At 46.4% G+C, this 288,358-nt stretch overlaps 1 protein-coding gene across 4 annotated transcripts; it reads left to right on the forward strand.

The window, feature by feature from the left end:
* Positions 1 to 31,662: 31,662 nt before the first annotated feature.
* triqk (triple QxxK/R motif containing) lies at positions 31,663 to 161,746 on the forward strand. 4 transcript variants are annotated; one of them, XR_015078987.1, is made up of 5 exons: positions 31,663 to 31,757; positions 95,620 to 95,702; positions 138,718 to 138,803; positions 148,758 to 149,013; positions 149,227 to 150,107. XR_015078987.1 is itself a non-coding variant. In XM_085992675.1 (4 exons), the coding sequence occupies exons 1-4, from the start codon at positions 31,663 to 31,665 to the stop codon at positions 160,365 to 160,367; spliced, it is 378 nt and encodes a 125-aa protein (XP_085848801.1). In that variant the 3' UTR covers positions 160,368 to 161,746. The 4 variants fall into 4 exon arrangements, 3 of the variants coding, with proteins under 3 accessions (XP_085848801.1, XP_085848799.1, XP_085848800.1); XM_085992675.1 differs by lacking the exons at positions 148,758 to 149,013; positions 149,227 to 150,107 and adding an exon at positions 160,254 to 161,746; XM_085992673.1 differs by lacking the exon at positions 149,227 to 150,107 and having other exon boundaries at positions 148,758 to 149,104.
* Positions 161,747 to 288,358: the final 126,612 nt, after the last annotated feature.

A 288,358-nucleotide genomic window follows, 5' to 3' on the forward strand; every position in this document is an offset into this window, starting at 1 on the left:
TTGATTGAATGTATTCCGACACCTGTGTCTCAATCTCAGCTGTGTGCATCCTTGATACGGCTGATAAGGGAAAAATATGGGCCCGTATTTTCCGCTCGGAGGCTTCCCATGGACGGAAGCCCCCGACCAGCAAAAAAGATCCGCACTGACCTGAAGTCATTGCGCCCATAGAGATTTCCGCTTTCTGGATGAGGACTCCTGGACGTATGACGTCACGCAGCCTAGAGCTTCGATCGAGGGGAGACCCGTCCACAAGAGCTGTCAAAATTTATATTTGCATAGGCCACGCCCCCGATTGTTTTAACACTTCAGAGGCGATCAACACTGAAAGTAGCTGTGAATCTCAATGGTAAGTTCTTTCTTTATAGTTTTTTAAAAAACTTTAGAAAACTTTTAAAGACTTTTACATGGATTTGAAGAATCTTAAATAGTTTTAAACAGATTTCAAGCAAGTTAAAGAGTTTAAAAAGCCCTGAAAACATTTTCATTAATCAGCAAAGTGAAATGGAAGGACCAAGCGCAATTCGCATGGTTAAGAGAGCTCATAATTTCACTGACAGTGACATCAGCACACTCCTCAATGAGGTTGAGGCGAAGTGCCTGCGGATTCTTGGGAATGAGAAGTCCAGGGCGCCACACAAAGGACAGATAACAGCTGTGGTGTATGTAACCTGTTCCACCTTAAGAGAACTTAAGCCTGGTCCACCTTAAGAAAGGTACTACTTTCTTTGGCTGCTGTATACGTAATACCGGTGGTGACCACACCGGTATATAAGCACAGTGTAATAATATTGTATTCAGTTTGGTCCCGACCTCCAACCAGTAAAGACCTGTGTGCTTTTCTGGCTGTCTGAAGCAGCAAGAGGAGAAGGAGCTGCCAAAACAAGAGAGTGGAGAGTGGTGGTCTCTTGACCAGGAAGAGGAGTAGCAGAAAGATAGATCACCACCTCCACCTCCTCCAACATCTTCAAACAACTGAGGTGCCTGGAGAGATTGGGCAGAGGAGGAGAAGGAGAAAGGAGGCCTATATCAACATCAACCGGGGAGAGGCCTTTTCTATCACTGCCTCCCCAAATTGGCCTCCACTTCAGGAGAGAGGGGAGAGAAACATCGGAAAAAAAACCACCAACTGTTTGGAAGGAGGGAAGATTCATCTCGTTGAAACATCTACAGGTGGGTGTTATTTGGGGCACTCTCCCAAGACTTTGTATTTTAGGTGGGGGGAGAAAAGAAGAAGCAAGGCCGGACCATCAAGGGGTGTAGTGTGTGTGTGTGTGGCTCTTGTTAAAAGCTAGGCCACACACACCACTAATTAGCACCCCTATTATTGCCTGTCCTGGGAGAGCTGGAGCTGACCAGGTGAAGTCTCTAATTTCATTAATTACATCATTAAGACCTGTTGCAGGACTGAGCCTGGGCTTCTCCAGCTTTTCCAGGTGAAGACATCTTCTCCCCCTGCCAGAAGACCATCACCAAAGACTTTTAAACTACATCAGAGAGTGCCCCCCTGCCAACACCCACCCACCATCCTGAGTGGCAACACTGCCCTTGTGGTCTCCCTCCTTCCTACCCCCCTCTCTCTCTCTCTCTCTATCTCTCTCTGCCTGTCTTTCTAAGGCACCTCAGTCCCATCACCTTTTATTAATTGCCTATTGAGCAGAGGGGAGAGGGCCCCTCCCCCAATTTCATTCAGTAAGGGGAGAGGTGTGTCCTCATTTTAATCAGCTCCCTCTGCTCAATAGAGGACAAAAAAATATATATTACCTGAGGCCATTAACACCTTCAGGCCTGTGACTTGGGGTGAGTGTAGCCCTTAAAGCACCCCAGAATGGTGACTACATCATCGCCGGTGGCGGGGCAAGCCAAGACTTATGCGGGTCGGCAGCCACAGCCACAGCTGCTCCCGCTGCTTCTGCTGCCCCGTCACCATTTAAACTGATAACGAAAAAGCTTGGGGTGAAGAGCTACACTCACCCCACTATGACCATCGAGGCCTGCGTCAAAGCCATGGCTGGGGTTGTCAGCCCCTCAGCCATCGTCGCGGCCTCAAAAATATACGGGAAGGCTGTGTTCTTCCTGGGGTCGGAGCGGGCGGTGTCCCTGGCCGTCACCAAGGGGCTCACCGTGGGCGGGACCTTCCTGCCGTTGGATCCTCTCGAGGCCACCGCGCAGAGGATTGTCATCTCTAACGTCCCGCCCTATGTTCCCGGTGAGCTCCTCCTTCCCCATTTGCGTCAGCTTGGGGAGGTGAGGTCGGGGATCACGCCTATCCCGCTCGGCTTCCGGGAGGCCAGCCTTCGCCACGTCTTCTCCTTCCGGCGCCAGCTGTTTATCCAGCTGGCGCGGGAGGAGGACACTGACGGAGCGTTCGTCGTCCTCCACGAGGGGGCCGCCTATCGCGTCTTTTGGACGTCGGACGGTGTGCGGTGCCACGCCTGCAAGGAGGTGGGGCATATCAGGAGGAACTGCCCTGCCTCCAAGGCCGCCGGATCATCTCGTGCGGCCGAGGCTGGCGCCGCCGCTGCTCCTCCCCCCGGGTCTGCCCGTGCGTCAAGTACGTCTCATGCGCGGTTGACGTCGGGGGCCGATGCCACCAAGGCCTCCGGTGGGGGGGAGAGAGCGTGTCCGGCCGGAAAAAAGGCGCGGGGAAAGAAAAAACACCTTTGGGCGGGTCCCCCCGTGGATGGCGAGCCCTTGCCCCTTGAGCCCCTTACACCCGCGCTCCTCGCGGAGTTGACCGGGGCAGATGCGAGCGGGAGGGGCCTCGTGCCCGAGCCTGTGGCCGCAACCGCCGCAGCGGTATTGCCATTACCTGCGGCAGGGCTCGGGCCCGATGAACCCGACAAACCTGCTCCGCTGGAGGGAGTTGAGGAGGAGGCCTTTGCAGACATGGAGGTCTCCCTCGCTCCCTCCGCGCTAAAAAGAGGGCGCGACACCCTGGATGAGGAGGAGGACCGGGAGGAGGAGGAGGGTCCCTCCGAACAGGGGGAGTCGTCGCCCGCCGCGGGCGCTGCGCCACCCCCACCGCTGCCACCATCACCGGCGATCGGCAGGGGTCGCCTGTCCCTCAGGAGGCTGAGGCAGATGTGTCTGTGCAGCACGTGCCTCCCGGGGATGAGGACGAGACCCTGCCCGTGGGGGGGGTCGCGGATCAACCCGCGGCTGAAATAGACTATTTATCGATGCCGTTACCCCTCGACGGGTCGGGCGGCCTGGGGCCTGGGTCGGGCGAGTTCGAAGAAAGTGAGCTCGCCCAAAGCGGCCCGGTCATTTCCCAGGGGCTGCTCGACCTGGTCGAGGATTTAGCCAAAGATGTCCCATCTGCCGGGTCAGAGGCCGGTGGCGCGGAAGAGGAAGGCCCTCTGGTTGTGTCTTGGGCGCCGGACGTCCTGGGGGAGTTCGGATTTGTGTTCTCCCCGATTTCTCCATTCGATCTGGCGTCTGGGGCGGAGGGGGGCTCCGAACCGCCGCCGCCGTCTTCTGGCCCAGCGCCCCCGGAGGAGCCCAGGGAGAATTCCTCCGCCACCGATCCTGGGGGTGGGATCCGGGTGGAGGCGGGGCCGGCTGTTGCGGCCGAGCCGTCCGCTGCGCACTGCGCGGTGGGCGGGTTGGCCGCTGTTGACGACCCCCTGGAGGAGGATGGGGACTCGGTGATGGGCACGGAGGACGAGTCGGACTCCGGCGCCGACGAGGCGGTGGACGACCTCGTGCCCCTTGCCAAGTCTCCCCTCATTCCCGCAAGGGAACTCCGGGATTTAATGGCCACGTGCCTGGGTCGGCGCGGGAAGGTCCGGCTGGCCCTCGACAGGTGGTCGGAGCTGGCGCTGCTCATTGATTCCGTCCGCGCCGCCGTTAAGACCATGGACGCGGACGAGGATGTGAACCCACTTGAGCTGCGTCGGCTCAGAACACTTCTCACTGGGCTGCTGAGGAGGTGGCGGCTGACTAGCGGCCGCGCTTCCTCCCCCCGTTAGTTGTAGGTAGAGGTTGCACTATGCTTCTGACATGAAGATAACCATAGCCAGCCTCAACATCAACGGCAGCGGGGAGGCGCGCCGCAGATTCAATAACTTCTCGGTCCTTCGGGACGGGAAGTATGCGGTGTGCTTCCTGCAAGAAACCCACACCGTTCCGGGAGACGAAGCCACGTGGCTCCTGGAGTGGCAAGGAGGGGTCAGCATGAGTCACCTCTCCAATAATTCCAGCGGGGTGGCTATCTTGCTGGCCCCGCATTTTCAGCCGGAGATCTTGGGGGTCAAGGAGCACGTGCCGGGCCGCTTGCTCCAGGTCACTGTTCGCCTGGGGGGTGTGCCGCTCCATCTAGTGAACGTGTATGCCCCTCAGGCCGGTGCGCAGCAAGTGCGCTTCTTTGAAGAAGTGTCCGCTCTTCTGGGCTCCATCGACGTGGGCGAGTGCGTCATCCTCGGGGGGGATTTTAACTGTACCCTCGAGGCGAGGGACCGTACGGGTCCCCCGCGATGCCTGCCGGTGATGGAGAAGTTGAGGGACCTGGTCGGGTCCTTCGACTTGGTGGACGTCTGGCGAAATCTTCATCCCGACTCCAGCGCCTTCACTTACGTGAGGTCTGGAGGAGGAGGGTCCAGAATCGACCGCCTCTACATTTCCCGGGCGTACGTATCCTGCGTTCCGGCGGCTTCCATGCGGCCGGTGCCGTGCACGGACCACCACCTGGTGTGGGCGGAGCTCGTCCCGCTGCGCGCTCGGGGAGGGTCCGCATACTGGCACTTTAACAACCTGCTGCTGGAGGACGCGCGGTTCCGGGATTCGTTTCGTCGGTTCTGGGCCGACTGGAGAAGGAAGCAGGGGGGCTTCCCCTCCTTGAGGCTGTGGTGGGACGTGGGCAAGGCTCACGTGCGTCTCTTCTGTCAGGAGTATGCGAAGGGGTCGACCAAGATGCGGGAGGCCCGGGTCGGGCGGTTGGAGAAGGAGGTGCTCGACCTGGAGTCCCGTCTCGGTCAAGTCGTCGGGGACTCGGCCCTGCGGAAGGTGTACGAAGAGAAGAAGGGCGCGCTGAAGGACCTGCAGCTCGTCGGGTCCTGAGGCGCGTACGTGAGGTCGCGGATCCAGCTCCTGCGGGACCTGGACCGCGGCTCCCCCTTCTTCTACTCGCTGGAAAAAAGACGAGGGGTCCGTAAGCAGCTCTTGGGGCTGCTGGCCGACGACGGATCTCTGGTCTCGGATCCGGAGGGAATCAGCGCGGAGACCCGCGCCTACTACGGGGCTCTGTTCTCTCCGGATCCGTCCAGCGAGGATGCGCGCAGAGTTTTGTGGGAGGACCTGCCGAAGGTCAGTCCGGAGGGCGCCGAAAAATTGGACGCTCCGCTAAGCCTGGCGGAGCTGACCGGCGCCCTCCGCCAGCTCTCTAGGGGAAAGTCCCCGGGGCTGGACGGGCTGACCGTGGAGTTCCACAGGGCGTTCTGGGACGTCTTGGGGGGCGACTACGCGCGGGTCCTGGGGGAAAGTCTGGCGACCGGGGAGATGCCCCTCTCTTGGCGCAGGGCGGTCATTGTCCTGCTGCCTAAGAGGGGCGATCTCCGCCTCCTCAAGAACTGGCGCCCGGTCTCCCTCCTTAGCACGGACTATAAAATCTTTGCCAGGGCTATGTCTGCTCGCCTTGGCACCATGCTGGCCCACATGATCCACCCCGACCAGTCCTACACGGTCCCGGGCCGGACCATCCACGACAACATCCATCTGGTCCGGGACCTGGTCCACCACTCCCAGAGGGCTGGTCTGTCGGTCGCCTTCCTCTCCCTGGATCAGGAGAAGGCGTTCGACAGGGTGGATCACGAGTATCTTTTCGGGACTCTGCGCGCATTCGGGTTCGGGACGCATTTCGTCGCCCGGATCCGACTTCTGTACGCCGCCGCAGAGTGTCTGATTAAAGTTAACGGGTCCTTGACGGCGCCCCTTCGCTTCGGGAGGGGGGTGCGTCAGGGATGCCCCATGTCCGGTCAGTTATACGCCATTTGCGTGGAGCCATTCCTGCGCCTCTTGCGGAAGAGGTTGACGGTACTGGCTCTGCAAGGGCCGGGCGTGGAGGTGGTCCTCTCGGCTTACGCTGATGACGTGCTCCTCACGGTCACGGATCCCGCTGACTTGCAGAGGATGCGGGAATGCCAGCAGATTTACTCGGACGCATCCTCCGCCAAGATCAACTGGGAGAAATGTTCCGGACTCCTGGTGGGTCAGTGGCGGGTGGACTCCCTGCCGGAGGAGTTCAGGCCTTTCGCCTGGAGCACCACGCACCTCCTCTATTTGGGAGTCTACCTTAGCCCTGCCGAGGACGCCTGGCTGGCAAACTGGCAGGAGCTGGAGGCCAAAGTCACCGCTCGCCTAGGACGCTGGACAGGACTGCTCCGAGTGTTGTCCTACAGGGGTCGAGCGCTGGTCATAAACCAGCTGGTGGCTGCCATGTTGTGGTACCGGTTGGTCACTTTGATCCCTCCCCCTGCGTTTGTCGCCAAGATACAGAAGAAGCTCATCGACTTCTTCTGGGACAAAAGGAAGCACTGGGTCTCTGCTGCGGTTCTGTGTCTCCCGCTTAGGGAGGGCGGTCAGGCGCTGGTGTGCCTTCGCACCCAGGTGGCGACTTTCCGTCTTCAGACGCTGCAGAGATACCTATACGTAGAGAATCCTCCAAGATGGTGTGCGCTGGCGACGTTTTTCTTCCGCCAGCTGCACGGCCTCAATTACGACACGCAGCTCCTGTTTGTGAAAGTGGGCTGCAGGCGTGCCGGCCTGCAGGAGCTGACTGTCTTCTACCAGGAACTACTATGGGTTTGGAACTATGTCGCTTCCAGGCGGAGCTCTCCCCCGTCAGGAGCAGCGGCTCTCCTTCGGGAGCCGCTGCTCAGGAATCCGCACCTCCGTGAATGTGGGTTCGGGCGGCTGGCGGAGGGTGGGGCTGTGGCTGGCGGGGTGACCAGAGTCGGGGACCTGCTCGATGTCGGAGGAGCGGGCTGGCTGGCGCCGGAGGAGCTGGCGTGGCGCCTGTCCTGGGCCAACGTCCGGCTCGCGGCCGAAGCCATCGAGTCGGTGAAAGTGGCACTGGGCCCCGATTCCACTAGGTGTATCGAGGCGGCTCAAGCACGTGGGGCGATCCTGTCCGAGCTTACCCCCGTCCGGACGGAATTCCTTATTGGCGCCCGGCCCTGAAACTCCCTTCGGGAGCCGGCGCCTCACAACTTGAGCCGTCTCGAGGAAATACCCTCCGTGCCTTTTCATTCCGCGCGGAGGGGTTTCCTGTACGGGCTGCTCCTGCACACTCTCCACTTTGCCATCTTCGTCTGCCGTCCAGACACGCCTTGGCGTGGCGTCTTGCCGACTGGCGGTGGCGGAGGTCCCCAATGGAGGGCTCTCTACGCAGGAGTCCTCCCTTGTTCCATCGGGGACTTGGCCTGGAGGGTGTTGCACGGAGCGGTCCCGTGCAATAAGGTTTTAAGTAGGTTCACGGACTCCCAGGCCGCCTGTGTTTTTTGCGGCCTGGAGGAGTCCGTTTTCCACGTTTATATGGAGTGTGAGAGGTTGCAGCCCCTCTTTCACTACTTAAAGGGGCTGCTCCTCGATTTTTGGTTGCACTTCAGTCCCACGCTCTTGATCTACGGTCACCCGGTGCAGAGGGGAGCGGGTAGGCTGGAGGACCTCCTTGTGGGCCTGCTCCTGGGCCTGGCTAAAAGAGCAATCAATTGGTCCAGGCAGCGGGCGATCGAGGGGGTCATCCAGCCGGATTGCCTGCCTCTCTTCCGCGGCCATGTTCGCGGCCGGGTAGCCCTGGAGATGGAGCACGCGGTGTCCGCTGGTACGCTTGAGTATTTCCGCGACCGTTGGGCGCCGCGGGGGCTGGAGTGCATCGTCAATTTGGAACACCAAATTTTAATTTGATTTATTAAGGTTTAGTTGAACTTTTGTTTATTTACAGTTGATCTGGTTTAAATTTTAAATTTTGGTTCAAATAAAAAGAGGACCTCCAACCAGTAAAGACCTGTTGAATTTACTCTTGTGGTCTGTGTCGTAATTCTCACTATAACACACAGACTTAACAGTGGCGACGAGTCCGATTCTTACCCTGCTGCAGTAATTTCTACGGCGACTTCGTCCACAGACAGGACGTCGAAGAGAGGTTTCCACCCTCATCACCTACTGGAAGACACGTCGAGCGGCAGGCATCGAGCAACCGGAGTGCAGAAGACATCCTGACCTCGAAGCCTCCAACAGCGACTGTCAGCTTCTTCTACTACCTCGTGGTGGGTAAGCCGGGCAGCGACGCGACAGAAAGTCAACCGCGTTGGCTGTACAGATGGGGCTGGGAAGACGGAGGAATAAGGGTGGTGAGGTCGATCGCGACCGGAGATAAGGGCCGGGCCGCTTTCGAGCGAGAGGCGCAGCGCGGGACATCGATCGCGACCGGAGATAAGGGCCGCATTCGGGCTAAAGGCGCAGCGTCTGGGGAAACTGAAGGCGCGAGAGCCGCGGTGAAGCAGAGACAGCATCGGGGGACGGGTGAAGACCGCCAAGCGCAGGAAAACCGCCATTTTGTGGGCGGAGGACGACGACAAGAGCGGGAAGCCGCCATCTTGGATAACATTAAAAATACAATAAATTGCTACGATGCCTAAACATGGGAACATTAATGCCTTCGACAGTGATATAGAAGACTGGGCTATGTATGTAGAACGCATACAAAACTATTGTAAGGCAAATAAAATTCCTGGTGCAGATAAAGCACTAACATTACTAAACTTAATGGGTGCGAAGACATACGGGCAATTGAAACACCTGTTATCACCAGATGAACTGGCGGATAAGACGTTCGAACAGATTGTTACTGTCCTAAAAAATCATCTTAACCCCGCGCCACTGATGCTAGCGGAACGATTTAAATTTTACGATAGAAGACAGCTGCAAAATGAAAGCAATGCTGAATATTTGATGGAATTACGTAAGCTAGCAAAATATTGTCAGTTTAGAACGGGACTGACAGAGGCACTTCGAGATAGATTTGTGTGTGGTTTACTTAAACAGGATACACAAAGGCGACTGCTCGAGGAGAATGAGCTGTCTCTCGAGAAGACGTTCACTATGGCAGCAGCACACGAGGCCGCAGCGAGAGGCACGGCAGTAATGCAGCTACGGCCACCGGAACTCGGTACAAACAAATTGGGTTTGAGTTCTGTCAAATGTTATCGTTGTGGAAAGACAACGCACGATCAGAACCAGTGTTGGTTTAAAAACCAAGCATGCAGGACGTGTGGCAGGCTTGGCCACATAGCTAAAGTATGCCGGTCAGGGAAGAAGACCAGCAACAAAAAGTCACCGCAAGGAAAATATGCAAAGGTACACAAGGTGACAAAGAACAGTTTGACCGAACAGAAGTCAGATTCAGACGCTAGCAGTAATGAACTGGATAGCTTAAGAATACACAACGTTGGTAAGGATACAGACCTCCAGACAATTTGGGTCACTCTTCAGATAGCAGGAGTCCAAGTAAAAATGGAATTGGACACTGGATCGGCATTGGCGGTCATGAATAAGAAAGATTACAGAAGGTTATTCCAACATATTCCCTTACAGGATACGGAGATTATATTGAAAACGTACACGGGGCAAAGAGTGTACCCCATCGGAAAAATAGAGGTAGAAGTGGTCCACAAGGGCGAAGGAAGCCAAGTAATGGACATATATGTGCTACCTGAAGGAGGTCCACCACTACTAGGACGGGAGTGGATTAGGAAAATGAATATGGACTGGCACTCCTTGAAAGCACTAACGGTAGATTCCGGGGAAACAGCTGTCAAACCTAAACGATTGTCCAGAATATTGGATGAGGCTAAAGAGGTGTTCCAGCCGGGACTGGGAACACTGAGAGGAATTATGGCAAACATAAAGATTGATGAACATGCACAACCAAAATTTTTTAAAGCCAGACCGGTACCCTATGCAATACGACCTACAGTTGAAGCGGAGCTGAAAGCACTAGAACGTTCAGGTGTACTGTCTAAAGTAGATTGGAGTGAGTGGGCTACGCCCATTGTTCCCGTTATGAAACGTCCTGCGAACAATAAGCCAGGAGATCCAGGGAAGGTTCGCATCTGTGGAGATTTCAAAATCACCGTTAATCCGGTGCTTCACACGGTGCAGTATCCGCTTCCACGGATTGAGGATATTTTCGCTTCGCTGTCTGGCGGGAAACACTTCACCAAGATAGACCTGGCGCAGGCGTACTTGCAGATGGAGGTTGAAGAAGAGTCACGCAAATACCTCACGATCAACACGCATCGAGGTTTGTACCGGTACAATAGGCTGGTTTTTGGAGTGGCATCGGCTCCAGCAATTTGGCAGAGGGCCATGGAGCAGGTATTACAGGGAATTCCAGGCACACAATGTTACCTGGATGACATTCTGATCACAGGTGATGGTGATGAACAACATCTCGCTAACTTGGAACTGGTGCTCAACAGACTGAAAGAGTATGGACTTAGAGTAAATCGGCAGAAATGTGAGTTCTTCCAGAAGCGGATCTCGTACTGTGGTCATGTCATTGACCGGGAGGGGCTTCATAAGTCTCCTGACAAGATAGAGGCAGTTGTAAAGGCTCCCGCTCCGGAGAATGTCTCTCAGTTGAGGTCGTTTCTAGGATTAATTAACTATTACCATAAATTTCTGCCAAATCTATCCACGGTACTGCATCCGTTGAACGCTCTTTTACAGAAAGGGGTACCATGGGACTGGGGCGAAAACTGTAAGAAGGCATTTCGCAAAAGCAAAGAATTGATCACCTCAGAGGAAGTGTTGGCTCACTTCAACCCGACACTGCCTATTCGGTTGGCTTGTGATGCTTCTCCATATGGTATTGGGGCAGTACTCTCACATAAATTGCCAAATGGCACGGAAAGGCCAGTCGCGTTTGCATCCAGATCATTGACCTCCGCTGAGCGCAACTATGCGCAGATCGATAGGGAGGCCCTTAGCCTTGTACGGGGAGTGAAGAAGTTTAATTATTACCTACAGGGCCAAAAATTCACACTTCTGACGGACCATCAACCGTTGGTGTCCATTTTTAACCCTAAGAAGGGTGGTTCGGTGATGACAGCACAGCGTCTCCAGAGATGGTCTCTTTTCTTAGGGGCACATCAATATCAGATAGAATTCAAAGGTACGAAACAGCATGGCAATGCTGACGGCCTGTCGCGCCTGCCACTACCTGAAGATGAAGACACGACGCAAGTTGACCCTGTTGAGTTATTTCATTCGACCATTATCGAGTGTTTACCTGTCACCAATGCAAGTATTGAAAGAGAAACCAGGAACGACCCGACACTGTCCAGAGTCTATGAGGTGACAGTGAAAGGATGGCCAACACGGGGTGATCCTCTGTTACCGGCATTCTCGGCAAGGCGAGACCAGCTGTCCGTCTGCCATGGTACTTTGATGTACGGGACAAGAGTGATTATTCCTCCCAAGTTAAGGGAAAGAGTTTTAAAAGAACTACATGAAGGTCATCTGGGGGGAGTTAAAATGAAAAGTCTTGCTAGGGCTTACGTATGGTGGCCGGGTATTGACCAACAGATTGAGGAGTTAACGAAAAGCTGCGCTGGGTGTCAAAAAGTGCAAAATGCACCTCCGATAGCACCGCTACACCCATGGGAATGGCCTTCAGCCCCATGGCAACGCGTACACATTGACTTTGCTGGTCCATTCATGGACTCCATGTTCCTAATCGCGGTGGACGCACATTCCAAATGGCCAGAAGTCATCAAGATGAATACCACTACTTCAGAAAAGACAATTACGGTGTTAAGAACAATATTCGCAAGGAACGGATTGCCAGAACAGATCTGTTCGAACAACGGACCACAGTTTGTATCGGAAGAATTCCAACAATTCTTAAAGAAGAATGGAGTTAAACATTATACCTCTGCCCCATATCATCCGGCGACAAACGGGTTGGCTGAAAGATTTGTCCAGACATTCAAAAAGGCTATTAAGGCCATGAATGATGATCAGATTCCGCTGCAACACAAGGTCGATAAGTTCCTGATGTCATATAGAAACGCCGATCATGCTGTGACTAACCAAAGTCCTGCTATGATGTTTTATAACAGGAGGTTGCGGTCCAAGTTGGACTTGTTAAAACCAAATGTGCGGTGGGAAGTGGAAAACAAACAGTTTCGGCATATGAACAGCAAGACCACTCGAACTTTCAATGTAAGACAACCAGTGATGGCAAGGGGCTATGGAAACGAAAAATGGCAGTCCGGAACAATCCGGGCCAGACAAGGACCTCTGATGTACACCGTAGATATTGGTCATAATGTGATAAGGCGTCATGCGGATCAACTGGTAGAGTCGAGAGCAAGGGTCGAACCCATGGTTGTGACAGAGACAGCTGTGGAAGACGTTTATGAACCTGAAGCATCTACCTCGGTAGGGAATGTACTTGATGATGATGACACCAAATACATTGGCAACCAACTAGAGGAGGCACCTCAACAACAAGAATCAGAGACCACTGAAAGGCTTTATCCAAGCCGAATCAGAAAGCCTCCTGAGAGACTGAACCTTTGAACTGTTATACCTGAAGTTATATATGTATATATGTTATGTTTATTTGGGGATATGACTGTTAAGCTAAAAAGGGAGGATTGTGGTGTATGTAACCTGTTCCACCTTAAGAGAACTTAAGCCTGGTCCACCTTAAGAAAGGTACTACTTTCTTTGGCTGCTGTATACGTAATACCGGTGGTGACCACACCGGTATATAAGCACAGTGTAATAATATTGTATTCAGTATAGTCCCGACCTCCAACCAGTAAAGACCTGTGTGCTTTTCTGGCTGTCTCAAGCAGCAAGAGGAGAAGGAGCTGCCAAAACAAGAGAGTGGAGAGTGGTGGTCTCCTGAGCAGGAAGAGGAGTTGCTGAAAGATAGATCACCACCTCCACCTCCTCCAACATCTTCAAACAACTGAGGTGCCTGGAGAGATTGGGCAGAGGAGGAGAAGGAGAAAGGAGGCCTATATCAACATCAACCGGGGAGAGGCCTTTTCTATCACTGCCTCCCCAAATTGGCCTCCACTTCAGGAGAGAGGGGAGAGAAACATCGGAAAAAAAACCACCAACTGTTTGGAAGGAGGGAAGATTCATCTCGTTGAAACATCTACAGGTGGGTGTTATTTGGGGCACTCTCCCAAGACTTTGTATTTTAGGTGGGGGGAGAAAAGAAGAAGCAAGGCCGGACCATCAAGGGGTGTAGTGTGTGTGTGTGTGGCTCTTGTTAAAAGCTAGGCCACACACACCACTAATTAGCACCCCTACTATTGCCTGTCCTGGGAGAGCTGGAGCTGACCAGGTGAAGTCTCTAATTTCATTAATTACATCATTAAGACCTGTTGCAGGACTGAGCCTGGGCTTCTCCAGCTTTTCCAGGTGAAGACATCTTCTCCCCCTGCCAGAAGACCATCACCAAAGACTTTTAAACTACATCAGAGAGTGCCCCCCTGCCAACACCCACCCACCATCCTGAGTGGCAACACTGCCCTTGTGGTCTCCCTCCATCCTACCCCCCTCTCTCTCTCTCTCTCTATCTCTCTCTGCCTGTCTTTCTAAGGCACCTCAGTCCCATCACCTTTTATTAATTGCCGATTGAGCAGAGGGGAGAGGGCCCCTCCCCCAATTTCATTCAGTAAGGGGAGAGGTGTGTCCTCATTTTAATCAGCTCCCTCTGCTCAATAGAGGACAAAAAAATATATATATTACCTGAGGCCATTAACACCTTCAGGCCTGTGACTTGGGGTGAGTGTAGCCCTTAAAGCACCCCAGAATGGCGACTACATCATCGCCGGTGGCAGGGCAAGCCAAGACTTATACGGGGGCGGCAGCCACAGCCACAGCTGCTCCCGCTGCTTCTGCTGCCCCGTCACCATTTAAACTGATAACGAAAAAGCTTGGGGTGAAGAGCTACACTCACCCCACTATGACCATCGAGGCCTGCGTCAAAGCCATGGCTGGGGTTGTCGGCCCCTCAGCCATCGTCGCGGCCTCGAAAATGTACGGGAAGGCTGTGTTCTTCCTGGGGTCGGAGCGGGCGGTGTCCCTGGCCGTCACCAAGGGGCTCACCGTGGGCGGGACCTTCCTGCCGGTGGATCCTCTCGAGGCCACCGCGCAGAGGATTGTCATCTCTAACGTCCCGCCCTATGTTCCCGGTGAGCTCCTCCTTCCCCATTTGCGTCAGCTTGGGGAGGTGAGGTCGGGGATCACGCCTATCCCGCTCGGCTTCCGGGAGGCCAGCCTTCGCCACGTCTTCTCCTTCCGGCGCCAGCTGTTTATCCAGCTGGCGCGGGAGGAGGACACTGACGGAGCGTTCGTCGTCCTCCACGAGGGGACCGCCTATCGCGTCTTTTGGACGTCGGACGGTGTGCGGTGCCACGCCTGCAAGGAGGTGGGGCATATCAGGAGGAACTGCCCTGCCTCCAAGGCCGCCGGATCATCTTGTGCGGCCGAGGCGGGCGCCGCCGCTGCTCCTCCCCCCGGGTCTGCCCGCACGTCAAGTACGTCTGATGCGCGGTTGACGTCGGGGGCCGATGCCACCAAGGCCTCCGGCGGGGGGGAGGGAGCGTGTCCGGCCGGAAAAAAGGCGCGGGAAAAGAAAAAACACCTTAGGGCGGGTCCCCCCGTGGATGGCGAGCCCTTGCCCCTTGAGCCCCTTACACCCGCGCTCCTCGCGGAGTTGACCGGGGCAGATGTGAGTGGGAGGGGCCTCGTGCCCGAGCCTGTGGCCGCAACCGCCGCAGCGGTATTGCCATTACCTGCGGCTGGGCTCGGGCCCGAGGAACCCGACAAACCTGCTCCGCCGGAGGGAGTTGAGGAGGAGGCCTTTGCAGACATGGAGGTCTCCCTCGCTCCCTCCGCGCTAAAAAGAAGGCGCGACACCCTGGATGAGGAGGAGGACCGGGAGGAGGAGGAGGGTCCCTCCGAACAGGGGGAGTCGTCGCCCGCCGCGGGTGCTGCGCCCCCCCCCACCGCTGCCACCATCACCGGCGATCGGCAGGGGTCGCCTGTCCCTCGGGAGGCTGAGGCAGATGTGTCTGTGCAGCACGTGCCTCCCGGGGATGAGGACGAGACCCTGCCCGTGGGGGGGGTCGCGGATCAACCCGCGGCTGAAATAGACTATTTATCGATGCCGTTACCCCTCGACGGGTCGGGCGGCCTGGGGTCTGGGTCGGGCGAGTTCGAAGAAAGTGAGCTCGCCCAAAGCGGCCCGGTCATTTCCCAGGGGCTGCTCGACCTGGTCGAGGATTTAGCCAAAGACGTCCCATCTGCCGGGTCAGAGGCCGGTGGCGCGGAAGAGGAAGGCCCTCTGGCTGTGTCTCGGGCGCCGGACGTCCTGGGGGAGTTCGGATTTGTGTTCTCCCCGATTTCTCCGTTCGATCTGGCGTCTGGGGCGGAGGGGGGCTCCGAACCGCCGCTGCCGTCTTCTGGTCCGGCGCCCCCGGAGGAGTCCAGGGAGAATTCCTCCGCCACCGATCCTGGGGGTGGGATCCGGGCGGAGGCGGGGCCGGCTGTTGCGGCCGAGCCGTCCGCTGCGCACTGCGCGGTGGGCGGGTCGGCCGCTGGTGACGACCCCCTGGAGGAGGATGGGGACTCGGTGATGGGCACGGAGGACGAGTCGGACTCCGGCGCCGACGAGGCGGTGGACGACCTCGTGCCCCTTGCCAAGTCTCCCCTCATTCCCGCAAAGGAACTCCGGGATTTTATGGCCACATGCCTGGGTCGGCGCGGGAAGGTCCGGCTGGCCCTCGACAGGTGGTCGGAGCTGGCGCTGCTTATTGATTCCGTCCGCGCCGCCGTTAAGACCATGGACGCGGACGAGGGTGTGAACCCACTTGAGCTGCGTCGGCTCAGAACACTTCTCACTGGGCTGCTGAGGAGGTGGCGGCTGACTAGCGGCCGCGCTTCCTCCCCCCGTTAGTTGTTGGTAGAGGTTGCACTATGCTTCTGACATGAAGATAACCATAGCCAGCCTCAACATCAACGGCAGCGGGGAGGCGCGCCGCAGATTCAATAACTTCTCGGTCCTTCGGGACGGGAAGTATGCGGTGTGCTTCCTGCAAGAAACCCACACCGTTCCGGGAGACGAAGCCACGTGGCTCCTGGAGTGGCAAGGAGGGGTCAGCATGAGTCACCTCTCCAATAATTCCAGCGGGGTGGCTATCTTGCTGGCCCCGCATTTTCAGCCGGAGATCTTGGGGTTCAAGGAGCACGTGCCGGGCCGCTTGCTCCAGGTCACTGTTCGCCTGGGGGGCGTGCCGCTCCATCTAGTGAACGTGTATGCCCCTCAGGCCGGTGCGCAGCAAGTGCGCTTCTTTGAAGAAGTGTCCGCTCTTTTGGGCTCCATCGACGTGGGCGAGTGCGTCATCCTCGGGGGGGATTTTAACTGTACCCTCGAGGCGAGGGACCGTACGGGTCCCCCGCGATGCCCGCCGGCGATGGAGAAGTTGAGGGACCTGGTCGGGTCCTTCGACTTGGTGGACGTCTGGCGAAATCTTCATCCCGACTCCAGCGCCTTCACTTACGTGAGGTCTGGAGGAGGAGGGTCCAGAATCGACCGCCTCTACATTTCCCGGGCGTACGTATCCTGCGTTCCGGCGGCTTCCATGCGGCCGGTGCCGTGCACGGACCACCACCTGGTGTGGGCGGAGCTCGTCCCGCTGCGCGCTCGGGGAGGGTCCGCGTACTGGCGCTTTAACAACCTGCTGCTGGAGGACGCGCGGTTCCGGGATTCGTTTCGTCGGTTCTGGGCCGACTGGAGAAGGAAGGGGCCTTCCCCGCCTTGAGGCTGTGGTGGGACGTGGGCAAGGCTCACGTGCGTCTCTTCTGTCAGGAGTATGCGAAGGGGTCGACCAAGAGGCGGGAGGCCCGGGTCGGGCGGTTGGAGTAGGAGGTGCTCGACCTGGAGTCCCGTCTCGGTCAAGTCGTCGGGGACTCGGCCCTGCGGAAGGTGTACGAAGAGAAGAAGGGCGCGCTGAAGGACCTGCAGCTCGTCGGGTCCCGAGGCGCGTACGTGAGGTCGCGGATCCAGCTCCTGCGGGACCTGGACCGCGGCTCCCCCTTCTTCTACTCGCTGGAAAAAAGACGAGGGGTCCGTAAGCAGCTCTTGGGGCTGCTGGCCGACGATGGATCTCTGGTCTCGGATCCGGAGGGAATCAGCGCGGAGACCTGCGCCTACTACGGGGCTCTGTTCTCTCCGGATCCGTCCAGCGAGGATGCGCGCAGAGTTTTGTGGGAGGACCTGCCGAAGGTCAGTCCGGAGGGCGCCGAAAAATTGGACGCTCCGCTAAGCCTGGCGGAGCTGACCGGCGCCCTCCGCCAGCTCTCTAGGGGAAAGTCCCCGGGGCTGGACGGGCTGACCGTGGAGTTCCACAGGGCATTCTGGGACGTCTTGGGGGGCGACTACGCGCGGGTCCTGGGGGAAAGTTTGGCGACCGGGGAGATGCCCCTCTCTTGGCGCAGGGCGGTCATTGTCCTGCTGCCTAAGAGGGGCGATCTCCGCCTCCTCAAGAACTGGCGCCCGGTCTCCCTCCTTAGCACGGACTATAAAATCTTTGCCAGGGCTATGTCTGCTCGCCTTGGCACCGTGCTGGCCCACATGATCCACCCCGACCAGTCCTACACGGTCCCGGGCCGGACCATCCACGACAACATCCATCTGGTCCGGGACCTGGTCCACCACTCCCAGAGGGCTGGTCTGTCGGTCGCCTTCCTCTCCCTGGATCAGGAGAAGGCGTTCGACAGGGTGGATCACGAATATCTTTTCGGGACTCTGCGCGCATTTGGGTTCGGGACGCATTTCGTCGCCCGGATCCAGCTTCTGTACGCCGCCGCAGAGTGTCTGATTAAAGTTAACGGGTCCTTGACGGCGCCCCTTCACTTCGGGAGGGGGGTGCGTCAGGGATGCCCCATGTCCGGTCAGTTATACGCCATTTGCGTGGAGCCATTCCTGCGCCTCTTGCGGAAGAGGTTGACGGGACTGGCTCTGCAAGGGCCGGGCGTGGAGGTGGTCCTCTCGGCTTACGCCGATGACGTGCTCCTCACGGTCACGGATCCCGCTGACTTGCGGAGGATGCGGGAATGCCAGCAGATTTACTCGGACGCATCCTCCGCCAAGATCAACTGGGAGAAATGTTCCGGACTCCTGGTGGGTCAGTGGTGGGTGGACTCCCTGCCGGAGGAGTTCAGGCCTTTCGCCTGGAGCACCACGCACCTCCTCTATTTGGGAGTCTACCTTAGCCCTGCCGAGGACGCCTGGCCGGCAAACTGGCAGGAGCTGGAGGCCAAAGTCACCGCTCGCCTAGGACGCTGGACAGGACTGCTCCGAGTGTTGTCCTACAGGGGTCGAGTGCTGGTCATAAACCAGCTGGTGGCTGCCATGTTGTGGTACCGGTTGGTCACTTTGATCCCTCCCCCTGCATTTGTCGCCAAGATACAGAAGAAGCTCATCGACTTCTTCTGGGACAAAAGGAAGCACTGGGTCTCTGCTGCGGTTCTGTGTCTCCCGCTTAGGGAGGGCGGTCAGGCGCTGGTGTGCCTTCGCACCCAGGCGGCGACTTTCCGTCTTCAGACGCTGCAGAGATACCTGTACGTAGAGGATCCTCCGAGATGGTGTGCGCTGGCGACGTTTTTCTTCCGCCAGCTGCACGGCCTCAATTACGACACGCAGCTCCTGTTTGTGAAAGTGGGCTGCAGGCGTGCCGGCCTGCAGGAGCTGCCTGTCTTCTACCAGGAACTACTATGGGTTTGGAACTATGTCGCTTCCAGGCGGAGCTCTCCCCCGTCAGGAGCGGCGGCTCTCCTTCGGGAGCCGCTGCTCAGGAATCCGCACCTCCGTGAATGTGGGTTCGGGCGGCTGGCGGAGGGTGGGGCTGTGGCTGGCGGTGTGACCAGAGTCGGGGACCTGCTCGATGTCGGAGGAGCGGGCTGGATGGCGCCGGAGGAGCTGGCGTGGCGCCTGTCCTGGGCCAACGTCCGGCTCGCGGCCGAAGCCATCGAATCGGTGAAAGTGGCACTGGGCCCCGATTCCACTAGGTGTATCGAGGCGGCTCAAGCACGTGGGGCGATCCCGTCCGAGCTTACCCCCGTCCGGACGGAATTCCTTATTGGCGCCCGGCCCCGAAACTCCCCTCGGGAGCCGGCGCCTCACAACTTGAGCCTTCTCGAGGAAATACCCTCCGTGCCTTTTCATTCCGCGCGGAGGGGTTTCCTGTACGGGCTGCTCCTGCACACTCTCCACTTTGCCATCTTCGTCTGCCGTCCAGACACGCCTTGGCGTGGTGTTTTGCCGACTGGCGGTGGCGGAGGTCCCCAATGGAGTGCTCTCTACGCAGGAGTCCTCCCTTGTTCCATCGGGGACTTGGCCTGGAGGGTGTTGCACGGAGCGGTCCCGTGCAATAAGGTTTTAAGTAGGTTCACGGACTCCCAGGCCGCCTGTGTTTTTTGCGGCCTGGAGGAGTCCGTTTTCCACGTTTATATGGAGTGTGAGAGGTTGCAGCCCCTCTTTCACTACTTAAAGGGGCTGCTCCTCGATTTTTGGTTGCACTTCAGTCCCACGCTCTTGATCTACGGTCACCCGGTGCGGAGGGGAGCTGTAGGCTGGAGGACCTCCTTGTGGGCCTGCTCCTGGGCCTGGCTAAAAGAGCAATCAATTGGTCCAGGCAGCGGGCGATCGAGGGGGTCATCCAGCCGGATTGCCTGCCTCTCTTCCGCGGCCATGTTCGCGGCCGGGTAGCCCTGGAGATGGAGCACGCGGTGTCCGCTGGTACGCTTGAGTATTTCCGCGACCGTTGGGCGCCGCGGGGGCTGGAGTGCATCGTCAATTTGGAACACCAAATTTTAATTTGATTTATTAAGGTTTAGTTGAACTTTTGTTTATTTACAGTTGATCTGGTTTAATTTTTTAATTTTGGTTCAAATAAAAAGAGGACTCCAACCAGTAAAGACCTGTGTGCTTTTCTGGCTGTCTCAAGCAGCAAGAGGAGAAGGAGCTGCCAAAGCAAGAGAGTGGAGAGTGGTGGTCTCCTGACCAGGAAGAGGAGTTGCTGAAAGATAGATCACCACCTCCACCTCCTCCAACATCTTCAAACAACTGAGGTGCCTGGAGAGATTGGGCAGAGGAGGAGAAGGAGAAAGGAGGCCTACATCAACATCAACCGGGGAGAGGCCTTTTCTATCACTGCCTACCCAAATTGGCCTCCACTTCAGGAGAGAGGGGAGAGAAACATCGGAAAAAAAACCACCAACTGTTTGGAAGGAGGGAAGATTCATCTCGTTTGAAACATCTACAGGTGGGTGTTATTTGGGGCACTCTCCCAAGACTTTGTATTTTAGGTGGGGGGAGAAAAGAAGAAGCAAGGCCGGACCATCAAGGGGTGTAGTGTGTGTGTGTGTGGCTCTTGTTAAAAGCTAGGCCACACACACCACTAATTAGCACCCCTACATTTGCCTGCCTGGGAGAGCTGGAGCTGACCAGGTGAAGTCTCTAATTTCATTAATTACATCATTAAGACCGGTTGCAGGACTGAGCCTGGGCTTCTCCAGCTTTTTCAGGTGAAGACATCTTCTCCCCCTGCCAGAAGACCATCACCAAAGACTTTTAAACTACATCAGAGAGTGCCCCCCTGCCAACACCCACCCACCATCCTGAGTGGCAACACTGCCCTTGTGGTCTCCCTCCTTCCTACCCCCCTCTCTCTCTCTCTCTATCTCTCTCTGCCTGTCTTTCTAAGGCACCTCAGTCCCATCACCTTTTATTAATTGCCTATTGAGCAGAGGGGAGAGGGCCCCTCCCCCAATTTCATTCAGTAAGGGGAGAGGTGTGTCCTCATTTTAATCAGCTCCCTCTGCTCAATAGAGGACAAAAAAATATATATATTACCTGAGGCCATTAACACCTTCAGGCCTGTGACTTGGGGTGAGTGTAACCCTTAAAAAAGCACCCCAGAATAGCGACTACATCATCGCCGGTGGCGGGGCAAGCCAAGACTTATGCGGGAGCGGCGGCCACAGCCACAGCTGCTCCCGCTGCTTCTGCTGCCCCGTCACCATTTAAACTGATAACGAAAAAGCTTGGGGTGAAGAGCTACACTCACCCCACTATGACCATCGAGGCCTGCGTCAAAGCCATGGCTGGGGTTGTCGGCCCCTCAGCCATCGTCGCGGCCTCGAAAATGTACGGGAAGGCTGTGTTCTTCCTGGGGTCGGAGCGGGCGGTGTCCCTGGCCGTCACCAAGGGGCTCACCGTGGGCGGGACCTTCCTGCCGGTGGATCCTCTCGAGGCCACCGCGCAGAGGATTGTCATCTCTAACGTCCCGCCCTATGTTCCCGGTGAGCTCCTCCTTCCCCATTTGCGTCAGCTTGGGGAGGTGAGGTCGGGGATCACGCCTATCCCGCTCGGCTTCCGGGAGGCCAGCCTTCGCCACGTCTTCTCCTTCCGGCGCCAGCTGTTTATCCAGCTGGCGCGGGAGGAGGACACTGACGGAGCGTTCGTCGTCCTCCACGAGGGGACCGCCTATCGCGTCTTTTGGACGTCGGACGGTGTGCGGTGCCACGCCTGCAAGGAGGTGGGGCATATCAGGAGGAACTGCCCTGCATCCAAGGCCGCCGGATCATCTCGTGCGGCCGAGGCGGGCGCCGCCGCTGCTCCTCCCCCCGGATCTGCCCGCGCGTCAAGTATGCCTGATGCGCGGTTGACGTCGGGGGCCGATGCCACCAAGGCCTCCGGCGGGGGGGAGGGAGCGTGTCCGGTCGGAAAAAAGGCGCGGGGAAAGAAAAAACACCTTAGGGCGGGTCCCCCCGTGGATGGCGAGCCCTTGCCCCTTGAGCCCCTTACACCCGCGCTCCTCGCGGAGTTGACCGGGGCAGATGCGAGCGGGAGGGGCCTCGTGCCCGAGCCTGTGGCCGCAACCGCCGCAGCGGTATTGCCATTACCTGCGGCCGGGCTCTGGCCCGAGGAGCCCGACAAACCTGCTCCGCCGGAGGGAGTTGAGGAGGAGGCCTTTGCAGACATGGAGGTCTCCCTCGCTCCCTCCGCGCTAAAAAGAAGGCGCGACACCCTGGATGAGGAGGAGGACTGGGAGGAGGAGGGTCCCTCCGAACAGGGGGAGTCGTCGCCCGCCGCGGGTGCTGCGCCCCCCCCCCACCGCTGCCACCATCACCGGCGATCGGCAGGGGTCGCCTGTCCCTCGGGAAGCTGAGGCAGATGTGTCTGTGCAGCATGTGCCTCCCGGGGATGAGGACGAGACCCTGCCCGTGGGGGGGGTCGCGGATCAACCCGCGGCTGAAATAGACTATTTATCGATGCCGTTACCCCTCGACGGGTCGGGCGGCCTGGGGTCTGGGTCGGGCGAGTTCGAAGAAAGTGAGCTCGCCCAAAGCGGCCCGGTCATTTCCCAGGGGCTGCTCGACCTGGTCGAGGATTTAGCCAAAGACGTCCCATCTGCCGGGTCAGAGGCCGGTGGCGCGGAAGAGGAAGGCCCTCTGGCTGTGTCTCGGGCGCCGGACGTCCTGGGGGAGTTCGGATTTGTGTTCTCCCCGATTTCTCCGTTCGATCTGGCGTCTGGGGCGGAGGGGGGCTCCGAACCGCCGCCGCCGTCTTCTGGCCCGGCACCCCCGGAGGAGCCCAGGGAGAATTCCTCCGCCACCGATCCTGGGGGTGGGATCCGGGCGGAGGCGGGGCCGGCTGTTGCGGCCGAGCCGTCGGCTGCGCACTGCGCGGTGGGCGGGTCGGCCGCTGGTGACGACCCCCTGGAGGAGGATGGGGACTCAGTGATGGGCACGGAGGACGAGTCGGACTCCGGCGCCGACGAGGCGGTGGACGACCTCGTGCCCCTTGCCAAGTCTCCCCTCATTCCCGCAAGGGAACTCCGGGATTTTATGGCCACGTGCCTGGGTCGGCACGGGAAGGTCCGGCTGGCCCTCGACAGGTGGTCGGAGCTGGCGCTGCTCATTGATTCCGTCCGCGCCGCCGTTAAGACCATGGACGCGGACGAGGGTGTGAACCCACTTGAGCTGCGTCGGCTCAGAACACTTCTCACTGGGCTGCTGAGGAGGTGGCGGCTGACTAGCGGCCGCGCTTCCTCCCCCCGTTAGTTGTTGGTAGAGGTTGCACTATGCTTCTGACATGAAGATAACCATAGCCAGCCTCAACATCAACGGCAGCGGGGAGGCGCGCCGCAGATTCAATAACTTCTCGGTCCTTCGGGACGGGAAGTATGCGGTGTGCTTCCTGCAAGAAACCCACACCGTTCCGGGAGACGAAGCCACGTGGCTCCTGGAGTGGCAAGGAGGGGTCAGCATGAGTCACCTCTCCAATAATTCCAGCGGGGTGGCTATCTTGCTGGCCCCGCATTTTCAGCCGGAGATCTTGGGGGTCAAGGAGCACCTGCCGGGCCGCTTGCTCCAGGTCACTGTTCGCCTGGGGGGCGTGCCGCTCCATCTAGTGAACGTGTATGCCCCTCAGGCCGGTGCGCAGCAAGTGCGCTTCTTTGAAGAAGTGTCCGCTCTTCTGGGCTCCATCGACGTGGGCGAGTGCGTCATCCTCGGGGAGGAATTTAACTGTACCCTCGAGGCGAGGGACCGTACGGGTCCCCCGCGATGCCTGCCGGCGATGGAGAAGTTGAGGGACCTGGTTGGGTCCTTCGACTTGGTGGACGTCTGGCGAAATCTTCATCCCGACTCCAGCGCCTTCACTTACATGAGGTCTGGAGGAGGGTCCAGAATCGTCCGCCTCTACATTTCCCGGGCGTACGTATCCTGCGTTCCAGCGGCTTCCATGCGGCCGGTGCCATGCACGGACCACCACCTGGTGTGGGCGGAGCTCGTCCCGCTGCGCGCTCGGGGAGGGTCCGCGTACTGGCACTTTAACAGCCTGCTGCTGGAGGACGCGCGGTTCCAGGATTCGTTTCGTCGGTTCTGGGCCGACTGGAGAAGGAAGCAGGGGGGCTTCCCCTCCTTGAGGCTGTGGTGGGACGTGGGCAAGGCTCACGTGCGTCTCTTCTGTCAGGAGTATGCGAAGGGGTCGACCAAGAGGCGGGAGGCCCGGGTCGGGCGGTTGGAGAAGGAGGTGCTCGACCTGGAGTCCCGTCTCGGTCAAGTCGTCGGGGACTCGGCCCTGCGGAAGGTGTACGAAGAGAAGAAGGGCGCGCTGAAGGACCTGCAGCTCGTCGGGTCCCGAGGCGCGTACGTGAGGTCGCGGATCCAGCTCCTGCGGGACCTGGACCGCGGCTCCCCCTTCTTCTACTCGCTGGAAAAAAGACGAGGGGTCCGTAAGCAGCTCTTGGGGCTGCTGGCCGACGACTGATCTCTGGTCTCGGATCCGGAGGGAATCAGCGCGGAGACCCGCGCCTACTACGGGGCTCTGTTCTCTCCGGATCCGTCCAGCGAGGATGCGCGCAGAGTTTTGTGGGAGGACCTGCCGAAGGTCAGTCCGGAGGGCGCCGAAAAATTGGACGCTCCGCTAAGCCTGGCGGAGCTGACCGGCGCCCTCCGCCAGCTCTCTAGGGGAAAGTCCCCGGGGCTGGACGGGCTGACCGTGGAGTTCCACAGGGCATTCTGGGACGTCTTGGGGGGCGACTACGCGCGGGTCCTGGGGGAAAGTTTGGCGACCGGGGAGATGCCCCTCTCTTGGCGCAGGGCGGTCATTGTCCTGCTGCCTAAGAGGGGCGATCTCCGCCTCCTCAAGAACTGGCGCCCGGTCTCCCTCCTTAGCACGGACTATAAAATCTTTGCCAGGGCTATGTCTGCTCGCCTTGGCACCGTGCTGGCTCACATGATCCACCCCGACCAGTCCTACACGGTCCCGGGCCGGACCATCCACGACAACATCCATCTGGTCCGGGACCTGGTCCACCACTCCCAGAGGGCTGGTCTGTCGGTCGCCTTCCTCTCCCTGGATCAGGAGAAGGCGTTCGACAGGGTGGATCACGAGTATCTTTTCGGGACTCTGCGCGCATTCGGGTTCGGGACGCATTTCGTCGCCCGGATCCGACTTCTGTACGCCGCCGCAGAGTGTCTGATTAAAGTTAATGGGTCCTTGACGGCGCCCCTTCACTTCGGGAGGGGGGTGCGTCAGGGATGCCCCATGTCCGGTCAGTTATACGCCATTTGCGTGGAGCCATTCCTGCGCCTCTTGCGGAAGAGGTTGACGGGACTGGCTCTGCAAGGGCCGGGCGTGGAGGTGGTCCTCTCGGCTTACGCCGATGACGTGCTCCTCACGGTCACGGATCCCGCTGACTTGCGGAGGATGCGGGAATGCCAGCAGGTTTACTCGGACGCATCCTCCGCCAAGATCAACTGGGAGAAATGTTCCGGACTCCTGGTGGGTCAGTGGCGGGTGGACTCCCTGCCGGAGGAGTTCAGGCCTTTCGCCTGGAGCACCACGCACCTCCTCTATTTGGGAGTCTACCTTAGCCCTGCCGAGGACGCCTGGCCGGCAAACTGGCAGGAGCTGGAGGCCAAAGTCACCGCTCGCCTAGGACGCTGGACAGGACTGCTCCGAGTGTTGTCCTACAGGGGTCGAGCACTGGTCATAAACCAGCTGGTTTCTGTCATGTTGTGGTACCGGTTGGTCACTTTGATCCCTCCCCCTGCGTTTGTCGCCAAGATACAGAAGAAGCTCATCGACTTCTTCTGGGACAAAAGGAAGCACTGGGTCTCTGCTGCGGTTCTGTGTCTCCCGCTTAGGGAGGGCGGTCAGGCGCTGGTGTGCCTTCGCACCCAGGCGGCGACTTTCCATCTTCAGACGCTGCAGAGATACCTGTACGTAGAGAATCCTCCGAGATGGTGTGCGCTGGCGACGTTTTTCTTCCGCCAGCTGCACGGCCTCAATTATGACACGCAGCTCCTGTTTGTGAAAGTGGGCTCTCCTTCGGGAGCCGCTGCTCAGGAATCCGCACCTCCGTGAATGTGGGTTCGGGCGGCTGGCGGAGGGTGGGGCTGTGGCTGGCGGTGTGACCAGAGTCGGGGACCTGCTCGATGTCGGAGGAGCGGGCTGGATGGCGCCGGAGGAGCTGGTGTGGCGCCTGTCCTGGGCCAACGTCCGGCTCGCGGCCGAAGCCATCGAATCGGTGAAAGTGGCACTGGGCCCCGATTCCACTAGGTGTATCGAGGCGGCTCAAGCACGTGGGGCGATCCCGTCCGAGCTTACCCCCGTCCGGACGGAATTCCTTATTGGCGCCCGGCCCCGAAACTCCCCTCGGGAGCCGGCGCCTCACAACTTGAGCCGTCTCGAGGAAATACCCTCCGTGCCTTTTCATTCCGCGCGGAGGGGTTTCCTGTACGGGCTGCTCCTGCACACTCTCCACTTTGCCATCTTCGTCTGCCGTCCAGACACGCCTTGGCGTGGCGTTTTGCCGACTGGCGGTGGCGGAGGTCCCCAATGGAGGGCTCTCTACGCAGGAGTCCTCCCTTGTTCCATCGGGGACTTGGCCTGGAGGGTGTTGCACGGAGCGGTCCCGTGCAATAAGGTTTTAAGTAGGTTCACGGACTCCCAGGCCGCCTGTGTTTTTTGCGGCCTGGAGGAGTCCGTTTTCCACGTTTATATGGAGTGTGAGAGGTTGCAGCCCCTCTTTCACTACTTAAAGCGGCTGCTCCTCGATTTTTGGTTGCACTTCAGTCCCACGCTCTTGATCTACGGTCACCCGGTGCGGAGGGGAGCTGTAGGCTGGAGGACCTCCTTGTGGGCCTGCTCCTGGGCCTGGCTAAAAGAGCAATCAATTGGTCCAGGCAGCGGGCGATCGAGGGGGTCATCCAGCCGGATTGCCTGCCTCTCTTCCGCGGCCATGTTCGCGGCCGGGTAGCCCTGGAGATGGAGCACGCGGTGTCCGCTGGTACGCTTGAGTATTTCCGCGACCGTTGGGCGCCGCGGGGGCTGGAGTGCATCGTCAATTTGGAACACTGAATTTTAATTTGATTTATTAAGGTTTAGTTGAACTTTTGTTTATTTACAGTTGATCTGGTTTAAATTTTAAATTTTGGTTCAAATAAAAAGAGGACCTCCAACCAGTAAAGACCTGTTGAATTTACTCTTGTGGTCTGTGTAGTAATTCTCACTGTAACACACAGACTTAACAACAGCTTGGACATAAGTTTCCCAGGCTGTCAGCGCAAACTCCACCATTTCATGGACAGCGGAACAATGTCGCAAAAAATGTAATGATTTGATGCGATCTGCCAAGGTTTGTACAGTTACTAAAAATGTCAAGTGTAACATTTGTTTAAATTTAACGGAACTGTTTAAAAAAAATTCTTATATGCATGGGTGTTCTAAAGTGACTTCATTATTCAGGCATCTGAGCTTGTCATAAAATTTTATGGCTTTGGGGTTAGCTCCGGGTCATCCATTGTCTTCTTATCTTTACTCCACAGCTTTGAGTTCTGAAATTGCAAATAGTGAAAAAAACCCTGTCTCCAAAGCAGCATGTGGCCCTCTCTCAAAGGCAGGTACGTGGTCTCTGCAGGAAAAACTGAAGTTTCATTTTATTTTCTGTTTTCATTTTAGAGTAAAATTGTTAACAACGCCAGAGAATGTGCCCTGACAGGTGGTGGTGTTGCCACTCTGAGGGAGTTATCGGAGCAAGAGGAAATGGTCATGCAATTGCTTGGAATCAGTAGTGGCTGTTCAGTGCCTGGTGCCCAATCAGACATTGGGGTAAGGAAAGGTGAGTTGGTCTGCCCAGCTATATGTTTAAAACTGATAGGTGTGTGTTGAATATCAGCTTCTGTGATGTGGCAGATCGTGCTTCACCTTTGTAAACGTTTACGGTTTCCTTCCCACAGCTTCCTTCTCACACACGGGATGAACAGTGCGTTGAGTCTGCGGCCACAGAGGGCATTGGGGAAGGGGTTACAGATGCAGTGGGAGCAGTAAGTGAGGTGGAGGAGGAGGAATTTGCGCTGTGTCAGCTAGTGGAAGGGGAGGGTATGGACCTTGGGTGGCTGCACAACACCTCTCCATCTCCTGGCCCCTCTGGCTCTGTGCCAGGCACAGATGACTGTCGTTCCATAGCCAGACACCAACCTGATACTGCAGAGCAGGTGGGAGAAGCAGCAAGACGTTCAATGCAACGGAATGACATTGAAGCTCAGGTGCAACAGGTTGAAGAGTTGAGGTAAAAGTGTACCCTTCATGGGAAGAAAGTTGACTCTCTTGCCTCTATCAGACAGGCAATTAATGATGTTACTATGGCGCTTGGTCAGATAAACAAGTCTCTTGTTCAACTCTTGCAGTTGCTTAAAACAGTTTCTGCTGCCATTACTTTGACTCCTGCAGAACTGCCCTTGCCTGCTCCCAGCGCAGACACAGTGCAGGCCCACGAGACAGCAGCTACGCCAATTCTGATGCAAGCAAACGTTGCCTTTCAGCAGCAGCAGCCCTGTTAAGAGCCAATTGCTGAAGGGCAAGAGATGGCACACAGGGGCCTTTCACTTGGCAGCAGAGGGCTCTGGTCACGGGGAAGGGGAAAGCGCAGGAGACAGTAGGTTCTCACTTTTTGCACAATCCACCTCCTTTAACCCTCAGGCACAGATGCGAGGGGGCAAATCGTTCAATTCTTTAATGTTTTGTTTTATTTAAATGTTAAATGTTGTGGTTGCTTTTTTTAATTGAAATATGTATTTGTGACTGAAAGTTTCGTTTAAAAAGTACAGCCTTTAGTCACTTTGAAAAAAATTTCAACTTTTTTATTTGCAAAAAAATTCAACATTACAACTATTTGAAAATGAGAAAATAGCTAGTTTCCATCTTGAATGTCTTTATTGCACTGAGAAACCAAAAAAGTCACTTTAAACTGTTTACAAATTTTATCCAAAAAATTATCTTTGCAAATGTTTGCAAAGTAGAAAATAGCTAGGCAACATTTAAAAGTTAAAAACTAAGAACATCAAAAAATCTTTGATGCTGCAATAAAAGTTCACTGTTTCACTTTAAATTGTGTCTGTTCCTTTCTTTGCCTTGCTGGGGGAGGGGGAGGTACAAGGCGACACTATCATCACCTGGTGAAGGTGTTGGCTACTAGCAGTTCCCGAGCAGCCATGCTCTCGGCAGCACTTGGCTCCTCTGTGTCAGGCCTGGCCTCAGGCACATTGGCATCGTCCATGTCCTCCATTTCAGCATTGAGCTCCTCTGCAGTGTTAAGGGTCAGTCCATCCCGAAGGGCAAAGTTATGCAAAGCACAACAGGCCACCACAATCCTTGCCACTTTCAGAGGAGAATACTGCAAGGTCCCCCTGACCTGTCCAGGCACCGGAAGCGTGATTTCAGAACCCCGATTGTCCTCGTCATCACTTGTCGTGTGGACACGTGTGCTTGGTTGTACCTCTCCTGAGCCTCATTATTGGTCTTGAGGTAGGGAGTCATCAGCCATGGTTTTAGCGGGTAGCCCTTGTCGCCCAATATCCATGCGGATCCTGGAGGCAATGTGCTGAGGGTGCCATATAAGTCCGAGTTACGGAGGAGGAAGGAGTCATGAGCACTTCCCCGGTGATCTGCATTCACGTTTAGGATCCTGAGTTGCGCATCACAGACTATCATAACATTTAATGAATGATACCTCTTCCTGTTGATGTATGTCACAGGTGCATCAATTGGTGCCTTCAATGCAACATGGGTTTCATCGACAGCCCCAATCACTTTGGGAAATCCAGCAATGCTATAAAATGTAAGGGCCTCTCCCTTTGATGCCGAGTGGACAAGTCAGTCTATGAACTCTGAAGCCCTACGGAAAATGTCATCTGTGACCTGGTGAATGCAGGCCCTCGCAGCACTCTGGGAGATGTTCGAAATGTCACCGGTGCCTGCCTGAAATGACCCAGTTGCAAAGAAGTTCAATGCTGTGGTTACCTTCGTGTTCACTGACAAGGCAATGTGGGTTTTCGAGCGTGTTTGAAGGTCGTCCTTTAACATATCAGTCGGCCGATTGCCTCTATAGTGAAGCGCAGCCTCCTCACACACAACTCACCCGACAGCATCTCAAACGACAGCCTTCCCCTGTACACTCTCTGGGGTGATAGTAGTTCCTCCTGATCAGGAGATGGTGATGGTTCCTCAGTCTTCTTTGTTGTTCCCTGGTGTTTTCAATCTATGATGCAGAATCACACCGGGGATCAGGGCAACATCGTCAAAGGGCATGTTTCTCCCTCACAGGCTTCCTCTTTAAACAGATGAAGTACTTGTAAGGGAAATATGGAAAGAGTTGCAAAAGTAATTTTAATAAAGTGAGTGGCTAGCAATTCACGTCGGGCTATGGTGGGAAACGTGCGGTTTCGGATCAGGCACACGTCATACCCGCCTGATGAATATCACGGCCCGAGATGATTTTCTAAGAACTTTAACATTTTCACAAAGTCATACGTACAATTTTTAAAGGGCATAGAAAAGTTAACATATAACTAACTAATCCATATATTCTGGCATAATTATTTAAAACATTAGTAAATATGAAATAAATTATTTTTTAAAACAGTCATATTCACATTTTAAAAAATGAAATCTAATTCAATAGAATGCTTACCTTGCACACAGTGAGAGTTGCTCTTTAAATTAACTACACTCCTCAAAACAAAATCCAAAACCAATAAAGTATTTAACAAATTAAAGTTGTTAAAAACTTACATCAGGCTTTCTACCAAGAACTTTGCTCACTTTCACAGTTAAAAATGTTCCGTTTCCAAACCCCCTGCTGAAAAATGTCTTCTTCCTGCAGCTTCTTCTGGTAGAATGCAGGCTGTACACCTGCTTTTACTGGTCGCAGCTGTTTCGGACATACCTGAACTCAAGCAGTTGAAAAATCATCAAAAATCTGAGCCGGTAGGGCTACCTTTCTTGCGCATGCAGCTGATCTGTCAAGAGGATGCCGGTTTTCAGCGCATGCGCTTTGTATGCCTGAAACCGACACTTGCGAGGCCCCCACGGGTGTGTAGACAGCTCGTACACACCCGTAGGGAATCAGAAAATACAGCCCATGATTGGCAAACACGAGCAGTGATTATTAACTGCCTTTGAAGGTTATAGAATCATAGAATAGGTACAGCGCAGGAGGCCAGTTGGCTGTTGAGCCTATGCCAGCTCTCTGCACGAGCACTTCAGCTAGTCCCGCTTCCCCGCTCTTTCCCCGTAGCTCTGCAAATTTTTTCCCTTCAGGTACTTATCCAATTCCCTTTTGAAAGCCATGATTGAATCTGCTCCCACCACCCTTTCAAGCAATGCATTCCAGATCCTAACCACTCGCTGTGTAAAAAAGTTTTTCCTCATGTCGCCTTTGGTTCTTCTGCAAATGTCCTCTGGTTCTCAACCCTTTCGCCAACAGGGTCAGTTTCTCTCTATCTACTCTGTCTAGATCGCTCATGATTTTGAACACCTTTATCAAATCTCCTCTCAACCTTCTCTGCTGTAAGGAGAAAACTCCTGCTTCTTCAGTCTATCCACGTAACTGAAGTCCCTCATCCCTGGAACCATTCTCTTAAATCTTTTCTGTAAATTCTTCATGTATGTTTTTTTTTAAATGAGTTACATTCTACAGAAATGAGGGCAGTCTGCCTACAATAGACAGATGTGGGAATTGCCCTGCCAGGCGTGGTTACCTCTCCTTTGTAGGCATGGTGCGGTGCTCAGACCGGAAATGCGAGCGCGAGGCGTATCTGGGCAAGGTTCTGGAGCGGCGGAGGAAGGAGCAGTCTCTGTGCGGGAACGGGTACTGTTTGACTTCACTTATTTTATTCAACGCCGAAAAACGGAATCAAACACACAGGTCGCCTGCTATTTGCCGCCTGCGATGCAATCCCTATTCCTGCGAAGGCAATATTATTTTCACTCGGGTTTATTTACACGAATCCTTAGGCGAAAGGGGCGGGACAGAAGGAGCCCGGCCCCGCGATGCTGCTTGCAGCTGGTTGGACGCTGTGGGCACATGTTAGTTTTTCATTGGCTGGCTCTAACGTCAATTTGGGCTGGTTGACTCGGAAGCAACGTTGACAATTTTTTGTTTATTTAATGAGTGGAGTTCGCCAAGTTTGTTGCGTTACTGATGTGCAATGAGAAGCATTTAATTATACCAAGTTAGGTGTTTTAGGACGGTGGGGGGCGTATAGTGGTAAAACGTGCAGTCATTCTTTAGCAAATCATTTGGTTTCAAATACCACAGGTACATGATATACTAATTAGAACTGCATTCTTTTATCTGCATGCTTGTCAATCTAAAAAAGAGCGAACTTGCATATATAGTATATCAAACGTTTGAAATCATTTTGCACAATGCGTTACTTAGAAGTGCAGGCACGAGGGTTGCCATCTATGTTCCAATTCCAACATATTCCTGGAGATTTGATCACGTGATGTTCAATCATGTGCCTCAGAAGTGAGGATTACAACATAGAATCTACAGCATAGAAACAGGGCATTCGGCCCAACTAATGTTTACATTTCACTGGAGCCTCCTCCCACTCGAATTCACACCCTGCCCCTGTATCCCTCTGTTCCCTTCTCATTTATGCTATCCGCCTCAACCACTCCATCTGGCAGCGAGTTCCACATTTTCACCACACTCGGTAAAGAAATTACTTCTAAATCACCCTTCACACACCTTTGTAGACTCAAGCTCTTGTTTCTCCAGCATTTCCTTGTTGCTCAGATCCTTAACGACAACAATTACTTGCATTTATATAGCGCCGTTAACATAACAAAAATGTCCCAAGCCATATCAAAGAGACATAAGGCAAAATTTAATGTCGCGACGGAGATGTTAGGAGTGGTGAGCAACGGCTTGGTTGAGGGTCTTAATGAAAGAGATGAGAGGTGGAGAAGCAGCTGACCGAATGGTCTCAACTTTAGTGACATTGGGGATCAGTTTAGTAGTTCTTCTGTGCACTGCCTCCAGCGCTTGAATATTTCTCATTTCCTCATGACTAGAACTGGATGCAGTATTCAAGATGCGGTCTAACCAGCGCACTATAAAGTTTGATCATTACCTCCTCTGACTTATATTCTACTGTTTTGGCTTAGTATTTAGACATTCTATTGGTTTTGTTGATTACTACTCTGCATTGGTTAGATATATTTAGCATTGAATCTACTAGAACTCTTGGGTTTCTTTCAGCTTCATCCTTGGCTTTTCAACACCATTCATGTCGTCTGTCTCGTCCAATTCATTTTGTAATCACTGAGCCTTGAGGTACCCCACTCTGTACCCCCCCAAAATTCTGATATAACTCCTCTAATGAGTACCTGTACCCTAATCTTCAGCCAGCATCATAATCATTCCCCACAGCTTTGAGCTTAATTAATACCCTTTCATATGGAACTTTATAAAAAACCTTTTGGAAGTTGGAAAGGCTTACCACAGTCCACTTGGATTGACATGTCCTCATCTAGGAGGTTGGTCAGCTTTCAAAGTTACTTAACTTAACAGATGTTGCACTTGCATGTAAATTATAATAAAACTAGAGGAAATGGTAGCATAGTGGTTATGTTACTAGACTAGTAAATCAGAGGCCTGGACTAATGATCCAGAGACGTGAGTTCAAATCCTACCACGGCAGCTGGGGAATTTTAATTCAGTTAAATAAATCTGGAATAAAAAGCTAGTATCAGTAATGGTGACCATAAAACTATCGGATTGTCGTAAAAACACATCTGGGTCACTAATGTCTTTTTAGGAAGGAAATCTGCCGTCCTTACCTGGTCTGGCCGATGTGACTCCAGACCCACAGTAATGTGGTTGACTCTTAACTGCCCTCTGAAATGGCCTACCATACCGCTATGAAAAACAATGATAAGAATAAAACCAGACAGACCACCCGGCATCGACCTCGGCACCGGCTACAGACACGACAACGGCACACCCAGCCCAGTCGACCCTGCAAAATCCTCCTCACCAACATCTGGGGACTTGTGCCAAAATTGGGAGAGCTGTCCCACAGACTAGTCATACTCAGAATCATACCTTTCAGCCAATGTCCCAAACTCCTCCATCACTATCCCTGGGTATGTCCTGTCCCACTGACAGGACAGACCCACCAAGGGTGGCGGCGCAGTCGGGAAGGAGTGGCCCTGGGAGTCCTCAACATTGACTGCGGACCACATGAAATCTCATGGCTTCAGGTCAAGCATGGGCAAGGAAACCTCCTGCTGATTACCACCAACCGCCCTCCCTCAGCTGATGAATCAGTACTCCTCCATGTTGAACACCACTTGGAAGAAGCATTGAGAGTAGCAAGGACACAGAATGTAATCTGTGGGGGACTTCAGTGTCCATCACCAAGAGTGGCTTGGTAGCACCACTACTGACCGAGCTGGCTGAGTCCTGAAGGACATAACTGCCGGTCTGGACCTGCGACAGATGGTGAGAGAACCAACCCGAGGGAAATACCTACTTGACCTCATCCTCACCAATCTACCTGTTGCAGATGCTTCTGCCCATGACAGCAGTGGTAGCAGTGACCACTGCACAGTCATTGTGGAGACAAAGGCCTAGAAATTCAGTTAGGGGCGCCCAGCTCGCCTGGGCGCCGGAATTACCGCTGCGCGCGGAGCCACTTGCGCCAGTGGGATATTCAGTTTCAGCGCCCCAAGTGGAAGCCGGCCGCTAAACAAGGGTTTCGGCGCCCCGCTTGGGGCGCTGAAACTGAATATCGGCGTGCAAAGTGCCGCAGCGCCACCCGCTGCGGCACGGCAGCCTGCAGTACTGCAGGCCTTCCTCTCACTCTTAAGGGGGAGGTGCCTGCAACAGCGCGATCCCCGCTCGCGAGTGCCGGCAAATGAGCCCGGCACCAAGGAGAAGTGCCGGGCTCTCTGGAAACAGCCGGCAATGCCGCGGGGGGGGGTGGTGTGTAGGAGGCCGGGGACGGAGGTGCGGGCAGGCGGCCGCCGAAAAAGCGGCCGGCCGCACCTCCACCTTAACTCGCCCCACTACCGGCACAGGTAGGCCCCGTGTACCGGTCGCTGTTTGCGGCCGGCGCGGGGGAGGCGGCAGCGACCAAATATGGCCAGCGGGGCGATAGCGGGGCGCTGCGCACACCGATGACGCCATCGGTGGCGGCGCAGCGCTACTGGCTAACGCCGCCATTAGCGCCTCGCTAAATATCGCGGTAGGTTTGCACAGTGGCGCAAAAGCCCTCTTTGGGCGCAAACTGGTGGCGCAGGCCACTGAATTTCTAGGCCAAAGTCCCGTCTTCACACTGAGGACACCCTCCATCGTGTTGTGTGGCACTACCACTGTGCTAAATGGGATGGATTCAGAACAGATCTAGCAGCTCAAATCTAGGCATCCACGAGGCGCTGTGGGCCATCAACAGCAGCAGAATTGTATTCCACCACAATCTGTAACCTCATGGCCTGGCATATCCCTCACTCTACCATTACCATCAAGCCAGGGGACCAACCCTGGTTCAATAAGGAGTGTAGAAGAGCATGCCAGGAGCAGCACCAGGCATACCTAAAAATGCGGTGTCAACCTGGGGAAGCTGCAACACAGGACTATATGCATGCTAAAAAGCGGAAGTAGCATGCTATAGACAGAGCTCAGCGATCCCACAATCAACGAATCAGATCAAAGCTCTGCAGTCCTGCCACATCCAGTCGTGATGGTGGTGGACCATTAAACAACTAACGGGAGGAGGAGGCTTCATGAATATCCCCATCCTCAATGATGGTGGAGCCAGCATGTGAGTGCAAAAGACAAGGCTGTAGCATTTGCAACCATCTTCAGCCAGAAGTGCCGAGTGGATGATCCATATCGGCCTCCTCCTGCGGTCCCCACCATCACAGAAGCCAGTCTTCAGCCAATTCAATTCACTCCATGTGATATCAAGAAACGGCTGAGCGCACTGGATACAGCAAAGGCTGAGGGCCCCGACAACATCCCGGCTGTTGTGCTGAAGACTTGTGCTCCAGAACTAGCCGCTCCTCTAGCCAAACTGTTCCAGTACAGCTACAACACTGGCATCTATCCGACAATGTGGAAAACTGCCCAGGTATATCTGTCCACAAAAAGCAGGACAAATCCAATCCAGCCAATTACTGCCCCTTCAATCTACTCTCAATCATCAGCAAAGTGATGGAAGGTGTCGTCGACAGTGCTATCAAGCGGCACTTCCTGCTCATTGATGCCCAGTTTGGGTTCCACCAGGACCACTCAGCTCCAGACCTCATTACAGCCTTGGTCCAAACATGGACAAAGGAGCTAAATTCCAGAGATGAAGTGAGAGTGACTGCCCTTGACATCAAGTCAGCATTTGACCGAGTGTGGCATCAAGGAGCCCTAGTAAAACTGAAGTCAATGGGATTCGGGGGCAAACTCTCCACTGGCTGGAGTCATACCTAGCACAAAGGAAGATGGTTGTGGTCGTTGGAGGTCAATCATCACAGCCCCAGTACATTGCTGCAGGAGTTCCTCAGGGCAGTGTCCTAGGCCCAACCATCTTCAGCTGCTTCATCAATGACCTTTCCTCCAACATAAGGTTGGAAATAGGGATGTACGCTGATGACTGCAGTGTTCAATGCCATTGGCAACTCCTCAGAAAATGAAACAGTCCATGCCCGCATGCAACAAGACCTGGACGACATTTAGGCTTGGGCTGATAAGTGGCAGGTAACATTTACGCCACAGAGTGCCAGGCAATGACTATCTCCAACAAGCGAGAGTCTAACCACACCTCCTTGGCATTCAACGGTATTACCATTGCCGAATCCTCCACCATCAACATCCTGGGGGGTCACCATTAACCAGAAACTTAACTGGACCAGCCACATAAATACTGTGGCAACAAGAGCAGGTCAGAGGTTAGGTATTCTGCGGCGAGTGTCTCAGCTCCTGACTCCCCAAAACCTTTCCACCATCTACAAAGCACAAGTATGGAATATTCTCCACTTGCCTGGATGAGTGCAGCTCCAACAACACTCAAGAAGCTCAACACCATTCAGATAAACCAGTCCGCTTGATTGGCACTCCGTCGACCATCTTAAACATTCACTCCCTCCACCACCGGCGTACCGTGGCTGTAGTGTGTATCATCTACAAGATGCACTGCAGCAACTCGCCAAGGCTTCTTCGGCAGCACCTCCCAAACCTTTACCACCTAGAAGGACAAGGACAGCAGGCGCATGGGAACACCATCACCTCCAGGTTCCCCTCCAAGTCACACACCATCCTGACTTGGAAGTATGTCGCCGATCCTTCAGCACTGTGGGGATACCTTCACCGCACGGACTGCAGCAGTTCAAGAAGTCGGCTCACCACCACCTTCTCAAGGGCATTTAGGGAAGGGTAATAAATGCTGGCCTTGCCAGCGACGCCCAGATCCCATGAATGAATAAAAAAAATCTCAGCTCCCCATGACTGATCCTGGAATGGACCACAAGACACATATTGTAGTAATATCTTAAATATGTAATTTAAAAAAAATCACCACTTCAATCCCACTCACTGTTTTACTTCCAAATCCTGGCAATCCCACACATTAAGTGGCATGAATGCTTAAAGTCAGTTAATATATACACAGCAGGAACATCCTCTTTATATCTCAAAAAAGAGATTGTAATGAGTCTTGAAGAAAATAGGTCCCTAAGACAACTTGGCATACCACAGAAATATCCTTTGAAAATAAAAAAATTTATAAAAGCTGCACTTTATTTTTCATGTTAAATCGTATTTAATAAAAATTGATTAAGAGAGTGGCCAAAACTGTGGCAGATGGAGTTAAATGTGGGGAAATATGAGGTTACCAACTTTGGACCTAAGAAAGATTGATTAGAATATTTTCTAAATGCGAGAAGCTGGGAACTGTGGAGGAGCAGCGAGATTTAGGGGTCCAGGTACAGAAATCACTAAAAGCTAGTGGACAGGTGCACAAAGTAATTAAGGCCAGTGGAATGTTGGCCCTTATCTCAAGGGGGCTGGAATACAAAGGGGTAGAAATTATGTTAGTTATGTAAAGCTCCGGTTAGACCCCATTTAGAGTACTGCGTTCCGTTCTGGGCAGTGCACCTCAGGAAGGATATGTTGGCCTTAGAGGGGGTGTAGCACAGATTCGCCAGAATGATACCTGGGCTAAAAGGGTTAAATTATGAGCACAGGCTGCATAGACTAGGCTCGTATTCCCTTGAGTCTAGAAGATTAAGGGGTGACCCAATTCAGGTGCTTAAGATGATCAAAGGACTTGATAGGGTAGATAGAGAGAAACGATGTCCTCTGGTGGGGGAATCCAGAACAAGGGGGCATCACCTTCAAATTAGAGCTAGGCTGTTCAGGGGTGACGTCAAGAAGCACTTCTTCCAGTGCAAATCTGGAACACTCTTCCCACAAAAAGCTGTTGTGGCTAGGGCGATTGAAAATTTCAGAAGTAGATTAATAGATTTTTGTTAGGCAAGGGTATTAAGTGTTACGGAACTATGGTGGGTAGATGAAGTTAATATACAAATCAGCCATACTGATTGAAATGCGGAATAGGGTGAAGGGGCTGAATGGCCTACTCTTATTCCTATGTATGCTAGTTGACCTCATATGGTGTTGCGCATAGTAAGTCTAAGAATATGGTCACTCTCTTTCCTGTGTCTGTGTTGCTTTTTCTCTCTCTCTCTCCTCTGGTTTTGTCTATTTTCTTTTTTTTTTGCTTTTCTGTGTCTTTCTTTGCTTTCAGGCGGGAGGCGGTGGGTGATATAGTGTAGTGGAAAGAGGACTCCAATAGCTGTAGGCTGAATTTAGGTTGGGGATTGCCGGGGAAATATGGCCCTTAGCATCTCCCTTACTATCTCCCCCAATGACTCAGTTTTCCTCCCATTCCATTGTGTCCCCTACCACTTCAACTTTCCATTCCCCTTCCTATCACTTTCTCCAAAGGTTGGTGGAGAGAGGCCAGAGACCTCTCACTCTCTCACCCAGTTTCCTCCTCGACTCTCCCTTCTACCCTATCTTCCTCTTTGTTTACCACAAACTGGTTTTGTTTGCTTTCAAAATGTAACTTTTTGTTAAGAAATGAAACCAAATTAGGGTAAGAAAATCTCTTATTGAGTCTTTCTTTCTGTCTGTCTCATTCCTCCTATTGACAGATGTAAGCAATTAGCATTGACATTTTGTAATTGTCAACAACAGGTGAGGTAATTAGCTAGTTTCAAAATTCAACTGCTCATGAAGAGCAAGACGCTTTCTCCCCCTCAACCTGCTGTCGCCTTCTTTCCAACCCTCGTGTCTCTGTCTCTTGCACTTTCTAAGATTTATGGAGCAAAAAGTAAAGGCTACAACAGGTATACAGTCAGAACTCTGCAATTCTTTTCCCCACACACAGCCTCTCTTTATTTAAAAAAAGTTATGAACTTTACCTCAGTAAAACTTTGAAATTTGTCCTCTAACTTTTCTTCAAATAATTTTGCAATTTTTTGGGGGCAATAACTGCTAGAAGCTAAAGGGGAAGAATAGGCCCCAGTAGAGCTGAATGAACAACACTGAGGTAACTGCACATGGCCTGGCTGCACAATCCGAAATTCAGCTCACAACGTCACAGTTCTGGACAAAAATATCTAGTTCAAGCCCAGGGTTGTGGGAGAGGCAGAGGCCAGCAAATAAAAACTTGAATGAAAACATTAAGAGACAAAAAAGACAATTCAATTGATAAAGTCAATTATATTGCAAAACATTTTTATTGTGTTGGTTAAACTTTTATTTTGCATTTAATTTCAGTTATTGAGGAACAAATGGCAGTTGAAATACATTTTCAGAAAATATTTTGAAAGAATCATGGGAACCCAGTGGTTAGATTTACAATTAGAGGGACAGGTTTATGCTGGTGTTTTCTATTGTAAATGTGAATGTAGGATTTCATAATTGAAAAAGCAGACATGAAATTGATGTAGATGTAAGATTTTCATATTCTCTCTCTTCCCGTCACCTTTTTTCAGATAAACACTATGTAATGAAATCTGTTTGTCTTGATCCTGTATTCATTTTGCATTCATGTATATTACCCTCCCCCACTGTGTATAGTTTCACTTCCTCTTTCCCGACTAACCTGGGAGGTTCCAGGTCTTGGCTCTTGGCTCCGCCCCTGACTTCTCTTACATAAAGATCCCAGGATCTGTATGACTCATTCCTGTGAACCAGTCGGCGTGTTGAGATGTTAGCTCTGATCTTAGTGATTAAAAGCCAACTTGTTTAAGTCTATAACTTCTAGTTTTGTGGTTATTGAAGGCCCATCACACTAATTAACACAACTATAGCTGACTGTCCGAAGTTATTAGCTTAACTTAATACTTTTCTGCCTCAAGTTCACAAGTAACCAACTGTGTAAGACTGTAATGTCTGCTTGTGCTAGCCTCCAATTCTGCCTTTGAATTGGTTTGATTGGCTCAGCCTTTTCCTAATGGTGAGAGACTGGAAACTGTGGAGGAGCAAAGGGTGTCCATGTGCACAAATCACTAAAAATGAGTGCACAGGTAGGGAGGCAACTCAAGCTGAGTGCAGGAGAGTGAGAGAGTGCATAAGAGCAGCGAGCGTGCATAAGAGCAGCTCGAGTCCTGAATGTAGTTCAAGTACAGAAAAGCTTGATGTTCCATTAGAATAAGCCTGGCAGAGGAAAGAAAGTACCAGAATAGATCCCTGCACGCAGGAAGGAACCACAGTAGAGAGTAGAGAGAGAGAGAGGCCTACAGTGAAATTGAGGAAGCTAACTTGTATGAACGCATTCAAGCATAGAACCAGGCAGACAGGCTTCTAACTACGATGTTCTCTTTATTGGTAAAATGGCTGACTGCTGCTTTCCCGGGTAATTCCCATAATGCAATGCACATTACATTACCGTATTAACTGGTGTTAAACTCGCACATTACATTACCGTATTGACTGGTGTCAAACTCGCAATCAATACACGACATCCCCCTTTTCCTTGGAAACAAACTTGCAGTTTACAAACAGTTGCTTACAATAACACTGCATAACTTATTTGGTTTATAAACTTTTTACAAACTTGTGTCTTACCACACAACTAAATAATTCCCAGGTTTAAACATTTAACATCACCCATGCAGTTCTTGCACAGTTTATGTTGTGACATAATCAGACAGTCTTTGGGGTTTCCTTTTAACCCTTTGAGGTCTGGCTGTATTGGGTATGTCTGACATGTTGGTGTCAGTGGATATTGCCTGTGTCACAGTGGTATGTGTGTCAGGGTCTACTATACTGTCCTCAGTCCCTTGTGTTTCCTCCTGCTCATGGAGTGTCTCCTTTGGTCCATTGGTTCTGTATTTCTTCACAAACGTAGTGTTTCTCGAGTAGCGTGCTCCGTCTGGAGATTCTACTACTACTTGACTCCCTGTTTTACTCAAAACTTTGTGCGGTGTGGCATTAAAAGGAGTGGTGAACTTGCCCACTTTGTCCTGCCGTACCAGCACCGTGTCGCCAACTTCCACCTCTGAGTATTGTGTTCTCCGCTGTTCATCTACGTACAGTTTGGACTTGCCTTTTTGTTCTGCGTCCCGGTCACGTACTTCCATGTCTGCGCGCGACTCTGTGATGTCTGGCAGCTTTCCCCTCATTTTCCGTTTAAAGAGCAGCTCTGCCGGGCTCTTTCCTGTCGTGGCATGGTCAATGCTCCTGTACACAATCACATATTTTCTAAGTTCACGTTTCCAATCTAGTCCTTCTGACTGAGCAATTCTGATTCTCTTCATCAGCGATGCATTCTGGCGCTCGACTTCTCCGTTAGCCTGAGCCCATTTTGCTGTCGTTTTCAGGTGTTTGATCCCGTTGTTTTCACAATATTCTTTGAATAATTCAGATCTGAATTGGGGACCATTATCAGATTTGCAGGTGATTGGCAAATCATGACGGCTGAAGATTGACTCTAGACTATCAATAACCTTCTCTGTTGTTGTGGAGGTCATGATGTCGTATTCATAGTAGCGACTATAATAATCAACTACCACAAGAAGGGAGTGGTTGGATGGCAAGGTTTCCAGTAAGTCTATAGCTACATCCTGCCAGGGGCCCTCCGGTAATGGTGTTGGTCTCAACGGTTCAGGTGGGTCGGGTCTGGCTAATATCTGACAGCCGTGGCACGCTTTACAGTGTTTTTCAGCTGCCTTGTCCATGCCAGGCCACCAAACCTTGGTTCTGAGATGTTGCTTTGTTCCAACTATTCCCAAGTGTCCTTCATGTGCTAACACCAGGGCTCGTGCGTGTAACACTGTGGGTAGCACGATGCGTGTTCCCCGAAGAACTAGGTACCCCACTATGCACAGCTCGTTTGCAATTGCTGCATAAGCTTTACAGTTCTCAAAATGTCCGTTTGTGATTGCCTTCCGTACCTCAATCAGCTCTGGGTCGGTAGCAGAGGCTTCCTCCACCTCTCTAGTAGTGAGTGCTTTTGGTGTCGCACTCACAGCTACAAATCTCACGTATTCATCTGAGCCATGAGAATGTCTCTCCTGTTTTGCTGTCTTCCCCAGCAATCGTGACAGTGGGTCTGCAATGTTTTGCTTGCCTGGAATGTGTATCACCTTGAAATCGTACGGCTGTAATCTAAGTACCCATCTCTCTATACGGGCACAGGGTTTAGAGTTTGACAACACAGGGTTTGACCAACACCAGTTTGCCTATCGTGCAAACAGATCAATGGAGGATGCAATCACAACTGCTCTACACTCGGCACTGAATCACTTAGATGGTAAGGAGACCTACATCAGAATGCTGTTCATAGTCTACAGCTCAGCATTCAACACTATTGTCCCCAACAAGCTGGCCACCAAACTCCAAACTCTTGGCCTGAACACTTCCCTCTGCAACTGGACCCTGGACTTCCTAACAAACAGACCCCAGTCTGTCAAATTAGGTAACCACACCTCCCCCCCCCCCCCCCTGACCCTGAACACGGGGGCCCCACAAGGATGTGTGCTGAGCCCCCTCCTCTACTCCCTCTTCACCCACGACTGTGTGGCTGTTCATGGTTCCAACACCATCATCAAGTTTGCGGATGATACCACGGTAGTAGGCCAGATCACCAACAACGATGAGTCAGCCTACAGGGAGGAGGTCCAGCATCTCGTGAAGTGGTGCGCCGATAACAACCTGGCCCTTAACATCAAGAAAACCAAAGAAATCATTGTGGACTTCAGGAAGTCTAAAGGCGGAAGTCACACCCCCATCCACATCAATGGGGCTGTGGTGGAAAGGGTGGACAGCTTTAAGTTCCTCGGAGTCCACATCACAGAAGACCTCTCCTGGTCCCTTAATACCTTCTCTCTGGTGAAGAAGGCCCAGCAGCGCCTATATTTCCTAAGGAGGCTGAAGGGATGTAACCTGTCACCCCTGATCCTCTCTAACTTTTACCGCTGCACAATAGAGAGCATCCTGACGAACTGTATCACAGTATGGTATGGCAGCTGTAGCTACTATGACCGGAAAGCCCTGAAGCGGGTAGTCAAAACTGCCCAACGCATTACCGGCACCCGGCTACCGACCATAGAGCACATATACCAGAAACGCTGTTTACGGAGGTCACGGTCCATCATCAAAGACCCTACCCACCCCAGCCACAGTCTGTTCGCCCTCCTGCCATCTGGGAGACGCTACAGATGCATTCGCACCCGTACGACCAGATTTAGAAACAGCTTCTTTCCCAGGTCTGTCATCCTACTGAACTCCACAAATAAACTCTAAAGCCTGCACATCTGCCAATGCACTTTATCATGGTTATGTTTATGTTAATGTATTACAAGCCAAATGTATGTTGAATGTTTAAATGTCTTAATCTAAATGTACACTCTCTGGAGCCGCAAGCCTACATTTCGTTGTACTGCACTTGTGCACTAACAATGACAATAAAAGTTGATTTGATTTGATTTGATATCACTTGTAATGGTTTATGGTCAGTTACCAAGTTAAATTTTCGGCCATACACATATGGATGCAGCCTCTCACAAGCCCATCTCACAATCTGTTAAACTACGACTTACATAGCATATTGGCACCTCTTGTCCCTGTTGGTCCTGAACTAGTACTGCGCCTAAACCTACAGGACTGGCATCTGCTATCACCTTGGTTGGTGCGTCCTTATCAAAATATGCTAAAGTGCCGGCTCTGGCCAACTCTTCCTTGAGTGCACTGAATAACTGTTTCTGTTGTGATCCAAATTTAAATGGTGTGTCTTTTCTCGTCGGGCGTCGCAGTGGCTCTGATAGCGTTGCAAACTGCGGGATGAATCTGCTACTGTACCCAAGGAGTCCCAAGAAACTCCTCACCTCTGTAGCATTCTCTGGTTCCCGAGCTTCTGCCACCGCTCGCACTCTCTCTGCTGTTGGTCCGATGCCCTTTTCAGACAACAGGATTCCCATGAAAATCAATCGGTCCATGTTGAATTGGCACTTCTCTGAGTTTAGTGTCAGTCCACTTTCCATTAGTCTGGTCATGACAGCGTGCAGGCGTCTGTCGTGCGTTTCCTGGTCGTGTGCATGCACGATAATGTCGTCTGAGATGTTTTCAACACCCTCTATTCCAGCTAAGGCATTAGCTATCTCGTGCTGATATTGCTCACTAGCTGAAGATACACTGAATATCAGCCTCTTGTACCTGTATACTCCGTTATGTACTGCAAACGTTGTGATTTCTCGTGACTCACGGGTCAGTTCTAGTTGGTGATAACCCCATTTCAGGCCTAGCTTACTAAACACCGTCGAGCCATTCATACCCTGGAGTATCTCATCAACGGTGGGGATTGGATATCGTTCCCTCACTATTGCCTGGTTTGCTCGTCTCATGTCTAGGCATAACCTTACATCCTTATCTGCTTTTGGTACAATAACCACAGCATTTACCCATGGGGTGGGACCAGTTACAGGTTCGATAATGTCCATGTCCCTCAATTGTTTTATTTTGGCCTCTACTGCCCCCCCCTTAAGTTGAATGGTATACGCCTGAGTGGCTGGGCCACAGGCTTCACTTGTGGGTCGATATACAAACTGATCTGTTTTGTGTTCAGCCTTCCTACTCCCTGGAACACCTTTGGATACCGCTGTTCTAGTAGCTGTCTTGCATCTACCACAGCTGAGACATCTGCGCCTATTTTTAAAACTCCCAGTTTCATGGCTGTCTCCCTTCCTAGCAACAGCTCTCCATGGCCTTTAACCACAATGAACTCCGCCTGCTCAGTTCTCTTACCTATTGTAACATAGAAACATAGAAGATAGGAGCAGGAGTAGGCCATTCGGCCCTTCGAGCCTGCTCCGCCATTCAATGAGATCATGGCTGATCATCCAAATTCAGTACCCTGTCCCTGCCTTCTCCCCATATCCCTTGATCCCTTTAGCCTCAAGAAATATATCCAACTCTTTCTTGAATATATTTAATGAACTGGCCTCCACCGCCCTCTGTGGCAGAGAATTCCACAGGTTCACCACTCTCTCTGGGTGAAGAAATTCCTCCTCATTTCAGTCCTAAATGGCTTACCCCTTATCCTTAGACTATGACCCCTGGTTCTGGACTCCCCGGCCATCAGAAACATCCTTTCTGCATCTAGCCTGTCCAGACCTGACAGAATTTTATAGGTTTCGATGAGATCCCCTCTCAATCTTCTAAACTCCAGTGAGTATAAGCCCAATCGACACAATCTCTCCTCGTACGTCATTCCTGCCATCCCAGGTATCAGCCTGGTGAATCTTCGCTGCACTCCCTCCATGGCTAAAACGTCCTTCCTCAGGTAAGGTGACCAAAACTGCACACAGTACTCAAGGTGTGGTCTCACCAAGGCCCTGTACAACTGCAGTAAGACATCCTTGTTCCTGTACTCGAACCCTCTTGCTACGAAGGCCAACATACCATTTGCCTTCTTAACCGCCTGCTGCACCTGCATGCTTGCCTTCAGCGACTAGTGTACAATAACACCCAGGTCTCTTTGCACTTCCCCTTCTCCCAATCTATTGCCATTCAAATAATAATCTGCCTTCCTGTTTTTGCCACCAAAGTGGATAACCTCACATTTATCCACATTATAGTGCATTTGCCATGTTTCTGCCCAATCACCCAACCTGTCCAAATCGTACTGGAGTTTCACGCCATCCTCCTCACAGCTTACCCTCCCACCCAGCTTTGTGTCGTCTGCAAATTTAGAGATATTACATCCAATTCCCTCGTCCAGATCATTAATATATATTGTGAACAGCTGGGGTCCTAGGACCGATCCTTGCGGTACCCCACTAGTCATTGCCTGCCACTCGGAAAATGACCCGTTTATTCCAACTCTTTGCTTTCTGTCTGCCAACCAGTTCTCTATCCAAGTCAATACCTTGCCCCCAATCCCATGTGCCTTAATTTTGCATGCTAATCTCTTTTGTGGGACCTTATCGAAAGCCTTCTGAAAGTCCAAATACACCACATCCACTGGTTCTCCCTTATCTATTTTACCAGTTACATCCTCAAAAAATTCCAGTAGATTAGTCAAGCATGATTTACCTTTTGTAAATCCATGTTGACTTTGTCCGATCCTGTCACTGCTTTCCAAGTGCTCTGCTATTACATCTTTTATAATAGACTCTAGCATTTTCCCCACTACCGATGTCAGGCTTACCGGTCTATAATTCCCTGCTTTTTCTCTACCACCTTTTTTGAATAGTGGGGTAACATTAGCTACCCTCCAATCCATGGGTACTGTTCCAGAGTCTATCGAGTTCTGGAAGATGACCAGCAATGCATCTACTATTTCTAGGGCCGCTTCCTTAAGTACCCTGGGATGTCGACCATCAGGCCCTGGGGATTTATCGGCCTTCAGTCCCATCAATTTTCCGAACACCATTTCCCTACAAATACTGATTTCTTTCAGTTCCTCCCTCTCATTAGACCCTATGTTCCCCGGCATCTCTGGGAGGTTATGTGTGTCCTCCTTTGTGAAGACAGAACCAAAGTATGTATTTAGTTGGTCTGCCATTTCCTTGTTTCCCATTATAAATTCCCCTGATTCTGACTGTAAGGGACCTACGCTTGACTTCACCAATCTTTTTCTCTTCACATATCTATAAAAGCTTTTACAGTCAGTTTTTATGTTCCTTGCTAGCTTACTCTCATATTCTATTTTCCCTTTCTTAATTAATCCCTTTGTCCTCCTTAGTTGACTCCTAAACTGCTCCCAATCCTCAGGATTATTGCTTTTTCTAGCCAATGTCCTCTCCTTGGATCTTATGCTATCCCTAATTTCCCTTGTTAGCCACGGTTGAGTCCCACATGCGAATACACCTTTAACTGACAGTGGTCGGCTAGAAGCATAAGAGAATAACTTTCTCTCTGTCTTAGCGACATGTGACTGACACTTAATGTGTTCTGACTTTAATCCTTCCCATGTATTCTCATCTATCACATTACTAGTTGCACCCGAATCAATTAACATTCTCAGGTTTACTCCCCCCCCACACAAAAGGTAAGTCTCTCTGTCACATTATTTCCAGTAACAGCCAATGGAAAGTCATTTTGTTCCTCTACATTGTTGAAACTGTGTTTCTTTGTACCCTTTGTGCGGCATACTTTGGAGAAATTATCCTTTCCCTTGCACTTATGACATGTTGTCTGCGTGCTGGGCATTTCGGATCTCTGCCCATGTGGTCTGTGTGTCCACATCTGTAACATTTCCTTTTGTTCCTATCGCCATACCCCTTTGGTTTCTCTGTCGAGCTTTTCGCATAATACCCTCTTTTTTGAGTAACACGACAAACAGTATCTGTCTCCGCCTTCTCTGTACATGACATGGCTGACATCTGCTCCTCGACGTTTTCACATTGTGAGGCCAATTGTAACGTGCGGGCGAGCGTTAGACCATACCCTTCCTCTAGCAATTTCCTCCGCACATAGGCTGATGTGCACCTACTCAGGATAGCGTCTCTTATTTGATTATCTGCATCCCCCTCAAAAGCACAGTCTTTAGCAGCCTGCCGCAAGCGAGTAGCAAATTGTTGCACAGTCTCGCCTGTCTTCTGGGACAACTTATGAAAAGTCTGTCCAGCAAATGCTGCATTGACCTGGGGCACGAAGTAGTGATTCAAAGCACTAATCGCCGCCGTGTAGTCTGCTGGTTCTCCTGTGTCCGGTAGAGTCAAAAAGATATCCTGGACATCTGGTCCTGCTCGGTGTAGAAGTAGAGCTCTTCTCCTCTGCTTTGTGGCAGCTGTAGAGGTATCGTCGATAATGAGTCCTTTGCTGTTGGCATAAAGCTCAAAAGACGTTAACCACCTCGTCCATCTTGGACCCAACGTGGCTGGCTCGGTGAAACATGCATAATTTTGAATGCCGGTCTTCTCCATCCTAGCTAACTAAAACTTGGGCAACTACCCATTTAAAATGATTCCTTTCGTTATCCTCGTCGCCAATGTTGTATAAACGCATTCAAGCATAGAACCAGGCAGACAGGCTTCTAACTACGATGTTCTCTTTATTGGTAAAATGGCTGACTGCTGCTTTCCCGGGTAATTCCCATAATGCAAGGCACATTACATTACCGTATTGACTGGTGTCAAACTCACAATCAATACACGACACTAACCTGAACAACTTTTTTACAAACCTTCCAAGTTGGAAGATGTACTGAGAAATGTAATGGCTCACAGCATCTTTCAACAATATGGTATAGTTTGTGGACTTGAAAGTTGCATGATAATACAGTAATCATGGGGACTTTAATCTACATATAGACTGGGCAAACCAAATTTGCAGTAATAGTGTGGAGGATGAATTCATGGAATTTTTGCATGATAATTTTCTGGATCAGTATGTTAGGAAACAGGCTATTTTAGATCTAGTATTGTGCAGTGAGAAAGGGTTAATTAATAATCTTGCAGTAGAGGGGCCTTTAGGGGAGAGTGACCATAATGTGATAGAATTTTATATTGAGTTTGAAAGCGATTTAGTTAAATCCGAAACTAGGGTCTTAAATCGAAACAAAGCAAACTATGTTCACTTACCTTTGTTTCTGCTTACAGACTTCAGCCGCTGTGGCACCGGAGTCTCGACATCTCCATTGTAGAGATCACAGACTGGCTGTTGGATCCTCCGATCCAACAGTCATCTGATTTCTACAAAGTAGAAAGGTTTGATGAGTCCTGAACACAAGGACTCATCAAACTACACAGAATGCCAGTGTTTGATAGCTTCACAGAGCTGTCAAACGATGACATTTCTTCTTTCAAAAATTCTTGACAGTTGACACGTCATACGTTGACGTGCTCTGTCACTGACTTCCCCCTAATTGGCCTGCTGAGTCCGCCGGGCAGGCTTAACAAGCTCAATCAGGGTTGGCCAGAGGCTGATGGAGGTGGGACTGAAACCAAGCAAGCAGCAGTCCCGCCTCCAACACGTCTCCATTCACAAAATCCAGCCCTTTGTGTCTGTCTTCACGGAAGAAAACGCAAAAACTTCCCGGAAATAGTGGAGAACCAAGGGCCTGGCGAGAATGAGGAACTGAAAGAAATTAGTATTAGTAAAAAAATAGTACTGGAGAAATTAATGGGACTGACAGCCGATAAATCCCCTGGACCAGATGGCCTATATCCTGAGGTTTTGAGGTGTCTATAGAGATAGTGGATGCATTGGTTGTCATTTTCCAAAATTCCATTGATTCTAGAAATGTTCCTATGGATTGGAAGGTGGCAAATGTAACCCCGCTATTTAAGAAAGGAGGGAAGAGAAAAAACAGGGAACTACAGACCAGTTAGCCTGATGTCAGTAGTAGGGAAATCCTAGAATCTATTATTAAGGACGTGGTAACAGGGCACTTAGAAAATAATAATAGGATTGGGCAGAGTCAACACGGATTTATGAAAGGGAAATAATGTTTGACGAATCTGTTAGAGTTTTTTGAGGTTGTAACTAGCAAAATAGATAAGGGGGAACCAGTGGATGTGGCGTATTTGGATTTTCAGAAGGCATTCGATAAGGTGCCACACAAGAGGTTATTAAACAAAATTACGGTTCATGGGATTGGTGGTAATATACTAGCATGGATTGAGGATTGGTTAACAGACAGAAAACAGAGAGTAGGAATAAACGGGTCATTTTCGGGTTGGCAGGCTGTAACTAGTGGGGTACTGCAAGGATCAGTGCTGGGCCTCAGCTATTCACAATCTACATCAATGATTTGGATGAGGGGACCAAATGTAATATATCTAAGTTTGCTGACGATACAAAGCTGGGTGGGAATGTAAGTTGTGAGGAGGATGCAAAGAGGCTTCAAGGGGATATAGACAAGCTAAGTGAGTGGGCAAGAACATGGCAAATGGAATATAATGTGGAGAAATGTGAGGTTATCCACTTTGGTAGGAAAAATAGAAAAGCAGAGTATTTTTTAAATGGTGAGAGATTGGGAAATGTTGGTGTTCAGAGGGACCTGGGTGTCCTTGTACACAAATCACTGAAAGTTAACATGCAGGTACAGCAAGCAATTAGGAAAGCAAATGGTATGTTGGCCTTTATTACAAGAGGATTTGAGTATGAGTAAAGACATCTTGCTGCAATTATATAGGGCCCTAGTGAGACCACACCTGGAGTATTGTGTACAGTTTTGGTCTCCTTACTTATGGAAGGATATACTTGCCATAGAGGGAGTGCAACTAAGGTTTACCAGACTGATTTCTGGGATGGGGGGATTGTCCTATGAGGAGAGATTGAGTAGACTAGGCCTATATTCTCTAGAGTTTAGAAGAATGTGAGGTGATCTCATTGAAACATACAAAATTCTTACAGGACTTGACAGGGTAGATGCAGAGAGGATGCTTCCCCTGGCTGGGGAGTCTAGAACCAGGGGTTACAGTCTCAGAATAAGGGGTCGGCCATTTAGGACTGAGATGAGGGGAAATTTCTTCACTCAGAGGGTGGTGAATCTTTGGAATTCTCTACCCCAGAGGGCTGTGGAGGCTCAGTCATTGAGTATATTCAAGACAGAGATCGATAGGTTTTTGGATATTAAGGGAATCGAGGGATACGGGGATAGTGCAGGAAAGTGGAGTTGAGGTAAAAGATCAGCCATGATCTTATTGAATGGTGGAGCAGTTTCGAGGGGCCAAATCACCTACTTCTGCTCCTATTTCTTATGTAAAAGAGGATTAGTCCTGGCCTAGAACCAAGGTATTAGGTAGAGAGTTATCGAGCTGTGTATAATTTTATAAAAACACTCCAGCTCTTTGAAAAAAGGGAGGGAAAATAGCTAAATTAAATTAAAATATGAAAGTAAACACTAAAGGGCACTCAGAACAGGAGTTCATTGCAACAGTGCCAACACTTCAAAAATGACTTCATTGGCTGTGGGATGTCCGGTGGTCGTTAAAGGCACTATATAAATGCAAGTCTTTTTTATAACTTTGTAAAGTCTTAAGGATGTATGATATACTGTGAAAGTAAACTGTGCTATAGTACACCTGAAGTTTAGAACATGAGCATGTACTTTATAGCATAACCTTTTGTTAGGCCACTCCTGTTCTGAGTGCCCTTTAGTGTTTACTTTCATATTTTAATTTTATTTACGTATTTCCCCTCCCTTTTTTGAGAGAACTGGAGTGTTTTTATAAAATTACTGTGCAAAATCATTAAAATGGATTGGTATATGTGGTATGCATCTGCAGCCAGTCGAAGCTAGGAAGACTGAGGGTTGATCCAGTCATGACTAAATTAATCTTCTGCTGTATCTGTCAAGAAAATGTTCAATATTTAATTTGTTAACAGAATATTCAGTGGCTCGACTACTAACATGAGTTAGTTATGTTAGCAGTAACCTAATGGTCAGGATCATCATTAAAGTGGCTTAGCAAATAATGACAGACCAGAAGCAAAACAAAAATGTAGGTAGGTGCAGTGGCAAAAAACTGAAATCCACGATCACAAACAATAGTCTTATCATACTCCTGTGCAGTACATCTGTTCCAGGACATGCCTGCCAGCCATATAACTCGTGGAATTATTTTACATAGTTGGTCATCAGGTTCTGCCAAATTTCAGTCAACACAACAAAGTCCTAAATTAGCTTATGATTAATGGAATAGAACCAAGTCTCTTGAAGCTGGTACTTGAATAGTGCAGCAGGAAAGTGTACTGTTTGGCATAGGCCATTAATTAAAACAAATGAATTATTTGGATCTGGGCATCGTTCGCAAGGCCAGCATTCATTGACCATCCATAGTTTCCCTTGAGAAGGTGGTGGTGGGCCTTCTTCTTGAACCGCTGGATCCATATGGTGAAGGTACTCATGGTACTCCCACAGTGCTGTTAAGTATGACGTTCTTAGATTTTGACCCGGCAACAATGAAGGAACAAAGATATATGTCCAAGTCAGGATGGTGTTATTGTGCTAATGCGCTGTATCATCAGAGGCTTAGTCTGGTGTAGTCGTGAACTTTTAAATCTCTTGGAATGGCCACTGCCTGTTTGATCTGCTGCTGCTGCTCCAGGGGATGGAATGTGGCTGTAAATGGCAATTCTTCCAATAGCTTTGCGAGACCAGGCGTCACATAATTGTGAGAATTCCTACATGGTAGCAGGTAGGAATCACATAGCACTGAGAGGAAAAGTGCCAGTGAGAACTGGGTGGGGTGGGGGGGGGAGTGCCAGAATGAATTAAGAGGAGCAAGGAGGATGAAAGTGCTAGTGTGAACTAGGGAAAGGTGGGAGAATGCCAACATGAACTGCGGGGGGACGGTGCTAATAAATGGGAGGGGAAGAAGAGTGCTGGTGTAAATTGAGGGCGTAGAAGGAGATGGAGAAGAGTGCCATTGTGAACTGGGGAGGGGGATGAAGAGTGCTCTTGTGTCACAGTGACAGCCATATATATAATTTTAAAACTGAGTGACAATACATAATCACAATAGTCCAAAATTTGTCTCTGATAGAAATGAGAGGAAAATTCTCACAATGTTTGGCCCAATCTTCCACTATACAAGTGCTGAAACTTTGGTATACCTGCAACTTAATTTATGACAAGTCCATCTCCCATTGCACTCTTTCAGTGTAACTACATGTTGTAGCTATATATTCAAGGATGTTCCTAAACTCAGCTTATTTTTAAGGTTGTGCCAGTTTTTTTAAACTGTTGCTGAGCCCTTGCTAGCTTTCCAGGTCGGCACATATGCTGCTGTTCCTGGCTGCCGCTACTACCTGGCACTGCTGTTTCTCATAGGTTGTCACTTTGTTATGCAAGTGAAAATTCCTGGTTTTGCAATAAATTAATCCAGGAACAAAGTAACAACATTCAGTAGAAGCTGTGGCCAGAACTAGTCGCATGCATGCCAACCCAGAGAACTAGGAAAAAAACTGACTAGCACTGAGGAGCAAATCAAGTATCCGTGAAGGGGGTGGGGAAGACTGACTATTTAAGTAGCTCTTAGGGAAGTAATGGACTGGTTGGTATTGTTAGATCCGGGTATATTAATGTTGTGTCCTTCAATAATCAGACAAAGACTGCAGGGAACAATCAACAGGTGTTTACTGAATGAGGGTTCAAACTGCAACTGACTGTACAGATCACTACTCAGGGTTTATATACAGGTGTGGTCACTGTCGGTACTACAGGATACAGGAGCTGTAAAAAGTAGTTCTCCCCCTTAAAGGTACGTACATTACAATTCCTCCCCTTTTAGATTAACAGTACCATAACACTCATTTAACAATTAAATATCAAACTAATTACAATTAACACTTTTAACATGCAACATTAACTGGAAATAGTTTATTTATAAATTCAGTCTTTGGGGAGGCTTCCTGATTCTTTCTGGATAACGCCTTTCCCGAGTGTCTCGCTCTTGGTGCGGAGGCGATTCTAACACCCTGTCGTCAGTTGATTCATCAGCTTCCAATGCTATTGTTTCTGAGGTAGATGCGACCTGTACGTCGGGTTCCTCACCAGGTATGTATGGCCGAGACATGGGGTTGACTCGTTCCTGTGACTCTAGGATCTGGTCAGCATGGCGTCTCACAATGTTCTCCCCAACATCCACTGTGTACATTAGTGGCCCCTGCCGTGTGCATATCGTTCCTGGTTGCCATTTCTCTGTTCGGTAGTCGCGGGCCAAGACTGGTTGCCCTACATTGAAGCTCCTTGTCGGCTTCTCATTGATGTGCTGGAATTGCTTATTCTCAACATCTCTTCGTACATTTGGTCTGAGCAAATCCAGACGAGATCTCAACCTTCGGTTAAAGAACATCATGGCTGGGGCCTGGTTGGTGACTGCATGTGTCGCATTTCTGTAGGCTAACAGGAAATTGTCCACCTTATGCTGCAGTGGAATGTCGTCATCGCACATGGCCTTTACTGCTTTTTTAAAGGTTTGTACGAACCTCTCAGCCAATCCATTTGTGGCTGGATGATACGGGGCGGATGTGTAATGCCTGACCCCATTCCTTTTTATAAATCTTCGAAACTCTTCGGACACAAACTGTGGTCCGTTATCAGAGCAAATCTGCTCTGGCAAGCTGTTCCTGGCAAAAATGGTCCGTAGGACTGCAATAGTTTTCTCCGTGGTGGTGGAGGACATTTTGATGACCTCAGGCCATTTCGAGTGCGCATCCACGGCTATTAAAAACATTGAGTCCATGAATGGACCAGCAAAATCAATATGCACCCGTTGCCATGGAGATGAGGGCCACTCCCATGGGTGTAGAGGGGCATGTGGTGGTCCATTTTGGACCTTCTGGCATCCTGAGCAGCTCTTTGTCAGGTCCTCGATTTGCTGATCGATCCCCGGCCACCACACATAAGCCCTAGCAAGGCATTTCATTTTCACCCCTCCCAGATGACCTTGGTGAAGCTCATTGAGCACTCTCTCCCTTAACTTGGGTGGAATTACCACTCGGGATCCACACATCAAGGTCCCTTGGCATACTGACAGCTGTTCTCTTCTGGATGAGAATGCTGGCAACTGTGAGTCGCCATGTGCTGGCCATCCCTTCACCGTCAAATCATATACCCGAGACAATGTCGGGTCATTTCGGGTCTCCTTCTCTATGCCAGCGTTAGTTACTGGCAAGCATTCAATTATAGTCGAATGAAATATTTCGACAGGATCCACTGCTGGTGCTTCCTCCGCAGTAGGCAGTGGCAGGCGTGATAGCCCATCAGCGTTTCCATGCTGTTTTGTGCCCTTATACTCGATATCATATTGGTGCGCCCCTAGAAAAAGGGACCATCTTTGTAGCCGTTGCGCAGTCATCACCGGAACGCCCTTCTTTGGATGAAAGATGGAGACAAGTGGTTGGTGGTCAGTCAGCAAGGTGAACTTCTGCCCGTGCAGATAGTGATTGAACTTTTTCACTCCCCACACTAGGCTGAGGGCCTCCCTGTCAATCTGGGCGTAGTTACGCTCGGCTGAGGTTAGTGACCGAGACGCAAAGGCTACTGGCCTCTCCGAGCCGTCCGGGAATTTGTGCGACAGCACCGCTCCAATGCCATAGGGTGATGCATCACACGCCAACCGAATTGGTAGTGCTGGGTTGAAATGAGATGTGATCAATGCTTTGCTCTTCTGGAAAGCTCGTTTACATTCGTCACTCCACTTCCATGGTGCCCCCGTTTGCAGTAGGGTGTTCAGTGGGTGTAGTACGGTAGACAAATTCGGCAAGAACTTATGGTAGTAGTTCACCAGCCCGAGGAACGACCTCAGTTGTGACACATTTTCTGGTGCTGGAGCCTTGACTACTGCCTCAATCTTTTCAGGGGACTTATGTAACCCCTCTTTATCAATAACGTGGCCACAATACGAGATCTGCTCCTGGAAAAACTCGCATTTGTGGCGATTAGCTCGGAGCCCATATTCCTTCAATCTAGTGAGCACCTGCTCCAGGTTGGCGAGGTGATCACTGTCATTTTCGCCCGTGACCAGGATGTCGTCCAAATAACACTGGGTCCCTGGAATCCCTTGCAGGACTTGTTCCATTGCCCTTTGCCAAATAGCCGGAGCTGATGCTACCCCGAACACCAGCCGGTTGTATTTGTAGAGACCTTTATGAATGTTGATCGTGAGGTACTGTTTCGAGGCATCTTCTACCTCCATTTGCAGGTACGCCTGGGCCAGATTAATCTTAGTGAAGCGTTTCCCTCCAGATAGCGAGGCAAAAATATCTTCAATCCGCGGAAGCGGATATTGTACAGTGTGAAGGACTGGGTTCACTGTCACCTTAAAGTCCCCACAGATGCGAACCTTCTTTGGTTCCCCAGGCATATTACTCAACGACCTCTTCATTACAGGAACGATGGGTGTAGCCCACTCGCTCCAGTCCACTTTGGACAGTGCTCCTGAACGTTCCAAACCTTCCAGCTCTGCTTCGACGGCTGGGCGGATCGCATAAGGTACCAGTCTGGCCTTAAAAAACTTTGGGCTTGCATTTTCCTCTATATTGATCATCGCTGTTATGCCTTTTAGTGTTCAGAGTCCCTGCTGGAACACTTCTTGTGCGTCAGTTAGCATTTTTCACAGTCGTCCAGGTGTGACGTCGTCATCCTTTTTGGCATCTACAGTCAGTGCTTGTATGGAATGCCAATCTAGCTGTATCTTCCGGATCCATTCACGTCCTAGTAGTGGTGGTCCTCCATCTGGCAATACATATAGGTCCATTTTTGGTGTTTCCTTGCCGTTATATATAACGTTCACCCTTATTTTTCCGTTGGGGTAGACTTTTTGCCCTGTGTACGTCTTCAAGACAATCTTTGTATCTCTCAAGGGTATATGTGAGAATAGCCGCTTGTAGTCCCTTCGGTTTATGACTGTTAGGGCTGATCCTGTGTCCAATTCCATTTTCACTTGGACTCCTGCTGTCTTGAGCGTGACCCAGATAGTTTGGTGATCCTCCGTTTTGATCACATTGTGTAGTTTCAGACTACCCAGCTCCTTGCTTCCGGAGTCTGTATCACTCTTCTGTTCGTCTGAACTACTCTCCGTCACCTTATGTACCTTCTTGTACTTCTCCTGTGGAGATTTCTTGCTGCTGGTTTTCTTTCCCGACCTGCAGACTCTTGCTATGTGTCCTACTTTTCCACACTGCACACTTTGTCCTTGAACCAGCAATCATTATGGTCATGTGTTGTTCTGCTGCAGCGATAGCACTTCACTGTCCCGTATGACATTTCATTTGTGCCATATTCTTGCGGTCTCCGTTGTATCTCTGCAGCGCCCCGTGCGGCTGCTTCGTGTGATACTGCCATGCTGAAAGCCTTGTCCAGCGTAAGATCCTTTTCTGATAGAAGCTGTTTCTGGGTTCCTTCACTTTGAAGCCCACACACAAACTTGTCCCTTAAAGTATCTGCTAGTCCTGTTCCAAACTGGCAGTGTTTCGATAGCTTGCGCAGTTCCGTTAAATACTCAGCATTACTTTCATCTTTATGCTGGTTCCTTTTGTGAAATTTAAATCTTTCTGCTATCAACAGCGTTATGGGGTTTAAGTGGTCCTGTAGGATTGACACTATGTTTTCAAAATCCTTTTCTACTGGCTTCTCTGGGGTTACTAGGTTTCGTAGTAAGCCATACGTTTTTGCACCCATTGAATTCAACAATACCAGCGCTTTCTTGTATTCTGGCACTTCATTCGCCTTGCAGTATACTTCTATGTGTTCGACATATGTCGTCCAATCTTCGACTTCATTGTCGAACGCTGTGATACTGCCACTCTTCGGCATCCCTGGGTGTGGTTAGACTGGCTTAAAATGGCGTCTCCCGCGCTTTCCTTTCTTCCCCGCTGCGGCTTAAAATGGCGTCTCCCGCGCTTTCCTTTCTTCCCCGCAGCGGCTTAAAATGGCGTCTCCCGCGCTGCTGCCAACGCCGCTCTTGGCGGTCCTCCTGGCAAATGGCGACGCCCTGTGGGTTTCGTGCGCTGCTCCTGCACTGCTGCCAATGCCGCTCTCTGCGGTCCTCGTGGCAATGGCAGCGCCTCGCGTTTTCCTGCGTGCCTCTCTCCCCCGTTGACGCTGCTCGGCCCTTGAACACCGGCTGCGCTCTGCGCTCTCTCGCCTCTCTCCCCCGTTGACGCCGCTCAGTCCTGAACACCGGCTGCGCTCTGCTCTCTCTTGTTGACGCTGCTCGGCCCTTGAACACCGGCTCCGCCCCGTGCGCTCTGCCCTCTCTCTCTCCCCCGTCGACGCTGCTCAGCCTTTTTCTGTGCCGCTCGGTCGGCTCTAGCCGTCGCTGTCCGGGAAGGGTCTGCACAGTACCTGTTGCCAGCCCGTTTCGCTGGGCCACCGTGGCTGGAAAGCCAAGCCTGGCTCTCGACAGCCTCCCCTGCGATGCCCGTGCTTCTGGACTCGACCTCCTTCCACTGTTCTCCAGGAGCAAATCCCTGGGAGGTGATGCAGAGTTGCAGGTAGGTTCGAATCTTTCTCGTCGCCAATGTTAGATCCGGGTATCTTAATGTTGTGTCCTTCAATAATCAGACAAGACTGCAGGGAACAATCAACAGGTGTTTACTGAATGAGGGTTCAAACTGCAACTAACTGTACAGAGCACTACTCAGGGTTTATATACAGGTGTTGTCACTGCCGGTACTACAGGATACAGGAGCTGTAAAAAGTAATTCTCCCCCTTAAAGGTACATACATTACAGGTATGTTGAGTATGGATAAATCCAAATTTTACTTATTTTGCTCCAGAAATCATGAGTTGTGAAGTAGAGAAGCCTTTAACCAGAATGCACCAGTTAAATTTCATAGTTTCCCAAGGTTACATGCCCATACCTTTTTGGATATGTATGCACAATGTAGGCAGGGTCGAGAGGAATAGTATTTGGAATGAAGTGTATACAATTCTTCATGTGCTCTACGAAGTGGTAGGATTAACATTTCTCATGCGATTTGACAAAACCTGTTTGTACCATTCGTTCGAGAGAGAGATGCTGAAAGGAGACCACAGCTGCTTTCTGACATTGGTGGAGGGAGGATGAGGAAAAAGTCAGAGGCTTGATTCCCCGGAGATCACTTTTGTACATTCTGCTGACTCATTACAGGGAGATGTCAGAGCAGTTTAAAATCTTTGTTTTGGTAAGAATGAGATCTCACCTGGCAATACTCCTGATCGTGGCAGGAAACTTGAATAATTACCTGCTTGTGGCGGAGCCACCAAGGGTCTCAAAACAATTGGTAATAATCCCTTTAGCTACAGTGTAGTGCAACCGCGGACTGCACCTTTAAACTGCCTGTTAACTGTACTGTATTGTGTTTTCCTGCACTCCACGTGATGACGTCATGACGCCAATCACGTGACCGCCAGTGGCACGAAGAACGCGATGACGTCAGCTTCCAGAATCTTCCAGCAGTCGTCGAGTGCCCAGCAAGCTGAATAGACCTGTGTACCGTTTCTCCTGTAGTTTCCCTGTTAACTTCGTTGTTCATTAAAACCTGTTGATTTGATTCATCGAGTCGAATACCTTATTCAGATAGGAACCTCCGTTCCTACATTGGTGACCCCGATCTCGTCGGACAACTTTCGTCGAGGATGAACACGAACGCCATCGCCCTTAAACTGCCGCAGTTCTGGGAACAGCAGCCAGCAGCATGGTTTTTCCAGGCAGAAGCACAGTTCGCTCTCCGGGAGGTCACAGCGGATGCGACCCGTTATTATTACGTGGTCGCCACTCTCGACAGTGCTACGGCCTCGCGGGTCATCAGCATCCTTGGAAGCCCACCTGAGGAGGGCAAGTACGAAGCACTTAAAGCCCGTTTGCTACAGGTATTTGATCTTAATAAGTCGGAGCGGGCACGCAAGCTTATTTCCATGCCCGGCCTCGGGGACTCAAAACCGTCAGAGCTGATGAGTCAAATGCTCACGCTGTTGGGCGCGGAACCCCAATGCTTTTTATTCCGTGAGCTTTTCCTCTGCCAGCTACCTGAACCGGTTCAGGCGGCATTGGCCAACACTGCCATCACAGACGGTGCTGAACTCGCTGCAGAGGCAGACAAGATATTTACTGTTACTCAGCAATGTTGTGCAGCCACAAGGCGCCTTTCCCCCACGCGAGCGAAGCCCAGCCCTCCCCCAGCAGGATGGTGCGCGTACCACGCCCGTTTTGGCGCCAAAGCTCGATGCTGCCGGCCTCCTTGCAGTTTCCCTCAAGAAAAACAAAAAACTCCAACAAGCCCGCGTCCTACCGGACGGATGACAAGGTCTAAAAAGCACAGCAAGTTAGCTATGGCGGCGGGCTCAGCGGGTAAACTCATTTACGTTACGGATTCCGTTATGGGCCGACGATTCCTGTGCGACACTGGTTCCCAGTGCAGCATCCTCCCAGCTTCAAAGCTGGACCTACTATCCGGCGGCCAGGTGCCTTCCCTCGTGGCAGTAAATGGCGCTGCCATGCGTACATTCGGGAAACGGACGGTAAACTTAACCTTCGCCGGTCAGCGTTTTGTCTGCGACTTCATTACAGCTAAGGTCTCGCAGGCCATCCTGGGTGCTGATTTTTTCTGTGCAAACGGTCTGCTGGTCGACGTCCAACACTGCCGACTCATTAATGCGTCCACTTTCCACGCAGTGCCCTGCCACCGCAGCACCGCCGTGTCCTGGTCGGTAGCCTGTGCGGTTCCGTCACAAGACGGGTTTACGCGCCTGCTCGGCGAATTCCCGGAGCTCACCAGGCCTACTTTTGCAGCTACAAGCACACGGCACGGGGTGGAGCACCATATCTCCACGACCGGAGCACCCGTTTACGCTCGGGCGCGGCGATTAGAAGCCGGCAAGCTGGCAGCCGCAAAGGCTGAGTTCCAGACCATGGAGCGCCTCGGGATCATCCGGCGTTCGGACAGCCTTTGGTCCTCCCCACTGCTTATAGTACCCAAACCAGGTGGCGGATGGCGACCTTGCGGGGATTACAGACGCTTAAACGATGCCACGACCCCGGACAGGTATCCTATTCCCCACATCCAAGATTTTTCGGCACATCTGGCTGGCAACGCTATATTTTCTAAAGTGGACCTTGTTCGTGGATATCACCAAGTTCCGGTGCACCCTCCAGACGTCCCTAAAATGGCAGTCATCACTCCGTTCGGCCTTTTTGAGTTCCTCCGCATGCCATTCGGTCTAAAAAACGCAGCTCAAGCATTCCAGTGGTTGATGGACTCTGTCTTACGGGACCTGCCCTTCATTTTTATATATTTGGACGACATCCTAATAGCCAGCAAGCATACGACAGCTCACATGGCCCATTTACGTACACTTTTCGCCCGACTCAGCCAACACGGCCTTATTGTCAATCCGGCTAAATGCACATTTGGAGTATCCAGCATTGATTTCCTGGGACACAGGATTACCCCAGAAGGCGCCGTCCCGCTAGCCACCAAGGTAGAGGCAGTTACCGCATTCCCGCGGCCTCACACGGTCAAACCCCTACAAGAGTTCTTGGGGATGGTAAATTTTTATCATCGTTTTGTCCCCAAGGCGGCCCGGTTAATGCAACCTCTGTACGAAGCACTAAAAGGGAAGTCGGGCAAGGATGTTCTCACTTGGACACCGCAAATGGACCAGGCATTTCGCGATACCAAGGCGGCGTTGGCGGATGCAACTATGCTAGCACACCCACTCCCGGGCGCGACTGTTGCCCTCACTACGGATGCCTCCGACTACACCATCGGAGCGGTTCAAGAGCAGTGGGTCGACGGAGGTTGGCAGCCGTTAGCCTTTTTCAGCCGCCAACTGCGCAAGAGTGAGCGAAAGTATAGCACTTTTGACAGAGAGTTGCTAGCCCTGTTTTTGGCCATCCGGCATTTCCGTTTCCTACTAGAAGGCCGTCCGTTCACTGCATTCGTGGACCACAAGCCGCTCACCTTTGCCATGGCCAAAACGGCAGAACCTTGGTCAGCTCGGCAGCAGCGCCACCTCACGTTTATATCCGAATTCACAACGGATTTGCGGCACGTGTCAGGCAAGGATAATCTCATGGCAGATTGCCTTTCCCGGGTTCCAGTCCAGGCAGTCCACCTGGGCATCGATTTTGTCGGACTGGCAGAGGATCAACTGGCAGACCCAGAGGTACAAGCGTTTAGGACCATGCCTTCCAGTTGGCAGGTTGCAGACGTGCCGTTTCAAGCGGCAGGAACCACGCTCTTGTGCGACACATCCATGGGAGTGCCCCAGCCCATTGTGCCGGTCGAATGGCGCAAGAAGGTATTCCAGGCAATCCACGGGTTATATCACCCGGGGATGCGGGCTTCTCAACGGCTACTGTCCCGCAAATTCGTTTGGAAAGGCATGCATTTGGACGTCTGGGACTGGACAAACAATTGCGTCGATTGTCAAAAATCCAAAGTCCACCGTCACGTCAAGGCTCCGGTGGCCAACTTCCCGGTGCCTGAGCGCCGTTTCGACCACGTTCACGTGGATTTAGTAGGTCCCCTTCCCGGGTCGCGTGGATTCACACACCTCCTGATGGTGGTAGACCGGACCACCAGGTGGCCAGAGGCGATTCCCTTGGCCACTACCACCGCAGCAGACGTCGCCAGGGCTTTTCTTTCGTCATGGGTGGCTCGGTTCGGGGTGCCATCGGACATCTCCTCGGACCGCGGTCCGCAATTCATATCAGAGCTGTGGAACGCAGTGGCACAAGGCCTGGGTACCAAGCTGCACCGTACCACCACGTACCATCCGCAGGCGAATGGCCTGTGCGAAAGGTTCCATCGGTCTCTCAAAGCGTCCCTCCGTGCCAGCTTGAGGGGACCCAACTGGGTGGACAGGCTCCCATGGGTGATGCTAGGCCTCCGGACAGCACCAAAGGAGGATCTTCAGTCTTCATCGGCTGAGCTGGTTTATGGCCAGACACTCAGAGTACCAGGTGACTTTCTCCCTCCACACACCGAACCATGGTCTGCAGCTCAACAGCTCCTACTTCATCAGGAGGCGGCTAGGAATTTCCTGCCCATCCCAACCTCGCACCATGACCTGCAGAGGCCTCACGTCCCGACAGAGCTCATGAGTTCGGACTATGTCTTTATTCGACAAGACGGTCACAGAGACCCACTCAAGCCACCGTATACCGGACCTTTTCGTGTCATCTCATGAGGGGACAAGTTTTTCACAGTCGAAGTCGGTGGAAAGTCTGATACCGTCTCTATCGACCGGCTCAAACCAGCCCACCTGGATCGGAGTGAGCCTGTCGTGGTTGCCCAACCGCCTTGCCGCGGCCGACCGCCATTAGCCGCCAGACCAGCCGTGCACCAGCCCACCATCTAACAGCCCGATTCGGCCTCTGACGCGCTTGCACCTCTGACTACCGTTTCTGCCTCGCCCGAGACGCCGCTTCTGCCACGATCCGGCACTGGTTCTTCTACTAATGCCCCGTTTCCGCTACCTGAATTTCGTCGCCGTTCGGCCAGGATCATTAAGCCTCCTACTCGGTTGACAATGTCCGTTAAAGTGGATTCTGGGGGAGCGCCTGTGGAGGAGCCACCAAGGGTCTCAGAACAATTGGTAATAATCCCTTTAACTACAGTGTAGTGCAACCGCGGACTGCACCTTTAAACTGCCTGTTAACTGCACTGTATTGTGTTTTCCTGCACTCCACGTGATGACGTCATGACGCCGATCACGTGACCGCCAGTGGCGCGAAGAACGCGATGACGTCATGACGTCAGCTTCCAGAATCTTCCAGCAGTCGTCGAGTGCCCAGCAAGCTGAATAGACCTGTGTACCGTTTCTCCTGTAGTTTCCCTGTTAACTTCGTTGTTCATTAAAACCTGTTGATTTGATTCATCGAGTCGAATACCTTATTCAGATAGGAACCTCCATTCCTACATGCTGCCAATAACCAGGAGCAATGTGACTGGTATCAGCAATCTGATTTTACCTGTACCTCTTCTTCATTTAATTGTCCGGGTCTGCTGCTGCATGTTTGCTAAATTTAAGTTCAGGAACAGCATAGGCATTGCAACCTGCGGCAGGTTCTCAGTTTGTTCTTTGTTTGATGACTGGCAAGGAGAGATATAAAAACAAATTAACACGTTGAAGGTTGTCATCAATAAAATCACAAACTGAAATGTTGAACTATTTTATGTTTAAACTCCTCTTAGCCTGAGCTTGGGTCTCGTAGGGCTTTCTGTTATGCATTTGTTTTTTTTCAAATTGCAAGGATTAGAGGATTACCAGCATTGAAAGGGTTGGCAACTGCACACTGTTATTATAAGGCATTTAATATTGGTTAAATTGACACAGCGTATGGAAATCAAATGTCAGCCTTGGCTCAGTGGTAGGACTCTCATCTCTGAGTCAGAAAGCCATGGGTTCAAGTGCCATTCCAGAGACTTGAGCACATAATCGAGACTGATACTTGTGTGGTGCTGAAGGAGTGCTGCACTGTTGGAGGTGCCATCTTTAAGATTAGGTGGTAAACCAACGCCTTGTCTTCCCTCTCCGGAGGATATAAAAAGATCCTATGGCACTATTTGAAGAATAGTTGCGATTTCTACTGGTGTCCTGGCCAAAATATCCTTCAACCAACACCACCAAACAGATGAGCTAGCAATTTATTTCACTTTCTATTTCTGGAGCTTTGCTGAGTACAAATTGGCTGCTAGATTTGCCTATATAATTAGATTGACTACACTTCAAAAAGTAATTCCTTGGTTCTGAAGCATCTTGGGACATTTTTAAAAAATTTGTTTATGCGATGTGGGCGTCGCTGGCAAGGCCAGCATTTATTACCCATCCCTAATTGCCCTTGAGAAGGTCATCATGAGGAAAGGCACTATGCTAATGCAAGTTTGTTCTTTCTTTCTGATTCTCTCCCTTCCTCCCTACATGGGGTGGCAAATCAGTGCCTATGTGTGCCGCAACAGCTGATTTGCAACAACAAGCGATCTGGCCTTGAGATTGTTACTGCTCTGTTCCTTCTCCTTGCTGATCCTACCTCCATTTTGAGCCTCATGTTACTGCTGTGGAAGTGGGCTCACATTTACTGTTTGCTTAATCAGGAATTCCTGCCCAAGGTGTGGGTCACAAAGTCTGCTTCTGGAGTGAAGCAATGGCATCAGTTAGGAACTGGAGTTGGGACTGGCAGGGAGAAAATCATCAGGGAGGGTGAGTGCCACTCTGACATGGAGGTGGTTGGGGGGTGGGGTGGGGGGGAAGGGTGCTGGTGGTGGGGGTGGGTGTGTATCTGTGAACTTGGTGTGGAAATCAGTATGGGGGAGAGTTATAGAAGACTTGTGAATAGGGGAAGAGTGACTGTTCAGGTAGCTTTAGGGGGAAAAAATACATGACTTTGGACTACTGTAGCAGGTATTGTGAATGTTATATATCTAAATAGAGCAGACTATTCAATGCAACTGTGTTTTGGTTAACCTCTGGTTTGAGTGTGCTGCACATTTTACTGTTAAGCCACTTTGGGAAGAATGTCAAGAGACGTACAAATAATGCATTAACTGCCTTTCATGGCTGTGGCTCTTAAGTATTGCCCTGTGGCTCTGGAGGTGACTGAGACTATTACATTGCAGACTGAAGGCTATGATAGTAACCTAGGGAACAATATTCTAGCACATACAATATATCGCATTCAGAAAATAGCATATATGTGTGTGCGCTGTTTGGCTGCAGTAACTTGCCACTAGTTTAGCAAATATTACATTATCAGTTTAGTGCATGATGATTGTCACAGAATCAGGGATCCCAGTGTGTGCAGCAGATCCAAACCATTGTGACAGCACCGAGAAAGTTGTAGCATTTTTTTGTTCTGTTGCTCTCCTGTCATGTTCTGCAGAATATAAACAACATTTCAGAAAAAGGTGTTGGATAAGCTTGCTACCTTATTAATAGAATCATAGCTTGGTTACAGCACAGAAGGAGGCCAATCGGCCCGTCGAGCCCGTGCCGGCTCTCTGCAAGAGCACTTCAGCTAGTCCCACTCCCCCGCCCTTTCCCCGTAGCCCTGCAATTTTTTTCCCCTCAGGTACTTATCCTATTCCCTTTTGAAAGCCACGATTGAGTCTGCCTCCACCAACCTTTCAGGCAGTGCATTCCAGATCCTAACCACTCGCTGTGTAAAAACGTTTTTCCTCATGTCGTCTTTGGTTCTTCTGCCAATCACCTTGAATCTGTGTCCTCTGGTTCTCAACCCTTCCGCCAATGGGAACAGTTTCTCTCTATCTACTCTGTCTAGACCCCTCATGATTTTGAATACCTCTATCAAATCTCCTCTCAACCTTCTCTGCTCTAAGGAGAACAGCCCTAGCTTCTCCAGTCTATCTACGTAACTGAAGTCCCTCATTCCTGGAATCATTCTCGTAAATCTTTTCTGCACCCTCTCTAAGGCCTGCACATCCTTCCTAAAGTGCGGTGCCCAGAATTGGACACAATACTCCAGTTGAGGCCGAACCGTGTTTTATAAATGTTCACCGTAACTTCCTAATGTTCGTATTATAGCTGCTGAAATAATTTTCATTAGCAAGAATTAATGGTAATATTACATAGAATTACATAGCGTACAGCATAGAAACAAGCCATTCGGCCCAACTGGTCTATGCTGGCATTCATGCTTCACACGAGCCTCCTCCTACCCCTCTTCTTCTAACCCTAACTGTATATCCTTCTATTCCATTCCTCCTCATATGCTTATCTAGCTTCCCCTTAAATTCATCTATGCTATTTGCTTCAACTCATCCTTGTGATAGTGCATTCCACATTCTTACTACGCTTTGGTTAAAGAAGTTTCTCTAATATGGAAACATAGAAATATAGAAGATAGGAGCAGGAATAGGCCATTCGGCCCCTCGAGCCTGCTCCGCCATTCAATGAGATCATGGCTGATCATCCAAATTCAGTACCCTGTCCCTGCCTTCTCCCCATATCCCTTGATCCCTTTAGCCTTAAGAAATATATCCAACTCCTTCTTGAATATATTTAATGAATTGGCCTCTACTGCCTTCTGTGGTAGAGAATTCCACAGGTTCACCACTCTCTGGGTGAAGAAATTCCTCCTCATCTCTGTCCTAAATGGCTTACCCCTTATCCTTAGACTGTGACCTCTGGTTCTGGACTCCCCGACCATCGGGAACATCCTTCCTGCATCTAGTCTGTCCAGTCCTGTCAGAATTTTATAAGTTTCAATGAGATCCCCTCTCATTCTTCTAAACTCCAGCGAGTACAAGCCCAATCGACCCAATCTCTCCTCATACGTCATTCCTGCCATCCCAGGTATCAGCCTGGTGAATCTTCGCTGAATTCCCTCCATGGCAAGAACATCCTTCCTCAGACCAAAACTGCACCCTATTTATCTGCATTTTCATGATTGCATTAATTTTTGTTGCTATTTAAGCCTGATATTTTGCATTGCAAAGATTTTATTTCCAAACTTTTACAACAGTCAAAATGGCAGCGGTGAATGTATCTTGTGCATTATCTACACACCTGCTCTTACCCTAGAACTCACATGCACTCACCTAGATTGTCCTTCCTGAGCATCTCAGAGGGGTGACTTTGTTACCATCACTTCTCAAAGGGGGTGACTACATAGTTATGCCATTTCTAGGAGGCAGATCTGCAGACAACTTGCATTAAACATTTGCGCTGCCGCATCTTTCGAAGCCATCGCTGGCAACATATGCCAAAAAGGGCAGTCAGCTATCCACAGATGCATCAAGCAAGTGACATAGGCCTTCTTGTTTGCAAGGCGCAACAAGCTCATCACTTTCCTTTGTGGAAAGGAGGCATCAGCTCGACAGGGCACAGATCTTTCCCTGGGTACCAGGGTTCCCAAGAGTGCAAAGAATTGTAATGCCACCCTCATGGCTATCTGGCCAGCAGTTTCATCTCCTCGTCTGTCATTACCGCTTGCTGCTGTTTGTCTGTGCACTCCTCCTGTTTCGGCACTACCTGCTCATGTTCAGACCCAGGAGCATGTGTGCTGCCAGTTGAGCCACACAGGGCACTGGTTGGGATTATGTCCCTCAACAAAAAGTTATCCTACTGGCTTGTGCTGTCTCATGAGGGGGTATCTCGGCTTTTGTTCTCAGTTGCATGGGAATGGACTTGAGCCGTTACTGTCTCCAGTATGATTTGGACAGGTTGGGTGATTAGGCAGATGCATGGCAGATGCAGTATAATGTGGATAAATGTGAGGTTATCCACTTTGGTGATTATTATCTGAACGCCAATAGATTGGGAAAAAGGGAAGTGCAACGAGACCTGGGTGTCCTTGTGCACCAGTCGCTGAAGGTAAGCATGCAGGTGCAGCAGGCGGTTAAGAAGGCAAATGGTATGTTGGCCTTCATAGCGAGAGGATTCGAGTACAGGAGCAAGGATGTTTTGCTGCAGTTGTGCAGGGCCTTGGTGAGACCACACCTTGAGTATTGTGTGCAGTTTTGTTCGCCTTATCTGAGGAAGGATGTTCTTGCCATGGAGGGAGTGCAGCAAAGATTCACCAGACTGATACCTGGGATGGCAGGAATGAAGTATGAAGAGAGATTGGGTCGATTAGGCTTATATTCGCTAGAGTTTAGAAGAATGAGAGGGGATCTCATTGAAACTTATAAAATTCTAACAGGACTAGACAGACTAGATGCAGGAAGGATGTTCCCGATGGCGGGGGAGTCCAGAACCAGGGGTCACTGGCTAAGGATAAGGGGTAAGCCATTTAGGACTGAGATGAGGAGGAATTTCTTCACCCAGAGAGTGGTGAACCTGTGGAATTCTGTACCACAGAAGGCAGTTGAGGCCAATTCATTTAAATATATTCAAGAAGGAGTTAGGTATATTTCTTAAGTCTAAGGGGATCAAGGGATATGGGGAGAAAGCAGGGACAAGGTACTGAATTTGGATGATCAGCCATGACCTCATTAAATGGCGGAGCAGGCTCGAGGGTCCAAATGGCCTACTTCTGCTCATATCTTCTATGTTTCTATGTCTCAACAAGATGCTGATGCCCTTGTTAAGTTGTCGCAAGCCTTCCTGTATTACTTTATATATAGTATCCAGGAAACCAGTTATACTTTTGCGATCAGTGTGGCTGGGATCCTGAACCTATTAATGTCCATTAAACACTGGCAATCTGCAGATTCAGCCTGCAAGAGTTCCCCACCTATCTGTTGCGCTTTCCTACATTGTACTTTCTGGATCTCCCACAACTTTCATTTCTTCTTGCTGTAGCTGTAGATATTTGTCCTGAAAAGCAGAACCAAGCTGTGCTATTTATCTCATCTGGTGTCCTACATTCAGTACTCTGTAAATGAGATGGTTTCTGTTTTCTCCGCCGGTTGTGGTACTCGTGAGTGCTCTTGTGGTTTTGGTGACTGTGGTTATGATGGTGCAGGATGTCCAAGTGCTGGTGTAAGTGTTGGCAGTGATCACGGTGCTTGTGGTGAGCAAGTTAATGTTGCCCTGTTGCTGCTTTGTGGCATGGATGCCACTGCCCTGGCAGACCGTTTTGCCCCTTAAGATCCCAGTTGATGTTTATAGATAGAGAGTGAACTCTTATCAGTGTCAACAGATGAAAAAACATGGAAGGTTTACTGCAGTCTTTACTTTTAATGCACAAAACATTCATAATATTTGGCTGTTAAAAAATAGGGTGGTAGTGGGACTTAAATAGTGCATATAGTTAAAATGCTGACTTGCTGCTGAGGTCCTGCCTGTTCCAATTCTCGGGCAGACCTCGATCCTGGTGGCTGGAGCTCAGCTGAAAATAGGCAGAAGTCTCATGAATTTGTTAATCGGAGTCAGCTAATGTAGTTACAACACCCAATGCCAATTTAATCTCTGCCCGCCGGAATGCATCCAGTTCCTGCTCTCGGCCAACTAATATGGACAGTAGAAGTTGGGAGGCAGCTATTTTAGAATCATAGAAATTTACGGCACAGAAGGAGGCCATTCGGCCTACTGAGTCCGTGCCGGCCGAAAAAGAGCTATCCAGCCTAACCCCACTTTCCAGCTCTTGGTCCATAGCCCTGTAGGTTACGGCACTTCAAGTGCATATCCGGGTACTTTTTAAATGTGATGAGGGTTTCTGCCTCTACCACCCTTTCAGGCAGTGAGTTCCAGACCCCCACCACCCTCTGGGTGAAAAAAGTTTTCTTCAACTCCTCTCTAATCCTTCTACCAATTACTTTAAATCTATGCCCCCTGTGTGGTGAAATATTCCATTCATCACTCATCAGTATTTCTCTACCTGTGACTGTGGTTGGTTTCAGTTTCATTTCCATTGTATTGTACTGTGTGTAGGGCTCCGCCCATACCTGGCTCCTATGTAAGCTGGCCCAGCCTGCAGCACATCCAGTACGGCAGACCTCTGGATGGAAGATACATTCTCCTCTGTGTGTTACCTTCTAAGTCAATAAAAGCCTTGTTTTGTTTCGCTAACATCGAGTCTCGGATTTATTGAGACACATCACCCTGGTTATTGACCTCTCTGCTAAAGGAAACAGATCCTTCCTATACATTCTATCTCGGACCCTCATAATTTTATACACCTCAATTAAGTTTCCCCTCAGCCTCTATTCCAAAGAAAACATCCCCAGCCTATCCAGTCTATCCTCATAGATAACATTCTCCAGCCCTGGCAACATCCTCGTAAATCTCCTCTGCATCTTCGCTAGTGCAATCACATCTTTCGTGTAATGTGGTGACCAGAACTGTATGCAGTACTCTAGCTGTGGCCTAACTCGTGTTTTATACAGTTTAAGCAGAGCCTCCCTGATCTTATATTCTATGCCTCAGCTAATAAAGGAAAGTTTCCCATATGCCTTCTTAACCACCTTATCTACCTGTTCTGCTACCTTCAAGGATCTGTGGACATACACTCCAAGGTCTCTCTGTTCCTCTACACTTCTCAGTATCCTACCATTTATTGTGTATTCCTTTGCCTTGTTACCCCTTCCGAAATGCATTACCTCACACTTCTCCGGATTGAATTCCATTTGCCCCTTTTCTGCCCACCTGACCAGTCCATTGATACCTTCCTGTAGTCTGCAGCTTTCTTCCTTTTACTGTACCTTTTACTGGACAGTTGTCGACCATTGTTTGTAACACAGCAGTTCTGATGATTATCACTAAACAAATTGTACATTCTTTGTTCCAGTTCTACTCAGGTCCCCACCCTCACCCCTTTTTCTGGTACATTGATGACTATTGGTGCCGTTTCCTGCTCTAGCCCTGAACTGGAAAATTTCATTCACATTGCTTCCAATTTCCACCCTTCCCTCACCTTCACATGGTCCATCTCTGACTCTTCCCTTCCCTTCCTCGACTTCTCTGTCTCCAATTCTGGGGATAGGCTATTGCCAAACGTCCATTATAAGCCACTATTACAAAAGCAAAATACTGCGGATGCTGGAAATCTGAAATAAAAACAGAAAATGCTGGAAATACTCAGCAGGTCAGGCAGCATCTGTGGAGAGAGAAACAGAGTTAACGTTTCAGGTCGATGACCCTTCGTCAGAACGTTCTGACCTGCTGAGTATTTCCAGCATTTTCTGCTTTTATATCCATTATAAAATGACTCCCACAGCTACCTGGACTATTCTTCTTCCCACACCGCTTCCTGTAAGGACTCTATTCGATTATCCCAGTTTCTCCGTCTCTGTCGCATCTGTTCTGACGATGCCACCTTCCATACTATTGCTTCAGATATGTCTTCCTTTTCCCTCAACCAAAGATTCCCCTCTACTGTGGTTGACATGGCCCTCGACCGTGTCCGCTCTATTTACCGCACTTGTGCTTTCACCCCTTTCTCTCCTCCCAGAACCACGATAGGGTCCCCCTTGTCCTAACCTTTCACCCCACCAACTTCCACATTCAACGTATCATCTTCTGCCACCTCCAGCATGATCCCACCACCAAACACATCTTCCCTTCCCCTCCCCTTTCAGCATTCCGAATGGACCGCACCCTCCCCGACAGCCTGGTCCACTCCTGTCACCCCCAACACCCCCTCCTCTTCCTACGGCACCTTCCCGTGCAAGTGCAGGAGATGCAATACCTGCCCTTTTACCTCCACCCTTCTCACCAACTATTGCCCCAAATAATGCTTCCAGGTGAAACAGCGATATACTTGCACTTCTTGCAATTTAGTATACTGTATACTGCTCACCTCTACATTGGGGAGACCAAATGCAGATTGGGTGACCGCTTTGCTGAACACCTCTGTTCAGTCTGTAAGTGTGACCCTGAGCTTTCGCTCGCCTGTCTTCTTAATTCTCCGCTCCACTCCCATTCTGACCTCTCCATCCTCGGCCTCTTACACTGTTCCAACGAAGCTCAACGTAAGCTCGAGGACCAGCACCTCATCTTTCGATTAGGCACTTTACAGCCTTTTGGACTCAATATCAAGTTCTGCACTTTGGCAGGAAAAATCGTAGAGCAAGTTATTATCTTAATGGCAAGAAACGGGAAAGTACTGAAGTACAAAGGGATCTGGGGGTCCTGGTGTACGAAACTCAAAAGGTTAGTATGCAGGTGCAGCAAGTGATTAAGAAGGCCAATGGAATGTTGGCTTTCATTGCTAGGGGGATAGAATATAAAAATAGGGAGGTATTGCTTCAGTTGTACAAGGTATTGGTGAGACCGCACCTGGAATACTGCGTACAGTTTTGGTGTCCATACTTAAGAAAGGACATACTTGCTCTCGAGTCAGTACAAAGAAGGTTCACTCGGTTAATCCCGGGGATGAGGGGATGGACATATGAGGAGAGGTTGAGTAGATTGGGACTCTACTCATTGGAGTTCAGAAGAATGAGAGGCGATCTTATTGAAACATATAAGATTGTGAAGGGGTTAGATCGGGTGGATGCGGGGAGGATGTTCCCGATGATGGGTGAAACTAGAACTAGGGGGCATAGTCTTAGAATAAGGGGCTGCTCTTTCAAAACTGAGATGAGGAGGAACTACTTCACTCAGAGGGTGGTAGGTCCATGGAATATGCTGCCCCAAAAAGCTGTCGAAGCTACATCATCACATAAATTTAAAACAGAAATAGACAGTTTCCTAGAAGAAAAGGGAACTAAGGGTTACGGGGAGCGGGCAGGAATTTGGACATGAGTCTAGGTTCGGATAGGTCATGGCCCTGTGGGTAGCGGAGCGGGCCCAGGGGCCGTGTAGCCTGATCCTGCTCCTGTTTCGTGTGTCTAATTCTGTTAGATTCAGGAGATAGTCCTGTCATAGTGGATTGGCGGTTAGGATCAGATCAGCCATGATCTTATTGAATGGCGGAGCAGGCTCGAGGGGCCAATTGGCCTACTCCTGCTCCTATTTCTTATGTTCTTATGTTAACAATTTCAGACCATAACCTCTGTCCCTATTTTTTCAGATGGCAGCTGTTGATAATTCTGCCATTCCTATTCCTCTTCTCGACCCATGTTTTTGTTTCTTTACTTGTCCAAATACCATCTCCTTTTGCTTTGTACAGTCATACCTTTTGTCGTTTAATCACTCCTGCTTTCCACCCTATCACAGACCTTCCCTTTTGTTCTTTCCTCCCCTCCCCCCTTTCCCTGCCCCTGCACTTGCTTAAAATCTGTTGCATCTCTAACTTTTTCCAGTTCTGACGAAAAGTCATCGACCTGAAACGTTAACTCTGTTTCTCTCTCCACAGGTGCTGCCTGACTTGCTGAGTTATTTCCAGCATTTTCTGTTTTTAACTTCAGATTTCCAGCATCTGCAGTATTTTGCTTTTGTCAAATTGTTCCTTTATTGGAGGCCTGGTATTTGTTTTGGTAAGAGAAGCTCTTGGGCAGGAATTTAACTCGGGAGTCGGGTTGGAGGCGGGACTACAACTTTCGGGGTTGTAGTCCCGCCTCCATCGAGATGCGGCCAATCCACGCGATTTTAACTTGATTGACATTGTTGAGCCCGCCCAGCGGGCTCAGCAGGCCAATTAAGGGCCACCCAGCAACAGGTGACGTCACGGACTGAAATTTCATCTGTCAAGAGCTTTTGACAGATGAAATATCAGTGTTTCACAGCTGTTTGAAGCTGTCAAACACTGACAGTCTTCTAACCTGAGTCCTTCTCCACAGACTCAGTTAGAAATCTCTCCTGCACAGAAAGCTGAAGGCTGTCACTTTTGACAGTTCACAGCCATTCTGCTTTCTGTGCCGGTGAGATGATGGACTCCCGGAACCTAAAGGAAGGAAGGCTGAAAAGGTATGTAAAACTTATTTAATCACTTTAGACCAAACACACTTACCTTTGCACTCATGCACACATTACTCACCTGAACACCGACATCTCGCACAATGAAAATCCTGCCCCTTGCGTTTTGATATTGCTGTTTAATGCTGTAAGCATGTATTAAAGCTTTGGAAAGAAGATACATTCAGGCCAGTAATTTACAAAGCAATTTGCAGCCTTTAATGCAAGATGTTTATCAGTACGTAGGAATGTAAATTCACTACTCAGCTGGGCTGTTAGAGCACTATACTGCAATAGAGTGTTCAGTCTTTGTGGGAAAGGGCTAAATTTAGAATTGACAATTACAGAGTGGCATGACCAGTACTGACCTATAGTAGTACTTCTCTTGGCACAAACTGGGAGTGGCCAGATGGACCATAATGGCATTTTCTGGCCCTGTACATTCCTATAATATAAAACAGAATAGTATCTCTGTAAGTCCATATCCCAGTGCCTTCAGCCTTCACAACTGATAGGGAAAGTGAGGTGGTTGGAGGCTTCAGAAAGAGATTCAAATGAAGAAAAAGGAGAAGGGTGTAAACATATAAATTACTTGACTCAGACATGCTTCTTGACTGATGGCCAATTTAAGTTTTGAAATTAACATATGATTTTTATTATCCAGATTTATGCTGACTTGCATATATGTACAAAATTTTTGACTGTAAATTACATTTTACACAAGCACAGATTGTTTATACACTTAGTTCCAACTGTATGTGTTAATATTTTTAGTAATGTGTTTATGTTTCAGTAATACAGTATTCAACTATAATAAATTAGCATAAAGATAACATTTAGTGAGACCTCCGATGGCTCAGAACTTTGAATCCATGACCTTTCACTGGTATGACCTATGTACGCTTAAACCTGTAATCTTCACACTTGGCAAAGGTGCAAGGTGTTTTAAGCTCAAAAGAGGCAGTTGTAGGGTTGCCAACTCTGGTTGGAGGTATTCCTGGAGGTTTGATCATGTGACACCTGATGATGTGACATCTGACCACGTGGTGTCTGCAAATGTTAATGGCCCGTCATTCCCGATCGGAGGCTTGCTGCGTGTGGAGGCCTCCTATCGGAAAAAAATCTACGAGCTTACCTGAGGGCTCCCGAGGTCCGGACACTTCCGCTCCTGGGCCTCTCCACAGTCGAAATGCGCAGGGCCCACGTATCCCAGGGGCGCATGTGGTTCGCAAGTGTCCCTGGGATTATGTGGGCCAGGCCAGCCAATAGGAGAAGGGAATCCCCCTTCATACTTTTGACAGATAGACCTGTCAAATATATGAATGGAGATCACCCCAAAACCATCACATTTTTAAAATGAATTAAAATTACATTAAATTCAATATTTTAAACAAAAATTTAATTTTTTGAAAAAAAAATTAAAGTTTTTCACGGGGCTAAAAATAAACTTACCTTTTTTAAAAGTATTTTTAAATTATAAATGAGTGAAAAAGAATTATTTTTTAAAACTTTTTTTTCAACTCTTATGCTGGTAAAAGCAGGCCGTACACCTGCTTTTACCAGGCGTAAGGTTTCTAAGGGTTTTCAGCGGGCGGAGGTTCTGCAGAAAGCATTCTTGACAGATCGGAAATGCCGGTTTTCAGCGCATGCGCTTCGCATGCCTGAAACCGGCATTTTCGATGTCCCTACGGATGTGTACACAGCGCATACACACCCGTAGGCATCGGAAAATACAGATTGGGTGACCACTTTGCAGAACACCTCTGTTCAGTCCGTAAGGGTGACCCCGAGCTTCCGGTCGCCTGTCATTTCAATTGTCCGCTCCATTCCCACTCAGACCTCATCGTCCGCGACCTCTTGCATTGTTCCACGGAAGCTCAGCGTAAGCTTGAGGAACAGCAGCTCATCTTCCGATTAGGCACTTTACAGCCTTCCGGAGTTCAACAATTTCCGATCATAACCTCGGCCCCTATTATATTTATATATATATATATTTTTTATCCACATTTTTGGTTTGTGCCTTTTCCTTTTTTCTTCTCTCCCACATGGCAGCTGTCTTTCATTCTGCCAGCGCATTTCACACTTCATCTGGAGTCATCCTTTGTTTCTTTACCTGTCCTATTACCATCTCGTCTCGCCTTGACTATCTCTTAATATCTCCTCACCTCTCACAGAACTTCCCTTTTGTTCTTTCATTCCCACCCCCATTTCCCAGCCCCCAAACTTGCCTTTTAATTTGTTTCATTTCCTGCTTTTTTTCTCAGTTCTGAAGAAGGGTTTCGACCTGAAACGTTAACTCTGTTTCTCTCTCCACGGATGTTGCCTGGCCTGCTGAGTTTTTCCAGTGTTTTCTGTTGTTATTTCGGATTTCCAGCATCCGCAGTATTTTACTATTGGAAAATACGGCCCATTGCATTTACCTAAAAAAAAAAAGTTGGTTTCCCTGTAGTTGACTACCTTTGCTCATCGCTTAGCCCCAGCAGCTGTTGTGCAAGAAGTTCTGAGAACTAGGAGGCAGGTAAAGAAAGGAAACCGAGTGCGGCAAAGAGTGTTAATAAATGTGGGGCAGGGATTCGCAGGGGCAGTGGGAAGAACTTTGATTCCACCAGTAGTCAATAGTAACACACTGAAATTGCACTGATAACAAATACAAATACCAGTAGCACTTACATTCCCTTCATAACCAACAGTAATACAATAACTTTCTGATAGTCTATACGTAACTGGTAGTAATAGATGTAATGCCCCAATATGCTACCTATAATTAGTAGAATAAGCCGCTGATACTCAGCCTTTAACTGCAGCCAGAATTCCCCCTGCATTGTACAAGGTGTGGTCAGGCTCCCCAATTGAGTGCTACCAAGCCCAATTTCTCATCCTAAATTCCTGAAGATGGTCATTGTCAATGATCATGAATGAAAACCATGGCTGATTCTTTTTTTCCCTTCTCCCCACACCCACAGACATTACAGATGGTTGTGTTGCTACTATTGTCCAGATTAAGATGACCTAACTCAGCCCGGGCCATAGATTAAGCCAGGAATATTCCTGCCATATCACATGGTGCTATGTAAATTTGAGATCTGAGATCAAAATAATTTTGAAGTGAAATGTTCTTTACACTGCAATTTCCAAGACGTTTTCAGCTGGAATTCCCTACATGGTGAAGCTAATTGTCGGAATGGTTGATAAAATATTTTGTTAATATTTGAACCACAGCAATTTAATTTGGTCAAGGTTAAATTATTGTTCAAATAACTTTTGCATACCCACAAGTAATATAGCAAGAAATCTTAATTTTTTTGATACTGCAGTGGGTTTCTTTCCTAGAATGTTTCAGCAATCGTGTAAGAATATCAATGTACTTGGGTCTTCTGAGGTATAAACTTGTCTTTATGAGAGTACAGTGGGTGATGAGTTACAGTCCCAAAGGAATGTGTTTTTGATAACAACCTTCATTTCAAACATACCAATATAGATCTATTATTCCCTTTCCACATCTACAGCAACACATTTTAAATTACATTTGATACTTTATGCAAATGGCTATCTGATTAGACACTGTGGCACGTCTGCTGACGTCTCCTAGGATTTCTGTAGAGTTTTGTTTACTAACCATCAAAGCAGTGCAGGAGAATGAAGATTACTGTGTAGCTTTGAAGGAGGATAGCTATCTCACCATATTTTACATCGTATAATTAGAAATGTACAGTAGACCACAATGCAGTGTTTTCAGTATACCTTGACTTTTAAGTACTGTAAAATATTTGATACCATAAATTTTGTATTTAATATAGCAAAGAATACTAACAAATATGGCTTCCAAATTATACAGTAGCATTGCTAAGGAAAATAGAACTTGAAGTTGTGTAAGTGATCAGATATAAATCCAAGACGTAACACTTTTAAATTCTTTAAATCATTACTAACACTGCATTTTGAGTATTGTGACTAGTATTGGTCATACTCATTGGAAAAGATGTCATATATGTAATGTACCTAGACTTCCTAAAGGTCTTTGAAAAGTACAGTGTAAGTGGCCTCTTTATAAATTTAGGTTAGTAAAGCCAAGGGTGAAGCTAAGGCATAATTTAGTATTTGGCTGTAGGGAAGAAAGCACAGAGTTAAGGGGAGCTTGGTCACAATGGGGAATGTATTGATTGATTGGCATAGAGAGTATACAGTGTAAATTTAGCAGGATGATGCCATGGATGAAAAACCATGAGGAGGATAGGAAACTGAGAGATGATGAGATGCTGGGATTATTTCCACTCGAGCAGAGAAGGCCAAGAAGATATTTAACAGACGTTTTTAACACTGATGCGTTTTGATGCAGTGAAAAGGAAATATTATTTTCTCTGGGGAGTTACCAATTCACTAAGAGAATTAGGAGAGAGATTAAGAGAAATTTCTTTACAGAATGGAAAAGCAAAATACTGCGGATGCTGGAAACCTGAAATCAGCCTGCCTGACCTGCTGAGCATTTCCAGCATTTTCTGTTTTTATTTCTTTATAGAATGGGTTACTCGAGCATGAAATGCTTTGCCACAGGTAGTGTTTGAGGCAGGCTCCATTGCATCTTTTAAGGGAAAATGGGATAAATATTTGAAGCAGAGGACGATACAAAGTTATGGAGAAAGCAGGCCAACAGGATTAGTTCTGGATTGCTTTAGCAAAGAGTCAGCACAGACATGATGGGATGGATGGCCTCTTTCCCGGCTTATGGTTCTATGGGTGCTCCAGGGGCATGAGCTGGGCATGTTCCTGGTTTACAAAAATGAATGATAATGAAGTCTCAGTGCAAAGTAGTTAAATTTGAAGATAAAGCCAAGTTGGGAAGGGGGAACAGCAGACTCAGTAGTCAGTCAAGATTTTGCAAAGAAATCTTGATAGGGTATGCACCTGGGCTAATTAAATTAAGTTCAATATAGACAAATGTGAGCTACTGCATATATTTTGATATAAAAATAGAAGACATGTACTCTTGAGTGCAATAGAACTTACCTAGAGTAGAGTTGAAAGAAACCTAGATTTTATCATTCATCACGTCTAAACAGCTTGAAGTGGCAGTAAGCAAGATGAATTGGATGCTGGGTTATATTACCAAATCAGTTCAGCTCATATCTCCAGAAGTTATGGTAGTCATGTAGTGCCCTGGTCAGTCGTCACCTGGAATATTCTGTACATTTTTTCTCTCTTTTTACCTCTCCCAGGAGAATACATGGCTGCGGGGTTGCGGTTTAGCAATGTTGGTCCGGCAGGCTTGATGGACCAGCTGGTCTTTTCTTGCCATCAATTTCATATGTTCGTATTCTGGTTGTCACAACCCAAGAGGCCAACCAAAATCTAGAGTTGCTGCAGAGGGGAGCAAGAAGACTAACCTCTGGTCCATAACCTTGGCCCCTATCATATTTTTATATATTTTTTATCCACACTTTTTTTGTTTGTGCCTTTTCCTTTTTTTTCTCTCCCACATGGCAACTGTCTTTCATTCTGCCAGCGCATTTCCCACTTCATCTAGAGCTATTCTTTGTCTCTTTACCTGCCCTATTACCATCTCGTCTCACCTTGGATATCTCTTAATGTCTCTTCACCCCTCCCAGACCTTCCCTTTTGTTCTTTCATCCCCTCCCCCATTTCCCAGCCCCCAAACTTGCTTCTTAATCTGTTTCATTTCCTGCTTTTTTTCTCAGTCCTGACGAAGGGTCTTCGACCTGAAACGTTGACTCTGTTTCTCTCTCCACGGATGTTGCCTGGCCGGCTGAGTTTCTCCAGCATTTTCTCTTGTTATTACTAATCTCTGGTGTTGGGTTGATGAGCTATGAGGAACAACTTGATAAAGTGGAATTCTTCTGTCTCAAAAAAAGCGATGCATTAGCAGGAATGTTTATCGAGGTATATAAAGTACTTATTATTGGATATAAATTAGACCAGGAATAATACTTTCAGATACCAAAAGGCAATAGGACAAAAGGGCATACATTCAGGTTTGTGAAAGACAAGGTTAGAATCAACATCAGTAAGTATATCTTTACACAGGGTGATTAAGAGCAGGAAAGGACTTTGGATTCATTTAAGGAATAGACTTGTGCTGTAATGGTTGATATTCTGAAAGGTTGGGATCATTTTATTTCACACAAATCTATCTTGCCATTCACTGGAAAGGCAGCAAGAAAGATTCTAGGCTTAAATAAATGAACTGTGAAGACTGGACAAGACAGCTAAATCAGTTTATTGCAAAGAAAGCTGATGGGAAACCTGATCCAAATAATGAATTTTAAAAAGCGAAAGGAGTCCATGGGGTGGAAGTGATACAATTATCTCTGTTGAGCTAGTAGCAAGAATTAGGAGACAGGATTATAAATTAAATCTCAAAATAAATATAATTTAAGGACTAGTTAATTCACACCTACAGTTAATTTTTGTAGTGGAGTACTCCTTTGCTTGGTGAATGCAACTTTTGTTGACGTGCTGACAAAAGTGCCTGATTGAACAGGGCTGGAGATGTGTGGTCTTGCTGCAAAGGCAAGAAGTTAAAAATGTTTGTAGCGATATCTTCAGAGTGAAACGTGGAACTTATACATTCTTGAGTTATGAAACTAAATATAAGTAAAAGAATGATGAGGGAGGTAGGGGAACTTTTTTAAAGGGTTGTTAGGACATGGAATGCTCTATCAGAAACAGTGGTGGAAAAATAATCTATAATAACATTTAAAAAAAAAGAAATGGATAAATATTGTATTTTTTTTCTTTTGGTTATGGGGAAAGGGCAGGGGAATGGCACTAAGTGGATAGCTCTGTTGGAGAGCTGGCACAGGTGTGATGGGCCAAATAGTCTCTGTAAAATTATGATTGTATGAATTCTGGTTTCAATTTAAAATAGCACGGCTACTAATGGCCAAAATTGGTTTAAAAATGACATCAAGTGCTATGAAGGTGGAGGTTGAAAGTAAGAACGTGATTCAGCAGGTTGTAGAGGAAAACAAGCTTGATGCCAAGGCTAAAGGGAGATGAAAATAGTTTGATCGGGTCCTGCACATGGGTCTAACTGACAGGGTGATCTGGATGGGGTGAATGACCTTTTTCTTGTTCCTTGTTTGTGTTCTTCGATCTGGGGAAGATGTTCTATGACTTATAGAAATTACATGGTTTTTATTGTATAGGATACAGGGTTCATATAAGCGAACAGAATACAGGCATTGATTTCAAAGCTAATGACATTGCATGCTCTGATGCTGCACCTGTGGTGTTTAGGAATACTGTAATCTTTATGCATGATGTTTATTTGTTATTACATCAAGAGCACTGAAAAATTGTGCTACTTTCTAGGGTAGTAAGGTCACTTTGCACAGCACCTCTGACTGCATGCTAAGTTTGAACTGCTGCTGAGGGTGCTGTTCCATTTTGCCAGATAGAAAAGAAAACTTTGTGATATGTGAAAATTGTTATTAAAATAAAAACAGTGCTGTGGTATTTTTTGTTTGGTGTTTTATATTAATGTAAATATGGAGGGATTGAGTCAGGTTGGTCACATGATATTTGGAATGTATTTGGTTGACGGTCATGGGAAATTTAAAAGTTTGTTTCGCAGCTTGGTCTTAACCCAAGGAAAAGTGACAGATGTTTGGCTGACCCGCATCACCCACTCATATTTAATGTCAGATGTGTGCCTGTTACTGGCAGGCTGACAGAACAGTATGTAGGCATGATGGGGTAATGACTACTGTAAAGGATTAATAATGTAGGTATATGTTGTCCTCAAGTGCTTTGTTTAGGTAGAAGTCCAGTGGAAAATACATGGTCTCTTCATTTTCTTTGCCTGTATGTAATCATTACTAAATCCCTAGATGTGGCTCTCTGCACTACTGTGAGCTATGAAATAACCACAAAGAGTTAGAATGAAAATGGAGAAAATAAGAATATTCTGAACTAAGTTTACTTTATTAAAAAAATACAATGATTGGAGTATTTTTGTGTATATTTTATCATTTTGACAAATTGTACTTTTATTATAACTCTGCTCCTTTGTCTTGCTTCCTGTGAAACTATTTAAAATATGTGAAGGATTTTTGTACTATGTGCCTCAATATAAACAATCCTCAGAGATGGATATAGTATACTGATAGTGTGGCTGGTGAAGCAGAGGATCAAAACTGCATCAAATGCTGTACCTGATCACTGTGATAGTTATTATAAACTTGTGTCTCCCACATAATTAATCACCAAAGCATTTAAAAAGAAATAAGAGCATGCATAAGCAAATCTAAGTCCTGAATATATCCTAGTTATTCCTGTCTATGGAGTAAGATTTTCACTGTGTGGTATGTGTAGTGAAATTCTACATGTGTTCTTTTATGAACAGGTTTATGTTTTCACTACACACAGTTCCCTCTATATTAGGCTCTTTCAGGTTTCTGGAAAGTCCAGGCCTCTGAAAATTAGATTGTTCCTAAATTAGGTTGCAGGTTTGTAGAGACTTGGGGCTCTCTACATCAGACTCCTGATAAATCAAGTTGCAAACTTGTCCATTTAGTCTTCCATTTTACTTTGAGTCAAAATTCAAGCCATATGGGATTTGTTCAGTGCAGATTGCAATTCTTTATCTAGCTGTGCAGTATCCGATTGTTAGATGCATGTCTGGGTAACAAAAGTGTTTCATTGTCTGAGGAAATGTGTATAGGATACACATGGACTGAAAATCAAGATCAAGCTCAAAGTCAATGGCCCTTTGATTTGTGCAAGTTTCAGTATAAAGAAACAATCTATAGGCACGTCAAGCATCTTAAACTTTTACTTTCATACTGTTGTGTATGTACCTTTAAGAGAAGAACTGATTCTATACTGCAGTACCGGCAGTGACCACCCCTGTATATAAAGCCATAGCAGGCTTCTGTATTTCAGTCTTGAATTACTCTCTGTTCAGTAAATACCTGTTTTATTGTTCTCCTGCAGTCTGAGTATTATTGATCCTCGGACACTACACTGGCGACGGGCAGGTTTGAACTCACCTGCAGTACTGCATCGCCTCACGGGGATCTTTTCCCTGAAGAGAAGCTTCTTGGAGGTCGAAGTCAGAACGGCGGGCATCGACTGCGGGCAACCGCCCAGGGATCCATCGGAGAGTTGCAGGGGAGGCTGTGGAGAGCTGGGCCTGGCTCCCCAGTCGAGGTGTTCCAACAAGTCGTGTTGGTAGCAGGTAGTGCGCTGACCCTTCTGGACTGCGGCGGGCTCGGGCGGCTCTGCAAAGGGGCCGTGCAGCGTCATCGGGAGGAAGAGAGAGAGAGAGAGAGAGGGTGGAGCGCACAGGGCGCGGTCGGTGCTCAAGAACAAGGCAGCGTGGAGAGGATAGAACGCGGGGAAGGAAAAGTGAGATGCGCCGAAGCCGCGGGTCGCCTCCATTACCCTGTAGAACGCTAGAAGCAGCGTGGCAGCAAGGGGAAGAAGGAAAAGCGCGGGAGGCGCCATTTTATTCCATTGGGGAAGAAGAAAAAGCGCGGGAGTCGCCATTTTAAATCACCCAAGATGCCGAAGAGTGGCAGTATCACTGCTTTCGACAACGAGGTAGAATACTGGACCATGTATGTGGAAAGAATTGAAGTGTACTGCAATGCCAATGCGGTGGCCAATGGAAAGAAGGCGTCGGTATTATTAAATTTGATGGGCGCGAGAACGTACGGCCTATTGCGGAATTTAATTACCCCAGCTAAACCAATGGAGAAAAGTTTTGAAGAGATTGTTAATATCTTACAGGAACACCTAAACCCTACACCGCTGCTGATAGCGGAAAGATTCAAGTTCCATAAAAGAAACCAGCACAAAGATGAGAACAATGCTGACTATCTTACGGAACTACGCAAGTTATCGAAGCACTGCCAGCTCGGAGCAGGACTGGCAGACACCTTGCGGGATAAGTTTGTCTGCGGGCTCCAGAGTGAAGGAACCCAGAAATGACTACTTTCGGAAAAGGACCTGACGCTAGAACAGGCTTTCAGCGTGGCAGTATCCTACGAAGTAGCAGCACGGGGAGCTGCGGAAATACAACAGAAACCACAGGAATACAGCGCTAACGAAATGGCGTATGGAGCAGAAAAGTGCTATCGCTGCGGCAGAACAACCCATGATCAGAAGGACTGCTGGGTTAAAGACAAAGTATGCAGGCAATGTGGGAAAATGGGACACATAGCAAGAGTCTGCAGGTCGGGAAAGAAAACCAACACTACAAGAACTACTAAGGAAAAGTACAAAAAAGTAAAGAAATTGACAGACAGTAGTTCGGAAGATCAGGAGAGTGATAAGGACTCCGGGAGCAGGAGACTAAGTTGTCTAAAGTTACACAACGTGATCGCAAAGGAGGATCACCGAACCATTTGGGTCACCCTCATGATAGCAGAGTCCCCAGTAAAGATGGAATTGGACACAGGATCAGCCCTAACTGTCATGAATCGACGAGACTATGAACGGCTATTCTCACACATACCCTTGAAGGACACGTCCATTGTATTGAAGACATACACGGGGCAAAAAGTCTACCCCAGAGGAAAAATAAGGGTGCCAGTTGAATACAACGGCAAGGAAACACAGAAACTGTATCTATGTATACTACCAGATGGAGGACCACCATTATTGGGACGTGAATGGATCCGAAAAATACAATTGGATTGGCATTCCATTCAGGCGCTAGCTGTGACTGATAAAAAGGATGATGACGCCACACCTGGGCGACTGTCAAAAATTCTAACTGACGCGAAAGAGGTGTTCCAACAAGGACTTGGGACTCTAAAAGGAGTAACGGCAACGATAAAAATTGAAGATAACGCAAACCCAAAGTTTTTTAAGGCCAGACCGGTACCTTACGCGATCCGCCCAGCCGTTGAAGCAGAGCTGGAGAGTCTGGAGCGTTCGGGTGTGCTATCCAAGGTGGACTGGAGCGAGTGGGCCACACCCATCATTCCTGTAATGAAGAAATCATTGAGCAGCACGCCTGGGGAACCGAAGAAGGTTCGCATCTGTGGGGACTTCAAGGTAACTGTGAACCCAGTCCTGCACACAGTACAATATCCACTTCCACGGATAGAAGATATTTTCGCCTCACTATCTGGAGGGAAACACTTTACAAAGATTGATCTGGCCCAAGCGTATCTACAAATGGAGGTGGAAGAAGCATCTAGGAAATACCTCACGATAAACACTCACAAAGGCCTTTACCAGTACAATCGACTGGTATTCGGGGTAGCATCAGCCCCGGCTATTTGGCAGAGGGCGATGGAACAAGTCCTGCAAGGGATCCCGGGGACCCAGTGTTATTTGGACGATATCCTGGTTACGGGCGAAAATGACAGTGAACACCTTGCCAACCTAGAGCAGGTGCTCACAAGATTACAGGAATATGGGCTACGAGCCAACCGCCCCAAATGCGAGTTCTTCAGGAGACAAATCTCGTATTGTGGCCACATGATTGATGAGGAAGGGTTGCATAAGTCGCCGGACAAGATTGAGGCTGTAGTCAAGGCTCCAGCACCGGAAAATGTGTCGCAACTGAGGTCGTTCCTCGGGTTGGTGAACTACTACCATAAGTTCTTGCCGAATTTATCTACAATTCTGCACCCACTGAACGCCCTACTGCAAACTGGAGTAACATGGAAATGGAGTGATGAGTGTAAGCGTGCCTTTCAGAAATGTAAATGCCTAATCACTTCAAAAGAAGTATTGGCCCACTATAATCCAACACTACCGATTCGGTTAGCATGTGATGCGTCTCCCTACGGCATCGGAGTGGTGCTGTCACACAAATTCCCTGACGGTTCAGAGAGGCCAATAGCCTTTGCGTCGCGCTCGTTAACCTCAGCCGAGCATAACTACGCCCAGATTGACAGGGAGGCCCTCAGCCTGGTGTGGGGGGTGAAGAAGTTCAATCACTATCTGCACGGGCAGAAATTCACCCTACTGACTGATCATCAGCCCCTGGTCTCCATTTTTAACCCAAAGAAGGGCGTTCCGGTGATGACGGCACAACGGCTGCAAAGATGGTCACTTTTTCTAGGGGCACATCAGTACGACATAGAGTACAAGGGTACGAAACAGCATGGAAACGCTGATGGGCTGTCGCGCCTACCGTTGCCTACGGTAGAGGAAGCACCTGCAGTGGACCCTGTTGAGATATTCCATGCGACCATAGTCGAATGTCTACCTGTTACAAACTCAAGTATAGAGAAGGAAACCCGAAATGACCCGACACTCTCTCGGGTCTATGATTTCGGTGAAGGGATGGCCAGCACATGGCGACTCACTGTTGCCAGCATTCTCGCCAAGGAGGGAACAGCTGTCAGTGTGCTGGGGGACCTTGATGTGTGGATCCCGTGTGGTAATTCCACCCAAGTTGAGAGATAGAGTGCTCAATGAGCTTCATGAGGGTCATCTGGGAGGGGTAAAAATGAAGAGCCTAGCCAGGGCGTTTGTGTGGTGGCCGGGAATCGATAAAGAAATCGAGGATATGACCAAGAGATGCACAGGATGCCAGAAGGTCCAAAACGCTCCACCACAGGCCCTGCTACATCCATGGGAGTGGCCCTCATCTCCATGGCAATGGGTACACATTGATTTTGCTGGTCCATTTATGGACTCAATGTTCCTAATCGCTGTGGACGCCCATTCGAAATGGCTAGAGGTCATCAAAATGTCCTCCACCACCACGGAGAAAACTATTGCAGTCCTACAGACCATCTTCGCCAGGAATGGCTTGCCAGAACAGATTTGCTCCGACAATGGGCCACAGTTTGTGTCAGAGGATTTCCGGAGGTTTCTGAGGAATAATGGGGTGAAGCATTACACATCTGCCCCATATCATCCAGCCACAAATGGATTGGCTGAGAGGTTTGTTCAGACCTTTAAAAAGGCAATAAAGGCAATGCATAATGACGACATACCACTACAACACAAGGTGGATAATTTCTTGTTTGCTTACCGGAATGCGACACATGCAGTCACCAACCAAGCTCCAGTCATAATGTTCTTCAACCGAAGGCTAAGATGTCGCCTGGCTTTGCTCAAACCAAACATAAGACGAGATGTTGAGGATAAGCAATTCCAGCACATAAATGAGAAGCCAACCAGGAGCTTCAAGATAGGGCAACCAGTCTTGGCCCGCGACTACCGAACAGAAAAATGGCAGCCAGGAACGATATGCACACAGCAGGGACCACTAATGTACACAGTGGACGTTGGAGAGAGCATCGTGAGATGCCATGCTGACCAGATTCTAGAGTCACAGGAACAAGCCAAACCCATACCACGAGCAGGTGCACCTGGTAATCAACCCGAAGTACAGATTGCGTCTACCTCGGAGGCAGTGGTATTGGAAGCTGATGAACCAACCAGTGACAATGAGCCAGAATCAACTCCGCCGCAAGAACAGGATACTCGAGAAAGGCGCTATCCAGTCAGGATCAGGAAGCCTCCTCAAAGACTGAACTTATAAATGATTAGTACAGAGAAAATTATAATTGTAATTAGTTATTATTTAGTTGTTAAATGAATGTTATGTACTGTTTATCTAAAAGGGGAGGAATTGTGTATGTACCTTTAAGAGAAGAACTGATTCTATACTGCAGTACCGACAGTGACCACCCCTGTATATAAAGCCATAGCAGGCTTCTGTATTTCAGTCTTGAATTACTCTCTGTTCAGTAAAAACCTTTTTTATTGTTCTCCTGCAGTCTGAGTATTATTTATACTCGGACACTGCACATACCATCATGAATAGTAGTGTTTGAGATCTGGTCTTGCATGTGAGGGCCCATGGGTTATCACAAATCAATCTCATGTAGATGGTCTGGGCAAATCTTGAGGATGTTTGATGACATTAACTACAATTGTCTTGTATTCCTTGCTGAAAGAGTGCAAACAGTCTTATGGAGGAATGTTCAATCATTATAAGGACACATTGGAAAGATATCTAAACAATAATTAGATCAATCTAAAATTCTAATAGCAGAATTCTGGGAGCAGCTGGCTCCCACCAGTGTCATCCACCAAGACAGTCGGCACTTTGAGATACAGCGTGCTGAAGTTGCAAAGGAAAAAGAGGAAGAAAAACTCTCAACCAGGCGGTAACAACAACAAACTTTCATTCGTATTAAATGTGGTTGAATCTGCCTCTTGCATTTTGAGCCATATAAGAACTTATCAGAGGAGACACGACACCCCAAAAATGTGACCTAGTCAAGATGATGTTGTTCAAATGGACAATCAACCTACAAAAACCTGCATTTATATAGTGCCTTTAGCAGAGGAAAACATCCTAAAGTGCTTTTAAAGAGGTGTAGAGGGAATGGAAACCGAGCATGTTTTAAGAAATCAATTAAGGGTTTTGACCGAAGAAGCAATAGAAGAGGTAGGCTTTGAGGAGTTTTTTGAAAATAGGTAGAGGTGTAGAAAAGCAGAGGGGTTTAAGAAAATAATTTGAGTGTGTGAGACTAAAGGCTGTGCCACTGATAGGCCAGAGTGAGGAGTGGATGCTCAGTAATCGAGAGATGGAAGAGTGCAGGGTTGGCGGAGACTCCAGAGATGAGATGGGACAAGACTATGCAGGGATTACAAATGAGAAAAAGGATTTTGAAATTGATGTACGGTAGCATAGTGGTTATGTTACTGGAATAGTAATCCTGCGGCCTGGACTAATGATCCGGGAGACGGGAGTGCAAATGTCATCACAGCAGCAATCGGGAATAAAAATGTAGTATCATTAATGGTGACCATGAACCTACCGGATTGTCGTAAAAACCCATCTGGTTCACTAATATCCTTCAGGGAAGGAAATCTACCGTCCTTACCCGGTCTGGTCTATATGAGACTCCAGGTCCACAACAATGTGGTTGACTTTTAACTGGCTTACTAGGCCATTTCAGTGAGCAACCAGTTGTATCAAAACTGCTACAAAAAGCTATAATAATAAGAGTAAAATCGGACAGATCACCAGGTTGGTACCCTGGTAACATTCGCTCCGCACAAGTGCCAGGCAATGACCAGCCCCAATAAGGAAAAGCCTAACCAACTCCCCTTGTCATTCAATGGCATTACCATCGCCTAATCTCCCACCACCAACACCTTGGGGGTCACTATTGACCAGAAACTCAACTGGACTAACACTGGCTACAAGAGCAGGCCAGATGCTGGGTATTCTGTGGCCAGTTTCTCACCACCTGACTCCCCAAAGCCTTTCTACCACCTACAAGTCACAAGTCAGGAGTGTGATGGAACCCTCTCCACTTGCCTGGATGAGTGCAGCTCCAACAACACTCAAGAAGCTTGACACCATCCAGGACAAAGCAGCCCGTTTGATTGGCACCCCATCCATCAGCTTAAACATTCACCCCCTCCACCACCGGCGTACTGTGGCTGCAGTGTGTACCATCTACAAGGTGCATTGCAGCAACTCCCCAAGGCTTCGTCGGCAGCACCTCCCAAACCCGCAACCCCTACCACCTAGAAGGACAAGGGCAGCAGGCGCATGAGGACACCACCACCTCCAAGTCACACACCATCCTGACTTGCAAATATATCGCCGTTCCTTCATTGTTGCTGGGTCAGAATCCTGGATCTCCCTCCCTAACAGCACTGTGGGAGTACCTTCACCACACAGACTACAGCAGTTCAAGACGGCAGCTCACCACCATCTTCTCAAGGGCAATTAGGGATGGGCAATAGATGTCCACATCCCGTGAATTAATTTTTAAAAATGTGCTGGGGAACAAGGCGTGGTCGATGCCAAGGGTGAGACTGATAGATATGTGGAACTTGGTCCAGGACATGATGTGGGTGGAAGAGCCCTGAGTAAATTGGAGTTTATGGAGCGTAGGGGACCAGCAGGAAAGTACTAGAAAGGTCAAGCCTCAAAGTGTTGAAATGTGGATGACTTTGTTGGCAATTGGGATGAAGTAAGGATAGTATATTTAATATCTTATGAATATGTACATTATTGGCATGCAGCCATTGGTCTGATACTGTCTTTTTTACAAAATGTTCTTTTGCTTTACCCTTTTTTTGTTGCAAAGGGGGACCGTTCTTAATGAAAGGAAATTTTTTTTTTTAATGTATTAAAAAGTGTGCAAGCTGTACTAAGTTTTTCTTCCCTGATGATTACATTATGCTTTGTACACTTAAAATAATGCTGAAACTTGTGAATAGCCTTACAAGTGATCTAAAACCCCAGGCCCGGATTTTCCAGGGGCTGTGACAGCGTACGCGGCCGTAAGTGCCACCAGGCAAGTTCTGGGTTTCTGATGCAATGCGCATGCGCAAAAACCTGGGACTTGCGATCCGTCAAGTTTCAGCTTGACAGATCGTATGAATCCCCGAAAAATGGACGTTCGCTGGTGGAGAGTTACTGCCTAGCGAATGCCCACAAAACTCTTCCGCCTGGTTTAACGAAATATTAAAATACATGTTTTAAAATCATTTAAACTTATAAAAAGAAATTAAAATTAGTTCAGTTTATATTGGACCCTTTAAAAATGTTTAAATTTATTTTTCAAAAAATTTAATTTTTTTTAAAATGTGTAATTGTATTTCAATTAATTTTGACCATGTAATGATTTATTTTTATTTAAGTTGTTTGACATTTGTATTTTTTGGGTGGTTCTTATTAAGCTTTTGGGGATTCCGTATGTAAATGGAATCTCCATAAGCATAATGGGAATCCCCCTTTCTCATTGGTTGGGCCGGCCCATGTGATCCCAGGGACGCTTGCGAACCGCATGCGCTCCTGGGATACGTGGGCCTTTACGCAGGCGTATGCCTGCAGGCCCAGGAGCACGAGTCTTCGTAGGTACGGGACCATCAGGTAGGTTTGTATTTTGTTGCGGTTCGACAGGATTCGCCCGCAGGAAGCCTCCGACCGCAAATTCGTGCCCCCAGTTTTAAAGTGGATGATGATTATTTTCACCACACACTGACATATTTCCACCACACAGACAATGTGCCCTCTTACTGCTGTGTTGCTGGTATAAAACTTGCATGCAATACCTTCTTTCATGCAGTAGCTATGGCTTATCATAATTTAAGGCTGGCTTCTCATACAGAACAACATTGTTAAGTGTCAAACCTCACTCCAGTATGTTGATTATGGGTGTGATTTTTACTTTGTTGTGGTGATATTAACATTTAGAAGCCTTGGTCACAATTTTTTTTTTAATCTGTTGATTTTAGTTAAAGTATTATGAGGTTTTTAAGTATAAGTTATCTTGTAAAAGTTATGTTACAGGCTTTTTGTAAAATGAATGTTCATTCATGTAATTCTTTCACTGATGTTGTAGGGTAGAACAATGGTGGTAATGTAGGGTGACTAAAATCACTGTTATGATATATTTTGTCCAATGTCTTATTGTTTTTACTAGATTTAAAATGTTAATGGCTCAACAACAAAATTGAATCAAATTGTAGCCTTTAACCTCTGGTTCAAATTATTATGGTGACTGCAATTGAATTTTACTTACTACAATTTGAATTTGCAAGGATATGCAACTTTAGAAATTCTCCAATTTGGAAGCATTTAAGTTTTTTTATAGGCATTGGAATTTTCATTGAAAGCACTGCAATCCATTGTCTTTATTAGTGTTTTCATGTTTACTATTGCACTGCAACTTGCTAATTGTTCCACAATGTGCATTCTTAGGTTCAAATAAATGTTAGATAGGTAGGTCTTCTAGTACATGGGAAGAAGTCAAGAGAAAGAAAGAACTTGCATTTATAAAGTGCGTTTCATGACCTCAGGCCATCCCAAAATGCTTTAAAAAAAAAATTGTTTATGGGATGTGGGCGTCGCTGGCAAGGCCAGCATTTATTGCCCATCCCTAATTGCCCTTGAGAAGGTGGTGGTGAGCTGCCTTCTTGAACTGCTACAGTCCATGTGGTGAAGGCACTCCCACAGTGCTGTTAGGGAGGGAGTGCCAAGATTTTGACCCAACGACGATGAAGGATCAGCGATATACTTCTAAGTCAGGATGGTGTGGAACTTGGAGGTGGTGGTGTTTATGTGCCTGCTGCCCTTGTCCTTCTAGGTGGATGAGGTTGCGGGTTTGGGAGGTGCTGCCGAAGAAGCCTTGGCGAGTTGCTGCAGTGCATCTTGTAGATGGTACACACTGCAGCCACAGTACGCTGGTGGTGGAGGGAGTGAATGGTTAAGGTGGTGGATGCGGTGCCAATCAAGTGGGCTGCTTTGTCCTGGATGGTGTCGAGCTTCTTGAGTGTTGTTGGAGCTGCACTCATCCAGGCAATTGGAGAGTATTCCATCACACTCCTTACTTGTGCCTTGTAGATGGTGGAAAGGCTTTCGGGAATCAGGAGGTGAGACACTCGCTGCAGAATAACTAGCCTCTGACCTGCTCTTATTGCCACAGTATTTATGTGGCTGGTCCAGTTAAGTTTCTGGTCAATGCTGACCCCCAGGATGTTGACAGTGGGGTTTCAGCGATGGTAATGCTGTTGAATGTCAAGGGGCGGTGGTTAGACTCTCGCTTGTTGGAGATAGTCATTGCCTGGCACTTCTGTGGCGCGCATGTTACCTCCCACTTATCAGCCCAAGCCTGAATGTCGTCCAGGTCATTAAAGTGCTTTTATGGTGTAGTCACTATTGTAAGGCAGGGAAACGTGGCAGCCATTTTATGCAGAGCAAGATCCCACAAACAGCAATGAGATAAGGACCAGATAATGTGTTTTTTAGTGATGTTGGTTGATAAATATTGGCCAGGACTCCCCTGCTCTTCTTCGAACAGTGCCATCCATCTGAGTGGGCAAAGAGGTTTGACAGCTCGTACAAAAAACGACACCTCCAAGAATGCAGCACTCCCTCATTACTACATTAAGGTGTCAACTACAACAACAACTTGCACTTATATAGGCCCCGATTTTCGGCTTGTGTGGGAAATGGTCGGATTTCCCCGAATGTGGGGTTTCTGACACACATAAAAAAAGTGTCAGCCAGCCCCACGCAATTTTCCATCAATTGGCCAATTAATTCCCAGCATGCGGGAAGCCTTGCTAATTGTCTAAATCGAGTCAGAAATCCCCACAGTATGATGTCATCATTCATGGTGCTTTCAAGGTCCATGGCAAGCACTGCATCCTCTGAAGGCTTCCAAATGAACCATACAGGATGGCATAAGGAGCCTGCAGCAGCTGTGGCCAGTGCCATACCCCGAGCTGCCTTCAAATTCGACGAGGCTTCACTGCAGGCATTATTGGATGGGGTTAGGGCCCACAGGGAGGTCCTCTTCCCTAGGTCAGGGAGGAAGAGGCCTCCCACTGAGACCAATGCTGCATGGATGCAGGTGTCAGCAGATGCCAACTCGCTGGGAGTCACCAGAGGAACCTTGGCATTACATCTCTAACTCCTTCCTTTACTCCCCCACAGTACCATCCAGAGCCCCCGTCCTCACTGTGGAGGAGGAAGAGGCTGTGAGGCCAGACTCCTCAGAGGAAGCTCCAACCTCTGAGGGTGCAGCGTCAGCAGAAGTAAGCGCACCCAGCACCAGCGCAGACACTCACACCTCGGGGGGACCTTTGGGACAGAGTAGTGTTGTCACCTGGTGTTTCACAGCTGACAAGTGAGCCTCAGCAGATTCTGGAGACAGGGACAGCAGTGGAGAGTCCTCGTCGGAGGGCGCAGGGCTCTGCCAGCTCAGCTCAGCTGCGCTGCATCTCGACCCTCTGCCTCTGGGTCCATCCGCACGAGAAGAGGTGATGGATCTCCATGCACAGATGCAGGAGTCTCTGGCAGGTTTTGTCTCCAGGGTCGCTGCGAGTGTGGAGCGAATGGAGGAGTCCATAGCGACCATGAGCAGAGCCTTTGTGGAGTCATTGGTGCATGAACGCAGCACCATGGAAAGGTTGGCAACCTCCATGGAGGAGATAACTCGCCAGCATACGGAAAACATGGTGAGTGCTCATAAGAGAATGAAATCTCTTGAGGAGCATTGGCCATCTGTTGAACAGAGAAACCAGATCTTCATGGAAGTCCTTCTGAGTAGGACTGCCAGTGCAGAAACGGGTCCCACTGGCCCCCTAAAGCGCAGCAAGGTGCTCTCAAGCCACTTCCAAGCGCTGGCCCCTTCTGGCTTGTGCAGCTTCAGGTGAGTGAGCAGCAGCCTGGTGCTCCTGGTAATCATCCTGCTGTTCCTGGTTCTGCTGCTGCCACCTCTGCTGTTGGAGATCCTCTAATGCCAGGAAGGGAAGGTGCCAAAGGTCTCCCATGCTTCTAGCAGATGCCTCGGTTGAGGAGGTCCTGAGTTAGGGTGGTGAGAGGGGCTTCCCAGGAGCTCACACTGGAGAAGTGTGTGAGGCTCCAACTTTCTGCAGCTGCTCCTAAGGCTTCAAATAGTTCCCCCAAGCCTTGATCAACAAGGTCCTGCAGCCTGCAAATGCTGCCTCTTTAAATATCTTCAGCCCACAGCGACCTGCTGCTGCAAGCAAGCAAGCCAGCTGTTTTCACGCCAGCTCTCATCGGCGGGGTTCTCCGCAGGCGGGTTTCAGGTGGGGAAAGCCCCAAAGTCGCAACGGCACGGGAAAATCCACTTCAACAAGCGGATAATTGCTTGTTAGTGCTCCGATGACCAGTCCCGCCAGTGGCGGGCGGGACTGAAGCGGGGCGCGTGAAAACGGCAGTCCAAAAGTTGGACGGGGCAGGGAATCAGGCGGGGGGGGGTGCCGACCCACCTTTTCCGCGATTTTCGGACCACGGCCGCATGAAAAGCCGCCCGACAGCTGCCCGAAAATCGGGGCCATAGTGTCTTTAACGTAGTAAAACATCCCAAGGTGCTTCAGAGGAGCATTATCAAACAAAATTTGACACTGAGCCACATTAGGAGATATCAAAGCAGATGACCAAAAGCTTTGTCACATAGGTAGGTTTTAAGGAAAGAGAAAGGCAGAGAGGTTTAGGGAGGGAATTCCGGAGCTTAGTGCCTAGGCAGTTGAAGGCATAGCTGCCAATGGTGGAGCAATTAAAATTGGGGATGCGCAAGAAGCCAGAATTGGAGGAGCGCAGAGATCACAGAGGGTTGTTCTGCCAGACTCTGCTGCCAACTTGGCCACCCATGTCCTAACTCGCACCAAGTCCCATTCACCCATCACCCCTGTGCTTACTGACCTGCATTGGCTCCTGGTCTGGCAACATCTCGATTTTAAAATTCTCATTCTTGTTTTCAAATCCTTTCATAGCCTCGCCCCTCCCTATCTCTGTAACCTCCTTCAGCCCTACAACCCAATATTTAGTTGGAGGAAATTTTTGCTTACCCAGTAGTGGATGTCGAACAAGCAGTGTGACAAATCAGAGAGAGTGGAGGGGTGGTGAGGTAGATTATGATCGAAAATACACAATTCAGAGACGAGTAACTTCAGCTATCTTTGTAAAGTGATTATAAATCATTAATCCACTCAGTGGAGTCAGGTGTCAACAGGTTAAATATTTATATTCATTATTCAAATATTTAAAGTATTTTATTGAAAATATCTTCTGATGGAAATATTCTTTTAATTTATAGGTGCTCTGTTGCAACACTGAAAATGGGAAGGAAAGATGCTGGTGCCTCTAAAATCCCAATCGATCACTATCGGAAACAAATAGGTAAGTACAGTAAAATTCTAGAATGTACGGATAGTGCTTTTAATCCTTTAAATATTAACATTTTATGACAGATTGTGAAATAACTATAAAATTATGACTGCCCAATTTTAGAAAAACATATTTTGTTGAAGGAATAGTCCAGGTGTTCTTGAATATTTATTGAAAAATTACACTCTAATTTATTTTAAAACATTATTTATCCACACGTAAAAACGCTAGACTGGCCTCCCATTTGGAATAGCCACCTTACAGTTTACAGGGTAGAGTTTCCGATCTGGGCGCAATCAGTGATCCTGGCGCACATTGCGCCCAAAATTGAGCTATTTTGGGAAATGTTTTTTCCCCTCAAGTTTCTGCTCAAACTCATTTGCATAGTGCTGAACGTAAAATCTGCCATGAACCAGTGCAATCGGGCAGCGTTTTACAACATAATAAAAAAAAAATTGCTTTAAAAATAATCCTTGATATATTTCAGAGTGGTAACTTGGTGCAGTTTGATTAATACAGCTGAAAATGGGTTTATCACAAAAATATGTATTTTAATCAGAGTGTTTAGTCCACCACCTGTGAATAACCCGATTTTTAAATGACTGAAAATGACTTCAAAAATCTATACAGAACCATTTGCTAGTTATATTGGTGTACAGAAGTCAGTTTCTTCGTAAATTAGAAAGAAATTCTACTCAAAAGCTATTAAACTGTGCCTATTAGTGTCCTTGCGTCCAAAAGAACCAGCTTACTTTGAAGAGCCTCCTCGAAGGCCCGCAAATGAGCGCAATTAGCGGAAACTCCCAATGGTGTTTAATTCGATCTGGGGGTGTGGCCAGTTATGTTGGCTGGGCCTGCTGCTAGCATGATATTTTTTATACTAGCACAAAACATCACGGAAACTCAAATTGCGCTGAACATAACTTGCACTTAAAATTCCACGTTGGTTTGGCCAATTTCAGGCAAGTTGCACCAAAAAAAACCAGCGCAACCGAGTGGAAGCTCCAGGCCTACATGTTTAGCGGAAGCATCATCAACATGGCAGTCTGATCAGGAGCTCGGTATCTCAAAATCTGATTCTTGCACTATTTTTCTGAGGGAGAAATTCCCTCGATTTTCATGCCCATCTCTATAGTCACCCCAGGTTATGAGATACCTAAAGCCAGGAGGGTGGGTGGGCAGCCCAGGTATAGGCCTGCACCAATATAACTTTGAAATAGCTGCTAGGATGTTAACAAAAGCAGTATGGGAACCATCGGGCTCCGATTTCTCCACAGGTATATGTAGTTAGGTCACAGATCAGCCATGATCTCATTGAATGGCGGAACAGGCCCGAGGGGCTAATAGGTCTACTCCTGTTTCTATATTCCCTGCTGCAGCATGATAACAGATTGCACTGCTGCTCCACCCATGGCAAATTTTAAGAGTTTTAAAAAATAGCTGCGTATAGCTTCTCATAGCATTGCACATGGGCAAAGAAAGTGTCTCTTGTCTTTCTGTAACTGTCATTGTGCTTGTTTCACCAATCTCTAATTCTGCTTTCATGGTTTCAGGAACAATGGGGGACAAGGTAAGGGTGGAGGCAAGTTATATTGCAGAGATGAATAGGATATAGAGTTTGAAGCTCAACTCTGTTCTGCGTATTTGAGAAGGCCACTGTAGGTTTTGTAAGCAATGCCAAATGGAGATTCCTGTCAGTATCAGATAAAATTAACTAGAATGGTACGATAGCAAAATACTGCGGATGCTGGAAATCTGAAATAACAACAGAAAATGCTGGAAAAACTCAGCAGGCCAGGCAACATCCGTGGAGAGAGAAACAGAGTCAACGTTTCAGGTCGAAGACCCTTCGTCAGAACTGAGAAAAAAGCAGGAAATGAAACGGATGAAAAAGCAGGTTTGGGGGCTGGGAAATGGGGGAGGGGATTGAAAGAACAAAAGGGAAGGTCTGTGAGAGGTGAAGAGACATTAAGAGATATTCAAGGTGAGAGGAGATGGTAATAGGACAGGTTAAGAAACAAAGGATGACTCTAGATGAAGTGTGAAATGTGCTGGCAGAATGAAGGACAGCTGCCATGTGGGAGAGAAAAAAAAGGAAAAGGCACAAACCAATAGTGTGGATAAAAAATATATAAAAATATGATAGGGGTCAAGGTTATGATCTGAAATTGTTGAACTCGATATTGAGTCCGGAAGACTGTAAAGTGCCTAATCGGAAGATGAGGTGCTGTTCCTTGAGCTTACGCTGAGCTTCTGTGGATCAATGCAAGAGGCCAAGGACGGTGAGGTCCGAGTGGGAATGGAGCGGTGACTTGAAATGACAGGCGACTGGAAGCTCGGGGTCACCCTTACGGACTGAACGGAGGTGTTCCGCAAAGCGGTCACCCAATCTGCGTTTGGTCTCCCCAATGTAGAGGAGACCGCATCGTGAGCAGCGAATACAGTATACTAGATTGCAAGAAGAACAAGTAAATCGCTGTTTCACCTGGAAGGGGTGTTTGGGGCCCTGGACAGTGGGAAGGGGGGAGGTATAAGGGCAGGTGTTGCATCTCCTGCACTTGCACGGGAAGGTGCCGGGCTAGGGGAAGGGGTGCTGGGGGTGATAGAGGAGTGGACCAGGGTGTCTCGGAGGGAGCGGTCCCTACGGAATGCTGAAAGGGGAGGGGAGGGGAAGATGCGTTTGGTGGTGGGATCACGTTGGAGGTGGCAGAAATGGCGGAGGATGATCCGTTGAATGTGGAGGCTGGTGGGGTGAAAGGTGAGGACAAGGGGAACTCTATCGTGGTTCTGGGAGGGAGGGGCAGGGGTGAGGGCAGAAGTGTGGGAGATAGAATGGACACGGTCGAGGGCCGTGTCAACCACGGTAGAGGGGAATCCTCGGTTGAGGAAAAAGGAAGACATGTCGGAAGCACTGGTGTGGAAGGTGGCATCGTCGGAGCAAATGCGGCGGAGACGGAGAGACTGGGAGAATGGAATAGAGTCCTTACAGGAGGCGGGGTGGGAGGAAGTGTAGTCCAGGTAGCTGTGGGAGTCAGTGGGCTTGTAGTGAATGTTGGTCAATAACCTATCCCCGGAGGTGGAGACGGAGAAGTCGCGGAAGGGAAGGGAAGAGTCGAAGATGGACCATGTGAAGGCGAAGGAAGGGTGGAAATTGGAGGCAAAGTGAATGAAATTGTCTAGTTCAGGGCGAGAGCAGGAAACGGCACCGATACAGTCATCAATGTACCGGAATAAGAGGTGAGGGAGGGGACCCGAGTAGGACTGGAACAAAGAGTGTTCCACATATCCCACGAAAAGGCAGGTATAGCTAGGACCCATGCGGGTACCCATAGCAACACCTTTAATTTGGAGGAAATGAGTGGAGTCAAAGGAGAAGTTGTTCAATGTGAGAACAAGTTCAGCCAGGCGGAGGAGGGTAGTGGTGGATGGGGATTCGTTGGGCCTCTGTTCAAGGAAGAAGCGGAGCGCCCTCAGGCCATCCTGGTGGGGGATGGAGGTGTAGAGGGATTGTACGTCCATGGTGAAAAGGAGGCGGTTGGGGTCAGGAAACTGGAAACTGTTAAAGTGGCGGAGGGCGTCAGAAGAGTCGCGGATGTAGGTGGGAAGAGACTGGACAAGGGGAGAAAAAATAGAGTCGAGATAGGAAGAGATAAATTCCGTGGGGCAAGAACAGGCTGAAACGATGGGTCTACCAGGGCAGTCCTGTTTGTGGATCTTGGGAAGGAGGTAGAAGCGGGCTGTGCGGGGTTGGGGAACTGAGGTTGGCGGCTGTGGGCGGAAGATCTCCAGAGGAGATGAGGTCAGTGACAGTCTTGGAAACGGTGGTTTGATGTTCGGTAGTGGGGTCATGGTCCAGGTGCAGGTAGGAGGAGGTGTCAGAGAGTTGGCGTTCAGCTTCTACTAGGTAGAGGTCGGTTCGCCAAACAACAACAGCACCACCCTTGTCAGCAGGTTTTATGACAATGTCGGGGCTAGATCTGAGAGAATGGAGTGCTGCAAGTTCAGAGGGAGGTAGGTTGGAGTGAGTGAGGGGAGCAGAGAAATGGAGACGGCCGATGTCACGGCAGCAGTCAGCAATGAAAAGATCTAGAGAGGGTAAGAGGCCAGAGGGAGGGGTCCAGGTAGAATGAGAATTCTGAAAGCGGGAGAAAGGGTCAGCATTGGCGTGGTCCTGTTATAAAAGTACAGTACGGTAACTCGATGGGGATTAGGTAATTTTTCCAAATCCAGAGTATTTAAAATGGAGTGTGGGTGCATGCAGAAGGCTAAATTGAAGATACAGAAATATTTCCATGTGGTTGTAGAAGGTGGATTTCTGTCTCTCCATAATACCCTGTAACAAATATTGTCCTGAAAAACTGAATGTTTGTCCCCAGCAGGTCCCCATATTTCCATATGTGTGCTTGGTTCAGTTACAGCACACTCCAATAGCTATTCAAAGCATTGTAAAGTACATTTGCTATATTGTAGTAGCATTGAGATGATGACTAAAACATGAAAAAGACACTGATAAGTCTATGTTTATTATTCTGGATTCCCATATTGCTTTTTTGTTTAGCTGGAGGGGAATGTGGAATTTCAACAAAGGCAGCAGGTGTAAAAGGCAAATTATACATGTTAGAAAGTAGTGCTTCTTCAGTATGACTATATTTTTACATAGACTCCACAGGGTCGATTTTCAGTGTGCCGTGAGGCGGGCAAAAATCCCGAATTCAGGGGTCCCGACACCATCCCGCCCAAAACCCGCCTCCACGTAAGTTTCAAAGGAGGCGGGTACCCGCCCCGCACTGGGACCCGCCGATCCGAGGCGGGAAGGGGATTAGTGCCAATTAACTGCCTGTTAACAGGTAGTTAACAGGCAGTTTTTAGCCTACTCCCTATTTTGAAGGGTGTTGTGTGGAATTCCCGACGGCTCCAAACCACGCCAGGTTAGAGGAGGCGGGCCGTCGGGTTGAAGGACTTGGAGGGGTCGAGATGTCGGTGTTCAGGTGAGTGATGGGTGCATGAGTGCAAAGGTAAGTGTGTTTGGTGTGTCTAAAGTGTGTAAAGAAGTTTAAATTACCTGTACTTACCTTTACAGCCTTCCTTCCTCTAGGCTTCGGGAGTCCATCATTCAGCCAGCACAGAAAGCAGAATGGCCGCGAGCTGTCAAAAGTGACAGCCTTCAGCTTTCAGTGCCGGCGAGATTTCTAACTGAGTCTGCGTAGAAGGACTCAGGTTAGAAGTAAGACTGTCAGTGTTTCTAACTGAGTCTGCGTAGAAGGACTCAGGTTAGAAGTAAGACTGTCAGTGTTTGACAGTCAGCTTTCAGTGCCGGCGAGATTTCTAACTGAGTCTGCGTAGAAGGACTCAGGTTAGAAGTAAGACTGTCAGTGTTTGACAGCTTCAAGCAGCTGTGAAACACTGATATTTCATCTGTCAACACGTCTTGACAGATGAAACTTCAGTCTGTGACGTCACCTGTTGCTGGGTGGCCCTTAATTGGCCTGCTGAGCCCGCTGGGCGTGCTCAACAAGGTCAATCAAGGGAAAATCGCGTGGATTGGCCGCATCTCGACGGAGGCGGGACTAAAACCCGAAAGTTGTAGTCCCGCCTCCTTCCAGACTTCTGAATGAAAATCCAGCCCCACATGTCTGTTTGAGAAGTAAATCCACAGTACCCAAAGCATAATAATGATGCCTTACAACTATTTACATACTTCCAGTCTTTGGAATAGTGGTGGCACTTATGTTAATTTGCATTGGAAATGGTGATTGGCTATTTATATATAAGGTGGGGAATAACCTGAAAAATGGAGGAAAGCACATTTCAACACTTGTGATGTAGGTGCCAAGATGTGCTGGGGTGGGAGATGCTGAATGAAGACCAGTGTTGTCCACATGTTGGGCACAATTGGGAATCCAGATGTGGCTAATTGTATTTTTGATTAGTAAATTTTAAAAAATGAGGAATAGACAGAGTCGTTGGGCGCATACATGTGAACCTTTGTCGGTAAAATGCTAAGATGAAAAGCAGGGTGTGTGAGCGTTTTTAGATCTTTGTGTGCTTTTCTACTGCTTATTGGTTATCTGCTAAAATAGTGTGTGACACGGGTAAAAATACCAGATTTCAGCATCATGGAAAAATCAGCAACATTGTATGGAGAGGGGAGCTGTCATCATGGCCAGAATAACCGCTCCAGGCCAGCGGAAGAAAGCAAGAAGAAACCAGGCCAGGGGATCCCTAAAGCTTGGCTGTTGATTACCTGTACTTAAGGTATCTGGACTTAGGTAGGTAGGAAGTGACCCTACAGTGAGAGAGTATGCACTCTACATCAGGCAAACAGAAATTTTACTTATGTGAATTTCTCAGTAGCTTAGTTTGGAGACACTTAAGCACGGTGATGGGTTTCCATGCATTTCCTCCTTTCTGGCATTCCCACTTCTACCCTGCATAAATTTCAACTTGTTCAAAACACACTTGCCCATATCCTGCCCTTTTAACCCATCTCTCCCTTCCTCACTGACCTGTATCTGCTCCCTGTCTCCCAACACAATTAAATTTAAATCCTTGTCCTCATTCTCAGCTTCTGAGATTGGGAACTCAGCAGCTTATGGAGGATTAAACCTGCATCCTACCACGGCCAGAGCGCAGTGTTTCATGTCTCCAATTAACTAATGTTTACTTTGTTGATAATTATTATATGTATTTGTAATTTTTTATATATGAGCGTGTTCATAAACAAATGATTGTTCAAACATGTGCTCTGCAATACTTCAGGTGCAAGATGTGAACAGCACTTTAATTAGAACTAACAGAAAATGCTGGAAAAACTCAGCAGGCCAGGCAACATCCGTGGAGAGAAAATAGAGTCAACGTTTCAGGTCAAGACTGAAAAAGCACAGGAAATGAAACAAATTAAAAGGCCAGTTTGGAGGCTGGGCGAGGAGGCTCCCAGGATCCAAACTGGCCTTTTAATTTGTTTCATTTCCTGTGCTTTTTCAGTCTTGACAAAGGGTTTTGACCTGAAACGTTGACTCTATTTCTCTCTCCACGGATGTTGCCTGGCCTGCTGAGTTTTTCCAGCATTTTCTGTTGTTATTTTGGATTTCCAGCATCTGCAGTATTTTGCTATCGTAGTGTAATTAGAACTCTTTTTTGATAATCCTCCTGTTTTGTGAATTTCTGCCATTTCTGCTTCTGGGCTGCATGGCAACAGTTTACTTTTACTTGTATGTAGGTACTGCCTATGACATTGAACTGTTAACTGATTTGCTGTAATAAAATAAACCAGAAGCAATTCTTAATAACATATCCAAGATAATGAATATCCTGTTAACATACCTATCATATTTTCTTTCTGTTATGATATGCTGTCCCACTGTGGTAGTTTATCACATAGTAGCTGGAGCAGTGGAAGATCCAAATCAGTTGCAGGCCATATGACCTTGAATAACAAAATTAAAAAATTGTGTGTATTAATTGAGAATAACCGATGAGTCTGGTAACTACAAGCCGATGGGCTCGATTTTCCAAGCCCCAAGGAGGCGGGTTTGGAGGCGGGAGTGGTGGGAAAATTGCAGAATCAGGGGGCAGGAACCCATCCCGCCCCCAACCCGCCTCCGTGCCAATGTCCCAGGAGGCGGGTACCCGACCTGTGCTGGGAGCCGCCTCCCCAAGGCGGGAAGGGGATTAGTGCCAATTAACTGCCTGTTAACAGGTAGTTTTTTGCCTAATCCCTATTTTTAGCCCTGAAGTGTGGGCTGTCCGATGGCTCCGAACCACGCCAAGTTAGCAAGGCGGACCGTCGGTCTGCAGAGGTTGGAGGGGTCGAGATGTCCATTGTGCAGGTGAGTGATGGGTGCATGTGTGCAGAGGTAAGTGTGTGAGGTAAGTGTAAAGTGTTTTAATAAGTTTTACTTACCTTTACTTTCTCCTGCAGGCTTCCTTCCTTCAATTCTCGGGAGTCCCTCAGCTCACCGGCACAGAACGCAGAATGGCCGCTGAACTGTCAAAAGCTGCAGCCTCTGCTTTCTGGTCTGGAGAGCTCTCTAACTGAGTCTGAGTAGAAGGACTCAAGTTAGAAGACAGATTGTCAGTGTTTGACAGCTTCACAGAGCCGTCAAACGCTGATTTTTCATCTGACAAAAGCTCTTGACAGATGAAATGTCAATCGCTGACGTCACCAGCAACCAGGTGTCCCTTAATTGGCCTGCTGAGCCCGCTGGGTGGGCTTAACTAGGTCAATCAAGGGAAAATAGCGTGGGTTGGCCACAAGTCGATGGAGGCGGGACTACAACCCAAAAAGTGGGAGTTCCGCCTCCAAAAGCTCCCCATTGACAAAATCGAGCCCAATCAGTCTAACGTCAGTGGTGGGAAAACTACTAGAGAGCAATGTTCCCATTTAGCTGTACGGCTGCGCTGCTGTCTGAAGCTCCCGCGCAGACCGCTTGCCGATTTCTCAATGGAAAAAACGCACATGCTCCGAAGTTTGAATGGGCCATGCAATCCCTTAAAGGGGCCGCGTACCCGAAAAAAATATTAGAGGGACCATTGCTGGAGACCATTGTTGAGGACAAAATTAATTCTCACTGGGGGAAGCATGGGTTAATAAGGAACAGCCAGCATGGATTTGTTACAAGCAAATCGTGTCTGACTAACCTGATTGAGTTCTTTGATGAAGTAACAGAGAGGGTTAATGAAGGTAGTGCAGTAGATGTGTGTATTTTTAGACTTTCAAAAGCCATTTGATAAAGTACCACATAACAGACTTGTATGGAAAATAGAAACACATGTTTTAAAGGGATGGTGGTAACTTGGGTAAGTAATTGGCTAAGGGATAGGAAGCAGAGAGTAGTGGTGAACAGAAGTTTTTCTGACTGGAGAGAAAGATGCAGTGGGGTCCCCCAGGGGTCGGTATTAGGACCATTGCTTTTCTTGTTTTCTATAAATGACCTGGACTTGGGGATATGGAGTACAATTTAAAAATTTGCAGATGTTACAAAACTTGACAATGCAGTGAATAGTGAGCAGGATAGTAGCAGACTTCAGGAGAACATAGACAGGCTGGTGAAATGAGCAGACACATGGCAGATGCAATTAAAAGCAGATAAGTGTGAAGTTATGCACTTTGGGAGGGACAACATGGAGAAACAGTATAATCTAAATGGTTCTATTTTGAGGGGGTGCAAGAGCAGAGGAGCCTGGGGGTGCATATTCACAAATCCTTGAAGGTGACGGGATAAGTTGATCAGGCAATTAAGAAAGCGTATGGGATACTTGGTTTTTTAAATCAGGGCATTGAATACAAAAACAAGTAAGTCATGCTAAACCTTTTATGTAGCACTGGTTAGGCCTCAGCTGGAGTATTGTGTACAATTCTGGGTACTGATCTTTAGCAAGGATGTCAAGGCCTTTGAGAGGGTACAAAGGAGGTTTACCAGGATGATACCAGGGATGAGGAACTTCAGTTATGTGGAGAGATTGGAGTTGCTGGGATTGTTCTTCTTAGAGCAGAGAAAGTTAAGGGGAGACCTAATAGATGTATTAAATCTGATTGCATTACAGTCTTGAACAAATGACTATTAACTCTGAGTGATTCAAAAACTTCTATGAGAAACAGAAATAAAACAAAGATTTGAGAACTTTGGATACATAAAGGAGTCATCATATTTGAAGGACTGCCACACAGGAGCAGGAAGGTTTGATTTAATTAATACTTATGAGATGGAGGGCAGGAGATTTTAGAAGAGCAATTCAGATTATAAGGTGATCCTAGATTGTCCTGTAGAATTGTTACAGTACTGGTTTGAGTCCTATGCCTTCTGAGGGTGGCTCAGCACTTGGCAGAAATGAGATGTACTGTCAGTTCGATCTTGCTTTCTGCCGAGGGAACATGGAGCACACTGGCATTCAAAAGCCATTTAATTTAATGCTAACAAAGTGACCATCTAGTGTGTCTTCAACCCACAAGTCACTGTATTGCTTCCATGTTTTTGGAGTACTGATATACATTACCTCACATTTATCTACTTCAGTGTCATTTGCTAATTTACACCTCTAATTTACAGTGTAAAGACTACCTGAATCCATCCAACTCACCAACCTAATTAGCCATCCCGCACAATTTGGTATCTGCAAATGCCAAGATTCTGCTCAGAATCCTTTCCTGCAGATCATTGGTAAAGCAGACACCCAATGACCAATCCTTAGGAAACTTTAATGTGAGACATTTATAATCACCTTGCTATTTATTATCTAGTTTTTTTTTTAATCCAGTTTGCAATTTTCTCTTGAATTTGCTGGTCAGCACTTTTTTTCAACATAGTATTTATGTGGACTTTTATTAAATGTGTTTTGAAAGTCTAATAGTATAATTTGCAATGTTTTTCTCCATAATGCTAGCATATTCCTGTGAGAAGTCTAGTAAATTTGTAGGACATGATCTCCCTTCCCCAAAATGAATATTTATTAAATTCAAAGTAGAGATCCTATAAATGCATCCTCTGCTAACTTCAACATTATTTCCTGCAACTAATAAGCTAACTCATCAATAGTTCTCTGATTTTTTTTTTAGTCATATTTGTAGAATGGTGTAACATTTGTTATTTTCCATTTCACTGGCTTTCCTTGTTTCCAATCAGCCATGTTAAGCTCCTTCTCCTCATTTGTTGTAAGATAGGTTTGTCATTCAAATGTCTTAGAGGGATCTGTTTTCTTACTATTTCCTCCACCCATTCTCCATATTTTTGAAATTTTCTCCTGTTTCACTGTGATATTTTACATACAATTACATAAGATATACGGCACAGAAACAGGCCATTTGGCCCAACCAGTCCATGCTGGCGTTTCTGCTCCACTTGAGCCTCCTCCCGTCTTTCCTTGTCTAAATCTATTAGCAAAACCCTCTATTCCCTTCTCCCTCATATGCTTGTCTAACCTCCCCTTAAATGCATCAATACTATTTGCTTCAACCACTCCCTGTGTTAGCGAGTTCCACATTCTCACCACTCTTTGGGTAAAAAAGTTTCTCCTGAATTCCCGATTGGATTTCTTGGTGACTGTCTAATATTGATGGCCTCTAGTTATGCTCTTCCCCCACAAGTGGAAACATTCTCTCTCTATTCACTCTATCAAAACCTTTCATAGTTTTAAAGACCTCAATGAGGTCACCCCTTGGAGAATTGAAAATATTTCTATTTTTCCCGTTCCCACCTCAGATCTGATTAAATACTGAAATGTTCAATAACAGCTTCCACATTCTAGGATAGTCTCATACTCTGTTTCAGCTTGAATGCTCTATATCACTTCTAAAATATACTCCTCCCCTCCCAGTTCTTCTAATTATCAATTAAATCTAATTCTGCTCCTGAAAGATCTGATATCTCCACTCTATCCAAGCTGCGTACATTTAAAGATGTTCCTTACCTCTATTCCACAAGCCTTAGTTTCCCATACAATCTAACCCTTTCTGCACAGAAGGGAAAGTAATTTTAATGTGAAGTATTTGCTCTTGGGTTAGGTTTTATATTTTAACACCTCCTTAAGAACATGAATCTCTTATAAAATTCTAACAGGACTAGACAGACTAGATGCAGGAAGGATGTTCCCGATGGCCGGGGAGCCCAGAACCAGGGGTCACAGTCTAAGGATAAGGGGTAAGCCATTTAGGACAGAGATGAGGAGGAATTTCTTCACCCAGAGAGTGGTGAACCTGTGGAATTCTCTACCACAGAAGGCAGTGGAGGCCAATTCATTAAATATATTCAAGAAGGAGTTAGATATATTTCTTAAGGCTAAAGGGATCAAGGGATATGGGGAGAAGGCAGGGACAGGGTACTGAATTTGGATGATCAGCCATGATCTCATTAAATGGCGGAGCAGGCTCGAGGGGCTGAATGGCCTACTCCTGCTCCTATCTTCTATGTTTCTCTCAGTGAAGGTATACAAAGCAAAATCATATTATGCAGCAACAGATACACATAGCTGACATTAGCCAGCCTCAGCTGTTGTGTACTCCAGACAGAAGGGAATTTGGCTCAATAGCTCCTCCTCTAAAGACAACAAATTCCAATTTAGCTCCTGCAAAGCAGCATTAATTAGATTTACTTACCTCTGCAATTTAATAATTGTTCTTTATTTACAAAAAAGGCACAAGTATGAACATAAACATAAAATCATGATTGGATATTCAATCCTATTTACCCGCCCTCCCGCCCCAATTTTCTCTCCTCCACCCCTGTAGGTGGTGACTCGTGGCATTATACGGTTCCATTAGCACCGGCAGCTTTCTGGTACTCATCCAAGTAGGCATTCTTCAAATGTGAGTTTCGACAGTGAGTGCCAACAGGCTATTCAATAGGAAGCATCATAGCAGAGCCCAATCCTGTCCTTGTTCAACATCCAAACGCACACTATCCAGCAGGTGCCACAGGGTAGCAATCAGGAACTAGAACACTGGCTGGTTTTCTCTGAAGCATGAGATACTGAAACCAATTATACCACCGCCATTACTGCCCTGATTGTATGAGATAATTTGAGACTATCATTTACTACAGGCTGCATGAGTAGAACTGATGAATCAGCTGTTCAGAAGGCTAGTTTGTACAGTGAATAAGAACTAGAATCTGTTATCTTATTAGCTCTCACATTGTGATTTATAATACCTTGTTGTGCTTTTATTAATTTTATATAGTTGTGTTTTGTTAGTAAGCAAAAAATGAGTTTAGCCAAGTACATGATGCAAAACACAACCGTATGCAGTTTGTGCTACAATACTGTGGATAAGCATCTGGATTTTAAGAAAAAAGTCGTTATTTAGCAGAAATCGACTGCTAAGTATGCAGCTAACGGGAATGAATTCAGAGTGTGTGTCCTGTCAGTATAATTTGTTTACTAATTTATATTCATTCAAATAGAAATCAATTAAAATACCTGAAGAGCCAACCTCTTTTGTTTCATTTGTCAAGCTGTTGCTTGTATAGAATTGACAATATTTTATTATAAAGTTGCAATGACTTGAGCTTAAAATACAAAAACAAAAACCTGAATAGCATTTTATATTCTGTCAAATATGCAAATGCGATACTTTTCATCTGAGATTTTGTAATTGCTGTGCTTACGTCCAAAGCAAACAACGATTGTGACCTTGTATTTTTCTACTTGAGTCATTCCATTGTGCTGAAATACTAAGTCTAATCTCTTGAAAAGATGTACAGTATCTCAGAAATAAATTCACTCCAGAGAAAGAGTATGCTGAATGAACTTCATTGTTTTTGTTTGAATACATAATATTTGAATTAATTTATGTACATCAGTCACACAATAAACTTTGGTAGAACAAATTTTATTTTAATCTTTGGGAAAGCTAAAAGTAGCAAACTCATCAATAAAAATATGAGTAAGGCTGCCATTAACTATTGCCCTCTTAACTTTTCATTAAGGGTTATATTTTCCTCCGTGTGTATTAAGAAAAGCCATTTTAATAAACTGTTGCAAATCTGTGAGAATTTAGTGAAAGAAAGTTTCTTTAGTTTTACACACTGAAGAAAATATGCTTGTAAATATCTCTGTAATCATGAATGTGTGTAATGTTTATCACCTTAGTCATATTTGTCTTTAATCTAATTGAGGTGTTTAAGATGATTAAAGGAGTTTATCAGGTAGATAGAGAGAAACTATATTTCCTCTAGTGGGGGAGTCCAGAACAAGGGGGCATAACCTTAAAATTAGAGATGGTCTTTTCAGGGAGGATTTCAGAAAGCACTTCTTCATACAAAGTGCAGTGGAAATCTAGAACTCTTTCCTCTAAAAAGCTGTTGAGGTTAGTTCAATTGAAAATGACAAAACTGAGATTGATAGATTTTTGTTAACATTTCAAAATTAATTTATGATACCCTTCGGTGTATTATATCAATATTCAGGTATAATGTGCATAGAACTTATAAGTGAATGGTTGCATATTATTTCTTGATAAACCTGAAATAATGATGCAACAAGTGTTAATCCATACTGATGCTGAATATTGGTGTCTGCATTGACAGCCACTGCTGATACAAAAACTGTCAGAAACAGAATAACACTCCTGTTTACATTGGAAATCAAATATAAAATAAACCATGACGGGTTCACCTATATATGGTAGATATAAATTGGGAAGTGACTGCTTAAAAAATCTCATCAGTCTGAGAAACAAATTCTAATGTCACTTGACAAATCAAATAATTTGATCCCTACTGTCTATCATGGTATGAAAAAAAACACAGAACAATAATGCTGTAAAGATAAAATGGTAAGAAATCACTAAGACCTTGAAATGACCCTGCAATATTAACTTACGATATTAATATGTTTGTATAAAATCTCTCTGCCTACCTGCTATTTAATGGAGACATTAAACACCTTTTTAAAACAGCTTGCTACTTCTGTTAAAAATCAGAGGAACTTTTATTGTTTAAATACATCAAGTGTTTACACTAATGTCATAATTTTAAGGCCTAACTTTCTACATAAAATGACACACTCTGGAATGTGTTCTAAACAGTAATCTCTTTCAGGGTTAAGGTACTGTTAATAAATTGTTTTCAAATCACTCCATGGCCTCGCCCCTCCCTATCTCTGTAATCTCCTTCAGCCCTACAACCCCCTGAGATAGCTGCGCTCCACTAATGCTGCCCTCTTGAGCATCCCTGATTATAATCGCTCAACCATTCGTGGCCGTGCCTTCTGTTCCTTTTTTCTTATTCGCTCATGGGATGTGGGCGTTGCTGGCAAAGCCAGCATTTATTGCCCATCCCTAATTGCCCTTTGAGAAGGTGGTGGTGAGCTGCCTTCTTGAACCGCTGCAGTCCATATGGTGAAGGCACTCCCACAGTGCTGTTAGGGAGGGAGTTCCAGGATTTTGACCCAGCGACGATGAAGGATCGGCGATATACTTCTAAGTCAGGATGGTGTGTGACTTGGAGGGGAACTTGGAGGTGTTGGTGTTCCCATGCGCCTGCTGCCCTTGTCCTTCTAGGTGGAAGAGGTTGCAGGTTTGGGAGGTGCTGCTGAAGAAGCCTTGGTGAGTTGCTGCAATGCATCTTGTAGATGGTACATACTGCAGCCACGGTATACCGGTGGTGGAGGGAGTGAATGTTTAAGGTGGTGGATGCAATGCCAATCAAGCGGGCTGCTTTGTCCTGGAATGTGTCGAGCTTCTTCAGTGTTGTTGGAGCTGCACTCATCCAAGCAAGTGGAGAGTATTCCATCACACTCCTCACTTGTGTCTTGTAGATGGTAGAAGACTTTGGGGAGTCAGGAGGTGCGACACTCGCCGCAGAATACCTAGCCTCTGACCTGCTCTTGTTGTCACAGTATTTATGTGGCTGGTCCAGTTAAGTTTCTGGTCAATGGTGACCCCCAGGATGTTGATGGTGGGGGACTCGGTGATGGTAATGCTGTTGAATGTCAAGGGGCGGTGGTTAGGATCTCGCTTGTTGGAGATAGTCATTGCCTGTCATTTGTGTGGTGCGAATGATACCTGCCACTTATCAGCCCAAGTCTGAATGTCATCCAGGTCTTGTTGCATGCAGGCATGGAATGCTTCATTATCTGTGGAGATGCAAATGGTGCTGAACACTGTGCAGTCACCAGCGAACATCCCCATTTCTGACCTTATGTTGGAAGGAAGATCATTAATGAAGCAGCTGAAGATGGTTCAGCCTAGGACACTGCTCTGAGTAACTCCTGCACCGATATCCTGGGGATGTGATGATTGACCTTCAACCACCACAACCATCTTCCTTTGTGCTAGGTATGACTCCAGCCAGTGGAGAGTTGTCCCCCTGATTCCCATTGACTTCAGATGCCACACTTGGTCAAATGCTGCCTTGATGTCAAGGACAGTCACTCTCACCTCACCTCTCGAATTCAGCTCCTTTGTCCATTTTTGGACCAAGGCTGCAGTGAGGTCGGGAGCCGAGGGAACCCAAACTGGGCATCAGTGAGCAGGTTATTGCCGTTTGATAGCGCTGTCGATGACACATTCCATCTCTTTGCTGCTGATTAAGAGTAGACTGATGGAGCGGTAATTGTCTGTATTGGATTTGTCCTTTTTGTGGACAGGACATACCTGGGCAGTTTTCCACATTGTCGGATAGATGCCAGTGTTGTAGCTGTACTGGAACAGCTTGGCTAGAGGCACGGCTAGTGCTGGAGCACAAATCTTCAGCATAACAGCCGGGATGTTGTCAGGGCTCATAGCCTTTGCTGTATCTAGTGCGCTCAGCCATTTCTTGATATCAAGTGGAGTGAATTGAATTGGCTGAAGACTGGCTTCTGTGATGGTGGGGTCCTCAGGAGGAGACAGATATGGATCATCCACTCGGCACTTCTGGCTGAAGATGGTTGCAAACGCATCAGCCTTGTCTTTTGCACTCACGTGCTGGGCTCCACCATCATTGAGGATGGGGATATTCATGGAGCCTCCTCCTCCCGTTAGTTGCTTAATGGTCCACCACCATTCATGACTGGATGTGGCAGGACCGCAGAGCTTTGATCTGATCCCTTGATTGTGGGATCTCTTAGACCGGTCTGTAGCATGCTGCTTCTGCTTTTTAACATGCTTGTAGTCCTGTGTTGCAGCTTCCCCAGGTTGGCACCTCATTTTTAGGTACGCCTGGTGCTGCTCCAGGCATGCTTTTCTATACTCTTTATTGAACCAGGGATATGCTGGGCCATGAGATTACAGATTGTGGTGGAATACAATTCTGCTACTGCTGATGGCCCACAGCGCCTCATGGATGCCCAGTTTTGAGCTGCTAGATCGGTTCTGAATCTATCCCATTTAGCACGCTAGTATTGCCACACAACACGGTGGCATAGTGGTTAGCACTGTTGCCTCACAGCACCAGAGACCCGGGTTCGAATCTGGCCTCGGGCGACTGTCTGTGTGGAGTTTGCACATTCTCCCCGTGTTTGCGTGGGTTTCCTCCGGGTGCTCCGGTTTCCTCCCACAGTCCAAAGATGTGCGGGTTAGGTTGATTGGCTATGATAAATTGACCCTTAGTGTTAGGGGGATTAAATACGTGGGGTTACAGGGATAGGGTGGGATATGTGTTGGTGTAGGGGTTACGGGGATCGGGTGGGATATGTGTCGTTGCAGGCTCGATGGGCCGAAATGGCCTCTATCTGCACTGTGGGGTTTCTGTGTGATTCTGTGAACACGAGGGAGGGTGTCCTCAGTGTGAAGATAGGACTTCGTCTCCACAATGACTGTGCAGTGGTCACTGCTACCAATACTGTCATGGAAAGATGCATCTGCGACAGGTGGATTGGTGAGGACGAGGTCAAGTAGGTTTTTCCCTCCTGTTGGTTCTCTCACCACCTGCCGCAACCCAGACTGACAGTTATGTCCTTCAGGACTCGGCCAGCTCGGTCAATAGTGGTGCTACCGAGCCACTCCTGGTGATGGACATTGAAGTTCCCCACCCAGAGTACATTGTGTGCCCTTGCTACTCTCAATGCTTCTTCCAAGTGGTGTTCAACATTGGAGGAGTACTGATTCATCAGCTGAGGGAGGGTGGTAGGTGGTAATCAGCAGGAGGTTTCCTTGCCCATGCTTGTCCTGAAGCCATGAGACTTCATGGGGTCCAGAGTCAATGTTGAGGACTCCCAGGGCCAATCCTTCCTGACTGTATACCACTGTGCCGCCTCCCTTGGTGGGTCTATCCTGCCGGTGGGACAGGACATACCCAGGGATGGTGATGGAGGAGTTTGGGACATTGGCTGAAAGGTATGATTCTGTGAGTCTGACTATGTCAGTGAGTGGGACAGCTCTCCCAATTTTGGCACAAGTTCCTAGATGTTGGTGAGGAGGACTTTGCAGGGTCAACTGGGCTGGGTGTGCTGTTGTCATGTCCGTAGCTTCTGCCAAGGTCGATGGCGCTTGGTCCGTCCGGGTTTTCTTATTATTAATGTGTTTCGTAGTGGCTTCCGAGGCCATTTCAGAGGGCAGTTAGGAGTCAAACATAGAAACATAGAAGATAGGAGCAGGAATAGGCCATTCAGCCCCTCGAGCCTGCTCTGCCATTTAATGAGATCATGGCTGATCATCCAAATTCAGTACCCTGTCCCTGCTTTCTCCCCATATCCCTTGATCCCTTTAGCCTTAAGTAATATATCTAACTCCTTCTTGAATATATTTAATGAATTGGCCTCAAGTGCCTTGTGTGGTAGAGAATTCCACAGGTTCACCACTTTCTGGGTGAAGAAATTCCTCCTCATCTCAGTCCTAAATGGCTTACCCCTTACCCTTAGCCTGTGATCCCTGGTTCTGGACTCTCCCGCCATTGGGAACATCCTTCCTGCATCTAGTCTGTCTAGTCCTATTAGAATTTTATAAGTTTCGATGAGATCCCCTCTCATTCTTCTAAACTCTAGCGAATATAAACCTAATCGACCCAATCTCTCTTCATACGTCATTCCTGCCATCCCAGGTATCAGTCTGGTGAATCTTCGCTGCACTCCCTCCATGGCAAGAACATCCTTCCTCCGATAAGGCAACCAAAACTGCACACAATACTCAAGGTGTGGTCTCACCAAGGCCCTGTACAACTGCAGCAAGACATCCTTCTGCTGTACTCGAATCCTCTCGCTATGAAGGCCAACATACCATTTGCTTTCTTAACCGCCTGCTGCACCTGCATGCTTACCTTCAGCGACTGGTGCACAAGGACACCCAGGTCTCGTTGCACTTCCCCTTTTCCCAATCTATTGCCGTTCAGATAATCTGCCTTCCTGTATTTGCCACCAAAGTGGATAACCTCGCATTTATCCATTTATACTGCATCTGCCATGCATCTGCCCAATCACCCAACCTGTTCAAATCATACTGGAGTTTCTCTGCATCCTCCTCACAGCACACACACCCACACGGCTTTGTGTCGTCTGCAAACTTGAAGATATTACATCTAGTTCCCTCGTCTAGATCATTAATATATATTGTGAATAGCACCGATCCCTGCGGTACCCCACTAGTCACTGCCTGCCACTCGGAAAAAGACCCGTTTATTCCAACTCTTTGCTTCCTGTCTGCCCACCAGTTCTCTGTCCAAGTCAGTACCTTGCCCCCAATCCCATGTGCTTTAACTTTGCATGCTAATCTCTTATGCGGGACCTTATCGAAAGCCTTCTGAAAGTCCAAATACACCACATCCACCGGTTCTCCCTTATCTATTCTACCAGTCACAGCCTCGAAAAATTCCAGTAGATTTGTCGAGCACGATTTACCTTTTGTAAATTCATGTTGACTTTGTCCGATCCTGTCACTGTTTTCCAAGTGCTCTGCTATTATTGCATCTTTTATAATGGACTCTAGCATTTTCCCCACTACCGATGTTGGGCTTACCGGTCTATAATTCCCCGTTTTCTCTCTACCACCTTTTTTGAACAGTGGGGTAACATTAGCTACCCTCCAATCCATGGGAACTGTTCCAGAGTCTATAGAATTTTGGAAGATGACCAGCAATGCATCTACTCTTTCTAGGGCCACTTCCTTAAGTACCCTAGGATGTAGATTATCAGGCCCTGGGGATTTATCGGCCTTCAATCCCATCAATTTCCCTAACACCATTTCCCCACAAATACTGATTTCATTCAGTTCCTCCCTCTCATTAGACCCTATGTTCCCCGACATCTCTGGCAGGTTATTTGTGTGCTCCTTTGTGAAGACAGAACCAAAGTATGTATTTAATTGGTCAGCCATTTCTTTGCTCCCCATTATAAATTCCCCTGATTCTGACTGCAAGTGACCTACGCTTGACATCACTAATCTTTTTCTCTTTACATTTCTACAGAAGCTTTTACAGTCAGTTTTTATGTTCCCTGCAAGCTTCATCTCATACTCTGTTTTCCCCCTCTTAATTATACCCTTTGTCCTCCTTTGCTGAATCCTAAACTGCTCCCAATCCTCAGGTTTGCTGCTTTTTCTGGCCAATTTATATGTCCTCTCCTTGGATCTTATGTTAGCCCTAATTTCCCTTGTTAGCCACGGTTGAGTCACTTTTTTATGCCAAACATGAACAAATTCTGTAGTTCATCCATGCGATCTTTAAATGTTTGCCATTGCCTATCCACCATCAACCCTTTAAGTAACATTCCCCAATCCATCCTAGCCAACTCGCTCCTCATACCATTCTAGTTTCCTTTATTCAGGACCCTAGTCTCTGAGTCAACGACTTCACTCTCCATCTTAATGCAGAATTCTACATATTATGATCGCTCCTCCCCAAGGGGCCTCGCACAACAAGATTGCTAATTAATCCTTTCTCATTACATAATACCCAGTCTAAGATGGCCTGATCTCTAGTTGGTTCCTCGACATATTGGTCCAGGAAACCATCCCATATACACTCTAGGAATTCCTAGAGTCAACCACATTGCTGTGGGTCTTAGGCCCTAAGCTCTGAAATTCCCTGCCTAAAACTCGCCGCCTCGCTACCTCTCTTTCCTCCTTTAAGACGCTCCTTAAAACCTACCTCTTTGACCAAGCTTTTGGTCACCTGCCCTAATTTCTCCTTATGTGGCTCAGTGTCAAATTATTTGTCTTATAACACTGCTATGCAGGGCCTTGGAATGTTTTACTATGTTAAAGGTGCTTTATAGATACACGTTGTTGTTGTTCTTGTGATTTCTGATGCCAGTGTATCCTTCAGTGTGTTACTGCCTTGTAACATATTGCAAATTGTGAGCTGCCTTGAATGTAATAAAACATTACCTATTATAGGAAAATGTTATCCTTCAGGTCACATGCTAGAATTGGCTTCAAGACCTCTTTTTATCCATTGCCAAAATATTACAAAGTCACAATTTTGCTCAGCATATTGAAGCAATGATGTCACTGCTGAAAAAACAAATTGGGGAAAAAAACCCAGCTAGTTTATACTATTTTTAAAATAAGTGAGTTAAAGGCTGTAATTTATTTGCAGGATTTAGAGGTTAGTCAGTGTACTCTGTAACTCATTGAGGAATTGATGAAGTCATTCATGTAACTCACTTCTGCCTACATATTCTATTCTATCTATGATGACAACACTACAGAATACCATAAATTATGTTTGCTTTCTATTAGTTCAAATGTAAGAAGTCACACAACACCAGGTTATAGTCCAACAGCTTTATTTGAAATCACAAGCATTCGGAGCGCTGCTCCTTCATCATGTGAAGTGGAGAAATGCATAAAGACACAGCTTATATAGTCAAAGAATAATGTCAGATGTTTACAGGTAATCTTTCTAACTGCCATTTATCACACCTCGGCAGAGAGATAATCACAGCAATCAAAGGTGTGAATGGTGTACAAACAGGTCAGTCAGGAAAACATTACATCAAAGAACAATGAGGTGGGGTCACAAGGGGTCAAATGTTGCAGATGCTGGGGTCTGTATGAAAAACAAACAAACAGACAAAAAACATTTTTTTTGCTGGAAATCACAGCAGGTCCAGCCGCATCTGTGTGGAGAGAACAAGCCAACGACAACTCGAGTCTGGATGACCCTACGTCAGGTGGGGTTACATGTAGCGTGACATGACCCCAAGATCCCGGTTGAGGCCGTCCTCATGGGTGCGGAACTTGGCTATCAGTTTCTGCTTGACGATTTTGCGTTGTCGTGTGTCTCGAAGGCCGCCTTGGAGAATGCTTACCCGAAGATCAGAGGCTGAATGTCCTTGACTGCTGAAGTGTTCCCTGACTGGGAGGAAACACTCCTGCCTGGCAATTGTTGCGCGGTGTCCGTTCATCCGTTGTCGCAGTGTCTGCATGGTCTCGCCGATGTACCATGCTCCGGGGCATCCTTTCCTGCAACGTATGAGGTAGACAACGTTGGCCAAGTCACATGAGTATGTACCATGTACCTGGTGGGTGGTGTCCTCACGTGTGATGATGGTATCTGTGTTGATGATCTGGCATGTCTTGCAGAGGTTGCCGTGGCAGGGTTGTGTGGTGTCGTGGTCGCTGTTCCCCTGAAAGCTGGGTAATTTGCTGCGAACGATGGTCTGTTTGAGGTTAGGCGGCTGTTTGAAGGCGAGTAGTGGAGGCGTGGGGATGGCCTTAGCGAGGTGTTCGTCGTCATCGATGACATGTTGAAGGCTGCGAAGAACATGGCGTAGTTTCTCTGCTCCAGGGAAGTACTGGACGACGAAGGGTACTCTGTTGGTTGTGTCCCATGTTTGTCTTCTGAGGAGGTCTACGCGATTTTTCGCTGTGGCCCGTCGGAACTGTCGATCGACGAGTCGAGCGTCATATCCCGTTCTTACGAGGGCGTCTTTCAGCGTCTGTAGGTGTCCATCGCATTCCTCCTCGTCTGAGCAGATCCTGTGTATTCGCAGGGCTTGTCTATAGGGGATGGCTTCTTTAATGTGGTTAGGGTGGAAGCTGGAGAAGTGGAGCATTGCGAGGTTGTCCGTGGGCTTGCGGTAGAGGGAAGTGCTGAGGTGTCCGTCTTTGATGGAGATTCGTGTGTCCAAGAATGAAACCGATTCTGAGGAGTAGTCCATGGTGAGTTTCATGGTGGGATGGAACTTGTTGATGTTATCGTGTAGTCTTTTCAGTGATTCTTCGCCGTGGGTCCATAGGAAGAAAATGTCCTCGATGTATCTGGTGTATAGCGTTGGTTGGAGATCCTGTGCAGCGAAGAAGTCTCGCTCGAACTTGTGCATGAAGATGTTGGCGTATTGTGGTGCGAATTTGGTCCCCATGGCTGTTCCGTGAGTTTGGGTAAAGAACTGGTTGTCGAAGGTGAAGACATTGTGGTCAAGGATGAAGCGGATGAGTTGTAGGATGGCGTCTGGAGATTGGCTGTTGTTGGTGTTGAGTACTGAAGCTGTCGCAGCGATGCCGTCATTGTGGGGGATACTGGTGTAGAGTGCCGAGACGTCCATCGTGGTGAGGAGTGTTCCTGGTTCAACTGGTCCGTGGGTGCTGAGTTTCTGTAAGAAGTCTGTAGTGTTGCGACAGAAGCTGGGGGTTCCCTGTACGATGGGTTTCAGGATGCCCTCGACATATCCAGAGAGGTTCTCACACAGGGTTCCGTTGCCTGATACGATAGGACTTCTGGGTGTATTGGCTTTGTGTATCTTTGGGAGGCAGTAGAAGTCTCCCACGCGGGGAGTACGTGGGATGAGAGCGCGTAGGATGCTTTGAAGGTCTGGATCGAAGGTCTTGATCAGTCTGTTGAGTTGGCGGGTGTGTTCTTTGGTCGGATCTGCGGGTAACTGTCTGTAGTGTTCCTGGTTGTCCAGTTGTCGGTATGCTTCTTTGCAATAGTCCGTTCTGTTCTGTATGACGATGGCTCCTCCTTTGTCTGCTGGTTTGATGACGATGTTGCGGTTGGTCTTGAGAGCGTGGATGGCATTGCGTTGTGCTCGGGTGACATTCTGGACTGTCTTGTGAGTGCGGCTGATGAATCTGGCGTTGATGCATCTCCTGACAGCTTGAGCATACATGTCAAGCTTAGGGCAGCGACCCTCCGGATTACCTGTAAACATCTGACATTATTCTTTGACTATATAAGCTGTGTCTTTATGCATTTCTCCACTTCACCTGATGAAGGAGCAGCGCTCTGAAAGCTTGTGATTTCAAATAAAGCTGTTGGACTATAACCTGGTGTTGTGTGACTTCTTACATTTGTCCACCCCAGTCCAACACCGGCATCTCCACACCATGGCTTCTATTAGTTCAAGTAAAAGTTATTTTGTAGTAAATTGTTTTTTTGGTGATCTGTCATAAATATGTGTATCATTTATTTTATGATTATTATCGTGATAAAGAAGAAGCCATCCGGTAATGATATGGATGTGGGGAGGTTACTGGAATCTTATCATCAGACAGAGTGACTGAGCACTCGGACAAGTATCAGCTGATCAAAGAGTCAGCATGAATTTGTGAAGGGTAGGTCATGTCTGACTAATCTAGTTGAATTTTTGAGGAGGTCACTAGCATGGTGGATAGGGGAGTGTCTATGGATGTTGTCTATATGGATTTCTAGAAGGTATTTGATAAGGTTCCGCACAAGGGATTATTGGCAAAAATGAGAGCACATGGAACTGGAGGTAACCTTGTGACATGAGTCAGTAATTGGTTGGGAGGCAGGAGACCGAGAGTAAGGATAAAGGGTTTCTTCTCCGGTTGGTGGGATGTGACAAGTAATATTTCCCAAGGATCTGTACTAGGGCCTCAGTTTTTTACCATTTATATTAATGACTTGATTGAAGAAATAGAGAGTTGTCTATCCAAGTTTGCAGATGACACTAAGTTAGGAGGTACAGTAAGTTGTGACGGATGGAAGCAATAAGTTGTGTGAATGGGGGAAAGAGACTTACAAATGGACATAGACAGATTAAATGAGTGGGCAAAACTGTGGCAGATGGAGTTCAAAGTAGAGAAGTGTGAAGTCATGCACTTTGGATCTAAGAAGGACAAATCAGAATATTTTCTTATGGTGAGAGACTAGGAGCTGTAAAGGAGTAAAGAAATGTAGGTGTTCACGTACACAAATCACTAAAAGCTTGTACAAAAAGTAATCAAAATGCTAATTACATTTTGGCCTTTATCTCAAGGGGTTTGGAATTCAAAAATGAGCAATTGTTACTTGGTCAGACCCATTCTAGAGTACTGCGTTCAGTTTTGGGCACTGAACCTCAGGAGAGATATATTGGCCTTAGAAGGTGTATAGCGTAGATTCACCAGAGTGCTACCAGCTCTTAAATACTTAACGTATAAGGATAGGTTGCATAAACTTGGCTTGTATTTCCTTGAGTTTAGAAGATTGAGGGGTAATCTAATCGAGGTATTTCAAATGATAAAGGTATTCAATAGGGTAGATACAAAGAAACTATTTCCTCTGATGGGTGAATCCAGAACAAGAGGACATCATCTAAAAATTAGAGCTAGGTTGTTTAGGGATGAAATCAGGAAGCACTTTTTCACATGGGTAATGGAAATTTGAAACGCGCTCCCCAGAAGGCTGTGGATGCTGGGTCAATTGAAATTCTCAAGACAGAGATTGATAGAATTTTGTTAGATAAGGGTATCAAATTATATGGAACAAAGGTGGATAAGTAGAGTTGAGGTACAGATCATCCATGATTTAATTGAATGGTGGAACAGGCTTGAGTAGCTGAATGGCCTACTCCTGTTCCTATGTACACATATTGATAGAATAGGTATAACGGTTGGCACTCTGTTACTAGACAGTAATTCAATTCAGGGGTTGAGATGAGAGTTTTGCTCCAACAGTTTACAAATGTCAAGTGAACTGCAAGATTAAATTACACTACCAGCTACTTGTTTTTCTCTACATTATGTACAATCCAACATCTGCCTTAAAATAACAATCCATTTGCTTTTTTTCTTAACCTTTATCCCATGTGCACACTGACTATTAGAAGCAGTGTGGCATAGAGAAAAGAATAATTAAGATGTCCATAACATGGGGCCAGGGATACATGGTATCATCTGAGTTAGGTAGACGGCTTACTAAATTATGCAACACATGCATGGTTTATATCAATAACTTGAACTTGGTTGTTTATGCCATCACTGAACCATTGGTAGAACAATTTTTTGTCACAAACCATCAGAACTAGAGTAAGTGGCAAACCTCTGGCTCTTAATGTTGGTCCTGTTTATTTTAAAACTAGCTGGGGGGGCCCGGCGTTGCCAGGGCAGTTTAGAGGGCCGTGCGGTTGACGGCCGGCCGCTGCCGCTCCCCCGCTCTGTGTCTCGGGCCGAGCGGTTGTCAGGCCCGGCCCGAGTGACCCCATCGGCCCGAGTGACCCCAACTCCCCTCCCGCTCCGGCGGGCCGCCGCAGCTGGTAAAAGCAGGGGAAAAAATGGCGGCAACGTTTAGGGAGGCTGCAGGATTAGGTCCTGCCCGTGACGCACTGATTGGTCAACCATCAGGTCACTGAACTGTAGGATTGGTCAACCATCACGTCACTCAACGCTAATGAGCGGTAGGATTGGTCAACCGCTAATGAGCGGATTTTTGAACGTTTTTTGTATACTGTCTGAACAATTTTTGTCTGACCAAAAAGTAAATATGCCTGTGACACTCCCCTGATCATCAGCTTTCTTTTGATATAACATATGTGTAGGTACACTCTATAACTTTTGAGTGTATAGCGGACAGACAGACAGACAGACGGACAGACACCACTATCCTTTTTTTTATATATAGATACTAGCTCATCTCACGTGGCGCTGCACATGGGAGTCGAGACTAAATGTAATCTTCATGTGAAGGGCAGGGGCAATTGGACCAGGGCCCACAGATGTCACTCTTTTCTCATTTAAGGTCATATATTCTGTCCTTATTTGATATTATTTATAGTTAAATAGCAAAATTCAGAGCAAATTGGGAAGCAGAGTTGGTTGGAGCATCGGAGTTTCTCTACAGTACAGGTTGAGACGCTAGTCGATATAATACTGAGGCGTTACAGTGCCATTGTTGTACTAATAGGGTTATTTGAGTTTTGTGTGGAAAAAGATTACGAAAATTATATTTTTTTTGAGAAAGAAATTCAAACGTGTTGTATAACTAGATTGCAGAGTAAATTCTGGAAGGAAGGCTCTAAGCACAGAGCCTAACTCAACAGAAAAGTAATTGGAGAATCGGGAGAGGTGCTCTGCATACCCAATTCTTGGTGTTTGATATTCCTGTGATAACTACCCAAAAACTGTTAAGACTGCAAGTTGAGCACACTGATCGCCAGACCTGATTTTTCGATCTGTGTTCGTGTCTCATTTCCTCTTGTGAAGCATTTTAGGATGTTTTGTTACATTACTGTTTTATTTTCCCTGCCTACTTGCTCCTTTCCTTCCTTCTCTGCTGACCCAGAACTGGTCATCCGCCAGTATCTCACCCAAGTAGCAATTTTGCATGTGTGAGCCTTGATGGTGAATGTCGGCATGCTGTTCGACTACAGGGAGCATCATAGCTGAGTCTGATCCTTTTCTTGTCTGACACTTTGTATGTGTTCTTTCAACTGGATAGCAAGCAGCAGTGTGAACTCTGCCAATTATCTCCCCCCACCCCCTTTTCAAGAGTACTAAGTCTAGTTGTAGTGCCCCTTCCACTGCCACAACTAAAGGTCAACTAATAGCACAAACTGGGGATTAAATCTGGCACTCTCCTGGTGTGGCTCAGCAACTCACTGGACAAACTCGCTCAGCCATCTGAGGAACTGGAAATTAAATTTCTAAAGCGTCATTGCAAAGATCAAAAGATTGTTCATGTTCAGTGATTATTTTGTGCAGTATTATATGATCTATTCTAGAATATATTTGCAAGATTAAAGCTTTGAATTTTTCCGTAATCAAAGGCAATTAAGTATTTGCAGTTAAAAATTTAAACAAAAGTAGAACTAAACACAGCTGAGAGTCCATTTGCAGGTGAAAGGATACTCCTTTGATGCTGTACCAGCTGTGTGTTTGTTGAAAGAACAGTTTACTGAGCTTCTGTGCAACCGTCCACTGATAGTATAATGTAGTCATAAGCAGCTTATGTAGTATTCAGAAATAGCAGTGCATTAATTTTTCAAGCACAAAATGCATATGAGGCATAGTACTGCTGCAGGATGATAATGAAGCTAGAATTTTAAAATCTACAGGGAATAAAGCTCTGAGCCACTGAGATACAAGTGTTCATCAAATAATTTAGTGACATTCACATGTTAATGAACCTGGTCAACAGTATCAATGAACAGTTAGAATTTCTAGTTTTACCTTTAGCAATTTTTGTCTGTGTCAAATTTACACTTTTCACACTTTCATTTTTGTATCATTTTTAAAAAAAAGTAAAGTTGGAGCAAATTCAGATAAAAGTGGAAATCTTGAGGATCAGTCTCATACAGTTACAGCCTGGGGGAATGAGTATTAAAACAAAGAGGGCTGTAGACCACAGAGCAGAGGAATGGGAGCTTGAATTCTGTTTCTGAGCTGGGTACTTGACCCTTATTCTGCTGAAATAACCATCATTCTACTGATCCTTTATACCTGGATTAAACTGTTATGGTAAGAATGTATCAATAATCAAGTCCCATAGGTAGCATTTGGATTTTTCTTTGGTGTTATTAAAGAAACACCAATTTCAATTTTTTTTCAGTTCAAATTTGAAAGGAATGTTACTGGTTTAGACTGACAACCAGGAACCTTACAAATGGTAAAATTTGATACTGTTAATAAGTCTTACTGATGGATAACAACATAGGTTACACCATGTAAACTTGTGCAGGGCAACTAATGGACAATAAATGGAGCCGTGTCTGTATTGCCTGTATACATATATATTACATATAATATAAGTAGACTCTAAATAGAATAGAGGGTCAGCTGAGACCCATTGCCTGCAATTTCTGCGCCATGTGGGAATTCCAGGACACTTCCAGTGCTTCCAGCTGCTCAAGCTCAGGGTAGGAAGAGACTGGGAGTGCAGGAATCCTTCAGGAGTGTGGCACTCTCAAACTAGTTTTCAGTATTGACTACTAGTGAGGGTGATGACACCTCGAAGGAGAGCAGTCTGGAGCATGGCACTGTGGGACAAAGAACTGCACAGGGGGGCACAGCAAAGCTTAGGAATGCAGGGGATTCAATAGTCAGGGGGAAGTACCCAACTCAGAAACAATTCAAGTTTCCATTTCTCTGCTCGTTGGTCTGCAGCCCTCTTTGTTTCAATACTCATTCTGGAGGTGCTGTCGAAGAAGCCTTGGGGAGTTGCTGCATCTTGTAGATGGTACACACTGCAGCCACGGTACGCCGGTGGTGGAGGGAGTGAATGTTTATGGTGGCAGATGGGGTGCCAATCAAGTGGGCTGCTTTGTCCTGGATGGTATCGAGCTTCTTGAGTGTTGGAGCTGCACTCATCCAGGCAAGTGGAGAGTATTCCAACACATTCCTGACTCGTGTCTTGTAGATGGTGGAAAGGCTTTGGGGAGTCAGGACGTGAGACACTTGTTGCAGAATTCCCAGCCTCGGGTGACTTGCTCTTGTAGCCACAGTATTTATGTGGCTGGTCCAGTTAAGTTTCTGGTCAATGGTGACCTCCAGGATATTGATGGTGGGGAACTTGGTCATTGTAAATGCTGTTAAATGTAAAGAAGCAGTGGTTGCTGGAGATAGTCATTGTCTGGCACTTGTGTGGCACAAATGTTACTTGCCACTTATCAGCCAAAGCCTAATGTGGTCCCGGTCTTGCTGCATGTGGGCATGAACTGTTTCATTATCTGAGTTTTTGCGACTGGAACTGAACACTGTACAGTCATCAGCGAACATCCCCATTTCTGACCTTATGATGGAGGGAAGGTCTAGCATGTTTTAGTTGGGTAATATTTGGGGAACAATGATCATAATATCATCAAGTTTAGAATAGTTATGGAAAAGGAAAAGGAACAATCAAGTGTAACAATACATAACTGGAGGAGAGCTAATTTCAATTTAAAAAGGGATCTCGCCCAGGTGAATTGGAATCAAAATTTGGTAGGCAAAACAGTAATGAAACAATGGGAGGCCTTCAAAGAGGAGATGGTTCGAGTAGACACATTCTCACGAAGGGGGAGAGGAAGTATAACCAAAGCTAGAGTTCCTTGGATGACTAAAGATATTGAGATTAAAATGAAACAGAAAAAGGAGGCTTATGACCAATGTAAGGTTGATAATACAGTAGAGAACCAAAATGAATACAGAAAGTACAGAGGAGATTTAAAAAAGAAAATAAGATGGGAAAAGAGGGAGTATGAGAATAGATTAGCAGCAAACATAAAAGGGAACCCAAAAGTATTTTATAAACAGGACATGACTGAGGTATTAAATGAGTTCTTTGCATCTGTCTTCACTAGAGAAGAGGATGCTGCCAACATAGCAGTAAAGTAGGAGGCAGGAGTGATATTGGATAGGATAAAAATAGGTAAAGAGGAGGTACTTAAAAGCTTGGCAATACACAAAGTAGAAAATTTATCCGGTCCGGTTGGGATGCATCCTAGGTTACTGAGGGATGTAAGGGTGGAAATTATGGAGGCTCTGGCCACAATCTTCCAATCCTCCTTAGATAGTGGGGTGGTGCCAGAGGAGTGGAGGATTGCAAATGTTACACCCCTGTTAAAAGGGAAGAAGGATAAACTTGACAACTACAGGCCAGTCTGTGGTGGGGAAACTTTTAGAGACATTAATGCGGGACAAAATGAATTGGCACTTGGAAAAATTTGGGCTAATAAATGAAAGTCAGCACGAATTTGTTAAAGGAAAATCGTGTTTGACTAACCTGATTGAGTTCTTTGATGAATAATGGAGAGAGTTGATGAGGGTAGTGCAGTTGATGTTGCGCATATGGACTTTCAAAAGGCATTTGACAAAGTACCACATAATAGACTTGTAAGCAAAATTAAAGCCCTTGGGATTAAAGGATCCATGGCAGTGTAGATACGAAATTGGCTAAGGGACAGAAAGCAGAGAGTAGTGGTGAACAAGTGCTTTTCAGACTGGAGGGAAGTATACAGTGGTGTTCCTCAGGGGTCGGTATTAGGACCACTGCTCTTTTTGATATATATTAATGACCTGGACTTGCGTATACTGGCCATAATTTCAAAGTTTACATATGACGCAAAACTCAGAAATGTTGTAAACAATGAGAATAGTAACAGACTTCAGGTGCACATAGACGGAGAAATGGACAGATACAAGGCAGATGAAATTTAATGCAGAGAAGTGTGAAGTGCTACATTTTAGTAGGAAGAATGAGGAGAGGCTATATAAACTAAACGGCACCATTTTTAAATGGGTGCAGGAACAGAGAGACCTGTTTTTAAAAATTCATTCATGGGATGTGGGCATCGCTGGCAAGGTCAGCATTTATTGCTCATCCCTTGTTGCCCTTGAGAAGGTGGTGGTGAGCCGCCGCCTTGAACCACTGCAGTCTGTGTGGTGGGGGTACTCCCACAGTGCTGTAAGTAAGGGAGTTCCAGGATTTTGACCCAGCGACAATAAAAGAACGGTGATATACTTCCAAGTCAGGATGGTGTGTGGCTTGGAGGGTAACTTGGAGGTGGTAGTGTTCCCATGCACTTGCTGTCCTTGTCCTTCTAGGTGGTAGAGGTCGCAGGTTTGGGAGGTGCTGCCGAAGAAACCTTGGCGAGTTGCTGCAGTGCATCTTTTAGATGGTACACACTGCAGTCACGGTACGCCGGTGGTGGAGGGAGTGAATGTTTAAGGTGGTGGATGGGGTGCCAATCAAGCAGGCTGCTTTGTCCTGGATGGTGTCGAGCTTCTTGTGTGTTGTTGGAGCTGCACTCATCCAGGCAAGTGGCGAGTATTCCATCACCCTCCTTACTTGTGCCTTGTAGATGGTGGAAAGGCTTTGAGGAGTCAGAAGGTGAGACACTTGTCACAGAATACCCAGCCTCTGACCTGCTCTTGTTGCCACAGTATTTATGTGACTGGTCCAGTTAAGTTTCTGGTCAATGGTGACCCCCGGGATGTTGATGGTGGGGGATTCGGCGATGGTAATGCCGTTGAATGTCAAGGGGCAGTGGTTAGACTCTCGCTTGTTGGAGATAATCATTGCCTGGCACTTGTGTGGCGCGAATATGACGTGCCACTTATCAGCCCAAGCCTGAATGTCGTCCAGGTCTTGTTGTATGCGGGCATAGACTGCTTCATTATCTGAGGAGTTACAAATGGCACTGAACACTGTGCAGTCATCAGCGAACATCCCCATTTCTGACCTTATGATGAAGGGAAGGTCATTGATGAAGCAGCTGAAGATGGTTGGGCCTCGGACACTGCCCTGAGGAACTCCTGCAGCGATGTCCTGGGGCTGAGATGATTGATCTCAGACCACCACAAATCTTTGAAAGTGGCAGGAAAAGTTGAGAAGGCTGCGAAAAGAGCACATGGGATCATTGGCTTAATTAATAGAGGCATAGTGTACAAAAGCAAGGGCGCTGTGCTAAACCTTTATAAAACACTGGTTAGGCCTTAGCTGGAGTATTGTGTTCATTCCTGAGTACCACACTTTAGGAAAGTTGTCAGGGCCTTAGAGAGGGTGCAGAAGAGATTTACTAGAAAGGTACAAGGGATGAGGGACTTCAGTTATGTGGAGAGACTGGAGAAGCTGGGGTTGTTCTCATTTAATCAGAGAAGGTAAAGAGGAGATTTGGTAGAGGTGTTCAAAATCATGAACGGTTTCAATAGAATAAATAAGGAGAAACTGTTTCCAGTGGCAGAAGGGTCAGTAACGAGAGAACGTAGGTTTTAGGTGATTTGAATATAGCAACCAGCGTTCACTGCACGAGCTGGCGACCTGTTCCATAGGTCCACTATTCTCTGGGAACTGAAGAACCACCTAACATCTAACTTAGTTCTGCCCTTACATAACTTGTAAGCACGACCCCATGGTCCAATCTAACCTATCCAGGTGAAATAATTGGTCCACATAAACAAAATCTAGTACCTTCATTATTTTATAGACCTTGATCAAATGCAGACCCTGAGTCTATGCTTTTGTAAAGTGTGGAGACACAGCTTGTTGAGCCTATCTGGGTTATTAATCTTGTGGCTCTCCTATGCACCCTGTATTAAAGCTCAATATCCCCACCATGTGTGAAGACCAAACGGGACACAATATTCTAATTGAGGCCTAACCCCTGTTCGTCTAAACCCTCAGACTCACTGTGTGCATCAGCACATGTGGTCTGCTAGTTATTAAATGTCATCTTTTCTGCATTTATTTTATACAACAACTCATTTGAGAGTTTTTTCCCTTTCAGAATAAAAGAGAAACAAATTGAATTTGAAAACTTTTCAAGTAAACAAACTCGGGCTAATTGCATACACCTGTGTTTGTTTAAAATCCTCATAATATAAACATTCTAATTCATCACACCTGTGCAGTCATCAAAAGCAGTAACCGTGCACTTTGCGTTTTAAAGAGAGTTAGAAGTTGGCCATCACTAGTGCTGTGTAGTTGGGGAACTTGGTGAGGAAGGGAAGAGGAGCTGAATGGCCAAAATGGGTAGCAGACCGACTCAAAGTGGATGACAAGTAAAATCACTTGATGGCATTTTGGGGGGTCAGAGGCAAATCAGACCACTTTGTCCTTTGCCCCTTCCTCCTCACTCCCATTGCTGCCACACCCTAATTCCCTCAGTACTTCCGTGTCTTCCCCACCTTCAGTGCTCTCAAACTACAGAATATCCCTTGCCACTGCTCTTGTACCCCAGAATTGCCCCTACTACTACCACATACCATGGCCCCCCCACCCCCAAGTCCTCTCTGTTCCACGATCTGTGCTCCCGGATCAGATAGCCTCTCTGAAATAGCTGCCAGACTCTTAAAATCTCCCGCAAAAGCACCCTTACCCCTGCCACCCCACCCGCAGCTATCACAATCTAACACTGCCCTTTACCAGAACTTATGCACACACATTACTTCAGACCCCCTCCAAGCTGAGTTCTGATACACACTCTAGGACTCCTTAGTCCTCCATACCTCAGTACCCTACTCATTCTCTTAGGCCCTCTTCTCCCACAAGGCTGTTCATTCCTGTCCCCCAGCCCCAAAACCACCAGAACCTCTGCTCTTTGATCCTGGGAGTCCCTTTCGATGCTCACAAACTGCTTGAGTGCATTCCTAATGGTCCCTGATCCCAGAATCACCCCACGCTTTCAGATGCTCAGATTCTCTCCCAATACCCCTGGATTCCATGATCTCTCATTTAGTAATCCCAGGAACTGCCACACTGCACCTAGAATATATCTCACTGGCGTTCCTGGAGCTCTGGGACAGCCCACACGCTGCTCCTAGATCCTGGGATACCCTTTAAAATATGGCAAGACTTTGAGAACCCATCCCAGTAATGTGAAATCCCATGTTCTCTTCCTAGGGCTCCCTGATTACAGGTCACCCTCAATGCTGATAAATGTCCTTGGTAATATAACTTGGCCTAACAACCCTGTTCTTCTAAAACCTCAGATTCACTGTGAATATTCCCATGGAAGATCTCCTAGCAAAATATTAATTTTTTATGGTGCACACTTCCTCTAAGTATAACACTTACTTTCTGTTGCGCCTTTTCATTTATAACATTACTATTTTTAGCGTTATTTTTTCTACTTATCTCTGGCTTATTGTTTTTCCCCACCCACAATTTAATAATTTGTAAATTTATGCTAAATAATTTGTAAAGTTAATCAATTTCTTGGAGTTGAGAGTAATACACAAATTTATTCCACCAAGCAAATTTCTTGCAGCTGATTGGATGACATGCATTATTCATTGGGATTCGCTCATATATTTGAATTTGTTAGAACACAACATTAGCCATGCAAACCAATTGAATTTGTTAATTTTTGAGCGATCTTTTTGCTCACCATTTTTTCTTAATGTCCAAAATAAGTTTTTAAGTATAATAAAAACATGAAAAATCAGATATTTGATAAAAAGACTAAATTGTGTCTTTTAATACCTTCATTAAAGTTTCTAATTCAAGGCCATGGCCTGTTTCAAAAGCCTAATCTTTAGACTATTTTTCCCAACAGGACAGTTGAAGGAAGTTAACAATTTCTGTGCATGAGCAGTTTGCAGAGTTTCTCGGGATATATCAGTAAGATTCTCTTATTTGAAGGGCTTTTACCCTTATCCTTTTAGAATTTTAGAGGCATAGAAGTTTACAGCACAGAAGGAGGACCATTGTGTGTTTTTAGCTCTTTGCTGGAGCAATCCAAACTATTTTTAAAAAATTCATTCCTGGGATATGGGCGTCGCTGGCAAGGCCAGCATTTATTCCCCATCACTAATTGCCCTTGAAAAGGTGGAGATGAACCGCTGCCGCCTTGCACTGCTGCAGTTCTTGTGGTGAAGGTACTCGCACAATGCTGTTAGAAGGGAGTTCTATGATTTTAACCCAGCAACGACGAAGGAACAGCGATATATTTCCAAGTCAACATAGTGTGTAACTTGGAGGGGAACGTGCAGGTGATGGTGTTCCCATGCGCCTGCAACCCTTGTTCTTCTAGGTGGTAGAGGTCGCGGGTTTGGGAGGTGCTGATGAAGAAGCCTTCGCGAGTTGCTGCAATGCATCTTGTAGATGGTACACACTGCAGCCATGGTGCACAGGTGGTGGAGGGAGTGAATGTTTAAGTTTGTGGATGGAGTGCCAATCAAGCGGACTGCTTTGTCCTGGATGATGTCGAGCTTCTTGAGTGTTATTGGAGCTACACTCATCCAGGCAAGTGGAGAGTATTCCATCACACTCCTGACTTGTGCCTTGTAGATGGTGGAAAGGCTTTGGGGAGTCAGGAGGTGAGACACTCGCCACAGAATACCCAGCCTCTGACCTGCTCTTGTAGCCACAGCATTTATGTGGCTGGTCCAGTTACGTTTCCTGTCAATGGTGACCCCCAGGATGTTGATGGTGGGGGATTCGGCAATGGTAATGCCGTTGAATGTCAAGAGGATGTAGTTAGACTCTCACTTGTTGGAGATAGTCATTGCCTGGTACTTGTCTGGCGCAAATGTTGCTTGCCACTTATCAGCCCAAGCCTGAATGTTCTCCAGGTCTTGCTTCATGAGGGCTTGGATGCTTCATTATCTGAGGAGTTGGCGAATGGAACTGAACACTGCAATCATCAGCGAACATCCCCACTTCTGACTTAATGATGGAGGGAAGGTCATTGATGAAGCAGCCGAAGATGGTTGGGCCTAGGACACTGCCCTGAGGAACCCCTGCAGCGATGTCCTTGGGCTGAGATAATTGGTCTCCAACAGTTATCTTCCTTTGTGCTAGGTATGACTCCTGTCAATGGAGAGTTTTCCCCCTGATTCCCGTTGACTTCAATTTTACTAGGGCTCCTTGATACCACACTCGGTCAAATGCTGCCTTGATGTCAAGGGCAGTCACTTCCCCTCACCTCTGCAGTTCAGCTCTTTTGTCCATGTTTGGACCAAGTCTGTAATCATCTCTGGAGCCAAGTGGTCCTAGCGGAACCCCAACTGAGCATCAATCAGCAGGTTGTTGGTGAGTAAGTGTTGCTTGATAGCACTGTCAACGACGCCTTCCATCATTTTGCTGATGATTGAGAGTAGACTGATGGGGCGGTAATTGGCCGGATTGGATTTGTCCTGCTTTTTGTGGCTAGGGCATACCTGGGCAATTTTCCACAGAGTAGGATAGATGCCAGTGTTGTAGCTTTACTGGAACAGCTTGGCTAGAGGCGTGGCTAGTTCTGGAGCACAAGTCTTCAGCACGATAGCCGGGATGTTGTCGGGGCCCATAGCCTTTGCTATATCCAGTGCGCTCAGCCGTTTCTTGATATCACGTGGAGTGAATCGAATTGGCTGAAGACTAGCTTCTGTGATGGTGGTGACCTCAGGAGGAGGCCGAGATGGATCATCCACTTGGCACTTCTGGCTGAAGATGATTGCAAACGATTTAGCCGTCTTTTGCACTCGCATGCAGGGGATGCGGATATTCATGGCGCCTTCTCCTCCCGTTAGTTGTTTAATTTTCTACCGCCATTCACGACTGGATGTGGCAGGACTGCAGAGCTTTGATCTGATCCATTTATGTGGGATCGCTTAGCTCTGTCTATAGCATGCTGCTTCTGCTATTTAGCATGCATGTAGTCCTGTGTTGCAGCTTCCCCAGGTTGGCATCTCATTTTTAGGTACGCTTGGTGTGCGGCTCCTCGCATGCTGTTCTGCACTCCTCATTCAACTAGGGTTGGTCCCCTGGCTTGATGGTAATGATCGAATGAGGGATATGCCAGGCCTTGAGGTTACAGGTTGTGGTGGTATACAATTCTGCTGCTGATGATGGCCCTCGGCGCCTCATGGATGCCCAGTTTTGAGTTGCTAGATCTGTTCTGAATCTATCCCATTTAGCACAGTGGTAGTGTCAGCTATTGTAAGGGGAATAGATAGGTGTTTCTGTGGCCGCAAACGAGACTTCAGGATGGTATGTTGCCTACCTGGTGCAAGGGTCAAGGATGTCTCAGAGTGGCTGCAGAACATTTTGGAAGGGGAGGGTGAACATCCAGTTGTCGTGGTGCATATAGGTACCAACGATATAGGTCCTGAAAGCTGAATATAGGGAGTTAGGAGGTAAATTAAAAAATAGGACCTCAAAGGTAGTAATCTCAGGATTGCTACCAGTGCCACGTGCTAGTCAGAGTAGAAATAGAAGGATATTTTAGATGAATATGTGGCTAGAGGAATGGTGCAATGGGGAGGGATTCAAATTCCTGGGACATTGGAACCGGTTCTGGGGGAGGTGGGACCAGTACAAAACGGACGGTTTGCACCTGGGCAGGGCCGGAACCGATGTCCTAGGGGGAGTGTTTGCTAGTGCTCTGGGGGAGGGTTTAAACTAAAATGGCAGGGGGTTGGGAACCTGAGCAGGGAGACAGAGGAAAGGGAAACAAGGATAGAAGCAAAAGCCAGGAAGGAGAAAAACCAAACGTGGCAGTCAGAGAAATCAAGGGTTTAAATCAAACATGGCCACAGTAAATAATAATTCTAAAAGATCTAAGAGCGTTAAAAAAACAAGCCTGAAGGCTATGTGTCTTAATGCGAGGAGTATTCGTAATAAGGTGGATGAATTAGCTGCGCAAATAGAGGTAAACAAATATGATATGATTGGGATTACGGAAACATGGCTCCAGGGTGGCCAAGGCTGGGAACTCAACATCCAGGGGTATTCAATATTCAGGAAAGATAGGCAAAAAGGAAAAGGAGGTGGGGTAGCATTGCTGGCTAAAGAGGGGATTAATACAATTGTAAGGAAGGATATTAGCTCTGATGATGTGGAATCTGTATGGGTAGCACTGAGAAATACCAAGGGGCAGAAAACGTTAGTGGGAGTGGTATATAGACCTCCAAACAGTAATGCGGAGGTTGGGGATGGCATTAAAAGGGAAATTAGAGAAGCGTGCAATAAGGGCACAGCAGTTATCATGTGTGACTTTAATCTACATACAGATTGGGCTAACCAAATTAGTAACAATACTGTGGAGGAGGAATTCCTGGAGTGTATACGGGATGGCTTCCTGGACCAATATGTCGAGGAACCAACTAGAGATCTGGCCATCTTAGACTGGGTATTATGTAATGAGAAAGGATTAATTAGCAAACTTGTTGTGTGAGGCCCCTTGGGTCGGAGCAATCATAATATGATAGAATTCTTCATTAAGATGGAGAGCGAAGTAGTTGACTCAGAGACTAGGGTCCTGAATTTAACTAAAGGAAATTACGATGGTATGAGGCACGAGTTGGGTAGGATTGATTGGGGAATGTCAGTCAAAGGGTTGACGGTGGATAGGCAATGGCAAACATTCAAAGATCGCATGGATGAACTACAGAATTTGTTCATCCCAGTTTGGCATAAAAATAAAACAAAAAAGGTGACTCAACCGTGGCTAACAAGGGAAATTAGGGATAGCATAAGATCCAAGGATAGGACATATAAATTGTCCAGAAAAAGCAGTAAACCTGAGGATAGGGAGCAGTTTGGGATTCAACAAAGGAGGACAAAGGGATTAGTTAAGAGAGGGAAAATAAGAGTATGAGAGTAAGCTTGCAAGGAAGATAAAAACTGACTGTAAAAGCTTTTATAGATATGTGAAGAGAACAAGATTGGTGAAGTCAAGTGTAGGTCCCTTGCAGTCAGAATCAGGGGAATTTATAATGGGGAACAAAGAAATGGCAGACCAATTAAATACATACTTTGGTTCTGCCTTCACAAAGGAGGACACAAATAACCTCTCAGAGATGTCGGGGAACATAGGGTCTAATGAAAGGGAGGAACTGAAAGAAATCAGTATTTGTAGGGAAATGGTGTTAGGGAAATTGACGGGATTGAAGGCCGATAAATCCCCAGGGCCTGATAACCTACATCTTAGGGTACTTAAGGAAGTGGCCCCAGAAATAGTAGATGCATTGCTGGTCATCTTCCAAAATTCGATAGACTCTGGAACAGTTCCCATGAATTGGAGGGTAGCTAATGTTACCCACTATTCAAAAAAGGTGGTAGAGAGAAAACAGGTAAGCCTGACAGCGGTAGTGGGGAAAATGCTAGAGTCCATTACAAACGATGTAATAGCAGAGTACTTGGAAAACAGTGACCGGATCGGACAAAGTCAACATGGATTTACAAATGGTAAATCGTGCTAGACTAATCTACTGGAATTTTTTGAGGATGTAACTGGTAAAATAGATAAGGGCGAACCAGTGCATGTGGTGTATTTTGGACTTTGAAAAGGCGTTCGATAATGTCCCGCATAAGAGATTAGTGTGTAAAGTTAAGGCACATAGGATTGGGGGCAAGGTATTGACTTGGATAGAGAACTGGTTGGCAGACAGAAAGCAAAGAGTTGGAATAAACGGGTCTTTTTCCGAGTGGCAGGCAGTGACTAGTGGGGTACCGCAGGGATCGGTCCTCGGACCCCAGCTATTCACAATATATTTTAATGTTCTAGACAAGGGAACTAGATGTAATATCTCCAAGTTTGCAGACGACACAAAGCTGGGTGGACGTGTGTGCTGTGAGGAGGATGCCGAGAAACTCCAGTATGATTTGGACAGGTTGGGTGATTGGGCAGAAGCTTGGCAGATGCAATAAAACGTGGCTAAATGCGAGGTTATCCACTTTGGTGTCAAAAACAGGAAAACAGATTATTACCTGCATGGCAATTGATTGGGAGAAGGGGAAGTGCAACGAGACCTGGGCGTCCTTGTGCACCAGTCGCTGCAGGTAAGCAGGTGCAGCAGGCAGTTAAGAAGGCAAATGGTATGTTGGCCTTCATTGCGAGAGGTTTGAGTACAGGAACAAGGATGTCTTGCTGCAGTTGTACAGGGCCTTGCTGAGACCACATCTTGAGTATTGTGTGCGGTTTTGGTCGCCTTTTCTGAGGAAGGATGTTCTTGCCATGGAAGGAGCGCAGCGAAGATTCACCAGGCTGATACCTGGGATGGCAGGAATGATATATGAGGAGAGATTGGGTCGATTGGGCTTGTACTCGCTGGAGTTTAGAAGAATGAGAGGGGATCTCATTGAAACTTATAAAATTCTAACAGGACTAGACAGACTTGATGCAGGAAGGATGTTCCCGATGGTCGGGGAGTCCAGAACCAGGGGTCACAGTCTACGGATAAGGGGTAAGACATTTAGGACTGAGATGAGGAGGAATTTCTTCACCCAGAGAGTGGTGAACCTGTGGAATTCTCTACCACAGAAGGCAGTTGAGGCCAACTTATTAAATATATTCAAGAAGGAGTTAGATATATTTCTTAAGGCTAAAGGGATCAAGGGATATGGGGAAAAAGCAGGGACTGGGTACTGAATTTGGATGATCAGCCATGATCTCATTAAATGGCGGAGCAGGCTTGAGGGGCCGAATGGCCTCCTCCTGCTCCTATCTTCTATGTTTCTATCTTCTGTGTAGGTTTTTCCTTCGTGTTGGTTCTCTCACCACCTGCCGCTGGCCCAGACTGGCAGCTGTGTCCTTCAGGAATCGGCCAGCTTGGTCAGTAGTGGTGCTACCGAGCCACTCTTGGTGATGGACATTGAAGTCCCCCACCCAGAGTACATTCTGTGCCCTTGCTACTCTCAGTGCTTCTTTCAAGTGGTGTACAACATGGAGGAGTACTGATTCATCAGCTGAGGGAGGGCGGTAGGTGGTAATCAGCAGGAGGTTTCCTTGCCCATGCTTGACCTGAAACCATGAGACTTCATGGGGTCTGGAGTCAGTGTTGAGGACACCCAGCTCCACTCCCTCCTGACTGTATGCAACAGTGCTGCCACCTCTGATGGGTCTGTCCTGCTGGTGGCGCAGGACATACCCAGGGATGGTGATGGAGGAGTTTGGGACATTGGCTGAAAGGTATGATTCTGTGTGAAGATCTGACTGTGCCAGACTGTTACTTGACCAGTCTCTGGGACAGCTCTCCCAATTTTGGCACAAGTCCCCAGATATTAGTGAGGAGGATTTTGCAGGGTTGGCTGGGCTGGGTGTGATGTTGTCGTGTCCGAAGCCGGTGCCTCTGCTTTGCTTTTTCCCCATAGCCCTGTATCTTCCTCTACTTCAAATATTTATCCACTTTTTCCTTAAAAGATGCAATGGTCTCTGCCTCAACTACTCTCTGGCAAAGCATTCCATGCTCTAACAACCTGCTTTGTAAAGTTTCTCCTAACCTCTCTCCGTACTCTGTGACAATTTTAAATTGATGACCCCCTTATCAGTGACACCTCACCCAGAGGAAATACTTTGTTCCTATTCACCTAATCAGAACATTTCCATAATTTTAAAAGCATCTATTAAATCTCCTCCTAGCCTTCACTGCTCCAGGGTAAATAGCCGCAATATCCCAAATCTATTGTTATAATTGCTCAACCCCATTATCATTCTGGCGAACCTACGCTATATGTTCTCTATGGCTTTAATGTTATTTCTGTGATGGGATACCCAAAACTGCACACAGTACTCAAATCAATGGTATGCCATAGTTGATCATAAACTCTTGCTCTTTGCCCCTATTTATAAAACCCAAAATGCTAATTCCCTTTTTTATGCCTTTATCTACCTGCATTTGCACGTTCAAGGAATTATGTACTTGAACCCCTAGAATTATGGCATTTTACAGAACAGAAGGCCATTCAGCTTATCGTGCCTGTGCTGCCTCTTTGAAAGAACTAGCCACTTAGTTCCATTCCCTTGCCCTTCCCCATACCCTTTTATATTTTTTTCTAGTTCAAGTATTTATTCACTTTTAAAATCTATTATGGATTTTGCTTTTACCTCTGTCTCTGGTAGGGCATTCCATCAAAAAGGAAATGCAATACCGAGTGGGTGCATCGCTCTATGGGTTACCACTGGAAACTAAGGCCCATTTGTGTGCCACTTCAAGTGGAACTGCACACTGGCCTCAGCCCATTTTCACAATGTCTATTTTGACTCTGGAATCTTTACAGTATTTGGTATTGCTTCTAATTCTGAGGTGCCCAAACTATAGCCCATATGTGGCACACAAGACCTGCAATTCAGTTTATATTTGCATTTATACTTATAACTTTTTTTAAAAATTGTGGGTTGGAGACATGGAAAGGTCTGCTGACAATGTAGTAGATAAATCCTAACTCTGAACACCAAGATCCTTTAGTGTTGGCAGTTTGAGATCTATCTGCCTCTTACAAGTCAAATCAAGCAAGGGGGATTCCATATGCCAGCTGTTCCTTAGTCTACACTGGAGCCTGACATATCCGTGAAAGCTGGTATGCTGAGTGAGGTGGGTTGCATAAGCCTCCACAAGAGTATACATGAGCCCCAACTGTGGGATCTAGGACAGGCAAGTAGCCTGAAGACAAGATTTTTTTTTTTAACATTTTACAGGTGCCCCCCCCTCCCCCAATACCCTTATTAAGGGGCCAGCGGGAACATGGACAGAGTTAGACCTGGGCAAAAAGAAAACCCTCTTCCTTTACCCTCTTCCTTAACTGTGGGTGCTACAGTTACCGGCAATCATGGACAGGTGGGTGTTGCACCCTCTTAACTCAAGTAAGTAATGTGTTGTTCCCTGCAAAAAACGTGTGGTCACCATTACGATCATGGCCAGAGGAATTTGGCTCAAGGATGAAAAGTTTGGATAGTTGCTCTACTTCATATTGGATGTGGGAGCAGAAAACATAATTTTCACAAGGCCTTTCTGCATTGGTTTTAGGGCAACAATAGAGCATATTTTCAAAGCTTATTTCCTGATAGCTAATTTGAGAAGTGGTAGTAGTATTTTAGAGCTGTGGGGGTCTTCTAATTCCATAACTAAATTTGAAATAAAACAAATTGACCATTTTTGGCACCTAGTATTCAAATGTTATAGTGTTATCATTAAGTTTAATACAGAATGCCAGCAGTGATCTAGTTTGAATTTGACAATATATTCTGCATTATCAATAGTGTTTAAAAGATTCTCTAAAAGTCCTTTTCATATGGAAATAACGCATTTCACTAACAATTGTTTTATTACCCTCAGGAAAACAAGATTATAAGAAAACCAAATCAGTTTTAAAAGCAACTAGATTGAAAGCAGAAGCCAAGAAAACAGCACCAGGAATAAGGGTGTGTGTAGTTGTTTGATAACCTTCATTAAATTTCAGTGGATATCAAGTATCTTTTCCCTAAAGATAAATGAACTGAATATTGATTATTTCTCTGAGATATTGTTTGTGACATTTCAGAATCTATGTGGAATGTTGGGAACTAAATATTTATGTAGTAATGCACTTAAAACTGGAAATTATCATAAGTTTTCCATGGTCTGTGATGTAAAAACCAAACTATAAGCAGAAGGCTGCCTGACTATTCTGTGGGATCCAAATTCAGAATGTTATATTCAAAAAACTTCTGGTAATGCAATGTGCACCTTCTACATCTGATTATAAAGTTATTCAAGTAGTATCTTACATTGTATTGCACAGCACTTATTGTCCTTAGTTTGAATTCTTAATCCACTGTTCCTACTTTCCTGTGTAATTAATCCCAAAGGAGATACCACTATTTTAAATGCATAGCTTTTCTCCCTTATGATGCCAGTTTTAATTCAGTATCATTGTGGCTAGATAAATACATACCATAATAATTCTGATAAAAGCGTAATGCCTTTATATTTGAATTTTCGGAGGGTATTCGATAAGGTGCCACACAAGAGGTTGTTACACAAGATTCGGGCTCGTGGGATTGGGGATAATACATTAGCATGGATTGAGGATTGATTAACGGACAACAAAACAGAGAGCAGGAATAAACGGGTCATTTTTGGGTTGGCTGGTTTTAACAAGTGGAGTGCTGCAAGGATCAGTGCTTGGGCCTCAGCTATTTACAGTCTATATCAATGACTTCGATGAAGGGACCGAGTATAATATATCCAACTTTGCTGACGATACAAAGCTAGGTGGGAAAGTAGGCTGTGAGGAGGACGCAAAGAGGCTGCAAAGGGATATAGACCTGTTAAATGATTGGGCAATAAGGTGGCAGATGGAGTATAATGTGGGGAAATGTGAAATTATCTACTTTGGTAGGAAGAATAGGAAATCAGAATAATTTTTAAACGGTGAGAGACTAGTAAATGTTGATATTCAGAGGGATTTGCATGTTCTTGTATATAAATCACTGAAAGTTTTTAGAATATGGTGACCAGAACTGCACACAGTATTCCAAGTGTAGTCTAACCAAGGTTCAATACAAGTTTAAGAGTGAGGAAGTCTTGCTGCAATTATATGGGGCTTTGGTGAGACCACACCTGGAGTACTGTGTACAGTTTTGCTCTCTTTACCTAAGGAAGGATATACTTGCGTTAGAGGGGGTGCAACAAAGGTTCACTAGGTTGATTCTTGGGATGAGAAAGCTGTCTTATGAGGAGAGATCAAGTAGAATGGGCCTATATTCTCTGAAGTTTAGAAGAATGAGAGGTGGTCTCATTAAAACAAATAAAATTCTTAGAGGGCTTGACAGGGTAGATGCTGAGCGGCTGTTTCTCCTGGATGGAGAGCCTAGAACTAGGGGTCATAGTCTCAGAATAAGGCGTCGACCATTTAGGACTGAGACAAGGAAAGATTTCTTTACTCAGAGGGTTGTGAATCTTTGGAATTCTCTACCCCAGAGGGCTGTGGATGCTCAGTCGATGAGAATATTCAAGACTGAGATCGATAGATTTTTGGGCATCAAGGGATTTGGGGATAGGGCGGGAAAGTGAAGTTGATGTAGAAGATCAGACATGATCTTATTGAATGGCGGAGCAGGCTCGAGGGGCTGTATGGCCGACTCCTCCTTCTTATGTTCTTATATTGATATATAATAGTATGAATTTTTTTTGCCACATGTGTTGTCTGATGAGCAGTAATTTAGTTGCAGTACTTTTTTTCTCTGAATTATTTTCATTGCCGTGGTACACACCTCCTCCAAGCACATTTTACTCTTTCTCTAAACATGTACACTAACTTTCTTGCAGCTCTACTGTCTTACTCCATCTTATCACTCTCCTGTCTGGCTTGCCCCTCTCATTTTACCAGTCATGCTGTCACCATATATGTACTCATCGTTGTTCTGACATTTCCCTCACAATTTTGCAGCTGTGCCTTTTGGCATGTCTCTCAGGCCCTGGATTTTCTGGTCGTATCTCCACATTTCTGTACATCTCACCTCAAATGCAAGACTACGACAAAAAAAAAAAGAAGTTTGGGGGCCCCTTGTCTCCACCTCTACCCGACTGTTTTCTTTGCTATTAAGGCAAGTTAAAGTCCAGCTGTTGGCTCACTATTACATAGCTACACAACATATGGTGCAAATAAAGTCAAATAAATTAATTTAATGGTGGTATAGGGAGAAATAAATGATTTTTGACACTGAACTATGTAACCCCTTCAGGCTTACAGTCTTGAGGTCCAGCGTCACTTAGTTTATTCTAGTGCTCTCTGCTTTATGTTAAAAACATTTTAAACATAAAGTAATTGAATTTGAATTTAATTTTGTTTTACCTAGTGTATTAACCAGCAATCATATTTTAAAATGCTCTTTCAAACAAATGTGAATTTTGTCAGTTTTCTTAGATTATCTCACTATCATGTGGTGGTTATTTTTTCTTAGGGGGGGGAAACAGGACATGAATAGCTCACTGCAGTCAAAATGTGCTCCCAACAGCTGGTCACAGATTGCCATCTATACCATTGCTGAAGTCTACATACCATAGCTTCTGTTGTGTCAAAGAGGAAAAGGATGGTACAAAATGAGTCAGATGAAATATGTTAAATATGTAGGACAGTAACAGTTGAAATTTAATGTAGACAACTGTAAAATGTTGCACATGGAAAGAAAAATGGGAAACAAAGCATTTCATGAATGATGTTGAAATACCTATGGGTTGAAAGTCATCTAAGGATTTTAATAGACTCACCACTTAACGGCCTAGAAATTGAGTTTTGGCTTAGCCAGGGCTTTAGCGCCGGAAGTTAGTGCCGGCGCTAAGTCCCCCTGCGCGCGCCAAAAATTCAGCAGTGCCGCGCCCAAACGGCTGCCGGCGCTACTGAAGGGTCTTTGCGGCGGTACATCGGCGCTAACTGCCGTTTCGCGCCGCAATTCCGGCGCTGCGGCACCCGATGCGGTGCGGCAGGCTCGGGAAGTGCAGGCCTCCTCCTTCCCTTAAGGAGGAGCTGCCTGCACCCGATCGCGGCCCGCGAAAATCTTTTAAAAAATGAGCCCGGCACCTCGGACAAGTGCCGGGCTTGCTTCTGTTCCGGGGGGGGGCAGGGGGAAGTCCGGGGAGGGAGCTGCGGCCAGGCGGCCGGCGGGAAAGCGGCCGGCCGCCGCGGGGCCTTTAATGCGCCGGCGCAAAGACTCGTAAGACTCTGTTGCCAGAGTCTTAGTTGCGGCTGTCACGGGCGAGGCGGCCGCAACTGAATTTCGGCGCTGGGGCCCGTCGGCATGGCAACCGGGACGCTGCGCACACCGATGACGTCATCGGTGCCGGCGCAGCGCTACCGGTCTACCGCGGCGTAAGGGCCCCAGGCAATTTCGGCGCCGGCGCCAAATGCAGCGCTAGGCCCTCTAGCGCCGCAAAATCGGCGCTAAGGGCACTCAATTTCTAGGCCAACATGTCCAATCACTGCTAAGTAGAAATTAGGAAAGCAAATACAATACTGAATGAATAGCCAAAGCAGTGGGAGTCCAAATGGAGAAAGTCCTGATTAAATTATACAATGCCTTCTGGTCATACCACACTTGAGTACATTGTGCTGCTGAGATGCAAAAGAAACAGTTAAGACCTGAAGGCAATGCAGAGAATAAGCACAAGACCGATCCCCATATTCTAGGACTCAAGAAAGACTGAAGAATTTGGGCTTTTCTCATTGAAAGGAGGCAACTAAGAGGGACCCCATAGATGCACATCAAAGACAGTGTAGAAAATGTAAATCTGGAGCCCTGGTAAAACTGAGGTTCATAGAATCATAGGAATGGACAGCACAGAAGGAGGCCATTTGGCCTGTCATGCCTCTGCTGGCTCTTTGAAAGAGCAGTAGTGCTTAGTCTCACATCCCGCTTTTTGTCCGTAACCCTGTAAACTCCTCATCCTCCAGTACCTGTCCAACTCCCTTTTAAAATTATTTATGGAATCAGCTTCCAATACCATTTCAGGTAGAATGTTCCCGATCCCAACAACTTTCCGAGTGAAAATGTTTCTCCTCATCTCATCTCTCTAGATCTTTTTCCAATAATTTTGAATCTATGACCTCCAGTTATTGACCCACTCGCCAAAGGGAATACTTTTTCCCTCAAAAGCTTTCATCATCTTGAAAACCTCTATTAGGTCATTTCTTAACCTTCTCTGTTCAGCAGAACAGTCATAACTTTTCCAACCTCTCCTCATAACTGAACTCCCTCATCCCTGGTAACAACCTGGTAAACCTCCTCTGTACCCTTTCTAATGTCTTTACAACTTTCCTGAAGTGTGCTGCCCAGAATTGTCCACAACACTCCAGCTGAGGCCTAATCAGTGATTTATAAAGTTCTAGCATGATCTTTTTGATTAATATGCGATCAAAGGGAAAACCCTCCAATGTTTGGAATCATAACCGACACAAAGGAAGTTGGTTGTGGTTGTCAGAGGAAGTTGGTTGTGGTTGTCAGTGGCTGATCATCGCAGCCCCAGGATATCACTGCAGTAGTTCCTCGGGAAGCAACCTCAGCCCAACCATCTTCAGCAGTTTTAATGACCTTCCTTTTGTCACACGGTCAGGAGTCGACTATTTCTACAATATTCAGCTCCCTTCACAACTCCTGATAATGAAGGAGGTCATGCCAGCAGAACTTAGACAACATTCACTAACAAGTAACAGGAGACATTTGTGCTACATAAATAGCAGGCAATGATTATCTCCAACAAGAAAAAGCCCAACCATCTCCTCCGACCTTCAATGGCGCTACCATCACTGAGTCCCCACTATCAAGACCTTGGGGGTCACCATTAATCAGAAGCATATAAGAAATAGGAGCAGGAGCAGGCCATTTGGCCCCTCGAGCCTGCCCCGCCATTCAATAAGATCATGGCTGATCTGATCTTGACCTCAACGCCACTTTCCCGCCCGCTTCCCATAACCCTTGACTCCCCTGTAACTCAAATATATGTCTATCTCCGCCTTGAATATATTCAATGACACCGCCTCCACAGCTCTCTGGGGTAGAGAATTCCAAAGATATCAGAATTGTGACTACACAAGCGCAGCAGAAGGCTGAGTAATCTATGAGGAATGGGTCACCTTCCAAACCCTCAAAGTCTCTCCATCATCTACAAGGTCCAAGCCATGACTGTGATGGAATACTCACTACCTGGTTAATTGCAGGTATAGCAACACTCAAGAAGCTTGACTTAATGGGTGCACGCGTTATTAGACTCCACAATCCATATCCTTCATAACCGATGCACTGTGCTGCACTACGTATAATCTAAATGGGGTTTGGCAGCAAGTAACCAAGCTTACTTCGACAGCACCTTTCCTTCCCCATGACCTCGACCACCAAGGACAAGAGCAACAATATATGGGAACTTGGGTTAGCTCCAAGTTCCCCTCCAAGTCACACACCATCCTGACTTGGACATGTATTGTTGCTAGGTAAATTTCCTGCACTTACCTACCCTACACCATTGTGGGAGCACCATCATCACAGAGATGGCAGAAGTTCAACCTTAGTTCATCCCTAGTTGCCCACAACCACCTTCTCAGGACAACTAGAGTTGGACAATATAAATGCAGCCTTGCTAGCATCATCCACGTCCAGAGAAATTTGCAGGACATGCTGCAAAAACTCCATTTATGCATGTAAGCAGGGTGTCCACTGCATTTCCATGAACTTACGACAGCAGAGCAGGAGCAGCTCTGAGGAAATTCCTGGCTTTTGTCTCGAAAATTTAATCAGGCGAGAGAGCATCATGAACAATAATTCTGTAGAAAGAGGAGTTCTCTTGTGTTTTATGGTTAATGCAGTTCATTTTCTTAATTCATTCTCAGGTGTGGGCATTGCTCGCAAGGCCGGCATTGATTGTCCATTCCTGGTTGCCCTTGAGAATGTGGTGGTGAGCCACCTTCTTCAACCTCTGCACTCTGTGTGGTGAAGGTGCTCCCACAATGTTGTTAGGTAGGGAGTTGCAGGATTTTGACTCGGTGACGAAGGAACGGCGATATGGCCAAATCAGGATGGTGTGTGACTTGGAGGAAAGCCTAGATGTGATTTTGTTCCCTTGCACCCGCTGTCCTTATCCTTCTAGGTGGTGGAGGTCCTGGGTATGGGAGGTGCTGCCGAAGAAACCTTGGTTACTTGCTGCATGCAACCTGTAGATAATAACAGCCACGCTATGCTGGTGGCGGAGGAGTGGAGTAGTTCCAGTAACTGATTTGATGTTCCTGTTTGAGATGTTAAGCTGCTTCTTTGGATCTCCCAGAGGTCCCTTTTGAGCTTTAGGCAATTTGCACTTTATCCGTTCTTTAGACTACCTTTATTAGGATTTGGTAGGAGAATAGTCAACAGCTTCTGCTCATGACTAAAGTAACTTGCCATTATTGGATCTGTGTGTTTTTAGGTACCAAGAGGTAGATTTTCAGCTTGCCACCCAGGCATGAAATTGGTGTTGCATCAGCCACCTGTTCTAGAAATCCTCTGTGAAGTCACGTGATTTCTCTAATGGGTGACTGATTCACAACACCACTTTTACACCTGGGGGGTAAGTTGAATATCTATCCCTTTGTATGTAGTTCCAGTAGCTTATTTGACAATTGTTTACCAAGTGCACCTCTTTTGTGGTAAAACTTTAATCCAGGGCCAGAAGTGTTGTCTAGACGAGGAATCCTTGGTGGAGACAAATGTTGCAGCAGGGAAATCTTCAAATAAGGAAAGCCCATCATCACAAGGGAAAGATTATTACTTCAGTAAGCATCCCAAATTTCTTCTGCAGTTAGGGCAACTCGTAGCAGAAACTGTCACAGATCAAAGAATTCCTAAAGACCATCTCATTGCAGCAGGAAGCTATGAGAAATGCCTTTGGGCTTGGTATTTGCCCTGTTGTCCAACATTTACTTGTGTGCTTGGCTGCAGATTTAATGTTCTCTTTCGGGGCTACTGACCCAGCAGGTTGAAACCGGTGGTGAATAGCTACTTCACTATATGAAAAGGGTATGAAAAAATAGCAGAATCCTAAGACTATCTAAGGAATGGTATGCAGGTTTAATTTTGGTTTTATATAAATGTTCTTTAAGTTGATAAAAGCAGCGACCCAGCAGTAATAAACAGAGTTTTATATGGTAATACATACCAAAAATGCATTATCTTCCATATTGTACAGTTTTTGTCATCCTGCCATCTAAAAAACAAATCAACATTTTTATTTTACAGTTTACACTCGGCAATAGTGATCTTAGAATGCCTTCCCAGAAGGAAAGACAAGAATGTTGGATATGACCATGCTAATGCAACTAGGAATAGCAATGGTTATTTCAAACAGTCCTGCTGTCCACTGGCCTCAGCAGATGGAGCTTGCAGTTGTGTGTCACTTGTTTATTACATCCTGTTAAGATTAGTAGCTGTGTGGCCAGATGGGTCTGTGAGCACAGCTGTGGATACAGGAAAATAAATGGAAGCTCTCTTGCACAGTCTTAGCCTCTTGAGATGTACGAATGTTGCGATTAGAACAAAAAAGCTCTTAAACAGTCTGCAGATGTTTTTGTTATAGATAAACTATCCATAAATGGGCATAAACATTCTAATAGTTAAAATTATATGGAGCTTGTGTGAATTAATTTAACCAGTATATTTTTGGTGATGTTGCAAGACAAAGCTTTTGATCTTGTAATTATTTTCTGTTTTTCTGCTCCCTACTCTCTTCCATAGCCGCAACTCTTCTGCTTACACGATAAAATGATCCAGATCACAGCCTTTTTGACAGCCATCTGTGCCAGTTCATGATCAGCCAGGATAGGATTACTCCTGCCACTTCTTATTTTAAATGTAGGCCTTCACCCCTTTCCAAGTTGGGGAGTATTCCACTGTACTGCAGTGTTCCAGCTGGTTGCACAACTAAAAACAGGCAAAACTTACCCAGAGATGGCAGACTTGTTCAAATATTAGTCACAGATGTGATTCAAATTCATTGTTCTTTGGTTGGGAGCTGGCCACTACAGCTGTGATGCCAGAAGAGCTATTTTAACTTTGTTGTCAACAAAAAGAGAACATTTTTCCTTGGGCCATGCTTTAGAAAAATACATATTTTTATATTCCACGGTGCACCGGTGGTGGAGGGAGTGAATGTTTAAGGTGGTGGATGGGGTGCAAATCAAGCAGGCTGCTTCGTCCTGGATCGTGTTGAGCTTCTTGAATGTTGTTGGAGCTGCACTCATCCAGGCAAATGGAGAATATTCCTTCACATGCCTGCCTTGTAGATGGTGGAAAGGCTTTGGGGAATCAGGAGGTAAGACACTTGTTGCAGAATTCCCAGCCTCTGACCTGCTCTTGGAGTCACAGTATTTATGTGGCTGATCCAGTTAAGTTTCTGGTCAGTGGTGACCCCCAGGATGTTGATGGTGGAGGATTTGACGATGGTAATGCCATTGAATGTCAAGGGGAGGTGGTTAGACTCTCTCTTGTTGGAGATAGTCATTGCCTGGCACTTGTGTGGCGCAAATGTTACTTGCCACATATCAGCCCAAGCCTGAGTATTGCCCAGGCCTTGCTGCATGCAGGCACGGACAGCTGCATTATCTGACAAGTTGCGAATGGAACTGAACAGTGCAATCATCAGCGAACATCCCCACTTCTGACCTTATGATGGAGGGAAGGTAATTCATGAAGCAACTGAAGATGGTTGGGTCTACGACACTGCCCTGAGGAACTCCTGCAACAATGTCCTAGGGCTGAGATGATTGGCCTCCAACAACCATCTTCCTTTGTGCTAGGTGTGACTCCAGCCAGTGGAGAGTTTTCCCTCTGATTCTCATTGACTTCAATTTTACTAGGGCTCCTTGATGTCACACTCGATCAAATGCTGCCTTGATGTCAAGGGCAGTCACTCTCACCTCACCTCTGCAATTCAGCTTTTTTGTCCATGTTTGGACCAAGGCTGTAATGAGGTCTGGAGACTGATGGTTCTGGCAGAACCCAAACTGAGCATCGTTGAGCAGGTTATTGGTGAGTAAGTGCCGCTTGATAGCACTGACGATGACACCGTCCATCACTTTGTTGATAATTGAGAGTAGGTTGATGGAGCAGTAATTGGCCGGATTGGAGTTGTCCTGCTTTTTGTGGACAGGTCATACCTGGGCAAATTTCCACATAGTTGAGTAGATGCCAGTATTGTAGCTGTACTGGAATAAGTTGGCTAGAGGCACAGCTAGTTCTGGAGCACGTCTTCTGCACGGCAGCCAGGGTGTTGCTGGGGCCCATAGCCTTTGGTGTATTCAGTGCGTTCAACCGTTTCTTGATAACACTAATCAAATTGGCTGTAGATTGGCTTCTGCAATGGTGGGGACCTCGGGATTAGGCCGAGATGGATCATCCACTCGGCACTTCTGGCTGAAAATGGTTGCAAACGGTCCGTCCAGTTTTATTCTTATTATACTTTGCCGCAGTAGTTTGGTATAACTTGAGTGGCTTGCTAGGCCATTTCAGTTAAGAGTCAACCACATTGCTGTGAATGTGAAGTCACATATCAGCCAGATCGGGTAAAGACAACAGAATTCCAGATGGGTTTTTACGACCATGGTCATGGTCATCATAACTGGTACTAGCTTTTTATTCCAGATTTATTTAATTTGAACTCCTGTCTCCAGATTATTAGTCCAGGCCTCTGGTTTACTAGTCCAGTAACATAACCACTATGCTACTATTACTGTCTCTCTTGTTGACATTTCCCCCTCAGAACTACGATAAGTTGTTGAAGCTTTTTGCATTTATGAACATGTTTAATCCAGCTTCTGCTGGTATGAGATGTTTCAAAATGATGTGCAAAAAATAAAATTCTAGGAACTTTTTCTTCAGGGGAGAAAATTCAAACATTTGGCAAAGGAGCTTACTAAAACAAGGGATTGCTTTGTTGGGTTGCCAATCAGCGATGAGAGTGTTGAAATTCCTGGACTGTGGATGGAAAAGAAACTAATGAAGTATCCAGCATCACCAGAGATGCAGAGCAATAACAGAAGACGACCATGGGCTTTAGAAGTATAGTTGGGTTCAAAGTGGCACGCAACAAACAGAAAAGGATGGAGCTGCAGATCAATCATCCACTTTGATTCTGGTAAGATTATATCTGCGTACCAAATAAAATCATGTCATTTACTACATACATATAACAAATACTGGTAGATTAGCTTGATGTAAATGACTAACTAAATATGTTTTTAAATAATTATTTATTGTCCTCTTTTTATCTCATTCCATTAGCTTAAATTTGCATTTAAAAATGTTTCATAGATTAACTGATAAAAATCATCAATTAATATTTTCACAGATTATTCCTCCACATCCCAAGCCACACATGCCTGGAGGAGAGGAGAGGAGCCCATCATGGTATGGAGAATGAATAGGACTTCAACAAAGAGGAGTGATAGAATTGAAAAGATTGCCAGAACTAATATCCAAGGAGAAGAAGGGAGATGCTGAGAGGCTCGTGGATAGCACGTTTAGCGAGTTGTTCACGCCTCAGGGTAGGGCTGCACAGGGGGTGACCATCAGGCGGAGCAACAAAGGCAGGCAGGTAGTGCAGGGAACCCCTGCGGACATCCCTCTTTCAAACAAGTATACCAAGTTGGATACTGTTGAGGGGGATGACTTACCAGGGGAAGGCAGCAGCAGCCAGCTTCCTGGCACCAGGGAAGCTTCTGCTGCTCAGGAAGGGAGGAAAAAGAGTGGGAGAGCAATAGTGGTAGGGGATTCTATCGTAAGGGGAACAGATAGGCGTTTCTGTGGCCACAAACGTGACTCCAGGATGGTTTGTTGCCTCCCTGGGGCCAGGGTCAGGGATGTCACTGAGCGGCTGCAGGGCATTCTTAAGGAGGAGGGTGAGCAGGCAGAGGTCGTGGTCCACATTGGGACCAACGACATAGGAAGGAAGGGAGATGAGGTCCTGCATCAAGAATTTAGGGAGCTAGGTAACAGATTAAAGAGCAGGACCTCAAAGGTTGTAATCTCTGGATTACTCCCAGTGCCACGTGCTAGTGAGTATAGGAATGGGAGGATAGAGCAGATGAATGCGTGGCTAAAGAGTTGGTGTAGGGGGGAGGGTTTTACTTTCCTGGATCACTGGGCCTGCTTCTGGGAAAGGTGGGACTTGTACAAGCCGGACGGGTTGCACCTGAACCAGAGCGGGACAAATATCCTTGCGGGGAGGTTTGCTAGCACTGTTGGGGGGGGTTTAAACTAACTTGGCAGGGGGATGGGATACAGAGGGGAGCTGAAATAGGGGGTGATGTGCTGCCAATTATAAAGAAAAAAACAAGTCAGCTTGGTAGACAGGGCAAACATATAAGGGCAAGGCTGGATGGCATCTATTTTAATGCAAGGAGTCTTGCAAATAAGGTGGATGAACTGAAGGTGTTGATAAACACATGGGAGTATGATATTGTTGCTATCACGGAGACATGGTTGAGGGAGGGGCAAGACTGGCAGCTCAATATTCCGGGGTACAGAATCTTCAGGCGAGACAGAGGGGGAGGTATAAGAGGAGGGGGTGTCGCAATATTAATTAAGGAGTCAATTACTGCAGTAAGGAGGGATGATATATTAGCAGGTTCCTCTAATGAGGCCATATGGGTGGAGCTTAAAAACAAAAATGGGGCAAGCACTTTGCTGGGAGTGTACTATAGGCCTCCAAACAGTCAGGGGGAGATAGAGGAACAGATATGTAGGCAAATCTCAGAGAAATGTGCAAATAATAGGGTAATAATAATGGGGGATTTCAACTTCCCCAATATTAACTGGGATAGTCAGAGTGTGAAAGGCTCAGAGGGTGTAGAATTCTTAAAGTGCATCCAGGAGAGCTTTTTGAGCCAGCATGTAGAAAGTCCTACAAGAGAGGGGGCGGTACTGGACCTAATTCTAGGGAATGTGGCTGGCCAAGTGGAAAAAGTGCTAGTAGGTGAGCACTTTGGTGACAGTGACCATAATATGGTAAGATTTAAGGTGGTCATGGAAAAGGACATGGATGGGCCGGAAATAAAGGTTCTAAATTGGGGGAAGGCCGATTTTAATAGGATAAGGCAGGATCTGGCCAAATTGACTGGGATCAGCTACTTGTAGGAAAATCCGCATCGGAGCAATGGGAGGCTTTCAGAAGGGAGATTGAGATCATACAATGGCAACATGTTCCCGTAAAGGTCAAGGGTGGTTCCAAAAACCACAGGGAACCTTGGATGTCAGGGGATATACGAGAATGGATTAGGAAAAAAAGGAGGGCTTTTGGCAGATACAAAAGGCTAAAGACGGAGGAAGCCCTAGAGGAGTACAAAAAGTGCAGGGGGATACTTAAAAAAGAAATTAGGAGATCAAGGAGGGGCCATGAAATAACACTGGCGAGCAAAATAAAGGAAAATCCTAAGATGTTTTATAAGTATATTAAGGGTAAGAGGATAACTAGGGAAAAAATAGGGCCTATTAGGGACAAAAGTGGCAATCTGTGTGTGGAGCCGGAAGATGTAGGAGGGGTTCTAAATGAATTTTTTGCACCTGTTTTCACTATGGAGAAGGACGATGTAGACATAGAAATAGGGCGGGGGGACTGTGATATGCTCGAACATATTAACATCGAGAGGGAGGAGGTATTGGCGGTTTTAGCGGGCCTAAAAATGGATAAATCCCCAGGCCCGGATGAAATGTATCCCAGGCTGCTGTGTGAGGCAAAGGAAGAGATTGCGGGGGCTCTAACACATATATTCTGGACCTCTCTGGCCACAGGGGATGTGCCAGAGGACTGGAGAACCGCTAATGTAGTACCATTATTCAAGAAGGGAAGCAGGGAAAAACCGGGGAACTACAGGCCAGTGAGCCTAACATCAGTGGTAGGAAAATTATTGGAAAAAATTCTGAGGGACAAAATTTGTCTCCACTTGGAGAGGCAAGGATTAATCAGGGATAGTCAACATGGCTTTGTCAAGGGAAGATCATGTCTGACTAATTTGATTGAATTTTTTGAGGGGGTGACGAGGTGTGTGGATGAGGGTAACGCAGTGGATGTGGTATACATGGATTTCAGTAAGGCCTTCGATAAAGTCCCGCACAGGAGACTGGTCAAGAAGGTAAGAGCCCATGGAATCCAGGGTGCCTTGGCACATTGGATACAAAACTGGCTTAGTGGCAGAAGGCAGAGGGTGATGGTCGAAGGTTGTTTTTGTGACTGGAAGCCTGTGGCCAGTGGGGTACCACAGGGATCGGTGCTGGGTCCCTTGCTGTTTGTTGTCTACATTAATGACTTGGATATGAATGTAAAAGGCATGATCAGTAAGTTCGCGGATGATACAAAAATTGGTAGGGTGGTAAATAGCGAGAAGGGTAGCCTCAGCCTGCAGGACGATATAGATGGGTTGGTCAGATGGGCGGAACAGTGGCAAATGGAATTTAACCCGGAAAAGTGCGAGGTGATGCACTTTGGTGGGACTAACAAGGCAAGGGAATACACAATGAATGGTAAGACCCTAGGCAAGACGGAGGGTCAGAGGGATCTGGGTGTGCAAGTACACAGATCCCTGAAGGCGGCGGAACAGGTGGATAAGGTGGTAAAAAAGGCATATGGGATACTTGCCTTCATTAGCCGAGGCATTGAATATAAGAGCAAGGAGGTTATGATGGAGCTGTATAAAACACTGGTTAGGCCACAGCTGGAATACTGTGTGCAGTTCTGGTCGCCACACTACAGGAAGGATGTGATCGCGTTGGAGAGGGTGCAGAGGAGGTTCACCAGGATGTTACCAGGGCTGGAGCACTTCAGCTATGAAGAGAGACTGGGCAGATTGGGTTTGTTTTCCTTGGAGCAGAGGAGGCTGAGGGGGGACATGATTGAGGTGTACAAAATTATGAGGGGCATAGATAGGATGGATGCTGAGGAGCTTTTTCCCTTAGTAGAGGGGTCAATAACTAGGGGGCATAGATTCAAGGTAAAGGGCGGGAGGTTTAGAGGGAATTTGAGAAAGAACTTTTTCACCCAGAGGGTGGTTGGAGTCTGGAACTCACTGCCTGAAAGGGTTGTGGAGGCAGGAACCCTCACAACATTTAAGAAGCATTTGGATGAGCACTTGAAATGCCACAGCATACAAGGCTACGGACCAAATGCTGGAATATGGGATTAGATTAGACAGGGCTTGATGGCCGGCGCGGACACGATGGGCCGAAGGGCCTCTATCCGTGCTGTATAACTCTATGACTCTATGACAAGAAGACTCAATGGAAGGAAGATGCTTTCGGAACAGGAAATCTGTAAGGCCATCTCTGGAAGAGCAAATGACTGAGATATAAGGCACACAGCATACACAGTGATCAGGAGTACAAACCACAAACCTCTCTCTTCTCACTAAGAAATAGACAGAGATGCCTCCAGTTTTAAAGACTATGGCCAGAATTTTGCCGGCGCTCAGGGAGCAGGTTTGGAGGTGGGACATCTGGCAAAATCGCAAAGATTGACAGAGGGTTGAAAACCCGCTGTCAAGCCACCTCCAAACAATCTTCCCAGGTGTCGGGTCCCCGATTTGCAAATGAACCCAACACCTAGCGGCGGGAAGAGGATTAAAGGCACTCAACTGCTTGTTAACAGGCAGTTAAGAGGCTTTTTGCAATTTTGACAGGTCTGCAGCGGGCTTCCCGACATCTGGACACCACGCCAGGTAAGTGTGGCATGCTGTGGGTCTACTGTAATGTTTCTGCATTGCTGACAGCTGCAGAAGTGGCGTGAAGGATCCAATGGTACACTGGTGAGTTTCAGAGGTAAGGAAATGTTGGGGAAATCATTTTTAATGCATTTACACTTTTCTGTAGGTGACAAGTTTTGGATTGTGTGTGTAGTCCCACCTCATTGGGAGAACCTCTTTCACCAGTGACAGATTGCTTCTGTAACCTCACCTGCAGCTGCCATCTGTTGTAGCCTAAGGAGGGAGTCACTGGAGATCCTGGGTGCAAGGGCTCACCTTTGTACAGTGATTGTCAGTGCTTGCAGCGCCTCAGTGCTGTCAAACACTGAAAAATCAGCTGTCAAACAAAATTGTGCGTGGCCCCTTTAAGAAAACCGGCAGATGACGCATCATTAACTGACGTCATCTGACAACAGTTTCCTCTTAATTGGCCGGCAAGCCCACAGGGCGGGCTTAACGAGGCTAATTAATGCAAAATCGCGTCTGTACATCTGATATCATTGGGGGCAGGACTGGAACCCGGAAGGCAGCTGTCCCGCCCCCAAGCCGCATCGATAGGAAAAATCGCGGCCACTGAGTACATGCACGTTACCATTCAGTCTGTTTTACATCAGTTGTACAGTAGCACTTTCTATTACAAGTGTTAAAGTGAGCCAAGCATGTTTGCTCAATTTGTACAGTAGCACGTTTAATTCTGGTCAAAAGAAGGTTGTGGGTTTGAATCCCATGGCAGGGACACTCCAGTGAAGTAATGAGGAAGTGCTGTACTGTCTGCGCTGCTTCAGATGAAAGATTATGTTGACGTCATATTTGCCTCTTCAGGTAAATTTATAGATCCCATGGCATTTTAAAAAAGAGCTGGTAATTCACCCTGGCCAATGTCTTCCCAAAGTCAAAACAACAAAAAACATTAATTGGTCAATTACCTCTTTGTTGTTTGTGGGATGTTATTATTACAAAATTATTGCTGTGCTTGGCTACATAACAAGTGTCACTGCATTCCAAAGAATACTTAATTGCGTGAAGCATTTTGAGACCGTTTGATGTAATAAACCTCATTATAAATGCAAATATTTGTGTTTGTAATGTTTCTTGTAATTCTGCAAAATCAATAAATGTTTATAAGAAAACGATTTATTTTTACAAGAAGTCCGTGGAGCAGCTGCACCACCTGCACAAAGCTGGTCTCAGGAGGCCCGAAGCATTTTCAGGTCAGGCCTCATTTGACTGGCGTGGGTGCCCTGCTGCAGCTCGCTGGTTCTGGGAGGACAGGAGATCGGTTGCTCCCCATGCTGGGCCGGTCGGCAGATCAGGTCTTTGGGTGGGGGTGGGGGGGTCAGGGGGAGGCCAGGCGAAGCAAGGAAAGGGTTCCTCAAGTTAGCTGGTTGTGTGTTCAGGAGGAACACTCAAAAATAAAAAATAAAAATTTCTTTGGCTGTCTTTTGAGTGGCCTACAACGGTTCCTTTAAGGACCATTGGTTAGGCCGCTCAACGCTTGGTACAAATGGGTAGAGCGTACTCTGCACATTCGTACCTAAAAATTGCAGGCAAGGTCCTATAGTTGGCATAGGACCACAATTTGCATGCTTAAGCAGCCTCCACCAGAAATAGGTGGGTGGGTTGCGTGCTCGAGCATCGGGCAAACCTTGTGCGTCAATAGCTTCCCTTCTCTAGCTGTAATTCACTTTATGGCCTCTTTCTCGCTCTCCTAATCCAGCTCAGAATGAGACCACGCTAACCTTTACAACAGTGCTGCAGACACCAGACTAATCAGGAGCAAAAACATGTGAATGCACTTAGACATGACCTGCTAGGTCCTCTACACAGAAAATATTACACTCCTTGACCCCATTTTCAAGTTCAGTTTCTGGCACAATTTAAAAAAAAAAAAAAAAATATTCTCAAGATGTGGGTGTCGCTGGCAAGATCAGCTTTTATTGCCTTTCCCAGTTGCCCTGAGCAAGTGGTGGTGGGCTGTCTTCTTAAGCAATATTCTTAGTAGCGGTTTGATGCAACTGGGTGTTTGCTAGGCAAGTAAAGAGGGCAGTTAAGAGTCTATCATGTTGATGTGGAACTGGAGTCAAATATAGGCCATACCTGGTAAGGATGGCAGATTTCTTTCCCTAAAGGATATTAATGAACCAATTGGGTTTAACAAGTTGATTGCCAACATTTACCAGCTTTTTAAAAACTGAATTCAAGTTCTCAAACTGCCATGGTGGGAGTTTGCATTCTCTGCATTAATTAGTCCAGGCCTCTGGATTACTAATCCAGTAACATAACCATTACACTACCATACTCTTTTCTCCGATGGGATTTCCTTAGTTATATACATGTGCAAGATGCTCTGCGTGATGCTAATAAATAATTTGTTGCATAGTATTAAAAGTGAAACTTAATATTGTTACTGTCATTTTCAGTCCAGTATTAGTTAAAGATCACCTATTGCTTAAAGTACACCAATTGTACTAGAGTTTACATGAAGGATAATGAAACCCAAAAGTTGAAACAACTTATAGCAGATTCATATTTAGAAAAAATGAATAAACATGTGTAAAACAGCAGGATTTATTAAACCTTACTTCAGATTTAACTTACCATATTTTTAGTACCCAATCCACCCAAAATCAGGATGATACTATTATGATTTATTCAAATATTTCCTATTTGGCTCCTAATAATTGTCATAATTGCTAATTTAGTCAAACTCGCCAGTTCTTTTAGTGGCGTGTTTAGTATTACTTGGTGAGAGCAGCGTACCAGTGGCACCATATTATAGTCAGTAGTGAGTATGCAGATATCACCCCACTTAGTATAATCTAATATTATCCTTGTAAGTGAACAGAATTTTTCTTTTCTATTTTCTTTTCCTTGTTAGTGAAAACTAATTTGTTTCAGAGTAAAAAATTTTTTTTCAATTGTGTAGAGTTTAGAAAGCCTGTTAGACATTAAGGCCTAACATTTGCGCTGCCTCCGACCTGTAAAATATCTTTGCATTTACCTGGTGGCCCGGGAGATACGGAGGCTTGCGATCCTGGACCTCTCCGAGTACCCGCGGGCAGAGGCCCACGTATCCCAGGGGCACTTGCAGTTCGTAGGTGCCCCTGGGATCATGTGGGCTGGCCCAACCAATAAAAGAAGGGAATCCCCATTCGTACTTCTGGGAGTTCTGTACGTACGGAACTCCCATAAGTATGAATGGGGATCACTTAAAAAATACACAAACACATGAAATAAATTTTAAAAATTACATATTTAAAATTAATTAAAATGCCATTTAATATTTTAAACAAAAATTAAATTTTTTGAAAAAAAAATTGTGGCCCTGAATTTCCGATTAGAGGCTTCCTGCGGGTGGATGCCTCCGATCGGAAAAAAATCAATGAATTTAGCTGCTAGTTCCATAGATCCCGAGGCTTGCGATCCTGGGCCTCTCCTCTTCGAAATGCGCAGAGGTCCAGGTATCCCAGGGGCGCATGTGGTTCGCAAGCGCCCCTGGGATCACGTGGGCCAGGCGAACCAATGAAAGAAGGGAATCTCCCTTCATACTTCTCACAGTTCTGTACACACAGAACTATCAAAAGCATGAATAGGGATCACATTTAAACACACACTGAAATATTAAGTAAATTTAAAAAAAAACATTACAGTCTTTACGAAGGAAGACACAAAAAACCTCCCTGGGATATCGGGAAAAATAGGGACATTGGCAAAGGAGGAACTGACGCAAATCAATATCTCTAAGGATATGGTGTTAAGGAAGCTAAAGGGATTGAAGGTGGACAAATCCCCAGGGCCCGATAACATGCATCCTAGGGTACTGAAGGAGGTGGCCCTAGAGATAGCGGATGCACTAAGGATGATTTTTCAGAATTCATTAGACTCGGGAACAGTGCCGATGGATTGGAGGGTAGCTAACGTTACCCCACTATTCAAAAAGGGGGGTAGGGAAAAAGCAGGTAATTACAGACCTGTAAGCCTTACATCAGTTGTGGGCAAAATGCTGGAGTCCATCATTAAGGATGAAATAGCGGAGCACTTAGCAAATGGGGACAGGATAGGACAGAGTCAACATGGATTTACAAAGGGTAAATCGTGCTTGACTAATCTATTGGAATTTTTTGAGGGAGTAACTGGTAGAATAGATGGGGGAGAGCCAGTAGATGTGGTGTACCTGGACTTCCAAAAGGCCTTCGATAAGGTCCCACATAAAAGATTAGCATGGAAAATTGAGGCTCATGGGATAAAGGGGAAAGTTTTGGCGTGGATAGGGAACTGGCTGTCAGATAGAAAACAGAGAGTTGGAATAAACGGCTCATTTTCTGAATGGCAGGCAGTAACAAGTGGGGTACCACAGGGATCTGTCCTGGGCCCCCAGCTGTTCACAATTTACATTAATGACCTGGATCAGGGAGTCGGATGCAGCATTTCCAAATTTGCAGACGACACTAAACTAGGAGGGGGGGTGGGCTCAGAGGAAGAGACCAGGAAGCTCCAGAGCGATTTGGACAGACTGGGCGATTGGGCGGATAAATGGCAGATGCACTATAATGTGGACAAGTGCGAAGTTATCCACCTTGGGTGCAGGAACGGGAGGGCAAATTATTATTTAAATGGCAATAGATTGGGAGAGGGGGAAGTACAGAGAGACCTGGGTGTTCTTGTACACCAGTCACTGAAGGCGAGCATGCAGGTGCAACAGGCGGTCAAGAAGGCAAACGGTATGCTGGCCTTCATAGCAAAAGGGTTAGAATACAGGAACAGGGATACCTTGCTGCAGCTGTACAGGGCACTGGTGAGACCACACCTCGAGTACTGTGTACAGTTTTGGTCGCCTCATCTGAGGAAGGATGTTCTTGCCATGGAGGGGGTGCAGCGGCGATTCACCAGGCTGATACCAGGAATGGCGGGAATGACCTATGAGGAGAGACTATGTAGTTTAGGGATGTACACACTGGAGTTTAGAAGATTGAGAGGGGACCTCATAGAAGTGTATAAAATTCTGACAGGTCTAGACAGACTGGATGCAGAAGGAATGTTTCCCTTGGCGGGTGAGAACAGAACTAGAGGACATAATTTAAGGATAAGGGCTAAACCATTTAGGACAGAGATGAGGGGGAATTTCTTCACTCAGAGAGTGGTGAACCTGTGGAACTCATTGCCACAGAGGGCAGTGTACGCCAGCTCATTAAATATATTTAAGAGGGAATTAGATATATTTCTACGGGCAAAAGGGGTTAAGGGTTACGGAGAGAAGGCGGGGACGGGATACTGAATTAAAGGATCAGCCATGATCTCATCGAATGGCGGAGCAGGCACGAAGGGCCGAATGGCCTACTCCTGCTCCTATCTTCTATGTATCTATGTATCTATGTATATTTAAAATTAATTAAAATGATGTTTAATATTTTAAACAAAAATTTAATTTTTTGAAGAAAAAAATTGCATGTTTTTACCTGGCTAAAAATAAACATACCTTTTTGCAGAGTTTTTAAATTTATAAATAAGTTATCAAATTGCATTTTTCTATTTTTTGAAACTCTTAAGCTGGCTTTTACCAGGTGTAAGAATTTGACAGTCATTCAGCGGGCAAAAGTTGTGCAAAAAGCGCAACTCTCCACCCGCAGAGGTACTTTTCTTGTGCATGCGGATGATCTGTCAGACCAGATCGCAAGTGCCGGCTTTTAGCGCATGCACTTCGCTCCTCGTACGCACCCGTAGGGGTCACAAAATCCTGCCCTGTATGTTTTAATGGGACTAAAAATAAACTTACCTTATTGGACAGGGTTTTTATTAATGTATAAATGAGTGATAACATTTTATTTTTCTATTTTTTAGAATGCTTATGCTGGTAAAAGCAGGCCTTGCGCCTTTTATCAAGTGTAAGAATTTCACGGGCATTCAGCGGGCGGAAGTTGTGCAAATAGCGCAATTCTCCACCCGCAGAGGCCCATCTCCCGGGGATGCGGAGGATCTGTCAAGAGAATTCTTGACAGATCGCAAGTTCTGGGTTTTAGGGCATGTGCTTCGCATGCCTAAACCCGGAACTTGCGCGGCCCCTACGGGCCCATGCGCACCTCGTACACACCCGTAGAGGTTGCAAAATACGGCCCTGTGTGCATGTTGCATGAAATCTGATTATAGCACGAATTGACTAAACAAAGTAGACATCATAGAGCCGAATATCCGAATGCACACTACTTGTGGAAATGGGCGCACAAATTCCTGACGTATCAGGCCAGTAAGTGAGGCTCCCTGTTCATTGCATGCACTCAGAAAATCATTCCTCTTATCTTCACATGGAAATATGGGTTTCACAAATGAGGTATCCATACTCACTAATCTGAAAAAAATCATTCTAACAATTGTTTTCAGAGTGACCATCTGGATATGTGTATCTTTTTCTCAGTGGTTCTTTCTTTGAGTAAGTAGTCTGATATAAACATATACAGAGAGCTGAGTAATCTAAACAGTTTAGTTCTTTTACCATCTGAAAATAAAATACATCCTTTTTGTTTGTTTCTCAAAAATACCCACTTGTTTTTAAACAAATTTTAATTAGAAAAATCATGGATAGAGAGCTGTAACTATTATATGTTTTCTGATGTTTGTTCAATATTAACATATTTCTTTTTTTTTGTAGGATGTGACACTCATCATTGCAGCTATTGTGGTTTTACTTGTGGCTGTTTATGGTTTCTTTTATCTGAAACTCACCACAGAAGTTGACCTTGATCTAGACCTGGATGAAAATTAGCAAATGTAATGGCTCAATCAAAGCGACATTCTCCTCTTGTGAAACATTGATAAACACTCAGCTGGGATTTGCAAATGAGTTTTGGACCACAAGGAGACTGATGTGACTTTTTAGCTTCTATTTACCAAGAATTACAATCCAAAATATCAGCAATTTTATATCAGCAGGTTTACGAGCCCATACTGTGTGCTCACAAGCCTGTATTTTAAAGAAAGGCATATTTAATTGGCACTCATTGTTTTTTGAAAGTTCAGCTTGTTAATGCAGTGAGTAGCTGAGCCATATATACCAGGAATATCCCAGGTTCAATCCGTGACCTGTGTTAACTTATGTTTCACAGCTGGAACAGCTGTTGCTTTGCTACAATTGGTCTCACCGCTTCTGAGTTAGGGACCAAAAAATTAGCCAGTGTTACCTCTTCTCGCTGCTGAAAGTGCATATGTGGACATTGGGTAAGGATGTGATTAAACTTGGTTATGATATCCCACATGCTCGAATAGCTTGCCAGTGGTGATTGTCTAGGATCACACATGAAGAATAGACATTTGAACAACGTATTGGAAGCTGACTAATGCCTTTAGACACATGCCTCAGAAAGGAGTCAATGCCTGCAGGAAAGGAGGGATGAAAATTAGCAGAAAAGGAAGGGAAAAATTATCTTTGAAAATTGATTAAATCCAAAATGCCATGGAGCCAATTTGTAAATATAACAATTTTATTTTAAAAAGGCATCTGCATAATCTACCAGGCAACTGCTAAAATCAATCCATGTACAATGGCAGCTTCAGCATGTTTGATATGGAGATGGGCAAGTGAAAGCAACTACAGCTAACAATGAAACCAATAAATATGGTGCTATCAATTCAGCAAGTCATTTAGATTTAAAATGGGGATGCAAGTTATGATTCTGGGAATTCGTTCTTTTAAATTAATAGACATAAAGGTGTAGTGGTAAAATAACTGGCAAAGATATCACACAATAAGAACATCAGTACTAAGATCAGTTGTAATTATACATAGATACAGAAGTACATATTGAAAGAACAGCATTACAACAGATTAATGAGTTGTAGCTTATGTGAAGCATTGTATTTACATTCAAAACAATCTTTTCTATATTTTTAGCTTTATGGCCCAAACCTCTTCAAATAAATCTTTTTTTAATTTGTTTTTCCAAACTTACTATCTGACAGTTGATGAGAATGTGGTACTAACGTTAAAGAATGTATTTCTTTGTATGCTTTGGAGCATTATTGTCACATACTTTAAACATACTGTATATATGCAAAGGCTTTCTCTTATTTGTTGGTAATGTATATTTGTGTGGTCTATTAAGAAGATTAAGAAGTATTATAAAACTAAATGTGTTTTCCCTAGCACACTTGTTTGTCGTGTAATTAATATGGTGCATTACACAATTATCCCTCACGTACAAAACAGTAATAACACATCACATCCATGGCAACCTACAAAGGGCAGCTGGAAAATTACCTATTTGTTACTTCTGTCTTATTTTACTCTTGTTTAATTATTTTTAACTCCATAATTATTTTTTTTCTGTTTTTGTACTCCTGAATAGGTACAGCTGGTTATTCAGATTACACAAGAGACTTGGCAAAAATGAAAGCGCATGGAATTGGAGGCAACCTATTGACATGGGTAGGGAATTGGTTGGGAGGAAACAGTGGGGATATACTTCAATTGGCAGGATGTGACTAGTGTTGTTCCCTGGGGATCTGTACTGGGGCTTCAGCTTTTCACTATATTTATCAATGACTTAGATGAAGGATTAGAGAGCTGTACATCTAAGTTTGCTGACGATACTAAGTTAGGTGGTACAGTAAATAGTGGAGCAGATAGTTGCAAAGGGTCATTGATACTGTAGATTAAATGAGTAGACAAAACTGAGGCAGATGGAGTTCAGTGTGGGATCAGCCACTTTGGACCGAAGAAAGATAGATCCAGAGTATTTTCTAAATTTTGAGAATCTAGGAACTGTGGCGCAACAGAGAGATTTAGGGGTCCATGTACAGCAATCAATTAAAAACTAGTGGACAGGTACGAATTTTTTTTTAAAAGGCTAATGGAATGTTAGCCTTTATCTCAAGAGGCTGGAATACAAGGTAGTGGAAGTTATGCTACAGTTGTATAAAGCTCTGGTTAGACTGCACCTGGAGTACTGTGCAGTGCACCTCAGGAAGGATATTGGCCTTGCAGGGGGTGCAGCACAGATTCAGCAGAATAATACCTGGGCTAAAAGGGTTAAATTATGAGGACAGGTTGCATAGACTAGGCTCGTATTCCCTTGAGTCTAGAAGATTAAGGGGTGACCCAATTGAGGTGCTTAAGATGATCAAAGGATTTGATAGGGTAGATAGAGAGAAACGATGTCCTCTGGTGGGGGAATCCAGAACAAGGGGGCATCACCTTCAAATTAGAGCTAGGCTGTTCAGGGGTGATGTCAGGAAGCATATGGGTTGAACTGAAGAACAAAAAAGGGGCAATCACACTGCTGGGTGTGTTCTATAGACCCCCAAATAGTCAGAGGGAGAAAGAAGAGCAAATATGGAGGCACGTTTCTAAAGTGCAAAAACAATAGGGGAGTTAAAGTAAGGGATTTCAACTACCCTAATATTAACTGGGATAGAATCAGTGTAAAAGGTATAGAGGGTGCATAATTCTTAAAATGCATTCAGGAAAACTTTTTTAGCCAGTACGTAGCAACCACAACAAGAGAGGGGAGGTTCTCGACTTCGTTTTAGGGAATGAAGCTGGGCAGGTAGAAGAGGCATCAGTGGGAGAGCATTTTTTTTTCATTGATGGGATGTGGGCGTCGCTGGCTGGCTAGGCCTGCATTTAGTGCCCATCCCTAATTGCCCTTGAGAAGATGGTGGTGAGCCGCCTTCTTGAACCGCTGCAGTCCATATGGTGTAGGTACACCCACAATGCTGTTAGGAAGGGAGTTCCAGGATATTGGCCCAGCGACAGTGAAGGAACGGCGATACAGGTCCAAGTCAGGATGGTGTGTGGCTTGGAGGGGAACTTGTAAGTGGTGATGTTCCCATGCGTCTGCTGCCCTTGTCCTTCTAAGTGGTAGAGGTCGCGGGTTTGGAAGGTGCTGTTGAAGGAGCTTTGGCGAGTTGCTGCAGTGCATCTTGTAGATGGTACACACTGCAGCCACAGTGCGCCGGTGGTGGAGGGAGTGAATGTTGAAGGTTGTGGATGGAGTGCCAATCAAGTGGGCTGCTTTATCCTGAATGGTGTCGAGCTTCTTGAGTGTTGTTGGAGCTGCACTCATCCAGGCAAGAGTAGAGTATTCCATCACACTCCTGACTTGTGCCTTGTAGATGGTGGAAAGGCTTTGGGGAGTCAGGAGGTGAGACACTCGCCGCAGAATTCCCAGCCTCTGGCCTGCTCTTGTAGCCACAGTATTTATATGGCTGGTCCAGTTCAGTTTCTGATCAATGGTAACCCCCAGGATGTTGATAGTGGGGGATTCAGCGATGGTAATGCCATTGAATGTCATGGGGAGATGGTTAGAGTCTCGCTTGTTGGAGATGGTCATTGCCTGGCACTTGTATGGTGCGAATGTTACTTGCCACTTGTCAGCCCAAGTCTGAATGTTGTCCAGGTCTTGCTGCATATGGACACGGACTGCGTCAGTATCTGACGAGTCTCCAATGGTGCTGAACAGTGCGCAATCATCAGCGAACATCCCCACTTCTGACCTTATGATGGAGAAAAGGTAATTGATGAAACAGCTGAAGATAGTTGGGCCTAGGACACTGCCCTGAGGAACTCCTGCAGTGATGTCATGTGACTGAGATGAATGACCTCCAACAACCACAGCCAACTTCCTTTGTGCTAGGTATGATTCCAACCAATGGAGAGTTTTCCCCTTGATTCCCATTGACTTCAGTTTTGCTAGGGCTCCTTGATGCCACACTCGATCAAATGCTGCCTTGATGTCAAGGGCAGTCACTCTCACCTCACCTCTTGAGTTCAGCTCTTTTGTCCATGTTTGGACCAAGGCTGTAATGAGGTCAGGAGCAGAGTGGCCCTGGCGGAACCCAAACTGGGCGTCAGTTAGCAGGTTATTGCTGAGTAAGTGCCGCTTGATAGCACTGTCGACGACACCTTCCATCACTTTGCTGATGATTGAGAGTAGACTGATGGGACGGTAATTGGCCGGGTCGGATTTGTCCTGCTTTTTGTAGACAGGACATACTTGGGCAATTTTCCACATTGCCGGGTAGATGCCAGTGTTGTAGCTGTACTGGAACAGCTTGGCTAGGGGCGCAGCTAGTTCTGGAGCACAAGTCTTCAGTACTATTGCCGGAATGTTGTCAGGGCCCATAGCCTTTGCAGTATCCAGTGTCTTCAGCCGTTTCTTGACATCACATGGAGTGAATTGAATGGGCTGAAGACTGGCATCTGTGATGCTGGGGACCTCAGGAGGAGGCCGAGATGGATCATCCACTCGGCACTTCTGGCTGAAGATAGTTGCAAATGCTGCAGCCTTGTCTTTTGCACTCACGTGCTGGGCTCCACCATCATTGAGGATGGGGATATTTTTGGAGCCTCCTCCTCCTGTTAACTGTTTAATTGTCCACCACCACTCACGACTGGTAGCAATCATAATTCAATTAGATTTAGTGCAGTTATGGAAGAAGACAAAGATAGACCAGGAGTAAAAGTTCTCAATTGGGGAAAGGCCAATTTTACTAAGCTGAGATGTGATTTCGCAAAAGTGGACTGGAAACAGCTACTTGAAGGTAAATCAGTGTCAGAGCAGTAGGTGGCATTCAAAGAGGAAATAGTGAGGGTTCAGAGCAAATATGTTCCCACAAAGAAAAAGGGTGGGACTCCCAAATCTAGAGCTCCCTGGCTATCAAGAGGCATACAGGGTAGGATAAGGCAAAAAAGGGAAGCTTATGTCAGATGCTAAGAGCTAAATACTATAGAAAGCCGAGAGGAGTATAGAAAGTGGAGGGGTGAAATTAAAAAGGAAAGTAGGAAAGCAAAGACAGGGCTTGAAAAAATATTGGCAAGTAAAATCAAGAAAAACCCAAAGATGTTTTATAAATACATAAAGAGCAAGAGGATAACTAAGGAAAGATTAGGGCCTATTAGAAATCAATAAGGTAACCTATGTGTGGAGGCGGAAGACCTGGGCATGGTTCTTAATGAATACTTTGCGTCTGTCTTCACAGAAGAGAGGGACGATGCAGACATTGTAGATCAGGAGGAGGAGTGAAATATTAGATGTGAGAAGCATAGTGAGAGAGAAAGTATTAGGGGGTTTAGCATCTTAGAAAGTAGACAAATCACCTGGCCCGGATGAAATGTATCCTACGCTGTTATGAGAAGCACGGGAAGAAATAGCGGCGGCTCTGACCATCAGTTTCCAATCCTCTCTGACTACGGGTGTGGTGCCGGAGGACTGCCAACATTGTATCATTGTTTAGAAAGGGAGAAAGGGATAGACCAAGTAATTTCAGGTGAGTCAGTCTAAACTCGATGATGGGCAAATTATTGAAAACATTTCTGAGGGACAGTATTAATCGTCATTTAGAAAAGCATGGATTAATCAAGGACAGTCAGCGTGGATTTGTTAAGTGAAGGTTGTGTCTGACTAACTTGATTGAATTTTTTGAGGAGGTAACATGGAGGGTTGATGAGGGTAGCACATTTGATGTAGTCTATGACGTAATAAAACTCACTACGCACTTGGTTTGAGCATAAAGCAAGGCTTTAATCAACTTGTTTCAGAACATGGAGGTCTAGTTGTACTTCACTAGTTCCTTGTCTTACAAAATGTCCCTGGCAAGCTGGGGCCAACTCCCGAGTATTTATACTCCTTGGACGGCGCCACCAGCTGGCCGTCCAGCGTTATTTCACGAGTAGTTTCTTGATGAATGATGAGATTTATAACAGTCTACGTGGATTTTAGCAAGGCTTTTGACAAGGTCCCACATGGCAGACTGACCAGTCCGAAAGTAAAAGCCCGTGGGATCCAAGGGAAAGTGGCAAGTTGGATCCAAAATTGGGTCAGTGGCAGGACGCAATGGGTAATTTTGTGACTGGAAGGCTGTTTACAGTGGGGTTCTGCAGGGCTCAGTACTAGGTCCCTTGCTTTTTGTGCTATAAATCAGTGATTTAGACTTCAATGTAGGGGGCATGATTAAGAAGTTTGCAGATGATATGAAAATTGGCTGTGTGGTTGATACTGAGGAAGAATGCTGTAGACGGCAGGAAGATATCGATGAACTGGTCAGGTGGGCAGAACAGTGGCAAATGGAATTCAATCTGGAGAAGTGTGAGATAATGCATTTGGGGAGGGCTAACAAGGCAAGGAAGTACACAGTAAATGGTAGGATACTGAGAAATGTAGAGGAACAGAGAGAACTTGGAGTGTATGTCCACAGATCCCTGAAGGTGGCAGGACAGGTAGATAAGGTGGTTAAGAAGGCATACGGGGTACTTTCCTTTATTAGCTGAGGCACAGAATATAAGAGCAGGGAGTTTATGCTCCCTAGAACTGTATAAAACACTAGTTAGGCTACAGCTAGAGTACGGCGTACAGTTCTGATCACCACATTATAGGAAAGATGTGATTGCACTAGAGGGGGTACAGAGCAGATTTACGAGGATGTTGCCAGGACTGGAGAATTTTAGCTGTGAGGAGAGATTGGATGGGCTGGGGTTGTTTTCTTTGGAACAGAGGAGGCTGAGGGGGGATTTAATTGAGGTGTATAAAATTATGAGGCGCCTAGACAGAGTGGATAGGAAGGACCTATTTTCCTTAGCAGAGAGAGCAATAACCAGGGGGCATAGAGTTAAAGTAATTGGTAGAAGGATTAGAGGGGAGTTGAGAACTTATTTCACCCAGAGGGTGGTGGGGGTCTGGAACTCACTGTCTGAGAGGCAGAAACCCTCATCACATTTAAAAAGTACTTGGATATGCACTTGAAGTGACGTAACCTACAGGGCTACAGACCAAGAGCCGGAAAGTGGGATTAGGTTGGATAGCTCTTTTTCAGCCGGCACAGACTCAATGGGCTGAATGGCCTCCTTCTGTGCTGTAAATTTCTATGATTCTAAAATAGCTGCCTCCCAACTTCTACTGTCCATATTATTTGGCTGAGAGCAGGAACTGGATACATTCCAGCGGGCAGAGATTAAATTGGCATTGGATGTCGTAACTAAGTTAGCTGACTGGATTGACATATTCTTGCCTATTTTCAGCAGAGCTCCAGCCACAGGATTGAGGTCTGCCCGAGAATTGGAACAGGCAGGACCTCAGCAGTAAGTCAGCGTTTCAACTATTTTGGTCCCACTACCACCCTGTTTTAAGAACAAACTGGGTGGTAGGGACATGGAAGTTGTCTACAAAGAGTCTTAGCTAACGGCCCCAGTGGTAAATGCGTTACATGGTGTGGTGCTGAGCTTTACAAACCAGGAAAATACAAGATTCAATCCTGAATCTGTACTGCATTATTTGCTTTTATCTAGGGAGCAATAGGAATCCTGCAGTTTGCTCCAATGCCCTTCAGCTGATAAGGAAAAAATTGACCAAGATTTCTGCTCAAGATCACTATCCACTGATCCCTCTGCTGCAACTGCACGTGATTTATCCCTATATTTTGTCTTCAAAAGAACGAGAGGGTTCCAATTCATATTGAATTTAAGATTCTTGAAAATGAGTTACTACAGATTATTCAACTCATTTCTAGGACATGACCTGGGTAGATGCTGAGAGGTTGTTTCCTCTGGCTGGAGTGTCGCAAACTTGGGGGCATAGTCTCAGAATAAGGGGTCGGCCATTTTAGACTGAGATGAGGAATTTCTTCACTCAGAGGGTTGTGAATCTTTGGAATTCTCTGCCCCAGAGGGCTGTGGATGCTGAGTCTTTTAGTACATTCAAGGCTGAGATAGATAGATTTTTGGACTCTAGGGGAATCAAGGGATATGGAGATTGGGCGGGAAAGTGGAGTTAAGTTGGATGAACGGCCATGATCTTATTGAATGGCGGAGCAGGCTTGAGGGGCTGTATGGCCTACTCCTGCTCCTATTTCTTATGTTCTTATGACAGTTACTACTTGACCTTCTTGCCATTCGTTTCTGAATCTGTTGCTTTGATCTGGCACAAGAGGTGAACGTTCTGTGCAGATCACCATTACGAGCTCCAACTACCTTTTACCTTAGTGACAGATACATCTTTCACAAGCTGGGCAGTACTGGCTCACATTTTATGCAGTGTTGATTCTCCTCTATTTTCATAACTTACACTTAACTGGAGAATGAAGTAGTTGACTCAGAGACTAGGGTCCTCAATTTAAATAAAGGAAACTACGATGGTCTGAGGCGCGAGTTGGGTAGGATTGATTGGGGAATGTCACTCAAAGGGTTGACGGTGGATAGGCAATGGCAAACATTCAAAGACCGAATGGATGAACTACAGAATTTGTTCATCCCAGTTTGGCATAAAAATAAAACAAAAAAGGTGACTCAACCGTGGCTAACAAGGGAAATTAGGGATAGCATAAGATCCAAGGAGAGGACATATAAATTGGCCAGAAAAAGCAATAATCCTGAGGATTGGGAGCAGTTTAGGATTCAACAAAGGAGGACAAAGGGATTAATTAAGAAAGGGAAAATAGAATATGAGAGTAAGCTTGCAGGGAACATAAAAACTGACTAAAAGCTTTTATAGATATGTGAAGAGAAAAAGATTGGCGAAGTCAAGCGTAGGTCCCTTGCAGTCAGAATCAGGGGAATTTATAATGGGGAACAAAGAAATGGTGGACCAACGAAATACATATTTTGGTTCTGTCTTCACAAAGGAGGACACAAATAACCTCCCACAGATGCTGGGAACATAGGGTCTGATGAAAGGGTGGAATTGAAAGAAATCAGTATTTGTAGGGAAATGGTGTTAGGAAAATTGATGGGACTGAAGGCCGATAATTCCCCAGGGCCTGATAATCTACATCCCAGGGTACTTAAGGAAGTGGCCCCAGAAATAGTAGATGCATTGCTGGTCATCTTCCAGAACTCGATAGACTCTGGAACAGTTCCCATGGATTGGAGGGTAGCTAATGTTACCCCACTATTCAAAAAAGGTGGTAGAGAAAAAGCGGGGAATTATAGACCGCTTACCTTCAGCCTGACATCGGTAGTGGGGAAAATGCTAGAGTCCATTATAAAAGATGTAATAGCAGAGCACTTGGAAAGCAGTGACAGGATCGGACAAAGTCAACATGGATTTACAAAAGGTAAATCATGCTTGACTAATCTACTGGAATTTTTTGAGGATGTAACTGGTAAAATAGATAAGGGAGAACCAGTGGATGTGGTGTATTTGGACTTTCAGAAGGCTTTCGATAAGGTCCCACATAAGAGATTAGCGTGTAAAGTTAAGGCACATGGGATTGGGGGCAAGGTATTGACTTGGATAGAAAACTGGTTGGCAGACAGAAAGCAAAGAGTTGGAATAAACGGGTCGTTTTCCGAGTGGCAGGCAGTGACTAGTGGGGTACCGCAAGGATCGGTCCTTGGACCCCAGCTATTCACAATATATATTAATGATCTGGACGAGGGAATTGGATGTAATATCTCCAAATTTGCAGACGACACAAAGCTGGGTGGGAGGGTATGCTGTGAGGAGGATGTCGTGAAACTCCAGTACGATTTGGACAGGTTGGGTGATTGGGCAGAAACTTGGCAAATGCACTTTAATGTGGATAAATGTGAGGTTATCCACTTTGGTGGCAAAAACAGGAAGGCAGATTATTATTTGAATGGCAATAGATTGGGAGAAGGGGAAGTGCAACGAGACCTGGGTGTTCTTGTGCACCAGTCGCTGAAGGTAAGCATGCAGGTGCAGCAGGCGGTTAAGAAGGCAAATGGTATGTTGGCCTTCGTAGCGAGAGGGTTCGAGTACAGGAGCAAGGATGTCTTGCTGCAGTTGTACAGGGCCTTGGTGAGACCACACCTTGAGTATTGTGTGCAGTTTTGGTCGCCTTATCTGAGGAAGGATGTTCTTGCCATGAAAGGAGTGCAGCGAAGATTCACCAGGCTGATACCTGGGATGGCAGGAATGACGTATGAGGAGAGAATGGGTCAATTGGGCTTATACTCACTGGAGTTTAGAAGATTGAGAGGGGATCTCATCGAAACCTATAAAATTCTGTCAGGCCTGGACAGACTAGATGCAGGAAGGATATTTCTGATGGCCGGGGAGTCCAGAACCAGGGGTCACAGTCTAAGGATAAGGGGTAAGCCATTTAGGACTGAAATGAGGAGGAATTTCTTCACCCAGAGAGTGGTGAACCTGTGGAATTCTCTACCACAGAGGGCAGTGGTGGCCAGTTCATTAAATATATTCAAGAAGGAGTTGGATATATTTCTTAAGGCTAAAGTGATCAAGGGAAGGCAGGGACAGGGTACTGAATTTGGATGATCAGCCATGATCTCATTGAATGGCGGAGCAGGCTCGAAGGGCCGAATGGCCTACTCCTGCACCTATCTTCTATGTTTCTATGTTAACTAGCACATTTAATGTAACAAAGTAGCCCAAAGCCCCTAAACACATCTGGGCAGGAGTAGGGAGAAGAGTTAGACAAAGTACCTGAATGCAAAGTCAAAGAGGTTTTAAGGAAACTTTTGACAATGGATGAGATAAAATCATTGAATGTTACAGCACATAGCAGGCCATTTCGCCCATGCAATATATGACTGTGTTTTCTCCACATGAGCCACCTAGTGTTAATCTTCTGTTCTCTTCCCAAACCCTTTTATCGACCTCATTATTGATTGATTACCTAATTTGCTTTTATCAACTCTGCTTCAACAATGGTTTGTGGCAGAACATTTCACTTTCTAACCACCCTCTGTTTAAAGGAAATTCTTCCACTTTCCTTTTAATTGTTTGTTTTTGTTATCTTACATGGCAACAAAAGGCCTTTAGGAAGAGAATTCCAGAGAGCAGTGGGTGCAGTGGCTGAAAGCTCAGTAACTTGGTGGAGCGGCTGAAAGCTCAGTAACTTGGTGCAGTGGCTGAAAGCTCAGTAACTTGGTGGAGCGGCTGAAAGCTCAGTAACTTGGTGGAGTGGCTGAAAGCTCAGTAACTTGGTGGAGTGGCTGAAAGCTCAGTAACTTGGTGGAGTGGCTGAAAGCTCAGTAACTTGGTGAAGCGGCTGAAAGCTCAGTAACTTGGTGCAGTGGCTGAAAGCTCAGTAACTTGGTGCAGTGGCTGAAAGCTCAGTAACTTGGTGCAGTGGCTGAAAGCTCAGTAACTTGGTGGAGTGGCTGAAAGCTCAGTAACTTGGTGCAGTGGCTGAAAGCTCAGTAACTTGGTGGAGTGGCTGAAAGCTCAGTAACTTGGTGGAGTGGCTGAAAGCTCTAACTTGGTGAAGTGGCTGAAAGCTCAGTAACTTGGTGCAGTGGCTGAAAGCTCAGTAACTTGGTGGAGTGGCTGAAAGCTCAGTAACTTGGTGGAGTGGCTGAAAGCTCAGTAACTTGGTGGAGTGGCTGAAAGCTCAGTAACTTGGTGCAGTGGCTGAAAGCTCAGTAACTTGGTGCAGTAGCTGAAAGCTCAGTAACTTGGTGCAGTGGCTGGATGGAGAGCATGCCGTAGACTATGATCATGCCTGTATCCTAGGGTCTTAAAAGAAGTGGCTGCAGATATAGCGGATGCGTTGGTTGTAATCTACCAAAATTCCCTGGATTCTGGGGAGGTCCCAGCAGATTGGAAAACTGCAAATGTAACACCACTATTCAAGAAAGGAGGGAGACAGAAAGCAGGAAACTATAGGCCAGTTAGCCTAACATCTGTCATTGGGAAAATGCTGGAATCCATTATTAAGGAGGTAATAGCAGGATATTTAGAAAATCATAAGACAAGCAGAGTCAACATGGTTTTATGAAAGGGAAATCATGTTTGACAAATTTGCTAGAGTTCTTTGAGGATGTAACAAACAGGGTGGATAAAGGGGAACCACTGGACGTGGTGTATTTGGATTTCCAGAAGGCATTCGATAAGGTGCCACATAAAAAGATACTGCACAAGATAAGAGCACAGGGGATTGGGGGTAATATATTAGCATGGATAGGGGATTGGCTAACTAACAGAAAACAGAGAGTCTGGATAAATGGGTCATTTTCCGGTTGGCAATCAGTAACTAGTGGGGTGCCACAGGGATCGGTGCTGGGGCCTCAACTATTTACAATCTATATTAATGACTTGGATGAAGGGACTGAGTGTACTGTAGCCAAATTTGCTGATGATAAAAAAAATAGGTGGGTTAGCAAGTTGTGAGGAGGACTCAGAGTCTGCAAAGGGAGGTGAGTGGTCAAAAATTTGGCAGATGGAGTATAATGTAGGAAAATGTGAGGTTATCCACTTTGGAAGGAAGAATGAAAAAGCAAATTATTATTTAAATGAAGTGAGATTACAAAATGCTGCGGTACAAAGGGATCTGGGGGTCCTAGTACATGAAACACAAAAAGTTAGCATGCAGGTACAGCAAGTAATTAGGAAGGCAAATGCAATGTTGGCCTTTATTACAAGGGGTATGGAGTATAAAAGTAGGGAAGTTTTGATGCAACTTTACAGGGCGCTGGTGAGACCGCACCTGGTGTACTGCGTACAGCTTTGGTCTCCATATTTAAGGAAGGATATACTTGCATTGGAGGCAGTACAGTGAAGGTTCACGAGGTTGATTGCTGGGATGAAGGGGTTGCCGTATGACGAAAGTTTGAGCAGGTTGGGCCTATACTCATTGGAGTTTAGAAGAATGAGAGGTGATCTTATTGAAACATATAAGATTCTGAGGGGGATTGACCGGGTGGATGCTGAGAGGATGTTCCCCCTCTTGGGGGTATCTAGAACTAGGGGGCATAGTTCAGAATAAGGGGTCGCCCATTTAAGACGGAGATGAGGAGGAATTTTTTCTCTGAGGGTCGTGAATCTTTGGAATCCTCTACCCCAGAGAGCTGTGGAGGCTGGGTCATTAATATATTCAAGGTGGAGATTGACAAACATTTAAACTACAAGGGAGTCAAGGGGAATGGGGAGAGAGCGGGAAAGTGTTGTTGAGGCCAAGATCAGATCAGCCATGATCTTATTGAATGGCGGAGCAGGCTTGAGGGGCCGATTGGCCTATTCCTGCTCCTATTTCTTATGTTCTTATGACTAGACTTAGGTAAGTGATGGGTGCCAGAGGGGAAATAGTGCTAGAGAAGATTTCAGAAATAAAGAGAGGTGTCATGGAGATTTTTTTAACAGGGGCAAGCTTTTTGAAATTGGTGGGGAATGGAGAGGCAGTGGAGGTCAGGTTTGATCGGGTCTTAGTGTGGAATAGGTTTTGGGCAGCAGAGCTTTGGATGAGTTCGAGCTTATGTAAGGAGGAGTTCAGTCGGCTGACAAGGTGAGCTTTGGAGATGTTGAGCCTGGGGGTGATAAAGGCATTGATAGGGTTTTCAGCACCCATGGGAACCAAGTAGGTGATCTTTCAAAACTGGAAATAAGCGGCATTGGTGATGGACTGGATGTGAAATTTGAAGTTGAGCACAAGGTCAAACCGTACACTGAAGCTTTGAACTGTTGGGTTTAGTCTGAGTGAGCAGCTGGGAATAGAAATGGGATAAATAAATAAATATGTGAAGTACTGGTGAAAGCCAAACAGGATGGTTTCAATTTCGCTAATGTTTAGCTACAGAAAGTTCTAGCTCATCCATGACTTGATGTGAGACAGTACAGCAACACTCATAAAATCGAGAATGATGGTGGATAGGTAAAGCTGTGTATCATCAGCATACATATGGAAGCTGACCCCAATATTTACAGAAAATGGGCCGTATTTTGCGACCCCTAATGGTGCGTACGAGGTGTGCACGTGCCCGTGGGGGCTGGGTAAGTTCCAGGTTTAGGCATGCGAAGCACATGCGCTAAAACCCGGCACTTGCGATCTGTCAAGATCCTCCGCATCCCCGGGCTATTTGCACAACTTCCGCCTGCTGAAAGCCTGTCAAATTCTTAGGCCTGGTAAAAGCAGGTGTAAGGCCAGCTTTTACCAGCAAAAGAGTTTAAAAAAAATAGAAAAATAAAATGTTATCACTCATTTATAAATTAAAAACACTCTTCAATAAGGTAAGTTTATTTTTAGCCCCGTAAAAACATTTTTTCCCCCCAAAATTACATTTTTGTTTGAAATATTTAATTAAATGGCATTTTAATAAATTTTAAATATGTAATGTTTTTAAAAATTTATTTCAGGTGTTGGTGTATTTTTTAAGTGATCCCCATTCATACTTATTTGAGTTCCGTACATACGGAACTTCAATAAGTATGAATGGGGATTCCCTTCTTTTATTGGTTGGGCAGGCCCACGTGATCCCAGGGGTGCCTACGAACCGCCTGCACCCCTGGGATACGGGGACCTCTGCCCGCGCAGACCCAGAGAGGCCCAGGATCACAAGCTTCCGTATCTCCCGGGCCCCCAGGTACGTTCGTAGAATTTTTGCAGGTTGGAGGCGTCTGCCCGCGGGAAGTCTCCGATCGCAAATGTTAGCCCAATGTCACCAAATGACAGCATATTGTTGTTGAACAGGAGGGGGGCCAAGGATGAAGCTTTAGAGCTCACCAAAGGTGATCATACTGCTGCAGAAGGAAATGTTGTTCCAGGAGATAAGTTGGCAACTTTGAAACAAGTAGGAATAGGAAGCGGTGCCTTGTAAGTGTATCATAAAGGATAAGATTATGGAGGAGGTGGTGTGGTCGACCATAGCAAAGGCCATGGAGAGGTCAAGCAACGATAATGCATCGTGGTCAAAATCGCACAGGATATCGTTGATGATTTTGACCAAGGTGGTTTTAAGGCCGTCAGTGGGGAAGAAACTAGATTAATGTGATTTTAATAGAGACTGGTGGAAAAGTGGGTGGGTACAAAATTACGAACATATGAAAATTGATGGAAAGGAAAAGACCAGCTGGCCCATCAAGCCCACCCCACACCATGATGGCCAGACCATCATGGGTGAATACTGATTCCCACAACCCCCCCTTTCGCCTCGTCCCATCCCCCACCCCCCTACCCGCAGCCATGTAATCTCCTGGGAAAGGAAAAAAAAAAACAGGGCCAATAAGGGAAAAATGCTCTGGAAAATTCCTCGAGGTTCTCCTCAGGCAATCAAAACAAGTCCAGGAAATCACATGGACCGAGAGTTCTCTATAAAGACACTTGCCTTCTAAATGATGCGATCTCAGGACCGTTCCAGCTCCCTCTTGAAGGCACGCAAAGACTCCGCATCCACCACACCAGCCGGCAATGTATCCCAGAGGCTCACAATTCTCCAGGAATAGAAGAACCGCCTAACATCCAGTCTATTCCTACTCTTACCTAGCTTAAACTCGTCTCCAGGTCCTCCCCAATGTATTAAACTGGAATAATCTATAAATAGGGACTCTATCTAGCCCTTTAATTCTTTTATGGACCTCTATCAAGTTACCTTTAAGTCTATGCTGCTCTAAAGTAAATAGACTAAGGTCCTTGAGTCTATCTCAGTAGCTGAGGTTCTTTAATCCAGGAATCATTATTGTAGTCCTCCTCTGGACCTTTTCCAAGGCCACTGTATTACCTATCATGTGGGGGGTCCAAAGCTGGGCACAGTACTCTAGATGTGGTCTGACCAGCAACTTGTATAGTGTCAAAATGGTGTTCTTTGTTTTCTACTAAATGGTTCTATTAGTACAACCCAATACCCTGGTAGCTTTAGCTACAGTTTCTCTACATGGGAATGGGTTTCAACAATTACAACAGTGACTACACTTCAAAAGTACTTAATTGGCTGTAAAGCACTTTGGGACCTCAGGCCATTGAGAGGTCAAGCAACGATAATGCATCGTGGTCAACCAGAAGACTTGCATTTATACCATCATGATGTGGGGTGGGCTTGATGGACCAGCTGGTCTTTTCCTTTCCATCAATTTTCATATGTTCGTAACTTTGTACCCACCCACTTTTCCACCATCCTCTATTAAAATCTCATTAATCTAGTTTCTTCCCCACAATGTCCTGAGGTTGTGAAAGGTGCTATATGAATGCAAGTCTTTCTAGTGCTTTAGGTGATCTAGCCAAATCTGGTGGTGGCCTACTAGGCCAGTATTTTACATGCACACAAACCTGCAGCACTCAGATTTAAGGACCAAAAAGTAAATATACTAAGGGAAATGCCAGGGATGAGAGACCATAAGGGCTCTGGTGGACATGCCGAATGGACTCTTTGAAAAGCAAAGCTTCTCTGGATAGCCAATACAACCATTGTATGTTTTTGCTGAGAAACACCAAAATCCTATCCGCGCAGTACCTTTTTGTGTGCAGAAATATCAGCATAACTCCTGAGAAGGGAAAACATGCATGTGGACTCTTTTACTGAGATGCAATAACATTTATTTTCAACAAGTGCGTTACTCAGACATAGGTTCAATGGGTGTTACTGTGAAGGGTAGGTAGGTAGGTGATGCCTGACTAACCTAGTTGAATTTTTTGAAGAGATCATTAACATGGTGGATAGGGGACTGTCTGGTTCTTGTCTATATAGACTTTCGAACGCATTTGATAAGGTTCTGCACAAGAGATTATTAACATAAATGAAAGCGCATGGAATTGGAGATATCGTTGTGTCGTGAGTTGGTTATTAGTTGGGAAGTAGGAGACAGATAAAGGGTTCATTCTCTGACTGGTGGGATGTGAGAAGTGGTGTTCCCCAGGGATCTGTACTGCGCCTCAGTTTTTCACCATATATCAATGACTTGGATGAAGGAATAGAGAGTTGTATATTCAAGTTTGCAGATGACACTAAGTTAGGAGGCACAGTAAGTAGTGTGAAACAGGAAGTTACAAAGGGTCATTATATGGGGCAGTGTGAGGTCATCCACTTTGGATCTGAGAAAGACAAATCAGAATATTTTCTTATTGGAGAGAGTGTAGGAGCCATGGAGAAGCAAAGGGAATTAGATGTCCATGTACACAGCTCACTAAAAGCTAGTATAAAGGTACAAATGTAATCAAAAAGGCTATTGGACTGTTGGCCTTTATCTCAATTGGGTTGGAATTCAAAAGTGAGGAACTGATTCTTCAGTTGTGTAGAGCCTCGGTCAGACCCCATCTGGAATACTTTGTTCTGTTTTAGGCACTAAACCTCACGAAGGATATATTTTCCTTGGAAGGGGCACAGCGCAAATTCACCAGAATGATATTAGGGCTTAAAGGGTTAAATTATGAGGACCGGTTTCATAAACTTGGCTTGTATTCCCTTGAGTTTAGAAAATGGAGGGGTGATCTAGCCAAGATGTTTAAAATGATAAAGGGATTTGAAAGGGTAGAAAAGGTGAAACTATTTCTTCTGGTGAGGGTTTCCAGAACAAGAGAGCATAATCGTAAAATTGGAGCTATGCCATTTTGGAGTGAAATCAGGAAGCATTTCGTCACACAAACGATAGTGGAAATCTGGAACACTTTGATGATCTCATAGCACTCTTTGAAAAAGAACAGTGAGTTTTCCCTGTGTCCTGGCCAACATTTCTTCCTCAACCAACACCAGCAAAAACAGGTCTGATCATTCATTCTTTACCTTTCTAGTTTGTTGGACTTTTTAGGTGCAATGTGGCTGCCATTTTTGACTATAAATAATAACCACTACTCTTGAAAATATAAAGTGCTTTGGGACATTCTGTGGATGTGATATGACACTTTTATAAATGTAAGTTATTACCAACTGGATTACTAAAAGAATTTGGGAGTGACAAAAGTAGCAGGTTTATTCATATGGCACACATTCAGCCAACCAATGAAAACAGAAAAGCACTAACCCTCTTAATCAAGATGCAATCAAGCATCTTAAATAGCACTGGAAAGGCAAAGGCAGGTGTTTGCTCAGCCAAATTGGTTGTTACTGAATGAGAACTGCCAGGCATTGCAAGAACTACTGCAAGGAGGCACACAATTTCTGTGGCTGATGGTCACTCCTCTCCCAGATGCACCAGTCCTGGGAGGAGGTGGCTGAAAGTAGGCACCACAATCCCAGATATAGCTTACACACATGCAGGGTCCTCACAGTACAGACCTCAAGGAGATCTAGGCCACTAGAATCCCAACATATTATCAATGAAACCCTGCAGCAAACCAGCACACATACACCCTCCACAAGGAAATCACTTAGAAGGAGCAGTAGGTTACAGGCCACACATCTGAAACAAAGTACAAGCTAGTCAAACTGCCAACATTAACATACAGGGCAATAATTGTAGGACAATGTGGTTTTGGCACGGTTATTTGGCAGATGTGATTGTCAGGCATTTATGGAGTACCAAGTTAAGAAGATTCCTCTTTGCACATATGCTGCTTCTGTGAGTTAAAATTTGGCACGCAGGATTTAAAGTTCCCCATGCCTCCTCGGGGATGGAGGATGAGGAAAACATGTTTGCTTTTCCACACCACTCTTGCATGTAGTAGAGGTGCAGGGCACATTTGGAATGGGTTACTCTTAACATTTTTCATTTAATACTTGCAAGCTCTGCTCCAATTCAGTACTGCCACCACAAAGATCAGGCTATCCACTTTACAAAGTGATGGCCTGGGAGGGATACTGTTTGCGGTGCAGGATGAGTTCTTTTAATATTCACTGTCTTCTACTTACAGAACAAGGTTGTGTATAACCACCATGAGAGGGCCACAATAGAATATTGCCTAGCAACCAGCAGTACCCTTACGAGTACTTTTCTTTTGCACTCCTCTCCACAGAAATTGAGAAAGGCACTGGCAAGGTCAAGTTTGGAGCTACTAAGCTGCTGTAATATATACAAAGACTGATAATATGATGGTGGGCACTTCACAAATGGGACACGAGGCTTGAGGCACGCAGTGTACCTGAGGAACCAAGTCTGCACGAATTTGGCAATGAACACAAAGGGGGCAGGAGCCTGTGCACGTGTATGCTAGGCGCACTGTACCACCAGCTTCCATGTCAGTTAGGCAGCCATCCCATAATGCAGCAAGAGCATGTGGTCAGTGCTACAGACACACACAGTTAATTTAGAACAGGCACTGAAAGGGAGATTGGCATTAAAATGTTTTTAAAAATTTGGTCCCTTTGCTCTCCTGTGCCCAAAGCACTTTGTGCCCCTTTTCTCTGCCCTGTTTCCTCTGCCTTTTACCCCTGCCATGTACTAGGTGCCTCTCTGCTTCATATTTAGAAAGTGCCTGGTGCTCAATGGGCAGTCAGCTGGCTGCTAGTGCTTGATAATGCAGCATTGGCACTCCTGGTGCATCATGAGAGATGCACCCAGAGAGCCAGTAAATTATTCAAAGAGGCTGACCTTTGCTATCTGGGCAGATCAGCCCATTTATGCAGGACCAGCACTAGTGGCATGACACTTGGATTACATTGCCTTGCTTGTCTTTGAAAGCTTTGTATTGAGGATGCATTGTAACTAGCTGCCATTTACTCTTCTTGTAGGTTCTTCCCTCAGTGAGTGAGTGGTCAATCTATGGAGCAAGCTCCTAAGGGAGATGATGGAAGCAGATAGTATTGATTAATTCAAATGCAAATTAGATAGATTTCTTTCAGAAAATAACATTTTGGGATACAGTATATGAGTAATTTGCGACATGACATACGGTAAGTGTAGCATGCTAGTCAGCGGCGGCGGACCTGGGTGAGGCGGCGGCGGCAGAGGAGCAGCGGTGATATAAAGCAGCGGCAGAGCGCAGGTAGGCCCCACTGCGGCGGCGGACCTGGGTGAGACGGTGGCAGCAGAGGAGCGGCGGTGATATAAAGCAGCGGCAGAGCGCAGGTAGGCCCCACTGCGGCGGCGGACCTGGGTGAGACGGTGGCAGCAGAGGAGCGGCGGTGATATAAAGCAGCGGCAGAGCGCAGGTAGGCACCACAGCGGCGGTGGTGATATAAAGCAGCGGCAGAGCGCAGGTAGGCTTACCAATCTCCGAGCTCAGAGGGAGGGAGAGAAGTAAAAAGTAATCGAAGTGTGACATCATCAGAAAGCAGGTAAGTGGTTGGTGAGTATTTTTTAAACTTAAACTCTGTGGTTTATAGTTTCTAGGGTCTCTGTGGTGTAGCAGGGTCTGTTGGTAAACCAGGGCCCTTAAGTATATCATTTAACTAGTGTAATTGGTGGGACTGATTTGCTTAAATTAATTTGAATTAATTAAAGGGTAAGTCATGGCAGGACAGCTCGGCCTCGTGGAATGCTCCTCCTGCGCTATGTGGGAACTCAGGGACACTTCTTGTGTCCCTGACGACCATGTGTGCAGGAAGTGTATCCAGCTGCAGCTACTGACAGACCGCATTGCGGCGCTGGAGCTGCGATTGGATACATACTGGACCATCCGTGATGCTGAGGACATCGTGGATATCACGTTTGATCAGTTGGTCACACCGCAAGTAAAGGTTGCACAGGCAGAAAGGGAATGGGTGACCAACAGGCAGAGTAGTAGGCGCAGGCAGGTAGTGCAGGGGTCCCCTGTGGCCATCCCCCTCTCAAACAGATATACCACTTTGGATACTGATGGGGGGGATGGCTTACCAGGGGAAGGCAGCAGCAGCCGCCAACTTCCTGGCACCATAGGTGGTTCTGCTGCACAGGACAGGAGGAAGAAGAGTGGGAGAGCTATAGTGATAGGGGATTCTATTGTAAGGGGAATAGATAGGCGTTTCTGTGGCCGCAAGCAAGACTCCAGGATGGTGTGTTGCCTCCCTGGTGCAAGGGTCAAGGATGTATCAGAGCGGCTGCAGAACATTTTGGAAGGGGAAGGTGAACAGCCAGTTGTCGTGGTGCATATAGGTACCAACGATATAGGTAAAAACCGGGATGAGGTCCTAAAAGCTGAATATAGGGAGTTAGGAGGTAAATTAAAAAATAGGACCTCAAAGGTAGTAATCTCAGGATTGCTACCAGTGCCACGTGCTAGTCAGAGTAGAAATAGAAGGATATTTTAGATGAATATGTGGCTAGAGGAATGGTGCAATGGGGAGGGATTCAAATTCCTGGGACATTGGAACCGGTTCTGGGGGAGGTGGGACCAGTACAAAACGGACGGTTTGCACCTGGGCAGGGCTGGGACCGATGTCCTAGGGGGAGTGTTTGCTAGTGCTCTGGGGAAGGGTTTAAACAAAATGGCAGGGGGTTGGGAACCTGAGCAGGGAAACAGGAAAGGGAAACAAGGATAAAAGCAAAAGACAGGAAGGAGAAAAACAAACGTGGCAGACAGAGAAATCAAGGGTTTAAATCAAACATGGCCACAGTAAATAATAATTCTAAAAGATCTAAGAGCATTAAAAAAACAAGCCTGAAGGCCTTGGCCTAGAAATTCAGTTGGGCGCGCCAGCCGCTAGCGCCTTAGGAGGAGTAGATCTCGAGCGCTAGGCGCTTATCGCCCGGGCGCAGCGCGATCTGCGCCTCTCCCCAACTTCAGGACACATTTAGCGCCGGCGCAAAGTCTTAGCGCGCGCCCTGCTGCGCGCGCAGATCATGACGTCATTTAATAGTGCAACGCCCTTTGTGCGCCCCAAACCGGAACTTCACTCGCGCCGGCCCATTGTGCGCCGGGCGGCCCGAGCGACTGTGAAGTGGAACGGTACACAGGCCAGCCGGGCCGCGGGGAGCGCTAATTAAAGGGCACTTACCCAGCAGTATAAAGGCCAGCCATTTTGCAGCATTCACTCTTGTGCAACGGTTTTTTGGACAGAGACCAAGGAGGAGAGTTTACTGGTTTGGACCAACACTTGGACAGGTATTTTTGGCTCAGGCCAGAGCTTACCAATTATCTTTGCCTTCATTCAGAGCTCAGTGTTTGCCAGCATATAATGGGGGCTGCGTTGGGTGGCAATGCTGAATTTCAGCCTTATGCCAGAAGGGCTTACAGACGCCGTGAGAGAGTGGCAGCCCTGGCTAGACGCAGAGGGGGCAACAGGCGTCGCCAACTGAGGCCTTACCCACGCAGGGTATACCGCCAGCAGACCTCCTATCTGACCATGTCTGCCGCGATGTGTGTTAGGAGGCTGCGATTCCGAAGGGAGGTGGTTGCAGACATCTGCCGGCTGCTTCAGAGAGATCTGCAGCCACAGCTGATGCGCAGGACGTCTCTGTCGGTGGCAGTGAAGGTGACGGTGGCTCTCCACTTCTATGCCTCCGGCTCCTTCCAATCCGCTACTGGGGACATCGCTAACATCTCCCAGTTCGCCGTGCATTGCTGCATCCGCCAGGTGACCGAAGCCCTTTTCAGAAGGAGACATCAATTCATCTCCTTCCCCATGACCCTGGACAAGCAGCAGCAGCGTGCAGTGGGGTTTGCAAGAATAGCGGGCTTCCCCATGGTGCAGGGCGCCATTGACTGCACGCATGTGGCTTTGCGGGCACCTCTTGAGCATGCCGAGGAGTACCGCAACCGGAAGGGCTACCATTCCCTCAATGTACAGCTGGTGTGTGACCACAGGCAGCGCATCCTAGCTGTCAATGCCCGCTTTCCAGGCAGCAGCCACGATGCCTTTATCCTGCGACAGACAACTATGGCTGACATGTTCCAGGCACAGCCTCCCCCAAGAGGATGGCTTATCGGGGACAAAGGCCATCCTTTGTGTACCTGGCTCATGACCCCGCTCCGCGCGCCCACGACCCCTGCTGAAGAGGCATACAATGAGAGCCATCAAGCGACGAGGAACCTCATAGAACAAACAATCGGCGTGCTCAAGCAACGGTTCCGCTGTCTCGATCGCTCCGGGGGAGCCCTCCAGTATTTGCAGGATCGAGTCTCCCAATTTGTCGTCGTTTGCTGCATGCTGCACAACCTGGCTATCCGCAGGACTCAGGCACTGCCACCTCACGTTGGACCACCACCTCAGGAGGAGGAGCATGAGGACGATGAGGACGAGGAGTACCAGCCCAGGAGGGACGCACAAGGTCCAAGGGCCGCCCGTCGGCGGCTTATTGAACGTCACTTCTAGGCCCCCTGTCAGGGAATGGCTTTTGCCAATGATAGAACATGATTGCAGCCGCTCCGCAAGCCCTCAGCCGGTTAAGGCAACAAACACTTCAAAGACCAAACATGGACAATGTGAATAAATAAAATGCTTTATTATACAAACTCTGGGCCCTTCCCACATGAAAACCAAAAACAGACGAAACCCCCAAAAAACACTCAAACACATTACTCGCTCCCACAACCTGGAGAGGATTAACAAAATAGGGCAACTAAAATGGCCGTCATTCTCGGCCTTCGTCAAAAACAAACATCACATCATCGGCCTTCAAAAAACAAACATCCAATTCTCGGCCTCAAGAAACAAACACAAATGGCCACACATTCGACTATTTGGCCCGCTAGGGCGATGCCTTGGCCATCTTTGGGTGGCCCCTGCCCGCCCTGCTGCTCCGCCTCAAAGTAAGGCCATTGGCTGCTGCAAGGCTGGGGGCAGGCTCCTGAGGGGCACATGTCGTGACGGCAGATGCCCTTGCGGGTCGGCCTAGTCGAGGTCTGGCCGTCGAGCGGGCGGCTGTTGATTGCTGCAGCTGTGGCTGGCCAGCATCAGTCGCTGCAGCAGCTCCTGGCAGCTCCACTGGGGGACTGGCAGTGGCGGCTGGAGGAATGGCGGCAAACTGGCGGATGGCAGGCGCTCACTGGTCGCCTGAGACACTGGCACTCGCCCGGGCCAGCACTGCAGCATGCGCACCAATCTGCCGAGGGACAGACCGCTGTGCTGCTGCAGCGCGCCGGGTGCCCTGGCGATGCCTGGCTGACACAGCGAGTGTGGCAGCAGTGAGTGCCCGTGTTGACCTGTTCACTGACCGCATCAGAGCAGCCAGTGACTGGATGGCACCACTGATCACCTGGCCAGTCGCTGACAGATCTGCCCGGTATTCCGCCCGACTGGTGGCCTCTGAGGGCCCGAACTCGGCCACACTCCGAGAGAGGGAATCGATGGACTCAGGCAATCGTGCCACTGCCGCCATGAGCTCCGTGTGCCGGCGCTCCGAGTCCGCGGGCAAGTCTTCGAGGCGTTCCACTTCCTCGGCGAGGAGCATCTCCTGACTGGAGGCCGGACTCTCCCTCTGGGGAGAAGGCCGCCGAGCTGGCCGACCCTTCCTGCGTTGCTGGAGGTCGCTGGGCCCAGCAATTGGACTCCCCTCCGATGCATCCCCCCTCTGGGGAGAAGGCCGTCGAGCTTCCACCCCCCTCCCGCCTTTCTGCAGCACGCAGGTCCCAGGAGCTCCCCTCCCCTTCGACACTTCCGCCACGCTGCCCTCCAGGGAAGACGTGTCCCCTACATTGGCCTGGGTGGCCGCAGCTGAAGGTTCCCCTGATGGGCTGCCTTCCTCTTGCTCCTCCTCCTGCTCCTCCTCGGAGGGTCTGTGATATACCTATCAATTCGTCCAATAAAAAGCGACGAGTTAGGAACGTAACTAAAGGTTTTTATTGACTAAATAACAGAGCCCACCCTCGTGGGTGATCGGGTCCAACAAGGAAGAATACCAGCCAGTCGACTACCTTTATACCTGGGCAGGTAGGCGGAGCCATGGGCGGAGTCGGAGGTGGTCAGCCCAGGTATAACAGCGCGACAAGAGGCGACCTCGTATCGTGATACAACAGTGATAACGGTGATAACAATACAACAGTGATAACTATAGTGTAACGATAAAAGTGGTTTACCACATTCACCCCTTGTTTAGATTTGAGTCCGGCGGGGTGAAGTGTACTACCAGTTCTGGTATGTCAGTCTGTCCGGAGGCCTCGTAAGCCTCTCCGATCGTCGCAGCGGCGGTGCTGCATTATCCGGTGTTAGTGCTGGTGTCTGCGTGGTCGGCGAAGGCTCGTGGGGTTCCGGCATGCCGTCTACCTGGGCTGGAATTGGGGGGGTGGTGGGGGGGGGTAAGGGTGGTGTCTCCGGAGTGCCCGAGGGTGCGAGGTCTCGTAAGGCGACAGTGTCCTCCCGCCCGTCTGGGTAAGCCACGTAGGCGTACTGGGGGTTGGCGTGCAGGAGGTTCACCCTCTCGACCAGGGGGTCTGTTTTATGGGCCCTCACGTGCTTTCGCAGCAAGACGGGCCCCGGAGAGGTCAGCCAGGTTGGTAGAGTGGTTCCCGTAGTCGACTTCCTGGGGAAAACAAACATTCGTTCATGGGGGGTGGCGTTAACGGCAGTGCAAAGTAGTGACCGGATGGAGTGCAGCGCTGTCGGGAGGACTTCCTGCCAGCGGGAGGTTGGGAGGCCCTTAGACTTTAAGGCTAAGAGGACGGCCTTCCATACCGTCGCGTTCTCTCTTTCCACCTGGCCGTTCCCTCGGGGGTTGTAGCTGGTGGTCCTACTTGCTGCAATACCTCTCGCTAGTAGGAACTGACGGAGTTCCTCGCTCATGAAAGAGGAGCCCCGGTCACTATGTATATAGTTTGGGAACCCGAACAAGGCGAAGAGGTCGTTCAGGCATTTAATGACCGTGGTACTGGTCATGTCTGGGCAGGGGAAGGCAAAGGGGAAACGGGAGTACTCATCAACAATGTTGAGGAAGTACACATTACGGTCAGAGGACGGGAGGGGCCCCTTAAAATCGATGCTCAGGCGCTCGAAGGGGCGGGTGGCCTTGATCAGGCTTGCTCTGTCCGGCCTAAAGAAGTGCGGTTTGCACTCGGCACAGGTCTGGCAGTTCCTGGTTATGGTGCTGACCTCCTCGATGGAGTAGGGCAGGTTGCGGGCCTTAATGAAGTGGTAAAGTCTGGTGACCCCGGGGTGGCAGAGGTCGTTGTGGAGGGTCTGAAGTCTATCACTTTGCGCGCTGGCGCATGTAATTCGTGACAGAGCATCGGGGGGTTCGTTCAGCTTACCTGGCCGGTACAAGATATCATAATCGTAGGTGGAGAGCTCGATTCTCCACCTCAAGATCTTGTCATTCTTGATTTTGCCCCTCAGCTTGTTATTAAACATAAAAGCGACCGAACGTTGGTCGGTAAGGAGGGTAAATCGTTTGCCTGCCAGGTAGTGCCTCCAGCGTCGTACCGCCTCCACAATCGCCTGGGCCTCCTTCTCGACCGACGAGTGTCGGATCTCAGGGCCCTGTAGGGTCCTTGAGAAGAAGGCCACCGGTCTCCCCTCCTGGTTAAGGGTGGCGGCTAGGGCGAAGTCGGATGCATCGCTCTCGACTTGGAAGGGGATGGACTCATCCACTGCGTGCATAGTGGCCTTGGCAATGTCTCCCTTAATGAGGGAGAAGGCTGCGCACGCTTCCTCCGTAAGGGGGAAGGATGTGGACTTCATGAGGGGTCTGGCTTTGTCCGCATAATTGGGCACCCATTGGGCATAGTAGGCGAAGAGCCCCAGGGTTCTCTTAAGTGCCTTAGGGCAGTGGGGGAGGGGTAGCTCCATGAGGGGGCGCATTCTTTCGGGGTCGGGGCCGATGAGTCCGTTCTCTACTACACAGCCAAGGATGGCAAGGCGCGAGGTGTTAAACACACATTTCTCCTTATTGTAGGTGAGGTTCAGCCGTTGGGCTGTACGGAGGAATTTCTCCAGATTCACGTCGTGGTCCTGCCGGTCGCGGCCGCAGATGGTGACGTTATCTAGGTAGGGGAATGTGGCCTGCAGTCCGTTCTGGTCAACCATCCGGTCCATCTCCCTTTGGAAGACCGAGACCCCGTTGGTGACACCGAAGGGGACCCTAAGGAAGTGGTATAGGCGCCCATTCGCCTCGAAGGCGGTGTACTGGCGGTCCTCGGGGTGGATAGGGAGTTGGTGGTAGGCCGACTTAAGGTCGATGGTCTAGAATACGCGGTATTGTGCAATCTGATTGACCATGTCAGATATGCGGGGAAGGGGGTATGCGTCCAGCTGGGTGTATCTGTTTATGGTCTGGCTGTAGTCGATGACCAGGCGATTTTTATCGCCGGTCTTAATGACCACGACCTGGGCACGCCAGGGGCTGTTGCTCCCCTCGATGATGCCCTCCTTCAGGAGACGCTGCACCTCAGAGCTAATGAAAGCTCTGTCCCCAGCGCTGTACCGCCTGCTCTTGGTAGCGACGGGTTTGCAGTCGGGGGTGAGGTTAGCGAACAGGGAAGGTGGCGGCACCTTGAGGGTGGATAGGCTGCAGGTGTTACGCGGTGGGCGGTTTAACCTTCGCTGGTTGTCGACTGTGAGTGGGGGGAGGGGTCCACCGTATGCTAGGGTTACACTTTGGAGGTGGGATTGGAAGTCCAGCCCTAGTAGGACGGCAGCGCAGAGCTGGGGGAGGACGAGGAGTTTAAAGTTTTTATACTCTGTACCCTTAACCGACAAGGTCACAGCACAGTAGCCGCTAATGTCCGTGGCGTGGGACCTCGATGCCATCGAGATTCGGTTGCGCGTTGGCAGGACAGGGAGGGAGTAGTGGCTCACCGTGTCTGGGTGGATGAAGCTCTCCGTGCTTCCGCTGTCGAACAGGCAGGTCGTGGCGTGGCCGTTTACTTTGATGTCCATCATCGACTTGGACAGGTGGTGTGGGCGGGCTTGATCCAGAGTGACGGAGGCTAGTGTGTAGGTAAGCGAGTCGTTGTCGTCTGCGGGCGAGGCGGTCGTCGGGTCCGGGGGCCCGGTGGCAGTCGGGCGTGGTGGGTAAAATGGCGTCTCCCACGAGGTAGGACAAAATGGCGGAGAAGATGGCTGCCCCCATAACTCACATGAGGCACTATTGGGGTCGGTTGCCTTGATCAAAGATGGCCGCCCCCATGACTCACGTGTGGGGATACTGGCCTCAGTTGCCGTGAAAGAAGATGGCCGCCCCCACAGTTCGCATGAGGCACTGCTGGCCTCTGAAGATCCGCTCCTGCAGGCCTTAGAGAAGTGGCCTTTCTTCCTGCAGGTTGCGCAGGTAGAGTTCCTGGCTGGGCAGCGCGACCTCGGGTGCTTCTCCTGGCCGCAAAAGAAGCAGCCGGCGGCCCGATCGCGGGTGCCCGATGTCGGAGCCGGTACCGGGGGTGGCGGGCCCGGTCGGGTCCGGGACGCCGACGCTGAGGTAGGTCCCGGGGGCGGCGCTGCGAAGGGTATTGCGGTAGGGGTCGGGCCCGAGTCCCAGGGTCGCGAGCAGTACCTGGAAAACGCCTCCTGGTCCTGATGGGCCACCTCCAGGGAGAGAGCGAGGGCTTCAGCTTTGTCCAGGTCGAGGTCTTTAGCTTCAAGCAGTCTTTGCCGTGAGTAGTCGGACCGTAGGCCTTTCACAAAGGCATCGCGGATATTATCTTCCGTATTTTCAACAGCCGTCACCGCTTTAAAGTCACAGTTCCTGCCGAGTGCTCTTAGCGCCCGTAAAAATTCAGCTACAGACTCTCCTGGCTGTTGCGGGCGGGATCTTAGGAGGTGCCTGGTGTACATGTAATTTACCGGGCTGCGGTACTGCTGTTTCAGTAGGTTGATAGCGGCCTCGTATGTAGTCGTATCCTGGATGAGTGCGTATACTCTCGGGCTCGCTTGGGCGTTCAGAAGTCTTAGTTTGGATCTCTGCGGGGCGCCGGATTCTTCCAGGTAGGATTCGAAGCAGTCCAGCCAGTGTTTGAAGTTGAGGGCTGAGTTTGCTGCCTGTGGGTTTAGATCCAGGTACGGTGGTTTGAGGGCTTGCAGCCAAGCCGGCTGGTGTGGCTGGTGTAGCCCGGTGTCTGAAAGCTGCTGTGGCTGTGCTTCTGGGAGGGCTTCTGGCTGGCCAGTAGTAGACATCTTTAAAATTTAGTCAATAAAATTGATATACCTATCAATTCGTCCAATAAAAAGCGACGAGTTAGGAACGTAACTAAAGGTTTTTATTGACTAAATAACAGAGCCCACCCTCGTGGGTGATCGGGTCCAACAAGGAGGAATACCAGCCAGTCGACTACCTTTATACCTGGGCAGGTAGGTGGAGCCATGGGCGGAGTCGGAGGTGGTCAGCCCAGGTATAACAGCGCGACAAGAGGCGACCTCGTATCGTGATACAACAGTGATAACGGTGATAACAATACAACAGTGATAACTATAGTGTAACGATAAAAGTGGTTTACCACAGTCTGTCACTGGCAAGTTGAGGGACCTCCTCTTGACCATCTGAAAGCAGGAAGGCACAAGAGTAGCTTTAGAGTGAGGAGAGGGCGTCAGTGCGGGATGCATGAGTGGTGGCATTCAACGCATTGGTCGGACAGTGGCAAAGGATGTAGATCTGATGCGCAAGTGGGACGAGAGAGGTGCAAAAGGTGATGTCCTTACCATTGCTGCCCAGAACAGGGTCGGCATCTCCACATGCAACGGGCCCAATCACCCGGCCACCCATGAGGCGCGCCACGCGATGTAGCAGGTCGGTGAGTGGCTGGATATGGGGGTTGGCCTCCCCCGGTCGCAGTCCGGCTCTTGCGATTATTCGTCAGCTTGGCCTGCAAGAGAAAGGACGGCCTCTAAGTACAGTGTGTCGCCGTGATCTTGTGTGCACTGCCTCCCATGGTGGAATAGCCTGGCCAGTGTGTCGCCATGATCTGGTGTGCAATGCCTCCCATGGTGGAATAGCTTGGCCAGTGTGTTAAGTGCAGAATGTGCAATTGATGCTCATGCCTGTCCCATAGCTGCTGGATGAAGGCTGGCCATTAGAGCTTTCAGGTCCCTTTGCCCATAATGTGAGGTGCACATGCAAGGATGAGGAGGTCATTGGAAAGGGTACTCACCCTGACAATGCGTGTGAGGTCATTTAACTTTTTGCGGCATTGGGCACCGGTCCTGGGGACGTCGCTGTTGGCTGACAGCTTGCTGGCGACATGCCTCCAGGCTCTCCTGTAGACGCGGACCGTCGCCTTCTTGCCATTGTCCGGGTACAAAACATGGCGCCTCTTCTCCACAGCAGCAAGCAGCACACTCAGATCACGCTCTGAGAAGCGCTGCGCATGTTCACGGGCCTTCTCCATGTCTTCAGGCGCTATTTGGGTCCAGCAGCAGTGTTCAGGCCTAGCTGGAGGGCTCCACTATCCAGGGCATGGCAGCAGACACAGTCGACCCTTCCCCCCTTAAGAGCTGGCCGAAGCCAGGGTGTCTGCTGTCAATCACGAGATGGCCGCACCTGCGCTGCGCCCGGCCTCGGCGCTATCGATCACCACCTCCGGCTTAGCGCCCAAAGAGAGGCGTCCAGCAGCAGTTTTAGCGCTCGCCCGAACTCGTAGGGCGAAGCTAATGAATTTCGGAGAAGTGGCATTGATTTGGCGGCGGCCGCAAACTTTAGTGGACGCCCCACTTTAGCGCCCCAAAAGTGGCGTCAATGAATTTCTAGGCCTTTGTGTCTTAATGCGAGGAGCATTCGTAATAAGGTGGATGAATTAGCTGTGCAAATAGAGGTAAACGAATATGATATGATATGATTGGGATTACGGAAACATGGCTCCAGGGTGGCCAAGGCTGGGAACACAACATCCAGGGGAATTCAGTATTCAGGAAAGATAGGCAAAAAGGAAAAGGAGGTGGGGTAGCATTGCTGGTTAAAGAGGGGATTAACACAATTGTAAGGAAGGATATTAGCTCTGATGATGTGGAATCTGTATGGGTAGAAGGAGAAATACCAAGGGGCAGAAAACGTTAGTGGGAGCGGTATATAGACCTACAAACAGTAATGCGGAGGTCGGGGATGGCATTAAAAGGGAAATTAGAGAAGCGTGCAATAAGGGCACAGCAGTTATCATGGGTGACTTTAATCTACATATAGATTGGGCTAACTAAATTAGTAACAATACTGTGGAGGAGGAATTCCTGGAGTGTACATGGGATGGTTTCCTGGACCAATATGTCGAGGAACCAACTAGAGATCAGGCCATCTTAGACTGGGCATTATGTAATGAGAAAGGATTAATTAGCAATCTTGTGCGAGGCGCCTTGGGTCGGAGCAATCATAATATGATAGAATTCTTCATTAAGATGGAGAGTGAAGTAGTTGACTCAGAGACTAGGGTCCTGAATTTAAATAAAGGAAACTATGATGGTATGAGGCGCGAGTTGAGTAGGATTGATTGGGGAATGTCACTCAAAGGGTTGACGGTGGATAGGCAATGGCAAACATTCAAAGATCACAACAGAATTTGTTCATCCCAGTTTGGCATAAAAATAAAACAAAAAAGGTGACTCAACCGTGGCTAACAAGGGAAATTAGGGATAGCATAAGATCCAAGGAGAGGACATACAAATTGGCCAGAAAAAGCAGCAAACCTGAGGATTGGGAGCAGTTTAGGATTCAACAAAGGAGGACAAACGGATTAATTAAGAAAGGGAAAATAGAATATGAGAGGAAGCTTGCAGGGAACATAAAAACTGACTAAAAGCTTTTATAGATATGTGAAGAGAAAAAGATTGGTGAAGTCAAGCGTAGGTCCCTTGCAGTCAGAATCAGGGGAATTTATAATGGGGAACAAAGAAATGGCAGGCAAATTAAATACATACTTTGGTTTTGTCTTCACAAAGGAGGACACAAATAACCTCCCAGAGATGTCGGGGAACATAGGGTCTAAGGAAAGGGAGGAACTGATAGAAATCAGTATTGGTAGGGAAATGGTGTTAGGGAAATTGATGGGATTGAGGGCCGATAAATCCCCAGGGCCTGATAATCTACATCCTAGGGTACTTAAGAAACTGCCCAACAATCAGCCTCTCCCGCGCATGCTCAGCTCACCTTCTGTTGTTCAGGTTTAAAGGTCAAGCAGCGTCGGCGGGAAACTCGAGCGGCAGAGCGGGGCTATAAAAGGCTCCAGAGACCAGGTAAGGCCTCAGAGCATCAGCGGGAAACTTGAGCGGCAGAGCGGGGCTATAAAAGGCTCCAGAGACCAGGTAAGGCCTCAGAACGTCAGCGGGAAACTCGAGCGGGTGCAGTGGGGCTATAAAAGGCTCCAGAGACTAGGTAAGGCCTCAGAGCGTCGGCGGGAAACTCGAGCAGCAGAACGGGGCTATAAAAGGCTCCAGAGACCAGGTAAGGCGTACCAGTCTCCGAACTCGGAACTCAGAGGGAAGGAGAGAGGTAAAAAATAATCAAAGTGTGCCGTCACCAGAAAGCAGGTAAGTGATTGGTTGGTGAGTATTTCTCTCTTTTTAAGCTTAAACTCTGTGGTTTATAGTTTCTAAGGTGCGATATTCATCATCTAGAATCGGGGCAGAGGGTATTTAAAAATAATAAATTTAATTAATGACATAGAATGGGAGATCAGGTGATGTGTTGCTGCTGCAATATGGGAGCTGGTGGACAGCATTGATGCTCACGGTGATCACATTTGCAGTAAGTGTTGGCTGCTCGAGGAATTCCGGCTCCGTGTTGAAGAGCTGGAGTCCGAGCTTCAAATACTGAGACACATCAGGGAGGGGGAGAGTTACCTGGACTCTGTGTTTCAGGAGGTTGTCACACCAATTAGATTAATTAATTCAGATGTAGTCCGTGGCCAGGGACAGGATGGTGTGACTAGAAGTGAGGCAGGTACGGGGATCCAGGAGGTAGTGTTGGAGGAGCCGCAGCCCTTGCTCTTGTCCAACAGGTTTGAGGCACTTACTCCCTGTGGGGATGGGAACGGGGACTGCGGGGAGGATGAGCAACCTGGTCACAGCACCGTGGAGCGGGGGGCCATTCAAGTGGGGGGAGTTAAAAGAAATGTTGCAGTGGTAGGGGATAGTATTGTTAGCGGGATAGATAGGGTTCTTTGCAGCCGAGAGCGAGAGTCCCGAAGGCTGTGTTGTCTGCCCGGTGCCAGGGTTAAGGACATCTCCTCTGGGCTGGAGAGAAACTTGGAGTGGGAGGGGGAGGATCCAGTTGTCGTGGTCCATGTTGGTACCAACGACATAGATAGGACAAGGAAAGAGGTTCTGCTGAGGGAGTTTGAGCAGCTAGGGGCCAAATTAAAAAGCAGAACCACAAGGGTAATAATCTCTGGATTACTACCTGAGCCACGTGCAAATTTGGCTAGGGTAAATAAAATTAGAGAGTTAAATGCGTGGCTCAAAGACTGGTGTGGGAGAAAAGGGTTTTGATTCTTGGGACACTGGCATCAGTACTGGGACAGGAGAGAGCTGTTCCGTTGGGACGGACTTCACTTGGCTAGTGCTGGGACTAGAGTCCTGGCGAATCAAATAACTAGGGCTGTAGAGAGGGCTTTAATCTAATTAGTGGGGGGGGAGGTTTTAAGAGAGCGAAAAATAAAAATGACAGCGGAGAAGGCAATAGAGCAAGGTAGCAGTGGGGGGATTAAAAACCAGAGCGTGTCAGGAAGGGACAGAATGTATAATGGTAAAGTAGTAAAAGGGGTAAAAGCAGGAATAAATTGTCAGAAAACATATTTGAAAGTTCTTTATCTGAATGCACGCAGCATTCGTAACAAAATAGACGAGTTGACGGTACAAATAACTACACATGGGTATGATCTGGTGGCCATTACGGAAACATGGCTGCAAGATGATCATGACTGGGAACTAAACATACAAGGGTATTTGACAATTAGGAAGGACAGACAGGAAGGAAAGGGAGGTGGGGTTGCTATGTTAATCAAGGATGGAATCACTGCAATAGTCAGAAATGATATTGGGTCAAAGGATCAGGATAGTGAAACAGTTTGGGTGGAGATAAGGAATAATAAGGGGAAAAAGTCACTAGTGGGCGTAGTCTATAGGCCTCCTAACAGTTGCAACTCTGTTGGTCGGAGTATAAATCAGGAAATAGTTGGGGCTTGTAATAAGGGAACAGCTATAATCATGGGGGATTTTAACTTTCATATTGACTGGACTAATCAAATTGGGCATGGCAGCCTTGAGGAAGAGTTCATAGAGTGTATTAAGGACGGGTTCCTTGAGCAGTATGTAACTGAACCAACCAGGGGGCAGGCAATCTTAGATCTGGTCCTGTGTAATGAGACAGGATTAATAAAAAATGTCCTAGTAAAGGATCCCCTTGGAATGAGTGACCATAATATGGTTGAATTCCAAATTCAGTTTGAGGGTGAGAGAGTTGGAACTCAAACCAGCGTACTGAGCTTAAATAAAGGAGACTATGAAGGTATGAGAGTAGAATTGACTAAAGTGGACTGGGAAAACAGATTAAAGTGTAAGACGGTACAAGAGCAGTGGTCTACATTCAAGGAGATATTTCACATCTTTCAAGATAAATATATTCCACTGAGGAAAAAGGGGAGTAAAAGAAAAGACAGCCATCCGTGGCTTAGTAAAGTAATAAAGGATAGTATCTGACTGAAAACAAAGGCATATAAAGTAGCCAAATCTAGTGGGAGGATAGAAGATTGGGAAGCATTTAAAAGCCAGCAAACAATAACTAAAAGATTAATTAAGAAAGGGAAGATAGATTATGAAAGTAAACGAGCAAAAAATATAAAAACAGATAGCAAGAGTTTCTACAGCTATATAAAAAGAAAAAGGGTGACTAAAGTGAACGTTGGTCCCTTAGAGGATGAGACCGGGAAACTAGTGGTGGGGAACATGGAGATGGCAAAGACGCTGAACAAATATTTTGTATCCGTCTTTACAGTAGAGGACACTAAAAATATCCCAACACTGGACAAACAGGGGGCAATGGGGAGGGAGGAGCTAAACATAATTAAAATCACTAAGGAGATGGTACTCGGTAAAATAATGGGACTTAAGGCGGATAAATCCCCCGGACCTGATGGCCTACATCCTAGGGTCTAGAGAAAGTGGCGGTAGGGATTGTGGATACATTGGTGATTATTTTCCAAAACTCCCTGGACTCAGGAAAGGTCCCGGCAGATTGGAAAACTGCTAATGTAACACCCTTATTTAAGAAGGGAAGTAGACAAAAAGCTGGAAACTATAGACCAGTTAGCCCAACATCTGTGGTTGGCAAAATGTTGGAGTCCATTATTAAGGAAACAGTAACAGAGCATTTAGATAAACATAATTTAATAGGACCGAGTCAGCATGGTTTTATGAAGGGGAAGTCATGTTTGACAAATTTGCTCGAATTCTTTGAGGACGTAACATACAGGGTGGATAAAGGGGTACCAGTGGATGTCGTGTATTTGGACTTCCAAAAGGCATTTGACAAGGTTCCACACAAAAGATTACTGATCAAGATAAAAATCACGGGATTGGGGTAATATACTGGCATGGGTGGAAGATTGGCTATCTAGGAGAAAACATAGAGTTGGGATAAATGGTTCATTCTCGGGCTGGCAATCAGTAACTAGTGCTGTTCCGCAGGGCTCAGTGCTGGGACCCCAACTCTTTACAATCTATGTTAACGATTTGGAGGAAGGGACCGAGTGCAACATATCCAAGTTTGCCGACGATACAAAGATGGGAGGGAAAGCAGTGAGTGAGGAGGACATAAAAAACCTGCAAAAGGACATAGACAGGCTAAGTGAGTGGGCAGAGGTTTGGCAGATGCAATATAATGTTGGAAAGTGTGAGGTTATGCACTTTGGCAGAAAAAATCAAAGAGCAAGTTATTATCTAAATGGAGAGAAACTGCAAAGTGCTACAGTACAAAGGGATCTGGGGGTCCTGGTGCATGAAACACAAAAAGTTAGTATGGAGGTGCAGCAGGTGATCAGGAAGGCCAATGGAATCTTGGCTTTTATTGCAAGGGGGATGGAGTATAAAAACAGGGAAGTCTTGCTGCAGTTATACAGGGTATTGGTGAGGCCACACCTGAAATACTGCGTGCAGTTTTGGTTTCCATATTTAAGAAAACATATACTTGCTCTCGAGGCGGTTCAGAGAAGGTTCACTCGGTTGATTCCGGAGATGAGGGGGTTGACGTATGAGGAAAGGTTGAGTAGGTTGGGACTCTACTCATTGGAGTTCAGAAGAATGAGAGGCGATCTTATCGAAACATATAAGATTGTGAGGGGGCTTGATCGGGTGGATGCGGTGAGGATGTTTCCACTGATGGGTGAGACTAGAACTAGGGGGCATAATCTTAGAATAAGGGGCTGCCCTTTCAAAACTGAGATGAGGAGAAACTTCTTCACTCAGAGGGTAGTAAATATATGGAATTTGCTACCCCAGAGAGCTGTGGAAGCTGCAACATTAAATAAATTTAAAACGGAGATAGACAGTTTCCTAGCAGATAAGGGAATTAGGGGTTACGGGGAGAGGGCAGGGAAGTGGACGTGAGTCTAGATTCGGATCAGCCATGATCCTTTTGAATGGCGGAGCAGGCCCGAGGGGCCGTATAGCCTACTCCTACTCCTACTTCTTATGTTCTTATGGCCCTAGAAATAGTAGATGCATTGCTGGTCATCTTCCAAAATTCGATAGACCCTGGAACAGTACCCATGGATTGGCGGGTAGCTAATGTTACCCCACTGTTCAAAAAGGGTGGTAGAGAGAAAATGGGGAATTACAGACCGGTAAGCCTGACATCGGTAGTGGGGAAAATGCTAGAGTCCATTATAAAAGATGTAATAGCAGAGCACTTGGAAAACAGTGACCGGATCGGACAAAGTCAAAATGGATTTACAAAATGACTAATCTACTGGAATTTTTTGAGGATGCAACTGGTAAAATACATAAGGGAGAACCAGTGGATGTGGTGTATTTGGACTTTCAAAAGGCTTTCGATAAGGTCCCGCATAAGAGATTAACATGTAAAGTTAAGGCACATGGGATTGGGGGCAAGGTATTGACTTGGATAGAGAACTGGTTGGCAGACAGAAAGCAAAGTGTTTGAATAAACGGGTCTTTTTCCGAGTGGCAGGCAATGTCTAGTCGAGTACCGCAGGGATCGGTCCTTGGACCCCAGCTATTCACAATATATATAAATGATCTAGACGAGGGAACTAGATGTAATATCTCCAAGTTTGCAAATGACAGAAAGCTGGGTGGCCGTGTGTGCTATGAGGAGGATGCCGAGAAACTCCAGTATGATTTGGACAGGTTGGGTGATTGGGCAGAAGCATGGCAGATGCAACATAATGTGGATAAATGCGAGGTTATCCACTTTGGTGGCAAAAACAAGAAGGCAGATTATTATCTGAATGGCAATAGATTGGGAGAAGGAGAAGTGCAACGAGACCTGGGTGTCCTTGTGCACCAGTCGCTGAAGGTAAGCATGCAGGTGCAGCAGGCGGTTAAGAAGGCAAATGGTATGTTGGCCTTCGTAGCGAGAGGGTTTGAGTACAGGAACAAGGATGTCTTGCTGCAGTTGTACGGGGCCTTGGTGAGACCACATCTTTAGTATTGTGTGCAGTTTTGGTCGCCTTATCTGAGGAAGGATATTCTTGCAATGGAAGGAGTGCAGCGAAGATTCACCAGGCTGATACCTGGGATGGCAGGAATGACGTCTGAGGAGAGATTGGTTCGATTGGGCTTGTACTCGCTGGAGTTTAGAAGAATGAGAGGGGATCTCATTGAAACTTATAAAATTCTAACAGGATTAGACAGACTAGATGGAGGAAGGATGTTCCCAATGGTTGGGGAGTCCAGAACCAGGGGTCACAGTCTAAGGATAAGGGGTAAGCCATTTAGGATAGAGATGAGGAGGAATTTCTTCACCCAGAGAATGGTGAACCTGTGGAATTCTCTACCACAGAAGGCAGTAGAGGCCAATTCATTAAATATATTCAAAAAGGAGTTGGATATATTTCTTAAGGCTACAGGGATCAAGGGATATGGGGAGAAAGCAGGGACAGGGTACTGAATTTGGATGATCAGCCATGATCGCATTGAATGGCGGAGCAGGCTCGAGGGGCCGAATGGCCTACTCCTGCTCCTATCTTCTATGTTTCTATGCTAGGGAGAAACAGTTAACTTTGAACTCATGATTCCTAAAGCTTTCCACCACTGGGGGTTTCATCACCTCATGTTTGGGTCTATTGCAAACTAATTGATAGAGATTGATTGCCATGATTAGTCAACAATTCTGTTATTGTGCTATCATGCAACTACCAGGATGGTAGAAGGCGAACTAGATGGATCTTGGTCTTTTTAAATTTAGCAATTCCTATGTTTCTATGTTCCAAGGACAGAGTTGGATCATGGTCTCTTGCACATGAAAGGCACGTTGCGTATTTGGATTGTAGCTGCTATTTGGCACATTAAGTCGAAGAAGATGATGATTGCACACTGTTCAGCACCATTCGAGACTCGTCAGATACTGACGCAGTCCGTGTCCATATGCAGCAAGACCTGGACAACATTCAGACTTGGGCTGACAAGTGGCAAGTAACAGTCGCACCACACAAGTGCCAGGCAATGACCATCTCCAACAAGCGAGACTCTAACCATCTCCCCTTGACACTCAATTGCATTACCATCGCTGAATCCCCCACTATCAACATCCTGGGGGTTACCATTGATCAGAAACTGAACTGGACCAGCCATATAAATACTGTGGCTACAAGAGCAGGCCAGAGGCTGGGAATTCTGCGGCGAGTGTCTCACCTCCTGACTCCCCAAAGCCTTTCCACCATCTACAAGGCACAAGTCAGGAGTGTGATGGAATACTCTCCACTTGCCTGGATGAGTGCAGCTCCAACAACACTCAAGAAGCTCGACACCATTCAGGATAAAGCAGCCCGCTTGATTGGCACTCCATCCACCACCTTCAACATTCACTCCCTCCACCACCGGCGCACTGTGGCTGCAGTGTGTACCATCTACAAGATGCACTGCAGCAACTCGCCAAAGCTCCTTCAACAGCACCTTCCAAACCCGCGACCTCTACCACTTAGAAGGACAAGGGCAGCAGACACATGGGAACATCACCACCTACAAGTTCCCCTCCAAGCCACACACCATCCTGACTTGGACCTGTATCGCCGTTCCTTCACTGTCGCTGGGCCAAAATCCTGGAACTCCCTTCCTAACAGCATTGTGGGTGTACCTACACCATATGGACTGCAGCGGTTCAAGAAGGCGGCTCACCACCATCTTCTCAAGGGCAATTAGGGATGGGCACTAAATGCAGGCCTAGCCAGCGACGCCCACATCCCATCAATGAGTAAAAAAAAAGAAAAGTGACAATTGTACAAAAGGTCAGCACAAAGAATATAAGCACAATGATGAATGCATATTCTTCTAAATACTGTCAGCAAAAGCAACCTGATTTCCAAATGTAGCCAAATAACAACAAACCACTGAGGGAATATGTCCCCCAAACTCATGAAATTTTTCATGGGACCTGAAACCCTTCATTAAAATATTCGTCTGAGGGCTGTACCTGCTGTTGCTTGGCCTTATGGCACACCCCAAAATCACCCCTGGTAAAATCAGGTGTGCATCAAAGGTCATAGCCTGATTTTATGACCTTGAGTAAAACCCCCAAACATAACACTCTCCTTTAAATGAAACCATCCTGCTTTCTCACAGCAGCTTCTCCAATAACACCTGTTCCATTTTTACAAAATGAATGAATTGAACCAGCAATGCATTAATGCTGCAATATGAGGCACTTCATGCTTAAGTGCCGAATCTTCTAGGTTAATTGATGTTCTGCATGAATTGATCATATTAGCACTCGAAGAAAGATTCATCATTTGGCAATACTTTTGTGGTAGGAAAATGGGAGGTAAGCAAGCACTGTAACACACACCCAACACTGTGCCAACAGCAATAACTAGAGAGTAGTAAAGAATCCACTTGAATCATAGATTGACTTTTACAGCACAGAAAGTTATTTGTCCCATCCTGCCTGCACCAGCTCTCTGAAAGAGCTAGCTCCTTGATCCTAGTTCCTGGATCCTTCCCCATGCCCTGTAACTGTTTTCCTTTTCAAATATTTATCCACCTCCTCTTTAAAAATTGTTATGGATTCTGCTTCAACCACTGTTTCTGGCAGGGCATTCCTGCATTTCCCTTCATTCTTAGTAGATTTCTCAGTGACCTTAATCTCCTCCCTAAAGTAGGGAATTCAAAACTGGACACAATAGCCTAGATTTTCCATCTTTCCCAGGATTTGGAGAGGATGGAATGGAAAATTTCTCCATGTTATTCTCTCCTGAGAGCCCTGCTTCTATGTGCCTCCCCCATTTCCCTGTGGCTGAATGCATTGGCAAAAGAATCAGAGGAGAGATGGGGACATTTTTTTTATGCAGCAAGTAGTTATGATCTGGATTGCACTGCCTGAAAGGGTGGTGGAAGCAGATTTAATAGTAACTTTCAAAAGAGAATTGAATACATGCTTAAAAAAGAAAGATTTTCATGGCTATGCGGAAAGAGCAGGAGAGTGGGACTAATTGGAAAGCTCTTACAAAGAGTCGGCACATGCACACTAGGCTGAATGACATCCTTCTGTGCTGTATCATTCTATGATTCTCCCATGTGTGTTAAATCTATGCAAATGAGGAAAATATGTTCTCCGATGTATAGCCCTCTATTTGCATCGTTTGAATGCTGGATGTATTAGGCTCGGAGGCCGCGCAGGCCTATGCTTTGTTCCAACTTTTAAAAGTGCATGGACCTGGCCTCCCACCATTAGGCAATGCATTGGAATTACTGGTGCAGCAAGGTTGCAAAACCCCAAATTAATAAATTGCAAATGGAGCTGAACACTGTGCAATCATCCGTGAACAGCCCAACTTCTGACCTTATGATGGAGGCAAGGTCATTGATGAAGCAGCTGAAGATGGTTGGGCCTAGGATCAGTGTTCCACGTAATGTTTTTTGGGGGTATGGGGCCTCTTTAAGAGTGTGCACAGCCCATTCACAGTTTCATGCATGCGCGAACTTTAACATTGCAAAAGCTATTCCCGGGCTGCGCAGGACTGGCAGAGAGTTCCGTGGCTGCACGGATTATAGAGAACGTTGCCTAAGATGCTGCTCTGAGGAACTCCTGAGGCTGAGATGATTGGCCTCCAACAACCACAACCATCTTCCTTTGTGCAAGGTATGACTCCAGCCACTGGAGAGTTCCCCCCCGATCCCCATTGAAAGATGACTCTTTGCATCACTTTGCTGATCATTGTGGTGGAATACAATTCTGCTGCTGCCGATGGCCCACAGTGCCTCATGGACACTTAGTTTTGAGCTGTTAGATCTGTTCTTAATTTTTTCACTTAGCATGATGGTAATGCCACATGACACAGTGGAGGGTGTCCTCAGTGCGAAGATGGGATTTGGTCTCCAGAAGGATTGTGCAGTGGTTATTCCTACCAATATTGTCATGGACAGATGCATCTGTGATAAATTGGTGAGAACGAGGTAATCTTTCTGACTTCTTTGCATCACATAAACTTCTGTGACTCTAATCTATATATAGTAGTATATTTCTTTCATATGCTATGATCTAATAAGTATTAAAAATATGAATATGTTTACATATGTTAGATGATGATGATACATGATTATTAATGAAGGATCCGGAAGTGGAGAATACTTTGCCAAGGGATAGATAATCTCATCATTATCAGATTGGAAAGTTGTGTCAATGGTACATCATTTGACATCAGAAAGGATCGAGCCGTTCTAGAACTATTGGGGGAATATCCGTGGGGTTTCTCCAGTTTGTCCACCATAACTTCGGTGGAAGAGCCATGGAAACTCCGGAAAAATGGCCTAACTGAGCTTTCAGTTGTTCTTTCACCAAAGTTATAGCAGACGAGTGAGAGAACCCCCATGGAAGTTCACCCTTAATAATTTAATCACATATATTGACGGGGAAAGGGCGGGGGAGTGGGACTAGCTGAAGTGCTCTTGCAGAGAGCCGGCACAGGCTTGATGACCGAATGGCCTTCTTCTGTGCTGTAACCATTCTATGATCAATTATCTGACAACAAATCAGAGGTGAGATAATTGGCTTCAAAATCCAATTGGTGTATGTTTTTAAAAAAAATTAAACTAACATTATCATGAAGGTTGTCTCTCTCTGGGGTACTGTATATCTTGACTTTGTGCGATAATGTAAAATGGGTGATAGCGAGTCAGCAGCCCGTTTTATATCTCCCGATTTTTAATTTCCATTGCAGTCAAGAACTACCACTCTTTCTCTCTCTTTTCCCTCGAGCTTAATGCACATTTTAAAGTTCATAGAGCACAAAAACAAAAGCTATAACAGATGTATAATCAGAATACTAATTTGTTCTCGTGCATATACAAACTCTAGACGCACGCCAGGGATTTGAGCACAAAATCTAGGTTGGCACTCCAGTGCAGTACTGAGGAAGTGCTGCACTGTCGGAAGTGCCATCTTTTGGATGAGACGTTAAACAGGTCTCATCTGCCCTGTCGGGTGGACTTAAAAGATTCCATGGCACTATTTCTGAGAAGAGCAGGCGAGTTCTCCCTGGTGTCCTTGCCAATATTCATCCTTAACCAACATCACTAAAACATAAATAAAAACAGAAAATGCTGGAAATACTCAGCAGGTCAGGCAGCATCTGTAGAGAGAGAAACAAGAGTTAACGTTTCAGGTCGATGACCCTTCTCGATGACCATCAGACCCGTAGGGGTCGCAAAATTCAGCCGATTGACCCAGATTTTGCGGTCAGCGGTGAACAAATGGCACTAGCTGGTATAGCAACTTGGACAGCAACTTCCTGATTTCCACATGTGTGGTCGCCAGAAGTTGCTGTCCGATTTACACTTTAATAACGGTGATCGCTGAAATCCTCATCATTATTTATCCTGCAAAATCCAAGCCAATATCTGGTCATAATCTCATTGCTGTTTGTGGGACCTTGCTGTGAGCATTTTGGCTGTCGCATTTCCTACATTACAACAGTGACTACACTTCAAAAGTTCTTCATTGGCTATAAAGCGCTTTGGTATGTTCCGAGGTTGTGAACAAAGCTATATAAATGCAAATCTTTCTTTTTATCTTTACTACAGAAGTAATAGGAACTGCAGGTAATTATAATGGGTTTTCAGTGAAACGTATGCACTATTTACTGAATTTAATGTCTGGAAAATCTAGTCCTATAAAGTAATATGGTTACCATTTTTAGCTTTGTTGTTTATATATCATTTAAGATTTCTGTGAATGTAGTATTTTGACTTTTAAAGTAATTCATAATGAATCAGAGGCTTCTCAACTGAGGAAAGAGCCAGCTTGTGAGGAGATACCTATACGTTAACTCTGTTTCTCTCTCCACGGATGCTGCCTGGCCTGCTGAGTATTTCCAGCATTTTCTGTTGTTATTTCAGATTTCCAGCATCCACAGTATTTTGCAATTATATCACAGTTACGGTATATCTGTTTGTGTTTATAAATGGTTTAGTAATCATGCACTAATGGTACTTCATATGCATGACCAGAAAACAAAATCTGAGGTAAATAGGTGGCTCCAAATATATAGTATGCACTCTACGAGGACTACTTTTCTTCTCTCCTATCTGGAATAGCACTTGACATATATAAAATAATTGCCATAGGTCTGAATGTGCCACAAATTATAATTGTTACGCAAGTTCTTGGTGTAGGTGAAATCATGCTAACCCTGAGACACTGGTTTCACCTGTGTTAAGGAGAATGGGTATGAACCAACATGATAATGTGATGAAAGTAGAAACAATCAAGCGATGAAAGGTAGATGCATTATTAGAATAAAGAAAAACAATTAAAAGGAAGTAACTCTAAGTGTGTAAGGGAGAGTATATTTTGCATTGACAAATAAGCAAATCTACAAAACCAGATGACCTATTGCTAAAATGACCTTGGCAAGCTGTCGTTATGAGGAGAGTACTGCATCTTCCTCAGTAACTTTAAGGTCAGGAGGACACAGTGCTGAGATATGCCACACGCCAGAGGCCAATGGAGTAATTAAGGGAGCAAGACACTAGTCTGCTCTGACTAGAATGAACTGTTCTGCCCTCATTTGAGGCCCTATGTTTACTTTGGCCCAGGGCAATGTTTATTTCTGCATGGAATTATAACTATTTCTCTGTGGGAATCATGAGAAAGTGCAGCAGTTGAGAAGGCGATGTTTTTTAACCTGGTTTTATGTTGAAAAAATAAAGCCCCCACTTTATGGCCCGGAATTTGCGGTCAGTGGTGAAGCGACGGCGCTCATCGCTAACCTTGAAGAAAGCTGCCCACAAAGATTTAGAGATCTCTGTGGCATCAATTTCAGCTCTCCCAACCTTAGTTTGAATTTGGGGCCAAATCAAGCAAATCACCAGCATCCAGTAACACTGATGTCATCAAGCTGGGGAAGCAGCCAACCACATTGAAGAATTCTCACAGACAGCAAACCAGGAAGTAAAATGCACAGGTTATAATATACTTTTAATAAATTTTACAGAGCATGAAATAAAGGCCTGAATTTTCCAGGATGTCAGCGAGCGGGATCGGTGGCGGGCCGGGTGAGAAAGTGGCTGTCATCCCGCTGCACCTTTTCCAATGTCGGGCCTGTCAGCGTTGGGCAGACCCGACAGGCAGCGGCAGGTGACCCAATTAAACTCATTATAATGTACTTAACAGACCCTTAACAGGCTTTTTTTTTAAAGTTACTTTTTAACTTTAACTTCATGGCCACAGGAACAACACTGTTCGGGGACCACGTCTGTCAACCTGAGGCAGGAGTTCAGTGGCCATTGCTCCAGCTGATTACAGGAAACTCTCTGGTATCCGGCACCGACGGGACCAGGATGTTGCTGGTTGATTAAAAATTCCGGATGACGGAGAGGGTTATCTACCAAGGCTATTTTTAACAAACGAAGAGTCAGACTCCTGTTATTGAGGTGTTCGGACTTCTGACAGTGCCAAGAAGCCGAGTAGTGGCAGTTTGGAGAACTACCCACACTGACTAACTCAGCCACTGCGGGAACTCGGACTCGGCAACATTTCCGGTTATTGAGGTGTTTTCGGAGTATGAATTTTGCCGGTTAATAGAGAATTCCGGATATTTAGGTGCCGTTTAAACGACAATTTCCTGTACTTGACAGTAAACGCTCCCACCTGACAGATCATCATTTTCCTCAGCCACAAGCTATATCTCAGTCCATTTCCAGCACAGATTCTGCAGGCTTTCCACTTTCCACTCTCACCTCATTGGAAGAACTCTCTCACCATTGACAGAGTGCTTCTACTTCACCTGCTATCTGTTCCATCAACATAGGTGCCCTTTATACTGTCTCAACTTGGTCCTCAGAATCCGACCACGATCAGTCCCAACACTAGCAGCACCAGGCACATCAACAGCACTAACAAAAACACTAACCTTGTCCGCAATCACCTAATGCTGCACAGGACAGAGGGCATCAGCACACGAGCACATTTAAAAAAAAAAAAAATTGTTTATGCGATGTGGCAAGGCCAGCATTTATTGCCCATCCCTAATTGCCTTTGAGAAGGTGGTGGTGAGCTGCCTTCTTGAACCACTGCAGTCTGTGTGGTGAAGGTAGGTAGGGAGTTTGACGATTTTGACCTAGCGACAATGAAGGATCGGCGATATACTTCTTAGGATGATGTGTGACTTGGAGGGGAACTTGGAGGTGGTGGTGTTCTCATGCGCCTGCTGCCCTTGTCCTTCTAGGTGGAAGAGGTTGCGGGTTTGGGAGGTGCTGCCGAAGAAGCCTTGGCGAGTTGCTGCAAAGCATCTTGTAGATGGTACACACTGGCCACGGTACACCGGTGGTGGAGGGAGTGAATGTTTAAGGTGGTGGATGGGGTGCCAATCAAGTGGGCTGCTTTGTCCTGGATGGTGTCGAGTTTCTTGAGTGATGTTGGAGCTGCACTCATCCAGGCAAGTGGAGAGTATTCCGTCACCCTCCTTACTTGTGTCTTGTAGATGGTGGAAAGGTGGATTCAGAAGCTGAGACACTCATTGCAGAATACCCAGCCTCTGACCTGCTCTTGTTGCCACAGTATTTATGTGGCTGGTCCAGTTAAGTTTCTGCTAAATGGTGACCCCAGGATGTTGATGGTGGAGGATTCAGCGATGGTAATGCCATTGAATGTCATGGGGCAGTGGTTAGACTCTCACTTGTTGGAGATAGTCATTGCCTGGCACTACTGTGGTGCGAAGGTTACCTGCCACTTATCATCCCAAGCCTGAACGTTGTCCAGGTCTTGTTGCATGCGGGCATGGACTGCTTCATTGTCTGAGGAGTTGTGAATGGCACTGAACACTGCAGTCATCCGCGAACATCCCCATTTCTGACCTTATGTTGGAGGGAAGGTCATTGATGAAGCAGCTGAAGATGGTTGGGCCTAGGACACTGCCCTGAGGAACTCTTGCAGCGATGTCCTGGGGCTATGATGATTCACCTTCAACCACCACAACCATCTTCCTTTATGCTAGGTATGAGTCCAGCCAGTGGAGAGTCCCCCCTGCCCGATTCCCATTGATTTCAGTTTTACTAGAGCTCCTTCATGCCACACTAGGTCAAATGCTGCCTTGATGTCAAGGGCAGTCACTCTCACCTCACCTCTGGAAAACAGCTCCTTTATCCATGTTTGGACCAAGGCTGTAATGAGGTCGGGAGCTGAGTGGTCTTGGCGGAACCCAAACTGGGTGTGAGTGAAACATAGAAGATAGGAGCAGGAGTAGGCCATTCGGCCCCTTGAGCCTGCTTCGCCATTCAATGAAATCATGCCTGATCATTCAAATTCAGTACCCTGCCCCTGCCTTCTCTCCATATCCCTTGATCCCTTTAGGCTTAAGAAATATATCTAACTCCTTCTTGAATATATTTAATGAATTGGCCTCTACTGCCTTCTGGTAGAGAATTCCACAGGTTCACCACTCTCTGGGTGAAGAAATTCCTCCTCATCTCTGTCCTAAATGGCTTACCCCTTATCCTTAGACTGTGACCCCTGGTTCTGGACTCCCCAGCCATCGGGAACATCCTTCCTGCATCTAGTCTGTCTAGTCCTGTTAGAATTTTATAAGTTTCAGTGAGATCCCCTCTCATTCTTCTAAACTCCAGCGAGTATAAGCCCAATCGACCCAATCTCTCCTCATACGTCATTCCTGCCATCCCAGGTATCAGCCTGGTGAATCTTCGCTGCACTCGCTCCTAGAACATCCTTCCTCAGATAAGGCGGCCAAAACTGCACACAATACTCAAGATGTGGTCTCACCAAGGCCCTGTACAACTGCAGCAAGACATCCTTGTTCGTGTACTCAAACCCTCTCGCTACGAAGGCCAACATACCATTTGCCTTCTTAACCACCTGCTGCACCTGCATGCTTACCTTCAGCGACTGGTGCACAAGGACACCCAGGCCTCGTTACACTTCCCCTTCTCCCAATCTATTGCCATTCAGATAATAATCTGCCTTCCTGTTTTTGACACTAAATTGGATAACCTCGCATTTATCCACGTTATATTGCATCTGCCATGCTTCTGCCCAATCACCCAACCTGTCCAAATCATACTGGAGTTTCTCGGCATCCTCCTCACAGCACACACGCCCACCCAGCTTTGTGTCATCTGCAAACTTGGAGATATTACATCTAGTTCCCTCGTCTAGATCATTAATATATATTGTGAATAGCTGGGGTCCTAGGACCGATCCCTGCGGTACCCCACTAGTCACTGCCTGCCACTCAGAAAAAGACCCGTTTATTCCAACTCTTTGCTTTCTGTCTGCCAACCAATTCTCTATCCAAGTCAATACCTTGCCCCCAATCCAATGTGCCTTAACTTTACACGCTAATCTCTTATGCGGGACCTTATCGAAAGCCTTCTGAAAGTCCAAATACACCACATCCACTGGTTCTCCCTGTGTGCAGGTTATTGGTGAGTAAGTGCTGCTTGATAGCACTGTCGATGACACCTTCCATCACTTTGCTGATGAATGAGAGTGGACTGATGGGGTGGTAATTGGCTGGATTGGATTTGTCCTGCTTTTTGTGGACAGGACATACCTGTGCAGTTTTCCACATTGTCGGATAGATGCCTGTGTTGTAGCTGTACTGGAATAGCTTGGCTAGAGGCGCGGCTAGTTCTGGAGCATAAGTCTTCAGCATGATAGCCGGGATGTTGTCGGGGCCTTTCCTGTATCCAGTGCACTCAGCCATTTCTTGATATCACGTGGAGTGAATCGAATTGGCTGAAGACTGGCTTCTGTGATGGTGGAGACCTCAGGAGTAGGCCGATATGGCTCATCCACTCGGTACTTCTGGCTGAAGTTGGTTACAAACGCTTCAGCCTTGTCTTTTGCGCGCGTGCTGGGCTCCACCATCATTGAGGATGGGGATATTCATGGAGCCTCCTCCTCCCATTAGTTATTTAATGGTCCACCACCATTCACGACTGGATGTGGCAGGACTGCAGAGCTTTGATCTGATCCACTTAGCCCTGTCTATAGCATGCTGCTTCTGCTTTTTAGCATGCATATAGTTCTGTGTTGCAACTTCCCCAGGTTGGCACCTCATTTTTAGGCAGGCCTGGTGCTGCTCTTTGCATGCTCTTCTACACTCCTTATTGAACCAGGGTTGGTCCCCTAGCTTGATAGTAATGGTAGAGTGAGGGATATGCCGGGCCATGTGGTTTCAAATTGTGGTGGAATACAATTCTGCTTCTGCTGATGGCCCACAGCGCCTCATGGATGCCCAGTTTTGAGCTGTTAGATCTGTTCTGAATCTATCCCATTTAGCACAGTGGTAGTGCCACACAACACGATGGAGGGTGTCCTCAGTGTGAAGACAGGACTTCATCTCCACAATGACTGTGCGGTGGTCACTGCTACCAACACTGTCATGGACAGATGCATCTGCGACAGATAGATTGGTGAGGACGAGGTCAAGTAGGTTTTTCCCTCGTGTTGGTTCTCTCACCAACTGTCACAGGCCCAGACTGGCAGCTATGTCCTTCAGGACTCAGCCAGCTCGGTCAGTAGTGGTGAGACCCTCTTGGTGATGGACATTGTACATTCTGTGCCCTTGCTACTCTCAGTGCTTCTTCCAAGTCGTGTTCAACATGGAGGAGAACTGATTCATCAGCTGAGGGAGGGCAGTAGGTCATAATCAGCAGGAGGTTTCCTTGCCCATGCTTGACCTGAAGCCATGCAACTTCATGGGGTTCAGAGTCAATGTTGAAGTCTCCCAGGGCCACTCCTTCTCAACTGTATACCACTGTGCCGCCACCCCTGGTGGGTCTGTCCTGCTGGTGGGACAGGTCATACCCAGGGATGGTGATGGAGGAGTCAGGGACATTGGCTGATAGGTATGATTCTATGAGTATGACTATATCAGGTTTGTTGCTTGACTAGTCTGTGGGACAGCTCTCCCAATTTTGTCACAAGTCCCCAGATGTTGCTGAGGAGGACTTTGCAGTGTCAACTGGGCTGGGTGTGTAGTTGCCGTGTTCATAGCCGGTGCCGAGGTCGATGCCAGGTGGTGGGGTGGGGCCTATGACCGGCAAAGAAGGTGATATATGCATAGAGGTGCAGGGCAAGACTAGAATACTCAATGAGTACTTTTGGCTGGATTTTGTCAATGCGGGTGTGTTGGGGGTGGGACTGCTGGTTTTCAGGTTTTAACTGTTAACAGGCAGTTAAATGGCTGTAATCCCCTCTCGCCTCGAGGAGACGGGTCCCTGCGCGACTCGGGGACCCTCCTCATGGGAAGATGGCACGGAGGCTGGTTGGGAGCGGGTTCGGTACCCGCTCCCAGTTTCTGCCATTTTCCCGGCAGTCCTGCCTCCATACCCGGCTCCCCAGGGCTGGCAAAATTCCCCCCAATGTATCGGTGTTTACTAAGGAGGTGGATGCTGACAAAATATCGGTAGAAGTGGAAAAGGTAGAAGCAATGGAAGGGGTGAAAATTGATAGGATGTACTAGAAAGGCTGGGTATGCTTCGAGCGGATAAGTTGCCTGGTCCAGGTGGCTTGCATCCCAGGTTGCTAAGGGAATTGGGGGAGGAGATAGCAGAAAGGCTTGCCATAATTTTCCAATTTTCCCTAGATGCGGGCGAGGTGCCCGAGGATTGGAAAGTGGCAAATGTGACACCATTGTTCAAGAAAGAGTGTAAGGACAATTCTAGTAACTATAGAAACAATAATCAAGGAAAAAATTACTGGACACTTGGAGAGGTTTAAGCTAATTAACGAGAGCCAACACGGATTTGTAAAAGGCAAAGAACGCCCCCCGATTATCAAAATCCCGACAAGGCCTTGGACAATGTGGACCACTTTCCATACCTCGGGAGCCTACTGTCAACAAAGGCAGACGTCGACGACGAAGTCCAACACCGCCTTCAGTGTGCCAGTGCAGTCTTCGGTCGCCTGAGGAAGAGAGTGTTTGAAGACAAGGACCTCAAACCCGGCACTAAGCTCATGGTCTACAGAGCAGCAGTGATACCCGCCCTGCTGTATGCTTCAGAGACATGGACCATGTACAGCAGGCACCTCAAAGCACTGGAGAGGTACCACCAACGCTGCCTCCGCAAGATCCTGCAAATCCACTGGCAGGATAGGCGCACCAACATCAGTGTCCTTGTTCAGGCCAGCATCCCCAGCATCGAAGCTTTGACCACGCTTAATCAGTTCCGATGGACGGGTCACATCGTCCGCATGCCCGATACGAGACTCCCAAAACGAGCGCTCTACTCAGAGCTCCGGCACAGCAAGAGAGCCCCAGGTGGGCAGAGGAAACGCTTCAAGGACACCCTCAAAGCCTCCTTGAAAAAGTGTAACATTCCCACTGACACCTGGGAATCCCTGGCCCAAGACCGCACAAAGTGGAGGAGAAGCACCTGGGAAGGCGCCGAACACCTCGAGTCTCTGCCGGGAGCAAGCGGAAGCCAAGCACCGGCAGTGCAAGGAGCGTAATTCAACCCAAGCACCCGACCCACCCGCCCCTTCAACCACCGTCTGCCCCACCTATGACAGAGACTGTAGGTCTCGCATTGGACTCATCAGTCACCTGCGAACTCATTTTTAATGTGGAAGCAAGTCATCCTCAGTTCCGAGGGACTGCCTAAGAAGAGGAGTAAAAGGCAGATCATGTTTGATTAATCTAATTGAATTTTTTGATGAAGTAACAGGGAGGATTGATGAAGGGAATGCAATGGATGTTGTCTACATGGATTTTTGGAAGACGTTTGACAAAGTACCACATAGAAGGCTGGTTAACAAAATTGAGGCTCATGGAATAGATGGGTCAGTGGCAGCTTGGATAAGGAATTGGCTTAAGGACAGAAAACAGCGAGTTGTAGTAAATGACTGTTTTTCAGACTGGAGGATGTTCCCCAAGGGTCAGTGCTGGGGCCACTGCTTTTTTTGATATATATAAATGACCTGGACATTGGAATACAGAGTAGAATTTCTAAATTTGCCGATGACACCAAACTTGTGGGTGTGGCAAACAGTGATGGTGATACCAATCGACTGCAACAGGACATAGAAAGGCTAGCAGAATGGGCAGACAAGTGGCAGATGGGATTTAATACAGAGAAGTGTGAGGTGATGCATTTTGGCAGAAGGAACAGAGAGAGGCAATATACACTTGATGGCACAGTTTTCAAGAGTGTGCAGGGACAGAGGGACCTGGGAGTTAATGTGCATAGCTTCCTGAATGTGGCAGAACATATTGAGAGAGTGGTTAGCAAAGCATATGGGATCTTGGGCTTCATAAATAGAAGTATTGAGTACAAAAGTAAAGAAGTTATGCTGAACCTTTATAAAGCGCTGGTTAGGCCACAACTGGAGTATTGCGTCCTGTTCTGGTCACCACACTTTAGGAAGAAGCTGAAGGCCCCTGAGAGGGTGCAGAGGAGATTTACTGGAATGGTTCCGGGGATTGGGGATCTTAGCTGCAAGGACAGGTTGGAGAATCTGGATTTGTTTTCATTAGAGCAAAGGAGGTTGAAGGGTGATTTGATAGAGGTGTACAAGATTATGACGGGCATGGATAGGCTAGACGGAGAAAGGCTGTTCCCACTAGTTGATGGTACAAGGACTAGGGGACACAGATTTAAGGCTTTGGGCAAGTGATATGGGGGGACGTGAGGAAAAACTTTTTTACGCAGCGAGTGGTGAGGACCTGGAATTCGCTGCTGACGGAAGTGGTGGAAGCAGAGACACTCAGGCCTAGAAATTCGGTGGGCTGCGCCACCAGTTAGCGCCTAAAGAGGGCACTCAGTGGCTTTAGCGCCACTGGCCACGCCTCCCGCGATATTTAGCTGGGGCGCTAATGGCGGCGTTAGCCTGTTGCGCTGCGCTGCCACCGATGATGTCATCGGTGTGCGCAGCGCCCCGCTACTGTCCCGATCTCGATATTCAGTAGCGCCCGCCTCTATAACGCCATTCGCAAATCGCGCCCGGTTCACGGAGCCTTCCTGTGGCGGCAGTGGCGCAAATTAAGGTGGCGGTGCGGGGCGGCCGTTTTTTTCGGTGGCCGCCTGCCAGCACCTCCGTCCCCGGCCTCCTGATCTCCCCCCGCGGCAGTGCCGGCTGTTTTCCGAGAGCCCGGCACTTCTCGGTGCCGGGCTCTTTTGCCGGCACTCGCAATCTCCGATCGTGCTGGTGCAGGCCCCTCCCCCTTAAGAATGGGAGGAAGGCCTGCAGTACCACAGCGTGCCGTGCCGCAGCATGTGGCGCTGTGGCACGTTAGATCCGTGTGCTAATGGAGACACGGAATGCAGGAGTTGATTTAACAAGTGTTTACTGAACAAAGTCTGGAGGTGAACTAACTACACAAGACGCTACACAGGCTTATATACCCGAGTGGTCACTACCGGTACTACAGTATACAGGGGCTTCAAAACCATAGTTCCTCTTAAAGGTACATACACTACAATTCCTCCCCTTTTAGATAAATAGTACATAACATTTTAAGTAATCATTAAATAACATTTTTACAAGAACAATAATATACACATTTGCTGAAGTTAATCAATTACAAATTCAGTCTCTCTGGAGGCTTCCTGACTCGGTCCGCATAATGCCTCGGTGGTGTAGTAGGTTTCGGTGGTGTAGTAGGTTCTTTTGGCAAGGTCGATTCGGCTTCAATGCCAGTGTCGGGTTCATCTGGTTCCAGTATCACCGGATCGGAGGTAGATACTATGGGTATCTCTGCTTCATCACTAGGCGTATAGAGTTGTGGTGTAGGTTGTCCTTTTTTGGATGACTCTATGATCTGGTCAGCATGGCGCCTTATTATGCTTTCTCCAATGTCCACGGTATACATCAGCGGTCCTAGTCGTGTGCAAATAGTTCCAGGCTGCCATTTCTCAGTACGGTAGTCCCAGGCCAAAACTGGTTGACCTATCTAGAAGGTTCTAGTTGGCCTTTCATTCATGCTTTGAAGTTGCCGGTTCTCTACGTCCCTTCTGACGTTTGGCTTGACCAAATCCAGCTGGCATCTTAGTCTTCTATTGAAAAACATCATGGCGGGGGTTTGGTTTGTAACCACATGTGTTGCATTCCTGTACGCAAACAAGAAGTTATCTACCTTATGTTGTAGATTTATGTCTTCATTACCCATGGCCTTAATGGCCGCCTTGAAGGTCTGGACAAACCTTTCAGCCAATCCATTGGTGGCGGGATTGTATGGGGCGGACGTGTAGTGCTTAACCCCATTGTTTTTTAAGAACTTCCTGAATTCTTCGGATACAAATTGCGGTCCATTATCAGAACAGATCTGTTCAGGCAGCCCATTCCTGGTGAATATGGTCCTTAATACTGTGATGGTTTTTTCCGTGGTGGTGGAGGACATCTTTATTACCTCCGGCCACTTGGAGTGTGCATCCACCGCGATTAAGAACATTGCTGGTCCATTTATGGACTCAGTCGACATGTACCCTTTGCCATGGAGATGAGGGCCACTCCCATGGATGTAGAGGGGCTTGTGGTGGGGCGTTTTGGACCTTCTGGCATCCTAGACAGCTCTTGGTCATTTCTTCGATGTCTCCATCGATACCTGGCCACCACACAAACGCTCTGGCTAAGTTCTTCATTTTCACTCCACCCAGATGCCCCTCGTGAAGCTCCTTTAGCACTCTATCCTTGAGTTTGGGTGGAATCACCACTCTGGATCCACACATCAAGGTTCCTCGGCACACTGACAGCTGTTCTCTTCTTTGCGAGAATGCTGGCAACAGTGGTTCACCATGTGCTGGCCATCCCTTCACCGTTAAATCGTGGACTCGTGAGAGAGTCGGGTCATTTCGCGTTTCCTTTTCAATGGTAGAATTTGTCACCGGTAGACATTCCACTATGGTCGAGTGGAACATCTCCACTGGGTCCACTGTAGGCGCCTCTTCCACCGTTGGCAACGGTAGGCGCGATAACCCGTCAGCATTCCCATGCTGTTTTGTTCCTTTGTATTCTATGTCATATTGGTGTGCCCCTAGGAAAAGGGACCACCTCTGTAGCCTTTGCGCTGTCATAATGGGAATGCCCTTTTTAGGGTTGAATATGGAGACGAGGGGTTGATGGTCAGTCAACAAGGTAAATTTTTGTCCGTGTAGGTAATGGTTGAATTTCTTCACCCCCCACACCAGGTTGAGTGCCTCCCTGTCGATCTGGGCATAGTTACGCTCAGCTGAGTTCAATGAGTGTGACGCAAACGCTATCAGCCACTCCGAGCCGTCAGGGAATCTATGCGATAATACTGCTCCCACGCCGTAAGGGGATGCATCGCACACCAGTCTGATTGGCAGTGATGGGTTGGAATGAGCCAACACTTCCCTGGACGTGATCAAGCCTTTGCATTTATGGAAGGCACGTTTACAGTCTTCGCTCCATTTCCAAACTACTCCTGTTTGTAGCAGTGCGTTAAGCGGGTGCAGAACCGTCGACAAGTTTGGTAAAAATTTATGATAGTAATTTACTAATCCCAGGAACGACTTTAATTGTGAGACATTTTCAGGCGCTGGGGCCTTTACGACCGCTTCAATTTTTTCAGGTGACTTATGCAACCCTTCTTCGTTAATGACATGGCCACAATATGATATTTGTTTCTGGAAAAATTCGCACTTGGGGCGATTTGCTCATAGGCCCCATTCTCTCAGCCTCGTGAGCACCTGCTCCAAGTTGGCAAGGTGCTCGTTGTCGTTTTCTCCTGTTACAAGAATATCGTCTAGGTAGCATTGAGTCCCCCGGAATCCCTTGCAGGACTTGCTCCATAGCTCTTTGCCAGATAGCCGGAGCTGATGCCACTCCGAAAACCAGTCGATTGTACTGGTACAGGCCTTTGTGTGTGTTTATCGTGAGATACTTTTTAGAGGCCTCCTCAACCTCCATCTGTAGATATGCCTGTGCTAAGTCAATTTTGGTGAAACGTTTATCTCCGGATAGTGAGGCGAAAATATCTTCTATCCTCGGAAGAGGATACTGTACCGTGTGAAGAACCGGGTTTACAGTCACCTTGAAGTCCCCACAGATGCGAACTTTTCTCTGTTCTTCAGATTTATCATTATTCAATGTTTTCTTCATGACCGGGACAATGGGTGTTGCCCATTCGCTCCAATCTACCTTGGATAACACGCCTGCTTTTTCCAAATTCTCCAGCTCTGCCTCGACGGCTGGACGAATTGCGTATGGCACCGGCCTTGCCTTAAAAAACTTGGGAATTGCCGCATCTTCCACTTTTATTGAGGCGGTGGCGCCTTTCAGGGTTCCTAGTTCCTGTTGAAACACTTCTTTGGCGTTAGCCAAGATTTCTTTTAATCGTCCAGGTATGACGTCATCATCGTTTTTTTTCTTACTGGTCACCGTCAGTGCCTGAATGGAGTGCCAGTCTAAATGTATCTTTCTGATCCATTCACGTCCCAACAACGGTGGACCACCATCTTGCAGAACGTATAAATACAACTTCTGTATTTCCTTGCCGTTGTATACAACAGGCACCCTTATTTTCTCTCTGGGGTATACTTTCTGCCCCGTATATGTCTTCAAGATAATGGATGTGTCTTTCAAAGGTATATGCGGAAATAGCCGCTCGTAATCCCGTCAACTCATGACGGTCAGAGCTGATCCGGTATCTAGCTCCATTTTGACTGGGGACCCCGCTATCGTGAGGGTAACCCAAATGGTCTGGTAATCTTCTTTGGCAATTACATTATGTAATTTGAGACAGCTTAGTCTCTTGTTTCCGGAGTCGCTATCGCTCTTCTGGTCTTCGGAGCTACTGTCCGTCATCATTTGTACCTTTCGGTACTTTTCCTTATTGACCTTTTTACTGTCAGCGGATTTGTTTCCAGATCTGCATACATGTGCAATGTGTCCCATCTTTCCGCATTGCCTGCATGCTTTGTCCTTGAACCAGCAGTCCTTCTGGTCATGGGTGGATCTGCCGCAGCGATAACATCTCTCGAAACCCCGTGTCATTTCATGGGTGCCGAAGTCTTGTGGCTTTTGCTGTATCTCTGCAGCTCCTCTTGCTGCTGCTTCATATGGCACAGCTACACTGAAAGCCTTGTCCAGTGTCAAATCTTTCTCAGAAAGTAGTCTTTTCTGTGTTTCTTCGCTTAGGAGACCGCAGACGAATTTGTCTCGTAGAGAATCTACCAGTCCTGCCCCGAATTGGCAGTGCTTTGACAGCTTTTGTAATTCGGTGAGGTAATCAGCGTTACTTTCATTCTTGTGCTGATTCCTCCTGAAGAATTTGAATCATTCCACTATCAGCAGCGGTGTTGGGTTTAAGTGCTCTTGTAAGGTATCAACAATCTCCTTAAAATTCTTGTCCATCGGTTTGGCTGGAGTGATCAAGTTTCGTAACAGCCCGTATGTCCTTGCACCCATCAGATTTAGAAGTACCGATGCCTTTTTATCATCCGCTACTTCATTCGCCTTGCAATATACCTCCACTCTTTCCACATATGTGGTCCAATCTTCTATATCACTATCGAAAGCAGTAATATTGCCAGTCTTCGGCATCTTGAAAATCTAAAATGGCGCTTCCCGCGCTTTTCCTCCGTCCCTGATGGATCAAAATGGCGCCTCCCGCGCTTTTCTTTCTTCCCCGCCGAGTTGAGATGGCACCTCCCGCGCTTTCCCGCCACTGCCACTGCTGCCAAGTTCTCCGTGGTTCCCGTTGCGACCTGCAGTTTTTCCCGGTATTTCTATTTTTTTTTTATATATCGCTTCAATAGTTTCTCCGTTACTTGGAGAACTGTTCCCGTCATGGAGCGGACCCTCTGGGACTTTCCCCTCCCTCTGCTCGGTCCGAAAGCCGACCTGCCCTGCAGCACCGGTTTTCGAGTTTCTTCGAGCTATTTTTTTTTTTTTTTTAATTTTCTTACTTCTGGCTTCGACCTTCGTCTGAGGAATCGATCCCCTTGAGGTGCTGCCGAATTGCAGGTAAGTTCATTTCTAACTCGTCACCACTGTTAGATCCGTGTGTTAATGGAGACACGGAATGCAGGAGTTGATTTAACAAGTGTTTACTGAACAAAGTCTGGAGGTGAACTAACTACACAAAACGCTACACAGGCTTATATACCCGAGTGGTCACTACCGGTACTACAGTATACAGGGGCTTCAAAAACATAGTTCCTCTTAAAGGTACATACGCTACAACGTTGCGCTGCGATATTCAGTTTTAGCGCCCTAAGAGGGACGCGGAGCGCCTCGAGCCTCGCCCCGTGTCCCTCTTGGGGCGTTCAAGCTGAATTTCCGGCGGTCGCAACTGCTCCGATCGCTGCGCTAATTTTGGCGCCCTGTTTGCGGCCCCACCGAATTTCTCCCCCTCAATGTTTTCAAGGGAAGACTGAATAGGCACTTGAGGGAAATAAACTTGCAGGGCTACGGGGATAGAGTGGGGGAATGGGACTGACTGGATTGCTCTACAGAGAGCCGGCATGGACGCAATAGGCCGAATGGCCTCCTTCTGTGCCGTATGACTCTGACTCAAAAAGAAATGCCAAAAGTGGGGGTGTATGCTGTATATGGTCGCAAAAATAAAAAGCATTATCAAAACAGTCAGGGACAGTGGCTTAAAGTGCAGTGCATGAATTAAACCGGTATAACTAAAACAACATACGGCAAAAACAATAAAGATAAAAGTGAAAACTGTAAAGTCCGCGCCTCAATAATACACGGACTTCGGGAGAACAGTTTAACAGGTACTTTACTGAACAAGAGGCAGCTTGAAACTGAAACTACAGAAGCCTGCTAGGGCCTTTTATACAGGGGTGGTCACTGCCGGTACTGCAGTCTAAGACCAGTTATTCCCTTAAAGGTACATACACAACAAAAACCCTTTTAGAAATGCTCAAATTCATAATCATTATCAGATTTGTTGGTGTCATCTAAGTTGTGCCCAGTGCCCGTACAGTAACTGTCAATGTCTTGTATTGGGACAGAGGCTCAAGTTCCTCTCGCAGATCATCATCTTCACTCCCATGTATGCATCATTTTGTAACCTGTGGATCCATGCATCCACTATCCACTGGCTGGTTTGTTGCAGAGTTCAAATTTGTATATAACCTTGAGCAGTGAAGGTGTATATGCCATTATTCATCCATTTATTCTATTGCATTTTCAGAGCGACCTTCACCATTGCTCACCACTGTATCCTGCTACTGTAACATTTGCCCCATTCACTTATGTTGGATGACTTCTGTTTCTTTATAGCTCCTTCTTGATAGTAGGCATTTGAATGAATTCAGGACAAGTAATGAACCTTTACTATTAATCAGACCACCAGGTCCAATCCAGCATCAGGCTCTCATCCATCCATTCTCCCCTTGGATATGAGCACCCCATGGAAATTTTACTGTAGATAACTTGTTTCTGGCCATCAAACAGCAAGTATTATAACAAATCAAGACTTGGCATTGCTAGAACTTGATTCAGCCGCTTTTCAGCAGCTGAACAGTTGTATGGCACGTCAAACGTGAGTGGAATCTGACCAGCGTTTCCAATATACAGCCGTTCAAAACTTTTTTTTTTTACCTGCTCCAATATGAAGAAATGAAGTTAAGTTAGTTTATCGTCACGGTCAGCAAGAAGTTTTTGCGCAGCCATAGTGCACTGCCTAATAGATAGGTCCATTCTACCACAGGATCTTTCCATCAGCTTCTGGATGTGTTAAAACAGCATGCCCTTCCTTTTAGCCAGAGAAATGCCTTTAACTACAACTTCAGGAATGCTAACCCCAAAACATTTTTCCCTTAAACCTGCCTCCTCCCGCCATTGACCAAACTAGCCAGCTTTCTTCCAACTCAAGGTGTTGACTGCCCATGCTCACTCAACATTATAGAAAACACTAAAAGCTACTGGATAGGTACAGAAAATAATTTAAAAGGCTAATGGAATGATGGCCTTTAGCCAAGTGGCTGGAATACAAAGTGATGGGAGTTGTGTTACAGTGGTACAGAGCTCTGGTTAGACCCCTTCTGGAAAACTGCATTCAGTTCCGGGCACGACACCTCAGGAAGGATATGTTGGCCTTGGAGGGGCTGCAGTGCAGATTCACCAGAACTACACTGGGATAAAAGGGTTATGTTATGAGGACAGGTTGCATAGACTAGGCTTGTATTCCACTGAATATGGAAGATTAGGAGGTGATCAAATTGAAGAGTTTAAGATGATTAAATGAGTTGATATGTAAATCGAGAGCAACTATTTCCTCTGGCGGAGGAGTCCAGAGCAAGGTGCATAATCTTAAAATTAGAGCTAGGCTGTTCGGGGTGATGTCTGGAAGCACTTCTTCACACAAAGGGTAGTGGTAATAAGAACATAAGAAATAGGAGCAGGAATAGGCCACTTGGCCTCTCCAACCTGCTCCGCCATTCAATAAGATCATGGCTGATCTTGGGCTCAAAGCCACTTCCCTGCCTGCTCCCCATAACCTTTCACTCCCTTATCTTGCAAAAATCTGTCTATCTCCATCTTAAATGTATTTAATGACCCAGCCTCCACAGCTCTCTGGGGCAGAGAATTCCACAGATTTACGACCCTCTGAGAGAAGAAATTCCTCCTCATCTCAGTTCTAAAAGGGTGACCCTTTATTCTGAAACTATGCCTCTGAGTTCTAGATTTCCCCATGAGGGGAAACATCCTCTCTGCATCTACCTTGTTGAGCCCCCTCAGTATCTTATATGTTTCAATAAGATCACCTCTCATTCTTCTAAATTCCAATGAGTATAGGCCCAACCTGCTCAACCTTTCTTCATAAGTCAACCCCCTCATCTCGGGAATCAACCGAGTGAATCGTCTTTGAATTGCCTCCAATGCAAGTATATCCTTCCTCAAATAAGGAGACCAAAACTGTACGCAGTACTCAAGGTGTGGTCTCACCAATATCCTGTACAGCTGTAGCAGGACTTCCCTGCTTTTATTCTCCAACCCCCTTGCAATGAAGGCCAACATTCCATTTGCATTTTGGATTACTTGCTGTACCTGCATGCTAACTTTTTGTGTTTCATGCACAAGGACCCCCAGGTCCCTCTGAACTGTAGCATTTTGTAATCTCTCTCCATTTAAATAATAATTTGCTTTTTTATTTTTCCAGTCAAAGTGGATAACCTCGCACTTTCCCACATTATACTCCATCTGCCAAATATTTGCCCACTCACTTAGCCTGTCTATATCCCTTTGCAGATTCTTTGAGTCCTCTGCACAACTTGCTTTCCCACCCATCTTTGTATCATCTGCAAACTTGGCTACATTACACTCGGTCCCTTCATCCAAGTTATAAAGTATGTGTCTATACTTAATCCAATAATGAAGAGACAGCTTGGAAGATTCAACGTAGGTCTTTACTTAATACCACAGGCGGGAACTGAGGGGAGATCAGTACCCACAGTACTATTTATACCCCTATGGCCAGGAGTGGTACTATGGTATCACTACGCCCTACAAAGTAGTGCCGCCCTGGCCATAGGTTTAAAGTAACATACATATTACATACACAACATTCCTCCCCTTTTAATTAAAATGAACCCGTGCAATTAAATCAACAGATGCACCATAACTAGGGCTAATAACATTTGGTAACACAATATACATAACATATTTACATCAGAGTTGTCTACCTATATATATATATATATAAAAAGAAACATGTTATAGATTCAGTCTCTGTGGAGGCCTCCTGTCTCGACTAGGATAACGTCTTTCTCTAGTCGGTCTCGGTGTAGGCGGCGGTACTTCCGTCACCACTTCATCGCTGGAGTCGTCGGTGTCTGATGGCACATCCTGTGCCGTGGAGATCACTGGAGTGCTGAACTCCTCGCAATCCTGAGACCTCTGTAACGACGAGCTGGGCCGTGATTCCGCTGTAGCAATGTGCTGAGACGTTTGAGGTAGTGAATCAGTTGGGTTTCTGGACTCCACAAGTTGATCAGCATGTCGTCTGATTATGCCGTCCCCTGTATCCACTGTGTACATCAAAGGTCCCTGGCGGGCCTTTATCATACCAGACCGCCACTTTTCATTTCTATAATCACGGGCCAACACTTGCTGCCCCACCTCGAAGCTCCGTGTCTGTCTGTCAGGAGCCCTACGAAATACTCGGTTTTCCACATCTCTCCGGATATTTGGTCTGAGCAATTCAAGGCGAGACCTTAACCTTCTATTAAAGAACATGACGGCGGGGGCCTGGTTGGTCACCGTATGTGCAGCATTATGGTACGCGAATAGGAAATTGTCCACCTTGTGTTGTAGTGGCAACCTTTCCTCCCCCATCGCCTTGATGCCCTTTTTAAAAGTCTGTACAAAGTGCTCTGCCAGCCCATTTGTAGACGGATGATATGGTGCGGACGTATAATGTCGCATTCCATTCCTTTTTAGGAATGCTTGAAATTCTTCTGCCACAAATTGTGGCCCATTGTCCGAACAGACTTGCTCGGGCACCCCGTTTCAGGCAAAAATGGTCCTTAAGACTGCGACCGTCTTTTCGGCTGTCGTTGATGACATCTTTATGACCTCTGGCCATTTTGAGTGGGCGTCCACTACAATAAGGAACATCGCATCCAGGAAGGGCCCAGCGAAGTCCACGTGGATCCTTTGCCACGGCGTTGAGGGCCACTCCCATGGATGTAGTGGGGCTTGGGGTGGTACATTCTGTACCATCTGGCACCCTTGGCATGCTTTTGCTACTTCCTCGATGTCCCTGTCAATGCCGGGCCACCAGACGTAGGCTCTGGCGAGGCTTTTCATTTTGACACCCCCCAGATGACCTTCGTGTAAGTCCCGCAACACTTTATGTTGTAATTTTTGAGGGACCACCACCCTGGCTTCGCACATCAATGTGCCCCGGCAGACGGACAACTGGTCCTTGCCAAAAACGCCGGCAATGATGCGTCACCCTGCGCCGGCCAGCCTTTCACAGTCAATTCGTAAACCCTTGCCAGTGTCGGGTCGTTCTGTGTTTCCCGCTCGATACATTGGCTGGTGATGGGCAAGTGTTCCATAACAGCCGTATGATATATTTCCACGGGGTCCTGTACTATCTCTTCGATCTCGGCAGGCAATGGTAGCCGCGACAGGCCATCCGCATTGCCATGCTGTTTGGTACCCTTATATTCGATAAGGTACTGGTGTGCGCCTAAGAACAGTGACCATCTCTGTAGCCTTTGGGCCGTCATCAGGGGCACCCCTTTTGTTGGATTAAATATCGACACCAACGGTTGATGATCCGTCAGTAGTGTGAAACGTTGCCCATGTAGGTAGTGGTGGAATTTTTTTACACACCACACCAGACTGAGGGCCTCCCTGTCGATTTGCGCATAGTTTCTTTCGGCTGTAGTTAACGACCTTGAGGCAAATGCTATTGGCCTCTCCGTCCCATTGGGAAATTTGTGTGACAACACTGCCCCTATACCATACGGGGAGGCGTCACATGCCAACCTCATTGGCATTTTTGGGTCAAAGTGTGCGAGCACTTCCTTTGATGTAATGAGTTGTTTACCCTTTTTAAAAGCAGCCTCACACACTTCGTCCCAATTCCAGGAGACTCCCCTTTGCAGCAATGAATTTAGTGGATGTAAAATGGACGATAAGTTCGGGAGGAACTTATGGTAATAGTTTATAAGGCCTAAGAATGATCGTAACTGAGATACATTCTCAGGGGGCGGGGCCTTCACTACTGCCTCGATCTTTTCTGGGGACTTATGCAGGCCTTCCTTGTCTATAATGTGACCACAGTATGAGATACGTTCCTGGAAAAACTCACATTTCTGCTTGTTCGCCCTGAGTCCGTATTGTTGTAACCGCAGAAGTACTCGCTCCAGGTTAACGAGGTGGTCGTTATCCGTTTGTCCTGTCACCAGGATGTCATCCAGGTAGCATTGCGTTCCTGGAATGCCCTGTAAGACCTGTTCCATGGTCCTCTGCCATATTGCCGGGGCGGACGCCACACCAAATACCAGGCGATTGTACTGGTACAATCCCTTGTGTGTGTTAATCGTTAGGAGCTTTTTCGAGTCCTGTTCCACCTCCATCTGTAAATAAGCTTGACAAAGGTCAATCTTCATAAAGTGTCTACCCCCAGCTAACAATGCGAATATGTCCTCTATCCGCGGCAGCGGATACTGTACCGTGTGCAGGACTGGGTTAATAGTTATCTTAAAATCCCCGCAAATGCGAACCTTCTTTGGTTCCCCCGGTGTGTTATTTGCAGATTTCTTTATAACTGGGATGATGGGCGTGGCCCACTCGCTCCACTCAATCTTTGTAAGGACACCTGCACTCTCTAAGGCGTCCAGTTCTGCTTCCACAGCTGGCCGAATGGCGTAAGGCACCGGTCTGGACTTACAAAACTTGGGGTTTGCGTCTTGAGCAATAGCTATTTTTGCCCTAATGTCCTTTAAAGTCCCCAGCCCTTGTTGGAACACCTCTGGCGTTTTTGCCAATATTTTCGACAGCCTGCTTGTAATGGTTGTATCATCCTTGGTGGTCTCTACTTTTAACTCGTGTATCGACTTCCAGTCGAAATGGATTTTTCCTATCCATTCCCTACCCAAAAGTGGTGGTCCACCGTTTGGTAGGACGTATAAATAAAGTCCTGGCACTTTTCTGCCATTGTATTAACTGTTACTTGCATTTTTCCCTTCGGGTAAACTTTTTGTCCCGTATATGTTTTTAATTTAATTTCCGTATCCTTTAAGGGAATGCGTTTGAACAGCCTGTTCTAATCTTGTTCATTAATTACTGATAGGGCTGAACCCGTGTCCAGCTCCATATTAACTTCGACGCCTGCTACCTTCATTTTAACCCACATTGTGCTGTGGTCCTCCGTTTTGTCTACACCATATAACTTGAGACATCCCAGACCTTTAGGCTCTGCTTTTGTGGCGTCCTGTGACTCGTCTGAGCTACTGTCAGACATCTTATGTATTTTTGTCCTTGCCTTGGTACTGCTCGGACTGCCCCCACTATTGGGTTTCGTACCCGACCGACAAACTTTCGCTATATGCCCCTTTTTCCCACACTGCCGGCATATTTTATCACGAAACCAACAATTACTTTGGTCGTGGATGGGTTTGCCACAACGGTAGCATTTACCTTTGTGAAATGTCACCTCATGGGTGTCATAGCAGGTTGTGTTTTGTCGCATTTGAGCAGCACCCTGTGCTGCTGCTTCATGGTTGGATGCTATTTCAATCGCCTGATCTAGGCTGAGCTGTTTCTTGGCTAGCAACCGTTTTCGTGTACTCTCATTTAACATGCCACAGACAAATCTGTCTCTGATCGCGTCCGCCAAAAAGGCTCCAAACTGGCAATGTTTGGACAACCTTCTGAGCTCAGCCAAATAGGCTGCCTGTGACTCATCATTCCTTTGGTTGCATCTGTAGAAGCGGTACCTTTCCGCTATAAATGGTGGCTTAGGGTTTAAATGTTCCCTTAACGTATCAACAATTTGGGCATACGTTTTGTCTGCTGGCTTTTCTGGAGTAAGAAGATTCCTCAGCAGACTGTATGTTTTTGCCCCCATAAAATTTAATAAGGTTGCTGCCTTTTCGTCATCTTTCACCTTGTTTACTATGCAATAAAGTTCATGCCTTTCGACATAGGCACCCCACTCTTCTGTGTCCTCAACAAATGCTGACAACCAACCTTCTTTAGACATTTTAAACTGCTGAAGAGCTGTTCCCACCTTTGTCCACTAGATGGTGTTTTTAAAATTTATTTTAAACTGCTGAAGAGAAAAAACTTTTCCCCTTTGTCCACTAGATGGCGTTTTTCCCACCTTTTCTCCTGCTGCTGCTAACGACCTCTTTCCAGCGTCGTTATTTTTGGCCCTTGCAGCTCCCGTTATTGCCACCACCGCTATTAACAATGACCTTCCCCTCTCGTGGCCCGCTAGTCCTCGTGGCTCCGTTTGTTCCCCAGATCGCCTGCCCGTTCTGGCCCTTGCAGCTCCCGTTCCCCGGGAAGGATTTCAGTTTACCTGGCCCTGGGTGGACTTTTGCCCCGTGGCTGAAGCGCCCGTTCAGCCTCTTCTCTCAGCTGCTGCAGCTTCTGTTGGAACCCTCTCTCTCTCTGTTGCTGCTGCTCCTCCCGAACCTGGAGTGCTGGGCGGTTTCCTTTGGTCGACGCTGGACTCTGCAGGCTGGCTGGTAAGAAGCCTCTCTCCTTCTCTCTCCGTACTGCTGCCGTTCCTTTGTTGCACCGTGTACTGGTGAGTTCGAACCTTACTCGTCGCCAGTATAAAGTATGTGTCTATACTTAATCCAATAATGAAGAGACAGCTTGGAAGATTCAACGTAGGTCTTTACTTAATACCAACAGGCGGGAACTGAGGGGAGATCAGTACCCACAGTACTATTTATACCCCTATGGCCAGGAGTGGTACTATGGTATCACTACGCCCTACAAAGTAGTGCCGCCCTGGCCATAGGTTTAAAGTAACATACATATTACATACACAACACAAGTCATTAATTTAGATTGTAAATAGTTGAGGCCCCAGCACCGATCCCTGTGGCACCCCACTAGTTACCGTTTGCCAACTGGAAAATGATCCATTTATCCCAGCTCTCTGCTTTCTGTTAGTTAGCCAATTCTCTATCCATGTTAATATATTACCCCCAGCTCTTGAGTTCTTATCTTATGCAGTAACCTTTTATGTGCCACCTTATCGAATGCCTTCTGGAAATCTAAATACACCACATCCACTGGCTCACCCTTATCCACCCTGCTTGTTACATCCTCAAAGAACTCCAGAAAATTTGTTAAACATGATTTCCCTTTCATAAACCATGCTGACTCTGCTTAACTGCATTATGATTTTCCAAATGCCCTGCTACTGCTTCCTTAATGAAGGACTCCAGCATTTTCCCAATGACAGATGTTAGGCTAACTGGTATATAGTTTCCTACTTTCTGTCTCCCTCCTTTCTTAAATAGGGGTGTTACATTTGTGGTTTTCCAATCCGCTGGGACCTCTCCAGAGTCAAGGAAATTTTGGTATATTGCAACCAATGCATCCACTATCTCTGCAGCCACTTCTTTTAAGACCCTGGGATGCAAGTCATCTGGTCATGGGGATTAGTCTTCTTTTAGTCCCATTATTTTACCAAGTACTTTTTCCTTAGTGATAATGATTGTCTTTAGTTCCCCCCTCCCTGTGGCCCCTTGATTATCCATTTTTGGGATGATGTTAGTGTCTTCTACCGTGAAGACAGATACAAAATATTTTGTACCTGAGTCTCTGCCATTTCCCCGTTCCCCATTATTAATTCCCCATTCTCATCCTTTAAGGGACCAATGTTTACTTTAGCTACTCTCTTCCTTTTTATATACCTGTAGAAGCACTTACTTTCTGTTTTAATATTTCTTGCCAGTTTACTCTCATAATTCATCTTCTCTATTATTTTTTTAGTCATCCTTTGCTGGTTTTAAAAAATTTCCCAATCCTCTGGCCTCCCACCAATCTTGGCAACATTGTATGCCTTCGTTTTCAATTTGATAGCATCCTTTACTTCCTTAGTTAGCCACGGATGCTGCTCCCTTCTCTTAAAATCTTTCTCACTGGAATATATTTTTGATGAGAGTTATGAAATATCTCCTTAAATGTCCGCCATTGCATTTCAACCTTTTAATTTATTTTTCCAGTCCACTTTAGCCAGTTCTGCCCTCATGCCATTGTAATTGCCTTTGTTTAAGATCAGGTCACTGGTTTGAGATACAACTTTCTCACCCTTCAACTGAATTTGAAATTCAACCAAAGATCCTTTACTATGAGATCATTTACTAATTCTGTCTCATGACACAGTACCAGATCCAAAATAGCCTGCTCCCTGGTTGGTTCCATTAAATACTGTTCTAGGAAACCATCCCTGATATACTGTATGAACTCCTCCTCAAGGCTACCATGGCCAATTTGATTTGTCCAATCAATATGGAGATTAAAATCACCCATGATTGTTACCGTACCTTTTTTACAGGCCTCCATTATTTGTTGATTTATACTCTGTCCAACAGTATTGCTACTGTTCGGGGGCCTGTAGACTACCCCCACCAGAGACTTTTTCCCTTTATTATTTTTTATCTCCACCCAAACCGATTCTACATCTTGATCTTCTGAGCCAATATCACTTCTCACCACTGCACTGATCCCATCCTTTACCAACAAAGCCCCCCCACCTCCCTTTCCTTTCTGTCTATCCTTCCAAATTGTCAAATACCCTGGAATATTCAGTTCCCAGCCCTGGTCACCTTGCAACCACGTCTCTGTAATGGCGATCAGATTATACCCATTTGTATCTATTTGTGCCGTCAACTCATCTATCTTGTTACGAATGCTATGTGCATTCAGCTTTTAACTTTGTCTTTTTACCTCCTTGTTTTGGCCCCATTTTCTGTTGCACTCTTATTTTTAAACATTCTGTCCCTTCCTGTCACACTCTGGTTATTATTTCCCCCATCTCTATCCTACTCTATTGTTTTCTCATTTCTCATTGACTTTTTAAATTCTCACTCACCTGGACCCTCCCCCCACTGTTTAGTTTAAAGCCCTCTCTACAGCCCTAGTTATTTGATTCGCCAGGACTCTAGCCCCAGCATGGTTCAAGTGAAGCCCGTCCAAACGGAACAGCCCCCTCTTATCCCAGTACTGGTGCCAGTGCCCCACAAATCGAAACCCATTTCTCCCACACCAGTCTTTGAGTCACTCATTCATTTCTCTGATCTTATTTACCCTATGCTCAGATAGTAATCCAGAGATTATTACATTTGTGGTTCTGCTTTTTAATTTTGCCCCTAGCTGCTCATACTCCCTCAGCAGAACCCATTTCTTTGTCCTACCTATGTCATTGGTACCTACGTGGACCATGACAACTGAACTCTTGCCCCCAAAAACTGTTGGGGCTAGATCAATTGACAGTGTCAAAACTGAGATTGATAGATTTTTGTTAGGCGAGCATAGTAAGGGTTGCGGAACCAAGGCAGGTAGATGGAGTTAAGATACAGATCAGCCATGATCTAATTGAATGGCGGAACAGCCTCGAGGAATTGAATGGTCTACTCCTGTTCCTATGTTCGTAATTTTTTTTCGGGATTCTCTCCAGTTACTTTTTTAATCTTGCCAAAGTCACACATTAACTTTTTAATTAACATTAATTAATTCACCTGGAACTCACACCCAACATCTCTGTTGCTATGGACCTAAAAGTACTGAATAATCTTAAACTTTGCTGCTGTTATGTATTTCTTGCAAGGGCATGTGATTGCATAATTTAATTTAATTTTCATGGTTACAGTCATCTTTTTTAACAGTTAGCAAGGGGGCTTTATTATACACAAGTACCACAATTTTCTGAAAATTTGTGTTCTAAAGTGGGCTCAGGGTGTATTATAGACGGGGCATATTATACTCCAATACAGTACTTATGTTTGATTGTTAGCCGAGATTGGGATTTGTACCTAAGGCATTATTAGTTATTTTTATATTTCTATTTTTACATAGAAGTCCTTTAGCTTCCTGTCCACCGTGGAGTAGGAACCTGGGGTTTGACAAAATTGTGAAAAGTGACCCTGAAAGTTGTCAGAAATGGAGTGTAGAATGTGTGGTTTGGCACACTTTCAGATTCTTAGCAGCTATTATCAGTGAGGGAAGGGGAAGGCCATTGGCCTTGCAGCATTAGTTGAGTGGGGGGGAGGAGCAGTTCTCACAGCACTAGTTTATAAATTTGAAAGTGATCTCTCTTGGAAGCAATAAGTCTGGTATTTTGTGATTGGTTCCTAGAAGTGTATCTCTGTGTCTACCTGTCTCTCTGGGGGAGATTTTCACAGGAAAAAATAAGTGGTTTGGAGGCGGGGCGGTAAGTGAAAGTTGTAAAAATCTAAAACCCGACCCCAACCTTTTACTCCAGCGGGATGGGAGGCGGGCAGCCAACCCGCTGTCAGGAGGCGGGTTGGCATTTTAAATATTATAATGAGGCCTGAAGCCTCTGCTTTAACCTGCTGTGCATTCCATAATTAGGCTATCTTAAATGCTACTGATGATGCTTCCTGGGAAATTGTGCACACTGACGTGCTTAGACTGAAGTATCTGCCTTCAACTATCTCCGTCACCACTCTGAGCAAAAATATCAAGTCCAAGCCCAGGTTTTGAGGAGAGTAAAAACTTGAATGTATTAAAAGACACAAGATAATTCAGTGGATAAATTTAATGATGTTATTGTAAAATGTATAATTTTTAAAAATTTGGATTTTATTTTGGACATTAGAAATTTCAATCACTGCGAAGAAATGGCAGATAACTTTTTTCAAAAAACATTTTGAGTGATACGATTAATTTGGTGAAAAGTTTATGGAGATGATTTTTGGATGTCTACCACCCCTTTATGCTGCAGAATGGGACGATAGGCAAACGGACATAAAAAAAACCCTGCCCAAGGCCTCTCCGACTCAATTTTTGAGTGGGCCTCGAAATGGACGTCCAGCGTTCCCGTCCAAAACAGGAATAAGTCTTATTTAAATATTTAAGTCCAGGTTCTAAGGCTGTTGTAGGACTTCCAACATGATTTTCATGGATTGATGTGTGCTCCAAGAACTGCGCACACCCCACTTTTTGGTCCCTAGTAAGGAGCAGCCTAACCAATGGTCCTTAAAGAGACCACTGCAGGCCGCTCCAAAGCTGACTAAAATGTGTATACATTTTATTTTTGTAGTGCCAGGAGAAACAGGATTTCTATTACAAATGTTTATATAAGAGTTTTCATTCTTAAATGTTGATACAAAAGTTGTGACTAAAATTATGGCAAAGAAAGAAGTTTGTATACAGGAAGCGTATACCATGCACAAGAATTTTAATCATATACAGATAGATATATAGACATATTTAATCAAATTAAGTGATACTGTACTATGTGGAAGTTAAATGGCAGAAATATACAGTCTTAGGTACTGACATGGGGAGAGTATTATTTGGTTTGTGGTCTGTGGAACTGTGGTTGCATTATGTGGTGACTGTGTTTTGAAATGATCAAATACTGCATCTGTAGAAAGCTTGAGCTAGGACCGTTGAAAAATGGTTTAGACACAGATGCTATCAAATTGCTGTTGCGCCATGATTTCCCAAGTCAAAAATCTGTACAAACATTTGTAATGCTTCAGAGTTCATAATAACAAATTAACCTCAAACAGGTCATTTTCTGACTTTGCACCCTAAAGGGGGCGCTGCCTGCTGGTAGCGCACATTGGAAATTCAGGCAGCCAAAAAGATTGGAAAATCATGCGCACTATTTGGCCAAATTCTGATATGCACTTCCAGCAGGTGAGGTTCCCCGCCAGCAGTTTGAATTCAGAAAATTGCCCCTCTAGTTACACCTATAAGGGATCATTTTTATGACTTTGTGTTACAGCTGGAGAGCCTCGCCCACTAACAGCCTGTGTCAGAAATGATGGTGCACACGGACAGCATTTTCTGACTGTTAATTTAACATGTTTGGAAACTCATCCACAATACATGGCCAAGGTGGGCATGACTCTCTGCAAGCAGAAAATTGGAATATTCTCACTGTAATGTGTGTTGCAGTGTCAGCTGTGCTCTCCAGTTGTGTGCGTTAGTTGTATTATATAGTACATGCTATCTAGCCATGTGTTTGTATGAGTAGCATATAGTAGTCAATTTAATATCTCTCTGATTGGTGGTACACGTATTTGTATTTCATTTGCACCTGTAATTCCCCATGCAATAACTAGCTGATCTCCGTTTTGAATCAAGAGAAGGCGCCAACTTGAAGGCCAGGTGCTCCTTCACATGGAGGTGGAGCAGCTGGAGTTGTGTCAGTATAAATTCTTGTTTCTATGTGTGATTATGGCAAAAAGAGCTCTGCTGTTTGCTTGTATTTTAATGGGGATGGTGCTGGGAGCTTTACACACTAGAGGTGCACTTGTACTCGGGGATGATTCCACGATCCAGCACTCCCAGCAGAGAGCAGCGTTTGCAGCGAGCGCATCTTGAGAACTCACAGACACAGAATCACGTGCAAAGCATGGAGGTTTTGCTTGTGAAAATGCAAAAAAATCAATCAGGCAATTCATTTTCTTGGACTACCAACTAATTGGCATAACTGTATTAAAATGGAACAGACTGGATTAATTAATGGATAAATAGAGAATGGTCTTAGAAAATTAGGCGCCAGTGTGGAAAATTTTAACCACTATATGTGTGTGTATATATATGAAATTACCAAATTATGATAAACCACAGTCAGCTATTAGAGTGTCAGTCAACAGTTTTTTGACATCAGACAAGTACACTTCCGCTTCATATCATAAAACCTCTGCATTTCTTTATATCAATTTTTAGCTAGGCCAATGTATTGTGAAGGCTAATTCTAATAGCTGCTGTCTGAAAGAAATTCATTTATCTTAGGTTTAAAGGTGGAGCAAATATACAGTATTGGCAAAGATCAGCTGGTGGTGCTGGGGCTGATATAATTACTAGGCTGATGAGATTGAACCAGGCCTTGATCAAAGTAACTAGACTCCACTGCAAAGGAAGTGAGGAATATATCTATGCAGCAACCCTAGCATGTTTCATTCACTCAGTTTAACTGTCTTCAATGCCACAGCAGTGAGGAAAATCTCTATTTGTTCCCAAACATGGTGCTTCTAGGACAGGGTGCCCATTTCTTCCTTATACAGGAAACTCACTGGTATCCGGCACCAATGGGACCGGGATGGTGCCGGTTGATTAAAAATTCTGGATGCCGGAGAGGGTTATCTACCAAGGCTATTTTTAACAAACAAAGAGCCAAACTCCTGTTGTTGAGGTGTTCGGACTTCCGACAGCGCCAAGAAGCCGAGTAGTGGCAGTTTGGAGAACTACCCCCCACTGACTAACTCAGCCACCGCGGGAGACTCGGACTCGGCAACATTTCCGGTTATTGAGGTGTTGTTTTCGGAGTATGAATTTTGCTGGCTAATAGAGAATTCCGGATATTTAGGTGCCGTTTAAACGAGAGTTTCCCGTATCATTTTCCTCCAGTCATATAACCCACAGGGTTAGCTAGGATTCTAACACCAACAGGCAATATTGGATAAGAGAGCAGGTGTTTGAACAGAGAGCTTTCAGAGAAAGAATGTGCAGGAGGGATTGAAAGAAAGAATATGACATAGGTTTTCTGCTGGAGTTATGCCAGGGAATCGGCTCACCCACTTTCTCACCAGAAGTGAGGGGGCTGGCGAACGGTGCTGGGGAGGAGAGCAATACATCTGGCCATGTATTTATTATCATAGCAACGTTGGACACAAGAGACACCTGTTCTCCCCTAGTGTGAAGCATTGCTATGGGTTTCAGAGTGGCCCTTTTAAGTTTTAATTTTACAAAAATCCAATACCGTAGATCGCAGAGCAATTGATTGCATAGGCTTAGGTACTGCTTTTCAAAATTGAATTTTTTTAACTCTAACTAGCAGCACAGAGGTATTAATCAATTCAATCAATTCAATTCAAATGCTTTATTGGCATGAAAGTTTACAGGGAACCATATTGCCAAAGCTTACATAACAAAAAGTACAGTTTTCCAACATTCTGTAGGTGTCAAACAATTTTGACCTTCGTTGGGTACATACAATATTACTTTAAACAATATTAATTTAAACAGTCTTTGTACATCATTGGGTACATTCAGTATTAATTTTAAACAGTCCTCAGGTTGTGACATGTTGTTACATATTTGGCACCAAGGTATGGTCTGTCTCCTTCTCCCAGGACTAATCTTAATTTTGACAGGTCATCCAATTCCTTGAAATCTGGGGTTGTTTGGCTGAGCTTGTCAAATAATATGTTTCTTGATGTGTTGAATTTTTCGCATTTTAGGAGGAAATGCATCTCTGTCTCAACCTCGCCGGCCAGACATTGATCACATATTCTATTCTCTCTAGGCTGCCAGGATTTCTTGTATCTTCCTTTTTCAATTGCCAGTTGGTGGTCGCTTAGTCTGTACCTGGTGAGGGTCTGTCTCTGTTTTGTGTCTCTGATGGTCGAGAGATAGTCTGCCAGTTTATATTCTCTTTTTAGGGCCCGGTAACATTCTAATCTGCTTTGGCTTTTGGTTATTTTGTTCCAATGTTCCAGGTAGGTTTCTTTGCATTGTTTAATGATTTGGTTCACTCGGATTGGTGTTTGGACGGCAGTGTTGGTCTGGGACTGGTCAGGGTCCGGCTGAGTAGGAGTACTTAGTTTCAGTAGCAGCTGACTCAGGGGACTCTTTTCTGGGTTTAGCTCTTGGGTCTGGAAGGCTTTAAAATGAAGGGTGTCTGGGGAGCTAGATTTGAGGTGATTTAGGAAGTTTAGTGCTCGTTTTTGGATGTTTATTATCAGTGGGTATCTGCCTAGTTCGGCTCTGCATGCATTTGTTGGTGTTTTCCTTTGGGTGCAAAGGATGCTTCGGCAAAATTCTGCATGTAGGGCTTCTATTGTGTGTTTTTCCCATTTAGTGTAGCTATGGTGATTGAGCGGGCCCCATACTTCACTACCGTACAGTGCAATGGGCAGGACTATGCTGTCAAATATTTTGAGCCAGATTTTGATTGGGATTTGGATGTTGTAGAATTTTCTTTTTATTGCATATAGGGCTCTTCGGGCTTTTTCTTTTAGTGCATTCACTGCTATGCTGAAGCTCCCTGATGCTGTAATGGTTAGACCAAGGTAAGTGTAGCTCATAGTGTGTCCTATGATGATATCACTGAGAGTAAACTGGTATTTGGTTTTCCTGACACCTGGGCCTTTTTTGAAAAATCATGATGTTGGTTTTCTTTAGATTTACTGTTAGGGCCCAATTTTGGCAGTATTTGTCAAGTAGGTCTAGTTGTTGCTGTCATCCCTGTTCTGTGGGAGACAGCAGAACCAGGTCGTCCGCATAGAACAGGGAATTTACTTCTCCATCCAGGAGACAGAGACCCGGTGACTCGCTTTGCTCCAGCATGTCTGCTAATTCATTTATGTATATGTTGAACAGGGTCGGGCTCAAATTGCAGCCCTGCCGGACGCCTCTTCTCTGGGTGAAGAAACCGGTGCGTTTGTCTCCAATTTTGACACCGCATTTATTTTTCAGATACATCGATTTAATAAGGTCATAGACTTTGCCCCCTATTCCACACTGAAGAAGTTTATAATAGAGCCCTTCGTGCCAGATAGAGTCAAAGGCTTTCTTGAAGTCAATGAAACAAGCGAATATTTTCCCATTTTTTGTTTGGTATATATGTTTTCCAATGAGAGTGTGAAGGGTATAGATATGGTCGGTGGTGCGGTGTTTTGGAAGAAAGCCTATTTGATTTTTTCTAAGGATATTATGTTTGTTAAGAAAATCCAGTAATCTACTATTTAGAATACTGCAGAATAACTTCCCTAGACAACTGTTGACACAGATGCCGCGGTAGTTATTTGGGTCTGATTTGTTTCCACTTTTATATATGGGAGAGATGAGTCCTTGGCACCAGATATCGGGAAAACAGCCTGAACGTAATATGATGTTGAATAACTTGAGTACCGCACCCTGCATCTCCATATTGCTGAACTTGAGCATTTCATTTTTGATGTTGTCTGGACCACAGGCTTTCTTTAGGTGGAGGGATTTTGTTTTTGTGGCCAATTCTTTCCATGTGATTGGGGAGTCTAGAGGGTTTTGGTTGTCTTTAATTGTTGCTTCTAGTGTGTGGAGTTTTTCTGTGACATGATGTTGACTTGGGTTTGTTTCGTTTATTGGGATGTCTTTGTAGAGGTTTTCAAAATGTGTTCTCCAGATGTCGCCATCTTGGACTGGTAATGCTTGCAATTGTGTTGTACTCAGGTTATTCCACATATCCCAGAATTGATTTGGATTAATGGAGTTTTCAATTTCTTCGAGTATTTTGTGGGTATAATTTTGTGTTTTGTTCCTAATGGTGTGTTTATATCTTTTGAGGGTCTCATTGTATCTAATACGTAGGTCTGGATTGTTTGGTTGGCGATGCTTTTGGTTTGATATTTTTCTCAGGTCTTTTCTGGCATTTTTGCATTCGTGGTCAAACCATTTCTCATTTTTATTTTGTCTTTTGTAACGTTTCCTCTTCTGTTTCACAAGGTCGGCTTTTACAGCTGCCTCATGGAAGATCATATTTATATCATCTATGGCCATGTTTACACCATCTCTGGTGATCTCATATAGATTTTCTTTAAATTTTGATATTTTACTTGAGAGATCAGGTGAATTTAGTGCTGTGATGAATTTATCTCCACTGTCTGGGGCCCATCTGTATGTCTGGTTTATTTTATGGAGCTTACTGGGTTCCTTTTTTGTGTCTGTAGTTTGGGCAGAAAGTTTAAGGTACACATTTATTTGGTTATGGTCTGAGAGGGGGGATTGCTGCCTGACAGTGAATGCGTTGATATCGCAGGGGTCCAGGTCAGTGATTGTATAATCCACCACACTAGACCCAAGAGTTGAGGAATATGTGAGTCTCCCTAAGGAGTCCCCTCTGAACCTACCGCTAACTATGTACAGGCCTAAGGCTCGGCAGAGTTGCACTACCTCCCTGCCGCTTTTATTTATTTCACAATCAAGGTTGTTCCGATTTGCAATGGCTGGTGTGACATATAAAGGGGTCTGGCCAAACACATGGTTATTGCCCTGTGGGTCTATGAAGTCAGGTTCACATCCGGTCCTTGCATTTAGGTCCCCACATAGTAGCACCTTTCCTTGGGCCTGGAAATGGCTGATTTCCATGTGGAGAGTATCAAATAACTCCTCTTCAAAATATGGCGATTCTATTGGAGGTATGTAGATCGCACATAAGTAAACATCTTTTTTTGCTATTCCTATATTTTTATCTAATTTTAGCCATACGTGTGATTTTCCCTGTTTTATCGGTGAGATGTGTTTGTCCAGTTCTCCTTTATACCACACCAAGATTTCCCCGGAGGTTCTGCCCTTGCGTGTCTTAGTGTTCTTTACTGAGGGCACAATGATTTCATGGTACATTGGAGGACAGTGGGTGGGCACGTCCTTTTGGCACCATGTTTCTGTTAACACAATTATATCAATGTCTTTTATAGCTTTTAGGAATTCAGGGTCTGTACTCTTCATCCCAAAAGTTGAGGAGCGGAGACCCTGGATATTCCAGCAGCTTATGTGGAAAGAACGCATTTATATAGTTCAAAAAACGAAATAAAATGGACCTATTTTGTGGGATGAGTGTGAAAACACTAGTTTCTATAATGCTAAATGACGATTTAGTATAAATTTCATGAGGCATGCACATACTGCTATCTAATAATAGTAATAGTAATGATAAAATAACAATAATGATAATGATAAAATAACAATATTAATAATTTAGTGCATTCCTCTCCGGCTTTCTATCAGGGTGCTCATCATCGTCATGATCTTTCTCAGTTCTTGGTCTACAGTCTGTGGTCTAGAGGGGGGTCTGGGGTCAGATACAAAAGCACGGTTCTGTTGTTGGTTTTGTATAGGGGGGTGGGGGACATTGGTCACCTTCCAGGCATGTTCCCAGTGGAGACCAAGAAACCTGCAGGGAAAATGTAAATGATCCACAGACTGGAAAAAACCCACTGGGATCTGGGGCTCATTGCTGTGGCAGGTGCAAGTTCCACCATGCCTTATTTCCGCCGGCATAATAGCTAAGCAGAAGATCTAGGCTCCTAAGAACAAGGCAAAACCAGAGCAAGAAAAAACCATTAGGCCCATCAAGTCTGCTCCAAGCAGACTCCATGTATGATTATTCTATGTTGGATTTACCTCCCACTTCACCTGTTAATCTCCGTTTTAGGGAATACTAAATTCCTCCCCCAACCGCCCGTGAAAAAAATTGACTGTTAAATATCATTATCATTAGGTTTAGAGTAGTTATGGAAAAGGACAAGGAATAACCAAACATGAAAATACTCAACTGGGAGAGGGCTAATTTCATGAGTTGAAAGGGGATCTAGCCCAGGTGAATTGGAATCAAAGATTGGCAGTTAAAACAGTAAATGAGCAATGGGAGGCCTTCAAAGAGGAGATAGTTTGGATACAGACTAGACACATTCCCATAAGGGGGAAAGGAAGGGCATGAAACAGTAAAAGGAAGCTTATGATAAATATCAGGCTCATAAATCGGTAGAGAACCAAGTTGAATGCAGTAAGTACAGAGGAGAACTGGAAAAGAAAATAAGCGGGGCAAAGAGAGTGTATGAGAATAGATTAGCAGGTAACATAAAAGGGAGCCCAAAAGTCTTTTATAAACATATAAATAGTAAAAGGGTAGTCAAAGGAAGGGTGGGACCAATTAAAGACCAAAAAGGAGATCATCTTGTGGAGATAGAGGGCATGGCTGAGGTACTAAATGAGTACTTTACATCTGTCTTCACTAAAGAAGAAGATTCTGCCAATATCACAGTAAAGGAAGAGGTAGTAGTGAAATTGGATACAATTAAAATATATATAAAAAGGAGGTACTTAAAAAGTCCCAGTCTGGATGGGACGCATCCTAGGTTGCTGAAGGAAGTAAGTGGGGAGATGGCAGAGACTCTGGCCACAATCTTCAAAAATCAAATCAAATCAAATCAAATCAACTTTTATTGTCATTGTTAGTGCACAAGTGCAGTACAACGAAATGTAGGCTTGCAGCTCCCGAGAGTGTACATTTAGATTAAGACATTTAAACATTCAACATACATTTGGCTTGTAATATATTAACATAAACATAACCATAATAAAGTGCATTGGCAGATGTGCAGGCTTTAGAGTTTATTTGTGGAGTTCAGTAGGATGACAGCCCTGGGAAAGAAGCTGTTCCTAAATCTGGTTGTACGGGTGCGAATGCATCTGTAGCGTCTCCCAGATGGCAGGAGGGCGAACAGACTGTGGCTACGGTGGGTAGGGTCTTTGATGATGGACCGTGACCTCCGTAAACAGCGTTTCTGGTATATGTGCTCTATGGTCGGTAGCCGGGTGCCGGTAATGCGTTGGGCAGTTTTGACTACCCGCTGCAGGGCTTTCCGGTCATAGTAGCTACAGCTGCCATACCATACTGTGATACAGTTCGTCAGGATGCTCTCTATTGTGCAGCGGTAAAAGTTAGAGAGGATCAGGGGTGACAGGTTACATCCCTTCAGCCTCCTTAGGAAATATAGGCGCTGCTCTTCCAGTCCTCTTTAGATATGGGGGTGGTGTCAGAAGATATTCAAAAAAGGGAGAGGAATAAACCCAGCAACTACAAGCCAGTCGGTGGTGGGGAAACTTTTAGAGACAATAATCCGAGACAAAATTAAAAGGCACTTGGAAAAATATGGGTTAATAAATGACAGCCAGCACGGATTTGTTAAAGGAAAATTGTGTTTGACTAACTTGATTGAACTCTTTGATGAAATAATGGAGCGGGTTGATGTTGTGTATATGGACTTTCAAAAGGCGTTTGATAAAGTACCACATAATAAACTTGTTAGCAAAATTGAAGCCCATGGGATTAAAGGATCAGTGGCAGTGTGGATACAAAATTGGCTAAGTGACACAAAGCAGAAAGTAGTGGTAAATGGTTGTTTTTCATACTATAGGGAAGTATACAGTGGTGTCCCCTAAGGGTCGGTATTAGGACCATTGCTCTTTTTGATATATATCAAGGACCTGGACTTGGGTATACAGGGCATAATTTCAACGTTTGCAGATGACACAAAACTTGGAAATGTAGTAAACAGTGAGGGGGATAGTAACAGACTTCAGGAGGATGTAGCCAGACTAGTGAAATGGTCAGACACATGGCAGAGGAAGTTTAAAGCAGAGATACACAAATCTTTGAAGATGGCAGGACAAATTGAGAAGGTTGTTAAAAAAGCATACAGGATCCTTGAAGTTATAAACAGAGGCTTTGGGGGTGATTTTGCCAGTGGAGGCTGGACTGCTGCTTGTCGGGTCGATGTCCCACCTCTATCGACTTCTGGCCAACCCACGCTATTTTCCCTTGATTGACCCTGTTAAGCCCGCCCAGGCCAATTAAGGGGAAGCCGGTTACAGAGAATGTCAGCGTATGTCGTTTCATCTGTTAACAGGCAGTTAAGTGGCTGTGATCCCCTTCCCATCTTCAGGAGACGGGACCCGGCACGGGTCAGCTACCCGCCTCCTGGGAAGATGGCATGGAGGCAGGTTGGGGGCGGGATGGGTACCCGCCCCTAGATTCTGCCATTTTCCCGGCAGTCCCGCCTCCAAACCCACCTCCCCAGGGCTGGCAAAATCCAACCCATAGAGTAGAAAAGCAAGGACGTTATCATAAACCTTTATAAATCACTGGTTAGGTCCCAGCTGGAGTATTGGGCTGGATTTTCTCAGTGGAGACGAGTTGGAGGCGGGACTGCTGCTTGTCAGGTTGATGTCCCACCTCCACCATCTTCTGGCCAACCAGCGGGATTTTCCCCTGATTGACCTTGTTAAGCCCGCCCGGCGGGCTCAGCAGACCAATTAGGGGGGAAGTCAGTGACAGAGCATGTCAACGATCTGTCAAGATTTCTTGAAAGAAGAAATGTCAGCGTTTGACAGCCCTGTGAAGCTGCCAAACACTGACATTCTGTGTAGTTCGATGAGACCTTGTGTTCAGGACTCATCAAACCTTTCAACTTTGTAGATTTCAGAAAGCTGTGGAAGGAGTGCCGGGCTGATGGATTGCGCCCGGCACCCCGCAGGAGGAGGCCAAAGGGGGCAGGTGGCCCAAAAAAAAAGACCGCCCTGCTCCTGCCCTTTAATTATCGCCGCCCCGGCCTAAAAAACGCCACCCTGACCCTGTCGGGCATAGCGTCTGGCGGTAGGTCAAGGGGCGCAAGCCAAGTTTGCGGCCAGCGATGATGTCATCGCCGGAGGTGCAGCGCCGCGGGGTGCTACCAGCTACCGCCGCCGCTAACCTCCCGCTGAATTTCATGGGAGGTGTTAGCGGTGCTGCGCCAGGCGCTAGTTGCTTTGCGTCCCGTTAGCCTCTGATTCAGAGGTGAATTCTAACACTGATCCAAGGCTGACACCAGTACATATATATAACTGATTTTGTATTGTTCTAGTATTACCTAATACTGATGCTCATTTGTTAAATTCAATTTGAATTAAGTAATTTTGTTGTTATAGCCTGTAAAAGCTCTGGTCTGTGTTTGAGATGTCATCATTCTGAGGGACAGAGCTAACATAAATTCTAATACAGTATATAGATTACTGCAATTTTAGTCATTGTTAACCCCTGATTATGCAGCCTATGCAAGGGCAACTCTTGAAAAAAAATATTGGGGAGGATTTTCATCTAAGTGACTGCCTGAAAAGGATGATCCTAGTACAGAGAATTGAGGAAAATGGGATGGGAAGGTCTCCTATCGAATCCCTGCCCCAAAATTGACTGCCAAGTTCTTCCTCTGTCCCCACTTCTACAGATGTCTGCCACCTGCCCATTGCATATCCTGCTGCATGTAAATGACAGCACTAGGCTGGAGCTTGGAGTCCAATGGTTTTCCCTCTGTTCCTACCTCTGCATCGTGACAGTGGCAGCAGGATGCAAGGGGAAGCATTTTTTGGATTGCTAGGTAATAGAGCTGGGCAATACACCCTCTCACAACCCCTTCAACTGCCATTGTTAGCAGCTTGGCTCATTCAGAGCCAGTTACAACTCTTATCCCTACAAATTCAGGGGACTTCGGCCCCCCTTTAAAACTGGCCCCGCCCATTTCAGTTGCTGCAGTGAGTTCCCCGCTGTAGCACCATAGCATTTTCCTTCCCACTGAAGCGCAGAAATATCACTGGGAGTCCATCTTGCCCACTGATTGTGGATATCAAGGGAAGACTTCTATATGAAAGCCTAAGGCACCTTTACAGAAACTTATTACTATTTCTATGGATGGGGCACTATCACCTTTAGGATCAGTAAACAGGTTAGTAGACTTTGTAAGCTGATGACAGCTTTCCCAAATTCTAGACATTTCATTGCATCATTCACCAGATTCATTCAGTATTCTATGCAAATTACTATGAAGCTAGTCACAGTTTCGGTTTGTTTAGTAAGTTTGCTGAAAACTTGTTTCTATTTTTCAGATAGACTTTTCAAGCTCTTCACTATCAAAAAAACAAACTTCAGGGGGTAAAATTCAGTTACTTTGCGCCTCCCGTTAGTGCCCCAAGGGGGCGCAAAGCCCCTAGCGCTCAGGCACGGCGCCGCTAACCCCTCCCGTGAAATTCAGCGGGAGGTTAGCGGCGGCAGTAGCCGGTAGTGCTCCATGGCATTGCGCCTCCGGCGATGACGTTATATTTAAGCACACCTAAGAACAAACCGAATTTCAAAAAATTGTAAAAAAACAAATATGTTGAAATTCCTGACGGCACCTTGTACGATGCACATACATTTTTGTTGCAGTTACAGGGAGAATATCACTGAGAATATTATTACCGCTAGTACTGGTGTTTCATTAATTAACAGAAATTATTGATTTTTTCTTATTATTAACACTTATTACTTGTTTAAATTATTGCAACTGTTGGAAAATAATAACCTTCCATTCCAAAATTTATGGCTGGGACTTTATTGTTGTCATATTTCTGTTCAGTGTAAAATCTGTGCCATAAGTTACACTGAAAATATCCATAATAGTGTGTATCTAGTAATATTTAATTGAAGGCACTTTTGCCATAATGAAGTGCTATGGGCTGCAGATGCATGGTTCTCCTGCTGTTGGTGGCACTCCTGAACATAAAAGACCCAACATCTGTAAGCTCAGTGGCACTGGAGACCCAGCTTTGGGTAGTCTCTCCCAGAACCTGAGCATAATGTAAATGGGCCTGAACACTAGCAGCTGTTTGCAAGATATAAAGGATGATTCCTTGATCCATTGCTGCTGCGGAGGGCTGTGTGTGCGAGGTACTCACAGCAAGCACATCTTGGGAAACTGCTGGAAAATGACAGGAGATCGCAGACTGCATGTCTGTGATTTCCCAAGATATGCTCCCTGCAAGCACCATTCCTCACTGGGAATGCTGGATTGTGAAATGAAATCTAGAATTTTTTTTAACTGTCAAGCTATTAAGGGTTGACCATCCCTGGGCTGGAAAAACTTAGCCTTGAAGGGAGGAATATGACAAGGGACCATATAACGGTATACAAGATGCTGAGTAGAATGGACTAATCCAGATAACTATTTCCAGTTAAACCCCAACTACAGAAAAGGGGTCATAGATACAAACAAAAGGCAAGTTCAGGTCTGATGTCAGATAGCACTTTTTCATGCAATGATTATTACCTAATAGTATTTCAGGTAGGGCAGTGGAGGCAAAACAAAAGGCAGCTAAATACTCAGACAGGTGGTAGATGATATATTTCACTGGAAGGAGGGTGTGTTAGCCTCAGATGTTAAACTGAGGCCCTGTGTGCTCTCTCAGGTGGATGTAAAAGACCCTATAGCATTATTTCAAAGAGCAGGGGAATTCTCCCTGGTGTCCCGGCCAATATTTATCCCTCAATCAACATCACTAAAACAGATTATCTGATCATTATCACATTGCTGTTCATGGGACTTTGTTGTGTGCAAATTGGCTGCTGCATTTCCTACATTACAACAGTTCGAACACTTCAAAAGTACTGGCTGTAAGGTTCTTTGGGAGGTCCTGATATTGTGAAAGGTGCTATATAAATGTAAGTCTTTTCTTTTATTGTGATTTTTGTGTGTTTGTGTTGTATATGTGTGAGCAGCGCTCTTTCTGATTGTATGTTTGTGCTGTGAGTGTATGTGGGTAGAACAAATGAAGGACAGAGACACAATGGGCTGGATTTTCATTGAGGAGGCGGGACTACAACTTTCGAGGTTGTAGTCCCGCTTCCATCAAGTTCTAGCCAACCCATGTGATTTTGACTTGATTGACCTTGTTGAGCCCGCCCAGCGGGCTCAGCAGGCCAATTAAGGGCCACCCGGCAACAGGTGACGTCACAGAGTGATATTTCATCTGTCAAGACCGTTTGAATGATGAAATATCAGCATTTCACAGCTGTTTGAAGCTGTCAAACACTGACAATCTGTATTCTAAGTTATAGTATGTGAACCCATGTGTTTCACTTCAATCCACTTTTGAGTGACTATCTACAAGTACCAGGAAATAATCATATGCCTTCTCACAGAAGCCTACATGTATTCTCTGAAAAGGTCTACTTGGCCATAACTAGGGTTTCAGTGGAGTTTTGGGTGGTTTGTTTCTGTAATTTTGGCAAACACTGCATTTGCTGACAAGTGATTCAAGATCACTGTCCAATCCAGGCCAGTAAACAAAGCTTCTTGCAATTGATTTCATATTGATGATCCCTGGATGTTCAGTATGAAGTTCATCCAGAATTCTATCTCTCAAAGAAGTAGGTACCACCACTCTGTTTCCCTGCTTGATACAACTTTGCTCACACTGTGTCCTTCCATGATCCCTAAAAATGGCTTTGGGATCCCATCCTCATCGCCAAAATGTAATATATGTGGGTAGAACAAATGAAGGCCAGAGACAGGATGAGTTGCTAGTCCATGTACTTGTTTTATTAGGCCAGAACGAACTGAACATGCTCACACTAAACCATGTGAGAAACCATGTGATAATACATTACACTCTAATTGTGTGTTTGTACTGTGAGTGCAAGCAGAACTCTGTGGCCTTGTGTGCTTTGAATGTGAGCACTGCTCTCTTTGGCTCTGTCTATTGTGATTGTGCATAGTACTTTCTAGGTGTGAATGTGAGCAGTGTTACTTGGTTGTGTGTTATGAGTTTGAGCAGCACTCTGGTTGCGATTATGTTAGCAATATGTGCTGTGACTGTGAGCAATCCTGTCTCTGGTTGTTTTTTATGTGATCAGTGTTCCCACTGAGTTGTGTGTATTGTATCAGCAGCACTTTCTCTGGTTGTGTGTTTGTGCTGTGAGTGTGGATAGTACTTTCTATGGTTGTGTTTCTGCATTGTAATTGTGAGCACGGCTCTCCGGTTTTGTGTGTGGTGAGCACTTCTCTCTGGTTGTGTACATTGTGAGTGTGAGCACATTTTGTCTGCTTGTAAGTTTGTGTGGGCATTGTGAACAATGTACTGTCTGATTATCTGTATTGTGAGTGTGAGCATGCTTTCTCTGGTTATATGTGTGTGATCAGATAATCTTTTGGTTATTGACGTTGGTTGAGGGATAATTATTGGCCAGGCCCAGGGAGAGCTCCCCTGCTCTTTTAAATAGTGCCATGGTATCTTTTACATACACCTGAGAGGGCAGGCCAGGCCTCAGTTTAACATCTCATCCGAAAGACAGCACCTCTGACAGTGCAGCATTCCCTTGTGTATGTCTGATCATGCAAGTTGTCAGCTGTAGCCGAGCAGCCGCTATTGGCAAATTGCGCTTTTTGCCGACAACTGGGTCCATGTGTGCAGCAGCAACAATCAGCTCCCTCTCTGCATCACCCGCAGTGTGTGCCAGAAACATCCTCCTGACTGCACAGGGCCCAGGAATGAGGAGCGCGCTGAGGTTTCAGTCTGTGCCCTCGGGCATTGATGTTTTTGTTTATTGGTTGACAGATGAAGCAAACAAAATGCCAGAATGAGAAACTAGTGAGGCTGTCACCTGTTTGGTAGGATGCATAAAATGAAATCAATGTTACCATTTTCTCAATGTTGTGCAATTTGCGAGTCTTGTTTATATTTTGACGCGTTGTTGCTTTAAGGAGAGCGGGAACAACGTTCTTTAAAAGATTAGGGTTCGATTGATTCTGTTGTTGGTGGGGGAGCAAACTGGCGTCTAAGTGATGACCTTGGTTGTACATTCTTGCCGTAGGTAATAAACTTTTGCAATCTGTTATAGATTGTAGAAAATGGTACTGCATTGTGGAAGTGCCCTGCTTTTTATTTAAATGTAGAATCCTTTTCACAGCAGGTGAACAAATGTTCTCTGATTAATGTGCTTGCTAATGTATGGATTTTGCTTTCTGTTAACTTGCAAAATATTTTGTCATGAGGAAGGAGGTGTGTGCCTTTGTATATTTGAAAGGTTGGGGTGGGGCACCAGTTACATGACATCAAGCTGCATAAAGTGCAGGTGTCCAACAGGTGCATCCTGACAATACAGTTCCCAGTTTGCTTCCAGCTCCTTTACTGGTTTTGTGCTTTCTCACATTTGTTTTATTCAGGAGCAGCCATGCATTGCACACCTGTGATGTCTGCTTCTGAAAAACAAATGATCCCATTGCCTGACATTGTTGCATCACATTAAAAATAGAATACAGCTTCATTGGTTCACATAGTTCCTGGCAAATGGAAGATTAAAATTAATGACTTTCAAAATAGCACAATGCTTCTTCAACCTCAATTCAATTTGTTTCAACAGATCGTCTGTAAAATGCAATTATCTATGGCAGGCAACCTAGATAAAGTTTGGGTCATCCAAAAAAAAGGAGTGGGACTAACTGAGAGTCGGCACGGGCTCGACGGGCCGAATGCCCATCTTCCGTGCTGTAACCATTCTATGATGAATGTTAATGTTTATGAAAAGGAAACTTTATAGACAAATTATAGTAAACTACAAGAATGCAAAATGAAAAAAAAAATGTCATGGTTCTAGTAATTATTCTTTTTGGATAAAATGTTTACAGTATTGCAAATGGAAATCACCAGGTATAATCCAAACATGAAATGATGTTTAAAAGTTATTGTGTAAAAAGATTTACATGGTTATGATGGCTATTTTCCAGTAGGGCCATGGGTAAACTTAAAGGAAGGTCCAAAATATCTTTGTACAATTGTTATTCAAGGTAGAACTCGCAATGCAAAAAAAAAAATGTTTTTGTGTGAATGGACACTCAATCATAGGATTTCTCTATGCCAGGGAGGAGGGATTATGCTGCTATGGAGATTGTTACAATTTGTTATGGTAAATGTGAAAGGCTCATTACAGCATTTAATATCATACATGATCTTTGGGCTACTGGAAATAGATTTATTAGACTAACTTCCCTGCCAGGCTACTGATTACACTGATTACAGGTGCAAGGTATCCATTTTTATTTTCAAGCTAATGAACAAATTCATTATTCTTGTACAGGAAACTTTTTTTTATCCGGCACCGACAGGACCGATGTGGTGCCGGTTGATCAAAAAGTACGGATTACAGAGAGGTATACTTACTAAGGTACGAGAGCCCCGTACACAGCCACAGACCCAGGCGTCCCTGTTGCATGGCAACAGGTGCAGGAACCCCGGTTACACGGCCACAGATCCAGGAACCCCGGTTACACGGCCACTAATATGAAGTAAAACTTACCTGAACCTACTCCTGAATTTTGCCGGTTAAGAGAGATTTCCGGTTATTTAGGTGCCCGTAAAAAGAGAGTTTCCTGTAATTGTGTCACGGGGTATGGAGAGGGAGAATTAGGCATTTAAACTTTCCAGTGGGCAGTTTTTATGAATATTCTATGTTATGTTTCAGCATTTGGTACCTTCCTTCTTCTGTGGAAACTGGGGTATATTTTGACTTTGTGCAATAGTATAAAATGGGTGATAGCGAATCGGCAGCCATTTTGCAGCTCTCCCGATTTTTAGTTCCATTGAAGTCATTTGTTATTTAATACTTGGACCCTTCCAGAACAATGTTAATTTTACTTACAATATTTATGTTTGTTTTAAAAATTTAGATTGCTTCCTAACTTTGGTAATTCCACACTTTCCTAATCAAGGAGATGAATTTACATAGAGATTCTCCCCTCGTCCACTGCTAACTTGGACAAAAGAGCCACGGAAAGTCTGGAAAAAAGTGTAAAAGTTTATTGCAATTTTCCAGGGTTTCCATGGCTCTTTCACCAAAGTTACAGCAGACGAGTGGGAAACCGCTGAGGAAATTCATCCTCCAAGTGTCCAAATAACTTGACTTTCCCAAGTTTCATTTACTGCAGCACCACAGTATCCTAATTTTTTTAAATCATCATTTGTAAATTTGCTGACAAATGCTTACAGTAAGCCTGTCAGAAACATTTTGTTTTAAAATCGTAAGAAGTTAAAACCTACAACTCTTTTTTTTGAAATGCCCTTTTCAGCATGACAGTTTCTATCAATTTCAATTTATGTAAATTTTTATTGAAAAACAAGCACTTTAAAAACTGATCTTTCTCTTTTCCTCCAGTCAATTTTTCAGTTGTCACTACAGGTTAGAGGCTGAAATGTATGGTGCTTGAGATAGCAGTCACTGACACCATGCAGAAATTCATATTTTCTCATACAGGTAAAAATAATGGCCCAGATTTTGCGTTGAGAATAACGGTGAGGCGAACAGTGCTCACCGGTATTATTGAGTAAATCGGATAGGAACTTCCAGAGTACGCACATGCACAGTGAAATGCGGAAATCCAGAAGTTGCAGTCTGATTTACCCTGCTCCTCCACAAGCTATGCTATAACAGTACCTTGCTGATAGACTGAGCATTGAAATCAATGTAAGGGCGTGAAGTTGTGTTACTTACCCACTAGTTACCCACTAAACGCACCAGAAAAAGTTAGGGCTCGTGCATTCTGGTGTAAGTAAGTTTTTAATGCTGTGATCAGTCATAATTACTGCCAAACAACCACTCTGATCCTGAAAATGTAATTTTACAAGCGTGGAGTCTCAACCCTTAAGAATTTAATTTGTGTTGGAGATTTTTTTTGTTAATTTAATTTTTTTTTTACTTTTCCTGTCTCTCTTTTATCTCTCTCTCTCAATCCCAACTTTCCTTTTCAATCTTTATTTCTCTTTCATAATTTAAATCTAATTTATACTTCTTGGTTTACTGTGCGTGTCTCAGTGAGGATTTTTCAATCTGATTGGTTGAAGAGCCTCACTGTATCTTGTCCTGCTCACAGATGCCACAGATCCCCTATACAGGGCACCGTGCTGGATTGGACACCCGATAACCGCAAGTCTATGCTCAAAAGCCCGCAAAAGCTCTGTGAGTAGCTGTCAGCGTAGTGAATGGCGAGTGCCGTTCCTTCGCCGCTGACTGCAAAATCCGGGTCGATGTCTGATAGATAAAGAGTTTCCATTTATAGAAAAAAATTGCTAAGTGGTAATTAATGATAGCGGTAATAATTCAGGTATATACACACTCTGGGCTAGATATTTCTGTTTCCCATCTGCACAGTGCGGGGGGGAACCGGGAGACGGCAGGAAACCCGGAAGTTCGGGTTTCCCGGCACAAACGCACATGCAACGTAAAGGACAGGTTCCAGTCTTGCGGGGAATGTGGACCAGGAGGCCACAGGACCAAGCAGGTGCTGGGCCCAGGATATTGGGGCGGGGGGGTCGAAGCCCGACCCCGGGGCTGAGTCACGATCCCGGGGGGGGGCGGGTGTGGGGGTGTTCTGATCCCGGGGGTGTGGGGGGGCTTCCGAGTCCGAGGGGTCTGATCCCAGAGGGGGTTCTGATTCCCCAACCCCAGGACTGAGTCACGATCCCCGCGGGGGGATGTTCCAAGCCTGGGGGGGCGGGGGTCCCAATCCCTGACCCCGGGGGGTGCGGGCTGATGATGGAAGGAGCTTGGGGGGCCGGGAGGAAGCATTCCTGCTCATCCCGGCCCACAAGGATTGCTCCCCGAGGCTGAGGCCGCTTCATTGCAGCTACCAGGAATCCCAAGCCCCGGATCCCTTGCCATCTGCAGTAAAACCTGCAAAACAGGTTAAAGTAGAGACTACTTTCCTGAGAAAATTCCAGTCTCTGTATTTCAAAACTAGGCTTACCCTTGCTGTGTACTTTTCTCACCTTAAGATCACCTGATTTTGTAGGTATCGTCTGGTATCTTCCAAACTTATAACCATATTTAATAAATACTAACATAGTATGTGATGCTCTAGTTGTGGAAATATTAAATTCCAAGGCGATAGTTGAAATTTTGAATTCTGAATATAAATTTGCTTTTGAAATCCTGCAAATAAGCAGTTTTTAAATTTAAATATTTGTAGATATTACAAGAAAGTAGATGGTGGTTTGAGACCAAAAATGTTCCCCGCCCCGAACTTCAGTTTACCTGTAACTAGTATCACATGATAAAAGGCTTTTGTAGCCACTTCCACAACAACCTACATGGCTCCAGGCATAAGAAAATTAGTCTATTGAGAAAAGCATTGCATTTATAACAGGAGTGGATTAGCAAGAGTGTAATTAATGGTGTAAAGATATTGAGTAGCCCGTTCCCAGTTGGGACAGTTCTCACATTGATCATATGGCTTATAGCCTGAAGGATGGTTTCTTTTTTTTTCTATGACTCTTTGCAGGTCTCTTGGTCTTTTGTGTTTTACTGTGTTAGTCAGAAAGGTCTAAATAGGTCAGATCTGGTACGATCTTTGCTGTGGTCTCTGCGGAATTTAATGGCGATTTTGAGAACAATGCTTCTCTGTGAATACTGGAACACGTTAAATCAAAAGTTTTCATCCTCAGATGTAGTATTCCAGCAATATCCAGATAAAGAAAAACTTCGAACAAGAGATACATACAGCAAATTAAGTGATTCAGAAAATAGTGGAATATATTTTAATTCCGATTGTAAGCACTAAAGATAAATTAGACCGGATCTTGCCGGAGCGGGGCCTATTTTTTCTGCACCCTTCAGCTCAAATTTTTTTTACGCTGTAACTTGCTGGAAGTATGAGCTGATAATGGCGTAGCAAGGGCAATGGGGCATCTGGGACCAACAGTGTATCTCCTTAGCCAATGAGAATTAAGGATTGAGAAAGAGACAGGAATGACAGAGAAGAAGGATGATTTGGAGTGGGTGAATTAGAGTCAAGTCAGGTATATAAAGGGAAATAAAGAGCAGGCAAGAAAGATTGAATTGAGAGAGGGAAAAAAAGCGACAGAAAGTAAAAGTAAGAAATTAAATTTGACATTTTTAAAATCTAACAATATTTGACTACATACAGGAATAGGATTGAACACTTTAAATTATTCCCATTCCAGGCCAGAGAGGTTTATTGGCATTGCATTAACAATTATTACATCGTTAAATAGGTACTTGTGCTTTTAATTACCAGACTTCGTTTCTGTGGTGAGTTTAATGGGCAACTAATATGCAGATCCAGCAAGTTCTTAAAAATAAAGGGGACGCTAAGGGCGAGATGCCGTCTGTGCGAAGCAAACGGCGGAGTGGCGTAAATCGACCAGCGAGTTCTGGAGTTTCGCAACTCGCCATATCTTTTCATCCCTGAAATTGCTGACTGATTTGCACATTAATAACGTAATGCATTGTTAACATGCTGTTATTTTACCAGCAAGATTAGGCCCAGTTTTGTGCACAGATTCATTTCAGTTCCAACTCAAAGATTATGGTTCCAACATTCTTCTCTTTTTCACCTCTTCCTCTCAATACCTTTTATTATTTTTGTTCTTTGGATGTGGACGATGCTGGCAGGGCCACATTTGTTACTCCTCCCTAGTTGTCCTGCAAAGGTAGTGGTGGGCCTTCTCCTTGAACCTTGTGGCGATGGTGCTCTGACAATGGTGTTAGGTAGAAAACTTTGGTATTTTGAACCAGCAACAATGAAAGAATGATGTAATATGTCCAAGTCAGGATGATATGTGACTTGGAGGGGAACTTGGAAGTAATGGTGTTCCCACAATATTGCTGCTTTTGTCCTTCTCGGTAGTATAGGTCATGGGACTGGGAGGTGCTGTTGAAGTAAGCTTGGCGAGTTGCTGTGGTGTATCTTGTAGATAGTACATATGACGACCACAGTGCACTGTAAAGGTGGAGAGGTGGATATTGAGTCCAGTGGCAGGAGTGCCAATCAAGCAGACTCCTTTGTTCTGGATGATGTTGAATTTCTTGAGTGTTGCAGCTGCCCCATCCAGGTGAGTGGTGAATACTCCTGAGTTGAGCCTTCCAGATGGTGGATAGGCTTTGAGAGGACGGGGTAAGCCACTTAACGCAGAATACCCAGCCTTTGCCCTGCTGTGGTAACCCTCTTGTTGATATTGCTGGTCCAGTTAAGCTCATTATTGCCAACCCCACTGCCTCATAAATCAGGAGACAAACTCTTAAAAATCAGGAAATTTGGTATAGAAATCATGAGTTGCTACTTTTTTTCCCAACCTGACCCCTCGTTGACCTTTGCTCCCGGACAGGAAGCACATTCTACAACCTTTGCTCCCGGACAGGAAGCGCTTTCGGCCATCACTAACCTCTGTCTCTCTTTCTCAGTAAATTTGACACCGAGCCACGTAAGGAGATATTAGGAGAGGTTTTAAGGAACGTCTTAAAAGAGAAAAGAGGGGTAGAGAGGCGGAGAGGTTTAGGGAGTGAATTCCAATGGTGGAGCAATTAAAATCGGGAATGGGCAAATCGGGGACACTTCTATCTATTGAGAACCGTTCCCCAGAGAGATTTGTGTTTAACCGGGACTGATTTCTATGCTACTTTCTTCGTCCAGCCTCACATCTGCAGCATGATCTAACTCTTACAACATAATAGGAAGTGCATTAAACTATCCTCTACAATTGTAATCTCTCTATTCAAACTGTTACTTTTTAAAACTCACCATGCTGTACTTCAGAATATATAATGAGGAAAACAGAAAGTCAAGTTTAGTCCACTCATCACAATTGCATATGCATCATATAAAATGAAATAATGCACAAAGGATTTCCATACAATAAACTACAATGTATTTGCAAGAATAACATCACAACTGTAATTTTTTTCTAATGTGACTGTTATCATACTGCAACTCCAAGGAGAGAATTGACAGCTTGGGCTCGATTTGAATTCCCGAGGCGGGTTCGGGAGCCGCTTCCGGCGGGATCAGCTGCTGATGTCCGATTTTGATTCAATAAGCTTGTTAATTTCATGGAGGCGCACTGGCCGGTCCAATGAGTGGGATCGGGTCGGCTGGCTGCCTCTGATGATGTCATAATAGCAGCTGCTTTTAAAGCTGCCATTCAGCCTAAGCCTTTCTATTGTGGTTTCCTGGGTTTGATTTAAATGCTATGATTTCTTCCAGAGGCAAGGCAGCTCCTCGTTTTAATGATGACTCCCTCCATGCTCTTGTGGATGCTGTCAGAGGGCGTAGGGAGATTCTCTTCCCTCCTGATGGCTGGAGGAAGCCTCCTCAGCAGACCAAGGCAGCCTGGCTGCGCATTGCTCAGGAGGTGAGCGCAAGTTCCATTTATGCACGCTCATGGATCCAGTGCCGGAAAAGGTTTACTGATCTTGTGCAAACATCAAAAGTGAGTATCGCATCACACTTGCCTTCACTCTGCTTCCCTTCTCTTCTCATCACCAGCACTCTGCGCTGTATGCCTCCTCCTTAACATCCCATCTTTCTCTTACTTCCCTTGCCCCTTTTCCTATCCATCTCTGTCTCTGCACTGAATCACTTCAGCATCCTACCTATGGACCTGTAAGGCTCGCAAAATTTGTACAGACCCCCCCCCCCCCCCCAAAGTAAGAAAAGGAGAGATTTTGGACTATTTGAAGGAATATTGGGCCAAAAGGGGTTTAAAATCAAAACCCCAGGATTTCTGCCAGTTTAAAAGGCATGTACAGGCCTGTGGAAAAGCTGCAACAAAAGGAATGGGTTGGACACTGTGGGACAGACAGTTTGAGTATTGGAAAAGGCCAGATTGTCTGAGAATGTTCTGGACTGTCCCAGTCATTCTACATAAAGACAATAGGCCCACGGAAGGACAGTTCCCGCCGAAAACCCACAGGGCCATCAAGTACATGAATAATACAATACATGCCAACAACCAACAAGAAGTCGAAAATTAGCAAGTTTGTTTCCATTTTACAAGCTACCCTGACTTACCCCTGGGTAAGATTTGACACAAAAGACTCTTTAAAAAAAAAAACTATACCTAACCAAAGGAAATTGGGTACTTACCCAATAAATCCAACTACGCATTCAACCGCATCAGCGGACAGGCGAAGACTGAAAACCCAACGCAGTTGCAGTCTTCCACCACGTCTGGGGTATGGCAGGCCCCAACCGCCACAACTAAAGAGAACTTCGAAATCGCGAACCTCTACAACCTGTCAAGAAAGTCGTTTGGTGAGCATTTCCTGGTCCTCTGGAATTCAACCTAGTTAGTGTAGTGGGATTGGGAGGGTAAGGTATTTTTGTCTATTGTCATTCTCCCTCGCATATTCCGAAGTGTTCCCCCTTTTAGAGTATAAATTTTATTGTATTGTATATTTTCCTGTCTCAAAATAAAAATCTCAATTCTTTTGACCAACTCAGGTGTCCGTTGCACTTTCATTGCAACCCCCAAATAAGTCCAAAGTCTAGAACCAAGGGAATGGGAGCGATTCAAACTGCTCAGGGAGTTAGAGGCAAAGCTGACCATACGCACCACCCCTTATAGACCCCTTGGACTCGCTCTCACTGTCATGCAGTGACAACAATTAACAATGCACAGGGAGCTAGCTTCCTCTTGGCACCTTACCCCATCTTCGTCTCCCTCAAAGCTTCTATGGTAAGGATTATTCACACTTACTCCATCACTATGGCTGAAAAACTGCTTGTGTCCTTCCTTGTGGGAAAAGGTAGCCCACAATAAGAGGGAGAGAGCAATGACTGGAGGAGGAACAACTAGCCTAGCAACATTGACCAGTGCTGAGGAGGCTGCAAACGAGATTGTTGGCGGTGGTGAGGACCTGGAAGTGGACGATGGAGAGACAGGCACACTTGTAGAGATTCACGTATCTCTGGTAAACAGGATCGAGTGCAAACCAATATGGTGGATATATTGTGTTTAATCGGAGTTTAGGACGGAATATAACACACTAGTAATACAGCAAAAACATACGACTGTGACAAGCAGCTGGTACCGGACCCGATCGGACAGACGGCTGGCATGTGTGAACCGTTCTCTGGCTTCTGGCCTCTCTCTCTCTCTCTCTCTCTCTCTCTCTCTCTAGAACCTCTGATGGTGAGCATGGGATCACTCTCAAAAGAGCGTTCGACCAGCCCAACTTCTCTTTGCAACTTCTGTTCGGCTCTCCCTTCCACAGTCTGTGTGGGCAAGCCCTTGGGGTGTCACTTTTATTCTCATTTTAGGGGTGAGCCTGAGGCCAAGTTATTGACGAGACCATTTAACCTATAGAGGTTCCTCCAAAACTTCATCAACCAATGACAGATCAAGTTCTCTGTCCTGGCTCTTGGACGTGGACGAAAGCCCTCCCCAAAAGAGGGTCTCATTACTTCATCCAATTTATATTTCTTGTTTTTACATTTTGAAGGTTCCTCCATTGGAACTCGTCTTATCTCTCTTGACTCTATCCTCCTTAACCCAGTAAGTACAAGGCCCGGCTCTGTCCCTCTTAATCATGGCCCCAGCCAGAGCTGTCGCACATTAGCCAGTCGCTATCTCACCTTCATCTAGCAAATGGCCCATTTTAAGATGGATACCTTAGCTTCCTCAAATTCCTTTCATTCTATGAGAAGGAGAGCGAGCAGCAACAGAAGTAGACCCAGACCGGGAGGAGCGGCCCGAGCCAGTCAAAGAGGCGAGTGGAGAGGTAGGGGTGCCGGATCGGGTCGGGCCTGGAGAGCGAGCAAGCCCGGGGCCTGAAACCAGAGAAACTCCGGGGTCGGAGAAACTCGGACAAACACCGGGCCGGGACAGCACAGCCGAGCCGAGGGGCTGGGGCCAGGGCAGAAGCCCGGAGAGAGCGTTGGGAGCTGAGAGCTGAGAGCGCGAAATTTGAACGAAGGGAAACGGCTGAAAGGAGAAAAGGAGCAAAGAGAGGTAACTGCACCTAGAAAGAGAGAGACGGAGCGTGAGAGAGAGGAGAGGAAACACCAGCTGGAGAGAAAAAGCCGGAGAAATAAGTTTTACCTAACTCTACCTAAGTTCCATTTTAGTTAAAGTTAGTTCGGAAAAAGTTTAATTTTATTTAAATTTAGCTCGAAAAAAAAAAAAAAAACCTGGAAAAAGAACAACAAACCCGCGAGGAAAAGGAATAGAAACTCGAGAGAAATGATAAACTACCCGAACCAAGAGCCTGTGAGAAAAAGAGAAAGATAAACCTTTAAGAGCAGCTATATCAAAGATGAACCCCTGAAAAACTCCCAATTTTGGACCTAAAAGTGGGCTGAGGTGGAACACGACACAAAAAAGAGAAAAAAAAAAGTTATCTATCTGAGACAAAAAACAAACGACTACAATGAGCAGGGAAATGATATATCCTGAGCAATGCACAAAAAATAAAGCAAAGGAAAAATACAAGTACACAACACTAAAAAATAACCCAGAAATCCTCTACGTGGACTATACCACACACAAAGGGACTAAGCTGAAGAACAACCTCATATTCTACACCGAATACGTCACCTCCTGGAAGGAGACTTTACAAAAACACTACACATACGTCTCCAGTGAAGGTATTGGCAGTGGAGGCAGACTGAAAATATGTAAAGATGGAAACCTAGATAAAGATGACCCCCTGCTAACCATAAGCTACTACAACAAAAATAGAAAGATCATGATACAGGGGAATGTGGAAAATCTGGACACCTTCGAAAAGGAATTCCCCCAGTTGAAAACTAAGGCAGACACAAAGAGGACCAATGGACAGGAAGCAAAAGAGAGTCGAACAGAGGATGAGAGCCAAGTGGAGGAAGAAGAAGAGAGACCAGCAGAGGAAAACACCTCCCTGTACATCTCCACCCCCCCCACACCTCTCAACGAAAACAAAATGATGAAAGAGAATCTGGCCAAACTAGAACTTGATTTCAACGAATACAGAGAAACACTGGCCAAGAATTTGAAGGAGGAATTCAAACAGCTAAAAACGGAACACGAGTCCACCATCCACAAGCTGAGAAAGACCATAGAGGAGCAAAGAAATGAGATCAAAGAACTCCGTACTCAACTAAACAAAATGAAGGAGACCATAGAAAGGCTCAGCAGGCAACACAAACCTCTTAAGGTCCAAAAACCTGAGGACACAAAAACTACACACACAAGGACACAGAACCCGCCGGATGCCACCCCACACGAAGACACACCGAAAGCCACAAACCCCGCTCCAACCAGCCCTCAGTCGAGTCATGCCCAGACTACTGCTACCCAGTCCTCACACACAGGAACACAAAAACCGACAGATACCCCCCCAAACGAGGACACACCGAAAGCCCCAAACCCCGCTCCTGCCACACAACATATCCCAGAAACCCAGCCAACAACCAGCCACCAGGCGAGTCCTACCCAGACTACTGTTACCCAGTCTGAAAAACCAGCCCCTCAGGCGGTCCTGCTGACCGACTCCAACGGAAAGTTTCTGGACCCCCAGAGGCTGTTCCCAGACCATCAAGTCCTGAAAAAATGGTGCAGCAACACAGGCCAAGCAATGAAGATCCTGAACAAAGAATCCCTTGGAAGCCCCAAATGGATTGTGATCCACACAGGCACGAACGACCTACGCACCCTACAGGAAGGCACGGCTTGGGCGGTGAGCAGGATGGCAGAAAAGGCCAGCAGGGAATTCCCCGAGGCGCGGATCGTGATCTCCACACTACTGCCCAGAAAGGACACCCCAGCCTATATAATCCACAACACCAACAGGGAGATCGACACGAGATGTTCTGTCCTCCCCAACGTCTCCCTGGCCCATCATCCAAACATCAACACAAGGGACCTCTATGACGAAATACATCTACTCAAACAGCGGATGTGGGTCTTCGCAAGAAACCTCATAAACACTGCCAAAAGACGCAGCCCTCCCACCCCCCCTACCATTGGGAGCCCAAACAGGACCACCAATGTCCCCCACCCCCCTTTACAAAACCGACAACAGAACCGTGCTTTTATACCTGACCCAAGACCCCCCTCTAGACCACAGACTGTAGACCAAGAACTGAGAAAGATCATGACGATGCTGAACAGCCTGATAGAAAGCCGGAGAAATTATTAATATTGTTATTTATCATTATCATTATTGTTATCTTATCAGTATTATTACTATTATTAGATAGATATATGTGCATGCCTCATGAAATTTATACTAAATCATCACTTAGCATTATAGAAAATAGTGTTTCCACACTCATCCCACAAAATAGGTCCATTTTATTTCGTTTTATTGAACTATATAAATGCGTTCTTTCCACATAAGCTGCTGGAATATCCAGGGCCTCCGCTCCTCAACTTTTGGGATGAAGAGTACAGACCCTGAATTCCTAAAAGCTATAAAAGACATTGATATAATTGTGTTAACAGAAACATGGTGCCAAAAGGACATGCCGACCCACTGTCCTCCAATGTACCATGAAATCATTGTGCCCTCAGTAAAGAACACTAAAACACGCAAGGGCAGAACCTCCGGGGGAATATTGGTGTGGTATAAGGGAGAACTGGACAAACACATCTCACCGGTAAAACAGGGGAAATCACACGTATGGCTAAAACTAGATAAAAATATAGGAATAGCAAAACAAGATGTTTACTTATGTGCGATCTACATACCTCCAATAGATTCGCCATATTTCGAAGAGGAGTTATTTGATACTCTCCACATGGAAATCAGCCATTTCCAGGCCCAAGGAAAGGTGATAATATGTGGGGACCTAAATGCAAGGACCGGTTGTGAACCTGACTTCATAGACCCACAGGGAAACAACCATGTGTTTGGCCAGACCCCTTTAGATGCCACACCAGCCATCGCAAATCGGAACAACCTTGATCGTGAAATAAATAAAAGCGGTAGGGAGGTAGTGCAACTCTGCCGAGCCTTAGGCCTGTACATAGTTAATGGTAGGTTCAGAGGGGACTCCCAAGGGAGACTCACATACTCCTCAACTCTTGGGTCTAGTGTGGTGGACTATACAATCACTGACCTGGACCCCTGCGATATCAACGCATTCACTGTCAGGCAGCAATCCCCCCTCTCAGACCATAACCAAATAAATGTGTACCTTAAACTTTCTGCCCAAACTACAGACACAAAAAAGGAACACAGTAAGCTACATAAAATAAACCAGACATACAGATGGGCCCCAGACAGTGGAGATAAATTCATCACAGCACTAAATTCACCTGATCTCACAAGTAAAATTTCAAAATTTAAAGAAAATCTATATGAGATCACCAGAGATGGTGTAAACACGGCCATAGAGGATATAAATATGATCTTCCATGAGGCAGCTGTAAAAGCCGACCTCGTGAAACAGAAGAGGAAGCATCACAAAAGACAAAATAAAAATATGAAATGGTTTGACCACGAATGCAAAAATGCCAGAAAAGACCTGAGAAAAATATCAAACCAAAAGCATCGGCAACCAAACAATCCGGACCTACGTACTAGATACAATGAAACCCTCAAAAGATATAAACACACCATTAGGAACAAAACACAAAACTATACTCACAAAATACTCGAAGAAATTGAAAACTCCACCAATCCAAAACAATTCTGGGAAATGTGGAATAACCTGAGTACAACACAATTGCAAGCATTACCAATCCAAGATGGCGACATCTGGAGAACACATTTTGAAAACCTCTACAAAGACATCCCAAAAAACAAAACAAACCCAAGTCAACATCAGGTCACAGAAAAACTCCACACATTAGAAGCAACAATTAAAGACAACCAAAACCCTCTAGACTCCCCAATCACATGGAAAGAACTGGCCACAAAAACAAAATCTCTCCACCTAAAGAAAGCCTGTGGCCCAGACAACATCAAAAATGAAATGCTAAAGTTCAGCAATATGGAGATGCAGGGTGCGATACTCAAACTATTCAACATCATATTACGCTCAGGCTGTTTTCCCGATATCTGGTGCCAAGGACTAATCTCCCCCATATATAAAAGTGGAAACAAATCAGACCCAAATAACTACCGCGGCATCTGTGTCAACAGTTGTCTAGGGAAGTTATTCTGCAGTATTCTAAATAGTAGATTACTTGATTTTCTTAACAAACATAATATCCTCAGAAAAAACCAAATAGGCTTTCTTCCAAAACACCGCACCGCCGACCATATCTATACCCTTCACACCCTCATTGAAAAACATAAACACCAAACAAAAAATGGGAAAATATTCGCCTGTTTCATCGACTTCAAGAAAGCCTTTGACTCTATATGGCACGAAGGGCTCTATTATAAACTTCTTCAGTGTGGAATAGGGGGCAAAGTCTATGACCTTATTAAATCAATGTATCTGAAAAACAAATGCGGGGTCAAAATTGGAGACAAACGCACCGATTTCTTCACCCAGAGAAGAGGCGTCCGGCAGGGCTGCAATTTGAGCCCGACCCTGTTCAACATATACATAAATGAATTAGCAGACATGCTGGAGCAAAGCGAGTCACCAGGTCTCCGTCTCCTGGATGGAGAAGTGAAGTCCCTGTTCTATGCGGACGACCTGGTTCTGCTGTCTCCCACAGAACAGGGATTACAGCAACAACTAGACCTACTCGACAAATACTGCCAAAATTGGGCTCTAACAGTAAATCTAAAGAAAACCAACATCATGATTTTTCAGAAAAGACCCAGATGTCAGGAAAACAAATACCAGTTTACCCTCAGTGATACCACTATAGGACACACTATGAGCTACACCTACCTTGGTCTAACTATTACAGCATCAGGGAGCTTCAGCATAGCAGTGAATGCACTAAAAGAAAAAGCCCGAAGAGCCCTATATGCAATAAAAAGAAAATTCTACAACATCCAAATCCCAATCAAAATCTGGCTCAAAATTTTTGACAGCATAATCCTGCCCATTGCACTGTACGGTAGTGAAGTATGGGGCCCGCTAAATCACCAAAGCTACACTAAATGGGAAAAACACACAATAGAAGCCCTACATGCAGAATTCTGCCGAAGCATCCTTCGCACCCAAAGAAAAACGCCAACAAATGCATGCAGAGCCGAACTAGGCAGATACCCACTGATAATAAACATCCAAAAACGAGCACTAAACTTCCTAAATCACCTCAAATCTAGCTCCCCAGACACCCTTCATTTCAAAGCCTTTCAGACCCAAGAGCTAAACCCAGAAAAGAGTCCCCTGAGTCAACTGCTACTGAAACTAAGTACTCAGCCGGACCCTGACCAGCCCCAGACCAACACAGCCGTCCAAACACCAATCCGAGTGAACCAAATCATTAAAAAATGCAAAGAAACCTACCTGGAACATTGGAACAAAATAACCGAAAGCCAAAGCAGATTAGAATGTTACCGGGCCCTAAAAAGAGAATATAAACTGGCAGACTACCTCACGACCATCAGAGACACAAAACAGAGACAGACCCTCACCAGGTACAGACTAAGCGACCACCAACTGGAAATTGAAAAAGGCAGATACAAGAAATCCTGGCAGCCTAGAGAGAATAGAATATGCGATCAATGTCTGGCTGGCGAGGTTGAAACAGATATGCATTTCCTCCTAAAATGCGAAAAATTCAACACATCAAGAAACATATTATTCAACAAGCTAAGCCAAACAACCCCAGATTTCAAGGAATTGGATGATCTGTCAAAATTGAGATTAGTCCTAGGAGAAGGAGACAGACCATACCTTGGGGCTAAATATGTAACAACATGTCACAACCTGAGGACTGTTTAAAAGTAAGACTGTTTAAAATTAATATTGAACATACCAAATGAAGTAGAAAGACTGTTTAAAATTAATATTGTTATAAAAGTAATATTGTATATACCCAACAAATGTCAAATCGATTGACACCTACAGAATGTTGGAAAACTGTACCTTTTTGCTATGTAAGCTTTGGCAATATGGTTCTCTGTAAACTTTCATGCCAATAAAGCATTTGAACTATGTCTTTTCCTAATTAACTTTTAATTATCTTCACAAGCAGTTCTGCTAAACAAACTCCAAATTCTATCGGCAGAGATTATAATATGGTTATTAGTAATAATGGAAGAAACATAGGTTGGGCCTTCACTGGCCAAATTAAAGATACATTAACAAGGTCAAAACCCTAACTTACAAACAACAGATAACTAGCCTGGCAGGGCCATCCAATGGGCCCCTGTGTGGAATGTTTATGTTTCACCGAATCTAACTGCTTAAAAAGGCTGTCTCAAATTCTAATGCAAGCTTTGCAGGAAACCGAAACTTATCATTTAAAAACAGTATTATTCATGTAGCCATATACATTTTTAGGCACCCCTAGTATCTAACAGTCCCCACCTTGAGAGGGAGGAAAACTCTATTTCGACCTCTCATTTTTGACCCTCTACTAGCCAAGCCAACTCTAAATTATTAGTTCGACGGTTCAATACACTGTTCCGGTGTCTCAATTCTACCCCGCCTGGGGTCTCCTCTACATTGCCTTTGATTTTCATCCGACATTAATTCATTAGTACAGTTAGTCATACTTATAGATACACATTTGGCTTATGCATCAAAGTCTTACTACACGGGTTACATATATCAATATGTACTGTCATTACAAGTTGGAGAACTACCAGAGCATGTGAAATGATACGAACCTAAGGGTGTGTTGATATATAAACCCCAATGTCCCACCAGTGTGAATCGTCCCCGATGCTGTCAATTTCAATATCTATTCTCGAGTTGTCTTGCTCCAAAACATAAAATTGCTTTAGGGGGGAGTTCAGTTGCATCATGAGCTCACTGAATTCCTCAGACAACAGGAGAATGTCGTACCTGATTTGTACCACATAACTGGGCAGCTCATACTGGATTGTACTGGCTTTTCCCACACTCTGTTACCTACAAAACACAATTATTACAGTCACAGTTATAATTCAGTCTTACAATCATTAGCACGTCGACTAAGTATTATATTTCAAGCGACAATGATACAAAACAAAGAATACAGATATTGTGAAGAAAGTTACTGTTTATCATCTAACCAGGAATACTTATTCTTTCACAGTTTTCAACTGATTGATATGGTACCAGTTAGCTATCTTGGCTCTCCCCTTTTTCCCAGGGAATTGCACCAGATAAACCGAAGGACTGGCCCTGTCAATAATCAGGAAGGGGCCATTCCGCTTTGGTTCGACGCAATGTTGCTTCTTCCCATAGTTTAATATCATTACAACATCTCCCACTTGATATTCAAATGGTCAGACTTTCTTGTCAAAGTATTTCTTTGCCTGGTCTTTTGATTTGCCTGTTTGTGTAGCTACAAACATGTTAGTTTGTTCTATGTTTTCCAGCACCATTTCAAACCATTTTTGGTTGGCAATTCCCTGTACTAAGGGTGTGGCTGAAGAGGTTAACAGGTGGGCTGGCATTCGCATTAGTTGCCCGGTCATAGCCTGGTAGGGGGAGATACCTGTTGTGTTATGCGGGGTGGATCTAATAGCCATTAGACACATTGGCAACATACTGGACCATTTGGTAGGGTGATCTGCACAAAATTTGTTTAACATAGTTTTCAGAGTTTGGTTTCCTCTTTCCACCACTCCAGATGATTGTGGGTGATGGGTGATGTGAAGTTTATGCGAGATACCCATTATCCATTGTAGTTTGGTAAAAATTTGGGCGGTAAAGTGTGATCCCTGATCACTATCAACTTGAATTGGCACTCCCCACCTGCAGATCACCTCACCCAATAGAAGGCGAGTGTTTGTTTTACATGGAAAAGCCTCCACCCATTTAGTAAATTTATTAACTATAACCAGACAATACCGCAAGCCAGAAGGTCCTGTAGGTAGAGCCCCTATGAAGTCAATTTGAAGGTGGGTCCACGGCCCATCGGGAGGAGGGGGACTGCGCAACAGTGCCTGATTAGTGTGGGCACTTGGATTGTGCTGTAAACACTGGACCCACTCCAATTTGCCTACCGCCCAAACAGATCTAGGGATGACGCCATCGCCACTGTACTGCACACTGCCTTATTACACCTGGATAAGAGGAACACCTATGTGAGAATGTTGTTCATTGATTATAGTTCAGCATTCAATACCATTATTCCCTCCAAGCTTGTCAACAAGCTCAGTGAGCTAGGACTTAACACCTCCCTATGCAACTGGATCCTGGACTTCCTGACGGGAAGACCCCAGGTGGTGAAAATAGGCAGAAACACCTCCTCCACACTGATCCTGAACACGGGAACTCCCCAGGGTTGTGTGCTCAGCCCCCTTCTGTACTCCCTGTTTACTCACGACTGCGTGGCCACGCACAACTTCAACTCCATCATCAAGTTTGCTGATGACACTACCGTTGTAGGCCTGATCACAGATGGTGATGAGACAGGCTACAGGGAGGAGGTAAGAGCCCTAGGAGAATGGTACAAGTACAACAACCTCTCCCTCAACATCAGCAAAACAAAGGAGATGATCGTGGATTACAGGAAGCGGCAGGGGGAGGGACACACCCCAATCTACATCGAAGGGCCTGAGGTGGAGAGGGTCAGCAGCTTCAAATTCCTGGGTGTATTCATTACGGAGGACTTAACGTGGTCTCATCACATCAACGTTGTAACCAAGAAGGCATGCCAACGCCTGTTCTTCCTCAGGAGACTGAAGAAATTTGGAATGGCCCCCCAGATTCTCACCAACTTCTACTGGTGCACCATTGAGAGTATCCTGTCCGGCTGCATCACTACCTGGTATGGCAACTGCACCGCCACAGACCGCAAGGCTCTACAGATGGTAGTAAAAGCTGCACAACACACTATAGGAATTAAACTACCTGCTGTGCAGGATATCTACCCCGAGAGGTGCCGGGGGAAGGCCCTGAGAATCATTAAAGACGCGAGTCACCCCAGCCACAACCTCTTCGCCCTGCTCCCATCCGGTAAGAGATACCGAAGCATACGGTCTCGTACCAACAGGTTTCGAAACAGCTTCTACCCCCAGGCCATAAGACTCATTAACGATTAATTTATTATTATTTATTACTGTTGTTTTATTTATTATTACTGTCTTTCTATTAGTATTTTTATCATTGTTATGCCATATTTATTCCAATGTTGGGAGGACTCGTAAAAATCAACATTTCATTGTGCAGTACACACGTCTGCTGCATATATGACAAATAAAATTGAATTGAATTGAAAACAGGGCAGACAACGATTCACCCTATGAATAACATCTGTGATGCATTTGGGAAACCATGCAAATTTGCGTAGTTTCTGAACAGCTGCATCAGCTGAATAGTGCTCTCCTACCAGGTGTGAGTGCAGGAGATCAAAAATTTTGGGTGCCATGGATGGGGGAACACAGACAACTGAGAGATCATATGATAGCCACCGCAAGCGGGGGTTGTATATTAACAGGGGAGCAGCTTCCCCAGACTGATCCGAAGCCAACTGGGTGTCTGCAGCCCATGGAGTGGGCTGAGGTAACGGACATCCATTCTGATGTCATGCAATAATAACTGCATAGGGGGAATAACTGGACTGGAGGGAAGGGAGGTCAATGTCCCCACCTTGGATACTCGAGAGACTGATCTTAAGGGAGGGGTAGGGGCTTGCCAGAGGTCACCATTAACGGTGGCGTCCTTGGCAGCATGATCTGCCTGTGAGTTACCCTGGGTATGTACATCTGAAGAACGTGAATGGGACTTCACCTTATCAACATAGACAGGGGCTGATCATGATCATCCCAAAGGGAAGCAAAGAGGTCTGCATGGAGCAGGGTTCTTGTCATCGACAATGCAAAAATTATTCCTAGCATACAGCGGTAAAGATAACAAAGTGCTAATCGCATAGGCACTATCTGACCAGACATTAACAGGTATGTCATTAGTCATTTGGATTGCTGTCACCAGGGCTGCAACTTCAGCATATTGGGCAGAGTGGGGAATGCATTTATACTTAAGTTCTCGGTCAGGCATGACTACTGCAAATCCAGTAAGAGGCTTTCCATCCCGGTGATAGGATGACCCATCAATGTAGACGTTCTGGGCGTCACTTAGCAGAGTAGGAGAGACGGGGTGATGGTCGAACTCCAGTGGTGGAAGGGGGCACTCATGGCTTCCCCCCCTCATACAGTAGGAGCTGAGGTAGTAGAGTTGTCTGCCTTGGCATTATTTCCAAATCTCTCTGAGTTAACAGAAGTGTCCAGTGACTGAGTCGGGCAGAGGAGACCAAAGTGTCCCCCAGTTTAAGTAGAAGATTCAAAGGGGTGTGGGGGCTATGTATGATCGTTTTGTTCAGCTCAGTAATAAACGTGAAGTGTTTGCCCAAAAAGTGGCTAGCAGATGACGCTCACACACAGTGAAATTCTTTTCCACGCCATTCAAAATACGGGAGGCGAATGCGATTGGCATAAGTTTACCATTTACCTCTTGACACAGAACAGCAGCAAGACTCTGATCGGTGGATCCCACCTCCAGGTGGAAAGGCTTATCTTGGTCAGGGTTTATCAGGCATGTGGCTTGCATAACAGCAGTTTTAAGGAGGGACACAGCCATTGTATGTTCGGTGGTCCAGTCACAGGCCACAGCGTCCTCTTCACCCTTTAACAGTTCATATAATGGTTTGGTTAGCTCCGCAAATCTGGGAATAAATGAGCGCTGGTATCTCACTAGGCCCAGGAAGGAGTGAAGGGCGGTTTTGGATGCAGGCAATGGTAAATGCTGAATCACCTCAATCTTATGCTAGTCAGGGCTGAGTCCCTTTTGTCCCACAGAAACCCCTAAAATTGTCACTTCTGGCTGTAACTGTTGTACCTTTTTGGGGTTAATTTTCAGCCCAACTTTTAGAAGAAGGTCTAATAGCTCTTCCATTAATTTAATATGAGTCTTTTTGTCAGGCGTTGCACGCAAAAGTCATCAACATACTGCAGCAGGCAGTCGGGTCTCGAAAAAGGTTTCAGTGCCTGAGCCATCTGTTTGTGGAATATAGTTGGGGCGTTGAGGTAAACATGTCCAAGTATAACTTTGATCTTCAAAAGTGAAGGCAAACTTGTACTGATCCTCTGACTTAACAGGACTACTCCAGAAGCTGTTTGAAATGTCAAAGGTGGAATCTGGGACGGAAGAGTGGGGGTCTTCCGAACAACAGGGGCACAAGCTGGGGTTACCGAATTAAGCTTGCGATAATCAATTGTTAGATGCCAGCTATCATCTGGTTTCTTAACTGGCCAGGTTGGAGAATTAGTGGTAAAAGTGCCAGTGCGGATAACACCCTGCTTTAACAATGAATCGATAGTAGACCGAACATAAGGGCCTAGAAATTGGGTTTTGGCGCAGCAACGGCTTTAGCGCCGGAAGTTAGTGCCGGAGCTAAGTCGCGCTGGTCGGGCCAAAAATTCACTACTTCTGCGCCCAAACGGCTGCCGGCGCTGCTGAAAGCTGTTAGCGCCTGAAAACTGGCGCTATGCGCTGAATTTCGGCGCTATTCCGGCGCTGCGGCGCCCGCTGCGGTGCGGCAGGTTCGGGAAGTGCAGGCCTCCTCCTTCCCTTAAGGAGGACCTGCCTGCACCCGGCCGCGGCCCGCGATAATCTTATTAAAAATGAGCCCGGCACCTCGGACAAGTGCCGGGCTTGCTTCTGTTCCGGGGGGGGGGGAAGTCCGGGGAGGGAGCTGCGGCCAGGCGGGCGGCGGGAAAGCGGCCGGCCGCCGCGGGGCCTTTAATGCGCCGGCGCAAACTTGTGCAAGGCACCTCTGCCAGAACGTTGCTTGCGGCTGCCACGGGCGAGGCGGCCGCAAGTCAATTTCCCAGTTCGGGCGGGTTACCATGGCAACCGGGACGCTGCGCACACCGATGACGTCATCGGTGCCGGCACAGCGCTACCGGTCTACCGCGGCGGAAGGGCCCCAGGCAATTTAGGCGCCGGCGCCAATTGCAGCGCTAGGCCCTCTAGCGCCGCAAAATCGGCGCTAAGGGCACTGAATTTCTAGGCCAAGGTTTACTCTCAGCCAGAATGGAATACTGCTTAACAGGAGGGTGGAAGGGTCCATTAATCTCCTCATCTCCTGACATCCTACCACAATCATGTTTGGACTTAGCAAAAACCTCTGAAATTTTATGAATTAATGTATTAACCATGGGGTCTTCAGTCGCGCGAAGGGTGAAATCCTCGGGTTTTGTAATTGCATATACCGAATGGGCATCTGAAGTAGGTGTCGGTGGTTCTTCATTAAGGTGCCACCAAAGACAATCATTTGCGTAGTCGAGGAGAGCACAGTGTTTATGCAGCGTGTCACTTCTGAGGATACCTTTCTGGTCATGGATGGCCATATATACAGGAGAGAGGGCATCGATGGAATTCTCATCAATGGATAAGACTGTGGAGCTCAATCCCTGATTAGCTAACTGAGTAGAAGCATTAAAGCCAGAGAGGTTTAGGGTGGTGCCAGAATGGGAAAAGGGAGCAGGGTCATGTAAAATAGTCACGGCAGAACCCGAATCCACAAGCATAACATGGCAGCGGCCTCCATGATCAGTGGCCCGGACAAAGGGTCGTCCGTCCTCCCCGTATCAGATGGGAGAAGACATGGTCCCCATGGAGGCCTCTGACCATCACTGGGGCTGTGAGTCTGGGAGTGCAACTCCGCTTTGAGAAACAGCCGAAACGTTTTGCCCCGCCCCTCCTGACTGTGCTTCATGGCCTAAACTACCGCTGAAAGGTGTTCTAGCTGCTGCTGCACAGAGTTCAAATCAGACCCATTATCTTCATGGATTGGGGGTTGGTAGCGTTGGCCATTATTTGGATGTCGACTATTGCGGCAGTCGCGAGCATAGTGTCCAGGCATATAACAGTTATAACAGATTACGTGGCGTTTGTCGCCTGACTGGTGAGGGGTTTTTGGTGTCAGAGGACCCTCCACCGCTGACACTTTGGACTCAGTAGGGGTGAGGGACGATTTAACTCAGTCCCAAGCTCGAATGCAAGCGTCCTTCAGATCAGCCCACGGGGTTCCCTGATGAACAGTAATACCAAGAGCGTCCCTTATGGGGGGTAAGAGAGCATCAACGTAAGACAGCTTAAATCCCTCCGTGTCCCAAAACTCTTGACCATTACGGTTTTTCTGGGACTGGTTGTACAAATCATGCAATCAATTTGCAAAGGCTACGGGATGCTCATTAGCCTCTTGTCGGGCGTCCTCAGCCGCACGGGTGAAATTAACTGCGTCCATGCCCAAACGGGAACAAACTGAATCCATAACATCCCACCATAGATTTTATCATAGATTTCCTGTGAAAGTGGTAACTTGAGTTTCCGTGAAATGCATGACAACAGAACTTGTTTTAAGTCTGTCAACTCTAACTCAGGGTGACAGTGACGGAATGTACCCCAATCACTTGTTAGGGTGACTGGGTTCGTCCCCCAGTTTATTGGCCCCAGTTCTTCAGCTAGTGCTTTGCACTCCACCGGGGTCAAACTTCTACTGGTAGTAGTAGTTACTTCCACATTTGGAGGCAGGTTGTAGGCTACAGAAGAGGTAGCATTATTGAATTCATCATCCGAGGGTGTAGGGTCACCAAATTGGGTGGTAGTAGTGACTATATTAACCTGCTTGGTTTCTACCGGGGCAGTTTGTCCTGGATAGGGAGGCGGAGGTGCAGAGGGTGAGGGACTATTTTGGCAGATGGGGTTATTATTGCACTGGGCTTTTCTTGTTAGATCATCCCAGTTAATACCGGGATCCCTTAGTTTAAGGTGACTAACGGCCGCAACAGCAGCTGTTTGTCTCCCCAGCATTCCCGTCAATTCCATAATTTTTAATTTGCAGTGAGTATGGTCAGTGCTCACCAGAGGAGGTTTTTCAAGTAATTCTCTCAAGGCTCCCCTGGTGTCCTCAAGTTGTGAGATCAGGGATTCATTGTTTATTTTTAAAGCCTTGTTATCCTCAAACACCTGATGGTGGCGTCTTGAGGCAAGTCGTGCCCCATCTGCCAAGGCTTGTTCATGATGGAGAAGTGTACAGACTGTGGCGTGTCGGCCTTGCCAGTCCTGTAAGTCTCTTTCAAGTTGTGCATTTCTCTCTTTCAGGTGTACAACTTCGCCTCCCAAGCGAACAGCACACAAGTGGGCTGCGTAAGCCAGCCTATTTCTGGCTTCCTTAACTTTACATTTCTTTGCACCCACCTGGGACGCTATCTCGCCCCAAATCTCAGAGTAACTTTTCTCACTCTTCTCAGGACCCTGCACTATTCCGATTACTGCTTGGGCCCCCTGAGCCCCTAACTTATCCGAAAGACGGTTCGCAACCTTTTCTCTAAAATACGCATCTGCCATTTTGTTTTTACTTTAGAACCCGATAAGAGCGTCTAGTACCATTATAGACCAAACTTGTCCTCAACTCGTTTCGACCACACAACAACATCTGGCTCGGCTCGCCAATTTGTAGAGATTCGCTTGACTCTGGTAAACAGGATCGAGTGCAAACCAATATGGTGGGTATATTGTGTTTAATCGGAGTTTAGGACGGAATATAACACACTAGTAATACAGCAAAAACATACGACCGTGACAAGCAGCTGGTACCGGACCCGATCGGACAGAGGGCTGGCATGTGTGAACAGTTCTCTGGCTTCTGGCCTCTCTCTCTCTCTCTCTCTCTAGAACCTCTGATGGTGAGCATGGGATCACTCTCAAAAGAGCATTCGACCAGCCCAACTTCTCTTTGCAACTTCTGTTCGGCTCTCCCTTCCACCATCTGTGGGCAAGCCCTTGGGGTGTCACTTTTTATACTCATTTTAGGAGTGAGCCTGAGGCCACGTTATTGACAAGACCATTTAACCTATAGAGGCAGATGGGGTTATTATTGCACTGGGCTTTTCTTGTTAGATCATCCCAGTTAATACCGGGATCCCCTGGTTTAAGGCGACTAATGGCCACAACAGTAGCTGTTTGTCTCCCCAGCATTCCGGTCACCCTCTGCACCTCCGCCTCCCTATCCAGGACAAACTGCCCCGGTAGAAACCAAGCAGGTTAATATAGTCACTACTACCACCCAATTTGGTGACCCTACACACTCGGATGATGAATTCAATAATGATACCTCTTCTGTAGCCTGCCCCCAAATGTGGAAGTAACTACTACTACCAGTAGAAGTTAGACCCCGGTGGAGTGAAAAAGAGGGTCTCATTACTTCATCCAATTTATATTTCTTGTTTTTACATTTTGAAGGTTCCTCCATTGGAACTCATCTTATCTCTCTTGACTCTATCCTCCTTAACCCAGCAAGTACAAGGCCCAGCTCTGTCCCTCTTAATCATGGCCCCAGCCAGAGCTGTCGCACATTAGCCAGTCGCTATCTCACCTTCATCTAGCAAATGGCCCATTCTAAGATGGATACCTTAGCTTCCTCAAATTCCTTTCATTCTATGTCTTTTCCTAATTAACATTTAATTATCTTCACAAGCAGTTCTGCTAAACAAACTCCAAATTCTATCGGCAGAGATTATGATATGGTTATTAGTAATAATGGAAGAAACATAGGTTGGGCCTTCACTGGCCAAATTAAAGATACATTAACAAAGTCAAAACCCTAACTTACAAACAACAGACTAGTTAGCCTGGCAGGGCCATCCTATGGGCCCCCGTGTGGAATGTTTATGTTTCACCTAATCTAACTGATTGAAAAGACTGTCTCAAATTCTAATGCAAGCTTTCCAGGAAACCAAAACTTATCATTTAAAAACAGTATTATTCATGTAGCCATATACATTTTAGGCACCCTTAGTTTCTAACACACTAGAGAAAGCTGGTGACATAATAGAGTTTCATCCATCTCAGAAAACAATAGCACATGATGTTCATCGAGATTCACGTTGTATCATCTGCTCATAAGGATGTGTCGGCTACATCAATATCAGATGTCTAAATCATGCCTTTACTCTCACACAAGACCATCAAGCGCCCCCCTCCCCACGATCCAGGATGAAGACCCGGACAAATCCCCAGAGGTACCTGAAGCCTCTGAGGGTCCAGCGTCACTAGGACTCCGCGCACCCAGCACCAGCGCAGCACCACACACCTCGGTGGGGCCATTGCGAATTAGAGTAGTGTTGCCACCTGGTCTATCACAGCGCTCAAGTGAGCATCAGCAGATGGTGGAGGCAGTGACAGCAGTGGAGAGTCCTCGGAGGAGGTCGCAGGACTCTCCTAGCTCTGCTGAGCTGCATGCATGCTGTGCCTCTGGGGCCATCCAGAAAAACAGCGGTTCGTGAAATACAGGAACAAGTGCAAGTGTCTTTGGAAGGGTTTGCCTCCAGGGTTAGTGTGAGTGTGGAGAGAATGGAGGAGTCCATCTCTAACATCAGCACTGCCGTGGTGGAGGCAATGGCGCATGAACGCACCAGCATGGATAGGATGGCAACCTCCGTGGAAAGGCTGGCTACCTCCGTGGAAAGGATGGCTACAGCCATGGAGGAAATAAGTCGCCAGAGTCAGAAATACATGGTGACTATTCAGAATAGAATGGCATCTCTGGAGGCGCGATTGGCAGCTATTGAGCAGAGAGACCAAAGCTTCATGGACGTCCTTTTGAGGAGGACTGCCAGTGCAGATATGGGTCCTCATGGTCCCCCTGAAGTGCAGCAAGGTGCTCTCCAGCCACTTGCCAGCACTGAGGTGCAGTTGATCCATGAGAAGGATGTTGTTGGCAGGACAGAAGGAAGTGTGGGCTCCTCTCAAAGCGCTCACACGACCATGCCACTGCAGAGCCCTCGGTCAGAGACCCACTTTGCAGAGACAACTGTGATGGCCGTTTCAGCCCCTGCACAGCTGCAGGAAGAGCAGACTGTTGAAGAGCCCTCCCAGGCTCCCAGATCCAGAGCATGCCCGCCAAAGGCGTCTAAGCATGCACAGCATCCTAGTCAGCAAGGTGTCTCTACATCTGCTGAAGCCACAGGGGAAGCACCACATAGAAGCACACGTAAGAGAAAGATTAAGCACCTATAGTCACAAGGGGAGTAACTTGGGTGATGTTTCTTTTTTTTACTGAATTGCTGATTTATTATCCTTTTGTCATGTGATAAAGATAAATTATGTCAAACAGTTGATTGTGTGGCCTATGTGTTATGGGAAATGGCAAAAGCGCATTGAGGGCTCAGGACTTGCTTTTGTAATGCTGATGGTAAAAGTGATAGGAAATAACAGGGTATAGCAGAGATGAAGTATGATGTTGGACAAGTGTCGCCTGCAATTACAGAGCCATATGGAAGCCATCTATGGTTGAAGAGTAAGCTTATGCTAATGTGCCATGGCAGTGTGCATACCCTGGTTAACGGGCAGCAGTGAACTGGAGGGATGCTGCATTGGTCACAACAGGGCATATAACGCGCCCCTCGTCCTCCTCCTACTCCTCTTCCCAGGAAGATCTGCACTGAGCCATGTGGCTGCTACTCCTCCGATTATGAGGACCAGGATGAGAGGGCATAAATGTTTCCCATCCCCTTGCTATAGATTTCATTTGAGGCAACAATCTTGCAAGCGCACAGTTGAAGTGGCCTGAAATTATTCCGTTCATGCCACACTGCAGATGGGTGTCAGCTTGAACAGTCAGAAGGTCAGTAGATATGCCAAAAGTTATCCCATACCTACAACCGCAAAGCTGTTGCATTTGCATTTCACCCATGTTTCAGGGACACTTTTAAAGCGCTCCACCAATGCGTACAAATCATGTCCTCCAGCAACTCGTCTCCTTGAACCTGGCCTGTTTCTGACAAGTTGGGAAACAGGAGCCAGAAGCACGAAAATGGGAAACCACTATGAAAATAGGATTAGCAAGGCAGTTAACAGGCTGTTAACTGCCTTAACTACCTGTCCCACCGGTTCCACACGGGTCAGGTGGGAGCGGGATGGAGGTGGGTTGGGTGTCTGAAGCCATTTTTTCTGATTTTCCTAACAGACCCGCCTCCAAACCCGCCTCCTCAGAGCTATTAAAATCGAGCCTCAGGTATCCATAAAACAGAATAAAATCACTCCTTCAAACTAAGTGTACTTCTAATATAAATATGTACCGTGAAATCATTTCATGGCATTAAGCAAATTTGGGGTTTTAAATTATACTTGTAATCTTCTTGTGTTTTGTTATATTGTCTGAAGCCATCAGATTAGCTTACTGCCTTCAAATTAATTCAGAGAATTGGTGGCTCTGTAAATAAAGGGAAGAAACATCCCTGTTTTAAGGAGATTTCAGTCAGTCGGTTTTGAAGGAGCAGAATGCCATGTTTGGGGTCTTTATCACATCACATGCAAGTGATTCATGTTCCAGAGATGAGAGAGAGTAGCTAACAACTTGGCAGAATGCCCCTTCAAGTATTTTAGCAGATTGTGACTGCAGAGATGAGGGGGGCGGAATTTAACTCGGGAGTCGGGTTGGAGGCGGGACTACAACTTTTGGGGTTGTAGTCCCGCCTCCATCGAGATGCAGCCAATCCACATGATTTTAACTTGATTGATCTTGTTGAGCCCGCCCAGCTAGCTCAGCAGGCCAATTAAGGGCCACCCGGCAACAGGTGACGTCACAGACTGAAATTTCATCTGTCGAGATGTTTTGACAGATGAAATATCAGCGTTTTGAAGCTGTCAAACACTGACAGTCTTACTTCTAACCCGAATCCTTCTCCACAGACTCAGTTAGAAATCTCTCCTGCACAGAAAGCTGCAGGCTGTCACTTTTGACAGTTCGCAGCCATTCTGCTTTCTGTGCCGGTGAGATGAGGGACTCCCGGAACCTAAAGGAAGGAAGGCTGAAAAGGTAAGAGAAGGCATGTAAAACTTATTTAATCACTTTAGACACACCAAACACACTTACCTTTGCACTCATGCACACATCACTCACCTGAACACCGACATCTCGACCCCTCCAAGTCCTTCAACCCGACAGCCCGACTCTTCTAACTTGGCGTGGTTTGGAGCCATCGGGAATCCCACACTTCAACATCAAAAATAGGGATTAGGCTAAAAACTGCCTGTTAACTACCTGTTAACAGGCAGTTAATTGGCACTAATACCTTCCCGCCTTGGGTAGGCAGGTCCCAGTGTGGGGCGGGTACCCGCCTCCTCTGAAACTGGCATGGAGGCGGGTTTGGGTGCGGGATGGGGTCGGGACCCTCGATTTTGGGATTTTAACCCCCCGCACGCCTCCAAGCCCGACTCCATGGCTCAGTAAAAATCGAGCCCGAGGTCTTTGACTCACCCCCTGAATCCAGAAATGCTTAAATCTCGGGGGGGGGGATACACCAATTTGCGCATGCGCGAAAAATATACATGATTCATGTGTGAGCAAATCACATATTATTTTCAAATAAAAATCCCGAGATTTAGGCATTCCATTGTGAGATCGCAAGTGAAGCTTTGTTTCACTCCAAAATCGCGTCTCTTGTGATGGAATCACGAGAGTTGGCAATAGTGTATGCTTCTGGTCAGTAGTGACCCTCAGGATGTTGATGGTATGGCCTTTTCTGGCTGGAGATGGTCGAAAACAGCATCCAGAAGGCCTCTAGCCCTGAAATTCCTCTGCTGCTACTGCAAAAAAAGATATTTCATCTAATTATATTTCAGAGACAGGACCTTTTCCTATTGCTGAATTGTAATAAATACTTTTAAAATTATATAAGCTATGATTAAGGAACTTATGACTGGAGGTTGTAGTTCCAATTGATCTTTAAGGTGTATTATGGGTAAAGCAACTGATGAGTACAATTCAGGTTACAGAATTAGAAGAACTGTTCGATGCTGATTGCCTTACCTTTTTTGATTTAGACAGTGTTGGACTGCATCGCTACCATGATGACATGCTGATATTGGCGCAGAATGCATCAGTACAGATTTTGGAGTCCTTCAGGTTTTAGAATTTGATAAAACCAGGTAACATATTAAAGAGAAGAATGTAGGCAGAGTCTGAGATAACTATGAGAAAAAGATTGTATATATAGTATGTGTGTGTAACCTTATATGAGTATATTAATTTGAAAGTTCCTATTTCCAACTTTCTAGTTCCCTTTCTCTTATAATTCTTGAAATATTCAGTTTTATTATATGTGACATTGAAAGTATTTTACTCATAATTTTACGGCCTCATAATTGATTATGGCAGATTCTGCCATATTACAGATTTTTTATTTTTTTTGAGAGGTGAATTTTTGATCTCATCAAACACTTTCCATTTCTGACACCCAGTTTCACTCATCCCAGGTCAGGTATAGCATAGCAAGATGTAAAGTGAAACTCCATTTACTATATCCCAACAGTATGGGCAGGATTTTCATTGGGCCGTGGAGGCGTGTGGGGGGGTAAAATCCCAACATCGGGGGTCCCGACCCCATCCCACCCCCAAACCGCCTCCATGAGTGACCATAACATGGTTGAATTCCATACTCAGTTAGAGGGTGAGGAGGCTGTATCTCAAACAAGCGTGCTAAGCTTGAATAAAGGAGACTATGAAGGTATGAGAGCGGAATTGAGTAAAGTGGATTGGGAAAATAGGTTAAAGGATAAGACGATACATGATCAGTGGTGTACATTTAAGGAGTTATTTTACAAATTCCAAAAAAAGTATATTCCACTGAGAAAAAAAGGCTGTAAAAGAAAAGACAGCCATCCGTGGCTAAGTAAAGAAATTAAGGATAGTATTCGACTAAAAACAAGGGCATATAAGGTAGCCAAATCTAGTGGGAGGATAGAGGATTGGGAAAACTTTAAAAGACAGCAAAAAATAACAAAAAGATTGATTAAGAAAGGGAAGATACATTATGAAAGTAAATTAGCAAAAAATATAAAGACAGATAGTAAGAGTTTTTATAGTTATATAAAAAGAAAAAGGGTGGCTAAAGTAAATGTTGGTCCCTTAGAGGATGAGACCGGGAAATTAATGGTGGGAAATATGGAGATGGCAAAAACACTGAATGAATATTTTGTATCAGTCTTTACAGTAGAGGACACCAAGAATATCCCAACACTTGACAAGCAGGGGGCTATAGGGGGGGAGGAGCTAAATACGATTAAAATCACTAAGGAAGTAGTACTTGGTAAAATAATGGGACTCAAGGCGGATAAATCACCTGGACCTGATGGCTTACATCCCAGGGTTTTGAGGGAAGTGGCGGTAGGGATTGTGGATGCATTGGTAATAATCTTCCAAAACTCCCTGGACTCAGCAAAGGTCCCGGCAGACTGGAAAACTGCTAATGTAACACCCTTATTTAAAAAGGGCAGTAGACAGAAGGCTGGAAACTATAGACCGGTTAGCCTAACATCTGTGGTAGGTAAAATTTTGGAGTCCATTATTAAGGAGACAGTAACAGGACATTTGGATAATCATAATTTAATAAGACAAAGTCAGCATGGTTTTATGAAGGGGAAGTCATGTTTGACAAATTTGCTGGAGTTCTTTGAGGAAGTAACATATAGGGTGGATAAAGGTGAACCAGTGGACGTAGTGTATTTAGACTTCCAAAAGACATTTGACAAGGTGCCACACAAAAGATTATTGCTTAAGATAAAAAATCACGGGATTGGGGGTAATATTCTGGCATGGATAGAGGATTGGCTATCTAACAGAAGGCAGAGAGTTGGGATAAATGGTTCATATTCAGACTGGCAATCAGTAACCAGTGGTGTTCCGCAGGGGTCAGTGCTGGGTCCCCAACTCTTTACAATCTATATTAACGATTTGGAGGATGGGACCGAGTGTAACACATCAAAGTTTGCAGATGATACTAAGATGGGAGGGAAAGTAGTGAGTGAGGAGGACATAAAAAACCTGCAAGGGGACATAGACAGGCTAAGTAAGTGGGCAGAGATTTGGCAGATGGAATACAATACTGGAAAGTGTGAGGTTATGCACTTTGGCAGGAAAAATCGTAGAGCAAGTTATTATCTTAATGGCAAGAAACTTGAAAGTACTGAAGTACAAAGGGATCTGGGGGTCCTGGTGCACGAAACTCAAAAGGTTAGTATGCAGGTGCAGCAAGTGATTAAGAAGGCCAATGGAATGTTGGCTTTCATTGCTAGGGGGATAGAATATAAAAATAGGGAGGTATTGCTTCAGTTGTACAAGGTATTGGTGAGACCGCACCTGGAATACTGCATACAGTTTTGGTGTCCATACTTAAGAAAGGACATACTTGCTCTCGAGTCAGTACAAAGAAGGTTCACTCGATTAATCCCGGGGATGAGGGGATGGACATATGAGGAGAGGTTGAGTAGATTGGGACTCTACTCATTGGAGTTCAGAAGAATGAGAGGCGATCTTATTGAAACATATAAGATTATGAAGGGGTTGGATCAGGTGGATGCAGGGAGGATGTTCCAGATGATGGGTGAAACTAGAACTAGGGGGCATAGTCTTAGAATAAGGGGCTGCTCTTTCAAAACTGAGATGAGGAGGAACTACTTCACTCAGAGGGTGGTAGGTCCATGGAATATGCTGCCCCAAAAAGCTGTCGAAGCTACATCATTACATAAATTTAAAACAGAAATAGACAGTTTCCTAGTAGAAAAGGGAATTAAGGGTTATGGGGAGCGGGCAGGAATTTGGACATGAGTCTAGGTTCGGATAGGTCATGGCCCTGTGGGTAGCGGAGCGGGCCCAGGGGCCGTGTAGACTGATCCTGCTCCTGTTTTCGTGTGTCTAATGCTGTTAGATTCAGGAGATAGTCCTGTCATAGTGGATTGGCGGTTAGGATCAGATCAGCCATGATCTTATTGAATGGCGGAGCAGGCTCGAGGGGCCAATTGGCCTACTCCTGCTCCTATTTCTTATGTTCTTATGCCAGTTTCAAAGGAGGTGGGTACCCGCCCCGCACTGGGACCCGCCTCCCTGAGGCGGGAAGGGGATTAGTGCCAATTAACTGCCTGTTAACAGGTAGTTAACAGGCAGTTTTTAGCCTAATCCCTATTTTTAATGTTGAAGTGGGAATTCCCAACGGCTCCAAACCACGCCAAGTTGGCGGAGGTGGACCGTCGGGATGAAGTGCTTGGAGGGGGTCAAGATGTCCGGTGTTCAGGTGAGTGATGGGTGCATGAGTGCAAAGGTAAGTGTGTTTGGTGTGTTTAAAGAAGTTCTACTAACCTTTACTTACCTTTACAGCCTTCCCTCCTTCAGGTCTCGGGAGTCCCTCATCTCACTGGCACAGAAAGCAGAATGGCTGCGAGCTGTCAAAAATTGCAACATTCAGCTTTTTGTTCCAGGGAGGTCTCTAAATCATCCTGAGAGGAAGGAATTAACTTAGAATACAGATTGTCAGTGTTTGACAGCTTCAAACAGCTGTGAAATGCTGATATTTCATCTGTCAAAAGGTCTTGACAGATGAAATGTCAATCTGTGACATCACCTGTTGCGGGTGGCCCTTAATTGGCCTGCTGAGCCCGCTGGGTGGGCTCAACAAGGTCAATCAAGTCAAAATCGCGTGGGTTGGCTAGAACTCGATGGAGACGGGACTACAACCCCAAATGTTGTAGTCCCGCCTCCTACCCGACTCCGCAATGAAAATCCAGCCCTATATCTCAACTCCAAATTCAGAACATCATCACCTACTCTATCAATATAGCAATTAAAAATGCATCTGCTACATTCCAACAGCTGGTGGATTCTGTTCTGGTGGGAAGTCATATATTGATAACACAGCCATTTATAGTTGGACATAGGAGGAACAGCTCACCCCTGTTACCTACCTATTAACCCAGTTGAGAAAACCAGAGTTGATGGTTAAGGTGGAAAAATGTAATATTGGTAAAGCTGAGGCTTTGTTCTTGGATCACCATGCAGTGGGGTAAAGCAAAGGCCCAACCAGGCAAATATAGATTTCATTGCAAACTGTGCCCACCCCATGACCAAGAAATAAGCACGAGAGTTGCTCTGGTTGATTGGCCATTATGACACAAGCGTTTCTAATTGTAGTAACTTAGCCATACCATTAACTGACTTAACTGAGACGATGATACCCGATCAAATGATCTGGTCCATCAAGGCATACAGTGTTTTTGAATGTCTGAAAATGTCTTTTGTGCAGATCCTGTACTAGCTTGTCCTTGCTATGCTAGAGCTTTCAGAGAGTGGCAATGGTGCTGTCCTTTTTAAAAAAATTCATTCCTGGGATGTGGGCATCGCTGGCAAGACCAGCATTTATTGCCCATCCCTAATTGTCCGGAGCAAAGTAAATGACCTAGGGGATAAACACCCAATTGTTGATCTGAGTTGTAAGCTATTGCATTAGAAATGGCTTATTCCGCAATTTAAAAAGAATTCTTAAGTTTTATCTGAGCACTATAGAAGTCACAACCGTATTTATACCTGCCCGTCTTCTTCTACCACTGAGAAAAATACGAACAACAACATTGGAACACAATAAACCTCTAAGTACCACTCCTGAGTCATACAATATCCTGACATATATTGCCATTCCTGCATCGTTGTTGGGTAAATATCTTGGAATGACCTACCTAACACCATCATGGAAGCACTATCAGTACATGTACTGCAGTGGTTCAAGGAGAAGACCTCCCAACACCTTTTCGGAGCACCTAGGGATGGGTAATAATTGCAGGCATGCCAGCAGTGCCCACATCCTGACAACAAGTTTAAAAAAACTGCATTTACAGTATGTTCTAACTACAATACCTTAGTGCGGTTACAGTCAATGCATGACAAAATGTGCACCTGTTCTGATGGAGCATTGACCTAACAGGATACAACATTGTCATACATCATTATTGTGATTCACAATAATGGGAATACCAATGCATTGTCACATCAGGAATGAATGTCACAGCATTGAAACGGCCCATTTCAAAGTCACAAATGACATCCTATGTGACTGTGACCAGGGTAAACTATCCTTCCTCATCCTTCTCCACCTGTCTGCAGTCTCTTCCTCCAATGCCTCTCCTCCATCGTCCAGCTGGGTGGGACTGCCCTCGCCTTGTTCCATTCCTATCTATCCAGACGTAGCCAGAGAATCACCTGCAATGGCTTCTCTTCCTGCTCCCACACAGTAACCGCTGGAGTCCTGCAGCATCTATCCTTAACCTCCTTCTATTTCTCATCTACATTATGCCCCTCAGCGACATTATCCAAAAGTGCAATGTCAGGTTCCACATGTACATTGACGATGCCCAGCTCTACCTCACCACCATCTCTCTAGAACCCTCCACTGCTTCCGATTTGTCATGCCGGTTGTCTGACATCCAGTCCTGGAAGAGCAGAAATTTCCTACAGCTAAATATTGGGAAATCAAAGCCAGAAACCCCGCCACAAACTCCATTCCTTAGCCACCGACTCCATCATTCGTCCTGGCCACTGTTTGAAGCTGAACCAGACAGCTCTAAACCTTAGCGTACTATTTGACCCTGGGGTGAGCTTCCAACCCCATATCCGCTCCATCACCGCCTACTTCCACCTCCGTAACATCACCCGGCGCCGCCCTGCCTCAGCTCATCAGCCGCTGAAACCCTCATCCATGCCTTTGTTACTTCTAGGCTCGACTATTCCAATGCTCTCCTGGCCGGCCTTCCATCTTGCACCCTTTGTGAACTTGAGCTCATCCAAAATTCTACTGTCTGTATCCTAACTCGCACCAAGTCCCGTTCACCCATCACCCCTGTGCTTGCTGACCTACATTGGCTCCTGGTCCAGCAACGCCTCGATTAAAAAAAATTAATTCTTGTTTTCAAATCCTTCCTATTTCTGTATCCTCCTCAAGCCCTACAGCCCTCCAAGATCTCTGTGCTCTTCCAATTATGACCTCTTGTGCATCCCTGATTTTCATCGTTCCACCATTGGCGGCCGTGCCTTCAGCTGCCTAGGAACTAAGCTCTAGAATTCCCTCCCAAACCTCTCCGCCTCTCTACCGCTCTCCTCCTTTAAGACACTTCTTAAAACCTACTTCTTTAACCAAGCTTTTCATCACCTGTCCTAATGTGTCTTTATGTAGCTTGGTGTCAAATTTTGTTTGATAACGCTCCCGTGAAGCGCTTGGGACACTTTACTATGTTTAAGGTACTTTATAAATGGAAGTTGTTGTTGCTCTGGTTCAATTCTCACAAATGATGTGTCGGTAGCGTTTATGAGTATCAAATTTAAAAAGAGAGTAGGTGCAAGTTACGTGGCAAAAATGAAATATTTTTACTTACTTTTGACTTGTTGGCTGTTTCCTTAAAAAGGACTGCAGCTTAAATTCTTCCACTGCCTAAATTGTTACAATGTTGCAAATTTAATTGGCTACAGGGTTGAGAGTGAAGTAATTCAATTTTAAACAATGTTATGCGATTGATTCAGTTTGTATCTGACCAACAGTCCCTTTTAAAATTTGAGTGGTCAACTGTTCAATATCCAGGCGCTCCTGGTAAATCTCCTAGAATATACAAATAACTTTATACTTGAGTCTGAGTCAATTGGAAAATCTCTCAAAGAAGTTTGAAACTCCTGCAAAAAGGGAAACAAATCTGCTTTGAACTGCCAAGAGATAGTCTAGATTAATAGAGGCTCCTACAATGATAAATTTAAGGGAAAAAATATAAAAGTTATTTACAAAAGGTTAACTTAGTACTTAAATTAAGTAGAAGAATTACAACTTTGAGTGGAAATATAATGTTTTATATGCCTGTTCATCTTTTGTTAAATAAATTTGTTGAATGCTTTTAAACTTAAAACAAGGTCTTGAAGGTTGTGATACTGTATTCACTCGCCAAAGACAAGAGAAATTATATAAAGGCATAGGATAAGTCCAGTAGCTAAAAATAATTAATGGACGGGATTTTCTGTTTGTTTATCTTGGGAGCATTACTGAAAGCTTACCTTTCAGGTAAGGGGTCTTAAGGCTGGGATAAATACTCTTGAGGTATGACGAATTAGGACTTGTTCATAGAGTGATTTAGGAAATGGGAGCCAAAGCACTCTAGAGTAAGAAGGATAGAAAAGACCCAAAAAAGTAACACTGACATGAAATATTATGACACCTTGAACATCTGCTCAACAAGCAGAAATAGTTTTTGTTGCATTCTATCAATATGTATCGCTATAACTAGCAGAAGATTAGAAACAGAATTCATATGGATTGAAATAAAAGATAAGGGATTGATCATGCCAGTAGGGGTATACTACAGACCACCCAATGGTGGAAAGGAGGTGGAGGAAGAAAAAGTTAAGCAAATATATGAAATGAGTAAATGACATAAAATAATAATCATTGGAGATAATAATCATGGGAGATTTTAACTACACCCAAATAAACTGGCAAGAAGAGTTAGCAAAAGGGGTACAGGGAATGGAGTTTTTACAATGTGTGCAGGTCTCCTTTCTTACCCAGTATATAAAAAGCCCAACCAGAGAAGGAACATGGTGTGGAGATGCTGGTGTTGGACTGGGGTGGACAAATGTAAGAAGTCACACAACACCAGGTTATAGTCCAACAGTTTTATGTGAAATCACAAGTTTTTAGAGCGCTGCTCCTTCACCTGACGAAGGAGCAGCGCTCCGAAAACTAGAGAAGGAACACTGCTGGATCTAGTAATGGGAAATGAACGAGAGCAGATAAAAGAAGTAAGCATATGGGAACATCTAGGCAATAGCGATCACAACATAATAAGGTTTAAGAAAAAACTTGAGAAGGACAAAAAGTTAGACTAAGACCAATAAATTGGAAAAACGCTGAAGTTAAGGGGACTAAAATGGAACTAGGGAAAGTAAACTAGAAAAATTTACTGACAAACAAAGAAATAGAACAACAGTGAAAAACATTTAAAATGGTGATCAATTGCATCCAGGAGAAATATATCCCACAAAAAAACAAAAACAAAATAGCCAGTAATGACACACCATGGACGAATAAAGAAATAAGAGAACAATTGAAACTAAGGAAAAAGTAATACACAATGGGCTGGATTTTGTCATTGGGGGCGTGCTGGGGGCGTGTCAGGTGGTCGTCGTGTCCAGACTCCGCCTCTGATGTGAGGCAGGACAAATGAGCGATTTTGCCCTAATTGGGCACTTGATTTCTAGCGTGTGTGAACCTCTGGCCCAATGAGTATTTTGATGCTGAAACTTGCCTCCGATGATGTCATCTATGCAGCTGCATTTAAGGCCTGCAAGCAGCCTTGGTTCTTTTTCAGCCTTTCAACTTTAGCATAATACTTCTGAGGGATTCCTGCTGCAACCATGTCCAGCACCAGACCAAAATGTGCACCCCAATTCAATGAGAACTCCTTCCAAGGGAGCAAGAGCGAATAAGGAAGTGCTATTTCCTTCCTCAGGGAGGAAAAAACCTCCCCAACAGACCAAAGCTGTGTGGCTGCAAGTGGCACAGGAGGTGAGTGCCATTTCAATGTGCAGCAGAACCTGGCTGCAGTGCAGAAAGAGGTTTCATGACCTTCTCCACACAGAAAAAGTGAGTATTCCATCCCCATGACCCTCAATCTGATCCCCATCGCCTCTTATCACCAGCACTCTGCTTTGTCAACCTCCTCCTCCACATCCCACTTGACCCTTACATCCCTGCACCCTTAACCATTCCCTCTCTCTGTATGTTCACATTCACTTAATTATTCGACTATGCAGCCCTCACACTCCCTATCACTGTGATGCAATGACAACAACTGACAACACACAGGGAGGGCCCTTGGTCTTAGCACCTCACTCCATCTTTGTGTCCTTCTAAGTATCAATGCTATGGATTCTCTACACTCACTCCTTCATTTTCACTCAAAGCCCACTTGTGTCCCTCATTGCAGGAAAAGAGAGCCCACAATAAGAGGGAGAGGGCGAGGACAGGAGGAGGGCCACCCTAAATAGCCCAGCTCACCCTGCAGAGGAGGCGGCCCTGGAGATCGTGGGAGTTGAGGAGGATGTGCAAGTGGGGCATGGACAGACAGGTGCATCAGAGCAAGCTGGTGACAGAATAGTTTTTCATCTCTCTCATTGACATTGCATGAGTGACTGATATTGATTCTGATGCTCTAACAGATTGACTTATGATCATCTGCACAATTCAATGTGCATGCAACATTTACCTCACATGTCTAACTCTTTCCTTTACTCCCCCACAGGACCATCGACAGCCCCACTCCCCACTGTCCAGGAGGAACAGCCTGAGCCCCCAGACTCCTCAGAGGAAGCTGCAACCTCTCAAGGCGCAACGTCAGCAGAATTAAGCGCACCCAGCACCAGTGCAGACACTCGCACCTCAGTGGAACCTTCGGGAGATAGAGTAGAGCTGTCACCTGGTGTATCACAGCTCACAAGTGAGCATCAGCAGATGGTGAAAACAGGGACAGCAGTGGAGAGTCCTCATTGGAGGGCACAGGACTCTCCCAGCTCTGCTCCGCTGCATGTCGACCCTGTGCCTCCAGGTCCATCCAGAAGGAGAGCGGTGCTGGAACTCCAGGAACAGGTGCAGGAGTCTCTGGCACGTTTTGTCTCCAGGGTCGCTGCGATTGTGGAGCAAATGGAGGAGTCCATCGCTAACATGAGCAGAGCCTTTGTGGAGGCGCTGACGCATGAACACATCACCATGGAAAGGATGGCAACCTCCGTGGAAAGGATGGCTACCTCCGTGGTAAGGCTGGCTACTGTAGAGGAGAGGATGGCTACAGTAGAGGAGAGGATGGCCACGGCCATGGAGGAGCTTAGTCGCCAGGGTCTTGAAAACATGGTCATTGTTCAGAATAGACTGACATCTCTTGAGGAGCGATTGTCAGCTATTGAGCAGAGAAACCAAACCTTCATGGAAATCCTCTGAAGTAGGACTTCAGTGTAGAAACGGGTCCTCATGGCCCCCCTGAAGTGCAGTAAGGTGCTGTCAAGCCACTTGCTAGCTCTGAAGTGGGGCTGACCCATGAGAGGGATGTTGGTGGCAGAGAACAAGGAAGTGGGGGCTCCTCTCCGAGCGCTCACATGACCATGCCACTGCAGAGCCCTCAGTCAGAGCTCCCCCAGAGTCCTCACCCAACTGAGATCGGCGCCACAGCCACAGGAGCAGCAGACTGTTGCCGAGCCCTCACAGGCTCGCAACCCCAGAGGACGCCCGCCAAAGGTGTCGAGGCAGGAGCAGCAAGAAAGTGAGCAAGGGGCCTCCACATCTGCTGAAGCCACAGGAGAAGCACCACATAGGTGCACGCGTATGCACAAGTAGTCACAAGGGTAATCACTTGGGTGTTCTGTTGTGTTTATTTTTGAAAAGCCACCCATGATTTTGTGACAGAAAAACTTGATGGCAAACTGTTGAAGTTGTGGCATGTGTCATTTCGCGAATGGGACTTCCACATTGAGGGCTTAGGGTGACTTGCAATTGTCAGTATGGTGGTCAGCGTGATAGGAATCCGCAGGTTCTTGGCCATTATCGATGCTCTGGTAAGAAGGTGCGAGGCAAAAGTGTTTGATTGGGCAGGCTAAGCAAATATGGCCAAGATGAGTGCGCCCCTTGCATCCCGGGCAGCAATGTGCTCGCGTGCTGCTGCCGCTGGTTGATGCACCTCTGCAAGCTGTTCGTTGTCACTCTCATCCTCCACCTCCTCTGAGGAGGCTATGCAGTGAGCCACTTCTACCTCAGGCAGCTGCAAGACACGATGCTGTGCCACGTTGTGAAGTGCACAGCAGACCACGACGATTCTGGAGACCCCGGCTGCTAAGTGCTGCAGAGCTCCACCTGATATATCAAGGCATCTGAATCGCATCTTCAGCAAGCCAATGATTTGCTCGATTATGGATCTGGTGGAAATGTGGCTGTAGTTGTAGCGCTTCTCAGCTTCGTTGGGTGGCCTCCTCAATGGCGGCATTAGTCAAGTCTTCAGGGGATAGCCCTTGTCTCCAAGTAGCCATCCGAAAAGTTGATCTGGTGGACTGAAGAGTGGAGGCACTCTAGACTGGCGCAGGATGAAGGAATCATGGCAACTTCCAGGGTACTTGGTGCAAACATGCAAAATTTCCTTCTTGTGGTCACACACCAGCTGCACGTTGAGGGAGTGGAAGCCCTTGCGGTTGACAAACATACCTGGATTGTGATGGGCTGCCTTTAGGGCCACATGTGTGCAGTCAAAAACACCCTGCACCCTTGGAAAGCCTGCCAGATGAGCAAATCCAACCGCACGCACAGTTACACTTGCTTGATCCTTGGAGAAGTTGATGTAATTGTGCGCGATGGCAAAGAGGGCATCGGTTACCTGTGTGATGCAAGTGTGTGCGGCCACCTGGGAGAGTCTGCTGATGATCCCTGGAATGAGCCTGAAGCAAAAAAGTTGAGTGCAGTGGTGACTTTGACGGTCACTGGTAAGGCGTGTCCACCCGCTCCTCTGGGCTCCAGGTCTTGCTGTAGCATTGTGCAGATGTCACCCACTACCTCTCGCGAAGGTCTGAGCTTCGTTTGGCACTGCTGCTCAGTTATGTTGGGGTAGCTCATCCTCTGTCTGTGTGGTGATTATTCTTTATGTTTAGTAAGAAGTATTGCGATTGGTTGTTTGTTTCCTGCCTTGGGATATATGCTGTAATCTCATTGGTAGTTGATGTCATGTGATTTGTGGTGGCCATCTTAAATTCAGTTCTTTCCAGCCTTTAGTTGGGACTGGGTGTTGAAGATGTGCTACCGGATTTTTAAGTTAATAAAGCCTAGATTAGAAAGACAAATCTATTCTTTATTTCAATTTATTAACTTTATGTCAGAATGGAGTGATATCTTCAACCAGAACGATTCAATGCTGACCCTAATTCTGCAGGAGTGGATGATAAATGGAAACATTGGTATTGTATATTTAAAAACTTTTTGGGCGTGTTGGATCAAGAGTCTCTAAATAAGCTGAATATGCTGATCAACTACATTGCTCCGGATGTGTATAAGTATATTTTGGACTGTAAAACTTACGAAGTGGCGATTTCTACATTGGAAAAGATTTTTGTTAAACCAAAGAATGAGGTATTTGCACGTCACCTTCTATCTGCCCGTAGGCAGCAGGTGGGAGAATCTTTGGATACTTATTTATAAGCACTTCGGTGCCTTAGTGTTAACTGTAATTATAAGGCCGTGACGGCTGAAGAATATAAGGAAGAATCGGTATGGGATGCTTTTATTAATGGATTACTGTCTAGATCAATTCGCCAGCGGTTGTTAGAAAATAAGACTTTGGATCTTAAGAGTGCTTTTGAGCAAGCTTCTACATTGGATGTGGCTCAGAGAAGTTCGGATTCTTATGCTCTTTTTAATCAGCCTGTGACTGTGGTTTCGGCAGTTCCGGATGAAAAGGAATTATGTGGAATTAATAGGAGTGGTTTACTAGATTCTGAAACAGTTTCTACTTCAGCGGCTGTTGCCTCTAGGATTCAGAAGTGTTATTTTTGTGGAAACGTCCGGCACCCTCGTCTGAAGTGTCCTGCTCGGGAGGCTGTGTGTAGTAAATGCGGCAAGAGAGGTCATTACGCACATGTGTGTAAATCATCAGGTTCAATTACCTCCTCTGTGACTATTCAGCCTTTAGATAGGGCGTTTATTGCATAAATTTCTGCTGCATTTGCTCATGGCCTAAACAAAGCTATAGTTACGGCCCAAGTTAATGGGTTGGAAGTGACGGCCCTTATAGATACGGGCAGTACCGAGAGTTTTATAAGTCTTCAGTTTGCAAAGGAGAAGCATTTGAAAATTTCACCTGTTTCCTATCAGGTGTGTATGGCTCAGACGACTCTCACTTCACAAGTAGCTGGTTGTTGCCTTGTGAAATTGATTCTTCTAGGTAATACGTATACTGATATACGCCTATCTGTTTTGCCTAATCTCTGTGCGGATATTTTGATTGGTCATGATGTGCTTCAGTTACACGAGAGTCTCAGTCTTTCATTTGGAGGGACTAAGCCACCTTTATCTATTTGTGGATTAACCTCTTTATCCATTTCTCCATTATCACTTTTTTCCAATTTGATGCCG

Source organism: Somniosus microcephalus, chromosome 7, assembly GCF_052327205.1.
Source record: "Somniosus microcephalus isolate GS21.2 chromosome 7, FLI_Smic_1.0, whole genome shotgun sequence".
Classification (NCBI taxonomy): Eukaryota; Metazoa; Chordata; class Chondrichthyes; order Squaliformes; family Somniosidae; genus Somniosus; species Somniosus microcephalus.

Excerpts from the sequence above, each read along its gene's own strand:
- triqk (XM_085992673.1), top strand. The coding sequence starts at position 31,663 with ATGGTGCGGTGCTCAGACCGGAAATGCGAGCGCGAGGCGTATCTGGGC. Across the intron at positions 31,758-95,619 it reads CAGTCTCTGTGCGGGAACGG|GTGCTCTGTTGCAACACTGA; the intron begins GTACTGTTTGAC and ends TTTAATTTATAG. Across the intron at positions 95,703-138,717 it reads TCACTATCGGAAACAAATAG|GAAAACAAGATTATAAGAAA; the intron begins GTAAGTACAGTA and ends TATTACCCTCAG.